This window comes from Ciconia boyciana, chromosome 15 (genome assembly GCF_034638445.1).
Source record: "Ciconia boyciana chromosome 15, ASM3463844v1, whole genome shotgun sequence".
Classification (NCBI taxonomy): Eukaryota; Metazoa; Chordata; class Aves; order Ciconiiformes; family Ciconiidae; genus Ciconia; species Ciconia boyciana.
The window spans coordinates 11,620,130-11,887,120 of NC_132948.1; the positions used below are offsets into that span (position 1 = coordinate 11,620,130).

General features: G+C 40.8%; 1 protein-coding gene across 1 annotated transcript; it reads left to right on the forward strand.

The window, feature by feature from the left end:
- Positions 1–3,918: 3,918 nt before the first annotated feature.
- TMEM132C (transmembrane protein 132C) lies at positions 3,919–231,030 on the forward strand. The gene is made up of 9 exons (XM_072880304.1): positions 3,919–4,453; positions 69,826–70,714; positions 131,721–131,867; positions 171,721–171,904; positions 199,402–199,545; positions 215,418–215,623; positions 216,092–216,365; positions 217,436–217,627; positions 227,157–231,030. Exons 1-9 carry the CDS (start codon positions 4,378–4,380, stop codon positions 228,354–228,356), a joined length of 3,312 nt encoding a protein of 1,103 aa, XP_072736405.1. The 5' UTR covers positions 3,919–4,377; the 3' UTR covers positions 228,357–231,030.
- Positions 231,031–266,991: the final 35,961 nt, after the last annotated feature.

A 266,991-nucleotide genomic window follows, 5' to 3' on the forward strand; every position in this document is an offset into this window, starting at 1 on the left:
ACTCACTTATGTCATGAGTGCTAAACTGCTGGCAACATCACAATCCCAACATCTGTTTTCTAAAGTTCTATCAGATTATTCCTTCTGACATACTTTTGCTTCCAGTCCAGACTTAGGGTTGGTTGACAGGTTTTTTATTTTCTTTTGTAATTGAAAGTCTACATAGCACAAAATTTGGTCGCTTTTTGCCTTAAAAAACCACATTTTCACATTAAGGAAAAAATCTGTAACATCTTGTACTTCAACTATTTTCCATTTTATGATGAATGTTACACATCCCCATGCTCAGTATAAGACAGCTTTATGGCTTTTTCATTCTCTAACAAAAAATAGCAATTTGGATAGCTGTAAGTACCTATTGTAACACTCAGTCACCTACACAATATGTTACTCCTCAAAGTATATGATCGTGTTTTCACCTGAGAAATGTTGGTGAGATATAGCCACCGAACAGAACTTCTGCATGGATGCAACAGATGCATCGTCAAAATGCAAATTGTACAAAATACCTCAATGCCTGCATACAGGTTGGAGAGTTCTGCTATCGATTGATATCTGCACATGGCAATAGGAGCTTCAATGTGGTGGATTTTTTTTTCTGCTTTCATTTTTTAGCATTGTGTCAGTGAATTGGCATGTGACTTTAACATTGCGGCTGGCAAAATGTAAAGAGGTTGTGAGAGACCTCAAGGTAGGTTGCATTTTCAGCCTAATGTACACTGCATGGTACTTTTGAAAATTTTAGGAGGCTGACTGACCCCAAGAAATCAGCCCACTGTCACTCTATTTGTTTCTGAGCATGTTCCTTGTTTCCTTACACTTACTGCACGGAATATGCTACATGTAAGACTGAAAATTTCAGTTTTGCCTATTACAAGTCACAAGAGCCCATAAAGACTTCAAAACTTAAACTCCTGAGATCCCTTTGGAGAAACAAAGTTGTGTAACTCCATTAAAAATATCTGTTGATGAAATATTTACTACAAGTAGAAAACAAAAAAATTGTGACAAAATCTATGTTGTGACAAATTTAATTGTGACAAAATTAAGTTACATAGTATGCAAAATGAAGTTCATACTATTCATTCCCTATATTCAAGGGACATATATACCTTGACACATCATTACTAGGATGTGCTGAAGTTTAGGGTTAAGCTAGTGGTAAAAATCACCAGAAACAAAAATACTTAACCAATTCTCCTTACTCACTTGCGTAACTCTTTGACAAGGTAAGACGTGGACTTGGGGATAAAATTTCCATAAACTTTAGTGAGAACAGAATTGAACTCTTAGGACTAAATTAATATCCATTCATGTTATATAGTTTCTGCAAACTAACCTACTTGACTTCAACTGGATAATCTGAGGAGTAGCATAATAACCAACATGCATAAGATATCAGAATCTAACTTTAAATGCACAAAACCACTCTGGACCAATAAAACATCAGAAAATTCCAAACAGATTCAGGACTACTTATGATTTAACATACACAGAATGCCTTTGCTTACATGCTTAGAGACATAATTTGGACTGTATCAAAGGTAGGCAACGACATTTCACATATTTTTTAATCTTAATATTATGGTTTCCTTTTTCAGGACTCCATATATACTCTCCCTTGCCTTCAAACACACCCCTTCCCTGTTTTTGTGCTTGGTGTTAATTGTACTGTTATAAATTGTTCACAGCAACCCATATGTTCATTATAATACATTAAGAAATAAATTAAGCTAGGTTCTTTGAATTTGAGTGCAAGTCGTGTATTTAACTCCTTTACTTTGAAAATGCTAGCTTCTATTTAAAATTCTGGTACTGAAATATTGTACCTACAATGACAAGTCTGTCCAGACTTCTTTACCATATTTATCACCTTGTTATCTGACTTCTACTTCTTATCCATGAAAGTCTCTGCCAATGGGTTCTATGTGCAACTTCCAAAACTTTCTTCAGAGCATGTTATGCAAATAACATATACACTCCAATTCGGATTGGATAAACAGGACATATCCTACTTGTCAGTGTTTCCAAATAATCTCATGTTCCATCTAATTTACATCATATTGATTTTTCTTCACAATTCAAAGAAGACAAATGTTGGTAGTTTATGAATGATGATAGGATTGGGTTTTGGTCCCTTAGTAAAAGTTGCCTTGGAAATAAATAGCATTTGTCTTCACTGTATCTGCTTTCTCTTATAAGTCAGATAGATTGTATACGTGCATTACCTACAAATTCAAGTGCAGGACATAAATGTTTGTTAGCTGCTGTGTTTTACTCTTGACTGCTCGATTCTTATATTTAAACTCATCTAACGAGTATGTGTAGTGTCTAGCAGAATTTACAATCAAGCAGAAGCAACTAAAGCTGTTACACATTTTTGAATGAGTTTTTCACTGAGAAATGCTTCTTTACATTCTTGCGAGAAAAATGATGTTAAAATTGCATCCATATGATATCCTCTTTCTGCTTTTTCCACATTTGAATTAGCTGCTACTGACAATAAAATCATGTAAACCATGACAGCACAAAGCATACTCCTGACAAAGTTCTCTGCAGTTCCTCATCAGAAATCTCTATATTAAGGTAGTCTTTCTTGGCTTGGCTTATCAAACTGGAAATAATGTCTTGCATGAACAATAGGCTTTTTAGAATCAGCCAAAATATGTTTTACTCATTTTATTAGGGTAAATCTAATGATAAACTTTGACACCTCTCTCAGTAACTGACCCCAGATGGAGAGAACCTCACTGATTTTGGTTGATTAGCCAGCCACAGAACACTGGCTGTGAGTATTTGCCTGAAGGATCAGAGCCTAATTTCTCAGGATAAAAGCAGCAGGTTGGAAAAGAGGTCACCATTTTAAGGCATTGCGTCTGTTTCTCTCCTTAGGTGATTTCTGTACTCAATAGTTATTACACTAAAATACTTCAAATACTCAATTCTTACTAAATGGCACCTTGCTTGCTATATGCTACAGCTGTAGTGAAGATTATTAAAAGTATGTTTACTGTTGGGCCACAAAAAATTACATTTTTTGCCACAAGAAGGAGGAAGAGATGCCAGCTGAAGTTATTCAGGAGACCTGAGTGAAAACATCTAAGTAAATGAATAGGAATAAAAACATGGCCTGTGAATTATGTTTAGAAGACAGAACTGAAGAAGTGTGCAGAAGGAAAAGAAAAAACAAGAGGATGAGGAGGCAATGACAGGCTACAGCTGGGTGAAATACAGGTGGGTCAAGCTGTTCTCTTCGTTTGGGGGCTTGCAGTGGGCTTCCCTCTCTCTGGAGGGAAGCGTATGTGCACAATAAAGACTCCTGTTTTGGTAAGGCTCTTTTCTTTTGGTTTTCTATTTTTAATATATGTTGCTTTACCGCAGGACTTAAGACAGCAGGGGCGCAGAAATGGGGCGGTGAGGTCAGTGGTGGTCCCTCATGTCGGAGGGGAATTTCTCTACTCCCCAGGGCCAGCTGCGCCCGCGGTCCCTTCCTTCCCGTGCCCCTCTCCTCATCTCCGCCCTCGGCCCCCAACCTGGCCAGCTCGCACCCCGAGGCAGGACTCCCCTCTCTCCTGTCACGCCGGCTTTGCAAAACTCCTTCCTCCCCTCGCAGCCCCGGCGCTCTGAGCGGGCGTCTCACCTCGTCAGCCTCCTCCCGAGCGGGGGTCGGCACCAGGGGACCGACACCGGGTCCTGCTCCCCGCCTCGGGGCTGGGCCGGGCCGGGCCGCCCTCCCCTCAGCCGCTGCCCCAGGGTCTCCTTCCCCTCAGCGCCTCCCGCCCCCCGCTGAGGGCGGCCGTAGGTAGGGCTCCCCCCGCCCCCCTCCCCGCCGCGAGCGCCAACGGCCGCCGGCTCGAGCTCGGCGGTCCCCCCTCCCTTCCCCCTCCCTCCCTCCTCTGAGGGAAAAGTGTGTGTGCGCGCGTCTGCCGGCGGCCCCGAGATAAAGGCACGGGAAGCGGAGCCGGCTGGAGCCGCAGCGGAGGGCGCTCGGGTTCAGCGGGGGACGAGCCAGCCCCGCCGGCTCCGGGACCCTCCCCGCCCTTCGCTCGCCCCTTGAAAAGTTTTGCCCGGGGAGCGCGGCGGTGCCGGGGCGCCCGTCAGCCTCAGCCCGCCATGGGCGCTGCCCCCCCGGCCCGCCCCCGCCGGCGCTAGGGCAGGGCGCGGAGGGGAGAGGGAAGGCGCGGGCGTGCGGGGCTGAGGAGAAGGAGCGGAGCCGGCATGGGCAGGAGCCCGCCGCGGGGCTGAGGGCGCTCCGGAGCGAGGTGTGCGTGCGAAGCTCGGCGATGGCGCGCCCGCAGCGGGCGGCGGGCGGGGAGAGCTAGCGGCGTCGGCGGAGCCCCCGGAGCCGCACCCGGGACGTGTCCCCGTCTCCTCGGCATGGCGGGGGCTGCCCGGGGCGGCGGGCCCCGCTGCCCGGCTGTCAGCCTGCTCCTCGGAGCCCTGCTCTGCGGAGGTAAGCGGGGAGGCACTTGTCGCTGGCGGGGCTGCGGAGGGGGGGAGCCGGCTGGTGCTCTCTGTTGGAGCGAGTGGAGTCACCAGTTGATCGCGTACAGGCTGCGCTGGGCTGGTTTGCAGCCACTCAGGCAGCGACTTGAACTCCTTCCTAAGCAAGCGCCTTGTTTTCCACCGTAGCGGCTTGTGGACTAAATTACTCCTTCCTCCTTCTTTTCCCCTTGCCTCTTCTTTTCCTTTAAATCCTGCTTCTATCTCTCGCTGCTGTTTTAAAATTCTGCCCCCCCCCCCTCCCCCTTGTTTATTTGAATGGTAGGAAACCTTGCAAGCTTGCATTTGACTAAAATGAGAAACAGGGAAAGTTTCTTTTTTTTCTGCCTCAATGATGATGATATTTACAAATGCATCTTAATTATTGCGCTGTGTTAAAGGGATCCCTTCTGTGGGAGAGGGTGACCCCGTCCCAGCTTGGAATGGAATATACGGAGCGGTGAAAGCTATAAAAGGCACTAGGAGTACAATGACAGTGTTTAGGAATAGCATCCTTTAAATTATATTGGAGTTGTGCAGTGGTCGCTCTAGAGACTGGATAGAAGCCCTATTACCTGGACTGGACAAGATACTTGTTATCTTGATTAAAGGGACAGCTGAGGAACAGGTTTGTCTTAGGAGAGAGGTCATTTGAATGATCTGCTTTTTTTTCTCATCGCTGAACTTCTGTGATCACAGAGCCCCTTTGACAAAGGCAAATCTTCTCTAAAGTGATTCAGGAATGCAAATCGTGCATGATCCAAACAGGGATTTCTGTGCAGAATGGTAGGTGACTGCCATGTCTCAACACTCCTTGTTTTCTTGCTCAGACCATGATAGTTGTGGACATTTTCTAAAAACATATCCTTCTCCCCCATTGGGGGGGATGGAAACTTGTTAAGCTCTCTGCAATTCCTGCTGTTGTTGCCATTCCTAGGGATAAAAAAAAATGATTTTGCCTTTTATCCTGGTTGGTATTAGTGTTGCTGTTTGACTGACATAAGAAGATTACTAATGAAAGACTCTTCACTGTTTAGTTTGGTCCAGTCCTTCCAGCCTCTCTCCCAGGGTAGTAGATTGTAGAGGCAGCCGTGAGATATACAGAAGTATCTCAAGAGTGAAGTAAAGGGCAGAATCAGTAGCAATTCATAAAGGGACTTTTCCCACCCTGATCAGTAGGGGAAACAAAGTGCTTGGCAGAAAATTGCATGGCCTCTTAATGCTGGTCATTTTAATATAGTACATTAAAATTAATGGACATCCCAGTGACTTGACATGCTCTGAAAGTGCTGATGTGAAGAATTGAAAATATGGGTTTCTGTTTTGATTGCTGCAGCCTGGAGGTGACAATTATATTAGCCTTATGCTCACCTTCAGAGACAGCATGAGATTAAGACTTGTAAAGAGTCTGGCATTTTTTTCGGGCAGCATGTCTCTTCTGCCATGCAGCTTTGACAGTCACAAACGCATCTTCTCCAATAAGCGTTTGCATTAGACTTAATATATTGAGTTAGGCACTGATATATGGGAATTTTCTATCTGAAAATATTTTTATAAGAGAAATACATAGGTTATGCTCCATCTTAAGGGTGGGAGAAAGTGCTACAGTGAGAGGTTATAAACAACCCAACCTCGTTAAGCTGCTTCTCTCTGCTGGAACCTGGGTCAGCATTGACTCAGCCATGCTGTAAAAAAGTCAGTAGTGGTGCCATAGCTAGCCGCTGCTAGCAGCAGCTGCTGGGGGTTTCTGGGCTGTGCTCTTTGAGAATAAAAGAGAAAATATTACCTTCCTTCAGGGAAAAAAAGCAGAGCTGCTGAGCAGGGAATTTGCCTCTCAGCATTGCTGGGCATATAGTATGATTTAGAAAAGAGCCGGTTAATTAAACTTACTAAATAAGGTGTTTGTATGGTTTCCTTGTGAGGCCTTAACAAGCATTTCATTTGCGCTTCCCTTGTGTATTTGCACTCTTTTTGTTCCCATGTTAGGATAGCGATTGTTCTTGAGAGCTAAAGTCCAACTAAATGAAAGTCACTTTATAGCTCGCGAGCGAAAACGTTTGTAAATGTGCTGAGAAACTTACTATTATAGACAAGTTGTCATTTGCCATTTAAAGAGCTATATTTACTTCTCTAAACTCATTAGCATCTCCCATCAGGCCTGAATTTCTAAGAAAATTCTCCTGAAATGTTGCCTTAGGCTTGAGTGTGCCATTATGCTGTGGTTATTATCTGGCTAATAATGTTAATTCATTCAATCTCAAGAAAGAAGCTTGGCATTTAATTTAAGCCATGCCTCTAGTCAGACCAGGATGTATAAAAAGTCAGCGTGCAAAAGTGGCCTTGCATTCAGGTACAAGCACATGTTTTACATACCAATTATTGGATGCCTGTTCCCTAGGTGGAGAGTATGTGTGTGAAATCATATTTACATAAGTAAATCCCGAGTGTGTATATATATTCCTTTCAGGAAATGACCTCTTTTCAGCAAAGTACTAATGCATGTGCTTAAGCCTCTTTACAGCCAATAGGAGGTATTCATGAGCTTGAAGTAAGGTTTTTTATTTTTAATTGTTTTTTTTGAATCCAAGCATAAATGAGAACACAAGCGTACAGGTTTACTTTATTGTATAATGCATAGATAACTGGGAATCCTCAGTTTCATATTAGCTGTGAACTAAAACAAGGATCACAGAAACTGGAAATACAGAATCTAGTAAGTCCTAAAAAAGAGTTTAAGGATGCACAGCTAGAGGATTGATTTGTTTGCACAAGAAGTACATATATGCAAGGAAGTATTGAACATGAGCAGATATTACAGGTACATGGAGTTACCAGAATTTTAGGTACTTAAGCAGTGTTTGAACACAAATACAAACACAGTTGTGCATCCATAGGTTGGTGTAGCACCTGCTTTGGTTCTGCTCTTCTTTATACCACAATCATGTGATATGTCCTTGTTTTAGTTACACTGATACGGAAACTGATAGAGGCTCTTTATTTTGAACATTGTTTCATTCCGATTTTAAATTATTCAAGCAGTGAGGTTTTTTATCTTATTTTGAAAGTTCAATAGCATGGCATACCCTAGTGTTATGGAAAACTTCCTAAATTTTCTTTTTCTTAATTTCATCGTGTTAGTGCTAGCAAAGAACACAGCAGGGATTTGCATTATGTTAAATTATAACTGCATGGAGTTTTATAAGTGGCTAATCTCTCTTTTGGATATAACACTTTCAAAATGGAGATAGTGCTATTCTAATTTACTTTGTTTTCATATTTGGTAGTAGATCTTAAAGTTTATTAGATGCTGTACTTACCTAGTAAAATACCCAGCAGTTATATTATAAATGTCTGTTCAAGCATGCTTCTAAACGCATGACTGCATGATATAAAATGTCATACCTGTAATCGCTTTTCTAATGCATAAATACATGTCTGGCTCTTGAATTGGGGAACTAAGTATGTGTATGAGATGAAGGAATAAACAGCACACCATTATGTTTTCTTAAATAGCTAAATATTAGTAAGTATTGAAAAAACTACGTTCATTGAGATGAAGGGATGGGGATTTTATTGAGAATTGGGATTTAGTTCTGCGTGTGGTTTTTTTTTTTTTAACTCTCCTGGCAAAGCAGTAGTTCAGCACTACTGGAAAGGTGGCTTGTAAGGAATAGCTAGAAACTCTATGAATAATGGTAAATTTGCTGGAAGTGTTGGTATCCAAACTTTCCTGGGTAGAGTTTTCAAGGTAATGCCCCTCTGTAGGAAATCTGAGCTGTTGTTCGTAACTGTGGTTAGGGTCACACCTATTTAAGGCAGTTAGTCAAGAGACAAATAAGTAAATGAAAGTTTGAAATCTTTAGAGTACTATCATGCCATTGAAGAGGTGTCAGAGATTTGTTGTGCTGAATCCCAATTTTCTTCAAGGCTTTGGTAAACCCTTTGGTTTACTCATATGCTGCATGCCAGTTTGTGCTGCCACACTGAGCTTTTTGGCAGTAGTTGACATCTGGCAGGCTCCACAAGATGTGTCCTAGCTATTTTGAGAGAGACAAAAAGCATATTATGATAAAAGATGTAAAAGTAAAATGGCAACAAGTTGAGAGAACTTAAGTGTGTAAAGATAGTAATTGAAAACATCTAATATGGATGTTAAAAGCTAAACTGAGGATGCAAGAGAAAGCCAACACATATTGTGGGTGACTTAAAATAATACTTGTCCATCAGTTTGAAGGAGACATTTAATGTATACTAGGTAGATTTGATACTAAAGAGGCAAGAGGATTTAGTAAAAGGAAAGCTGTGTAGCAGGAGTCAGACCTTGCCTCTACTGTCAAGAATATCACTGTCTTGCTGCTTTCATCAGTTATTTCCTTCTTTCTCTCCCTGTCTCTCATCTACTGTGATTGTCATTTCACTGGTGAAGGACTTGATCCTGGTTTGGCCACTTTGTCCAGTGGGACCTTTTTATTTGCTTAGTATCTAAACACTACAGTGATACAAATACAGGTAATATTTGTGATGCTCTAAGGTGTTAACTTAAGCTGTTTGGCTGAAATTTGAGTGCTCAGTCCTTCATAGTGATATGCAATAACTTTCTGGCCAGAAAACTTGCTTTTGTCTAGTTCAAACTCTTGTCCTGACTTGCTCTTACAGGCCTGAGTCCTTTATATTTTATTCAGTCTTCCTTACAGACTCAGTACCCTAGCAAAACAGTTTCACAGTGTTCAGCTCTTCAAGCAGTTGTACTGTTTTGTGTTCTGTGGACTGGCTCAGGCTCTAGTGACAGATGTGACCCTTTTGAAACAGGGACGGACAAATGGTGCATTGAAAGTTCATAGCTTCTGCAGTCTCCTCACTTAGAGGTATCTGGTAAAAGCCTGCGGATGCATCTAGCTTTGGAAATAATTTCAGTCCAGTAGTGCCTGTGTCTGTTTTAGTTAGCAAATGGAATCTATTTGTTCACATTTTTTGGGTCAATACACAGCCTCAGGTCACCATTTTTCTTTTCAACTGTATCTAGTGAAATGACCCAGTGAGTCTACTCTTCTATTTTCTTTGCTATTCTAAAGCATATTAATCTGTTGAGCTTGAATTCCATAAACAAAGTGTCATCCCCATCACTAAAATTACAGGCATCTTTGTAGCACTGGTCAATTAGGTGAACTTTTCTTTAGGGAAGTACATTTTGCCTAAGTGGTTCTTTGCCACTACACTTAAGAAATGTGCTAATGTCTTACTATTGCATCACTAACATCTTGGGTGAGTAACTTTGTGCTGGGAGAGAACCTTTTCTGGCACTTCTTTTGCTTGAATAACACAGATCATACTAGTCGTAGTTCCACTGTCATTATCAAAAGCGTTCTCTTACAACTGTGCAGTTTTAGCAGCTTGACAGATGTAAAGAGCTAGACAAGTCTCCTTAAGTGGACACTTATTATTTACTGCAGTAAGAATTTAATCTGATTTTGCCATCCGCTACTGTTAGAAGTGTCATGTGTGAGGTCAAACGCCTGTTTTGTTAATTGTTTCTTCTCCTATAATATTTTCCATTGTCTTCTACAATTGTTATAAAATTTCTACAATTTTGTAGAAGGACCGTGTGAAATTTTTAATATTTTTATCATAAATACATTTCATGTCTGTTGCTACCAGAATTTGTGTGTTTGGTGCTTTTAGTTGTATGTTCCCCTTTAAGATCAGGAAACACAAACCTGCTGCAAGGGGAGACTGTAAATGAATTGCCCTTTTCAATAATATGAAGCAAACACTAAGCCCCAAAACAGTAGTTAGGAATTTGACGTTTATATGAAAACTTTGAAGTTAAATAAGAATGTAAAGGGGAGGAAGCTTGCTTAATTATGAAAAAAGACTTTAAAAAAAGTTTATGCTTTTGGATGGAACAAATCCTTAAGGGTCTCCTGAGCACATCTAAAAGTCAGTTTCTCTGTGCGTGAAGAGGAAATCTGAAGTAAATAAGAGGTAAGCTGATATCCCATGATACTGCTGCAACAGAGGGGCTGGTCCACTAGATTCTGCTCATTAACTGCAACATGCAATCACAGAGTATAGATGTTGAAATATATCCACCAATACATCTAATGTTGTATTACTTATGTAATTGCTGTATTTTTCTGCTTGATAAAAATTTTCAACTGAGCAGTTCTTAATTTGAAAATATTTTTGAAACTGATATGATTTACAAAACAATTTACTTTTAAAATTGTGCTTGCATCTAAAGTTTACTTAGATAATTTAATATTTTTTGTGAAGTTAACGATTTCACATAAAATTATTTTGACTTCTAGTAAATGTAGTCAAATACAAACTGATAATAGCATAGATACTCTATAGAGCACATAATTAGTGTTTTTCTATAATATTGTTTTGATATTAAAAAAATGAACCAGCTCTTTGTAACTGCTATGAAAAGTTTTGCCATTCCAAATGACTTTTGAAAAGCATTTTCACTTTATGTAACAATTTAATTTTTTTTCTTCTGATTGAGAATGAAAGAACTTCAAAATGTTAGTTTCTGTCCTTGTGAAATTCCGTTTTCTAACCAGTTGTATTGCCTGAGGGTGCAGTTCCTTACCGTCTTGAGCCAATGTAAACTGATGCTGCCAGGTTTCTGCCCTCTCCCAAACTGAGCAACCTTCTTTTTGTGCCAACTCTGGCTGCCTCCAATTCCTCTGTCAGCTGCTTCAGGGAGATAAAGCACATAAAATACTTTTTTTTTATAAAGGGTAAGTTTGTATCACCTTGGGATCAATTTACTGCTTGTATAAGCAAAAAAGAGGATGGGCCCAAGTAGGGGAGGGACAGCTTAAACAAGTGTGGTGCTGCAGCCTAGCACTTGCAGTGGTATGGCTTTAATTTGTTCGTAGGACACTACAGTAAAAAAAGATTGTTATGGGAGTTGCTTACATTATATATCCAATGCAGGATATTAAACACTGAGAGGTTAGAGAACATGAGAGGCACTTGGTAAACTACGCAGCTTTGATTTCTGTACTGGGTGTGTTTTCTCATTTTGCTGGTTCTGTATCATTTTGAACAAATAAAAGTGGGGCTTACACTAATGTATTGCCATTTCCTCATTCAGGTAGAATGCACTTTTTGATGCTTAAGACAAAACTATTTTCCTGAGTTCAAACCGAACCAAATGTATGCCATCTCTGCCCCCCAACAAAAAAAGCCCAAGCCCCCAACTTTCTTGCACTGTTATTACAAACAGGACTGGTAGCACTGCTTCGTATTAGAATTGCCATTAAAAGAGTTTGGTTTTAGTTTCTTATAAATTCCCCAACCATTAACTATTTCAGCTAAAATATTCCATGCCAAGCATCTGCCTCAGATTGAATATGTTTTTTTTCTTTTCCAAAACTTCAGCCAAGAGCTCAGTGGTTTACAAGAACAGAGCTAGTGGAGGTGGGGGGGGAAACTGTGAATTTTCCTTTGTTCAAAAAAATAGTTGCTGACCTCTTCTTTGAGAAGCACTGATACCCTGATGAAACTTGCCAGGAGGAGACTTGTGAGATTGATTTGATGGAATGTTAAGTTAGCAACGTTTGAAAGAATGAATTTGCTTATGAGAAGGAAAGAGTTGATGTGTTCTTATAGCTAAATTCTATGAAAATTGCTATGCACTGGGCATATGCCATGTCAGGGTGAGCTCTACTTTCCTTGCAATTACAGATCTTCACTGCAGAAGTCTGACCTGGGCAAAGCATAAGAGCTGTGGGTTAGGGACAGTGACCATCCTTGTGCTCTTTGTGCTCCATCCCCTTCCCTAGCTGCAGGGGAGATTGCTGGAAGAGGAAACTGCCTAATTGGAATAAAGAAAGGACAAAGCTGGAGCTTAAGGTGGGGAGTGAAATGGGCAGAAGGGGAATGGTGCAGGAAAAGTGTGGTCTGAACATTGGCAAGGACAAGAATCAGTTTGGGGACAGGTGGGAGGGAGAGTCAGGCTTTCTGGGTAAGGAGGAAGAAGACTAATTGGGGGAAGAGTGACTAGGGAAGTTGGTGTAAAGGAAAAAGTGAGGATGAGAGTTTGCAGAAAGACAAGAACCTTGGGCGAGAAACACTGGGTAAAGATGGCAGTTGTGTAAGGGAACATCTTGGGAAGCTGGGACTAGAACTGGAGTGACAAAATGAGCAGAAATATATTGGGGAGCATATACAGATTTCAGTCGTGTTAATGGAAAAAAGGATTCAGGCTTCAACAAAATGGGTGTGGAAGTACACAGCTGCTAGGCTATGTTGGGTTTTTTTGTCAGAGCCTGGGATGCCGAATGCATTCTTGGAGTAGTGATGTGCTGTATAGGAAGGAGAAAGAGCTTGACAGGTGGGGTGCAGGCCTACTGTCATGTCTCCCGCTCCAACGCCCATTGTAACCAGGTAGAACCTTCCTGTTGCCATGAGTGGGTATGGACTTAGGCCCAACTGTTTTCTGATTTAATTAATCATTTTAATTCTTGTTGTCTGCAGCTGAATTACCCTGACAATCATTGTACAATGCCACAGGTTGAGACAGTGAAACCTAACTGATCAGTGGCCTGTATTTACTGGGCTGTTACAGCATGTTTGTTACATACACTCATCTCCAGCGTTTGCTTGGTTGGTGGTGTGTATGTGCTGGTGGAGAAAGTAATTACACCTTATCCATCTTTATTCTTTTAAACCTGATTAATTTTTGCACAACTTGATGTGGTGTTCTTTTCTTTTTAATTTCATATCTCTGTAGAAAGAGCCAGAATGTTTGTCTCTGCTCTGTAGAATCAAATGACTTATCACTCTGCTGGCATGAAATAAAGAGTAGCAAATACAATAAATAAATACTGTGGAGAAGGTAATATAGTATTGACTTCTCAGTACCTGTTAATTTTCGCTGATCAGAACATCAGGGAAGAGGGAGATTGAATTTGGCTACCCCTTAGTGAGGGTGGATACCTGCTTGTGAATAGTATTAGCCTGAAAACTCATGAGGGTTTCAGTTTTGCAACAGATTTATGTAAAAACTTGTAGAAGAACAATTTGTATTACACTTTTGCCATACTTCCTAGTAACTTTAGGCTGTCATTCCTCACGTTTCCACATTTCTAATGATGAGTTTAATTTAGGATTTCTTTCTTATCTGCTTTGCTCTTCTGGTGGGTACTCTGAAACTTGATGATGTATTTCACAGCTCCAGGTGTGCAGTATTGACTTGTTTAGATGAAAAAGATGCTTCTCTGTAATTTGGGATTTGGACTTGAGTCATACCGAGTATGGGTAGCACAACTAGAAAAGGCTTCACATTTTCTGGAGACAGCATCTGTGCTACAAAATGCTTGTTCAGTGAATTTCTACATGACACGCTTTGGCACGAATAGCCAAAGGGAGCTGCACATGCCTAACGTCAGTGTAAAGCCTGTGCCTCTTGGAGAAGCTGATGTGACATTACATGAGTGTGTGATTATTCTTGACTGGGTCTCTTGTGTCTGACCTGGTATGTCTCTTTTGTGTATCTTCGAGTCTTAGTCTTTTAGATGACAAAGCTTACTGTTAAAAAAAAAAAAATTGTTTTATTTGGCAGAGTGAGTAATCGTTATATTTTCCATCTTTTATAGGTGTTCAAAAAGACTATCTCTTATGAGAGATGCTATTGAGCTCATCCTGTTTTAAATGCCTTTGTGCTTCTGTTGTTTGTAATCATCCCATGGAAAATTTCAGAAAGAAATCTCTTAAAAGAAGTCAGAAATAGGAAACTCTCTTCCCATATATTTGTTTAGCATGCCCCCTTGTCATTCCATCTCAGTGAGAAAAAGGATTTTTTTAATGGAAAGAGCAAGAAATTGTAAGTAGGGTTCCCTGTTTTCTTTAATTCTCTCTCCAGCTGCATATGCAAATGTGAATGCTTAGGTAACCTCTCAGATTTAATTTGTTCATCTGTAAAATGGGAGTGACTAGCACTTGATTACCTTTTTGTTATCATAATGTGAGTAGAAAAATATTTTCTTCTTTGGTGTAAAATTGCAAGTTCTTTTTACAATAATATCTGCAACTTATTAGATAGTAATGTGAATTAATTATTACTGTTTCATTTTTACCCAGGGAAAAAACCACTCTGATACAAGATCAGTATCACATGATGGTACTCGGCAATTCACTGGAGGTGCTCATTAGTTTATGGAATCAATATGAAAATATGACTAATGTGTTGTGCTTTGGAATGTTAGCAAACTAGTAGAAGGAATTTTTCCAATTGTGTGTGACAATGGAATTACTATATTCTCTCTTTTCCTTTGGAGTGTCACAAGCAGTCTGGAGATGAAAGGAGGGTGCTGACTGGTCTTAAGACACATGCTGGTCTGGAAACACCTATAGTGCAATGACAATCTGCAAGGTCTTACTTTATTACATTACACAGTTATTCAAAGAACCATAGATTCATGGTGTTGCCTTGGCTATTTCACAGATTAAAGTTGGATATCACTGTATTTCAGGCTTAAAGCTTCACAAGTCCTCAAAGCTTCAGGCTTCCACTGAACTTTTGTCTTGATTTTGAAAATTCATTTAGAATTAAATTAGCTGTAGTGATGAAACTGTGGCACTTTAATATGAATCATCAGATGACATTTAAACACGATCATGTAGTGCAGTAATGTCAGAACTGGTTTGAGGTAAAAATCATGTCTTTAGGCAATATTCAGGAAAGTCACAAAATGTAAATAGTTTATTTGAAGAGTACTTATTGATTTGTTTTTGTTTTATTTGGGGGGAGGAAAAGGATCCACTTTTGTCAGTAGCACCGATGTGTGAAGTTGGAGTTGTATCTACCATTCTGAGTGCCTATAAAATTTTGGATCGTGACCTAGACCCTGAAATGGAGATCTCAACTTTGTATATTGAATCAAACTAACAGTGGTCCGAGCCCACTTAAACTTTAGGAATGTTCTGACCTTTTCTGTACTTTGTGGCTCTTGCACCTACTCTCTTCATTTATCATTTAATAAGAGTATGTCAAATTGAAGCCTTGGGTCACCGGTGCTTATTAGTTTCTCTTGACTTTCTGTAGGTCATTATTTTATGACTGTGGACTTTTCTGAAATTAAAAATTGGATTTTACTGTTAGAACCTGTACATGAATAACTGCCAAGACACTGGCATAAGTTGTTAGCTGATCAAGTTCTAGCTCTTTTGTAATGAAGCAAATTCTGCTCTGTGGGCACTCTGTCATGCCCTATGTATTGCAAATGAAATCCTAGTTCTACTTATTTCAGTGGGAGTCTTGCCATTCATCAAGATATCAACCCACATATATATTGCTTTGTGTATATCTAATAATTCATGGTTGTTTGGTAAAGTGTCTTCAGTCTACCTCATTTTACCATGCAATTTCCCTTCTTATGAAGGGAAACAGATTTGACGAAGAGGACATTTGTAGTGCTATTCACAGGCAAAGAATAGTTTGTATGAATTCTTCTTTTACAGCATGTAAATATTTCTTTGCTGGAAGAGGGGAGCTAGTTCAGGATGCCAGATATAATTTGGCACTGCTAGACCCTGTCAAGGTTGAAGTGATTTTTTGAAATCTCTCTCTTTTTCTGCTAATTAGTCTATGTTTATAAGTGATAGGTGCAGTTCAAAGAATTATATTTCAGCATCTTTCATGAGAGGATGTTTAAAACAATTCATCTGAGTCCAAGTGTTCGAATAATTTAAAGTATATTTAATCCAGATTATTTGGCTGTTATGAGTAGAGGCATTTTAAATACATCTATCCTTGGTTACTTATTTCTTTGAGGGTGAAAACTAACATAATCATATGTAACCAGAATTTTCAGTTATTCTGCCCTGTGTCTTGCAGTAGCCCTGCACAGAGTTTCCAGAGGCAGAGAGAGAAGCTCAGATGTTTTGGTGGAAGTTTTGTCCGAAGTTTTGTCAGCATAGCAATTGTTCATTTCATCTATGGCTGTATCGAATAATAGTTTGTGTAGTGCTTTCTGTCTTCATCTAATGTTGAGTACTCTTGAATGTTAGTGTTCTTTCCACCTGATATAGCTGAGTATATGAAAGGAGGGTGGTGGAAAGAAAGCACAGTATTTTCATTAGTAGACTACAGAATTTGGATGGTTTAGTTCTTACCGATGGTTGGAGCTTAAAACTCGCTTGACTTTGGAGTGTCAATATCATTGCTCCAGTTATTGTTGTGGTGATCCAGTTAATGGTCTCTCGTGTTCAGGAGGGCGATTCATCTGACCAAATGTAGATGTCTGCTTTAGAGTGAGGTGATTTGCTCTCTGGGTTTCAACTGAAAGTGTTGTCTGTATCTTTGAGCATGGTGGAAGCAACAACTTATTTGTACATAGATGTTGATATTATAGCATCGTAAGTATAAGTGAAATTAATTTAACCTCTATAGACTTATTTTTCAAAGAGTAGATGGGCCTGTACCTTCTCTTAAGTGGTCAGCACTTCTTGGAAATCCATCCCGTTCACCCAGATTCAGACTCTAACTTAGGTATGTAAGTTAAGATCCCAAATTACTCTATGTTCCTATGACCACAGAAGAGTAAGAAATGCTTCCAGAGGGTGATTCAGATTGATGTGATATTTTGACTCCAAAAGGGCCTTTATTCTTCCATCATTGAAGTCTTGGACAAGTAAGGTCCACTTTTAGATGTCTCAGTTATGTAGGATGAATCTGGACATACGTGACTGAAGTTGGACACACAGAGCAGAAATCCCTAAAACTTGAAAAATAATGAACCACACCAGTTAGTATTTCTGTGCATTACATGTTAAAGGACATAGCTGGAAAGCTCTCTCTTCCATTACCTGTGCTCTGTTTTGTGGATTTGGTTATCGAAAGCTGTTACTCTAATATATGTCATCCAACCTTCCACCCTCTTAGAAAGTGAGTTTTGGGTTGCCAGCCTGTGATTTTGTTAATTTCTAATCATCTTTGAAGAAATATACTTGGGTTTATATTGAGATTTAAATTCTATACTAACATGGCACAAAAGTAAATAGCACTCTACATAAGTACAGGGTGAATATGACCCCCCCATACCTTGTAATTTTGAATTTGTTTTACCACATTTCAGATTGTAGCTCCTCTTAACTGAAAATGAAATCAAACAGTGTGAGCTTTTGGGAAACTGTTTTGAAGAAACAGAAAATGCAAACCACATGGTATACTCACAGTGTGAAGACTTAGTGAAGAAATCTTTCTTCATTGGAAAAATGAACTCTAGTGGGTTTACTAAGCAACATTTCAAAGCAGTTTGAGATGAAAGGTCTGTGGTCTAATTCATTGCATATGTGATATTTCCTAATGGATCAGTGGTATATTGAAAAAAGTCAGGGAGGTGCAGTAAAATTGTTTTTTTTGTTTGCCTTGATAATTTAAAAAATGAGTTTAATCACAATTTTCTATCTAAAAAGTGGCAGATACCTGTATATCAGAAAATCACATCTAGATTAAGTGTTTAACACTTCTCACTGTAATAGCCTTTTAAAATGTTTCTTTCTCCAGGTGTAACAGTTTTAGCTGAAGTTTTCCATGCTGCATATTTTCTGACTGATTTGGGAAAGTTTCTGTGAAGTGGTTCAGTTGTTTCTGAGAACAAAGCCAGCTAGAAATCCTGAGTTCTAGCCAGCTAGAATCATTTCCATGAGCAGCGCTAGTTGGGTTAAACCCTGTGATTTTCACTGTTAGAGGCAAAGATGGATGGTGTTTTCCTTAATCTCTCTTTCTGAAGTGATGATGATGTATGAATGCTAGTATTCATTTTTACTAAGTAAGATTCATGACTGCAGAGAACTCCTGCAAACATGTCCCTGCATTAAAAAAAGGCACATAAAAAGGGGGATAAAAATATTTTTGAAGCCATAGAGCTTTTGGTCTAATTCCATGAAAAATCTATTCAAAGTTGCCAGACTTCAAAGTCTGAAAATTTGGTTTAGTCTATTCTTAATGCAGAATTGAGAGTGTGGCAGCAGCATTATTCTGAGAATCTTGTCTTGTCTGTGGAGCACACTGCATCTTAGATACCACAGCTGCATACGGATTTGCTTGGGTATATTCCTCTTTAACTGTCATAAGCCATCATGGGCCCAGTTTCCAGGGCAAAAGCTGCGGACCCACAGAGGCTCTCACATGCTTTCAGAATGCCTCCTTCCTCTATTCTGTTTCATGCAGAAAAGGAGGAGGAAACAATCTTGGGGCATGACAAGGGTTAAGGAACAGGTGGTTATCTATGGGACTGCTCTCTCATTTTGTACACAGGATGGATAGCTTCCTGGGAAAAAAAAAAAAAATCCCAGTTTTTATACTGAAGGAGGTTATTGTCTGTGGACTTCTGCTTTATTTGTTACAGAAGCTGGAAGGTGTGTAGATGTAACAGGCTCAGCATGGGCTTAACTTCTGAATCTATACAGAGAGGAACTTTGGCATTTTTGAGTAGAAACAGCCACTGTGGCTGTCACTGTCTTTTGTACTCAGTATTGGTGACAGCATCCTAGAACGTGATTTTAATAGCCCTTCAAAGACCACAAGATTGTCCTCATGAGCCAAATGCAAACTACAGAAGGAAGATAGGCAGAGGATGTCTGGTTCTAAGCATCTTACGTTACCTCTCAGAAACTGCCCTTGGCATTCAGGACTCCATTTTCTGAATCCCTCCTTTATCTTTACTTGCTGTAGCCAGAAGTGCTGGATAAGTTTGCAGGTTAACTTGTATCTCGTGGAAGCAGCAAAGACTGTAGAAAGATTAAAGAGGAGTTTAACACTCTGGGGAATTATATTCTGTTCTTGTTCCTGCCACAGAGTTAGCACTATGGTTGAAAAGAAAAAAGCAGATTTTTGTTATGCTTTCATATTTTTTTTTATAGCTGTCCCTAATGTAAGCAGTAGATTTGCTCAGAACTCACACTAATACTGTATTCTTCAGAAAATCAGGCCACAGGTTTTCTAAATTAAGCATCTGTATTAGCAGATGCTTCTGAGAGCGTAGTTACTAATTTTGCTGTGCTGCAGTTCACCCTTTTAAAACTGTAGAAAATTCTGTTCCAGAAAAGTGTTGTGTAAGTAAATGTACTAATATTTCTGAAGTGTTCTGTATAGTATCATGATAAACTGCATAAAAGGTTTATCTGAATTTTAATGATTCAGTGCAACCCTTAAATATTGTGTCTTGAATTAACACATAGGGTTATACATAATGATAAAGAAATGGTGAGCAGCTGTCCATTCTGTCAGCCTTAGGCAGAAGTTCTCTGGAAGAAATAATATGTCATTAAAGGCTGTATCTTAATGCATATGTATGTGGGGATGAATTAAGTTTAAGTCTGGATTTCCTTATTACTTTTTTTAGTGCTTTCCTTGGCAAACTTAACATTCTTTTTTGTGAAGGAACCTTCTGGCTCATTGTAGGCTATTCCTGCTGCTTTTAATATCCTTTGAGATTGATTCATGAAGTGCCAACATCTTGAGCTGTGGAAAAAGAGTAAGAATCCTAAAGAAGGACTCTGGCTACATGGGAATAGATTTGAACTCAGGCTCTTTCTTGTGCCACTTTGATCTGAAAGAGACATCTTGTGATTCAAAGAACCTTTACTGTTAATTAAGGCCATTAATTCAATCAGTTTCATTTTGATTAAAAACTGATAGTGTTAGCAATGCATATAAAGACAGCATCTGGATCAGGTTTATTGGAATGATATTTTAGGAAACTAAAAGAGGTTTCTCAGGTAACTTTTGAACATGCCTGTATGTGATAACTGCTTAGAGGAAAAAATTCTTCGTGTGTAGATGAACTCAAGAACATTTTTGTATTAGTGACATTCAAGTGATTAATGTCCTGGTGTAGGATAGGTCAATGTGTGTCTCCATTTCACTAGTTGACAGTTCATCACAGGAGAATTAAGTTGTGAGGAAACAAAAGAAAATGGAAGTGAAGAGTTCAGTGGAAGGATGTTAGAATACCCGACACATCTGTAGAGGATGGTGGTGGACCCACAATGCAACCAGCTTGGAGCAGTGCATGTTTTGAAAATTTACCAACCATAAAAGTCATGGGAAGAAGAACGTGTGACTTTTTGGCTTCTTTTCATTAGGTCTTTGAACAGAGTGCAGGAAAAAAAGAAAATCAAAGCAATGTTTCCCTATAAACTAGTCAAGTGGCCACATTTATGACTTGCTGTATGTGATCTGAGTTGTTTCAGAAGTATCTCTGATTGAGGAACACTTTTACAAGATGGCTCTCAGTAGCTTTCAGGTGAGATAGAGCAGCAGAAACTGTACACAAATGAATGATAAAACTTTTTGTCTCTTACCTGTGTAACTTTACTGACCTGCAAGAAAAATGATAACGGCTTGTCATGGGTGTAGCCTGAGAAGCTAGGACTGAATGGAATTGGACCCTGTAGCAATGCAGATGTCAAAGCTGCAGCTCAAGGCTTGATTTTGACAAGGTCAGTGATCTTGGTATTGGACTTGCAGCTAATACAGTGCAGTGGCTGGGACTTACTAACTTTAAGTTGAATTAATGTTGCTGTTCTGTAATAATTCTTTGTTATCTTTGAGCAGATCGGTCAGTGGATTCTTTTCAGCTGATTGCAGTTACTAACTGAGGTATGTTATTTAGGAGCTACCTTATTTTAGAAGACAAAGTTCTATGCCTGAAAGACAGCACTGCATAGTGATTGAGGCCATCAGAGATCTGACTCCTGACTTTTTCTGGAAGCATCCTTGTTTCTTCCTTGATTGTAGGAAGTGCTGAAGGAGAACCTAAGTTAAATGCATGGATTTAATGGAATTAATCTGTGCAGGTATTTATAATCTTCCACTTTATTGCATTCAATTGTGTCACACTGCATGCAGAAGAAGTATTTTTTTCCACACCAGATTTCAGATGCTATAGAATCCCCTAGAAGTTCTTTTGGAGCTGTCAGGAAATGAGGATTCAACACATTGCAGAAAAGGCTGAGCATGTTCAAGGTCAAGAATGGTACTGACCTGTGTGATTGATAAGAATACTCCAAGAACCTCTCCCAGTTTTTAATCTGATGTGTTTTTTAGGTCTTCACTTAAACTTTTTTCTAGGCTCCTACAAAGAAAGCAGTCAGACTTCCTTTAAGATCTTTGTAAATATTCCTGCTAATTAAGCTATTGAGTGGAGTTGTGAGAATCTATTTACAGATTTTTGAATGTAGTGGTTAATGTTTTGAGAATGGCTTTGTTTGTATGAAGGAGTTCCTTACAGTCAGCTTACAAAATAAAACTTTGTTCTTTGAATGTCAAAGTGGTAATTTCCTTCAGCGGGTAGCAGAAATAGGGTAATAAGACACTCCATTAATTGCTTCAGTTTTTTTCCAAGAGAGAGACATATTAAGTGTTTAGAGAAACAGAAAAACAGAGGTGTGTGTGGGTTGTTTTTTGGGTTTGTTTGGTTTTTGTTTGGTTGTTTTTTTTAAGACTCAGAGAAGTCTCTTCAATGGCTATAGGGTTCCTGAATACTTCCTAGAGTGCTTGTCAGTGCCTTACATGATTATATTTTCGTCTGTTTACTTACACATCACCAGCAAACTACAGTCCAGGAGACTCCTTATTAGCTGATAAATCAGGCTTTTATCCTCATATCCTTCTTGCAAGAGGGCTTACTTGAAAGAAAAAAGTATTTTGTAGGCTCTTTTGTTTTCACTGTGTGAACATAGACCAGTTATTTGTGGTTCTGATGGCTTGTTTCTGCAACCTGTTTTAGTTTCCTCAGGAAACTTACCTTATTCTCTTACTTTTTTCCCCTTAAATGTCATCTATTTAAAAAAAAAAAAATCTAAGGAAATGGTGGTTTTCCAATAATTGTAACTGAGAACAGAAATCTTTGATTTAGACAGCACAGCAGTACAGTCTGTGCTACAGAAGCACAAGCTTTCCTTTAATAAGCAGAAGTGACCTGGAGGGTTTCTCATAAGTTTAGTGAGTGGTGTGATAGCACAGAGATTGGATGCATCATGGTATATTATAAAACCCAGACTGAAATCCAGAATTTTAATGCAGGCAATGAACCCAGAAGCTCTGCTTCATTCATATCTGGAAGATGATCTGCAAAGCACATGGGACTCTGTTTGCTGTGTACATAGAACTCAGTATATCACCAAAACAACATCAGGCTGCTTAATTTGCTGCTATTCCTATTCAGACAGGCTGCCCACATCCAGATTATAAGTAGATACATCTGCAAATATGCTGTGCTTCTTACCAATCCCTAGACCTGTTCTCAAGAGCTGTGTAGGTACAGCCAGTGAGCTGTTAGTTATGAAGATAAGTCCACCAATTCCATGCCACGGGTACCAGGTGCAGATCTGGGTTCTGGCCAGATTGTCCTTGACAGGACAAAGTTTATTGGCTCTTGTTTTATACTTCGCTTGTTTTTTAAATGTGGCCATTATGTTGGCCAAGTTCCCATAGTAAATTATTTTTATGTACCTAATTCATTCTCAATGAAACAGACCAATCCATTAAGGATTCTGCACTAAAAACTGTAGCTCATTATGTGTTCTTGTGGTGTATGACATCAGTAGAATGCCACAAGTTAATTACATTCTTAATTACAGCTTTGTATTGAATTAGGGACCTATTATACATAGAATAATTGAAAACCTGCTGAGATCACGTCTGGTAACATCTAATTGTATCCCATGATTTTTTCCCCCTAAACTTTAAATAAAAACTGGCATTTCATTTAGCATGGTTTTAATTAATTGACATGAGAAATGTAATTAGAACTGAGGCAACAGACCAACTATCTTAAAACAATCACTCAGAAATTAATCATATTTTGGGGAACAATTAACAGTTTCCAGAGCAGGAGCTATTCTGCTGCATTTCTGGAAAAACCTTGAGCAGGCACAATTGAAGAAAGGACTTGCTGCTCTTAGAAGAGAAGAAAAATTTGAATGTTTGGAGACATTCACAGTGCTCTTTCAACCTGAGGAAGTTTGATAAGCTTGCAGCTTCAGGCATCAGAAGCCTAAGAATAGCACAGGAAGAGAACTGAGATCTAATGATTTTCCCAAGTATTGAGAAGGACAGGTCATGGCTGTATCCTACCAGGAGTAGAAGAGGTTACTGATAGCCTGAACGGCTGAGAAGTTCTTTCCCAGCTTTTCTGACTCCAGTGGAATTACCTACTACCTGCCAAGAACAGAAGAGTTTCACCTCAGCATCAGTGAGAGCGGGTTGTGAGTTGGACTTCTTGAACTTTCTGCCCTTGCTTTCCAATTCCCACCTGCCTATATGGATGTGGCAGAGTTTTTCTGGAAGCCGCTTTGCCATCCACCATCCAAAGAGCACTACTGCAGGTAACAGGAAAAAAATTTTATTTCCTCTTTTCTTTCTTTCTGAACATGTTAGCCCACTCTTGCCCTTAATACCAAGACTGAGTAGTTGGCTAAATTAGGCAGGACCTGGTAGTGAGAATGGTGATCAGTTAACAGACCTACACATTGGGCATATTTTCTCCTTTTGTTTGATAAAAACCTTGTCTGTGATCTTAGACAGAACTCACTGGATTTTGAAGAAGTTATCTGAGAAGGAAATGCTACTGAACAATATTTTCAGTGGCAGACTTTGAGGCTGACATCTAATCAGAAGATTTGGGTCTGTCCCTCTTTTTCACTTTCCTTTTGTAGAAGCCTTGAAAGTTGTTTGGTTTTGTGTTTTGTTTTTTAAACTGAAAGTATTATTATATTTTTCTATTGGTATTTTTCCATAGAGACAAAGCTTTTCATTTAAATCAGTCTGCAACAAAGCTTTAATTCCAGGGTGAAGAATAATGTCTGTTTGCTGTTTGCAGAAAGATTTATTTGTTTCAGGACATACAGTTGCTATTTCCTGTGTATAGCCTGAGTTAGAGGATCTGATGTTTTTGTTTGATATCTCTAAAATTAATGTGCACATATTTAGACCTGCCTATACATATAAATATGCATATGCTTTGTTTATAAATGGAGAGCATATGCAAGGATAAAACTGCTGTGTGAGAGCAGGTTTAAGAGATCTCGCTGTGCTTGGACACAAGCAGAAAAACACTGGGTACATCAACTGAAAACTGGCTGGCAGCCATAGCACATAGAATGGAGGGAATGTTTGCCTAAAAGACTAGATTGTGTCAGGCGTGACTAAGCAGGAATTTTAGCTAAAATGCGTTAGCAAATTGAATGCTTAGAGGAAAATGAGAACGTTCATGGTCTTATCTTTGTTCACTTGAGACTGGATTTGATTTTTAATATAAAAATCAATGGAAGGGGGAAAAGGAAGTTCTGCAGAGTGTTTCCTGATTTTTAGGAATGCTGATATAGGTGACTGCTGAATATTTTGCTATGGCTCTGTTTACATTCCTTCTGGAATATGCATGCCTTTTAATAGCCTTGTAGCTCATAGAGCACTGGGCTGTCAGTCAGGTAGTAAAATACTTTAATTACCCCCATGTACTAGACAGGCCCAGTGAGAGAAGGGGTGGGACTGGATAAAAGGAGTCCACTTCAAATTTACTTTCTGACTGGCAAAAGAATGATAAACCATAAGTCCTGGCTGCTATTATCCTTCCTTTTTCCATGAATGTCACCCCTGATGGAAAGAGGTGTTGGGGTGTATGTACGTTGCAGGTCCTGCTTTTTTTCTAAATCTCTAAGGATAATATGGGAATGGCCACTGCAAAGTGATAGCTTCATGGAGTAAGTTATCCAGCAGGTCAGATAGCGTAGAGCTGAGAGTGGAAGAGATTTCCTCCCCTTGGCGTAGGACCATCATGTGTTTATGACAGACCAAGATGGTATTTTTCTTAACCTCTTTTCCTCCTTTCAAACTCTCTTCATTTTCATTTCTTCAGAAGTGTGTGATTTTTTACTTTTTTTTTTTTTTGACTTCAAAAATACTTTCTCCCAGGCAGAGGTATTCAGCAGTTAAACTGTGCTCATGTTGAATAAATGAGAACACCTGTTGCTATAAGGGCTCTTCAAAGCTGTCTCTCTTAATAAACAGGTAGGAAACTTTGCTGAAATACGTAACCCTGCCTGCTCGATCTTTTGTTCACTTTTTCTTTCATGGACTGCTATGTTCTTTGTTAATTACTTTTCTCATATTAACCTTATTGGATATGTATGCAAATTGATGAACAAATCACCATATTCATGTTTCTGTCATCTAGCTAGGCTTAGCATGTAAAACACTGCTGCTCTGGCAAGGTTCTAGGAACTTCTGGAATGTGGAAAACAGTGCTGCTGGAGGCTCACAAACTAGCTGAATGGTAATTCTTCTACCACTTTATTTCCCCCATTCCTGGGAATATAGGGAAAAGAGGATTTAACAATGAAGCAGATATGCTGTGGTTAAGGAAAAAAAAATAGCTATTGTAGCTAGAAACCATTACCTGTCACTGAGCTAGTGCACTCAGCCTCACCTGGAGTGAACAATTTCCATTGTATCACTGGATGGAGCTGGGATAGAGCCGAACAACTTGTTTCTGTGCTAGGAATAGCATTGGAGTAGGGTTGCAGGAGTCAGCTGGTGGGAAACAATGTTAGAAACTTTATGCAAAGCCTACATGTGGGACTCACATTTCCAGAAAATGCTCACCTTGTTTTCTGAAGTCAGGAAATACATTGTAGGGATGTTGGTTATGCACAAAACGGGTATTAGACCCAGAAAATTAATAATTACGATTAAATTTACATCCAGGCTGCTTGCACAGAATTGATGTTGTGATAAGTTTTTAGGGACAAAAAAAAAAGGAACCAATAGCCTAAATTGGTGAATTTAGTGAACTTAATTTTTCTTGACATGTGATTTCTGGAAAGGATTCCTGTCTCCTGAAGGCTGCAGGAGTGGGCACATGGAATGAACTGACAGTAATGGGCAACCATCTTTCTTCTCATCTCCCTCCAGTTTTGCTTAAGCCTTCCATTTTTCAGTGATAATACTAAATGAAGTACGAGTTTGGACAGCAGCCAGGTGTCAGCACATGGCAGAAGGTTTTAATTCTGCTTTTAGAAACTAGATAAGTGGTGTGCTAATATAAGCTAATATAAGCACAACCTCCCTCCTCAGTTGGACAGCTTGAGAGTGAAGTTGATCATGACACTGCCATGTTGTAGCATTTTGTGTTAGAACTTGTTAAAGCTCTAATTATTACAGCTGTCTCTGTAACATGCTGTCTCAGTATTATAACATCTATTTGATTATATGCAATGACAGAGCAACTAGATAGCATTAATTCCCTGTGAAGCTTTTTGTCTCTGGATTATGTCTGTTTTTTCCCCGGTTGTGTTCATACTCTGACACTGCTTAGGATTCATAACTGCTGTTGTCCGTTTCCATCCCCCCCTCCCAATTTCAACATTGAAAGCTGTGTTTCTGAGTAATCATCAGTTGATGCCTTTAGCTGCTTTCTCTCTGAGATTCCCTAATTTCTTCATTTCTTCTGCATTGTAGCCACAAAGTGTGCTGTAGCTTGTGCCCTGGACAAGCTGATTATGCTATAGTATATGCATTGTGATGATCAGTGAAGACATCTGGTTTCAGTGAAGAAATTCAAACCAGAATGCCTCTCAAAGCACAAATGGTCTGAAATTAGTGTTTTTAACTAACTGCAGTAGTGCTTTTTAGCCTTCTTTCTCATTCTCTACAGATTTTTTAACTCACTCCACTCTTCAACAAATCTGTGCTTGAATTTGTGTAATCCTCTGTAGTATAGGGGAAAGGCTGCTTTATTTTATGGCTTCTAAAATCTTTTTTTTAGAAGTGGGATTACTGTAAGTTGCTTTAGGGAGATCAGTGAAAAGAAAGTGACCATCTTTCCCTTTGTGAGACTGCCTCTGTTATGGAACATGGGGATTTCTCCACTATGATATGCCAATTACAGATGAGCTAGTCATTTGACACATTTTGGCATTGAGAAATTTTAGAATCTGAGTCTGGATTTACACAGGATAGTGCTGTTTTGAATGGATCAAAAAATTGGATAGCAAAGGTCTGACTATCGCAGTGCTGGATGGGTGCATATAAAAACATGCTGCGCTTCTCACTGAGTGAGTTGATACAATACAGAACAAAGCTGTGACAGTACACTCGGAAGTGGTCTTGATGAGTCCTTTGCCAGGCTGCTGTTTGCCAGCTGAATTTAGTACTCTCGTTCCCCTGATCAATGAATAGATTTTCCTCGGATCCCCTTTTATTTTTCGGTTTCCTCTCCAGCTTTTTTTTCCGTGGGAGATGAAATCTATCACAGGGGCTTAGATTTATTAACTGCTGCCTGAGTCACTTTGTGTAATGTCAGGGCAGGAGAGGAACTGATTGTATCCTTAGAACTAGCTTAACAGAAAGGCTTTGGATAATTCCGTAGATTTTTAAGGTGTTGGGTTGGCTTAAATGATTAGTGTGAAAGCTTCAGAGAAGGCTAAATATTTAAGGCTCTGTTCTGCCCATGCTTGTACCCATGCATATCTCTGGATTTTCACATTTGAATGAAAAAGTAATTCTGTGCGTCTCTCTCACTCCCTCCCTTTTTCTCCTCTCCCCCATTCAGAGTGCACAGAGTTGGTATTCTCTCTTCCAGCAGTTGGTGAGCATCTAGGGAATACTGCCAGGTACATGGTGCTGGGGGGAGGCAGCGTGCAAGGGGGAGGAGTGGATCCAAGTGGCATGCAGCACATCATTCCCTGTTCATCCCTGGTGTTCTTATGGATATCCCTGGAGTAACAGATCCCTTCACCTCTAACAGCTCAGAATTGGAGCTTCACTATTCCACTTCATCTTGCTAACCCCCTCTGGAAATCACCATCTCCCCTTCTCCAGCTTAATTCCTCTCCTCTCCTGGCAGAATCTGTTTTCTCCTCTTCCATATCCCTGTATGAGCTGCTGTATAAAACTCTCCTTTTTTTGCTCGGGGTACCTGCAGTAATGATGGTAACCTCATATGCTGAGAGAGCACTTTGTCATGGGCAGTGATCCTTCCTGTAGCTGAGCATGGGACAGACTTGCATGGGGCAAGGAGGTGAAGACCAGAGAAACAGAGGAGTCTGATCCCATGCTGCTGAGATCTGCCACCAGCTGAAGGTCAAAATCTACATGATGGTTAAAATAATTTGGTAGCTGCTTACAGAAACTTATGTATAGATGAGTAGCTTTTTTGCTTGCATGCAACATATAGTAACAGTTGTGTGGGGAATGGAAATTTTATCTTTATGTCTACCTACCGCTCATTCTCAAACCAGGCTTGGTTTGTATCAGTTGTGTCCAAATACTTTATCGTCTGGCAGTTCCTCCTAATTCTTTACTAGGTGCATGGCTTATGGGAGAAACTATGAGAAGAGGGTTGGTGTGTTGTTCGTGAGGCCTCTGAAAATATAGCATTGATGCTGGCAGGCATTTCCATTTGATTGGGCTAGCTTGCAATACCAGTGTACCTGGTATAAAAGTATCGTGGTTCTTGGTAAAAGTGTTTGTGCTGTGTCTTTTAAAAATGACTGCTGAATGCTATTCTTACCATGATCCTTTTTGCCATCTGTGACAGTGGTGTAACTAGGAACTATTCAGTCAAGGTGAGAAGCTCACTCAGCCTGGGATTTACCTTTTACAGTCCCAGGTGTAACGCATTCGTTAGTGAAGTCTGAATTCAGTGTGGGAAGGACTGACTTAGTCTACTCTGTTCTCTTGGAGTATTTCGTTAGTGAGTGCTTTTCACAGTTACATGTGTAGCTAAAGCTGTGGGTTTCATCTATGCTAAGTGGATTCTAGTTATTCCCCTGACCTTCAACTCCTCTTTCAGAAGTTTATGCATCAAGGAACGTGCTTTGATGCAGTTCTAAGGAAAGTCTATCTTCCTTGGTTTTCAATACCTTCACTGTATGAAGGTATTAGGGTATCTAGGCAGCTTGCCAGCATGACTGGACTGGATAACACAGTTGGCAAATCCTGTATGCCCCAGACAAGGTATCAGTCATTGTCAGTGAAGATTGTTTAATTAATCAACAGATGTGTTTTACTGGCTCTTCCACGTGGTGACTCAGGAGGGTGAGGAGGTTGGGTGAATTGCTTCAGGCTAATTGCATTAGTAGTAGCCAAACAGTGCAGCTCTTTGCCTTTTGCCTCTCAGCCAGCCCTTCCTGACAGGTGTGTTCGTGCCATGTGAGCCAGGGCTTTGTATCCTGCTACCTTGAAAGCGTGATCTAGAGAGGCTGAGTATCCACCTCTCACCGCATTGCCAAGTACAGAAAGCCCTTAAAAGAGCACTCCTGGAATTGCTTAGAAGGGCCCTTTGTTGGGCGTACTGAGTAGCTAGTGTAGAGGTGCTTTCATTGAGAATCAACTGTTCAGATACGTTCAACTGGGGAACTGATGTATGGTGGGGTATGGCCAAGATACATGATGCAGGATGTTGTCTGGGATGATTCTCTCAAATGTCACTTGCAAGAGACTTGATCTAATAACTGTAGTTCTGAGACAGGATATAAGCTGAGCATCTAGTTTGCAGTGTGTTTTGTTATGACCTCTGTCCAGCAAGCAAACAAGGGCACTAGTGTGCAGTGGATAAAGGAGTATGTTGATTGTTGAAGATGTGGAGGGAGTTCTACTTTTGAAAAGCCTAGAGGACTTTTTTATAGTAGCTTTGAAGGGCACAGCATTTGCTGTGATGATTCACTGCTTCTGCCAATTTGTAGTTGAAAGGTGGGCTCTCTTCATTCAAACGGATTGATGGTTCTGAAGAAAGCAAATTTAAGGGTTTTTTTTAATCCTTTTTTCTTACGTAAGAGCATTGCATTTCTCCCAACTGTGCAGAAAGTGAATCTGATTGCTTTCAGTTGTTCCTTTGTGGAATTCATTTACGTTCCCTCACAGTAACTGAGGAAGTGACTGACTTTTTCATTATACTTTCGTTAGTACAGATTGACGTATAAGGTCCCTCTTGATCTTTTATGAAATGGAATCATGTTATTCAGGAGAAGGAGGGAGGAGGGGAATATTTTAAGACTTCTCCCTCCCCCTGCCCAAGTTAATTTTTTTTATCATTCTTGTGCAATTAAATATTTGCTACTGCTTAATAAAATAACTTAGAATATATCACCAAGCTGGCAAATGGTAGAGCTTGTGAAGCTGATAATGAGTCTGTAGAGCTTTGGAGCTGATACTGAAAGGTAGTGAGTTCTGAGGGGGGGGTCTGACCTCAGGAATCCTGGATTCAGGGAGAGTCAGAATGGCACTTGGGCGTCTTGGGTGAGAGGCTAGATCCAAGTGATGCTTTGGAGTAAGATTTATTATTTGGCTGTTCCCCCCCCGGTACTTGAAAATAAAGTAAAACCTAAACTGAAAATTGAGTGAGCATGCTTTAAGTGTTGCATTGGTGTGGGTCAACTTGCTATAAAAGTCATTAATCTCTTCCTTTTGTAAGAGGATGAGGCTTTATTTTCCTTTACTATAATCAAGATACCTTTTGTCAGAGAAACCAGTACATCAATTTAGCTGTTTACTTTGGCATTTTTTATGCTAAAAATACATACTCAAACTGTGTTCCTGACTTTTCCCTTTCTGCAAAAAATTCTTTGTGTGTGTATATAGTGTGTGTGTGTATTCAAAATATGTATGTGTGTAAATACACATGTAAAAATATTTTGGTGAACTGCTTCGATGCCTGACTTACATTTGGGATGCACAAGTTTGTATGTTGAAAGGTGGCAGGGATGGTACTTCAGGTTTGTTTGCTTAATGATGCACTGGTTTATAACCAGTAGGGGTGAGGAATTGGAAGGTTGCTTTTAAACTCAGTGACAGATTGCCAGGGGAATGAGGGCTATAAAGCCATTCATTTGGCTGTCCTCTGGGGAGAGTCAGCCATCCATCCAGCTGAGTCAGCTATAGCAATAAGGCAGGAGAAACCTTCCAGCTAGCCAGCCATTTAGAAAATGTGCTAGCTGCTTCTGGGGATTAATTTAGTTAATCAGATTAGTTTAGCAAGTGTCAAGAAGAGAGCTGACCAAGTGGCCACTAGATAAAGTAGCCCATGTAAAAGAGAAACAATCAGTGACAACAAGTATAATAACTAGTATTTTTCATTATTATGTCATTTCAAATTATAAACACTTAACAGCATATTTCTTTATTCCAGTGTGGTTATGCCTTCATGTTAATACCTGTACATGGATCAGTTTGGAAGGGTTAAGACTTATATATTGGTTTTGAGTCCAATTCTTCCCAGCTCCTCCCATATTTTCTTTTCATATTGTTTTCTATACTGTTAATGATCCCTCATCAATTACCCCCTTCTCACCTTCCGTAAAGGCTCATGAGCTTGAAGAAAACTTGTGATACTTTCACGTGCGAATCATGGAACCACCTGTATTTGTATCCCTCATCACTTTTTTTATCCTGCTTTTGTCAGTGAGGACCCAGGCCAGCTCACATTACAGTCAATGGGGAGCAGGAGGTGGGTGAGAATTTGCCAGCTAAGGAGAGTGGCACTCAGGCTTATGAGCTTACTAGAAACTGAATTGCAAAAACTGTGTTCCTGGCGGCATCAAAAACATGATTTATTTCTTTTCAGAAGGAAATGGAGAACATGAGATGTGAACTGTTGAGACACTGTCTCATTTATCTGTATCTTCTGTAAAACCTTGCGTATAATTAAAATGCCATGAAAGTTTAGCTGGAGGAAAAAATATGATATTTCTGTTAGTATTGAAGAAGCCCTTTGACTTATACCAATTGAGAATCTGATGTTATATAAGACTGTTAATAAGGAAGATGCTTAAAAGCTGGGTATTTTGTAATGCATTTTTTTTTTTTAGTGGAAGAAGCCTTTTTTCATTGCTGGTATTTAAATATTGTAATCAGCTATAAATAGTGGTTAAGAAAATAGAGACATTCATACAGTTATGTTTTCCACTCTTGGTGACTTGAACCTATTTTCAGTAAAAACTCTTCAAATGCATTCCAACTTGCTAAATGAGATTGCAGTGTTCTTCATTATACTGAATAGCATATTTTACCATGAAAGTTTCAGTAGAAATCAATACAGAATACTGTACTTGTTAGAAGTATTTTGAAAGTGTTTTATTAATACTAAGGAAGCTCCCCTTTTCTCCCAACATCTTTGGGTTGCTTTACTTTCAAACATTTACTTATTTTTGTGACATCTTCATTTACTTTCATTCTGTAGGAGACTAATTGCATGAGCTCACATATTTTGTGTTTTGAGGAATTAGCCATTAAATAGCAACGACTTAAAATCTTCTTTGATTGATTACATATAACTGTCTGAATTGCAACAGTAATTCAATGTAACAGTCATTGCTTATGAGGTGCAAAGTAATTTATCCTGCTAATAAAACATCATTGTACACTTGCTAAGAGAAAATATTAAATTCATTCTTGTTACTGTGTATTTTTATATCTTAATTCTGTTCCAATTTCTGCTGTAATATAAAAAAATATTCAATCACATCTTTTCATGAGGATGACTTTGAAAGCCTTTGCAGTGGAAAAAATCAAGACAAAGAACTGCCAAACACAAGTTGTATTCTGTGAATGTAAATAGGTTCTGCACCATAATTAGTGATTTTTCTAAGGCTGGACTGGAGGCCCTGTATTTTCATGGGAAAATCCGTTTGATGTGTACCATCCCTAATTTCTGCAGTACTGAATAACCAGGCTCTAATTCTGTTGTAATGAACCATGTGTTAATGCTACAGCCTTCTGTCCAGCCAGAAGCCAAAACACCATGTCTGACTTTGTAATGAATCTTGCAGTCGTCTTGTTGACTCCATGGGTAGGCTTTTGTTCCAAATCTGTCCTCAAATATTGCTAGTTTTCATTGAAACGTACAATGCATCCTACATTTGTGCTTGGGTTTACTCAATTTGCTAGCTTTCCTGGAAAGTGTGAATACTTCATACCCTTTAGGGAAATTTTTTTGTTTGTTTCCTTGTTAGTTTTGGAACAGTGGGATTTAAAACAGTGGGACTGACTAGAGCTGTTCATATTTTACAGTTTAGTTTTCTTTTTTGATTTTTTTTAAGCTATGAGTCACACACAGAACTAGCACAGAGGTGAGGGTTTGCTGTGTATCTCTAGGTGGGAAGGTTTATTCTTGCAGCCGCCAGTTTCTTGGTAGGTTATTTAATAATAAACACATGAACACTTGTTTCCATGTTCTGATCAGTAACTTTTGCATGTGTTTTTTTTCCTCAAATTGATTTATTTTCTGCTACCAAGTTAGCTGATTTTTTTGTTTTTATTTTGTTTTAGCTTTAGTTTAAAACTTGCAAACAGAACACACAGTTTTGTGTGGGTACAGTTAGACCCAGGAAGATACTGACTGAGTTCAGAGACTGGTATTGAGAATGACTTATTCCAATCCTAATCAAATGCACAGAGCTTAAGTAAATGAATCCCTCCTCCCCTGCATGAAAAGCATGGGAGACCAATTCTGTTGCGCTTATATGCTGCAATGAGTCCTACAGTGGCCAGAGCAATGTTCTTCAAGCACATTGCTTCAATCAGCAGGTCTGCATACCGTATTTTGATGGAGTGGTGGCTGTGTTGTAGTCCCACTGAGATGACCGTCCTTGTGGCTGGGAGAGACTTTGCATGTGCCTACATCCAAAGCTTTGGGAATGTATTTCATAGGTTACAAGCTGAGGCAAAGGTTGTTATCAGTTGTGCAGAAGCGTTATTGGTGGCTCCCACAGGATGTAGATAAAGAATATGTGTGTGTAAGCTAATGTCCATTGTAAATATTGGTCTATGAGGTAGGTTTCTTCCGAGTTTTGTTGATTTTCAGGCATGTGTATAGCACCGTTGGTTTACGTATAGAGAGTCTAACCCAATTCAAGTGAGCACTTGTATTCTTTGTCTGCACAGCCTCTCTCCATTAGCATAGTTGTTACTCCTGAGAGTATGTGTTCATTCATTGCATCTCAGTGTGGCAGTCAAAGAATTAATTACTCTGAGAAGGGACAGGCCTCTTCTAAAGAGTTTCACAACTTCAGCTTTTAATGGATCTCTCTCCCCTGCTGAGGCTGCACTGCAGCTTGTCAAAGCATTCGCGGCGGCTCCACGGGTCAGTGGTTCCCAATGGAGAGACAGTGTTAGAGGAACCGTGACACTGGTTCCTTAGGCTGATTTACTCGGAGTTGGGGGGGAGTGAGGGAACGGGGAGAAGGGAAATTGTAAGCCCTTGAGTCATTGTTCACAGGAAACAGGTTTTGAAATTCTCATTTAAAAAAAAAAAAATAGTAGTACTTTATTTAAGCACATGTTACTTGCACGCTCAAGCACTAAGCTTACTGGTTGCTTCTGAAACTGATTGCCTAAATGGCCTGCCTGCAATGCCGCTGGATGTTTGTTTCATTATCTAATGTCACTTATTGATTTTCATTAAAAACATGTCAGCATTGATTTTTCTAAAGCACCCTCGGAAATGCATTCTGACCCTTTTTTATGTTGAATCCACTGCAGAGTCTCCCACTGAATCAGTCTAAAGCAGGATTATTTTCTGCCTAAGAAATGTTGATTAAATATTTTGATGTATGAGTGGTTAAGACTGCTTCAAGAACAAAGCATACCACGGGGAAATGAATTGAGACAAGGGAAAAGCTGAAAGGGAGGATGCTGTAAACTGGCACTTTGTCCATTCATGCATTGTTATTTAAAGTTAGTGATGTAAATCAGCTGAGGATCTGGTCCTGTGTATTAGCATCAGTTCACACACCAGATTGTATTGACATGATGCTGATGTGAGAAAGGAAATGTTATTTTTAAACATAGTTAAATCTGAGTACAGACAAGTATTGTTTCTTCTCTTACCTTATTACCATGAGTTTTCAGGGAGCCTGGCATATTTGTTCCTTAAGTTTTGAAATGCTGACGATCACAGAACTAAAATTGATCAGCTGTTTTTGTCATATGCCTGTGTTATTTTCCTGCTCTCCTCCTGTGGCTCATGCTTATTTTTCATATATGAAAAATCAGTTATTAGACATGTCATTGCACATCACCGTACATGCGAATGATGTTCTGTGGACGTTTAGAGTAACTCTGGCATAGCTCCCTGTGATTGCAGGACACCGAGCTCGCTGCTCCCAGACTTGGGCTTATGTTCCTGCATTAGTTAACGCTGGGACTTCACACAGAATTGACACACAGCTGCAGTTCAGTGACTGGAAAGTTCTAGTACTGGTGAATTGGCTATTGAATTTGAAGCTGTGGCCTGGTTTGGGTAGCAGCGGGCCGCAGAAATCCAAATTCGTGACTGAAAACAGGAAAAGGCTTTTAAAGCCAGCTTTGTGTGCATCTCTTTCTAAAGATGGACAAGCTGGTTTCCCTGTAATTTTGAATTGCCCCCTTTCCCTGTAATTTTGAATATCCCCCCCCCCAATCTGGAATTTGAGTAAATTGTCTCTTACTTGGTTTTCCTCTAGATTCCTGTATTTTGTGGCAGAAAACATGGTTGTAGATTTCTGTGCAGTGGATTCTAGTCTCTCAGAGAAACAACACTCTGTTTGTTAGGTAATTATTAGCCTTGTTTGCCTGCCTTGGGTCCCAGGATTTATGGAGAGAAATTTAGCATCATTTGTTGTGGGCAAAAATGAATTTGAGATGTATATCTACTGTTGCATCTCTTACATTTTTGCACTGCAAATGATTCTCATGAGAATGTGTTACTTGAATACTAGTAATGTGGCCAAACCTGGTAAGGTAGAGCAGAGTGCTGATGGAAACAACTCTTGTGTTGCTGGAATATAACCCTGGCTTCTGCTTAGTCAGCAAAGTGCTTCAAGTTAACTGATGCACTTGCGGGAAGAAAAAGTATCATTGATAGAAAGGAACATTGAGAAACTTGGTATGGATGAACAGCTCAGTGCATGGAAGTCTCCAACTCCATGAGATCCTTGCCCTGTCCTGTCCTAATATTCCTCCTCCTTAGGAAGAGAGAGTGAGGGGAAGAGTAAAATTAGAGCCTCTTGGTGGAGGATATTTGTGTGCTTTTTAAAAAATAATGCTGACAAGGTGTGGCTTGCGTCATCTGCATACAAAGCTGTAAAGTATAAAGCTCATGTATCTCCTTCTGGGGGTGAGTGTGATAGACAGTTGTACCATAGTGTCTGTTGCAGTAGTTCTTGACCTTTTGATCAGATTCATATACCCCAAGGGGAAGATCTTGGAGTGCCTCTCCACGTGCACCTCAGTGGATGGCTCTGAAACTTCTATGCACGGAGATCACGTGTGCCTCATCTCTTCTCCCTGTTCTCTTTGTGTACTGTATCTTTTTTTTTCTTCCATGCCACCTCTTTCCTCAGTGCATGTTCTTAAGCTGTCTGCCTTTTCTTTGTTCCTCTTTTAATCTGCTTTCATTATATTTATTGTACTCTTACTGCTATTAATGCTTACTGTTCTGCAGCACAGTAGACTTTTAGGATAGACATCCTTTCAAATACTTGCTGGATTCCCCAAGGGTTTGAGAAAGCATCTGTTTAAGTGGGACCAGCTGATACATACAGTGCTGCTCAAACCCCACTTACATCCTCCACCTCTGGCAGGTATGTAGGTGTCTCAACGCAGCTGGACTGCTGCAGCTCCCTTGCATAATATAATAGCTGGCTTCTATAATAGCACCAACTTCTTGCCTCTTCATGGTACAGCCGTGCTGTAAACTTTGCTATTGTTACACAAAGCTGGGATAGAGGAACAGACGAGTGGTCCATCAAATACGGTGTCCGAACTCTGGAGGTGGCCTTTTTCAAATGCCTCAGAGGAATGCAGAAGAAACCCCCTAACGTGCCTAGCCAATTGTGCAACTCTATACGATCGGGCTGGAGGGAGGGGACTGGATTTCTTCCTGACCTGCACCTGTCAGTCAGCTTAGCCCTGAAGGATAAGCTGATCTTTTGAAGTCAAGGCTTAAAATTGTTGAGACTGGAGGGCATTTCTAATAGGTTACTGGGTTAGCAAGGAAAAGGAATGGTAGTGTGTATGGTATTAGCTTTGCTTTGATCAGATATTGTAGTGTTGTGCACACACACATGAATTTAATAGCTGCTACTTAACGCTTACCTATGCTGTCCATATTACTGAACCAGAACCAGAGGGTGTCTGCGATACAGTCCTCTCCTTGAGCGGACAGATCTGAGGGCTTTTTCCGGAGCTGGTGACTAATGAAGCGGTTCTTTTTACTGATTAAAACAACGAAGGAGCAACGCATGAACTCTGACTTTCCCTATAAGCGTGTGGATGCATGTGTATATATATGCGTGTGTGTAAAATGCTGTGAGGCTGCCCTGATTTGGAGATTTCAGTGCTATTGAAATACAAATAATAAAAGCAGGAACTGGCACAAACCTACCCAGAGCAATGCACTGAAAATACAGCTTCTGAAGGGGAAACACCACCTTCTTCACCCCTCAAACAGCCATACCATAAATTTTCTCCCTCTTTTGGTTTTAGTGCTGTTGTAAAAAGCCCGGGCCTGCTTTAAAAACCTGAAACTTTCTCTTACAATGGCCAGGGCTGAGCTTTGAGACAATGCCACAACTCATTGTCTGTGGAAGAACCCTTGCTGGGAAGGCTGTGATTTATATCAGCCTGCCTGTCATAGGGTGAAAGGAATGCCCAGTTTTTCATTTTGATCAAATGTTAGGTTTGAAAACCACCCACTGCTGTAAACTCAGTTGGAGTGGAGAGATGAGATGGAGCACATTGCATGCTTTGTTGCTGAGATAGTGTTTTAAGGCTGTCTGAATCTGTTTCCCATTGCTGAGTGCAGGGAGGAAAGATGTGGATTTAAAAAAGGGAAAAAGCTAAACTGAGTACTTTTTTCTGCTTTCAGTGAAATAGAAAATGGGGTGAGAGTAGTTCAAGAATATAATACTGTCTTCAGTAAAGACACTAGAGAAGACAAAATCTTTGTAATTCGTTTAGAGCCTGAGTAGATGAACCTGTAGAGAAGATGGGGGCGGAATTTTCCAAGGGGACTAGCAGAGATAATCACCTACCTCCTACTGAAAGCTGATGGACCTGCCCTCATGCCTAAAACGGGGGGGATGACACCAAACCAATTTTGTTCTGTAATTGGATTTATTTTCTTTAATCAGGCTTCTTCAGTTCCCCCTATCCCCTCATTTTTTGTCTTCTTTTTAGCAGCTTTCACATAGACTTTCCTTTCTGAAAGGATGGATGCTGATACAGTTCTAGAACCACAATATTTTTTCTATTTAAAATGCACAATAGTTTCTGTGGACTTTTCTCTTGACTGTGTTGGCAACAGCACATAGGACTTTCCCTGGTTTCGAGTTTCATAATGAATTTCCAACTTGGACTACCCTTAAGGTATAAAAGCATCTGATCTGAGTTTGTGGCTTTGAATTTAAATGACATTCAATTTCTGATCTTTCTTAGGTTAGTTCTCATTTTGGCTGAGTTTCATGATGTCGAGTAACATTTTTACCTCATTAATAGTACTTGTGTTTACTTTGTCCTAAAATGAGTAATTAAAAATCAGAATCTGGGATTCTAATTACAGAGTTTGGAGCAGTCCTTCCTAAGATTATATTAAATAAAAACTATAATAAGTACCTATAGACTCATGTGTTAAGAACATAAGAAATTCTGTGCTTTTGAGCCTGGCTGTAGACTCATGATCACAATCTTCAGATTAGTCTGTATGATGCTAGTGAGCAACTTTTATGAATAAGGGTTCACTACTATGAGTAAGAAAAACTTTATATCTTATACCTCTGCTGGTGTTACATTTGTAAATGTAAAATTAGAAGATGTAGATAATTCCCCTGCTCTGCCACCACAAGCTGTGTAACCTTGGGCAAATCATGTCTGTGTTCACCTGATACAAGAAGGAATAATGTAGTCTCATAGAGGTGCTTTGAAACTAAGCACGTTCAAGATTAAAATATTATGGTGACAGTGGCAAAAAAAAAATCCAGTGTACTCTAACCAGTATATTTGATCAGTCCTTCAGGTCAGAGCAGATTTAAAGGCCATCTGTGGTATGACTCCATTGACTTGTATAAACCAGGATCAAACGTGATTCATGTATTTGTGTGGTCTGACCCCTTTGAATTCTCTGGTCAAGTTATGTTAGGAAGGGAGAGAAGCACAGAGGTTTGCTATGATTTTTATGTGTCTGTCTTTAAATAAAACAAAACCCTGTCAACAGCTGACCAGAAGACTTTTGTTTTGCAATTTTTTATCACTCTTTCGGGGACATGAGTAGCAAGCTGAAATGTGCCTTTCAAATTACAATATACAACACCTCTGAATATTTTTAAGACAGTTAATATGGGTGTTATAAAGTAAATGGTGTGTGTCCCCCCCCCCATGAAATAATATACTCTCTTTTTAATGACAGAGCTGCTGAACTAGAACTCTAGTTATTATTTTCAGAATAAATTTTAAAAACCTTTTTTCCATCTTTTTCTTTTTATCCATAAATTATACCTTTATTGTTTTTTATATTTCCAGGCATAAGGGAGGAGTTTATCCTGTGGCCACATAATTCTGATCCCAGCTGGGAATGACCAAAAGGACTGACTGATTACAGTACCTAACAGTGCTCTTTAAAGGTGGTTGGCAAATGTAAAGGAAAAAAAAAAAAATCCAAGGTCTGTTTCACCAGGGCATCAAAGGCTGAGTTTTTGAACATCATGCTACTACTAATTCCCAGCTGGAATGTGTTAACTGCAGCCATTATTGTTAGAAATGGCAAACATCAGGTAATGTTGCACTGTGGACCTGGAAATGATTCTCAGACTTCTCTTACAGATCTCACTCTTGAAATCTACATCCTGTATTTTTCCTCCTAGGGTTCAGGTCTGGATTTCTTGCTTTTTGGCATTAACTTTGTGCTTGTTATGTTTAACATATGACTTAGTAGTGGGCAGAGTACTAAATGCCAATGTTTTGAAAGTTTTATTAAGTGTTTTTGTCAGAGATGTGGTTTTAGGATAACATTTGGTTTTTCTCTGTTATTTCCATGGTGTGCCTGTGCCTCTGGTATCAAAGCAGAGTTGAGCTCTGACAGGTATGCACATTGTCTAACTGAAACTGTATTGCAGATAAGGATTTTAGAGTTTGAATTTATACCCTCTTAATTTTAAAAGCTGTTCAGAACACACTACAAGGCTTCTGTCTGAGAATTCTCTTGCTAGTAAGAGCAAAGGCCTCATAAGTACGGGCTGAAGCGCCTTCTGAGTTGGAATGCTTTTGGAACTGTTTCCCCAGCTTCTGTACTAAAAGCTTACACAGTGCATCTTGGTGTATCATCAGTAAGATCATTCCTATTTGATAAAAGGAGACTATCAAATGAAAAATACAATGTAAGTTCATTTACAATACTCTGTATTAAGTAAAATGAATTGGAAACTCAGCATTTCTGCATTTTATTATGTATTCATATTTAATTGCTGCATTTCTATCACTGAGCTCAGTCATCTTCATGTATACTCTTATTTGTTTCATTTGTGGGCTTTCTAAGAGATGTGAAACTATTCACAGAAAAACTGAAAAAAGGGAAAAAACTTTAAATTGATATGATAGAATATTTATTACAAGCTTAAAACTGGATTATTGCTTACTATTAATATACCTACAGTCAAACATATACAGCAGATTTCTTGAAACTAGGTTAAAATTTTAATGATAACTATAGCAGAATAAGTGGGTAGTTATGAGTCATAGAAAAGGAAGAACATCTGAATTTATTACTGTTATCTTTGACTAAATAGCCGGTGTAAAGTAGGGAGTCCTTTGAACCAGTCCAGTTGGGCCCTGGAAGTTTGGGGACCTCTATTTCATATAAATGCTTATGCCACAGTCCTCTGATGGTGAAAGATCTGAAAATAGCTGGAGGGGTCAACTCTGATCTCTCTTGTGAGACTGGAATTTGTTTAGAAGTGTTCTTATCTGTGACGTTTCCTCCCACACCTAGGTTTTGTTGCCTTCGTTGCATACGTTTTACAGAGTACAAAAGGAGTTCTTCTGAAAGCTGTCTTAAAAACGCAGACTCTGAAGAGATTGGGGGAAAGAGTGCAAATTCCTTTTAATCCCCATTTGTACAAATAATTTGCAGATTAAGGATTTTGGCCCAGAAAGAGGGACTGAAGTCTGAAATGTATGGCCCCCATGTGGGACTCGTACAGAGCAGCTGAACAAAATGCTTCATTTCAAAAAGCTACTGCACCGCTTCTTTCCCTGTTCTCAGGGAGATGATGATGAAGAAAAAAGATGATGACTTTGCAGCTGATTAATCACTGGGAAACAGTAATCACTAGTGGTGTGTTTTGGATCATTATTCAAGGACTTTCAGACAGAAATAAACTGGAGAACTACAACAGTAGCTTTCTCTAATTATTTTTCTGTGTTCAGCCCTACTTCATGTATTGAGCAAACCATTTCTCTTCTTCCAATTTATCGTCAATGATCTCTGGGGCACAGATTCAAAACATCCTGCGGAGTTCATTCTAGAAGCTGACTTGATGAGAGCATATTTATGTCTTTAAAAGAGGCTATTTATTATGGAATTAATTCAGACTTTAAAATCATAGCTAAGGTTTTATAGCACACTTAAATGTATACATCTGCTTGAAAAATATTTTAAGATAGGTCTTCACTATGTGTAAATTGGCACAGCCTCTCCAGAGCTGGAAGAAACTGAGCTTATTTACACCCGCCGAAGTCCGGACCCCTTTGATTTTTCTTTTCTCTTCCATGTGTATAATGCACTGAGAAAGAAGACAACCCTCTTTAATCTGTGGAGAATTTAGACACTAATCAAGCACTAAAGAGGCACCATGCTGAGGCTGAGAGCTAAAATCCTAAGGATGAAATCAAGTAATTGCTTTATCTCCTTCTTTTCAGACATCTAGAGAGACGCTTAAAGGCAAAACTAAACGTAAATGAATGAATCTAGCCAAGTGGATTTAGCAGTGGATGGATGTATTAAACTTCCACTGAAAGTAGCAGCAAATAGGTGACATTCAATACAGCTTACAAAGGCTAACACTAGGCAACACCAACATTCAGGCATCAGTGTGGTGTTCTCTGACTTGGTATATCCTGTAAGCACCCAAATCAAGGGAAAATGTGCTTAATTTAGGGAAAAAAGTTTGCTTTTTTAAAAGTAGCTCATAATTGAGAAACTACCATAAATATTAAGTTTGTTCAGCAGTTAACTATCTTCATGTCTATAATTTATCTGAAATTCCTGTATTTGCCCAGACCCTGAACAATCACAGCAGTGATTTAGTGATTTTTTTTTTTTTTTTCTCATGGGTATAATTTGAGAGACTCATACTCTCGGAAAGGATCAAGACAAAAAATCTAGGGGAGGGAGAGCAGGGAAGAGTTGGGCACTTTTTTAAATGAGCTATTGAGTCTGCATAACCACCTGACCATTTTACAGTTATATTCTGTTGCGGCTGGTTCTCATACTTTGTTACTGATTGGGATCTGATTATTGGTACTGGAGGGATTATTTTTTTTTCCTTAGCTTTTTCTCATGTAGATGGTTTTATGCTTTTCATCTAGATTAGGAACAAAAAATCCAAATTTTTTACCAAAGACTTGAGTAACCAAGCTGTTTCCAAGAAAAAAGTTTCAGGCTTGAATTTTAGGTCTGAGCAAAGAATTTACAGGTTTTTTGAGCTCACTTTGTCTAAACCAGTAAATTAACAGTGATACTGCAAAATCTAGTAAGGTTAGAAATAGAAAGGTTAAAAAAAAATCCTGTCTGTACTTCAGACTCTTTATAGTGAGGAGACTCCTTGCATGTCAGTTGCTTGTTCAGTATGTGGAAAAATCATTGACATCAACTTCCAACTGCAAAATAGGGAGTTTACACCACAGACTGAATTTTGCTTAAACCCCGGAGGCCAGATTTTCAAAAGAGCTTAGCCCTCAAGTAAATACAGAAGGAAATAAGCAAATTTCTAGAGCGCTATAGGTTGAGTTTCAGAATTACTGCCTCTGGGTGCTGGCTGCTACTAGACCCCAAGTGTAGTAATGCAAGTTAATGCCTGCAAGATTGCACCTTAGATGTGTTGTAACTTTAATTTTGGTCCCTGAGAAGGGCAATTAGCTCATACAGACCTAATGACAGCTCATCTGCACTTCAATTAGCCAGGGATGCGCTCATATTTAGTACAGGAGCAATACTAAAATGCCACTCACATTTCACTTTAAGTGTTCTGTGTCAAAGACACCATCACCCAGGAATGAACTGCTGCTATTAAATTTCATAAACAATCATTTGAAATAGAGTTGTCACAGAAGTGGACTTAAGCAGCATTTTAATGTAGTATCAAAGGCACCGTTGCCCAGTGGACAGAATTGCAAAACTCTCCTCCAGACAGAAAGAAAAGGTCATCAGATCTTGGTCATACTCACCTGAGTGGCCAGGTATTACTTGTGCATGATCTATCTCTTTCTTCTGGAAGTTAGAGAGATGTCATTTGTGAGATCATAAGGCAGCCAGACCTCTAATGGCATCTGCCCTGGAAACATGTGTAAAGTATGTATATCAATTCTGGCTGGTTGTATGAGCTATTTCTCTAACTGAATTGATTCTCAACAATAAAGAAATGTGGCAGCAGAACAATAGTAAATTAAAAACAATGAATGTCATGGCCAAACTGAAAGAATATTTACATTTTCTTTTCCATATCCACTTTTTAAAATGTATGACTTAAGGGTGCCCTTACATTGTATAATTATCTGACTCGACTAGGAGATTGGAGTGCTATAAGCACTCACTAGCTGATTTTAGATACTGAAACTCCATTCAACTTTTCCCCTTATATACCTGTCTTCCTACTGTAAACCTTCCCTCTTCAGTGATCAGCAGTCAGCCAGCTCATGGGGAGACTGTAAAGATGCTGCCACTTATTTTAGAAGTGAGGACTAGAGAGCTTTGAGTAATGCTGGGAATTTCAACTTGCTTTGTGAGGAAATCAAATGATATCTGGTCAGGGCAGAGAAGTGGCCAGAATGCAATGCCTAGAAGCAGTAGTTGCTGTATGTCAGGTGCTCCAGTCCCTTAATCACCTTAGTGGCCCTTTGCTGGTCTTGTTGCAGTGTGTCTATGTCTGTCTTCTACTGGAGAACACAGAACTGGACATAGTAGTGCAGGTGTGGTCTCACTTGTGCTGAGGATCGCCTCCCTCAACCTGCTGGCAACATTTTGATGAAATCAAGGAGAAAAATAACTTTGACCCCCATGCCCTGACCCTCATCCCTAGAGCTGTGTATTCATGCTCGACATGTTCCAGGTCTCTCTTAGCAGTGGGTGCCTGTGTGAAAGAGCAGCACAGGGTGATAGTCTGAGGGCCAAAGAGGCATCAGTAGTTCTTCTGCAATGTCCCTTGCAAGCAGCAAATTTCCCTGGACAGCAGATCAGGATGGCAAATGGGGACTTTGTCCACCACAGCAGATTAGTCTCCCACTACACTTGGTGCTGCTGTGTGGTTCAGGCTTAGCTAGCTCTGATGCTTTGCTGGACAGACTTCCCAGTCCCTCTGCTGCTGCCAGAGCACTGAACCTATTTTGTAGTTGCAGATCAGCAGGTGAAGAGACCTGCCTCCTGGTGCCAGAGGTCACAAGCTTCCAGCCTTCACCATCCTGGAAGTCTCCATTTCCCAACCTGATGGGTACATGCCCTGCCTGCTTCTCCTTCAGTACATTTCTTTCCTTCATTGTAGCAGCATCAGCAGAAACTGAAAGTTATGACCCTTGCAAAGATGAGATGCATAACTCTACCTCCTAAAAGACATCACCTTGCTAGAAGTATAGATGAGTAAATCAGGCTTATTGTTCAGCAGCTGTGTTGGTTAAGTATAGAAGGAATCATGGTATTTTGGGATTCCTGTTTGGGTGAATCAACTCAGTCACAGAATGAAAAACGCAAATGGTCTATTTGAGGAATTTGCAGTTCACTCGTGGTTTTAACACATGTGAATCATGTAATCAGGGAAGTAAAATGACACTGACCTAGACCTACTCAATGTAGTACGAATTACGTTTATTCACAGTCCATGCCTACTGGCATAATTATTGTCTGCAGAAATATATAAATAGCTTCTAATAGTTAATAAATATTCAGTTCTTTGGGGATACAATAGGAATTCTCAACAAAACGAGTACATACTTTTAAACTATTCAGTCACTTTTAGAATTACTAAAACCAGACTTGTCTAATTCTCCAATCAATTCAGTAAAAATACTTCTTTTTGACTGCAGTAAGACTATATCAATCTAAATTACAATTAGTTTGATACCTTAAAGCGAGCTAATGAGTTCTAAGAGGAGCTGGCAACGCCATCTAGAGTTGAGGCTGCCCGGTATTTCTTATTTTTGGGCCTTTGTCTGTTGTCTATGAGTACATCGTAATTGGAACTGAAATTTTCTGTACCAATTGTCTGTCTCTGGCTGAATTTTACATTTTGAAAAGTGAACACTCTTCAGTTTGGGGAAGAAATCAGAGGAAAACTGTTTTGTCTGATAACCTGTTATTAATATATTTTCATTGAGACTCTTCAAAGCCTTTGTGCTCTGAAGAGAAAGGACTTGAAAAGTGGTGGGAAGGTTTATTTTCATGCCATTTTAAGCAATGAACATGGGTACTGTGAAGATGCTGGGTAGTCATACAATCTAGAATTACATATACACAACTGAGGGAAATGAATATTGCACATAGATCAGACTCTTGCACTTCCTAATTTATGAATCTTGTAACTTTCTTCCTTATTCTTTTGGTATAGGTTTTATGTGTAATTTTGAATATGTATTAATTACTAGGTTCTATAGCATGTGTGCAACTGTATAAAAAACTATATTTTCATTTTTATGTTTATTCAGGTGTTAGGAGATTCTCAGTGGATTCTGATATTTTATTTTTATTTTCTAGGGCAGATCTAGAGGTTCCTAAACCACACTAGGAATGATTTTATTAAAAAAAAGGCCGGGGGGGGGTGGGGTGGGGTGGGAAGGCAAAACTCCATTGTGAACACTCTGTGAATACACTGTTGTCTGTTTGGTGATGAGAAATCTGTAGAGAGACTAGTTTTTCTGTTTGGCTCTTGTGTAATACACGTAAGCAAAAATAAGCAGTAAAATGAATGATGTGTTATGCTCTTTTCCTTCTAATCATTATATCATCCTTGTGTTCAAAGGTATTTCTTTCTACCCTCAGGTTATTTCTTTTTTCCAGACCTCCTGAGCAAGTCTTACTGAAGCAAGAGGCCATTGTGTTTTCTGGGATCACTTAAAAATTTCAAGACAAATACTTTGCCATTTAAAAAACAAACAAACATCGTTAATGGTGGGAGGGAAGTATCAGGACAAACAGTGAATATACTAGGACAGTCTGCACCTCCTGCTGCACTTCAGAGACTTTGGTTCATTTCCAATAGCACTGAAGTCTTAACCACTGCAATTACTACTGAACCTTCAGATTCCTAGCAACTAGCAAATGAACAGAGAAAGCAGTTATCTGGGTAACTAGGGAATTTAACACCAGAACAGCCTTCTGTTTCACTGGTACATTAATGTGCAATGATTACATACCCAAAAGACAGAATTTAGCTAAGTTTCTGGTGAGGGCAAGAACTAGAGCAGCAATAATCTCAGATGTCTTTGAAGGAAGAAATGGGGAAATTCCGTAAATAGTTGGGACAGGATTTTGATCTGGCTGTTAATTTCCCTGTGGTTTAAGGCTGTCCAGATGTTTTCCTGTGACACATGTGAAATACATGAAGTTCTTTTGATATGAACATGTATGAATACAATTGTTCTTTGTAGAACAGAAAAACTGCTCAAAACAGTATTTTTCTTCCTGGTGTCTGAAGTCTTGTGCAATTGCTGTGTCAATCCCGGTAGATTTTTGGTCTTGTTGCTGCCATGGATTGGGCAAGTTTTAATCTGTTCCTCAGTTTCACCTGACTGATGCTGAGGAAGATACTGACTTCCACTGGGAAGGGATGCTGAAGCATAACAGGTGTTTGCATCAGGTCTGCATTTCTTAAGTATAGCTGGTGTATCTGATAGTAAAATGTGAATAACTGAAATTTAAACAGCATGATTAACAGTACTTGTAAATAAATAAAGGATGTGTTTATTTCAGAGTTCTTCCTTTTTGTGGAGATGCAGACATACCAGTACATTTACTGCAACAGTGGCTGTTTGTAGAACTTGGACAGATGATGTAAATAATGAAAAACCCACAAAATAGAAAAGTCTGTATTATCTTTCCTGTTCTAGAATGGATCTGCATTTTTGCTGTGTGTATTAAATCTGGAATTGAATCTGGAAAGCAGTTCATATTGTTCTTCTCTCCATCTAGCAGAAGTTAAAAAGCCACTGATTCAGTTTTAACATGTTGGAGTACTATATAGGATTTTAACTTTGGCAGTCTAGCGGTTAAATCTTCAATAATTTTTTAGTATATAGTGGCAAGGTTCTACTAAAATTTACATTTCAGATGCCTAAGTAAGGAAATAACGCATATTTATCATTCAGCATTCTTTGGCAGACATGCTGTAACCAAAATAAATATTACACATTAGAAGAGTGCCTTGTTCAACCTCACAGGAACACTGAAGAAGAGGAGACATGCTGCAAGCTCATTCTCTTTGCTCATGGGGCTGGCTTTCATTTTTCCTGAAGCAATTGCCTTTTTGCTTCTTGAACTTTTTCCTTTGCTATTGAGTGTCCTATCTGGTAAGGTCTGACATACCTGGTAATCCCGCTCATATCTGTAGTTACAAAAACCTAGATGGATCTACACCTACTGTGGAAACATGCTGGTTTAATCATGACTTTGATCAACTGTTTTGCTTTGCTCCCCCAAGTGTTTCAGGATGCTTTCATAGTAGATGCAAGGGAATTCTGGGAGATGGGAATAAGGATTTGTATGTAAAATGTGGGATTTGAGGGGGTTTAGAAAGAAAGATTAACTGGGTGAAATGTTTAGATCTGACGATTTCCTGCTGAGAATACTTTTTTTTTTTCCCAATTGGGAAGGCAGTTCTGAAGGATTGAAAAAAGTAGTAGTGCTGTGTGTGTCTCTGGTCTCTTTCCTGCAGCATGCTGAAAGCATGAGTGGAGCTATGGCTAGGATGGGTATTATCTCGTGTTAGCAGGAAATTTGTTGTTTGCTGCATGTCAGTCATGGTAAGAGTTCTGTCCTGTTTTGTATGAAGAATATGAGCCTGACTGCAAGTTGTTACTACTTAGATGAGATTGAAAACAACCAGTATCTACTTAGTGAATAATCTAGAGATGTAGGAATAAAATCTAGGTGTGCCAATTTACAGTTTATTGCTCTGACTCTTTGTTAGACCATGCTCATCTTCAAAGATTTGTTTCAATCAGCAGCATTTCTAGTGAGAACTGCAGAAGTTTAAAAAGCCAAAGGGGAACATTTAACTTCTTGAGTTCCTGAGGCTTTTTGTTGTGAGGTTTGTTATGGTTCAGTAGGAGCTCTTTGAGTTGGTGACAGTGTTGAGACTGAAATGAATGGAAAATGTAGAGCAGAAGGAGATTTAACAGGACAAAGTTGTTCATGCTTTTATTTGCCAGTTACAGGAATTAAGTATGCCCAAGAAGTTCCCTACTTGACTATGTCATGAAATGGATTCCTGCCAACATACACGACTAATATTCCATCAAGGGGGCTTATTTATGCTGTTGTATTAGTAACTTTAAAAATGCTATCAGAAAACCATTTATTTACATTAATAGTGCCACTAATATTTAATGAATCTGTTGTGATTATGGCTTGTTTTGCTTAAGGAGATACGGTAATTCAAGTATATAAGCATGAAGGAAAATTGGGAGAGTTGCTTTTCTTAAAGGAAATGAAGCTAAAACTTTCAGATCTTAAGAAATGTTCCTAGCCCACATCAGATTCAGATACTGGTTTGTGTGATAGCTAAGAGCTGATCCTGTAACTGCAGCTATGGAACAGAGATATTTGCCAGAAAATATTCAGTAGGTCTATTACTGTCATTCCAAGCACAGACATCATCTCATACAGCATTCACAGGAACCAGGTTTCTTTCTGCACTCTAGATAGATGGAATGACCGAGGAAGATGAGTCATCTACACTGTGCATGGTTGAGGTTGGTAGAAATTTTCAGAAATTATAGTTCCAGTTTATCTATAAGTATTGGAAGTTTGCAGGCAGCTCCAACAATTGCCATTAATCTTTTAGAAATCGGTAGCATATTTAACTAGTCAATATGGACCTATTGAGTAAGATTCATGTATTTAAGACTTACATATAGGTTATTCCTTAGATTTCCAACCATGAAAAAGAATATGGTATAGGAAATTTATTAATGTTTATTTTCTCATATTTTCTGCTTAGCTGTAGTCAAGACTTGTTCATTTTCTTCTGGACTTGTAAGAAAATCAGAAGTGATCAGAGACTATCAAATCTCTTCTGAAGTTAGGTTGCTTTCTTGAACATGTTAGCAGTAGTCTTATATTCTAGTTAATGGAGGTCAGATATTAAATGACTGTTGCAGTGTTTTTTCTGTGACCAAGCATACCCTCTCTGCTAGGCGCTGGACCAGGTAGGTAGAAGGGTGTTGATTACTGTAAGATTACCCTGCGCTAACAGTCATTACACAGCAGTGCTTTGCAGTATCTAACAGTGCAGAAATCCCTTGATGGCAGTTTGGAATAGTGGTGAGAGAAGGGTTAACTGTTGTACCAGTACTTGCTCTCAGATAATTTATGGAAGATGTGTCTGATTTAGAGGTATGGAGGTGGACCAACTCGTTTTGCCATGGGGCCTGCTGGAGAGGCAACCCTGGTGTTGCAGGAAAGTAGCTGATTGAGCTACTCAAAGGGCTTCTCTGCTGGCTGGTAGCCAGGGCAGGACAGATTCTTGGCTGCAAAACCAGCTGTCTGTTTGCCATTTCAGTGTCAGAATTGAATGTGCAATGGGAAGGTCTAAGATAGACTGAGGAGATAACGATGACAGGACAGCTGTGAGTCAGCACCTCGTTTGCCGTATTTGGCTTTGGTGTTAGGGCAGATAGTTTTAATAATGATATTTGGTAGCTTATTCAGCAAAAAGCAGTGTTTATAGCTTTCAAACAGAAAATGCCATACACACTAATGAAAAGTAGTATCAGTGCCTCTAAAACCTTTGAATGTAAGATAAGGCTGGTGTGGCATTTTGAAATGCTGAGCAGTAAACATTTTGCTTAAGTTTGCTTCTACTTAAAATTGAATCTCGGCAGATTCACATGCAAATTCCATCAAGCACCAATCTTTGTTCAGCCATTGCTACGTGGATTTTTCGTTAATTTGAAAGCATTTAGGAAAGGAAAAGAGCCAGTGTTTTTCTAATTGAGTAACCTAAAGTAAAATTGCTAAATCCATACGTAGGCACCAGACTGATTTGTTTCTTATTGGGGCTAATTTTGTTGAGACTTGAGGGATCTTAGCATCTGTGAAATCAGGTTGCTTATGCAGGTATTTAAGACAAAATAAAGAGGCTGGTCCTGTTCTTAGATGTGGGTGCCCACTATGGGGCACATGAGTTACGTTTGCATAGTGGTCTTGGGGAAACAGGTTTAAAATGCTGCTGGAAGCCAGATTATTTTTTTATGAGAAAAAGGTGTAGCTTTATATATTGGAAAAGTTTTTAATTTATCTTGCCTAGATTTTCGCAGGTCAGTCCCAAATAGCAAGAAAGTCAGAAGGAGTAGGTTCATCAGCTTAACTGGATTAGTATCACAGCCTTATTCTTAATAGGAGTCAGACTTTCTTTACCTACTATAAAACATTATTGAGAATGAAATTTTTCAACTCTTTGTAATGAGACTGGTATCAAATACCTAGCAAATATCTAACAAATTTTAGTGTCTCCTCTTCTACCTCCTGTATTAATGTTGGCATCTCTTATGTGGAACAATACAAATGAATTAAAGTTTTATGAAAATATGTTTAAATTTACATTTTATCTTTGTTTGAGTTGACCATAATGTATTGGTGCACCTTTATATCTTTTGGTTTTATAATTTTAATAGTACCACTTTTCACTACATAATCAGTCTTTCAAAGGTCCCAAACCATTTTTTGAGCACTACTTAAGGCCCCAGGCATTTCTTTCTGCAAAAGAACTCTTACTTATTTTACTTGGGGCCTCTATCTACCTAGAAATGAGTGGTCTAGGTAATTCAGCAGCTCTAGGAGAATTGCAGATGTGGTGCCTCTATTGTGGGATTACCTTAAAATTATTGTGGATAACAAAACCTTCATCTGAATTCAAAGTTTACCAACTTAGTCTAATTACAGAGAAGAGTTGTATGGTTTAGTCTTGTCCAGTTGGTCTGAAGGATTCTGTTTTCCTGATCACGATTGCTTCCACAGAGTCACTTAGCTTTTGATCACTGCAGGTTTCTGAACTATAGTTTTGGAAAAGATGGTTCATTTTAAATAGTTACAATCTATTTCCAGCTCTCTTGCATTTGAAAGATCTTAGTCCTCCTCTAGTTATCAGTGTGAAAACTTTCAGAGGAACAGAGCTGACAAAAAACCTCTTGGAACAGCAGGTCACTTGGCAGCTACCAAGTTCATTGTGCCTGCTGCTGTGCTATGGGAGGCTGAAGCAGCAAGACAAGAACCTGTGTGGAATATATTTACTCTTTACCTGTTCTGCTGTGGATTAAATGAGAACAGGTTTTTGGCTCTGAGCATCTGTGCATAAATTCAGTCTGAATAGGAGGCAAGTTATGAAATGAGATCAGCTCTGAAAAATAATATTAACCACAGCTGATTTTAAAAAAGCAATAGAAATTGCTACCTTTTGAGCAGCCGAAGAAAATTAGGGTCTTGTGTAGGCTCTTAGATTTTGCCAGATCTTATATTGATTTGCGTTAAGGCTAGTTTGCTTGAAAGTTTGTTTCAAAACAGGTGTGACTACTATGCATTAAGAGGATGTGTACCTTAATTTAAGATGACTACAGGTACAGAATGCTGTGTAACAGCATTAGTTTAATCCACATTACTAATATCTCCCCCCCTTCTGACCTGAGGAGACTTTTCTGACCTTTCTTGCTCCCCAAATGTGTCTCCACTTACATTTTCTAATGTGGGCACTGATTGTGCACTGGCATCTGTGCTCAGATGATAATGGCAACAGTTACCAGGTTGATGCAACTTTCACTTACTGCCTGGCTGGACCGGATTTGAACCAGGCATCTGGGGGAGAGAGATTCTTTTTTGTTTTGCCAAATCTTCTGAGCGTAAGCATGACTGATAAGGGGGGGGTAACTAGAAAACAAACGTATAAAATACTAATCGTGTAAGGGGAAAAAAAAGTGGGACAACTCATAACAAATAGTAGTGTGTCATTAAGGTTAGTGCTTACTGTGCAAGAGAATCATCTTCCATGCTTGCTGTTAGACAACTCTCATCATGAGAGACTCCCTATAGTGCTTTCCCAAAGTGTGGTGTGTACGTTGCTAGTGGTTTGCAGGCCACTTCAAAGTGAAACTCTGAACCTAGGTCTTTGAATCCATGCAAGCACATAGATCTAAAATAGACACCATTCTCTTTTGAAATTGGCTGCAAAGAGTTCCCACAGTTTGCTTTACTGCAGGGGGGAGTCCATGCAAAGGAACTGATTTCAGGAAGGCTGGCTTTCTTTGCTGTAGACATTGTGTGATGTTAGACAAGTTATTCTATCTGCATAATGATTCCTCTACTGTAAAATAAGGAGAATAGCACATCTCTGCCTCACAGAAGCTCTTGGTGATAAGAACTGTAAGATACTGTGGCAGAGGGAAGGGATGCCTGATTATTGCAGACAGCTATGGACTACCATAGCATTTCATGGTGTTTATCCCAAGTCAGGACTAAGGTGCACAGGCAGAGAACATGCGAGCAAATCTGCAGAGTGCCTCCGCTGTAGCTGGTTCTAATTAGTCATTTTTATGAGCTCCAGAGTCAGACAAAAATGAGGAGCCCTCCCCTTGTGTAGTTTCCTGTTTGCTGGGTGCATGTAAAAGAGATCTGGCCCTGATGTATGTTAATAATGAGCTGATAATGTAAGCCAGCTGAGAGACGTGGAGTTAGTCTGGTATGCTGCCAAGTGGGAGGTGAAAGTTCAGGAACTGACTCATGTTGCCAAGACCTGGTCCTGTGGAGAAGGTCTGCCCATTAATAGATTGAGTTTCTCATTAGGGCTACAGAGCATATGCTTACAGCTTTTGGGTTTCAAGCTGAAACCCAATACCAGTAAAAGCCTGCAGAACAGAGCGGCAGATTTACTGGTAAATAAAGGATTAAAGGAATGCTTGGCAGGGTTGTTGGACTGGAAACCTGACTGGCCTTTGAAGATTTCTCCATATTGTAGGTCCTCCCTTTAAATTTATACCAAGAGACTTGTTCTGCTCTTTACCATGAGCCCACAGGGCAGGAGTTTTACGTAGTCTGCTCTGTATCCAATAAGGGTAGAAGATGCTTATATCTGTCTTTTAAATCAAATGCATGATATTCCCTCTGAAGTAAAACATCACAAATAAGTTGTTAGCTCAGAGAAGCCTGGTGTAAACAGGCTTCCCTCCTACCCAGCTTGCAGGCCTTGTCTTTTCGTGAAGGATAAATGCCATGCGTTAGCCTTCACAGTGAGCAGCTCAGCATTTACAGCATCTTTAAAAGTACTCTTGTTCTCTTCCTTTTTTTGAATGAGGATCTCCAGCAAGCTAGCACAACTGCCTGCTTGGGTTACAGCATGTGACGTTTATTACAGGTGGCCAGAATGGAGTTCATACGTGGCTAAACAGCTTTAGCAAACTGAAAAGCAGACAGGTTTGAATAGACTTATAAAAGAAAAAAAAAAAAAAGCAGTCCAAAAGCCCTACAGCTGACAAGAGTGTTAATACAGTACTCTGGGACTTCAGGGTGGCATTGGCTTTATATTTCTTTATTGAAAGCAAAAATGATTCCCATTAAAATTTTGGTTCTTGAATTTGCATGACATAATGGCTCTCGTACCACTCTGCTTTAGCTGGCTGGCTTTACCTGGGGAAACACGGAGTCAAAAGGAACTGCAGGATAGGCATTGTAAACTGGTCAGTATAGTAATAGTTTCCTATTTCTTTTAATTAATCCGGGTCTGTTGTTTTCTTAACTAATGAAGGAGACAAAACTGCAAATGTGGAGGCAACAGTGAATTTTATCTAACCCCTCTTCCAACAGAAGGGTTTCCTTTGTTCCTGCGTGCCCAGAAGCCACAGGCATTTTTAATCATTGCTGAAATCATATTGTCTTGATCCAATAGCTGTGCTAGACCACAGTCTTCTCTGATGTAAGACATCTGGCTTCAGTAAAGTTACAACAGAGAGTAGGTATCTGGCTTTTTCCTTGCTCAGACATGACATGACCAGTCAGTCTGAGAGTTAGGTCAAGAGCTGAATTTACAGTTTATCATATAGAAATGAACATGTATTTATGTGTGTGTGCACAAATCTGTTGCATGTATGCTTGTACATGCACAAGTACATATTTCACTGTGATGATACATACTATTGTAATTACATAAAGAGCTATATTATTTCTTTTATGTGAATCAGAACTATCTGAAGGATTTTTCTACCTGCAAAGGAGCCTATATCAGATAGTATAGGCCAAGCTGTGGTTGTGGAGTCCATTAGGAATTTGAATTTGCAGGTTTAATTTTACCTGTGAACCACTTCTCTTGCAGTCAGTGATGAAATTCCTACAGCAGAGAGACTTTTCTGAGAAACACTGCCTGGGAATGAGCAGTTGGGGTCCAGTATAGATCAATGTGAGAAAATACGCGTGGGTAGGCAGAAGCACGCGACAGGCTTGTTTGTGTGTTGCCGTAGGAGTGCAACAGGCCTCCCTCCCGGGCATTAGCCCGGAGAGTTGCCGCTGCTGACGGTGGGGACAGCCATGTGTGGTGGGTGGCTCAGGGGCCAGCTGCAGGGGGAGTGAAAGCTGAGCTCAAAGCCAGGGTCTTACAGCCTCTTGGACTTTGAGTATGCCTTGGTCTTGCGGCATCTCACTGACAATGGAGCTCGAACACTTCTGATTAAATCAGTAGCTTTTATTCAGCTGTAATCCCATCCTCTGCTGCTAGTCCCTTTGTCACCAGAGGCGATGTGGTTGCCTGCTGCAAAGCCAACAGTGTGTTAGTGCAGCTGATGCTGCCAGTAGTGAGTGGACAGTGTTCATTGTATTGAGACATCTTTAGTCAGCCACATCAGGTTCTCCGTCCCTTAGAGGGCAGATTAAACCACTCCTAATGTTTAATAGCATAAATCCTGAGGAGATCTTATGTAAACATATTCAGTGAGCACTCATTAATTTCCCTTAGGAGCCAGGCTGAATGAGGATGATTTTCAGAGAAAGGAAAAAAATAATTTTATCTTTAAGGACTGCACCTGTTGGAAAAAATGGTAGGAGGCACTCTGTGTTTTTTAGCTGTGTGAATTAGGGTTCTGTGGGAGGGACGTGGGGGAGGAGGAAGGTTTGGAAGTTATATTAGGAAAGGACAAAAATAGTACTTGCAAAATGTATAGCAAGGCTCTATTTCATTGATTTGCAGGGAGGTCTCGCTGATTCTTGAGCAACAGCACTTTAGGAGCATGACACTTTCAACCTCTTAGACAGTAGAAGTCATTTGCTCTGCGCAATTTTGTGGCACTCAGCATAACAAACTTGAATCCATCATAGTCATTTGTCTTTGCCAATGACTTTAAGGACACTTGAGAAGCAATAGCAAGGTAGGATTCTTAGAGAAGGATTATGTTTTCTGCCAGCTCCAGAAAATACAGGCTTACTCTATTGTACCTTCAGGGCTGTGCAGGCCAACTTTGCCTCTTTCATTAATGCACTCCATCATTCCTTCTTGAAGTCTCACCAGACTGTTGTTCTGCTTTGTACACTGGATCCGTGTTCTTGTAAGGTATCTTCATCTTAGGCATGCCTTGTTTTTTGACTTCTGAATTTATTCCTTTGGTACAAACTTTGTCTTGGAAAGAAGAACTTGATCTCATTGGCTTCTGCATCCTAATTCCAAAACTGGAATTGCCAGATGTCTTCTCCCAGATACTTTCCTCAGGTACAGACGGTGTGTTTTGGTTTGACCCTTTCTAGCCAGATTATAGCAAGACAATTAGAGCAAATAAAAGAGACTTTAGAGAGGGACTTCTAAATAATCCTCTCTACTTTAAACAATAAAACCAATTAAAAACACATGTACATAATTCTTTTTCTGCATTTCCTCACTATGATTTAGCATTCTGTCAGATCTACTTGTGTCCCTCTGGAGGATTCCTTCTTCTAGATCTCATTCTTCCTCTTGTAGTTTTGACTTTCCCATACCCAGTACTAACACCACAACCACTGTAGTGCTTTGTTCTTCCTGTCATTTCTTCACCCACTCACTTCTCTGTTGCAAGTGAATGGCTGAAGTTCAGCTGATGCGGGGACTGGGGCTTAAGGAGCCTCTTCCTTCCTGCTTCTGCCCTTCAGTACCAATAGTCACCGAACAGACCACCCAGTGACTTCTGCGGAGAGCTGGGATGCTGCCACAAAGGTTTTGAGTCAGGACAGGCTACTTGAGAGAAACAACAGTTCAGGGTTTGGGGAGCAGCTGCTCACCCCCATATCCACTGGCCTTTGCTCTGTTAGCAGGGGCAGCTAGGTCACCCTTTAGGAGGTATCACCTTAAAAACAGCACTTAGAGGTGCTATGACTGCAATAACACCAGTGCTCTAACCATCCCTTTTAATTAATCCCTGGGAAAGAAGGTGTTTAACCAGATAAATTTCCGCTTGGTTTCTGTCCTGCTGCTGTTCTCGTATGATGAGTTGCTTTGTGCTCTGTGACAAAGAATTACTTGGAGGTTAAAGGTGACGCCGAGTTCATTTCCCGAATGGGCAAGGCTATCCCCCACCCCCTCAGCCTCATTTCTCGATTAATCTTATCGTAAATCCTCATTGCATTTTTGAAATGGAGATGATTAGCAGGGCTGTAGCCATGATAGTGGAATATTCTGGCATGTTTTAAGTCATGGCATGCATGCATGCAAGTATTTAATACACGCAAGTAAATGTGCATGCATTACATCTGTTACTGTTCCAAATTCCTCCATGGAGGAGGAGGAGAGAGTGAAGAAGGATAAGTGTCTGTCTTCACTCTTAAATTACATTTTCATATAAATAATAAACTTTTTTCAGGAAGCAATTAGAAAAAAATATTTAGGGCTGGGACATTGGTAGTGTAGCACGTAGTAATTTTTCTGACTTTTATGGAACTTTATTGATTTATACCAGTGGCAAAACTTTTCTAAGGGTGAAATTCTGCAACAGTTAAAGCTAATTAAAGTCAGTACTTCTGTGGTCTTTTTCTCCACAAAATAGATATTTTACACTAAATTTGCATGGATTCCTGGAGACGCCAGGTAGCGGAGATTGAGGCACTTAGTTACCACTCGGAAAAGTTGACTAGAGTCTAATCTTGGAAGCATTTGCTACCTTGTCTTGCCAAGTTTCATACATCAACGGTAAGACTCTTACACCGTATTATCTTCTTAGACTGTCTTGCTTTGATGCTTTCACCTGATACATGTGCAGTGTGATGCCACTGTCTCCTGCTTCATGTGCCAGATGCAGCTGGTTGGATTTATCTGTGATCTGCTGTGTTATATCTCCTCAGAATGCAAAACAGCACCATTGCCATGTGGTGTGGCACTACCTTAGGCAGTCATCAAAATCTTTTCTGTGTGACTCTGTGTGTGGATCTCGAACATTGAAAGGTACGTTGAGAGGTCTGCTACCAAGCTCGAGCTTTGCAGGCTATGGACCTAAATTAAGGCAAACAAAACAAGGGATTGTCCAACAAGCACTGGGTAGGGTGATGAAAATAGTTTTTGCTAAATAGTTTTTTCTTCCTCTGTAAAGTAAAACTCCCTCAAGACCATAAGATAGGAAGCTGAAAGGTTTATTGAAGGCAGTTTTTTAAAACTACCACTAATCCAAGTCACATACCCCTTCAGTCAGTTATCAGTGCTCTTGTGTAAACGTTCTCATTATGATGACAGGTCTAAGGAAGGTGCTGTTGAAGAAATTAAACTGCTATCTGGGAGAGGGTTTTTCTCTGTCGCAGGTATCTAAGGGTTGCTGATGCATAGTCTGTTGGAGCATGGAAAACTCTCAGCCATGTAAACAAAACTCCAGAGAATCCATGTGGCAATTGGTACGTTAGTGGGCCTAAAGATAACTTGGATTGCCCTTAAAACATAGGGCATTTGCATTAAGGAACAAGTCTCAATGTATTTCAGCATTTCCAGTGGCATGGTGCTTCAAGGTCTATTTTAAATACATGATCTTGAAAACATTTCTTTCCCAGATGTGATGCCCAAATCCGCAACTGTTTTCACAAGTCAGGAATTCCTGTTGCTGCAGTGTACCCACTGGCTTGCGTGGGACTTATTGGCTGTTTGCAGGAGCAAGTTTAAATTGCCTAACCTCTAAAAAAAATCGTGCAGCTTCTGACATGTTTGTTATCAATCTAGATGTAAAGGAGGTTTGGAAATGGAAGGATTGGATTTGTGGATAACGACATCAAATGACTCTAAAGATGTCTGACTTCTGTGCTTAGCTTTGATAGAAACTTCTGGAAAACTCAGTTTAGTTACACTGCCTCAGTTCCCTATCTAGATGGTGGGAAAAATTCTTCCATCTGTTATGTATTTAACTGCTGACGTGGGGTGATCTGTCTGGAAGGGGTTTATTTCATGGCAGAGTCCAGGACCCTGAGAATACAGGCCCTGAAACATGAGATGCCAGTTATGAACATGTCAAGATGTATGCTAAAAGCACATTATTAACCCCAGAGAGAGCCTGGTCCAGATCTGATGGTAAGGAATCTTTTTTTCTTTTTCAGGCTTGGAATTATCCTCTGCCAGGTTATACCTAGCTCTTTGAGTAATACCCCTTATATTTGTGTAATGCAGAGCACAGTGGAGACTGAATCTCAGTGTGGGCCTTTTGGCACTAATATAATACAAAGTCCTGTTGTTTGTCGCTAGTTGGCTTTATTTTTAATTAGCTTCTCAAAATGTACCTATTTATAAGAAAAAGTATTCTCCCTTTTTCTTACTGAGTGGTAAGGGGAAAAGCACTGTAATTCATTTATTGAGTCCTCTGTGTCCTCTTTCTACACCTGTGTAGCTGAAAGCTCCATCCTGCACAGACCTGAGCACTGCTCACGCTAAGCTTTGTACTCTTGGTTCTTGTTGATTTTTGTGGCAGTGGAGAGTGTTGAGCAAATTGCACCATTCAGGCTCTAGGACCCTAATCTCTTTTTAAACAAGGAGCCTGTGTAAAGCAATTTAATGTCTAAACAGAGGAGTGAGTGCCTATCAGCATCTAACAAAGACTTAAACAGCAGAGGAAAGCGCAGTGCTATTAAAAGCTAGAGAAAGAGGCACAAGACTAGGAATTGATACATTGCCAAGGCCAGAACTATTTGTTTCATGTTTGTAACTTAAATCTTACATATCCCCATTTTTATGACACTTCAGTAATTAAAAAAAAAAAAAAATCTGTGATACTCGTGTAACTGATCATTGTGACATTCTGGCCAAGGTTTAAAATTTCGTGGGGTTTTTTGTGAGCCATCTTGTAGGGCTAAATTTGAGACATCCTCTGCAGAGGCCTGTCTTTCATATAATTGTACTCCCATGAAAGTTAGACCTCTTTAGCAGAGTGTCTTCAGTGGGAGATAAACAGTCCAGGTCTCTGAGAAGTTACTGGTTAAGTTAGAAATCCTGACCATATTGTCTATTTATTCCCCACTTTGTGACTTCCACTGGGTTATTTTTGCCTGCTTTAAAGAAGAAAAAAAAAAAAAACCCACACAAAAACAAAACAAAAAACCCCCAACAAAACAAAAACCAAAACAACACAACAGTGTTTTACCTAGTGTTTTGTCTCATGAACTCCATGTGTTTTTTAATCAAGTCAATCAAACTTAGTGATAGCTTCTCTCATTTCATTGCTAGTGTATTGGGTTTGCTTGGCAAGGTTTTGGTAGCAGGGGGGCAACAGTGGTGGCTTCTGTGAGAAGCTGCTAGAAGCTTCCCCTCTGTCCAATAGAGCCAGTGCCAGCCGGCTCCAAGACGGACCCACCGCTGGCCAAGGCTGAGCCCATCAGCTACGGTGGTAGCACCTCTGGGATAACGTATTTAAGAAAGGGGACGGGGAACCTGCGCAACTGCAGCTGAAGAGAGAAGTGAGAATATGTGAGGGGAACAACTCCGCAGTCACCAAGGTCAGTGAAGAAGGAGGGGGAGGAGGTGCTTCAGGCACTGGCACAGAGATTCCCCTGCAGCCCGTAGTGAGGACCGTGGTGAGGCAGGCTGTCCTCCTGCAGCCCATGGAGGTCCATGGTGGAGCAGATATCCGCTGCAGCCCATGGAGGACCCCGCGCTGGAGCAGGTGGATGCCTGAAGGAGGCTGTGACCCTGTGGGAAGCTGGCGCTGGAGCAGACTCCTGGCAGGACCTGTGGACCTGTGGAGAGAGGAGCCCACGCTGGAGCAGGTTTGCTGGCAGGAACTGTGACCCTGGGGGTGACCCACGCTGGAGCAGTCTGTTCCTGAAGGACTGCACCCCATGGAAGGGACCCATGCTGGAGCAGTTCGTGAAGAACTGTAGCCCCTGGGAAGGACTCACATTGGAGAAGTTTGTGGAGATCTGTCTCCTGTGGGAGGGACCCCACGCTGGAGCAGGGGAAGAGTGTGAGGAGTCTCCCCTGAGGAGGAGGGAGTGGCAGAAATAATGTGTGATGAACTGACCGCAACCCCCATTCCCCGTCCCCCTGTGCCGCTGGAGGGGAGGAAGTAGAGAAAATCGGGAATAAAGTTAAGCCTGAGAAGAAGGGAGGGGTGGGGGGAAGGTGTGTTAAGATTTGGTTTTATTTCTCATTATCCTAGTCTGATTTGATTGGTAATAAATTAACTGATTTCCCCAAGTCAAGTCTGTTTTGCCCATGACGGTAATTAGTGAATGATCTCTCCCTGTCGTTATCTTGACCCATGAGCCTTTCATTATGTTTTCTGTCCCCTGTCCAGCTGAGGAGGGGAGTGACACAGCAGCTTTGGTGGGCACCTGGCATCCAGCCAGGGTCAACCCACCACAGCTAAAGAAACTGGGTTGCAGAGGTTTCCTATGGCTACCATATGTTTTCGATGGAGCTGGGAATAAACTCTGCTGTCCTAAATCCTTCTCTTCTTCTCTACAGCTATCAGACAAAATCAGCCTAAGTGGTATTTGCTTTGGACTTTTAGTGCTGACACAGTGAATGAATGCAGAATCCATGGAGTTTACCACAATGAGGCAAACAGCGTTGGAACGAAAGGCCATCATATGACATTTTACCTACTGTATGTTGCTCACAGGACACTGACATTTGCAGCTTCTGGCAAGGGGAAGAAAGCCTGAGTACCTGAATGGTGTCTATACAGAAGTTTTCCAAACCTTATCTCTTAACAAAAGCTTTCATTAGCGGAATTTTGAGTTCCAGATATTTATCTTTGATTCTAAGCAGTAAACTAGCTTAAATATGTCAGATGGCCTCAGCAGTACAGACATTTGGTAATGTCAGCACCGGGAGTGGGAGTGATTTCTGAAACCTTAGCTGACCTTTGCATATACGCTGTTTTACAGACTTTTAAGGTCATCAACCAGTCTGAGAAAACAGTTTATAGATTTCAGTCCTGAATGTCAGACAGTCTTTGACTAATTCATATAACATCTCAGTTATATGAATTGAGGATGATAGAGAAGATAGGTTTGCAATGAAAGGATATTTTGGAATTTCTGCAGTCAAAGGGTGAGATACATAGAACTGCGACCATCAAAAATTGGAGGTCATAGGCTGTCATTAAAAGATTAGAAATGCATTTCTAACATGCGGTTTTCTGAAAGTTTTCATTGTGTTTCCAAATTAGACTTTAAGGATTTTCTTTTCTGTTTGTGAAAAGGCTGTACATCACAAAACAGCTAGTTGTGGTTTATACATGTGCCTGTTGTGTCAGTAATCCTGAGGAAAATGGAACAACCTGACAGTTGTTGGATAACGCTTTATAATGCAGAGGTCTAATCCTGGTTTCTAATAGATAAATAGTAAAGCAAGGAGTTTTACCTGTAGTTAATGACATTACTTTAGATAGTCTGCATATCTTTCCAAATGTTCAAATTGTCAGTTTAGGTCTGGATAAGTTCTTGGCCTCTGCGCCTTCCTCCCTGGCAACGAGCTCTATCATCTAATCACACCCTGTATGAAATTTTTTTTTTTATCCACTTTGAATTCCCATAATTTAGTTTCAGTGACTGTCCTCTTGTTTTTGTATTTTAAAGAAGTGCAGAAGTTCCTGGTGTACCTTTGTTCATTCATTGTTTTAGGTACTTCTGTCATTTTCCTGACAGTTCTGAAATGACTATGTTCTGCCTCTGCTGGAGAAGAATGGGTGAAGTGTTCACTTCTGTACTAAATCCACTAATGTCTGTTAAGACTTAGTGAAGGTTTTGGCTGCAGTAAGATACAAAGGATAATTTCATTAAGAATATACTCTCAGTATGTGAAAGAAGCCTATTTAATAGAATATTATTGCAGGTTTTCATTTAACAGTATACTGAATGAAATAAGTTAATCTATCCCACTGAAATAAAATAGGAAATTTGTTCAAAATAACAGATTATAGTGTCTCCTGACAATCTTTTATGTAATGTGGTTTGATTGAACTCTGATCGAGGCTAAGTAAGGTTCCATCTACATCTGGGCTTAAAATATGTCTAGGTGGTTACCAAGGGTGTGTGAATAGCAATATACCATCCCAGGTCAAGCAACAAAACACTGCAATTATAAACTTATCCTTGGACTTCAGGTCTCAGTTTAATGAAACCTGGATTCTAAAAAGAACTGAGAAAATAATTTTGTTAGCAATCTTTTATTTGATGAAATTGCCCTCATTGGGTGCTCACAGAATATATGAGAATAGGCTGCAATTTCCCTCAAATGTTTGCTATATGGTTTTCTTTGGCAGATTTGTTTCCACAATTTATTTTTAACTTCATGAATTGGTCTCAAGCGTTCACCATAAGCATTTGACACTTGACATTGCCTATGTGCAATTAGTCAAAGAGTCTCTCTGTTCTCTCACTGAATGAGAAAGCGTATCTGATGGGCAAGCATGAGAAATAGAAAACATGGCTTCTGCAATTACCTTGTCATGTAGGTTTTCCAGTTGATTTTTTTGAATGGTCATAGAACTATAGATTTTAAGACAGAAAGGAGTATGAGGCTCCAGTTATCCCTGATACTTGTACTGAGAAAAAAATACCTTTCAGAACGGAATCCAGTCTTGTGAAGACACGGACAAGCCAACTACTTCCATAGTTTGTTGTAATGGTTAATCAACCTCACAGTTTAAAATACATTCCATGTTCTGAATTTGAGCTGGTTTGGTTTGAAGTTCCACCCACCCTTTCTGACAGCAAAATTCCCTTTTCTAGATGTTAAGAAAGGGAACTTGCAGGGCATGAGAGTACAACTAAGGTCATTTTGAAGTCTAAATGAATATTCATAGATGCTTATGTCTTGCAGTATTTGCTGAGCTCTAGATCTAAGCAAAATACTTGCTACAAAGATCTTGTACACTCTGAAGTCACTAAATGTGGTGCCGGTATAGAAAATTAAGGGAAAATGAACCAGAAAACATAGCTGTTGACATTTTGTGGTGAAGGAAACATCTGCCCTGATTTAAGTGCATCTTTTCTACTTTTATTCTTTCCCTACTCTGTATTTCCTGAGCTGGAATATGTGATTTGCTGTGCAAGAGCAGGACAGGCTTGTAGTGGAAGGTGGAGTCACAGAAGAGAATTCAAGGGTGGGGACTTTTGCGAGAGGATGGTTTGTATAATGCGCTTATAGTATGGTAAGGCTCTCTGGGTCTAGGGGCAGCATGGGAATAGGAGTCCATGTAAGGAGGGGGGATAATATTTACAGGATTTGCAGAATTTTAGGTGGTGGTGGTGCTGTAAATTAATATCAGAGTTTTTTTTCTTAGAACTCTAGTGGCATGGAATTTGGGCCAAAAAAAAAAAATCAGTACAGTACAGCATTCAATTGTAGCTATGTTTAGGAATTGGAGGAACAAGGCAGTGGGTAAAGCTGTTATAAAAAAGAAGGAGAAGTTACTGCCTTAAAAGTTACAGAATTTTTGGTGGAAGCTTCGGCTGTACAGATGTGCTAGGGTAATAAAAGAACACAGAGGGATAGAAATTTGTCTACCACTTTTCATATGGTTTGTTTCCTGGAAGGAGTAATTATAAATGTGCCTTTGTGAGGGCCATACAAGGTGCAGAGAAAGCTTCTCACATTACTCTTCCTTTGCATAGGCAGCTGTCTTCTGCTTCTCACTGGCTTTCTCTGGCTAGGAGCCTTCTGGCTGAGGGGACAGGCAGATGGTTTCCTTGAAGGCTCAGTGGCTCATCAAACATCAGTCCGTGAAGATACATGGCTATTGGCCAGTAATCTCCCACCCACAATCTAAACCCTTAATTCCCAGTCCAAAAGAAAGTTGTTTCAAACCAACCTCATAAAAGAATGACTTAAGAATATTAAGCTTTTATGACTGTTCCAGTGAATCCAGCACCCAGGACTCCAGCTCCATATGAAATGCCCCCAAAGAAAATTCCTCTTACACTGGAATCCAAGAAATAATAATACAGATCAGAATTCACAGTTTCATATCCAGCTCCAAAAATGAACTTGCTAGGTTATAGGAATTTGAGCTGGACTGTCACACTGGAGCTTGTGATGTGCTTAACAGATGCCTGTTTGGGTTCAGATGAAGTGCTGCAGAAGCATATGATGCCAGAAGAAGGATTCAAAAGTCACCAGGCTGTTACAAAGGAGGAATAATTACTTGTTAGCCTTACCTTTTGTTCTTGGCTAATACTGCCTTTGTTTGATGGTTCTTTAATCTTTTCCATGCTGGACTTCCTCCCTGGACAAGTTGTAACTCTTGTTTGATAATGGAGAAGGGTAAAGCACTTACTGCCTACTTGTAAGTCAGGCCTGCTGTAATCAGTTAGTCTTCAGTACTGAAACGGTGTTTCTGCATTTCCTTTCTCACCCTTGCCCGTATTCTTGATTTTTATTTCAGTTTGTAAAAACCCTCATGAAACGGGGGCCGCAGTTAATTTGAACCAAATTGGAAGGCCAATAAGCATCTTTAAGGATCAGGACTCTTAGAGAAAGTACCCAGGGTTTTTTCAGAATATTTACACCCTTTAGCTAAACTGTTTGAGGAAGTCCAACTTACTGAGGAAGTTATATTTGTATAAATGTGCTTATAGCACTCCTGTCACAGAGACCCAGTTCTATTTTACTGATACAGTTGTGCCCACATAAGAAGCTGAACTGGCAGTGAAATATTGGTCCCACAACTGATACTGTCATAGGGATAAAACGCTTACATGTACACCTTGCTTTAACATGAACCTCTGGAAATGTGTTTCAGTGGTTGAGCAGAAAAAAGTTTAAAATGGAAAAATCTGTTCCAGAGCACCTGAAAGCACTCATAGGCATGGCTGCTGCTTCTCCCCCCACCCCCTCCAACAGGCAGTCTGTTTATTTTTCAGATAGACAAAGTAATCTTATGCTTAATGATTATTTAAAATAATAACTTGTGATATGAAACTCAGAAAAACCTTGGCATCTTGATTAAATAGATTTCTCTGATAAATTTAAGAACTTTGTAGCTGAGCTGATCAAGCATATAAAAATGTTCTCTGGAAACATTGGTAATTAATTGTAACAGGACATGAAGGTTATTGGTTAGAGATGAAGAGTATAGAACAAATCCCTTAAATTATGGCCTGTAGTTGCTGATGTACATGGTTGGGATTCTAAAATAAAATGGACAATTTTACCTACTAGTTTTATCACTAAAAGGCTTAAAGTGCTTAAATAAATTGTCTAAAGTACAGCCATCACTATAGAAATGTAGCACTCCATTATGTATGGTATGAAAGTGGGTGGAAATCTTTAGACTACAATAAAAAAGCAAAGCTTTTTCTTCTTTTTGCTGTCAGTCTAACAGCATAGGTTTTGCTGTTTGCCTTCAGCTTATTAAAGCGGAAGTCGCATGGCTGTTTTTCTTAATATTGGGCCAAGTCCTACATACCTCATCCACGTGATTGATCCAGGATAAATGGAGTGCCTGCAAAAATGAGACCACTGTCTGTCTGAGGGTAATGCGCTACAGCAAAAGTCCTGGGAATTGCAGAAAAACAGCTGTTAAGTTTCAAGCATAGATCCTGATCAACAGCCCTTTGAAATCAGAGAAGTTCACTTGTCTCTGCAGCCTGCTGAGTTTATTTCTGTTTTTTGCAGATCTATTGAAGCTAGAGGTGTTCCCTCAGCAGCAACGGTGCCAAATCTAGAGTATCTCTAATCACGGAAACACTTCAGCAAAATGTACCTGGGTGCTTAAGTCAATTATTGCTTACATTCAAGGAAGTGCATTTGTGCTTCTTTAATTAAGAGCTTGCTGCCCTCTGATATTACAAGGCTCTTGGCCTAAGACAAGAGGATGCCTAATAAGGAAATTCCAATGATTTGCGAGTCAAGTTCAGTACCCAAACTGACCTGTAAGAAGCTGACTTCTTGTGTAGCAAACCAGGTGTTTTTAAAAGAATGGTGGTGTCTGTCATGTAAATGTCAATGATTGCTTTTTGCAAAGGGCTGCAGGAAGCTGCCCAAATCTCAGCAGGCACATCCAGGGCAGGTGAAGGGATTTAGGGAGGAAAGTGAGACCAAACTGCTGCTGTTTCAGTAAACCAAGTTCCTGTTCTGCTCCTGGACCGGAAGAAATATGTAGGCTTTGCTGTTTTCTTGAAAGGTCCATGGTCCAAAGTGGATCTTCTTTGCATTCGTTATTTCACTGTTAGAGCACTTTGGGATGTAACCCTAACAGACTGATACTTTGATTCAGCTAAGGGGAAATCAATCAGCTCAGGAGGTGGCATTTGTAGATTCCTTTCCAGCAGAATTAAAATGTATGCCAAGGATTGGAGACTTACAGGATTGTAACAGTGTGTTAAACCGATGTTATATTTTAACCGTGAACCTACTTGACAGAGAGGGTGTTGTGCTGGTAATTCACTGCACTCTGGTGTTTTCATTGACAGGCCTCTTACCTTCTACTTTTTCTCTTTTTGCCTTCTAATTTTTTTTATTTTTGTCCAGTCATGGCAGTTTGCTCATTTATGAGAACTAATTCTACCATCCAGTGGTGGTGCATGAATTAAACATGAGTGAACACATCTTAATTCCTTATTTCAAATTTATGGCTGCCGTCCTTTGAGAGCTCTGATTTTCCCCCTCCTCCACATTTGTTTCTTTGCTTTTTTCTTAATTGCCTAACACCTGCCTTCCAAAGCTATTCCCTTTCCCAGCACCAAGTAGTACCAGTGCACTAGCTATGTGCACACTCAGCAGGATTGTAGTGAAGTTGACTGTCAGCAGTAGTCATTTGGTGTAATGACAGATATTGATTATTTATTACTTGAAAACATTTAATTAAATGTGACTGCATAATTAGCATGCTAGCAGCCAGACGTGCTAGAAGGACAGTGAATCTATTATTTGCAAAAATCCTCAAGCTGCAGACCCTTGTGAGAAAGCTGATAAAAGAGTTTGTCTCGGTAGGGCTTTTTAGAGATCTTTAGGTGTTCCTGAGTTTCAGATGAATCTGCGCATTATGCATTGCCCTTATGGTTGCTTTTCTTTAAAGAGCTGAACTTAGACAAAACCTTAAATCCTGACTCTGATGGGATTCCCCAAGGACATTGGAACTGACATATGTCTGAGGGCAAGGTCTATTTTTAAGTACTAAAGACAGTCTAGCACTAGATGCATCATCATTCATTTACCTTCTGTACCTATAGTTAATCTCTTCAGTATGAGTTAGGAAGGGGGGTTGTGAGTAGCATTATGTAATCTACATGTATTTGAACTGTCCTCTGTTGTTATCTACCCTAATTAGGTAATAATTTTTGTCTTTCAACAATATATGTTGTTAATATTTATAATAGGAAAACAACATTTAGGTCAAAAGGATATTCAGCTGAAACTGAAAATCTGCCAGTATGTACTAATTTCTCTGTGTGCATCTTATACATTAGCACTTTTTGAAATATTTCTAGCTTGTGATGTGCATCTGTGTTTAAATAACTTAGAAAGCTGAGGTACTGTTGATATTAAATTATAGAGGTGTAGACCATAGTGCTAGAAATAGTAATACGAGAGTAAGGTTTCTTGACGGAGGAAGAGAGTGAAAAGGGGTGTGTGTCAGTTCTTAGAAAAGCAGCTTCTGTCTTTGGCTGTAGAACAGAAACTGTCTTTGATGTCCTGGCCAGTGTTCCTGTAGGGCTAGTGATAAGCAGTCCTGCGGGGGCTGTGGTTCAGTAGACCGTACCAACCTACTGAATACCTTATGCATGCTGTAACTGAACAAAAGATTGGAAAGACAGGAGAGAAGTTTCGAAGTGGGTGGAAAGTTTAGAATGGGATGGTACGACTAGGAAAAGAGTGGGGAAGGTGAGCACGAGTGGTTTATGTCACCCTGTTAACTTACGGAATTGCTTTTGGAAGGCTTTGGCTTGGATTTGTGGCCAGTCCTTAAGAGAATTGGTGTGTGCAGACTTACGCAAGTTTGCTTGAAGTTTTGTTAGGGAGGTGAGACAATGCATAGGAGTGACAACCTATTTATTTCTCATCCAGGTGATAGTCAAAGTATTCAATGCATACTTTATGTGTTTGCTGTGCATTAGCGAAGCACTGCTGCAGTCAGTTGAGCCATGTAAAATGGCTATTGGGACAAGCATTACTTCTGCTATGTGAATCTTCCTCTTCCTGCTCCCTCTGGGGGTAGGAATAATTGATGGTGCTGCACACAACCCTTTGTACATCACCTGTGTATGTATGTGTGCACGTGTGACAAAATGTTTATCATAGTTGAATGTAAGGTAGCACTAAAGCCTGCATTTTTTTTTGTGAATGTAATGCAAAAAAGAATTAGCTACATCTAAACAGGTAGCTACACTGCAAGTATTATTTGCATGAAATAATGCTAGTCCCTAACTTACCAGGTAGCTCCACTAAAGTTATTAGTAAATGTCCCTTTGAACCTATAAGCAGACTTCATCTAACTCGCATCATCTTTTCTTTTATTAGTGACACAGTGTCGAGGGATCTTGGACAATAATCAGAGATTTTCTTCGTTACCAACATACCTACGTGTGAGCTATCGGATCTTCAGTGCCGAGACATCTTTCTTTCTCAAAGAAGCCAACCAGGACTTCATGAGAAATTCCAGTTTGCAGTCCAGGGTGGAATCATTCTTCCCATATAAGGCCAAGAGACCACCAATATTAAATGCCAGTTATGGACCTTTTTCTGTTGAACAAGTTGTACCCCAGGACCTAATGTTAACTTCGAACTTTTTTGGATCTGCCAACAAGTTTACTTATAACTGGAAACTTAAGGCCTACATAATGAGTGACAAAATTTACCTGAGCAAGCCCAAAGTCCAGGTCCTGTTCTACATCGTGGGCAGGGACTGGGATGACTATAGCACCACGGAACGGCTGCCCTGCCTGCGGGTGTTTGCCTTCCGAGAGACGCGGGAAGTCAGAGGCAGCTGCAGGCTGAAAGGGGATCTGGGGTTGTGTGTGGCAGAGCTGGAGCTCCTGCCAAGCTGGTTTAACCCCCCCACGGTTGTCACAGGCCGTAAGAAGCCACCGGATCAGTTTGAAGGGAGCCCTGTGGAGCTTTACTATACTATCCAACCGGGAGACGAGAAGGGAGAGTGTACCGCTGAGGATATAAGGAAGGGAAATGCTATCCGTCCAGGAAAAGATGGCATGGATGAAACCATATCCCACTTACAGAGAATTGGATCTGTCAGCCTCTATCGAGGCCAGGAGACTTCTCAGCTAACAGAGCTACGGCTGGATAGTAATATTGTTGTCTGGTTGCCCTCAAAGCCTGTCAAACAAGGAGAGGTTGTGAATGTTTATGTGACAATTGCCAACAATTCTACGGTGGATCAGTTCATACTCAGGTATGGTAGGTTGTTTTTGCATGTTTCTAATGTGGTAGCACACGAAGATGTTGGGGAGATGGGATGAATCTCAACCAATTTGAAGTTAATCCACACTGAAGTTGCTCCTAGTCACTGAAATACATTATTTTCCTCCTTGAACACTGTGAAGAGGATTGAAAGCCTCCATCACTAGGAGGCTTTTAACATGTATGCCATGCTATTTATCAGATGCCCCCATTATGCAGCAACGTACAAAACATGGCAATTTGCTGCTTTAGTGGGGCCATTTCTGTGCAATGACAGACAGTAAGGCACCAGAAAAGTTTTCTGCTTTATAGGGCTTTCAAAATCAGGTTTTTATAGCACAGGCATGGGGTTTAAACGTAGCAAAACTTCAATTACCTGCTTTTCTTTAAGTGCTCTGACAGTGCTTTGCCTCTCCCACACAGAGTGGTTTTGTTATGAGAGCTCTTTAGGGAGGAGTTTAACTATCTACTTGTAGTTAAGTAGCGTTTGTCTTTGCCAACACGTACACCCTTTAAAATAAGGCCTAATGTGTTTGAAATTGTTGTTGATTGTAAGGCACTGTTAGAAGTGAGTGCCATTATTTTGGACAGGAATGGCAAATACAGGACCTGGGAACACAAGAACTGTCTTACTGGGTCAGATCACTTTCCTTTTATTTTCTTCTTTAGCAGTTTCCCTACCGATCAGATGAAAATCCTTTGAGGATGACAAAGACTGGGAAACTTGTTAATCACTGAAATATTTGATGTATCTTTTTTTTCCTTGTTACCAGGCTTTAAATTCAAGAGAAATTTCCACGGTGATAAGCAACAATTGCTCTTTAAAGCCTTGGGGAATCAGAGTTTCCCCAAAGATTCTGCACATGAAAGTATTTATTTCTAAGGCTTATATGAATTAGATTAATACATAGTTGACAACTACTGAGGAGAATAGCCTTTAGAACAGGAAGTGTCGCTTGGCAGATGAAAGGCTTTTATTTTAAAAAAGCGGGATTTTAGTCATCCCAGAATCATTCTGATGTTTGCAGCTTTGGTTAAGTTGGTGAGATAATCTCCCAGACACCTGTTTACTGAGTGAAACCTCCGTTATAGAAGTCTTTTTCTGATGCTGTTGCTTATCTTTTATTGAAAATCCTTTTTCACAAAGTAGTAGAAACAGAATACTTTTCCACATAACAAGCGTAGCTGTAGTGAAAGAAGAAATCCAAAGGCAATGAACTGGGTGTTTGCTGGGTGGACGGGATCACCCTTTGAAAGGTCTATGTCACAGTCTTTATTTTCCTGAAAAGCGAGTTTGAAGATAAACAAGCTTGTTGAAATCTGGTGATGTATTTCTTTGCTCAGAAGTGAATATGACTGCCTTGGCAAGGATATAATTTGCATGCTGAGAGGTGCAATAGATAGAGATAGTAATGTGGGATGTCAGTAGTTGCTTGTGTGACTTGCTGTTATGGACAAAATGGATTGGCTTTGGTTTTGAGAACAGGTGACTGATTTATTTGAAGTAAATAGTCTGATGTTTGTTGGTATATTGGTTGTTCTGTGTTACCACAAATGCAGAGCTTGGGCCATGTTCTCTTGCTGAAATGCCCTTTTGGTGAAAAGAGGATTTGCATTTTTGCTTAAAATTACTTTGAACCAGACACAAGAACACAAGAGGCTGAAGAAACCAAGATTATTTTTTTTTAAATGGCTTTAGCTTGCTTCCAGTGGGGATGGGCAGGTGATCATTGTCTTGATGTAGTATAGGGCTGACTCACATCCTAAAAATCTGCACTGTTCAGTGTGCTTCCTCCTCTCCACCAGCAAAGGCAAGAAGAGCAATGAGAGATATTCCAAAACAGTCTTGGTTTTGAAAACTTTGTCTTGCAGGCATGTTAGTCTCTTGCATCTACCACAGATGCTGATCTGTGCAGTTGTTAAGGCATCAGATGGAAGCTTTGCTTAAGGCGTACAGGAGGGTAATTCCATGTAAAAGAAAAGGAAATGGTTTTAACTGTTCTCCTGATGCTGCAATAGGAAGGGACAGCTGATACCCACTGGTGAATGTCGAGTGGGACCATCCCCTGAGGCATGAACTGTGTGGCCCGTTCTGTCAACCTCCAAGGTTTTCTTTCTTTGTGGTTTTAGTGGCAGAGTGCTGGTGAAAGGCTGGCAAATACAAGTTCAGCTTCTTGCTTCTCTGGTGTAAATCTGTTGTCTTCGGTGAAACTTCCTAGGTGTGAAAGAATGTAGAATTTGACCCAGGAATCCATGAAGTGCCTGTATTTTTCAGGAAAAAAAGCCAAGCGAACACAGCAGCCAGGGAGTAGTAGCCAGTGCATGTGCTGGGTCTGCCTAAGGGCTCCTTTAACCTTCTCCGTGGCCATTTGCCTGGTTAGATAGAGGGCTGTACGCTCTCATAGTCATGGGTTCCCGGCAGAGCAATCCCTGCATCCTGTGACATGCATTCACATTTAATCATCCTAAAGAAAAACACACCACACATTAACCCCAGGTATAGTGGGTTCGTTTATTTTCTGCTTCTTGTATTCTTTCATTGAGGTATTGCAACATCCACTGCTGAAGCAAGCAGCATGTGATCATTGCTCTGAGGGGGGGAATAATAGCTACAAATTGTCTCTGGCAAAAGGAAAGTAGACTGGTCTAAATGACCTCATATCCACAAATCATTGCAATTGAAACTGTGTTCTTAAATTGTGTCTTAATTCAGAATCCTATTACTGTATCTATAAATTTATCAGCCCAAGAACACTAGTAAAGTCAAACAAAATGACTAATATGACAGGGAGTGAAGCGAATTATGCATGGTAGTACATTAACGCAGTAGGAGCACTGTCTGAATAAACACAGATCTTCCTTTCTTGCACCTAGTTAGCACAGGGCTATTGTGAAAGCAGTTCAAACAGTACTGATAGGTTATAGGATATAGGTTCTGTTCACAGGCCTGTTCCTGTCCTCCTGTGTCACCTCTGGTAAGTCTTTACAGGCGTTTTCTATATGCAACGTAGAAAATGTGAACAGTTGGTGAGCATCACTCTCAGGAGTGGGAAGCCTGTTTCAGTCCTGTTCCTAAAAGACTTTGACTTCCTCTGATGGAAGGGCTTTCAGGTTTGCCATGTATTATCAACAGTAATACGAATGGGAAAATCTTGATAAAAGAGCTGAAGAAATAGAGAAGGGAGGAGAAAATGTTGCATTGCTTTCCTATCATTGGGAAGAATTTCTGGGCCCCCAAAAGAGGGATGAATTACACTTACTGCTGACTGCTCAGTAAGGAAAATTATTTTTACCTTGAGCAGTTGGGTAAACTATGAACAGAAGAAAAGTAGCATCAGTATAAGACAGAAAAGCAAAAAACTGGCAATATTTAAAATAAAGATCATTTAGGTCTTCTGTGCACTTCCCAGAGCTGTTATAAATTAACACCACTGGCTTCAGCAGAGCTACCATGATTGATTGTTGCTTCACCAATTGCTGTGTACACAAGCTTTTCTAATCTGAGTCATCATTTTGGGTGTATTGTCTGTAAGGGTTAGAAAGCAAAATCCTTAGGGCAAGACCCTGTTCTTGAATGCTTTTATGAACTGCCCTCACACCCAGCAGGCTACAAATAAGGGGAGAAATCATAACCGTACTGAAAATAAGCTATTCTTGTGAGGTTAACTTTCTGAAAGTAACACATAGCTGCATGTGTATGCTGAGATTTGAAGGTAAGTAGGAAGCTGGGCCCTTGATTTCTATTTGTAGTACTGGTGAGCTGAGTGCATTAGGCAGCTTTGAAAAGGTTGGCCTGTGTGCATTGCTGTGTTTGTTCTGTAGCTCTAAATACTTTTCCAGCTACTACACCATTAAAGGATCCTTCCATCTGTTTTTCATGGCGTGACGTGCCCCATTTGATCTGGCAGAGCACTGTACGGCACAGGGCCGAAGCAAAAGGTGTGGGAGTGCTAAGTGTTTTATGTTACTCTGCTGGGCAGCAGCTAATCTCTAACTCACTCTAGAAGGTGCTGAACCACCAGATAACCTGATTTACAGGAGGTATGGAGCAGGATAAGTAAAGGGAAAGAGGATGAAGTTGTTATCTGTCCTGATTAGAGAAAAGAGGTGAAAAACAGTGGTAATTTTTTCCCCTCAGGCTTCTTATTACAGCTTTTGCAGTGCAGCTCATTGCACCTGAAGGGATGTAGATTGTAAACAGTGTTACTGAATTACCTTTGTCCAGCAAACAAATCAACCCAAGACAATGGATAATTAGTAGTGATAATAAATCTACAGATTGGAAGAAGGATAAAGGACAAATGCAGTGAGGAAAGCTATTAAACCCATCAGCTGAGGCAGCTTTATATGTCAGTTCCTAATGAGTATTGACAGCAGTGCTGTGTTAGGTAGTATTGAGAACAGCTTAAAACCTAGAGGAGGATGCACACGTAGAGTAGCACTACAGAATAGCCATAGCTAGAAAAGGTAGTTATGTTCATGACATCAGTGTACTGCTGGCTTGTAAATCTCATTATTTCAAAGACTAGATTGTGATCTGGCCATAAACAGCCATTTTGGAGAAACTGGTCATGGAAGAGGGGATCTCCAGCACTAAATCTGCCTGTTTTGCATGGAAGACCTATTTGAGCCTCCCTAGGGTGTAAACCACTCCTCAGAGTTGTCTGTGCTTGGCACTGCCCTCACCTGTTCTACCTGCTGTATATAAAAGAAACAAAAGCAATAACACTTTCAAGCAATTACTATTTAATTTTAGATATTGACATTTTAATCTTACCTTATGATGAAATAACCTTTAGTACCCTGGAATTTACCTGTGCTTAATTGTTGGTTTATCAGTTTTTAATGCTACGGTGTGGGGGTAGCACCACTACAAACGCAGGTGACGTTGTAATGACTAACTGAAGCTGAAGTCAACCAGAATATATGAGACCAAAGCCAGAGCTGAGTTCACTCTACGTTTTGCGTTAACCCATAATTCGGGACATATTATCCCAAGTACCTATTTTCCACGGTAAATGGAATGCTGATTTCTAACTGTGAAATGAAGAGTATGCTTTTTTTATACTGCTTCATATTTTAAAACTAATGCAGCTCAGAGTGAAATGAAGAGAGACAAAATGATTTGGTGGGATGCTCTTCTGGGCGTACATGTGTGACTCCAGATGTGAATCGCAACAAAACATTCTTCATTTCTGATGCAGCTTTGCATTACTTAAATATTTAAAAGTTATTTCACCGCACAAAAGTGTTTCGGTCGACATCTGAAGGGAGAAGAATTTGAAGCCCTCAGACTTGCTTCTGTTGTCTCATTATTTCATGTTCCATTTTCAGTTGAAAAGAAGGTTTCGACTTCAAAAATTCAGACCCACAATTTTACCTATTGCATGAATGTAAAAAATAACACAGATACAGTCTCTGAAAGCTAGATTTCCTTGTAGAGTGCCTTAAACCTTCTCTTTAGACATATATCTTGTATTCTGAGGCACATATAAAACTAAGTAGCTAATTCTTGCACTGTATAAAGAAAAGTATGCATCTCAGGCACTCTGGGTAGCAAACTGCTGTTTGTTCTCACCTGAGATACAGTGTCTCCATTCATGTTTCCATCTTGAATAAACAAAATGTAAACTTGCTGACTAAGATCTTTCAGACTATTCTGTTCACATTTTTCTATCTCTTTTTCAGTAAAGTAAATTATTAAGACAAGACTGGGAAATAAAAGCAATTCATTTGCTTATGAACGTTTAATCAGGGTTCAGAGAAACTGGAGAAACTCTTCCCTAGTCTTCTGTCCCAGCAAGGGGGTTTCCCAGTTATTTTATGGTGTTGGTAGGACCCATAAAGTCAGGTGCTAGGCCAGAAGTGGTTTGCAGAAGTGTTCAGAGCTGTGAATTATGGCATGAAAGGGTTTTATATATTTCATTGTCTCGTGTTTAGCCTTGTGAAACTTCAATTCTTACTGATTTTTTTGTTTTCCCTTCTATAGAATGGTTAGTAGCAATTCAATTTGTTAGTACAAATTTACAGTGGAGCAGGTTAATGAAAGAAAGGTAGTGGTCTAGTCCTTATTGTGCACTAATTAGGACGTCAAGAGACCTGGATTCTCTTCCTACTTCTGTTCAGGACTGACTGTGTTACTTTAGGCATGCTTACATCTTCACTTTCTCAGATGGCTTGTTTGTACTATACACAATTCGGGGAAGAGACTGGGCCGTGCTCTGGGTGCATCATTCAGTATAGTGAGCCTCTCATCCCCATAGGGCATCTGCGTATTGCATAATACAAGTGACAGTAAATCATACAAAAGGTGTTACACTGTGGGGATTATGGTTTTTGCAAGTAACAAAGTGTAATAGCACCTTGCAAGTGCTTTGTTAAGGTTTCTCCAAAGTAAATGTGTGGTTAAAAATTCATAGCAGTTATGTGCTATCATTTTTTATATTCTGCTTCAGTAAGCAATGGGGACATAGTCCGTTGAAGTACTCCTAATTGTCATTTACTAGAGAATATGACAGACTAACAGTAAAAGGGTAAATATTTCCCAATATAACTTTAAAAAGCATTTGTGATGTAAAAAATACTTTTTCAAAGAGGAGAATGTGTTAATGCTATTTTGAGAGAATGATATCACACTCCAGTTAGTTTAATTTCATTAGTCCTTAGCAGGCACTTTTCATGGATATCAGTGTCATACCAGAGGCAGCTGGGTCCTCCAAACAAATGACTCATTCTCAAAAATGCTAAGCTGGTGAGGATGTCCTTTAAACAGAGATTGAGAAAGGGTGCTTCTCACCAGAACAAGTGAAGAGGTCACTGGAGTCTGTGGTAGCAGTGAGTCAGGTTTGGTAAAGTTTTAAAAGGAACTGATTATGAACTTGAAATTGAAGCTACCTAGGAAAGAGAAAACAGGCACTCTTCCCCTGACCCTCTTCAAAAGCCTTTGAAAAAACGTGGTGCTTGAGAAACCTTCTGAACAATTCTATTGATGTCTCCAATGCAATGTACTCCTTCGTACTGAGAATAAACTATGGATTTGTTGTTAGAAGGCTGAGTCTGTGTTCCTTACTTTGGAAGTCATTTGCTGATTGACCATGACTGAGTCGCTGGAGCACAGCTTTGGAACCAGTGAACCAGGAAGAGACCTTAGACCCCGGTACGTTCAGGAGCTGAGCAGTGAAGTTCAATGGTGCTGAAGTCCATAGAGTACTCAGCACTGAGAATCAAAAGTCACAGCCTCCCTTTTGAAAATGTTATCCTTAACACCCTGATCAGCTGCCTGTGAAGTGGAATTCCTATCATGCAGAGGTCTTACAAGAATTAACTACATCGGTGGTATAATACTTGTAGGAATGTTCTTTGTATTGTGAAAGCAGGCATTTCCAAAGTGCGTGTTCAGTTGAATTCTGTGGGTTCTTTGAGCCAAATCCAGGGCTATCTCTGTGCGATTGTCAGCCTTCCTGGTTATGTGACAGGTAACACCTACATTTTTCTAGGTGCAGACTAAGACATGAAATCCAATGAGCTGAGTGTAGAAAAACATGAACTATATATATAGTTTATGTAATAACTTTATATAACCCAACTGTAAAACACATTTGGACTCTTGTGCTTCAGGCTTGTATGATTGAAAACTTTCCCTAGTATGTTGATTGGAAAAGTAGAAGGAATTGATGGGGGCCGTTGTAGGGGTTGACCATAAATGGAAGAGAACAAAGTTATTGCATCAGCAGTCAGCCAGAGAATTGCTAGCTATCAATGCTGCTTCAAGTGCTGGAGCTGAAGGTTTTGGTTAACTTTTGGCAAATGCATGTGCACATGAGTTTCAGAAACTTCATATTGAGGTATCTTGTTAAAATCCCCTCTTGTAAGTAGTTTCCCTTCCCATCCTCTTTAATCTCGGCAAACTAGTGAAGTCATGCCTGGCTTCTTTTCCAAATACGCTGCAGCACGTGTTGCCAAATGCACGCTGGTGCCTCTGTCTCGCGTCCTTCTGTTTTGAGATGCCGCTCTGAGGTGCAGTGTGTCTCCTGCTAGCTTCTGCTCTGCCTGACCTTTGCAAAAGCCTGTGCATGTGCAAGGCTGCTTAAAGATGAGATAAGGCACCTCTGCTTAATTTCTGTTTAAACTATTAGCCACTTGTGTGACTCAAGTTACAACGGTTAATTAAATCCTTGGTTACTTACCTAATTTGAAACAATGGTGGCTCGTTAAAAGATCATACCATATAAAGCCCAGACCTCCCAAACCAGCAGTAGGGAGGGAAATTTCATACTACTGGGAGTGGGTTTTAGTTGAACCAAGGTAATGTTTTCTGGCTGTCTGAAAAAGGCGGTGATCTGATGCATTAGGGAATCTCCCGGGAATCCTCAGTGTGATTATCTGACAAGCTGTTGGGTTCCAAGGCCACTGTAAGCAAGAAAGTGTGTGTGCCTGCAGGTCTGAATGGAAATGAGTATCCCTGAGAAAAATTGTATGACAAGGCTTTAAAACCTAGGGCATCTCTCAAAGCAGTAGTGACTTGCTGCAATGATACTGGGAGGGACATCAGCAAGTCATAGCTCAGGGCTTTGCAGGGGGGAGGATTTGGGATGGGGTGGAAGTAGGGGGAGTAATCCAAGAGTAGGTACCTGGCCCAGTAGGACTGTAAAATCTGATGTTTTTATCTGTATTGTTTTATTGATGCTTGTGGGGCTCATTATTTCAGACAGAAACTGTCAGATTGAAGTTTCTGTTTTGGCAGACTACTGCTCCTCACTTGTGGCAGCACATGCACAAAGAACTTAAATTGTTTATATGTTCTTATGGCACTTTACAGTCAAAACTGCCACAGAAGGCGTGGGGATGGTGGGAAGTACTGCTCTGCACTTAAGAGTTAATTTCTACAGAACGCTGAGCCTTTCCTATAAGGTACAGAGTGTTTGACTCCAGTTTTTGTCACTGTTTCCTTTGGGACCCCATTGGGGTCCTCTGTACTTTCTTGAAATCCCACCCTGCCCTGTATGTGCTGCCTCTTCAGAGGTGTGTGCTGTTGTGTGTAGCATTCTGTTGAAAAGAAAATTGCATTTCTGTAGACTTTCAGTGCATAGAAAAGCTGATTAATTCATAGTTTAGATGAGACTGGGTTAAAAAGAAATTCAGCATTTTTTTTGTTTGTATGGTTCCTGGTGTGTTACAAAATGTCTCTGTTAGCAAAGCTGCCAGGGGGTTAATTTGCACTAACAGTCTAATCATCTCCAACAACATCGTTTTGGGTTTTCATATTGCTGCTTAGATCAGCAAGACTAGAGGAAAGACGACTTGAGAAATAGCGCATATCTTAGGAAAAAAGAAAAATGGGGAGGAAGCATTTCAGACGTAGCCCTCTGCATTATCAGCTGTCAGGCTGCTTAAAAAGATTTGCTTTTTCTTACAAGCTCTGGCTCTTAAGATGTAAGCCTTGGTTTCCAAAGTGCTATGAGACTGAGCTCTTTGTACAAAAGAGACAGGCTCATTAAAGGGAATATATGGTACTTACACACCAAAGTCTGGAGCTCAATTCCTCAAGCTCCCTGATTAGTCGTTAAACAAAACACACAAATAGTTGAGGATCATCAATCACAACTTGGTTTCGCAGATAAATGAGTTCCTGGCATACTCGACCATAATGTCATACTTAGTCTTTCATTTGCCCCATGAGCGCTGGGGAAGGCAGCTCAGCCCTACAGGTGGTCGTTAGGGCACAAACGCTGGTGCTGACGAGCCTAAGGGGGTTCCTTATTTGGCTTGTTGGACATTTGTGGATCCTGTTTTGAGGAAACTAAGTTTTGTTATGGATTGCATGGCTGCTTACTCAGGACTCTCAGCTTTGCTATAGCTTTTTAAAAAAGTAGGTGCTGTGATGCTAATTGCTGGAGTTACTGAGTCACTTGGTGTGCCTGGTCTCAGCAGGTTGTAGAAATACCACCAGTAGCAACAAAAATATTTTTCTGCTTGAGGTTATGTCTAGCTTGGAAAAAGCCCTGATTGCGTAGAGAGTTCTTCCTGTGGAAAGGAAACACCAACCCCCAGTAGGAGCCTGTCACTTAGGAACGTACCCAGATTTAGTCCTGTTGAAAGTAATGAGAATATTCACAGGCTTCAGGCTGCTTTTTATGCCTCTGTATTTGAGACATTCATGAGAAGCCGTATTAGCACGAGCTTCTGCTTTTCTCTTCCATAGCAGCCTGATTACAGTTTTCCAGTAGAAGGGAAGGACCAAACCTTTTTGGTTTTTTTGTATGTACTTAGTTGCTGTTGGTTGTATGATGATGATAGCGGACAATGTACACTTACATGTATTGTAATATTGTTTTCTGAGACAGCAGATGATAAAAGGATGGTGTTAAAGTTTTAATTCGTTAGTCTACGCAGTACACTGTGAAGAGGATAGAGCTGGTCTGAAGAGGGAGGCTCAGGGCAAATACCAGAACAGAGAGCAGGCAGTGTTACACAAGTCAGCTGTGGTGTCAGGAGGGTCGCACAACCTTGCAAGTAACATCGTGGCAGCATTCAAGTCGGTGACTTGGATCCTTGACACTGGATTTTGATTTACTGGTGGGTACTGCTGTGCTCGTGATGACATGTAGAAGTGGTGATTCCAGACCTAATGAGCTCAACTTCGCAACAGAGTCTCTGAAGGGAAGTAACAGCAACCTTGTGGCTTAGGTCCGTTAGGGTCTGAGCCTGAGCTAGGTGACATTGAACTTCAAAGCAATTCCCCAGTGACTTTTGTGGTGAAGTGTTAGTATCTTAAATCAAGCTGTTCAAAGCCCTAGAAAGGATATTGCAAGCGGCAATCTAGCCTGGACAGAAATGTGTGAAGATGATGTGTAATCTCCCTTTTCTAAGACTCCAGGGTACTGCTTAAGAATTTTTCTCTTATCTGTCTGAGACAATGCTATTGTAACTAACACTGGGCAGAAAGATTGACATAGTTGAGTGAAGATTTTATCAGCTGGCTATAGACAGTGACAGCTGGTTAATTTTAATATTTTCTGAAAGATCTTTAAAGAAATCCTGAAGAGGTGTTCAGAAATTAATATGCTTCATCTCTTTGTGTTACTAAAGTATGGCTGTGCTGTCATCTGTAGTTTGCATTCTTTAATTTTCATAGCATCTCAGGTGGTGGGTGCTTTGTCCATTGCTATGGTAAAAACTGTTTTTATTTCTTACTCAAAAGTAAACATTGACATAAACCCCACTGTAATGTGTTCTTTTTATTCACCATGTACACCTAATGGATACCATAGCTGTGCAAATATGTCATGATTGTAGTGGATAGAGAGCAATAAACTGAAAGCCTAGTGCCCTGGTACATAACTGGTTTCGCCTTTCAACACATGCATAATTTTACGTCAGCTACTTTGACTCTGTTTTTACTCCTACCCATGTTTAATTAGGTTTCAAATACTTCAGGGTGGAAACAGTCCCTGACTGTGTGTTGGTGAGTGCTTAAGGGAAATGGGATCTAATAGCAGATGAGGCATGCTAACTTTGGTTTTGCTCTTAAACAGCTCCATTTTGAAGTTGAATTGATCACATGAACTTTTGGCAGTTGTTCAAAATCCCTCCTATCCTTTTTCTGAACGCTAATAGTAGCGTTCTCTTCCTGTGTTAGTACTTCTATTTTGTTGTCTTAAAAAACCCCAAATGTCTCATGAAAAGCTGTATGAAACTCTGGTAGCCCCAGTCCCCTCCACGAGGCTCTGCTACCCGGTTCCCTTCAGACTGCTGTTCCTCAAAATCACTCCGCTGTGTGGAGTGATGCAAATGCAGAACAGAGTGTTACAGTTCCTCCCTCGCAGTGCGGGAGGTGATTTGCTTTGAGTCCTAACACCAGCAGCCCCTCTGCCACCCCCACGGCGGAGAGCTGTTAGGTCTGGCTGCTCTTGGAAGGAAAAACGCTGTTAGAAAAATTCTTTCTGCAAGTGTTTTCTAGGGTTCTCCCTGCTCCCTGTCACAATTATCTGATAAATGTAGCAATTATCTTTTTTTGTTTAGAGTAAAAATAATAATTTTAAAAAATCTAATTTTTTTGTACAAGAAGGGGCTTGTATGTTCTGTATTATATTCTATATGCTTTTAGAGTGATTCAGATGGAACTTCATTAGACATCTTTAGAGCCCTCTTAAGTTCACTTCTATTAACTATATTAGGGATTTCCCATGAGGGAATGACTCTCTACCACCTTGCACTAAAAATCAAGCACAATGTAGTCTGATAGACCATCTGTTGGGAGTGATGACATTAAAAATGCTGTGCATGGATAGAAGTGTTTGCAGGATTGAAGCTGTAGCCCCAGTTCTGCGAAAAGACTATTCATGCACTTAGCTGTATGTGCTGTGGCCAAAGTTAAACATGTGCAGTAACTTTGCAAATCAAGATCATGCTTTATGAAATGCTTTTTAATCCTGCAGGTGGGAATGTGCTGTGTACTGCAATGAATATTGTTGAAAGGGGTCTAATTGTTTACCCATTTGATATGAATCAGATGATACTTTCCTACTTCTGCAGAGTTATTTTAAAGTAAAAGAATCATATAGTTAGCTAGGTTTTAAATGTTACTGATTATTCTGGTTTGGGAATAATACTTTGTTCTTCCATGTTAGTAAAGCTAATACCAGAAGGTGTCATTTTTGGGGGTGCCTTGCCTAACATTGTACAGTAGGCACATTAGGTAAGATGGCTCAATAGAAAGAGCCACAACAACTCTCTTGTTCTCATAGTGCTAAATGAGAGTGAGTCATGGCTAGATCTGGGCTGGATGTAAGAGCGATTCCTGGGAATGGGAAATGGTCAAGAACTTCTTGTTCTAGGAAGCTCTGATTGTCCAGAAAGGCAATGATTGTCCTGTTGTGTTGCATAATTATATCCGCCTCCACATATCCCACTGCTGTTTGTTTCCATTATGTCTTTTTATTTAAGTCCTAGCTATTCAAGGAGGAAATTTAACAGATTCATGGCAAGAGCAAGTGAACATCCGTGCGTCCTCTGCTCAAAAAAAGTCTCAATGGATAAGGAATGTTACTTTGATAATTGTTTAAATGGTGCTTAAGGGGCCCCCTGGGCTAGTTACATTGGCTCTGATTTGCCTTTTCACCAAATACTCAATTGATTCAGAGTCAGAAACATGAAAGAAGAGGGGGAAAATGCAAGAGGATTGTAGTAATTGAGTCTTTACAAACATAAGAAAATTAGTCAGTCCTATTAAAAATCACAGTTGCCAGTCATACATGTACTCAAGTGTTTGTTCAATGGATAACTGTTTTTATCTTTTATTTCTCTTTTCTGTAAATACAAAAAGGAAAGAAAAATAAGAAACACAAATTGAGTTTAACTCAGTCTGAGCATATTCCTATGATCTGAAAAAAAAAAAAAGGCAAACTATTCTCTGTTCCATTTTAGAGCTTCATCATTCAGAGCAGAAGAGAGGCTTGTGTAGGAATTCATTCCAGCTAGGTATTTTGGAGAAAATTGTACTCTGGATTGATTTTGGTAGGGAATTCTTAAATCCCTACCTAAGGCTTAAAACACCCTTAGAGAAGTGTTTCTTGTAAGATTCCAAATGAGTGTTCCTGACCTGGTAGGTAAACCTGATTGTGATTAATAGTCAGACTTAGGTTTGTTTTTTTTTCTTTTTTCCTGATCTAAACAACTTAATTGTCACCTGTGATTAAAAGTGACTCTGCAATGTTTGAGTCTGGAAATCCGTATATCATCAAAGCAGATTAACGTGGACAGTTGTAACAATTTTGGGGCAGGTTCTGTGAGTACAGATTGCTCATCTGAGTAAAAAGCCTTGCATAACCATACTTTTCAGATGGGAAGGAATTTTGGAGTGCTGTGTCTTCATGCTGTTTCAACGCTCTAGAAACAGGAGATCAGAACAAAGATGCCCATATAATATAGGGTAGAGATGCCCAGCTCGAGTGAATGGATAGGTGATTATAAACTTGGGCTGAATCAAGCTCCAGGCACACACCTTCATCACCATAAAACTTCCAGTTCTTAGACTAGTGTTTCCACATTATTCTTTCCGCTACAGTATCCTCTGTTTCCTCCTTGTCACAGTCCATCCATATTACTCCATTAATTACGGATTGGGCAAGAATCAGCCCGTCCTCTTCCTCCATCGAGTCTGTGGGTATATGCGTGCAGAAGGCTGTCTCTGCGTCGCTACCCCAGCAAAGAGCGTGTGCTGCTGCCTTCTGACCGCTCTCAAACCTAGCGAATGGCTTCACTGACCACCTGTCGCGCGAGCTTGAGATAGACTTATCACAAGTCCCTGAACAACGTTTGCTGGGACCCCTACCCTGCTGTGAAATATATTTAGAACAGATTTTCTTATAGGCACAAGCATGATGTTATGGCAGAAGTGTAACTGTCAGATGTGGATATGTGGAACAGAGATTGGGAAACAGCGGTTGTAAAATGTATGCTTTTTTCCACACTCCAGAGAGACAGGGTGATGCCTTCCAGCTTTTCCTAAGTTGAACCTTAATTCTTGTGTTTAACTTTTAGTATGCTGCTTGTGCAGATCCTGATGGGAACATTTCAGTTAAGCTTTATATTCTGATATGAGTAAATTTATGTAAGTGAATAAGTAAGTGTTGGTTGTGCTGGAACTTGAGATGTATATTGCATGAACACCCAACTGTTTGGCTAAGTCTTTCTTTTTCTTTCTCTTTAAGCAACCTATTCATCTTTTTGCTTTATCTGCACCTTCCACTCCTTACATTCTCACTGGAGAGAGAAATATGGAGATTGGAGCTGTAATTTCTCTTGTCTGATTAAACACAATGTGAGACTTGCATTTGATATGATACCACCTGAGCTGTCTTATACAGGAGCAATAATAGCTTTCCAGCATGCGATGAGAGGGGACAGAATGTTATCACAGTTCCAGTGTTTGTATATTACCTTTCCACGTGGTCAGGCTTGAAAATAATAATGGTGAGAATGACTCTGACTTCTCTGAAATAAGTCTGCTAGACAAGTTGTCTTGCTTATCCTTTATTGTAATAAAGTGAGTGTGTTATGTGTTTATTACATAAATATATACAAAAGTATGCTCCCTTGGTGCAAGCGGTACTAAGTGGTTAAAGCAGTAGGTCATGGAGTAAGATGCCATCCCCAGAGCTGCTAGATGAGACTGCAGTCTTTTGTCACTCAGGTGGTCCTTCCATGTCTCTCACGTCCATCGACGTGCTGGGGCTAGAACACTGAACTCACTCACAACAGATCTGGTGATCCTCCTGAGAGGGGTTGCGACTCTTCCATGCAAGTATACAAAGACTTGGGAGAAAAAAAAAAAGTGTGCTAGGTGTAATTTTTCTCTCTCCTATTTTCGCATAAGCTTTACTTGCAAATCCAGTCCTTGACCTACCTAAATACAAGGACTAGTTGAGGCCACCACAGACAGCTGCTAGATTGCCTCTGAGAAAGCACAATTTATAACCCTGTCCCCTCTGCACCAGGGAGAGGAGTTGGAGGTCTGCAGGCAGCACCTTTCAGACCACTCTGCGGCACTGCCAGAGGCAACGCACCTGTTTTAGCCAAAGGGCCTCCAGAAACTGCTGCTTTGGCTCATCTCTGCCACTGTGGCCACCAGGAGCTGCAGCTGTGAACCAGCACCTCCTCAACCTTTGCACTCCTGTGATGTAAATATGACACATTACTGATGCCAGTGAACTTTGGATCAGTTAGTAACTACTGCCCAGCATTATTATTTTAGCATACTGAGATTGCTTTTGGTGTCGGGGGAATTTATCTCCATTTGAGCATAGTCACAGCAAAGTTTGATTTGTACCTTTTTTTATTAAGTGCATGCTTTAGCATACAAAATCCAATGCATCCTTTTGTAGAGCCAAGTGGACTGTTGTTTTCTTGTTTGATTTGGCTCTTCTTGCTTAATCTGGAGCTGTGCCAAAGACATGAATATTCATGACACTGTTAAACAAGATTTTTATTGAAAACAAAAAATGGATCTGAAGTCTTTCATTTGTCATTCTGAACTCAGCGAGTGAAAGCCCTGTGAACAGGCACATTTATCAGTGAGGTTTGTTTGCTTATTGAATGAAAATTCATCAGGGCCAAAGAGTATATGACTGGCCAGTAAGCCTAATGTTAAGATATTTCTGTATGAATGTACAACATGAATATAATATATATGAAATATATAAATTCAATTGTACTATTTTATATATTATATTAATTATCGCTTAAGTATAAAATACTTTAAAAAGTGTTGAGCCTCAAGTAAGAATGTACAAGCAGAGGACAGATCTAGCAGAGTTAAGATAAGCTGATGTTCACTTTTTCCAGGGCCAGTGTTCATATCTGAAACCTATCTGCCAGGCATCTTGGCTGTCCTGCATGCAGAGGGCATCATCATTCCCAAGGAACACTTTCTGGAGATTACAGTGTAAATAGATGGGAAGGCAAGTGTTCAGCTAGCCAGTCTGCATCTTGATGGTACCGGGAGTTTCTACTGCTCTGAGTGACCCTACTAGGGTCAGCAGAGATGGCAGGGAAGAGGGCTAGTCGTGGTTTCTTCCTTGCCTGTGGTCTTCCAGATACTGCTTATGCTTTCACCACGCCGAGCTGATTGCTGAGTCTCTGTGCAATGGTTGAATGAGGGAGACATTTATTTCCTCTGTGTGTGTATATGTGTGTGATAGATAGATAGATAGATGGAAGAGGGGAAAGTGAGAAGAAACTAGAAGAGCAATATAAGTGCAAGGTAGATTTCTCTTGCAGCCTCTGGCCTGTACAAGAAATTAAATAAGCTTAGCTTTTAAATGACACGTGTTACTGATTTTAGATATCCATGCTCATTTATTTTGCAAGGTGAAACTCTCCTGAGAGCTGTTTCATCCTACAAAGCAGACTAACTGGCATCTTTTCCTTCCATGCACATTATCTAGGAGAACAGTGTTAGGAGAAAAATGTCTGGGGATGTGTTTGTACTGTGAGGTATGATGGGACTTGGATCCTGACTGGGACCTTTTTTGCCCTGTTACAACTTTTTTATTAATACCAACAATCCTGTGTTTTCATGATGCATTTGTAATTCACAATATTCTGGTTGCCCTGATCAGAACCTGCTTTCTTCTGAACTTTGTTGAAAAGCCTGTTATAACAAGGGGTTTCATCCAGAAATATTTTTCACGTGATATGTTCATTTTAATTCATTTTAAACCATGAAATTCCCAGGTGTGACCTTTCCACATTGACAAAACTCTAAACAGATAGTGTTGGAGATGGAGGAGAAAAATGGTTCTTTTCATTAAATGTAATCATCTTGGTTCTTTGTAAAAATAACTTTCGCCACATGCTCTGTTAGTCCTGTTGCAATCAGTGATAAATTCTTACTATAGATATTAGTAGCAATTATTTCAGGCTAATGACCTCGCCCATTTCTGACCCAGGATTTTTTGGGGTGTTGTGATAGTACCATAAAATTCAGCTCCTGATGCATGTAAATGCTATATAAAGGTTACAGTTAATGACATGGATCTCAATTGATCCAAAATCTGATCCCGTGACAATTTAAATCCATGTCAAATCTTCCATTGGCTTCAGTCAGGACATGATCAGGTCAACAATTGAGTACTTGTGCTAAGGACTAGTAGCCTGTAACACCACACTTCAGCTCCTGATTATCACGGTTTCCTCATTCAGCAATCAGTCATACTGTTAAAAACAGATAATTAAAACAAGACATGTCCAGAAAGAGAAGAAACTTCTGAAGTGCCAAACTGCCTATGGGGTTGTTCATATAGGAGTGCTAATGAGGGCAGAAATACAAAGAGTGAGGCTGAACGGAGGCAAGAGAGATCTGATACAGAAGTAAGCTGGGGAAAGCACCGCCATAACTTTTTTGTTAATTGTACGTTGGTGGAGGTCCGTAAATTTGTTAGCAGAAAATACATGGAATAAGTGAATACAGTTCTGGAGTACAGTGGAGTGAGCGTTTATCTCCTTGTGGTGGGTGGGCCTTATAGCAAAGTCTAAATTCGCTGTTGCTCACAAGCAAAGAGTTAAAGTCCTTTTACTTGCAATTGTAATTTCCTACTTCTGGATTTGGAGGTCTTGTGTTCGGTCCTGCTGAACAGTCCAGTATGGTGCCTTGGCAACCTGTTGCCCAATGTGTTAATTTGGGTGAGGTTCATTTCTAAAAATAACAAGACTGTTGTCAACAACCCAGAAGTTTTGTGTAAGCTACAGTGAGACACGATTTTTTTCAGATATCTTAAAAAATTCTCATCCTAGCTGAAGGAGGAGGGCTAGAGCTAATTCCACACAAAGAGCTTGGGAACAAGAGAAAAAAATGCATCAATTCGTGTGCAAGAAGAGAGAACAGAAAAGTGCAAGGGATCATAGATAATTCAGAGGTGAATCCCGTTTCCCTCTACACTAAGTTATATGCCACTGATTTTTTTCCCCGTTGCTATGATGGCAGTGCAATAGCTAAAGTTTGCATGCAGAACTATAGAAAGGCTTGGGGCATCCTGCTTGGAGAAGCTGTGTGCAAGAAGTGAAGGTGACTTTTGAGCCCTGGCTTCAGAAACCAGGGAAGCCCTCATGGTAGAATTGTGGGAAAGTATTGCTATAACAACAAAGTATTTGCTCTTAAAGAGGGAAAAGTATGTAGCACCATCAAAGAAGGACAAGGATTCAAAGGGAAACATATGTCTAAAACATACGGGTCAAGTTTATTTGAAAGGAAAATTTGTTTGCTTTTGATTCTTTATAACATTTCCCATGGAGACTAGCAAATATAGCTGCCACATTTTTGGCAAAGGGGATCTTATCCTAAACCTGAAACACTTAAATATACATACTTATGTAAATATGGTCTCTATTAGTTTCAGCCGTGTGACTTCTAACTCCTGCCTTTTGTAGTTAGTTTTTTATTTTCTCCTGTTGGCTGTATTTTAAGCTTAAAATGGGATTGTTAATAAAAAAAAAGTTGTTGTTGTTGCTTTTTTAGAAAGAGAAAGAAGGACAAGGTGATTAAAAGACATTATCTTCAGTGGTTATGCTATATGTGCAGAGGTCTGTAGGAGTAGGGGCACTAGTGATAGGCTATACTATAAAAACTTCCTATAGGGTGCAGTGAGCCTGAAACCACCTGAGGTTTGTAGTTATTGAAAGTCATTATTAAAACTGGTTGGCTATTACAGAAAACATTTGGGTAGCAGTAACTTAGGAATCCTCTCTGGCTGTGCTTTCCAAAAAATATCCATTAGCAGAGTTGAAATTTGAAGGTGGGGCAGGATAAAGTCAAATCAGGCCCTATTCACTGAACCATTCTGGTTCCAGTTCCTTTCCTGGGCTGGAATAAAGCTTGTTTTTTTCCCAAATACTGATGCTGAACACCCACTGCTCTCTTAGATTCAGTTCACTTTGTTTATTTTTAAATAAACATATGACACACTCCTTCCTCAGACAGGCAAAGACCTCTTGTTGATGTCAGTGGGAGCTTCACCACCTTCAGGATGAGAGAGTAGAGATCAATAAAAGAATGCCTGAGAGCTGGCCAGGCTTATAGTCCACTCTTCCTAAGTGTATGGTAGTTGGAAAAGCAAACAATCCACTGAGACCTAATCAAGTTAAGTGCATTTAAAACACTGATTGTGACTGTCATCAAGGGATTACAGTCAACAGAATTGATACAAACCTTTCAAAGCCTTGGTGCAAAAAGATGGGCAAGCCCATAGCTAGAATAGCCTCTACCATGCAGTAGAATGGTTTCGGTCTCCTGGTCTGTATTTTTCTTACCTTGGTGCTTACTGAAATAAAATGTATATGTATATATTTGTATACAAATACATATTTTTTTTTTTAGAAACACCAAAAGCAGACTCTTAATGTAAGTATATAAAAGGCTTATACCTGTTCCTCAGACATGGCTTTTGGACCCCCTATCAACATGCTGTCTAGCACCTGGGACTAGATCTAGGCAAAGAATAGGGCTTATAAATCAAAGCACTTGCCTTCCCCTCCACGCAGATGCTCTTCTTGCCTTTGTATGTATGTTGCAATACTTCTAATGGCTGAAACAAGAGATAGTAGTGACAAACACAGGGAGGATTGCCAAGGTTGTCTTGGCATTGTTTCCTTTCTCTTTCTGGCCCAAAAAAAGGGAGGGAGAGAAAGAGCAGAGGCTTTGGCTATTTGCCAGTTTGCTTAGTGATTTGCAGACAGCAGACAGATCTGCCTGTGAAGATGGATGGTTGCAAACACTTATTAGTATGTAGTGCCAGTGACAGATCTCAAGACGGTCGTCTGTCTTTCTTGCGAGAACATTGGTTACCCACCTTTGGTAATGAAGTGACTGAATCTTGCTGTTCTGACTTTTGACAGTGCCTTGTTGTAAGCGGATATTAAATGACTCCTAATCAAGTTAAACAAGGTATGTATTCACAGTGGGGCTCTTGGTGCTTTGTATGTCCTAAAATCTAATTTTGTCTTTGTTATTTTTGCAGGACTATATCCATGATTTTGGGTGACTGATAAGGGAGTAAACGTGCACAGATTGTGTTTTACACATATTGAGATAAAAATCCCTACCACTGCTGGGTGGCTTTACCCAGAAGGAAGCATATATATTCTTTAAATATTTCCTCACAGCTGGTGCTAAACTCGAGCTGAAAGATTCAGTAGTCTGCCATGGAGGCAATGTTTGTGTGCGGATCTCATGTAAAATGGAGTTTGGTCTTCTGTAGTGAACTTAGTGAGTGCTGGACTTTGGTTTTACAGATCTTGAAGTCTCCTGAGCTCTCAGAGTCCAAAGCGGCACAACTATCAGCTGTATTTGAAATTTTTATTACCCTGAGTAATGGAAATCAGTTTTCCTCCTAAGAGTGAATTCACTTTTAGGGTTCCTTAGAGTTGGGTCTCATCTTGATTCACTTTAGTTCAGATACATACATCTTAAAGTCATAACAATAATAACAATTTCATTTTGTCAGGAGTCAGTATTGGTTTTCAGCCTTTCAGCTAAAGACCGATTTAAGAAAATTCATTCCTGCTAACATAAAAGATATGAAGAGATTCTAAGCTACCTCTAGGAGCAATAATAGAGGATGAAGTATTGTAATGAGCCTTTTCTAGTGAGACTTCTCTCCAGACATACCTAGATTTTGCTTAGGAAATATGATTTCCATAATAATTTAAAATCTGTCAGACTCCGTTCTCAAGTCTTGTTCTGACTGCATTACACAGTAAACCTGAAGGATGGTCTTTTTTCAAGAATGGCCCAGGATAATAATAGTATCTTTCTCACAGAAATGGGTGAAAGAGTTTTCACAGACCCTGCCAACAGTGTTGCTGGCTCAGAGCATTTCTATTTATCCTTCTTTTCTAAAAGCACTGAATTCACTTTCAAGTTTGAAAGCATTAAAAAAAAAAAAAATCATCTGAGACCCAAATTTGATGGTGCACTTGAAAGATCCAGTAGGCATTCCAGATACATCTTGTATTTGAGTTGTTTTGAATATTAAGCACCAAGATGCCAAATTACTAGATCCTGGCAGTGTTCCCATTTGCCTAGCAAAGCAATCCTATTATAATTAATGTGGCAAGGCTTCTTTATGTAGGAAAATATTTATGGGATCTGCAGAGACCACAAAATGAACCGTAATAAAAGAATTCTGCCAAGTTTGGCTATGCAAATTAGGGACATATGGTTGGTGTGGCTGATGCTGGCAAAATCCTTTGAAGGCTCATTTATACATTGTCTTACTGCCATCCGTCATGCTTCCACATAGTGGCAGGAGATGTCAGCAGAAGCTGTTGCTGCACCTTAAAATAAACTTGGTGTGTGTTCTGCGTTCAGGTGAAAGACCGTAGCTTAAAGCAAGGAAATCAGAGTAGAAAGAAATAGTAATGTTAGGCTTTGTTAGTATCTCTCTCTGTTATGTCTCTGTATACTGTATAAGCACTTAATACAAATAGTTTTGAATTTCTGACTATACTAACTTCTTTTGGAAGTTCTGGGGCCAAACTGATATATAAATCTGCCCTAAATGTGGAATAACCCCAGTAAAATCACCATGAAAGAGAACAGAATTTGGTCTAGTATGTCCAGATTAAATAAGTCATACTGGAAAGGCAATTAAAACTTTAATTTTTGTGTTGATTACTTTAATGCTTTACTTTTTAAAGTCTGTCTTTAGAAGAAATAGTACTGTAGATTATTTCAATTTTTTTTTTTTTGCAGCATGCAGAATAGCTAGTGAAAAGCTAGGTTAAAGGCTGCTCAAAATTACAAATGCTTGTAATTGTTTATTTTAAAAAACAGTGTTTACCTCACTGGAAAGACATCGGCATTTGGGAATGTGAAATGATGAGAGATGTAAACAGAAACATCCTTCATTGTCAGAGGAGCTTTACTACAGAAGCATGTTCAATCAGCACTGGTTCCTTCTCATTAAGTGGTGTCACTTAATTACAGCTCCAGGTGAAACAAAATGATTTGCAATAACCATGTCAATTTAATTAGCATGATACAAATATAAGCCTTTTTTTTGTCTCATTGCATAATGCATGGACATGACCTCTTCAAATGTATTTACTTTTATTGACACTTTAATTGGCTGCCCATGCACTGTTTCTCTATGCAGTGATTTCCATAGTAACAAAAGACAAATGATTGTGACACTCAGACTAGGAACCACATAAAATTACATTGCTGGCCCCTTCCTACTTCTCTTCCCAAGGGGTGAAAGCATCCTTAAAAATCTGTAGTACAAATAGCAGAATAAGAGAGAAGGGCATGTAGTACTACCCTACACTTAGGCTTGTATATTCTAGCATGACCTAGTAGGTAAGGTACAGGGTCAGACGTAACGAGGTCCCTGACAGAACTTCCTGATCGCCCATGTGGGAGACATTGCAAAGCAGACATACTGCTGCTCTCGGAGTATAGTTTAGGCATATGTATTTCTTTTTTAAAATCAGACATGCTTATAGCTAATCTAGCATTGTAGCATCTCTTCCCTCTTCTCTAATTTTTTCCCACACTGCAGTTTGTACATACTTTTGCTAAGTCTTTGAAGTATAGGGTCATGGACGATTTCACCTCTTAATTTATTTCCCTGTGCCATAAGAAATAGACAAGCTTGCAAAATTAAGGAAGTCTAAAATTTAATTTTCCATTATTTAAACTTTTTTCCTGTTCTTACCACTGGACAGTGCAAGTCAGTTCTGTTTTTCGTTCTCTGTGGAAGGGTTGCTAGACTCTACCACTGTATGAGGAAACCCTAAGCTCCCCCTTCCAACACCAGTTTTTATTATTAAATCATGATGAAAACACATCTATTCCCCAAGAAGCTGAATACAGTATTGAAAAACTCAAATGCAGGTTCTTTTCATTAACTAACTTTGGACCGGTTTTGCAGAAGGTTATCTTTTTGAGATGCCTGAAGAGAGGTTGTAAGTTACCCAACACAGAATGAATGTCCGTCTCTTCTCAGAACTGGATCTTGTATTACATCCTTTTCCAGATTTTTAGCTGTCTTAATACCTGTTAAAATCTGGGTAGGTTTTACTGTGATTTTGGAAGTAATCTTTTTATGGCCAATGTAAGACACTCTAACAGGAAGAGTTGTACATCATGTTCCTTTAGTTTCTCAGATGAGGTATCCCAGGCTAATAGTCACTACAGATAACTGGTCTTTTCTTAAATTACTACAAAATAGTTGCCAAGTCTATCTCACAAAATTGTTACTCAAAAGTGTGAGCTCAGAACCGAAACATGCTTCTATATATTTACTAGGATGATGATAGGAAAAGTAAGTCAGGACTTTTTGTCACTCATTGCAAAAATTACTTTCCTTCTCTGAGCAATAGAATTTTGCACTGTGCCCCGAATGGTCAGTGTTTCTCTTCTGGCTAGAACTAATTTTCCCATTGCTCAGTTAGAAGTAATTTGAAAAGCCCCCATTTTCCTTCAACTAGGAAAACGCTCTGAAATGCTGTTGCAAAAGCCAGCAATACAGAAGCAGGTAGAAATTCACAGAAAAGACAACAAATGTGTAAGAGACCAACCTGCATGTTACCATCAGTTCTTCTAATTACAGGCCAGCAAAAGAAAATTTTGAGCTGAACTTTGCCAACATTCACCCTATAACAATCAGTCTAGGATTAGTCATGTCATCAAAATATAAACAAAAATAATTCAATCATCAAAGCAGTAATCCCATCTGTATGGGGCATAAACACTAAGAATAAAGCGATGTTGTCTTTTAGAACGACTGAGCAGGATTGTGTGTCACTTTTGAGTCCAGTATGAAAGCTATATCTATGTACAATTTCTAACAAGGTTGAAAACTACAATCAGAACTTCAATTTGTGACAGCATAGTGCCAACCAAAGTGTTTGGCCTGTGAATCTGATGTTTTCAAGTTGGAAAAATCTTGGCTGGAAATTAATGTGTCTAAAGACTAGTTTTGTTTCATAGGGTACAGATAAGGTTAACATTTGATTAGTTCATACACCATCAACATAAAAGGTATGAAGTATGAATATTCTATTAACAGCTTTGAACTGAACAAATGACCATGTCTGCTAGATTGCAAGCAATATATTTCACAATCACAGAAAACTATTCTGTTTGTAGCAAAGGGTGATATGTTATGCCAGATTCGAGTATTTATCCTTTTGCAATACCATTCCTAGGACAGTTCATGGTCTACCACAGAAGCAAAAAATGGAGGCTGGCATTGTAAATGAGAACAGAAAATTTAGAAAGAGTCTGAACTCTCTCTCTGCCTTATGATTCTCTTGAATGTAACGAGATATGGTTAGTCCATTTGAATAGATAAATGAGGGTTCTACCATATATGATGTAAGTATAGAGTGTATCAGGAGAGAGCACTTTTTCCTCTAATATTTAAAAATGTCCAATTCTCATGATAGAGGCTGATTTTTAGGTGAGAATGCAATCTAAAGCCTCACTAGCTAGCTATGGTCGTTTAAAAACTCTTTCTTGCTCCTTTTCAGATGTAGTGTTTTAATGTCATATTGTCTTTGATACCTCAGATCTTTTATCGTCTCAAAATCTTTTCTGTAGCTGCAGTTCTATAAACAGTTCTGCTCTTGCCTTTAATACTATTTCTGTGAAATGCTGTATAGCTCCCTCTTTCCAATAATGGAAAAAACCTTCATTGTTGTGGTGTTTATAGCTCAGGATTATTAGGAGCTGAGTTTGGCTGAAATTCTTGGCAAAACGATGTGTTCAGTGAAGAGTACAACTTTGAGGCAGCCAAAGAAATTAATATGTCAAATTTTAATTTAAGAAAGAGCTGAACAACCTGAAAATGAAACAAAGCATTTAAGTTTATGGAGGAAAAAAAAAAAAATCACTTCATCCAGTAACATTTTTTTCCTGCCTTCTGGTAAGCAACCACCCCCAAAAGCATTCTATGTTGACAGCAAAAATTTTGCCTTTGTTAGTGGTTTAGTCTGACCAGCAAACCCCAAAGAACTCATGAAGTTCTATTTCTGAGCTTTAATTTTTTAGTGTCCTTTAAAAATGCTGTGAGTTCTTTTTGCCACTTGAAGTATCCTACTGGGGCAACCACAGTCTTTGCACTTGTATTCCAGCTGTTCCCAGACCATAAGTGTCTTATGCACTGATTTTTTTTTTCCCAAGTCACTTCCTGTTGCCAGATAACAGTTAGTTTCCAAGTGTGGTGGAAACCAATTGTCCTTGAATAAGGAAGACAAGATTACCAAGATCTCAAAGAGAGTCAACAAAGTTTCCTCCATTTCATGTTTATCATGGAACTAGACTGAAACATGAGCGACACCTTTCCAGGGATGCTATGCAGATATAATTTGGGCCAGAAGTCACTGGCTATGCTAGGTTCTCATGGATTATGTCTGAAAACAGTTACTCAATTTCTTTATCATTACTGAGCATGCTTTTTTATTTTCCCACACTTCCACTTACAAATCCCAATGACTTTTAAAAATTATTTTCATGTAGTTGCCCATCTTCTGAAGTATTGATGGAGTTGCAAATAAGCAGTTATTAGATTTTTACCTGCCTGATTTGGTCATCTGATACTTGTAAGCAGGAGCTGGTTAGATGGAGAATTACCCATATACACCTGCGTAGACAGTTTAACTGTATGTTGACAAGAGTGCCTCGTCTGACAAACAAGCCCCATCACTTGTGATTGTGTCTTGTATTTGATGATACAGATGTATGAGATTTGCCAATTAGAGATAAAGTTATTGCATTTTCGTATGTGTAACTTGTGCGTCAAATATGCAAATACGTGCCTACTCCCTGTTGAAGGATTATCCCTTAAGACCAAGTTAATAAAAGCATCTTCAGATAACAAGTATGAGTCAGACAAAGTAGGTGCTCTTTGAAAGAACAGCAGCACTCTTGGTCTCACAGTAGTTTGCTTCCTCTGAAGTTGGCACTGGCATTATTCTACCCTGCTCCAAAATAATTTTGCCCTTTGCTTAGATGAATAGAAGGACTAAATGACTTGCTTATGGTCTCACAGGACATCTATAGAAGCGTGAGGACTATGAATCCTCTGATGAAATGTTTTTCCTGTGTCTCCAAACCTGTCTTCAAAACCTTCTTGAGTCCTCTAGAAAGCAATGCATAGGTCAAATAATGGCATAGGAAATTTTCTTTTAAAGATGAATGATTTCTGTATTTATTTTTGTTCTGGTTTTGGCAGTGTCTCTTTCAGGCTGGCTTAACCCAGCACTGTGTTTAATACACAGACTGTCAAATGCTCTGTATTATGCATGATAGTTTAGTAATGTGCAATAGAGATTAAGCTGAACACAAAAGGAGTCCATTTCATCTAGGTTCCCCAACAAAATTTGAAAATCTTTTTTTGGAGAAAAAGATTCAGCCTTCTCTTGCACTTCCTTTTATACTTGCTTGCAATAAAATAATATATTGTGTATGCAATGGATGCATTGCAGTGTGGTGTTTCTGTTCCTTTTGAAGAGGTGCTTGTGTAAATTTTGATGGGTTGCATAAAAAATTGTAGATTATTCTTACCCCCATGTGTCTTTGTGGGTGTAGCCATCACATAGTCCTTCACTGGCTTTTTTTCATCTTCCTCTGCACACTTTGCTCAGTGGGGAGCTAGCTGTATCTGCACTATTCTTTTCTCCTGTGTCCTCTAATAATCAGAGTGCCTGGTGGCACTGTGGGCTAGAAGTTGCTTTTGGGTTCAGTTCCATTTCAGAGCTTGGCATTCAGTTCATGGCCTTTCCAAAAATAATATGACTTATTGCAGACTATGCTGTTAGTCTTTAAATTATTTGAGTGATGGAGCTAGGGATAAAAGAAAGGTAGAGAAGTATAGTTAGTTTGACTTTCCATTCTGGAGCTGGCAAGCAGGGATTTCTCCTGAGGTGGCTATTACCCTTCAGTATTGTCATGTCTGAACTTGTGTACCAGACCCATGTGCGTTCTGTGATGTTGAATGATTTTCAGAGGTAGTATGGTATGTTAAAAATACCTAGGTGCCTTCACACACATTTTCTTAAGTGAGATTAAGGGAAATCTAAAGTAATATCTTGATTCTTTCTTGGTCATTAGAGTTCTTGACAAGGGTGCTCACCAAAGTAGAGAAAGTTCTGACATACCAAGAGGAGAAATCACAACACAATCTTTGTGATGGTCCACGTAATCCTTTTAATAATTTTGAATACCTGAGTAATGTCCTATGGAGTGCTGGTAGTTGATAGCTTGTATAAATTGGGGAAGAGTGGTAAATCTTTGATAGGCTCCTCTTTTGTCAAGAGCTCTGTTTACAGTGCAGGAGAGTCATTCAAGTGGTCAGGTTTCCTTGGTTTAAGTGGGCTTTGAAGTATTATTTACTGTTTATGAGGTTGGTACTGTTCTCAGGACAGAGAGAAAAGTCATCCATGGCTCTGGGTCAGCGTCACAGTAAGCAGAAGTGTTTCTGTTTCATGGTCTTCCAATTTAACTGCTTTGCAGTCAGGTCAAAATTTCATTCTCCAGCATCAGAGCACAGAAGGACAGATTCTGCTTTCTTTTTGCATGCTGTGATATTACAGACTTTAAAGAGCTTTGGGTGAGGCTTTTGTGAAAGGGACGTATTAGCAGTGAATACAGATAAGTACAGCAGGTTCTGGCTTAAATTAGGAGATTGGTCTGAATAGTAAAGTGATAACTGGGGTCCAGTGTTTACTGAAGCTCCAGATTTTAGACCAGATGTTCATACAGCTCTTTTAAAAAAAATAAAAAATATTAGGGCCAAATTTCAAAGCCCATAGCAAGACTGGGAAAAATGGAGGAAGTGAGAGAGCTGGAGAGAAAATTGAGGTGGAAAAAACCAGCATCTCAGTGCTGGATGGAGACAGAGATACGGAGAGCAGTGTCTTCTTTCATCACAGATGTGGGTGTTTTGGTAGAGAAATAAATAGCATTTCTTTTGACATTTCCTCCTTTGATTTCAAAGTTCTTTGCAATCAAGTGGGTTTATATTATCATCAGCATTTCGGAGAAGGATGAAGAACAGAGAGGTTAAGAGGCCTCGTCCAATGTCACACAAGAAGTTGGTATCGTATCCAGGAATAGCTTCCTATCCGTTGCACCACGCTGTGACACAATGCTGCTATATAGAGAGGAGCTTACTGTGCATCTGTGATACATTATGCAGCTGCAGAGAGCATTCAGCATTTGAGATTGTAACAGCACAGATAATCTAAACATAGAAGAGATGGAAAAAGTCAAGTGATAAAACCTGCATCTTTGTAACCTCTCCCAGCAAAACAGCAAATCAAAATTTGTATCCTAGGCAGTGGCATAAAATCTCCTAAAACCTGGAGTCAAGCAGTTTCTGCAAGAACAAAAAGAAGCAGCATTAAGTAGAAACCTCAGTAGATGCAATGTGCATATTCTGGTTCAAACATTCTCTTTCTAGCAAGACAATCCCTAAAATTAATGAACACTAACTCATTATGATGAGGCAGGGTATAGAAATGCTAAGTGAGACATTGCCTCAAAACCTTCTGCAGGCATTAGAGATTAAGAGGTCCAACAGACAAATGCATAAACTAGTAAATAAAATCTTGCCTCCAGCAAAGCTAGGCTTCTTTGCACCCAATAGCAAATTGCAGTCACAGGGACATGATTTGCTCTGCCACTGTTGGGGACTGATGAACTTACTATGTCCAAAAAGTAGAGTATTAGAAATGAGCAAGAGCTTGAGGACCAGACATTGCCGAACTCAAAGTGTGTGTGTGTTGCATAATGTATTGTGGTCATATAGAGAGAATATTTTTAGATTCCTATTTATCTTCCTGATGAGTGGTTATTTCCTTTAATTACAGATTAAATAAACCAGCTCTGCTACATCCACTCAACTTACCCAAACTCTTCTAATAGTTTTCTCTTTTTTTTCCTACAAGATTAATTTCTCTCTAAAGGCTTTTGGTGGCAGTGAAATAGGGTGACAGCTCTAGGATGGCAGGAGATAGGTTGTTCCACAGCAAATTACACCCTTTCCTCAAAGCAGGTGATTTTTCTCTATTAAACACAAACATTTGGAAGTCTGCTTTTGTAACACGAGTTTGTTAATACCTGCTTTTGTAACAGATGAGTGTAGAGAATACAACCTATCTTACAACCTATTTTGTATATGAATCATGTTAAAGATGGAACCATGCAATTAGTCTGCAAGAGAATTGTCTTGATACTTACACATGAAAGAAATCTAAATGCTGTTACTTCAGCAGTGTTATGTTGGCACATACTGACCTAAAATCTCTACAAAATTTACTTTTGAGTATTCAGACCAATGCCATTTTATTTATATATCTTTCATGTGGATTTTCTTCTTTTGGAAGGCAGGGCAAGTTTCTGCTGTTTTGTGTAGTGGCCATGCTCGAGCCAGTAATACCATCCCTTAATTACGTTACCAAACTGGCACAAATGAGAGAGAAAAACATAATGCAAGCTTTTGGACAAGAGTCATGAGATGAAGATAAAGCATTTCCTGGCTCCCTAATGGCTTTATTTCTTTTCAAGGGAGAAAATATACTTTTATCAGCTTTGAAGGTCAAGTAGTAAAATACAGAGGTTAAGCAGTTTTACTTTTAATTTGGATCTGGTATCAGAAATTCCCATTCAAGGGCTGGATAGAGCAGCATAAGCAGCCAGTTCTGCCTGTTTATGGTTCTCAGCACTGGAGCACAAGTCAAGAGATCAAATCATGTCAATAGTTTGGACCAGTAAGGAATTCTGTTGTTCTGTCTCCTTTGATGGTGCTGTTATCTGGCTGTATATATTTTTATGCAGACACGGGGAAAAAAGGTTGTTGTTTTTCCCTCCCAGTTACCTTATACTTTATTATTTTGTGTGTGTGTGTGCTTGATTTTCTGTTCTGTCTCTAATAAGCACACACCCCCCCCCCCCCCCGTTTTTTTTTTAAAAGAAATATTTGTAGTCCTGGTTGAGCTTCATCTGGGTAAGTTTTCCATCGTTTCTTTGTCTGTCTGCTACCTCAACTCTACCTAGTTGGGGCTCCTCCTTTAAAAGTCAGAAGTTCAGGCCAAATTCCAGGAAAGCTCATAAACAAGCAAACAACATGGTAATACAGCAGGTTTGTTGGTTTTCACATCAGATTCCAGTCCACTTAGAAATGATCAAAAGCTACAAACAGATGTAGTGAGATTAAAGCAGCAAAATTTGAACTGCAGTTCCTTAGTACTGCAGTTGCTTCTATTGGGAAATATGTAGCACTGGTGACCGTTACTGCTGCGTGCCTCGTGGAGGGTGTGCAATCCCTCTGTCCGCCCTTCTCTCCGCTGGACTCAGAGATGGGATGAGGGAGTCATCTAGTACCTGCCTGAAATTTGGGACTTTATCTTATTTTCCTGTCTTGCTACCGAATTCTGTGTTATGATGAGCAAATCTCGAGTCCCTTTATGGGACTCATGGGTTGGTCTGTTAACATGACACTAGTAAACTGTTTAATGAGACTGGTATGGGACTGAATCTATTGATGATTGTGGTGATAAGGCCCATATAAAGTCACTGTTATGGCTAGTTTGTTGTTACAACTCTGGTATTAGGCCAAGAATTGGAGAATGCAGTTGCTCTTCCTGGATTTGACACCGGCAAGAACTATGGCAGTAAAACAAACTTTCTTAAACTCATATTGGCTTTCCTGCTACCTCTTATGCTTTGACACACTGTCCGTTCTATTTGCTAAACCATTTTCCATTAAGCTTTCTATTTGTTCCTTAACTCTTAAATGTATAGTGCAAAATCCATAGGTTGTAAGGAAACCTTACAGTAAAGGAGCAGCGTATTTTAGAAGGGATTCTTCTACTCCTTTTTTAAGCAGCCTGTGATTTCCAATGAGCTTTGCAAACATATGCAGGCTGGCATTCTGGCAGACTAGTGTTGTTAATAGATGGCTTATCTTGCTCTGGGAATGACCCATAGGTTCCTTTGATTATCTTCCCATTTTTTGTGGGTGTCTGAGCATTGACCTGTGGCTCTGTCTGGGTGGTTCAAGACTGTATCATATGATTAACCAACCCACGTTCAGTCAAACAGTTCTTGCTCTTTTGCTGCAGGGAAGATTCCAGCCATTTTATGCCTGACACATAGCTGTGCTTATGGACCAGTACAAAAAGAAAAGAGAAAAAAAAGAGAATTGAGAAGCAGAGTTGAACAAAGAGGACAGCTGGGAGTAAACCAATCATGTAACCTATCCTATTTCAATAAATTTTGAAAATTCTGCTTATTGCAGCTAACCATAGCCATAACAGTTTCTTTGATAGTTGAGAATGATCCTGGTTTTGTACAATAAAGGGTCTGTCATAGTTCTGGTATGCCAGGGAGTTCTGAAACTGCTGTAATCTGTAAGAGCTATAGGACTTGAGCGCCAGGTATGCTGGGTGATGAGCAAAAGCAGAACTGAAGTCACAGTCGGGGCCGCAGCACTGAAAGAGTGTTTCATACCCGACACCTGGAGCAGCACTGAAACTGTATTTTGACCTTGGAGACCTAGTACTTCAAACAGCCATAACAGCTTTCACTTCAAGTATGGCTAAATAGTGTTAGAAGCTCTCTTTTAGCTGGTGTTACATGTTTTGGTTTTTAAATAAGATTATTTAGACTCCTCGTAGAAAATCATTAACAAATGGCTATCAGTTCCTTAATGCCTTCCATTACATGAAAAATATTCATAGAAATATTGTACCTTAGTAGAGGCTTAGGGGTCCCAGACAGGCTTTGCATACTGAAAGACAGACTCTGTCCTGAAGAACCTGCTGTAATTTATACCCCCCCACCCCCTGACATTACAGAATGATTTATAGACAGATTTGGGGATGAGGGGGAGAAGTGTAAGAAGTTTAGAAACCTAAGTAGTTCTGACAATAAAGGGGGGCTGTGTTCCTGTGTTTGTGGTAGTGTGGGTGAAAGTTTCCCTTTTTGTCCTGGTTCATCTACTTTTTGCTCTGTGCTTTGTAGAGAGGATCTTTAGTTAGAAGCAGGATGGACTTTTTTTCTGAAATTCCATAAATTTCTGTATCAGCCTCTACTGTTTCCACTGAGATAATTCTGTATTAATGAGGTTAACTGAAAGTGCAGTTGTGCAAATTCAGATTGTCTCTGGTGTTCCCCAAAGACTCCTTTAAAGTTGGGCTTTGAATCTCTCCGGCTATCCTAAAGCAAATACTTTCAAAACTCAGGGCAGGTCTCTATGTTAGTTTCCCTTCTTTGCTTCCAGCATTCAGCTGTTGAAGATAACAGAGCAGTGGAGGAAAGGAAGAGGCAGCCTTTAGTAACTGAACAGGAGAATATATAGATTATAGAAGGAAAATGCAGGAGCATTTGAATCTCATTAAGATTGCATGGTTCGGAATCTTTGGGTTTCCTCAGTAGGAGGAAACCTTGGCAATTCTGCAGACATTTGAAACAGAAAATTCTCCTACCGTGACGGTATGTACTATTTCACTTTTGCAGTTGTTCTACTTACCTTCATCTGATTCCCATTCAGAGTATGATACATTAACGCCTGCTTCACGCATTTCAGAACCAAGTCCCAGATCCCCCAAAATAATGAAATTGGCTTGAGGATAATTTTTTAACAATATGTATTTGGATTTGGGTTTTTCTTTGGAACATATGAATTTTACATGCTGAAGCATGCCCAACTACAAGGTTCAGAAATGTATTTTGAAAATTACAGCTGATATTCTGGTGTATTCATACAGTGTTTCTAGTGTATTGAGGGAGACACCAGATATTACAAAATACTGATCGCTGTGACTCAGCAATACTATCCATAATCTTAGTGTCTACTACAGAAAATGACAAAATCTGCTCCTAAAATATCATCAAAGCAACAGTCACGGCCCTGAGCAGCAGCTGCTACAACTGCAAATAAAGCACCATTGAGAATAACTCATCCTCTTTTATAGAAAGTTTTTTAAAGAAGGATGCCTGTACTCCTGAGGAGATGAGGGGTTTACTATATTCCCCCTTTTTACTGTATTCCCTGTACTATGCTCAATTTTATGTTTAGATAGGAGAATGCTTCTTCACCCGTTATTGTGCTGCAGAATAACATGCCTCTCACTTGGTCTCTCCATCTGTTGCCCTGAATTGCCAAACAAATATGGCTTTTTAGTAGCTTGCAATCAGTCATTCTTCATAGATGCCCCAAATATACCCATTTTTCTTCCATTATTCTCTCAACTGAACTGAGGTGTTATCTGAAGGTCATTTAAGGACTTTTGCTGTTGTTCAGTGGTGGGTTCAATTTGAGAAGAGAGTAATAATAATAATAGGGCTTGCAATAGAAGCACCTGGTGATTTTGGTTTCCTCAAGATCCTACAGAAGAGCAGCCAGTGTCCAGTGCTGGGGTGGTAACAAACGCCTGGGGCTGATAATACCTAAAGCAGCGACTGTTCTGCAGTGAATATTATGTAGGGTCTCAGGGGCTTGTGACGGGGAGGCTGGAATCAAGATCAGAAATTGCCTAAGTAGCAACACGTCTCCTTCCTGTCATGTTGGTTTGAGTCTTTTCTTCTCGAAGCATTTCACAGAAATGTGTATTAATGTGTTTGTTAACAGTTTATGAACAGGAAAAAGTGAATCACGAAGAAATGTATAAGCAAAGGATCTCTAGAATCAGATAATGAGTTGCCCTGGATTGGGCCAGTTAAGTCTTCATTTGTTTGAGAGTGTCTGGGTATTGAGTGACACCTGGCACTTCAACAAAAAAAGTCTGTTAGTTCCTTAGAAAATACTTTTGGGAGAATGGGATTTTTCCTTTTATTATTAAAGGATGTTACCTTGAGAATTCTGACACTCTGAGGATATGATGTGTGTACTAGTTAATAGCTCAGTTCAAACTCCTTCATCACTAAGCCTAATGCTAAAAAAAAACAACCCACAAACCAAAACCCAAAACAAACAAAAAAACCCACCCCCAAAACAAACAAACAAAAACCCCAAACAAACAAACAAAACCCCACCAAAAACAAAAAAACAACCCCCTCCCCAAGATCTGTTTCTGTTATTAGAGACCAAACTCTCTTCGTGGATGTAATGTTACTACTTAGTCAGTGGAATGCAGAATGATTGGCAGGATATTTTTAAGGACTTACTTTAAGGGCTTTGTACAGGCTTTCAAGGAAAAAGTTCTAACCATTATTTATTTTGAAGATGCTTTTTAAAGACATAAAACCCCAACATCCTACATTTACAGACGTTTAGCCATTTCAGTTAATGCCTGTCTCAAAGACTTGAAATGTCCAGAGTACAAGAAGCCCAGCACCATTACCTGTCTTCTGATTTCATACAGATCTTGTTAAGGCATTGAACTCTCAGCAAGGGAAGAAAGGCTCAATATAGACGCTGCACAGATTTCTTACTGTTCTGAGAGGTGAGCTGCTAACAAAAGAAGTCACCACTAGGTCTATCAATTATGCTACAATACCCTATTGATACAAAATGTGAAAGAAGAATCCTAAACCGATGAATTGCTGCTTCTCAGATGTATCCAGAGGTTCTTGTGCCTTGCAAAATACTTCTGTTGCTCCAAAGGCTACCACATTCAACTGGATGGCCATTGATTGCAGCAAGTTTTCACTAATACTTTTACATCTGGGGAAAGGGGATGTGAAATGTACTGTGACTGGGAAAATAACATTATGTATCGACTTAGGTAATTTCAAATAGGTACAAATGACTACTTCTGTAGTGCAAGATCATGTTTTGGGGTTTTATTTTTAAGTATCAGAATGATACAGCAGTAGGGCGGGGGGAAATCCTCCTCCCACTGCCTTCTCATTTTGAATTTCAGACACTTTCCCCCACTTTTATAGCAGCAGTATATCATATTTACAACATCTAGCATTTCAAGGTTAGATGGCCAAGTGTTGAGTCAAGAAAAAATTGCCTTCCCGGGGATACTCAAATATTTCAGTTCATGTTTGGAAGACAGCGTTGATGTGCTACTGGTTGATTTCATTTCAGAAATGGACAACACAATGATTCATCTAGACAGAGTCAAAAAGCTGATCTCAACCTTAGTGCTTGCTTTTCAAACATAGTCTATGATCAGATGTCTTGTGTGCAGGCAAGGCATTTATTTATATACAGTGCTGCTTCTGGACTTTTCCAAGTTTTTCAAACCAGTATGCCACTGTATTTCAGATGCATGTCAGCAGGCTAAGAGTCCTCATCAGGATTTCCTGTATATAGTGTCACCGAGTTTTTCTGTTTCAGCTACGTTGCTGTGTCTTCATACTTACTGTAGGACTTAAAGCAAAAGACCAGAAGAGACAAGGAAGTAAGGCTGTTGCTGGAGGGTACTGAAAATCAGTTTCCTGGGCTGGTAGCCTCTGAGAAGACAGCATGACATCCCTGGGCTTGTGTGGCCTGGAGAAGAGGAAAGATTGAAAAGGGGGCCTGGAGAGGCTGTAGAATTTTTGTTCTTGGAGAATTTCAAAACCCAACAGCCCTGAGCACCCTGGTCTGAATTCAGTGCTGACCCTGCTTTGAGGAGGGGACTGGACTAGATGTCTCCCAAGGTCCCTTAACCTGTATTGTTCTGTGGTGCTATGGAAAGAATCCTAATGAGAATGGAGATCTGGAGAAGGTGGAAGGGGAATGTAAGCATAGATGTATAAAATCAATAAGAGAGCATAAAGCTAACTATAATAAAATATGGATCACTTAAGTACTATCTATCTTAATGCATCATCTTTTCTTTTGCCAATTAGTGTAAAAAGTAGATCAGCAAGTCAGACCAGGAATTACCAGTGACTTTTGCAAATAATTCTGACCCTTTCTTGCTTTTCAACTGTCATGCAATGGCTGTTGGCTACCACATTTCCATCCTTTTTTTTTTTTAAATCTCTATTACTTCTTGTCAATAGAATTTTAAGGTACCTATAAAGATTTAATGATCTCGATGTCTTTTCTCTGGCTTTGTGTTTCTAATTTTAAGTAGTTCAGTCCAAAACTCGACATTTCCAGCACATAAAAGCCTCGCTTTGCAGCAGAAAAATGATGGGCTTTTGTCTCCCTGCAAAGCCCCTTGGGATATTGGTTCTTGGCTATCCAGGACACAATCCATCACACAGGAGTTCTGGTTCCTAGTGTGCTGGTAAGGGGAGGCCAGTGAATCTGGGCTGCATCCCTGATGAAGAGGTAACTGCATAGCCGTGACCACATCAGTAGCTTGTGCTGGTGGAGAGACAAAGGCTCCCTCAATTTCCCTGGTGAATCTGCGCCTGCATCATTTTTGTCTTCATACTGCCTATTCTCAGAGTTGGCACCAGTGCCTACACATAACACCCCCTGTACATCATTCTTGGTCCTTGCTCACTAGGCAGCAGAGGATGCTGTCGAAGGCTCACCGAAATATGTGCACACCTTGACACCTAATTTGCAGCACCCTGGCTGTTTTGCAGAGAGCAACCGTCTTGCTTCCCTATCATTTGTGGCTTGGCCAAAGAGTATAATTGTAGCTTATGCTGCTCTTCATGGCCTGAGCTTGATTTAAGCTGTTATAATTTACAGGTTTGCTCTGTTTCTTTGAACCATTGATGGCAAGGTTTGGTGATTGTAATTACTTTTTTGGCTTTAACGTTTTCTAGCAGTAATTTCAGAAAATTCAAAGGAGGCATAAACAAGTAAACGTGACAACTATATTATTGCAAATAAACATGCTGTAAAAGACCCATTGTATGTTTTATGCCTTCAGTATTGATGTTCCTTCCCAGTGAGAGGGATATTTTACCCCACAATATTTAGTACTTCTTTTTGAATATAAATAGTTGTGCTCGTTTCTGCTAATATTTATATATTCACATATCGAAGCAAGACATTTCTCAGATAAAGGCATACACACCTGGCCTGATTCTGTTACGATTAAAACAAAAATGAGGCTAAATGATGCATTGTTAATAACAGAAAAATTCTGAAGTAATTGAATAGACTAAGAAAGTATTCAGAGGGAAATTAATACTTTCAAGGGAAAAATAATATCTTAAATTTAAATCTCCTGAAGCTAGGAATTATTTTATATATAACCTGTGAACTAGACCTGTAAAACTACTTTTCAGGTAATAATACGGTTTCCAAGAATACAGCAGAATTCAGAACAGGCTGGACTCTGTGCAAACAATGATAATTTCCAAGTTTTTGTTAGGCAACATTATAGTGACTTTTGATTAAAAATTAAATATATTATTTTAAGCTTTAGCAGGGGCACCTGTATGGTATTTAGAGCTATCTTCATGCTTGCTCTACCCTCCTTAAAGGGTAGACCAATGCATAAAAAGGTTAAACAACTTGGTTGCAGGGTGAGTAAATAGCAAAGAAAGGACTAGACCACATCATTCATAGTCCCCAGCTCTGACTAGCAAATGTATAGCTTCCCTGACCTGTTTGATCAAAGACGAGCATTCCGGAACTATAAACATGCCAAGCTATGCTTTCACTGCAGTCCTCAGATCAGTACGGATGTCGTACCTTTCTTGCATAAAGCTCTGAAAATGTCATAGATTGAGACAGTAGATGTCTTCTTGCACCCAGCCAAAGAAAGCTGTCAGTCTAGAACCTGCAAACTTATCTTTTAGCATTTAACTTTTGAATTTTAAAGGGATTTTCTGTTTAAAAATACTTTGTGCAAAAATAAATACAATATTATCTTATTAGCAAGAATGTTTTCTCTTTAAATTTGCATTAGCAGGTCGGCAACCAACACAATCATCAGTATCCTGTTTTCCTGCAAAGCTGTGCTGAATAGTGCTTTAAATTATCCCATCTTAAAAATGGTGTACCTTTTTTATCAGTTGAAAAACCTTTACAAGCCTCATAAGAGTCCTTGAAGCAGTTACCTTTGAACAATTACACCGGATTGTTATAAATTTTCCATATTGTTTTTATTGCGTCTCTGAAGTGATCTGGGATTTTATATCCCTACTTTTTCATAGGGTCTGGTTCTCCTGACAGATGCTTGCTTACATCTCCCAGGAACTCTAATGAGAGGCAGGCGTATGTCTGATTTGGAGACTAGACCTCTTTATGCTCAGATTGCATTTATTCTTTTTTCTTCTCAAACATTCCATGAAGTTAAAGAAGAGAACTAGGACAGCCTTGTTCCATTCCAGCTTGTTCCAAGCTGTCCCTTTCCTTCACTCCTCCTTTTTTGACATCTCATCTTCAGTGAATTGCAAATTAGTGAGACTAGTTTGTACTTACATTTTGGCTCCTAAAAGAATATTACCTAACAATTTGCAAAGTTGAAATAATAACAATAAGCTGATAGTGCACTTAAGGGATTAGATGTACAATTCATCTCTACTAGTCGGGGGTGGAAGGCTACTGTCTTTACAGGTTTCCATATACCTACTACTTTCTTTACCATTCTACTCCCATCCAAGCATTAAGCAGCCATCTAGGAGATTTAATTGTATGAACAATAAGAGGTGGTTCTTAATAGCTTTTCGTGCACCCTAGATAAACAGTCACTCTGTGTGTGCAGATTTTACATCTTGCATACACAACAACAAGACATGTCTGTACCAGACTTATCACAGAATTGTATAGGTTGGAAAAGACGTTTAAGATCATCAAGTCCAACCGTAAACCTAACACTGCCAAGTCCACCGCTACACCATGTCCCTAAGCACCTAATCCAAACGGCTTTTAAATACTTCTAGGGATGGCGACCCAACCATTTCACTGGGCAGCCTGTTCCAATGCTGGACAACCCTTTCAGTGAAGTAAAATTTCCTAATATCCGATCTAAACCTCCCCGGCACAACTTGAGGCCATTTCCTCTCGTCCTATCACTTGTTACCTGGGAGAAGAGACCGACCCCCACCTCTCTGCACCCTCATTTCAGGCAGTTGTCGAGAGCGATAAGGTCTCCCCTCAGTCTACTCTTCTCCAGGCTAAACAACCCCAGGTCCGTCAGCCGCTCCCCATCAGCCTTGTGCTCCACACCCTTCCCCAGCTTCGTTGCCCTTCTTTGGACACGCTAAATGTACTACATGACATACTACACAGGTAATTTGTGTACGTGTGGCAAATCCAAGGCATTCTGGACTTTTTGGTGTTGGCGGGTAAGGACATAGGAAAAAAGGGTTCAGTTTGCAGCTCTCCTGCAGACTTGGGCGAGTTAGACAAAGTAGTTAATCTCCTGGGCATGGTGCAGCACTCTGTGTCTTTTGGCCTTAACACCTTAATGGGCAGGTAGAAATTTCTCCTCCTACCAGTTTGTCTAGTGTTTTGATTGTGACTGCTGCCTCTGGGCATATAATACTACAGAACAAAAAACCTACCTATGAGAGCTGGAAAAAATGCTGTGATGGAGCTGATACATAGGAAAAGTCCAGCAGTTGTGCGGGCAGCCTGTGGCAGAGCTCCATTTGATACACAGGTCTCATGAGACCTGGTTCTGTGGTTTAACCCTACCTTTATCTCTCTTCTAAGTGCTTCTGATATTAGAGTAGTTGCAAGAAATCTAATTAGCTAATGCTTGTACACTGTGTTCAGATCCTTAGATAAAAGTCTGCCTACATGCATGCGTGAAGTGCCAAGAGATATAGTTTGTGAACTTTTGTGTAGCAGGGTATCCGAGATTAACATGGCTTGTGATGATGGGGTTACTTCCAGTTTTCATTTTTAGGCATTTGCTTATTAAAAGGAGTAAATAGCTGCTAATTAATGCGAGCTGTTCATTTTTCTCTCTTAAATACCTTTGTTTATGTGATCTGGGTTGCTGAGACTGTCAAGAACTGCTTCTAAGTTAGATCTATTTGAAGGATAGTATGTAGTAAGCTATTCAAGACTGGCTTTGAGTACCAACTCAAAACCAGCAAGTTAGAAAATCCCTTATAATAATGAAAAGGTAGGAAAAATTAATCACTTAGTTTCCATTTCTGTGCATCTGAATTCAAATCGTGTCTCAGCACAGAAGCAAACACCATTGTTTTGCTGTTCAACATTGGGGAGGTCATGCATTCTCTGTGGTTGGAACTGTCTGCTCAACAGCTCTGTTGGGAAGCTTGTAGGCTTGGCTGTAATGCTTGCTCCCATTAATGCAAAAATTCATTAAGAAACTAGATAGAAAATGCAAAGCTTCTGTGCTACGTAAATCCCCTAATCCTATTTTGAAGTCTTAAATAGTGAATAGGCTTCAGGCTGGTGGTGTGTAAGGGAGTGAATTTCACTCTAGGTGAGTTAAAGGCTCATCAGAAACAAGCTAGGCTTATTCTAGTGCAATTCTGCACCATTCATTAAGCTTATCCTGTCCTGAAATGGGGAGGGGAAATGATTGCCCAATTTCTAAACCGTTTTTGGAAATGCCACATCATCCAACTAGGTTCACAAAATATTTGACGTTGACACGCTAAAAAAATTTGATCTCCATCTTATAAAAGTTGCTGCGGGTGTCATGAAGGAATGACAGTTTCATAAATTGAGTAACATGCAGAATAAGAGAGAAAATTACCATGTCAGTATCAGTTGTAACCAAAAAAAAAAAAAGTAAATATTCTGGACTGTTAGAGCTATCAGAAAGCTCAGCTTTCACTATTTGTTTGTGTCTGGGATTGCACAATTGGTTTGGGAAATGCCTCTGACCTGGAGTCCTTTATCTGTTTACATGGCTGTGGAGTATGATGAAGGAAAGCTTTAAGTTTTATCAATACTATCTTACCCAGGCATTTCATAGCTGAAGTGGAGTGGTCTTACTTTAACTCTGTCATTTATTTGCTCTTTGACCTTTGCTTGGAGAGTCCAATAAACAGGATATATTTCCTGCTGTAAGTGGACAGACTCCCAACAAATATACAAACCAGTCACTTGATAACATTAGATTTCATGGTGTACAAGACAGCATGTGAAAGGAAATCAGGTGTTATGTGTTCTGTTCCTTTATTTTCAATTTAGTCAGTGTGTGACCTTGGGTAAGTCATTCAACCTTTTTGAGCTGCCTGCCCTCTACAAAACAGTGCTAGCGTGGCTTGGATCGTAAATAAAAATGCTTTTCCTGCCTGCAAGTGCTACACCTTTGATAATCATCTATAAATAATATTAATATGGATCGTATTTGAATTAGAACCTCAGCAATGAAAAGTCAGCATCAGCACCAAGGATCACCCGTACTCCATTCCCTCTCCTTTTTATTTATATGCATTGGGTTTATCAAGCACCGTCAGGTAAGACAGAAATGCTGAAATGCACAAATGCCTCTTAATATACCCTCCAGTTCTCTGTTTGCATTGCTGCTTCCTGCTGAATAGAAAAAATGAGGTGTCTATGGACATTTTATACGTGCTATATGCTCTTGATTTTTCCTTGTTCGATGCTATTTATACAATCACAAAGCATTTTATGAGAATATGTCAATCTTATGCCAGGGTAATGGACATTCCATTACTTTATCTCTGCAGACGTCGTTGAAAACATGAAGTGTAAAATCAGATTCATTACCTAAATTCTTGGAAGGGAACAGGACATTAATCGCAGCTTGGCTTGTTAAATTTTGTTGTTCATTGTCTCCTCCATTTAATTAATTATATTTCTGCTTCCCATTCAGAAGAACTGCACATGTCCTTTCGCATAGTGATACATACCCATGGAATCTGGAGTTTATGCAAAACATTTTTTGCTGCCAAGACATTTACAGAATATAAATTTTTTATGCTTTGCTGTTCACAAGACATGTTTGCTGATGCTAACTATTCTACATAAGGTACCACATATACATATGGTATAAATACAAGCTCCTGATGCTTGGTAGTATATGGGAATCATCAAATAGGTTCCATGCTAGATATTTCTTGAGGAATCTGATGCTAACAGTGAAAAGAAGCGGGGGGGGGTTGTCACTTTTCTGTATTTTATTAGAACCAGTGAAGAGAAGGCAAAAAAATAACTTTTCAGTATTTTATTAGAACCAGGAGTTTTGAAACCTTGAGGAGTGAAACCTCCATCCCAGCTTTTTTGCTCATTAGTTAAGTTGTTCTGTTACAGGTTATGCATGAGCACAGACAAGTATTCTTTCTTGGTGTTAGATAAAGCATGGACTTTACTGGTGCTAGATGGGATTCTCTTAACTCATAAATATGACAGTGTAGTATACCTGGTGTTTTTTCATGAAACTTTTCTTTGTTTCCTGGGGACTGAACAGTTCCAAAAGCCTGTCTTTTCTGCTTACTTTGGAGCAGCAGATTTTTGCCACTGTAGCCCTTGCTGTCTCTGCTCAGTACATTTTTATGCAGGTTTTCAGACCTTGAAGACTGAACTCTTGTATCAACGCAACACTGTACCTAGGAATAACTCATTGTCCTGAATGGTAGGGTAAATCTCTACAGATGTGCTGCAATTCTGACATGACTCAGACAGTTCTGTGGCCTGTGATACCATTTCTTTGAGTCACGCTGTGGCATAGCTGTGTGCCCAGAGCTGCTGGCACAGCTTGCTTCTGAATTAGGAACACACCGTGAGACATGTGGCTCTGTTCAACACATGCAAAAGATGCTCTGGGCTTCTTCCCTTTGTTGCTGTTCAGATTATGGTTCCTACCCAATTTTATTAAAGAAAACATAAACTGTTAACTCATTGGCTTGGAAGAAATAACTCCATTTAAGTTTGTTTCATGTGATAACTGAGTCCCAGTGAAAACTGAAGCTGGAAAGGTATCCATTTGATTTCTTCTTAGTTTTTGTGGAGAAAAATACAGAGGCAGTATCTCTAGGGCCTGTGGATCACTGTGTGTAAATTAAGATCTAGAATAAGAGATGGTGATGTGTACTGCAGTTCTAAGTGGTTTGATGTTGTATCAGACTGTTTGTTGCAAAACATTCCTCTTCTACAGCATTTCAGAGACCCCCAGTTCTCTCCATGCATAGGTTTTCAATCAGCCACTCTGTAAGTGTGAAACAAGAAACCAGAAAGCACTTTCCCTTGAAACTGTTGACTCTTGAGTTTGAAATCAAAATAGACTCAGTGGAAGTTAAACTGTTCGCTTGGGCATTTCCTAACCATTCAGACCCATTGCACCACTGTTTTCAAGAGGAGAAGCCCTCTTGAATGTCATGACCTTCTCACTGGAATAATTTTTTTCCAGGTTGTTCAGTTTTAGGCTTAGCTAGGTACTGCGACAAGAACGGAAGAAGATAAATTTTTACTGAGCATAAGACAACTGTGATGCTTGTCCAGGACTTTGCATCAAAGATGTTCAAAAGTAAAGGTAATCTCAGTGCCTGAGGCTCTTCTGTAGTCCTTGTACTTACAATGCTTATCGCTCCTCTGCCCTAAAGCTCTTTACTAATACTGACTGAAAGACTGCAACACAACTCCGAGGTCAGGTAGTGAAACTCTACCTATAGGAACATGGGGAAATTAAGGCAGAGAACTGCCTAAAGCAGAAGAGATACTGATAGCTCTGTATCTTTGAATCTTAGAGCAGAGGTTCAAAGATCCAAGATGTACTAGTGGGAAGCTTTAAATCAATATGGGCTAAGACACCTGTGTCTACGTTGGGGTCCACTTGTCTGTCTGTGCAGTGGTAATAGCCAAGGAACCAGTGTGACACCCCCTCACAGTTATTTAACTCGCCTGGAGACAAGCTCAGTTGAATTTGTAGAATCCTAAGTCTGCTCCCACCATGCTTTTTAACATCAGTGTTGCTAACTGTCACAATTTTCTACGGAATTTCAATCTTGGTGATTATTTTTAAAGGAGCATCCTCTGCTGCAGTTGTGGGATGGCAGGAGGATTGCAACTTCCCATTATAAAATGAAGTTTTGAGCCCTTACATTTACAGAGGAAACTCAGAGAAATTTCCCCAAGAATTTGACTTGAAAGGACAGGCTCAAAAGTGGAGAACTTGGAAGGAAATAAAAAGAACTCCACATCTCATGAGTTTAGGGATCCCAGATCATTGTCTTTTGAACAGTAAGATTAGCAATATTATAAAAAATTTATGTGATTTTTGGGTGCCTCTATTTTAGGCCACCTCCTGTGAAACACTTTACAGGAACATGTGCACTCATGCCATGATTTCAATTTTATTACAGAAGCAGCAATACCAGAAGAAAATCTCTCGCCCAAGGCATATTCCATATGTTACTTCTCAGTGCTTTATTTTTCAGGCCTGCAAGAGACAAATGCACTTATTCCATTAATAAAGCCTGTGACTTAAAGTGCAGTTCCACCCTGGAAAAAATAGAAATGTGGGGTTCTAAGTTCATTTTCCATCAATAGCTTCTACATTAAATTTCTTCAGATTACAAATGAAAAGGTGGTGTTATTTTTCAGCCTGTGTGCCCGTAGGCCTCAGCCTTGTCTGTGAAAGCAGCCTTTTCATTCTCATATGGAAATCACAATAAAGAAGGCACAGATCAGCTCACATGCTTCGTTCCGCCTCTGCAAGGTGACTTCATATTTTTGTAAGGTTCACATTATTTACAGCTGCTACAAAGCCTCATTTAACATGTATATAGAGGGCAAATCCTAATAATTAAAATATACTATGAATATTCAGCTAAGGGAATAAAAATGCTATTTCCCTGCCTTTCTTCCCTCATTCAACTCCATTTGTAAAAGTTTTAATACAAATGTATAAATACAATAAATTGTTCTTTTAAACCCCTCTCCCATCCAGTAATGATTTCATAACCTCCCAGTTCTCAACTTTCTGCCTTATCACTAAAAAGTAAATCTCCCCATTACCGTTCACATGATGGATTTATTGCTTTTGTGAACCTCGCATTACCCTTGGTATTACTGCAGCTCAGCTCACAGTCCTCGTTTTTACCAGAAGCTTTAGACAAATGTCATTAGCCAACAGAGGATCTGGCATGCACTGGGGAAGAGGCATTCATCCTGGGGCCTTAAGCTTTGTGAATGGCAGAGGTATAAATAAAAAATAAAAAATAGGTCATTGGTCTTCCAAATGCCACCCTTGCAAACAGAGGCCGGGAAATTCCAGCTAGAAGGGCTGCACAAAAAGGCAAAAATAAGCATCTATTTCCAAAGAAATTCCAAAATACTGAGGAGTTTTCAGGGGTCAGTGTGGAAAGTCGTCATTTTGAGGGGGGAAGGAGTAGAAGCAGGTGGCAGGGGTAGTGTTTGTTTTCTGAATCACTTGCAGCAAAATCTTTTTTAAAATCACCAATATAATAGGATTAGGAGGGCAAAGGTTCTTAAAAATTAGTAAAATTGGATTGAGAGAGCAGGTTGGTAGTGAAAGACTAAATTAGATGACAACTAAAAGCATACTTTAGTAGCTGTATTTCAGCTGGCTGATGAAGAAGCCAATCCTGCAGCCCACCCCTGTATCTCAGATATATCTACTTGGTGCTAGGGAGGGTGTCCTAAGCTTACATACCCAACTTAAATACTTAATTCAGTGTTAATTTTGAGGGGTTTTTCAAATACTTTCTACTACTACTTTTCAGTAACTATTTAAACATTTGAAATAGTCTGTCTCATCATCTTTTGCTACTTTTTATGTGCTGAAAGGATGGCCTTAAAATATCATAAAAAGGCAGAAAATGGCCTACCAGCATATGACATAAAAATGAAGTCACAAATGCTCTTGTGGCTGGCATACTACTGTGGATAGTTCAGTATTACAACATGACCATATTGGTTTATTGCAAGGCTGGCACGCTTTTTGCATATTAACTGCATAGCAGCTTTGCTCCATATAATGCAACTGTACTGTTAATGTTTATTCAGCCTAGTGGTTCTCCATGCTGAAAATTAGCACCCACTTTCCCTGCCAGTGCCAGAAACAACAGGTCTATGGGATTGTGATTTTCAGCAACATGTGCAAGTAGGTAATAACCTGGACCTTAAGTATTTTGATCCAAACAAAATCAGGGTTCTTCCAGCAATTTATGGTCTATTTTTTTCCCTTCCTTTTCCCTTTAACAAACCCTTTTGGGGTATAAGCTCTCTAATAATGCATTGGTATGACAGCATAGCAGGGCTTCTAGCTTCTCTCCTGAGGCTGCTGTTTCTACTACTAATAATGATACAGTCTAATCTCCAGTCTTGTTTGGGTTGCTTTATCATCTCCGTGTTTGCTGGAAGTATGCTCACACCCATGTGGTTGCATTTACATTAAACTCAGCACTGTGAGCATTAAAGCAGAGCATCTAGTGGGTGCATATGAGCTAGCTTTGGTGTAGAAGTGTTATAATTGCATTTATGTGATGTTTTCTTACATAGTAGACATTGCTGAGAGCTAATAAGCATCGTCAGTTCACAGGGACATATGGACTGGAGCAAGGGAGTAGAAGACCTAGTGATACATGGAGAGAAGGTACTATAATTTTAAGGGAGCTTAGGTACTAAAGGCCTGGCCTGATTATCATCCACAGCAAGGTAGAATCAGAGCTGGCCCTGAATTATGTCTGCATGAAACTTATGTCACTGAGAGAAGACTTAGTACCTGATGACCAGTCTTGTCCCCTTTGAAGTCAGTAACATGAGCTGTGTCAGGCCTAAAGGACAGGAGATTGAGAACATTGATGTCTTGCTTGACTGAAATATGTGTGGAATTTTGTAGAAAGATCTGTGAGACTTGGTAATTTGTCTCTCCCCTGGGATACTCCAAGTGTGAAAGTGTCTGCTGCTCACGAAAAAATAAATGTATAATTGCATGATCGGCTGATGAAATCAAAGTGAAATTGCTAGCAGCCTTCTTCCTGCCCTCCCTGTGTTTTTCTAGCATTAACATTCTAGCTTTGTCACCTCTGATCAGGGGAAGATAAATCCTTCCTTTTGTAAGGAGCAGAAACACTTTCCCTCAGTACATAGAATAATGGCCTCTTCTGTATGTTATTCATATTCCTCTCTTTGTACTTGTCATTTCTCTATATCCTTGGTCATTGTATACCCCATAACTCTTAGTGGTTTTATCTAAGGCCTTTCAAATAAGGAAGTGAATGGCTTAGGAGACGGGTAGAGGTTTGCTAAGGCATTAAATAGACTGGCATATGCAATGTGCAAGTCCAGTAACACCACCCTCTGTGGCTGCTGAGCAACCCCGTCAGCTTTCTGGTAGACGGGCCAGTGCTAAAACATCCCTCACAATGACAGGTCGGTTGTCACTGTGACAAGAGGAGGAGGCCTGTAGACAAGTTTTTCTCACCTGTTTCTAGAACTACTCTGCAGAAGAGCACAGAAATGGAGCGGAGGATCACTGCAAGCCCACACTGCTTTTCTTTGGTCTTTGGCCCAAAAAAAGAATGTGCAGCAACTTTGCCAGTCCTGAGCATCTGAGAGTTATGAATCAGGTGCCTGTGAATTAGAAGGGAGCAGGGGGAGGATGTGTAACGCTATATATTGGGGGTTGGGCTCGATGCCCTTTAAAGGTCCCTTCCAACCCAAACTATTGTATGACTCTATGATATTAGTGGTCTTTTTGTTCAGCGACTGCTGTTTGAACCATTATAATGTACTCATGACATTTCCAACCTTATCTCCACAGCCCAAGACTCTTGCCTCTAGAGATGGCTTTAACTATAAACAGAAATTCCATAGGAGGCTGGAGAACTTAAAGGGCACAATTGAGGTTCTGTAGCAGCACTTCCAGTCTGATTGCAGGGGATGCTCTGTGTGTGTTCACCTATCCATGCATGTGCTTGTTTACCCAACGTTTCATTTTGGATGTTATTAGCCTGATGCAGACAGTGTTGGGAGTAGCTGCTTCAGCATTTTCAGAAAGCAAATCCTTTGTTGCTGCTGAAGCCTGTGCGACCCTAAATCAGGTGCTTGTGTTCTGCCCTGTCATGTGCTATTTAGGTCTAGTGCTTTTCTGCTGTATCAAGCTGAAACAAAATGATTTTCGTCTCTGCAGTTAGTAGCTGGCTGCAGTTGGATGAATTGAAATGACTTTCGGGGAGAGTCATCGAGGGGGAAAAAAAATACTCCCCAGGAGATGATAAAGGGAATGTGATTTATGCTGATTTCTAATCCTCACAAAAAGAAAGGAATAAACACAATGAGAGTTACAAATGTATTGATCTATTTTATCTTGCGGGTGTTTTTTCTTGTTTTAAGTATATCATGACCTTAATCTCTGCATCCAGGAACAAGCTGTTGCCCCTGGCTTTTACCGACAGCTGGTTTTCTTTTGATGCATCCCAGAATCTTCCCGCTGATACCTGCAATATGTCGAAGGAGCTCAGCAGTTTGTTGACCTCTCAAGACTTCACTCTGTTCATTATGGCTTCAAGAGTCCACAATTGTCCTCAAGTGCAGGCTCAGCCTCAAAAAAAAAAAAAAAAAGATCTTTAAAAGGTCCTGCTGGAATGGCTGATGATAGCCCAAGGGAACTGTTGCCCTTGGGCATATCTAACTGGTTGTTGAGGTAATATTGGTGACCTGAATGGGCCTGGCAAATTAAAGGTGTAAAACCTGGTCCTGTAATTGTACAGCAATAAACACAAGGCTTGTGGTTTCTAATGCACAGACATCTGCCCGCTCACTCCTAAGGCAACCCCATCTCTGTGCAAAAACTTTTCAGCCTTTTGACAAGGGCAAACAGTGCCTTGTTTAAAAAAGTGTCAAGTCATGCTTTTAGTTTGATGGCAGTTGTTATTCCCTTTCTTTCTTGCTGGTGAGTTTCTATAGGAAAAGCCCTTTCTTTGATAGTCTGTAATTAGTATTAAAGATGGCTTTGACAGCCCTCTGTGGGCAGAGAAGGCAGAGTTGGTGGGGATGCTCTGCAGCAGTAATTGCTGTTACAATTAGATACTTGAGCCTGGAGTAAGACAAACCACACATACAAAAGGGAAAGCAACTTCCAAGTGCATTGCTGCCTGAGCTCTTGTACCTTTGGTGTGACAGTCCTACAGCTGGACAGGCTCATTTCTTTTATAGTCACTATTTATTCCTGGTTTTCTAGAACAGGAGTTGGACACCACTTACCTAATATGAAAAGACTTTAAGGGGCTCCCTTTGTTGGGATACATCAGTCAAGGCAATTTAGATCCAGCCAAGACAAGTCAGCTTTCTGACAGTGTATCCCAAAGCCAGAAAGAGAGTGTCCTGAAGAGGAGCAGGCAACTGATCAGGAGGGACAGCAGGCATAGTCATGAGGCGGAGACATAGTTTCTCCACTAAGAAATTGTGTAGGAGTTGAGAGAAATTTTTCATTTAACTTAGCAAATGCTTTTGGACATGAAAACTTCCCAGTCTAAGGAGGACCCCTCATTGTCTGTGTTTTTCATCTGGCAGCCCCAATGAATTGGCCATGAGTCCATGCTTATTGAAAACAACTGTATAATTTTTTTTGGCATTGCATTTCTTTTGGAGAACAAAATAAAATAAAATAAGTGCCTTTGCACTGTGATGTGACACAACTGCAAACCGAGGTCAGACAAATGAGAAGCTGAAGATCTAGGACTGGATTCAGGGTGCCCTTTTGATGCAGCTAAAGGAGAGCAGGGATGGATGGGTTGGAATTTCAACTGTAACTCAGTGGTGACTTGGCTGGTTTAGTCAAATTTCTAAATGAAAGAGGAAGGTGAAAATAAATGTGAGAGAAGTGAAAAAGGAAAATAAACATGAGAGAAGTGAAAAAGGAGTGTTACAAGAGGAGATGTAGAAGGGATACAAAGCCAAGAGAAAGCTAATGTGGAGGGACAGACGTGGAAAAGATGAAGTGGAGAGAAACAAGAAAATTTTGTGTGTGAAATGCCCTGTGTGTATCTGCGGACAAGTGTATACATGTACATACAAGGTAAAACCCACCAGTTTTTGAAGTACTTCTTAATGATTAGAAAATCATGTCTGTCTCTCTACTCAGTCATTTCTGGGAAAAAAGAGAAATATTGGTTTAAATTACAAAGGAAGCTGCAGGAGGATGAGAGTAGTCTTCTACCTTACTTGAACTCCCTGAGCCACATCCCATCCGTAATTTATTAGCGTTGCTTTCTCGCTCCTGAGCCACATGAGCTTCCGTCACGCGCCCTGCCTGCTGACCGTGCCCACTGGCTCTGGCAGGCCGGGTGGTGACCCCACAGAGACCCGTGTGTGCTTCTGATCCCGGGCCCTTGAGGTCAGCAGGAGTATTTTTGCTGACTTACTGCAGTCTCAGGGGCTTCAGATCTGTACCTAAATATACAAACTACCAGCAGCTGCCTCAGGGCACAAGGATTTGTGCTATTGCTGGGTAAACTTAAAGCATGAAAGAACCTAATTTGGAGGCTGAAGTACAGATCACTGCCAGCATTTACTGATTAAGACTCAATTCAAACATAAAAGCTAGCAGTTGTGTCTGCTGTATCCCCCTAGACCATCTTTGTAGCATTTCTATCACACTCTTGCATGCAGATTACAACAGAAGGTGTGCTTGTTCTGAAACAAAATCAAGAATGGCAGCATTGTTAATGTGCCTTAAAGTGACTATATGCAAGTGTGAGGATTATGATGAGCAAAGCAAGAACCATTACCAAATATTGGAGTCATGGTACGAGGGATATAAAGGAAACATGTTGCCATAATTCTTGTTTTATTCTACAGTTATCTTTCTTAGAAGTCTTTCCACTTTTTTGATTGCAGTTTTGGCGTTCATCTGTGCCAAAAGTTTGCCCCTGGTTGGTGCTGCTTGGTACTTCAAAGAGAGAGGGAGAGGAGGCAGGACTAAGCGGCTGGAAGCACACGTTATTATAGCACCCGCAGTCAGCAAACTCCCTGCTGTCTGGAGGGAGTTCTCACCAGGGCAATGGTAAAATGCTCCATCCTTGAGTCAACTTAAGTTAGACTAATTAGAGTACAGAGAAGAGAGTGCTGCATCTAGGGGATGAACCACCTGATAATCAGTCTTTTCGTTCATCATTTGTACAAATACCTAGTATAGTACATAATGTTTGGAGCAATTATTTGACTGAACAGCTCCTCTCTTTCTTGAGGTTTTACGGACACCTGCCCCTTCCTCTTTCTAGCAGTTGATCTCAGCAATCTTGTATTTCTCTAAGGGAAAAGGAAACACAACCCTCATGGCTGCACGGCTGATGGCAAAATTGTATTCATAACAGCTGCTGAAGGGGGAGTGCGGATGGGATTAAAAACACAAAGGGACTGCATGGGAAGATTACTTCAGGGAGTCACTTGGGGTCTAAGTAATAATCCTAATAACCACTGCAAACAGTAAGTATTTTCCTCAGCACTGCTATTGCTCTGCCAGCTGGGGGAATGTCACAAATATGCAGCTTAGAGACCTTTTTGTAATAATAGAAACTGCATGTAGTAGGGAATATAATCTCAAAGCATTTACTTATCTAAAAAGCGTCTCTGGTCCTATAAAAATAGATCTGTGGAGGCGATGAGCTTGTATTTAGCATGTGCAGCTGAATCTGCACTCTGGATTCACCCTGATAGGTTTTTTGTTTACTCAACACCCATCTCTGTCTCTCTCTCTGCCTCCCTCTGCAAGCATGTGTTGGTGTGAGGCAGATGCTTATTCCAGCTCACTTGACAACAGACAGCAGAGCAGGCAGCATGATGTCCAATGTTTTCTCATGTAAGGAATAACAACTCTTTATAAATGAGTGTTCACTCAGATCCCGATCCTGTAGCAAAGACTTTTCAGGGACTTTACCTAGATGTGATTATGCCTCAGCTTCTTTCAGTTCCTTCCAGAGTCCATGAGATGGATCTTTGACTTGTACCCATTGGTTATTTTGACTTTCAAATTATAAAAGAACCTTTCTACTCATTCAGTCTTTAAGGAAGTGGAAAGGGTGAGTAAGTCACAAGAAAACTGCAAACTCAGACTGTCCCCTCGTCAGTTAACATTAAGCATCTAAAATACTTACCATGAGGAGTACACCAGTTTTAAAGCACTGCTGCAAACACCTCACAGGCACTATAAGACTTTGGTAAGAGCTCAGTAAGAGCTTCCCTTGCATTTCTTGTGAACCCAGGTTTTTTACTGATTCCATGAGTAACAGGTAAAGGGCAATGAAAAGGGGGTTGAAAAGAGCAGTCTTTTCCCTTGTGTTTTTCTGCTCCCAAATTATATGTTCCCATCTGCTGCTTAATACTTACATTGTAAACTCTGAGGAGAAGGAGGTCTTTCTGCACCATACCTGGACAATGCTTATCACAAAGGGATCTCCATCCTTCCTAATGGGAATGGATTTTTGTATTTGGGATGCCAACCTCAAGTGTTACAAAAATATTAAGGATTACAAAAAGGACAAATATGGGGTTCTTGTTATTGAAAACTCTTATTCATCTGCTTTTAGTTTTCCCTCTTCCGCATTTGTTAATAGCTGTGAGGATTCCTTCCAAATGACTCTGGGAGCTGAGGCTTAAAAAAAATATCTAAACGTTGCAATACTTCACATAAAATTGTGGGAGTTGGTGACAATTGCTATGCCCAAAGAAATTCTTGAAGCTATGGATTGGGGAGTTAAGGAAGGTGTATGCTGAACTGGAGTTACTTGGTGCATGATTTTGCTTTCTTCTACCTTGGACCATCTTGTCTTCTATCTTGTTAGTGCTCTGATAATTTGAGCTTGATAACAGTGGTTTTGCCACCCTAAGTGGCCCCATAAATGCAATTAGCCAAGGCAGAGGACAAATAGAGCTTCTGGTAGCCATTGCAAGAGCTTCCTTATGTTTTGAGCTCCTGTGAGCCTGCTCCAGGTTTAAATACTCCACCCAACCAGTGGATTTGAGAACCCCTCAGTAATATCTGGGCTGAAATGTGATTGTTTCTCTGAAAGCAGGATGAGCTGGAGTTAAACGCAGTAGCAGCTCCATGACAGCTTCTGTTAACGTCAGGAGTTTACAGTGTTTATCTTTGCTGGAGGCAGAATGTTAGCAGGTTGTAAATTCAGATTGGGTTTCCTCTCAGCTTGGAGGACAAATCCAGATTCTCTGTGTTGTGTAGTTCGCTCCTCCTTTTATTTATATAGAGATTTTTTTTTTCCTCCTGCCTTTCCTGTAATCCTTTAACTAGTGTTCTTAACATTCAGTGCTGGAGAAAGCAATTTTGCCATGAGATATATTAGGAGGTTAAATGACTATCTCTGTCACTTAAGTAGTGGTATCCAAGCTCACAGAAAGCATCTCTTTTCCCTTTTTAAAAAAAAAATAAATAATGGGATACTGGACACCTCAAGAGGACTGGTGTGCTGGTTTTGGCTGGGATAGAGTTAATTTTCTTTATAGTAGCTAGTATGGGGCTGTGTTTTGGATTTGTGCTGGAAACAGTGTTGGTAACCCAGGGATGTTTTTGTTATTGCTGAGCAGTGCTGACACACAGCCAAGGCCTTTTCTGCTCCTCACCCCACCCCACCCCACCAGCGAGGAGGCTGGGGGGGCACAAGGAGTTGGGAGGGGACACGGCCGGGACAGCTGACCCCAATGACCCAAGGGCTATCCCACACCATATGGCGTCACGCTCAGCACGTAAAGCTGGGGGAGAAGAGGGAAGGGGGGGACGTTCGGAGTGATGGCGTTTGTCTTCCCAAGTCACCGTTAGGCGTGATGGAGCCCTGCTCTCCTGGAGATGGCTGAACACCTGCCTGCCCACGGGAAGGAGTGAAGGAATGCCTTGTTTTGCTTTGCTTGCGTGCGCGGCTTTTGCTTTCCCTATTAAACTGTCTTTATCTCAACCCATGAGTTTTCTCACTTTTACCCTTCTGGTTCTCTCCCCCATCCCACCGGGGAGGGTGAGCGAGCGGCTGGGTGGGGCTGAGTTGCCAACTGGGGTTAAACCACGACAACTGATAATGCTAACAAAGAGTTAACCGCAGAAATCAGCCCAAACCAAGCACGTTTGATTTCTTTTTTGGGAAGAAAAAAAAAATACAGCTGACAGCATCCACCTCGTGCTTTGCAGCTGAGCTCTTCAAAGCTTCCTATGGAATATGAAGCACCTATTCCCATTGAAATAAAAGATAGCGGATTTTTCTAGTGTTTCAGGGAATTTTAGTTATGTAAGAAACACTACGAAAGAAGAGCCCCTGAGCAATTTTGAATCCCAGGCAAATGGATCACTGGCAATGGAAGGAATTTATGTAATTTTGATGGACAGTGAAGTCACCAAAATATGCAGTTTTGGGGAAGCTGAATTTAGTCCAATTCAGCTGACAGAGAAGGTTTCAGAAATACCTAAATCTGTCTCAGCTGCTCGCAGAATTACACCTGTATTCAAGAAGCTTAAGCATTCTGGTTTGGAGATTCTTAAGGATTATGATTACTGCATTCTCAAAGTAAAATATTTCAATTTTTTTTGTTTTGACATAGCATTTTTTCCGAAGTTGTTTCAAATAGACCAGCATTCTAAGAAGCGAAAGGAAAAGGGGAAGGAGTGAAGAGCAAGGACTAAATACCTAGAGATTAGTGGTTTTGACATTTCAAAGGGTGTTTACCCTTTCTTACAAAAGCTGTTTCCTGAAGGCCTTTTCTGGGTACTCCATGAGAGAGAAAATGCCTGAAGGAGAAAGGATGCTCTGAGGAGCAAGATCTTTGCTTTTACTAATGATTAGCCCATGTTGTAACTCTAGAAATCAAAGAAAACAAAATTCTTGCGTGGATGGCCCTTTGGACTAGCCTTCTTACTGGGAACCAAATCTGAAATACTACTATTAGCAGTAATTTATTACCTAATAAATTTAGTACCTAAATTCCCCAGCTGAGATGGGGCTTTCTTTTGCTGCTTACCTGTGCATATGGCTTGTAAATGAAAACCTGTATAGCAAAGAGGTGGCCACGTGAAGCACAGGCGGAAATCTCCTTGCTAGGGTAGGATGGAGGCAAATGGGGCTCCTGTGGCTTGTGTGGAATCACGCAGGAAGCCTGGAGCTCATACCCGATCCCCCACATTCCCTAAGCAGAGCTGTAGCCGCCTAATCACACTAACTCTGTCCATGTATTTTGCAAATTAAAGGACCATATTTGAAAGGTCGACATGGCTAACCAGGTCATATTCTTTGCTTTGCTTTTGGCTTCTCAACTAAGGCCAGCAACGAGGCTTTTAATGAATACTGTTCAGACAGATGTCTGTCCTGTTCATTCAGAGCTGTGGTGAGATCTAGCAACTCATTTCACGTAGAAAGATGAAAGGAAAAAGATTTACTTAATAAAACAAATCTTGCTTAATTGCTGTGGTTAGTCTCCTGCCTGGGTTTTATGGGTTCCTGCAGCTGGCTTTAATCTCCTGATTTACTCTGGGAACAAAGAAGGAAAGCAGTGAACTTAAATCATGGCAGGAAGAAGTTGAAATTTTTTTGGCAGAACTCGGGAAGGTTAGAGACTTACTGTAAAGTGCAGCCCAGAAACGGGCCACCAGGAGAGGCTCCCTGGGTTTTGGGAGATACGGTAAAATAATTTCTGACAATGTGACCTTTACAGTCAGTAATGTCAAGGGCTTCTACTAGTCTGGGCAACTAAGGGAGGATTAGCAAAAAGTTGCCAGAAACATTGAGGCTCCAGAGAAGACTGACCAAAAGGGGTCAGTATTTGTTAAGTTGAAACACCAACTTGACAAGTATAAACAGACGAGGATTTACGTGTGGAAATGCATAGGATTTAGCACGAGCATCCTCTCCCATGCCCAGCATGGTGAGGTACGGCATGCCCACGCTCGGCTCCCGTGACCCAGGGACTGCTTTATAGATGAGCCGATCCCCCAGGTTAGACTGAACCTGTATGTGTCTCTAATATTTACGTTTCGAATACCTAAAGAAAAGTCTTCCGGCACAGCAGCTTGGACAGCAGATGTGAGCTGAAGAGACTGTACAAAGCAGTGGTCACTGATCTAAAACCAGACCTCTCAGATCAAAGTACAGCATGCCGAGAATAGCATGGCATTTATGAGGAGCACAGAAGATGCAGAGCTAAGTATAACCCTCTGAAAACAAACAGTCCAGCAGGAACCAGGAGGTTTAGTGTCTGGAAAACTATTCCAGATATTATGAAGCTCACTGATTATAGGAATTTAGTATTGATTTAGCTTTTTATTATTTAGTGCAGCCTTGTCTACCCAAGCTGCTGTCTACACTCTCTGTTGGAGTGCAGTCTGACATTACTGCTAACCCCACGTAAGAGGTACCTGCTGCTGCTGAGGGTGTTGCCCTGGTCCCCCCTCCACCCCTCGCTTTGCGCTTCTGCACTTCCCTGGCACTGACATTGCTGCTTATCTGATCTTGCAGTGAGCCATCCAGGAAGCTAAATCATCCACTGGTTAACGCTACCAACTTAGCTTGCCAGTGAGTCAGCTGGGTGTTAGTGCCAGGCTAAAGGGAATTAGGGAGCTGTACAGCCAGGGGCTCTTCATCAGCTTTGTGTGGTGTTAGCCCACCTGTAACTTCAGATTCTTCCTTTGCGGGTAGATTACTTATCTGTGTCACAGCACATCCAGGCAATGCAGCCCTGCTTGGGTCTGTGCTTTGAGGATGACTTTCTCTGGAATAAGAGAGGTGATGCTCTCTAGGAATAGCATATGTCAGCAAAATCATGCAGCATGTGAAGAACTGTGTGGAGTACTCAGTAGTCTGCCCTCTCTATAGCACTGCTGCAGGTGGCAGAACCCTTCCATGGCCATAGCAGTTTTGTAAGATTAAAATTTAAATTTAAATAGGAAAGTATAATTTGAGCTCCTGAAATCATAAGTCACATCTTCACTCTGGCTGTTGCCAATTCAGTTGCCTTTCAGTGACTGTCTTTATCAGCTGTACAGTATTATGTCTAAATACTGCTGAGATTTCTTGTAATTTGAGGACAGTGAAATGGAACAGCTAGATTTTCATCTGTAGTTGATCAGAATGTATTAATTAGAAGCATCATTTCTAAGTTTGACACATTAGGAAGATAAGGTGCTAAATGGCAATCTTTTTGTACAACTAAAAGCTTCAATTTGGAAATGAAATGGTTGCTTGGAAATTGCACATTTGCACAAGTGCATTTGCTGTGAGATTGTGTAAGTAAATGTTTTTACTTGGTCTTGACAAAAATTAAGTAATGAGGTAAGCTGCTGGAGACTTTTTCTGTAATGTCTTTGAGATGCTGCTTGTTCAGCATGCCAGCAAAATGTTTTAGTTCTCCATTTGAGAGATTTAAAGAGAGACAGTTATTTTGAGACAAATCTGAGGCAGAGATTTCCTGTGCTATGAATTAATAACCTTAGAAGTTCAAGCAAGTCTTTCACTGTTCTGGCTACCATGTGTTCATAAAGCTTCAAAACGCCGTTCAGATGGAGTCCTCTATCCAGTGGGATTGAAGTTGACCTCTGGTATTCTGCGCCATTCTTAATGATGGTCGTTCTTTCATCTTTCCATTGCAAGGTCTGCTTTTGTCAAGAGATCAAAAACTGCTTAACTTTCAGCACATAGACAATCAAACTCAAATAAATGAGCTGCTGCCCATAGGTTTCGTGCATATGTACGTGGCTTGCTTAGCAGGGTCTGTGTTTAGATCCAGAAAAAGGAAAGGGTGATTTTTGTTGCTGGGCAGCAGACCTGGGGCCTTGGTTTAGTTACTGGTACCATGAAGAGCATGTAGCCAAAGTGATAGAGGCAATTTATCACAGTAAATACAATAATTGTCTAGAATAATGTTGGAGAGGAAGATTTTGACTCTGATTTGTGTGGAAGTCCAGCTGACAAGTTATGGCCGGTGGATACTTTCAGGTTGCAGAGCTGTGCAGAAAAGCCGCTGTGTGAGGACAATCATCTACTTGTGAATAAGCAGACATGGCAAAGGGGAGAATTTTCCAGTTGGAATGGGGAACCACGCACTAAAGAAACCTGGAATACTTCAGCTGTTTGTCATCTCTGTCTATTGTCACCATACCTGCCTCCCTTAAGTAAACATGGTAAATGTGTATATACTGCATAAATTAGGTGGGTAAATACAGGAGACTGTCAAGCAATTTGGCCTCCAGGTCCTCGGTCTCAGGGTTTATTGAGGTAGTATAACTTACAAATTTTTATGTACAAAGTTGGCACTATTGATTTAAAAAATTAATATTTAATCACAAGCATACAACAAGGTCAACGCATCTTTGGTAAGGAATTAAATAGACTTTTCCTTGCTAGCACTCAAACACTAAGTAAATAAAAATTTAAGTGAAAACATTTGTAGCATATGCGTACAGACTGCGTTTAAAAATGTATGGGGCTCAGTACTGTCTGACTTAATTCTGATTCATCTATTGACCTTGTTATATAAAACTCAATGCCCTTTTTAGAGGGAGAGTTGCAAACTGTGCTTCTGCATATTTATTTAGGAAGTTCAATCTTCTGGGTGTTCATACCCTAATTTCAGTGCTAAGTGCAATCACAACATTGATTTTTCTCACTAAACATAACCTACTTTACCCTGGGATGGAATTTTTTTTTTAATGGGCTTTATATAATGGCATATGTGAAAACCACTCAACTTAATGCCCCATACTGTAGTTAATTAACAAAATGGCATTGTAGCCATGGTCTTTCGTCCTCTGGCAGTGTATTTTACCACTAACCTTGGCCATACAACATGTCCGTCCTAATTAACAGGAGCCCAGGTATTGACCATGTCAAGCTACATGGTGGAAAGAGCAATTTGCAGCTGCTGACAAAGTTGTAAGTCTGTTGAAAATCCAAACGTGAGGAGCCTCATTTTGACTGATGTTATGCCATTTCAGAGCCCATCTCAAGGGACAGCTGAACAAAGTATCTAAATGATCAGGTTTTACTTCTCTCCAGTTGCTAAATAACAGTATCCTAAAATACATCCAAACATCTTAAATACATACTACCAGAAAAATACTGCTGGATTTATACAGATTTCAAGATTGGTGGTGGTGGGTTTTTTTTAATGAAATGGTTATTTATTGTTCATATATTCAAACTGTAATATGCTGGAAAACTTAATGGGACTTAGAGCTTTAATGAACCTTCAGTAACGGATTTGATTCTCCCTTCAAATTTTCTGTTTTCATTTCTGAGTAATTCCACTGAAGGCATTAGAGATGCATCAGGTTTGTGCTAGTTTTACTGGAGCAAGACAGTAATCTGTGAAGCTCTGTGGTGTTTCATGTTACAAATGAGAGAATTAAGCACTTAAGCTTTTATACCGAGAAAAAAAAGTTGTCTTTTTCAATGCCTTAAATTAATTGTGTTTTTGTCTCACTTTTGAAAAACTGCAACAAGAAGACAAGTACTCTCAATCATTCATTACTACATTTTTAAAGTGTTTTAGTGTCTAAAGATGCAAAAAGACCAGTTTTCCAAGGAACTTAGGTGCTGAGTGCGCATAAATGTCCAGAAGATATTGACATCTTGTTAGATGATGGTTTCTGCTCAATAACTAACATTTCGTGTTGCATAAGTATTTTAGAAACATACATTTTTCACCATGCTTTAGCCTCTTTGCTGTGGTGAGGCTAGTTCCTGCTGAGTAGAGGCCATGATGAACGTACTCTGGTGGTGTGAAGTTAAGCAGCCCTTTGCCTTCTCCATCCGATGCTCAGGCCAAGCTACTTATGGAGCCATGTAATTCTAACTCGCATCCTGCTCCCCACATACTCATCATCTTGTGTGAGTCCCGGGGGCTGGTGGAAGGTTGTCCCTCACTGTCTTTTGAAGAGAAAGGCTGTATAAGTATCTCTATTTCTCATTCCTGATGCTTTGTAATAGAACTGAAGATCACCAGTTAAACATTCTGCATCCAAATAGCATCTTTGCTGGGAGTTTTCTATACAAATGCTCCTTAATTAAGCAAGTGCTCTTTAATTAACCCTCCACACAGTTGTTGCTGATGTTAATAGCATCACTGGATAAATACAGTTAACTTTTCTACAGGACTTAACAACTAACAGTGGCAGAAACTTCCATCCTGTAAGAACATCTCTGAGTTACAAAGTCTTGTCTTAGCCAACGGCTGTATTCTCTCCAGGCTGGAGATTTCAAACAGAAATTTCCTTGGGAATCTGTCACAAAGAGGGAATTGTCAGCCAGAAAAGCAACAACCTGTCTAACGATATCTAGAAGAATATCATATGGAATAAAAATGGATTATTTAAAAAACTCCAGTGAAGTATTCCTCTGTGTAATGAGGAAGCACACATTTGTTGTGATACAGCTGAGCAGAACCTTCCTGAGTCTTCTGTGTTGGGACAAATTTCTCTTTGAGAGGAATTATTGCCAGAATAGGGAAAAGAACCTTGAGTGCAGGTTTTCCTACAGGTTCAGTCTTAATCATAACTCCAGCCTGCTGTTGGCAGAACAGCTAAAGGCACACAGCTAGCTGGTTCTGTTCCAAAAAAGTGATATGTTGCCTTAGATCTGCATTCATGATACCACTCCCTTATTCACTGATGGATTACAGACATATCTAATGCTTAGCTTAAAACTGATATATTGAGATTTCCATGCCTGAGCTACATTTGGAAGATCACAGTCCTCAATGACTGTCTTGTAAACTTTTTACAATTGCTGTTTCCAACAGGGCAAAGGTGAAGAAAGGTGTAAACATTCTCAGTGCAAAGACAAGTGACCCCCGGCAGTGGGACGTGAAACAAGAGGTGGGGAATGGTGGAAAGCATTCGACCACAACAGTTATTTGTCAGAGGATAGCACCAAGTTCAAGGAACAGGTATGAAACCTCATATTCTCGGCACATTAAACTCATTTATATCCATGATACCATTCATTGGTTGAAAGACTTAGGGCTCATATTACCACTACTCATAGCTATTAAACCTGTAGCCTGGAAATCTGGAGACACTTACGTTAACTACGGTACCATCTGCTGATCTATAACAGGGCATCTCAGTTTCCAGGTAATAAAATCCATCAGTTTAAATTAAAAAATGAATTGAATAGGCCTATGGTGGGGGGGTGAGGTGGGAGAGTGTCATTTTGGCATGAATATGAATATCCTTAATTTTAAAGGTTTTTACTGAACATAATTTTTTGGCTTGATAGTTTTGACCTTTGTGGTTGTTTAACCCCAGTTGGCAACTAAGCACCACACAGCTGCTCGCTCACCCTCCCCCCCCGGTGGGATCGGGGAGAGAATCAGGGGGGAAAAAAAACCAACCCATGGATTGAGACAAAGACAGTTTAATAGGACAGCAAAGGAAAATATAATAATAATAATAATAATAATAATAATAATAATAGAATATACAAAACAAGTGATGCACAATGCAAGTGCTCACCACCCACTGACCGATGCCCAGACAGTCCCTGAGCAGTGATCGCTGCCCCGGCCAACTCCCCCCAGTTTCTATACTGGGCATGAAGCCCTATGGTATGGAATAGCCCTTTGGTCATTGGGGTCAGCTCTCCTGGCTGTGCCCCCTCCCAGCTGCTTGTGCACCCGGCAGAGCAGGGGAAGCTGAAAAGCCCTTGACCAGTGTCAGCACTGCTCAGCAACAACTAAACCATCAGTGTGTTATCACATTATTCTCATCCTAAATCCAAAACACAGCACTATACCAGCTACTAGGAAGAAAATTAACTCTGTCCCAGCCAAAACCAGGACAGACTTGTTTCTTTGAACATATCACAGGCTCTGTGGTTGGCTTGTCAAGCAAGCAATGAATTCTTCCCCAGTGAACCGCTGTAACTTTCAAGCATTGGTACAGGATAATTCAAACCTTTCAGTATTTAGTGTCTTGTATGTAATACAGAAGAATCCCCTTTTGCAAACTGTTACTTCTTCAGAACTGGAGGCTCCTGTGCTAAGCCATACACTGGCAACTGTCAGAGGCAGAGCAGTGCACTCCAGGGAGCACTGGTATGAACTGGCCTGCCAGTGCCTGCTTTCCTGTTTAATATGTTTTTACTGAGACTTGGTCTAGTTGTTCCACAGACGTAAAAGCAGTGCTTTTTCAGTAACTATGATTGTCTTCCACAAGACAGAGTAAAGTCATATATTGCTGCTTTCCGTGGAAATTATTTTGCTCTTGCTGGGTATCATGTTAATGAATTCTCACAACACTGCTGTATTAGTCCACACAGAGCATTTTCATTGTACGGATCCGAGCAATGCTTCCCTAGCTCTGTGCTTATTATTAGCCTCAAACCTGGGCTCATTGAAGAGTATCATAAAATCTTCGGTGGATGCTGGGTTGGTTATTGCTTTCCCATGCAGTCGGTTTGTACTATCTTCAGGCACAGAAAACCTGAGCAGATTTTAACATTCGTATTCTGTGCCCAGTCAGAGTGCCTGGGAAATATTAGACTTCTGTAAAGTGCAGAAATTTCTCTTGTCATGAGCAGCTCACTGATTCAATGTATTTACAAATGTATTTACACTTGATATCATTGCAGTTAGTGAGATTTTCAGTGGAGAGTTGGGGGGGGGGGGGGCATAAAGGGAAAGCAAAAATATATCATTTGAGCCTGCCAGAAGTAACAAACAAAACAGTGTGAAAGGGAAGACATGGCTTTAGAACAGCATGTAACTCTGAGTGTATTTGCAACTGTGGAACTATAATAGTCAGGTTATCAAACCTCAAATTAAATCTTCTCAATCCAATTTGCACAAAGTCTAATTAACCCATAAAAATATTTTTAGCACTAATTATGCAAATAAAAGTCAATGTTTTAATTAATGCCTCTTTCATTTGTGTATGTAAATAGTCAGTCTTCTGAAAGCATGACGAACCTAGGTTCGAATGAAATGTTTGCGTACAAGGAAGAGCTGGACAGGGAAACCTGGGCACATGTGTACTGAGATCCCAGTGGGAAAGCATACGACGTAGTGGGCATTACAGTTACGGAGTTTCTAAGTGTCACTTGGAGCCCTCTGTGCAGAGCACAAATATTCTGTTAAGCTAATTTAATTTGGTTGAGAATTGCAAGTCCCTAATGGGATCTTTCTGCACCACCACCAGCTTTTTCAGGCTAGTTTAGCAGTGCAGTTCGTTTGGGTGATGTGCAGTTCTGTAGCAAGGTCAGCGTAGATGTGAGGTACTGTTCTGGAGTTCCAGCATCAACACAGGCTAATCTCCTCTTGCAGCAAACTCAGCCAACTCATAAATATGTTGGTTAATTTGAGCAGAGAGCAGTGTTTTCCACTGTCTTTGCGAAAGAGCTTCTGAAAAGCAAGTAAATGAAAGTTTGTCGTTCTTGAATGCTTTATGAACATTCACACAGCTTGTCAAGGAGATGATAGTATGTTATTTTTCTTTACATGACCAGCTATTTCTAGCGCAGCTCAGAGAACCAGCTAGCAGGAAAGGAGAATGAAGGGTCTTCTACAGTTGTGCCTTATTCCTCTGTTGCAATCCAACAGGAATAATTTGGCTCTCCCCTTGTATTGTCAGATGTCCCCAGTCAGTTGTGAAGTAAGTCAGAATATTACTTAAATTCATAATAGATTCTCAGTGCATTAGAGTGCTGCCTCCTACAAACTATTTTGTGGTAGCCAGATGAAACTGCATCCAGGATTCATTCTGGTCATAACAGGGAGGGTGATGTGTTGAGTTGTTAGGCACATGAACAGGAAATTCTGGCCTTTCTCTATGTGCTTTCATTTACTCGGGAATCTCCCTGACGCACCATGGAGAACCATTGCACTCTTTCCCCTTCATATCCCTGGAAACAAATGCCCATGCTCAATAAAACTACTCATTTTTGTTGCCATGTTGCTTTTCTTGCATATTTCTACTATCATTAGTGTATGGATATAATTACATTGTAAGCACTTTGAAACAAGCGGTTTATATCTGAATGCAACACCACTTAGCAGCTAATATACCTTTCACATCATATAAATAATAAAAAACAAGGGACGTATTTTAGATACATAACATCAGTAATTGTTTACCATTACATTTTGAGAATTTAAGTGGGTCACGCTTTTTACTTTTATAAGTAATATTTGTTTTCTTTGAATTTGTGCTGCTAAAGCCAAGAGCCATAGCTACTTAACTTAGATTTATTCAGAAAGACTTTACCACTATAGCAAGTAACTGGAAACAGCTTGAAATCAGCAATGTTTGTGTGCCTCATGATGCAATTTGTGCTGAGATTCAAGTAGCTATTGATGAGGATAACAACAGTGTTGATTAGTGAAAACAAGCCTTAGACTACTGCTTGGTCACTTGTTTTTCCTTGTTGTTTCTCGTTTCTGGAGGAAAGCTGGTAGGTTTGAAATGTGTCCTCAGGGTAGATGAAGAGATATTTTTGGTTACTATTATAACCATTTCCATATCTTAGTCTTGCCTCTGTTTGGTGCCAGCCTAAGGCTTGTGTGGTTGATTTACGATGTGCCACATCTACCCTGAGAACAGCTTCAGTGAAAGGGCTCAGATTTGCTGTGTAGTGTATTCTGGATTGCCACCATAGGGTATAAGAGCTGTTCCAAGACAGAGCAAGGGTTATTTTTAACCTAAGTAATTTTCATCATCTTTTTTTTTTTTTTTTTTTTTATAGTGTACCTCCACCAGCTGGTATGCTGTCAGCTGTGGGGATGAGAAAGACGGATTAAGGGTAGGAGCAAGGAGGGTTAGGGGAATTTTTTAAGCTGGCTTCTCTGCCAAAGCCAGAGCATCCTATAACTGTGGTGTCAAGAACTAAGAAGCAGCGCCTGGGGCTAATCTAGGCCTAACTCCTTTTGCTCCTTCGGACCTGGAAGTGGGCTGGAACAAGCTGCCTTCAGTCTGTTCTTGGGCTGATGTTTCTGCCCATGGATGTTGTACTTTGTTTGTGGAGGAATGGAGTCACCCAGGGCTTTTGATTTCTGTCAACCAGGTGGAGAAACTGAGTGTGGGAGAACAGAGAGACATTTAGAAAAACTGACATAATGGAAAACTGCTGTGATGTAGCACTTTATCCTCTTGGCCTTGAACCTTTTGAGAGGCCCGTGGGCTTACAGCTCTCCAGCCATCTGTCTGATAAAGAGGCAGACTCGGGAAGAGTGCTTCCAGATGTTATGTTTATGTTTCAGACTGTGTCACAATCACTTATTCCCCCTGCCACACGCGCACACATTTTTTTAGTTGTTTGTGGTATTTTTTTAGCACTGTCTGGGTATCATTGCATTCACACGGAAACAGCTAATGATGTTACCAGGTTGTGTTTCATATCATCGGGGCATGGAGGAAAGCAACAAAGCTGTTACAATTCTGTGCAGGTCCTTCCTCTGTCTCGCAGCACCATATGCTGCCAAGGGATGTCAGAGAAGTGAATTCTCTTGTGATTGAAAACTAGAAGTAAAGTGTATGTGTGCAACATGCCTCAAATTTGAAAAATGGTAAGCCGTGTGGTGTGTGTGTCTGGCTATACCTGAAGACGGTCAGTCTGTGCCCAATATATGGACACAGAGAAGAGTATTCACACATTATGGGCAGGGTGTTATCAATTTTTTTAGAATCTGGGTCATCTTCCCCAAGCACAGTTTTGGGTCAGAGTGGTTTGTAGAGCTCAGCAGAGTGGCAGTGGTGCCTGCTGACCTCAAAACCTTGCAGTCTGAGCAGAGGACACTGGTTTTCACAAGGACTCAGAGGTTTGGTGCTCATGGCTCAGGATTTTTTCATTACAGTTGTTTATCCTTCTGACTGATAATTGAGCCAGGATCAGAGCTGAGATGGTGCATGCCACTACTGTAGTAGTAGATGCTTGGGAAGTTGTATACGTCTTCAGGAGGTCACATCTATGTCTGCAGAAACTGATTTGTATGAACTGTAGAGATACTTTGGGAGGAAGACATCAGCAGTGGATTTCTTTTACCATTGAACCCCAAAAGAGAAACAATTTGCATCCATTTATGAGAGGGTCACGTATGAACAAGCATTATGGCCTCCTGAGTATTTTGTTTCAAGCATCACGCCTATTTTGGTGCAAATTAGGTGCAGTCTTTTAGGCTGCTGGCAAGTTACCAGTGCAACCCTCAGAGCTTCCAAGGCGAGTCATTCCTGTGATGTGCATCTGTCTGCTTAAAATGACACATGGGAATGTATGCATGTAGCTGTCAATAACAGTGTCAGGAATAATACAGCTAAGCCTTTACCTACTGCTTTAAAGATCCTTTCCCTCCGCCCTTTCTCATCTGATTTCCCAAATCATTTATCTCTGCCTGCTGTCTTCACATTTTAAGATTTCTCTTTATGTTAGGATGCCTGCTTCAGGTCAAATTAGGGCACAGACGTCTCCAGTGTACAGTTTAGGTGCCAAAGATACACTGGACATCTGCACATATGGTGGAGGATCAGCCAGCTGTGCCTTGTAACAATGTCTTTTCTAGGGCACAGAAGACTAGGGTTAGAAGGTTGCTTCCCAAAGGAGCCTTTCATATGGCTCCTTTTTTGCTGCTTTGAATGTCAGGAGTGTTTATCAAAGCCCTGAGCTGGGGAGGGAGGAAGGATGAAGAATGTCTCTGGTGTCTCTTTCAGGAGTAGGCTGCCTGCAGGAAGGAGGCGGATGCTCCGTTGCCGTTGCCTTGCTCGCTCTGCCTGCCGCAGTGTCTAAGCAAGTGTCTGCACAAACTGTCTTGAGAGGGAATATTTGTTTCTTATGCCTTACTGTCTTACTGAGTACTTGTGGGAGCGGGGCAACTTGTTGAACCTTATGAATCCTGAGTGGTTTTGACTTAATGGGCAGCCCTCACTTGCATTAAGGAAGAGCGAATTCCATGGGAGCCCTCAGGGACAAGGACTCTCATTGAGCCTGAAGGACCCTTTCTTTTCAATACTTTCAGTAATACGAGTTCAGAAGGATCAAATTTGAGATAACTATAGCAATTGTCATGGCAACAACATACGTCTGTCTAGTTTTCATCTAGCACCTACCACTGCGAGGCCCTGATCCATAACTACAGTGTTGGCCCTACCATAATCCAAATAAATAACAACACTATTATCAGTCAATTGTTTCAATATAAGTTTGTGTTTAACTTGTCATCGGCATAAATACCTGCTTTCTAACAGCTAAAGGCTGAGTCAGAAAACCAACAGGGTCTGCGCAAGTGCTGTGGAAGATACTAAATGGAAAGTATTTTCTTTCTTATCAGGTATGTCGCAACATTCTCTCTTCTGTTTGAAATTCAAAGCAAGATATTGTAATCTAAGATAAGGTTTTTGAAAGCCTGTTGTTAGGCGCTATTGAAATGAATTTTCATGTTGGATTTCAACAGAACCAGTGTTAGACTCAGTCCTGACCATTCAAAAAATACTACATTACTCTTTATAGATAACTTAACATAGCATTAGCCAAGGCATTCCCATGAGTTCTCTCTCCAAGAAAAGAAATTAATTAATAGAGATGAGATAACAAATTGTGTGAAATGAGATCTATCCGTGATCTCTACAGAAGTTCCAGCCCCGTACCAATAAATTAATTTTTTGTATTTTTTGTCTGCTTTGGAGTTCCGGGGTCTGTTGGGAAGCAGAAGGGCTGAAGCACCAAGAGAAAGGTCATTCTTCACATATTTCTTGCCCATATGAAAGCATAAAATTTGTTTGCTCAGCAAATCTGTATAGTTTGGAAAAGCTTTTTACATGCTTATCAAAACCAAATGCTGGAGGCTTAGCCAATGCATGCAATAACCCAGCCTTGCTGAAAAAGCTGTCTTGCTTGTCGTCAGTGCCTTCTCTGCTTTCCAGTCAGGATGGATATATTGTTTTATTTCATTATTATGTGAATAGAGCAGATTCCCACACGTATTAAATTGAATAGGATGTGCAATCATGGAATAATGGGACAACAGCTTTATATCCATTCCAAACTGATAGACAGGTTCAATAATAACTGTAATTCCTGATGTCCAGGGTGAGATTAGTTTTTTATATCTGGCAAAGTAATCATTTCTCAGAGAGTGACTAGAAAACATACAGTCTACTTCACGGCCTTTGACTTAGGTCTGAACGTGTGCTTTGCAGAGCTCCCGGAATATGCAGTAGGAAAGGCTGGCTGTCCCACTTGCATCTTCTGCCGAAAGCTGCTGTGTTCCTGCCTCTTGCACACAGCAATCCCTATTGCTTTCTGTTTTAATAAGCTGTAATTCATAGCAAGGTTATCTGTGAAAATCTCCTTCTGATGCAGCACATTCATGGATTGATACTTCTGTTAATTTTTTCTCTTTGCTCTTTAAATCATGAGTTCTAATTTGGGGTGAGGTCAGCTCTTATTTATCTGTGACAGTTGGCATGGTTTGGATGTTTTAGCAGCTATTGTAATGCAGCCTTCCTTGTGATTTGGAGGCAGTGGAAGATAAGAGACAAAAGATGCAGAATTAGGGGGGAGCAATTTGTGCATGTGTATTTTTTCTCACACTGCCTTTGAAGCAGAAACATCTGCTGAAGGCCATAAACAGCTGAGTTCAGCAATACCACATCATGCTGCCAAGCAACTCTGCTTTCCTCTGTAACTTTCACAGCAGAGGAAATAAATCAGTCAGGCAATAAAGAATGAAGAAAATTTAGGAAAACGCGCCAAAAGCCAAACATTTCTAGAATAAAGTGAATAAGATCTTTGTTAGTATTTGGCGGAGCAATTGAAATAAGTTTCTTACACACGTAAGCCCTCTGTACCATTGCTGCTTGAGGAATTTCGTAATTACAAAACTCCTCTGAGCTCCAGCCACTTAAAACTGGTCAGGAGAGACCTCTGGAAAATAGGCTACAATCTCATAAAAGAGAATTAGATGATTTTAAACATTTTTCCGATCTCATGCCTCTGTCAGATCAGTGGCAGCTAACCAATTGACAGTGGTAAAGTATAACTGTTTATCTGAGACCTTTACATTTCCGTAGACAAAGCACAATGTATTAGACAGGTGAACCATTTGATTCTGCACTGACTTCCTGAGATTTACTTTTCCACTCAAAGTTACTTTAGTTTGATGAGTTACTGCCTATTTAAAGTACAGATAAAAATACCTTCTCTCTTTCTTTCTTTCATTATATAATAATGGCGACTGCTATATGAGACAGGTGGAAAATGATTATATAGATGCTAAGTCTTTGTTGTAAGTCTTACAAGTTAAGCAAGGTTGGTAAGAAAACCAGCAGATCATGGTAACTGCTGACTTGGAGGATTTTACTGCATATTGCTGGTGCTGTGGGTTCCTACTCCCGGCTCGTAGCACAGCTCTCCCTCCAGGCACCACTCCTGGCTGTCACTTTGGTTCAGATCATTAAGTTCTATTCCCAGTTGACCTGTGTATGTAATTAAATAAGAGATGTTACTTGTATACTTGCAGTGAGGGATAGTTAAACACTACTCCTGCTGCCGCCTTCGTTCAGAGACCGCATCATCTGTCTTTTGTTGTTGTACCTCTCACCAGGCCTAAATAATAGAAAGACAGAACTTGGGTGTTTTTTACACACTGCATTTTTTTTCCTCTCTTTTTAAAATTCAGAATGAGTTTAACTGCATTTCATTAGCCTCTTCCACTACATCCATCGCATATCCTCCAGTTGGAGATAGTTGTAAAGAAAAAATAATTTTATAAGCACATTAAAATTATCACTTAAAATCACTTATATGATTGATACAGGGTTTATAGAGGAAGTTGAGTCTTCATAAACACTTGGCAGACCTAACTGTTGTCTCATTAGCACCAGTTTTACATTGGTTTAGCTCCACTGAGTTGAATACAATTAATCTACTGATTCTCACTTTTGTAATTTAAACCAGGATCAAGCCTTACATGATCATAAGATGTTTGTTTAAACTTATTTGCAGTATCGAGTTCTGTGATTACAAATATATTGGTTTGAATGCCAAACCAGCATGAGGTCCTGAACTTGAACAGTTTGAAGACCTGATCTGGCAGGTGTTGTTCGTGCATCAGTCAAGTGCGTTTGCTTCTTTGAGACACTCACATCTCAGGCTTAGAAAACCTTGCTCTTCTTCAGTTATCTTAGAAAAATGCTTGCAATAGCTGGGATGCTAACATATACAGCTCTCGTCCTACAACTCTCTAGTATTTTTTTCAGTATTTGCATGCACTCTTGTCTGTCTCCATCCATCTGCTGTCTCTCTTCCGCTATACTAGTAGGCTTGCTGAAGCAGGCAGCATGTTCATTATTTGTACAATATGCAGCAGGGTCCTAGCCTATGACAAGGCTGCTACTCTTAATTGTAATAATAGATAATCACCTCCTTTATCTGGTTAATTCTGTGTCTCTGCCTGAAAATAGTTGAATGGATCCATTCCCTGGTGTGAAACATGTTTGAAACTTTTGCAGGCTGATATGGGGATCATACTAATTTGTTGCATAACTACTAATAGGCCATGTTGCCAGTGCTTCAGACTGAATGAAGCAGCATCGTTATTGTTCTGCAAACACCTTACAGCATATGAGCACTGTTAGCAAACGGAACAGTTTGTGTAATTCGAGCTGGACGTAACACAACTCAGCAAAACCAAGGACTTCTCACGTTCTGTTATGATGAATTCCATTCGATTCCCCCTGCACATTTTACATAGTAGGTGGAGATAATACATGCTTTTACAAGCTTAGAAAGTAAAAATCTTTGTCTGTTATAGACTCCTGTCTATAAAACTAGTCTAAAAAACTAGCTTGCATCAGAGATCATTGCAGTTCTCCACACATAACTGTCTTAGACAAGAAAGAGTAGTTACTCTACGGGCTTCTATAACTCATCATTTGCAAGTCATAATTTATCTACAATTCAGGCTGCAGGGAGACCTCTGGTATTTCACATTCTGGGAATGATGGAAGATCTTGTTTTTCTTCACTATCACTTCATGGTGAATATTGGCAAATACCGACGTTTTAAAAGGCAACCTCTTTTTTCAGAGCTGTGCAGCCGCAGTCCCTTAAGTGTAAATCAGTGTAGAATTTGTCTTGCTGTGTCAAGTGCTTGTACAAATCACCTGGTTCAATTTGGTTTTTGTTACATGAATTGGGGGGTCGGAGGGGACATAGGAAGTGTTTGGAGGATACTGTATATTTCCTGGCAGTTGAACAAGGTAGAGGTGGGCTGTTGTTTTGAAAGGTAGTAGATGTCTGTGAGTTCTCAAAAAAATTGGTTATGATCCATCAAATTGTGGCTAAATAAGATCCCTGGGGTTCTGTTTCTTTCAGTAGACGATATTGGATGATTAAGATCTGTAAGCATATTCTTTTGTAACACTTTCAAAATTAAGAATAAAAAATGAGATGGGAGTAGCAGTATTACATGAAAGTTGCCACTGTTTTTTGAATGCACTTTTTCCTTAAGCGAGGAAATTCAGTATTTTTTCCTGGAAAAACCTGTGATGTGTGCTTACTACTTTGAAGGGTCAGAATGAGAAGTGTCAACAGCTGGTATAAATCAGCGTAGATCTGCTGAAACAATGTATATCAGTTTGTCCCACTATCATTCACGAAGAACTCATACCACTTTTCTGTTACTACTTTGCCAACATGCTAGTAATTTCATGGGGAAATAAGTTTATTAAAGAAAACGGAGATGCTTGTTGTAGAGAGTTTTATTGATAGACCAGTGCTGAATTCTTGATTACTTGCCAGGAATTTCAGTTCCAGTTAAATTTCCAGGGAAGAAACCTTAGCTTCATTGAAGCAAATGGCAAAATTTCCTCTGCGGTCTGAATTTCACCCCAAGTTTAAACTAAATTTTTACTCTTCTCTCCTTCCTTCTCTCTGACACACAGCTCAGAAAACAAGAATAGAATAGAATAGAATAGAATAGAATAGAATAGAATATTTTGGTTGGAAGGAACCTTCAACAATCATCTAGTCCAACCTCCAGATAATCTCTTTCCTGTTCAAGGCTGTGAACAACAGCTTACACACTCCCCTTCCATGTGTATATCTGCATCCATGATGGTAATGATCACAAAAGGAGTTTTAAGTAGCACCCCATTGATTTTTGTTTTCCATGCTGCAAATTAATGGACTGAGCATGTACTCTTTGTAATCACACTAGTAGAAATTCAATAATGACTCTGCCAGAGTAGTTGAGTGACCTCAGCCACTGAATTCATTCCTATTTCGACTATTTTTAATGAGACTGGCATATTTAGCAATGCCATCGGATGGCTTGAAACAAGGTGCCCTGTCAACCAAAGCATTACTGATAGACCAACTAACAAGAATTTCAATGTTTATATCTGTTCTCTTACCCAAAATAGTTTACAGCTTCTGTGTGGCAATGTTCATTGGAATGTACTACGCAAAAGAACTTCCTGTTGTATATAATCTGCATGAAGTATTCCGTTATAATTACTAGATTTCAACCAAGCCAGAACTCAGCAAGTACCACTGACAATCCCCAAAGGAATATAATCTCTCTGGTTAGTTTACCAATTTTTCAGCTAGGTTTAGAGGTTTTAATTGTATTTGATTATCATTTCTTATGGCATTTTTGTCATCTCTGAAAAAATGCAATAGGATGGTGAGGCTCTCCACTTGGAGATGCTATTTGTCAATTTTTGTCTTGAGAAATATTCAGAAATTTAATGAACCCGACTGGGAAGGAATATTTAAAGACAGGTCTTGTTCATTGCTGCATATCTGTTTGGCTATCTATACTTGCGTAGTTCCACAGTTTGGTTATACCTGCTGTGGTTTCCTCACAAGGAGCTAGTAAACTCTTATGCATTACAGATTAACACTGTTTAAATGCATAGTAAATACAAGCCATTCCCAACAGTACTCTTACTTAGAAAAGTTAACCTAGAAATGTCATGGTAAGTGTAGGGGACTTGATCACTAAGAATTGGCTAGAAACTCAGCTTTTGCTAACATTACTCCCAGAACCATCCGAGAAGGGGATTGTTGCCATGTTCTGTTAATCAAAGCTGTATGAATTATTTTGACAGGCAGCCTCTCCTGCTCTTTTCAGTATTCTTGGGACTGGTGAAATTGCTGAGGTGAGATGAAACACGTAGTCATGGAACATCATATAATTGCCACATCCTTCAGTGATACAAATCAGTAGAGATTTGTTGTGATTCACTGTGGATCACATATAAATTCACCGTGTGGGTTTATTAAAAAAAAAAAATCTCAGAAGATACCCAGAGTCACAGAACAGGACATTTGAGAGCAGTGGTTTTTACAGACCCCGCTGACCATGTTGTGCATAAATAGGCTCTGACTTCATAAAAGTTTGAAAAGTGCTAACTCTTCACCATTATCCCCTCCCAGAGGAATACTGATTTCACTGGCTTTGCTTTGAGTGCTACACCTTAACAGCTGGTTTTGAAAAGGTGTGTAATTGGCAGTAGAAGAACTTATGCTTTTTTATAGGAGTTAATACCTAACTATTGGGACAGAAAATAATATCTAGGTTTTGAATTTGGAGCCTAGTTCAGCATTCAGTGAAGTTTGGAGAAGACTGTCCATTAGCATTGAGTCCTGCTCTTGATGAACAGCTTTAGAACAGCTTGTACATCTTAAGTAGGTTTAAGAATACAACTACTAACTATGCACACCACTGAGCACAAGTTAATTGCCGCCTGAAGGACAGAAGATGATAAAAATATCCTTTCAGCAACTCTCAGTTGTTTTCTCTAGGTTTTCCCACCCAAGTCCTTTTAGAGCCCTCTTTTTAGATCTGCTCAATGGGCAGGCTCCAACATCCCTCTTCTTTCTGTTTTGTTTTTTTAAGAACCTTTGCCACTTCATCATATTCTGTTTTTACCCTCCTTACTAACTAAACGTTTGGGATGAAATTTGTTATTGATTCCCGGTATAATGTCAGCATCTACTGCAGGATATGCTTTATGTCTTCCAGGGTGGATTTGGGCCTTAGTGCCTCTTTGTATCCTGTCAAATACCCTGGCAGAGATTTCTCTAGTCTGTCTTCTACAGGACCAGTGGGTTTTCTGTGTAATGATACCCCCTTTCCCAGCCACTGGGGAGATTTGCATTAACTGTTCAGTTCTTTCGCAGTATTAATGAAGTCTTAGTTCAGAATTATGGATTCTGGAAGGGGGAAGAGTTTGTGGTGGGTTCTCCTCATGTGGGTAAGAGAGCAGCATGCCTTTCACATTAGGAGCTTTAACATTTGTGTGTGTGAATATATTTTTTATTTGTATTTGCAAGGCTTATAATGTCAAATTGTCATCATGCCGGTGATCTATTTGTTCCTTTGCCAAGTTCTCAAGTCATTTCCTAGGTTGCTAGAAAGGATATTCCTCTTTTCTACAGTTCTGCAAATTTAGCTGTGGATTGAAGAAAAATCACGCATCGAATTCTACCCTCAGTGTGCATCAAGCAGCCACTGGCAGCAGCTTCCATGGGGAGATCGTTAGCCAGCTGTGGGACTCTGGTGTTTTATTTCTTTCTTCTTGAGATCATCTGAACCCACAGGGCCCTCCTTCTAAGAAAGCACATACAGCTCTTGCTGGGGTCTCATGAGCAAGATGAGATAACTGGCTGGAGTGCGTTATAGGCTCCTTCTGGCCCGTGGCCTGGCTCACTCCCCGTAAAACTTGGATACAGAGGAAGGAAAGATTTGCACTTGGGTCACACGCTGACCCAAGTGGAGCAAGGATGCAGCACGGACATGCACAGACACATGAGCAGGAGAGTGCTTCCAGGCGCGGCAGTTTGGCTGTGACCCACACATTGGATGGATAGGTGCTTTAACTACCAAAGTGCAGCAAATCATTTGTATTCATCAATATCTATCATATTTTCTCTGGTTCCAGTTTTGAGTTCCCCATGTACCTTAGACTGAGACAGAAGACTTAGTTTCAGTGACACTCTCTCAAGATAAAAACCCTAGCCTATTTGGAGTAAGCAGTTGACTGAAGTATTTGTCAGGCTCTATTATAGCTCTTCCTGCATTCTGTAAAATTATTCACATATATACAAGCATGAGTTCATTTTGCCAGGAAGCAAGACCATTAATCCTGCCTACTTTGAAGCCATGTCTTTGTGGACTGTGGTGGGTGACTTAACTGTTCAGATTACTTAGGTTGTTGGAGACTTCATCCCTTTGTAATGTTAATGACTGCTGAGTAGCTCAGCCCTGCATAAGAAATTTTTCTTATATTTAAGAATATTTTTTCTTTTTTATCTTATATTTTTTCTTATATTTTCTTGTATTTCCCTATGTTTATATTTAATTTCTTGTATTTCTTATTTTATTATATGTTTAATATTTTTTTCTTATAATAAATCCTCTCATAGGGCGATTTGGTTTCTAAAGAGTTAATTGCTGCATGCTATTTTACTCATGAGCCAATTGAATCAGATAATTTGCTGTTTCCTGAGTAATGTTAAAGAGTGTACAGAAATATCTCTTGTTCCAATGAAGATGTTAAAGGGGGTTTGAAGATTCCTTTCTATGCAAATTCTTTACATGAAAGTTTTACGGTATGTACCCTGCAAGATTTAGAAATGCTGCTATTTAAACATCAATACGTATAATTAGTAATTGTTGAGATCTAATACTCTCTTTAGTGTATTTATTAGAACTATTCCAAATATCCCTGAAGACAGATTCAGAAAAGTATGTAAACCCTTTAGTTTTATAGTTGCTGCCAGTTTTTCATCTTAAGCAGGGAAAGACACGGGATTTTCCTAGGCACTGAAGTGCCGAGGTTCTTGCCCCTAAAGTTCAAGAGCTATCAGCTACTGATAGTAGTCACCAACTTGTTTCTGTAGGACCCCAGCCTGATCTGTGCTTCATTAGCAGACGTCTCCCTCTTCCCAATGGTGTAGCTCCCTCATTTCACACATACAAAGCAGAATTGTGCTCCTTGTAGACACCGCTTTGTTTCCACCTTCTTGATGGGTAAATGCTATCTGTTTTGTTATTGGAGACTAACAGACAAAACTCTCATGTGTGGAAACACCTACGTGAGAGAGAATGAGCATGAATGATTGTGAGGGATCAAGGACAAGGAACAGACAGCTCTGAAACACTAATTATGGAGCTCACAGAAAACTTGCTTGCATTCTGCCCATGTTACTTGCTTCTCACTGCGCAAAACATGCACTAAACACTAAGAGTGCAGAGCTCAGATCTTCATATCCCAAGGCTTTTCTACAGTTCAGAGCCTAAGATGCTCTACAGATAGCAGTGAACTGTGCACTAAGTCACCAGACCCTGTGTACCTCATCTCAGCAGTGAGGATTTGAAGAAAAAAAAAAGAATCAGAATCAGGGCTAATTAGCTGGGTCACCAAGTGGTCAGGCTTGGCAGAACTGAAGGGAGGAGAAGCACTCTAACTGTGAGTAGGATAGGAGCAGAGAGGTGCTTGTCCAGACCAAATCTCTCCTGAGCCTTTGAAGTTTTCTGTCTCTAATTAAAATCAAGTGTAGATTATGTGAGCATTTCAGCTTATGTTTTCCATGTCTCTCTATTACTCTTTCTCAAATCATAATGCTTCTGACTCCAATAGCCAAAACCTCTCAATTATTGTGACACTCTGAGTAGCTTAATGCCAATAATCCTCTGTAGGGAAAAAGATAGTTTAAGTGAATGGAAGTGATTATCAGATGCAGGAAAAATATGCCAAAAGTCATTCTCTCTTTGCTAACTAGATGTAATTTAAATTTTAAAAGAAGGTATTGAAATTACTACTCTTGGAAGGGAATCCAAAACTATAATGGTTGTTCTTTTTCTAAGGGAAGTCACATTTCTCCTCAGGGCTAATACCATAAGGTCCTTTGTTTGTACTGAAAACAGCATAGCGCTAAGTAAAGAAGAGAGATCTAAGTCATGAGAGAGATATATATACTTTAAATATGTAACTTTATAGTTTACTGTATACTGTTTATAGTGTTGGCTTCCTTCTGTGCATTCCTACCCACTAGGCTGTGGAAACAGAGAGTTTCCATATTGCCATTAGTCAGTGACAGTATTTTGACATTTGTACAAGGGAATATGTATATCCAAACCCAAATCTGTTTCCGTTGAAAAGGAAATAAACTGTGATGATACCTGAAAACTGAGTTTTGCAAGTCTGGAACTTGCAGGCTTTTCCAGAGTTTCCTAAAAGTGTGTAAAGTTAACCTTCAAAGTCTTTGTAGGACTGGTGTCCCTCTAGTCTCTTCTGAAAACCGGTGTCCACATTCATCTGTCTTTTTACTCTGTCTTCGACTTACTGGTGTGGGTAGAAATCACCTCCCTAACTTCTCCCTCTTCTAAGATAGATACTGGAGATAATGGCCATTATTCCTCTGCTTGACATTCCAGGTTAAAAAGACCAAATGCAGTATGGTTTTGGTATTTACCAAATCAACTCAGTCCACCCTCTAGTTTCAGTCAATTTCTGGGGAGGACATTGATTTGATTAATTACCCGTTTGCAGCAGAAATGTACTGGAAGTTGCTCGGGTGACCTCTAGATCATCTAATGGCTGATACATGGGAACTCTCCATCACAAGCAGAGCTTTGGCCTGTGCCAGTCTCAGGGTCCATAGTGTCAGAAGGGGGAAATGGTTAATATCTTGTATCCATAACATTCACTTGAAACCCAGTGCACTTCCTCCGAGGTGCTGCATTGTGGGATAGCTTCCAAACATTTCTTAATTTTTAGTGTTTCAGCCTCTTCTGTCTGAGTCATGGTATCTGCCACTGTATAACGATGACCAGAAAGCCATCCGTGCTCTGGGAGTGTTGTGCTATAGAAGAGCTGGGTTATATATCACAGGGGATCCAGAAGGAGCCTCAACAGTGCCCATGTATTAATGGCCCATTGTCATTAAGGCCATCCAGGCTTGTCTAACACAGCCCTCCTTCATTCAGATTAAATTTCTGTTAAACATTGATTAAGCCCCCAAAGATAAGGACTTTGCTTTTATGTGGGGTGGTTGCAATCTCTGCACTTTACTACTAAAGCTATGGCAAGCAAGGGAAGGCCGTGCTGCTGATTCTAAATATATACATTCTTTAGCTCTCTCCCCTTCACCAAGCCTTAAGCTCGCTGCCTAAAAATGCCCTTTACAAGAAAGAATCTGTAGTGCTGCAGAGCTGGCTGATTTGCGGGTGACCTGCCTGTAAGGACTGCATTACTCAAGTATTCACTTGTCCTTTGAACATGAAAAGACAGACAGGTGGAGCCTGGGGTATTACTTGGTACAAAGCAAACATTTAAAAAGCACAAAGTTTCCGGTCCTTATTGGTAATGGAAAGTACTATTTTCAAAAGTGCCATTTGACATTTAGAAGATTAACTGGTATTGACTTCCTGTGTGAGTTGGGCTCCTGAGTATCTGAGTCACCCTTGGAAACCCGAGTTGGCCATCTGTTTCACTTAGGCTTTGCAGTGCCAAGTGAAGCAATGCATAAATACTTTGATGACTGTAGTTTGTAGTACCTAAATTTTAAAAAGCAGTTATTTCAACAGTTTGACACCTATTGGAATTTTCAGAAGCTCTGGGGCCTCAAATTCCCACTGCCTGGGAGAAAGCAGATGTGTTTGAAAGCAACTGGAGTTTGAAAGGAACTTGTGCTTTTGAAAACCCCAGAGCTACCCCATCACTTTTGAAAGTGGAACTAAGGTACTTCCAGAAATTTCACCTGCCATCCCAACCAGACATCTGACAGCAGAACCTGAAAATAAAGAGTATTTCTTAAAATGGGGTAGAGAAGTGAGATGTGAAATGGTAGCATATATAACAGGAACCTCCTATTGCAACTTTGTCTATGGATTCTGAGAATGCTCATGGAGGACACAGTTGAGGCTGAAAACATGGATGTTTGGAGCACTGGGGAAGCTGTTTCTGTTGTCGGTTCAAACTGAACATGGGCAGGAAAGGCAGATACAGCTGTAGTCCAGCATACAGAGAGTATGCCAGCTTTTGAGCAGTGGCCTGGCATGGGAGGGATAGCAAGAATGATTTGTGAAGAACTTGCATTAAGAAAAGAGCTATATTTTAAGCTTGACAACAGAGAAGACAGAAGACTTGAGACTGCGGAGTAGAGGACACAAAAGAATAGGTGGTTTAGAAGTCTAGCTGAGGACAAGTGGTAGCAACATCCTACCATGAGATGCATGAGAGGCAGGGAGCTATGTGGATCACAGCAGGGGAAGAGCAAAGAAATAACTGTGCCATTAGAATGGAGAAAGTAAGAGAGGAGATGCAGGGACCTGCCCCGGAGCCGCCATGAGGAGCCACGGGGGGAAGCGGGGCTGTGCTGAACACGCTCTGGAGCAGTGGGTCACTCCTGTGCTGACTGCCCAGAGCACCCTGGCTGGTGTCCACAGTGTTGGAGGCAGGAGGGGGAACAGCAAGCAGGGAGACAGCTGAAAATAGCACCATTAATGTGAAATCGATAGTCATGTTTGTTCTTGTTCCTTTCTAGTGTAAGCAGGTGACAATCCTCGTTCCCATCTTTCATTCTCTGCTATGTGACTTAGCAATAATAAACTCTTCCTTTAAGCTCAATAAGGATGTTCATAGAAACTTTTTATTGCACCTCCTTTGTTTTAACTGGAGTTCAACAGTTCCTCACTGTCACATTGGGAAACTGGGCCAAATAAATGGCAGAGTAGTCCATCCATCACTGCTTTAATTTTGTGCCTTGAAGGAAATGACTAGTCTAGGGAAACAGCACACAGTGCAGTCTGAGCAGCCATCTCCAGGCCATTTAACATCAAGGGAGGCTCATAATGAGAGCTCTCAGTGCCCTGGCCCATCTTCATAATGTTTCAATACCCAATTTTATTTGGACGGTCTCCATAACTTTCCAGGATTATGTCACCTTCCTTCCTTTTCAATTTGACAGTGAATTTGATGCTGCTGAAAAGTGGCTGTTTTGACAGCTTTGGAGACTGTAGAGAGTTTGTTGATCAAAGACATAAGGAACAGCAGCAACTTCTTACTGGTCCTCCCCTGTGATATTCCTTGACCAGAAGGACAAGAAAATCTAGAAGTCCACATAATTTTGAGCACTACGTTTTTTTTCATACTTGTAATGCTTGATGGAAACAGTTGTATTTTGATGCCATTGCATTTTTTAATGACAAAAATTCAGTTGGCAAATTGCAGCCAGTGCTCACTCTTACTCCTGGATCCAGATGACGTGGATACAAATTGCCTAGGTTTATTACAGTAACATGCCAGTGGAAGCCAGACAGAATGATAGTCTGAGTCTACCTCTGGTTCATTTTACTGCAAACAGATTGTAGCAGTTTTTCCTGTTAACATTTCCCACCCCAGTCATCTTGACCGTATACAAAGCCTTTGATAGGTATGATTAAGAGAGAATGTAAAATCCATGTGGATATGACTGTGGATAGAAATCTTTTTGTAGAAGGCTGTGAGGGCTCGATTGGGTGTGTTGCCATTTCTCTTTCTCAAGAAATATTTCCCATTTTCAGAATTTAAAACCTTTTAAGCTACTAGTTTTTGTTTAAAGATGGTACCGCATGGGGTTTTTAAATCCATTATAATTAACTGTATATTGATTGTTGTTAAGGAATTTAGAACATTGGAAAGTGTTCAGGTTTATTCCTGCAGCTGGATCAGGAGTATATAAAAGCCTTCGTTTTGTGATTTCTTAGCTTTAAACATTCATTGCACTTTTTGGGTAAGATGGAACTGGACTAGTTAACATGATAGTAGATGCAAATAATTTTTAAAAGATTTGATTCCCACTGTATAACTTCACTGATTTCCTTTATAACAATGTCAGAGTACTCAAAGCCTCACTCACATAGTAGGCAGAGCTCTACAAAATCTTTGGTACTCAATTTAACCATGCACTTATTGTTTGTATCCCCATTTCTCCGATGGACTCCTGTATCACCTTGGGCAAGTCACTTCATTTTTCTGTTCCCCAGCTAGCATATCATAAAATAAGATAATAGTACTTTACTCTCAAGAGCTGTGCATAAAATATTCTGTCTGAAAGCAGTAAGAGAAAGGTATTAGCATTGCTATTGTTGTTGATATTATGTTTTTATTTAAGCAACGTGTTCTTATGGTCTTATGCATCATATGGGGAGACCCACTGAAGGCAGCAGGACTGTTTACACATTGAAAGTGGTTTGCTGGACAATGGCCAGAAAATAGGGATGAACCTATAACTAATAGATATTCCCCAAGGCATTTAGCAGCAGGAATTACGGTTCAGAACCGTGTTAGGAGGGTGGATAGATATATAAATAATTGTCATCAGGATTTAAAGTCATTCAGGAGGCATAGTCTACTTTGCATGTAAACAAAATGTAAGTCTTGAGGGAGTCTGTGTCTCGGCTAAATCTGCTCATGTATAAATCCTCTTTTTTAGGCTTTATATTTTGTAATCATCGTAATTTAAATTCAGCTACAGTCCCCAGGATTTGCACATTTTACCACCATTAAGGAAGTCAACAGGAGCTGTGCATCCCACTCACTGTCGCTGCCCTTCAATAATTAACTCCTTCCTATCTCCTAAATCTGGAGTCAGGCACAGCAACAGCACTTGAGACAGCCTTTGAGAGCATTCAGCCTGGGAATATGCATGTGAGGGACAATACATTCAGCTGGTTTGTATTTGTCTTCTTCTGTCTTCCTCTCTTTTCTGAGATACTAAGCTGCTGACTTTGTTGTTGCTGGGTAAGCAACCACTCCTGCAATTATCAGAAGGTTGGCTCATCCCCTGTTGACTTCTGTGCCAGGGGATCAGACTGCCAGGCAGCACGTGCCCTGAACCCTTCGATTTCCTTCTGATGTTTATTCGGCATCCTTCCCATCATGCACATTGTGTGGTATTAACCAACTGCATGTGTTCTCCTCGCTAAACAAATTCTTCAGACCAAATTCATCACTGAAAGAAACTGATACTGGGACATGCATCCCCAGACAATAAAGCTTTCCACCAGAAAAATATTCCATTCTGCTATTATCCCTTTCTGTAGTTCCTTCAAGTGTTTTCATTTTATGTTGAGAAAGTTGTGATTGTTCTATAGTAAACAGCTTTCCAGGAATGAGAAATGTTGCTTTGCCCATTGAAAAGAGGAGACAGATGTTCCACAGAGTAGGAGAGAGAGAGGAAATACCCAGGCTTTTACCAATCAGCCGTGTTTGAATTTTTTTCCTGTAGTTAAAAGTGTAGAATTGAAACCTGCAGGAGTTGCAGTGTTAAGCATTACTTCACCTCAATCATCCCTGCTAAGTATTATGATTGCAAGAAAGGGATCCTTAATATCACTGTTACACATGGAGCATTTTATTAATTCAGAGAGGCACTTGGGGTTGTTTTTTTTTTTTCCTGGAGAAAATAGTAAAATTTGACAGGTAATTTTGTAAATGAAGACAGTAGACAGCTGTTGAAGATGATACTGTCTGAGTGGTTTTGTTGTTTCTATGAAAACTTAGTTACACTCATTTTAGATTAATTTTTCATTGTCTTCTGTTAAATGAGAATTGCTTACACGGCTGCTTCAAATGGAACCTTGATTGCTTTCCATCTACTGCCAAAACTATAAAAGACCCAAAAAAATCAAATGCATAAAAACATTTATGAGCAGTGATACAATAAATTCATGCTATAGTGCATTTTAATTTGATAAATTAAAGTTTTGCTATGCAGCAGTTTGTGTTCGTGTGTGAGAGAGGCATATACATTAGCCATTTAAATTCAATACTGTGTTAAACAGCAGTAAAAGCAATTCTGGCTGCTATTGGGAGATTTTGGTGTGATACTGTGAAATTCCCCAAAAGTCTGAGATGCAGTGTGGGAGAAATGAAACGAAATGTACTCACGGAAAAGGAAGTGCAAGGATAATCTTGCGGCAAAGCCACCAAACAATGATTTAGAAGACAGAGCTTCAGTTTGCACGTCGCCCACAGATTTGCTGTGTTACCTTTGTAAGTGCCACTCAGGAGCGTGGAAGGAAGGGGTAGCCCTTGCAGTCCAGGCACTGAAATGGGGACTAGGTCCAGTTTCTAGCTGCTGCAGATATTTGGTGTGATGTGGAACAAGTCACTCTATTTTCTCTGGGCCTGATTTTTCCATTTATAAATGGAACTAATAAACATCCTTTCACTCTTTTTCTGGTTTGTTTTGTGTGTGGGCCACAAGGTCTCCTGGTATGTGAAACTGTCCTCTACTGTGTATTATACCACTTAGCACAATGGTGCGCCAGCATTCAGTAGAATACTGTAAAAAGAAAGAAAGGAGAATAGTTACAAAGAGTCTAAGCCATAATTCAATCCTGCTTTGAAGTATGTTAGAGGCATTTAAAGCTTCTGCTGACTCTCTGCATATGGATGATTTCACCCAAGATGGATATTTCTTTGAGTCTGAGAAAGTGCCCAGGATCTATTGTTTGCGAGTTCACAGAACGATCAGGCAAGTATGAATGAAGGTCGTTTGTTTTGTTTGTTAGATCATACACTTAATAACACTTGAGTCCTGTTACGACCTTTTACAGAATTTTGTTTTGGCATAAATGTCAGGAAATGCAGGCAGGAATGAAAATATTGATAAATATGTTGCCAGGATTTAAACTGTAACTTAGGCTTGCTGGAGAACAGATATTTAGGCAGCCTTAATCATTTTTGAAACGTTTCTCGTCACCCAGTCCTTCATATAAATAGTTCTGAAAACGTTTCTAAATACACATTGTTTTCCTTTTGCAAGGCTTCACACCATGAAGAACACTGTTCAGGAAGGGAAATCACTGCCTTTTTAACAAATTGATATTTCAAAGTTCACTGCAGAGTCGTTTTTTATAGCTTCTTCACCCAAAAAAATTCAACTCAGATGTGCCAATACGTTTTCAAGGAGCTCCTGTTTTTCTTCTATTGAGCCAATTCTCTTGACAGGCTTAATAGAAGGACAGGCAAGACAAATGACTGGTGTGAGATCATACAGTTAGTCCATGACCCCAGAAAGGGCTTTGACACAGACTCTTAACACTAGACCACGTGGTACTTCCGTAAGCCAACAGCATACAGCTAACGGAGATGCTGCCACTTAACCCAGGGCCAGTTACCAGAGCTTTGAAGCAGGGAGAGAGAAAGGGGCAGCAAGTAAGCAAGGAGAATTTATCTGTGAATAGAAGATCTGATCTGAATCCCCTTTGGCAATGTTCCCCTGCATGGAAAGGGCCCAGGTTGTGTGGTTAATATCATAGGAGGTTGATGGTAGATCTTGGCTAGCTAAGGATAACATAAATCTAATGTGTAGCTTGAGAACTGAGAACGGGGAGGGGAAGTAGGTGTAATTTAAGCTTGACAAATTCAGCCTGTCCAACATGTTTTTTTGCGTCTCTGTTGCTTCCCACTGCATATATATGTATACACACACATACACACAGCATTTCATTCACAAGTTCGATGTTCTCAGTTCTTTGGCTTGTCACAGATGTTTTTGTGCTTGCCAGTAAATTACATCAATAATTCCAGAAGCCTTTTTTTATCTGCTGGTATAGGTAGAACATGGAAGTAGTGTATGATAATTTAATACAGCCAGCTAAGATATTCTCTGGTTTTTCTCTTCCCTTTCTCTGTCCGTTTCACCAAGACATTTTCATTCTGTGAACCAGATCATCAGCAAGAGGAATCAAATAAAAATCCACTGATATCAGGAAATAATGTCCATTTACACTACATGACAGCTACTGAGGATGAAGAGACAATCTCTGATAGCCTAGAGCACCTCTTACTTCCCAAGATTGCCTTAGACACAATTTTGTCTTTATATTTGAGTATTTGGAGCTCAGTATTCCTGTAAATCCCTTTTTCTGTATTCAAAATGCTCCATCTGCTTTGGGAAACCCTTTAAATTAGTCATAAAGGCCAAGTCTCTTTATAGAAAGAACTGGATAGCACAAACATCCTATCTGCAAAAATTAAATGTAACTTCCGAGTGAAATGTAATTCTTGGAAGAGTTGGCAATGCTGCTGAAAATTATTAAGAAAATATTTGTCCATTTTCAAAAATCTTTTAGATTGAATGTCATGTAGATATGAGCATGTTTAGAAGGTATAACAGACTCTGAAGACCATTCCATCCAGAATACCTTAACCTCTTTCTTTCTGGTACAAATTGTGTATTCTGCAGTCAGCAACAGTAGGATATTTGCAGCGATTTATAACTCATATTTGACAGTTCTGTATGTACCACGTTGGCTTAGCACTGCTCCTTCACCAGAGCAGCAGAGTTGAACACCCCTGGAAACTCAACTCTTAATGTGAGATTGCCCTACAGAGATTTTATCCTGCATTAGCCAGAATTTAAAATCTGTGGAAGTGAAAGTTTTTGTTCAGGGATTTTAGCATGAATTCCATTGAACCAACACCACCTGTGTTTCTGTTGTGCTATTCAAGGCACCACGTTGATCAGGGTATTTCAGGTAACCTGAATGATTCAGGTCACTTCAGCTACAACTATTTTCTTTTTTTGTGACCAAAAAAATGTGGGCACAAACATGTTTACTTTCCATGGCCAGGCATGAACAGTCACTCAGCCATGTGCATTCCTGAAATCTCTGTCTGTTGAAATAATCCCCAAGCACAGAAAGGATTACTGTTTGTTGTCTAGTTGTTTGCAGCCTGATGTTGAATACTCTGCCAAGTGATGCTAAAGCAAAGGTCTTGTCGCAGGTGGAGGTAATAACAAAGGTGCAGAACAGAGGAGAATCAGACTGTGACCCCAATTCATTGAACCAGGGGGAGGAGAGGGACAGCGAAAGGAAAACCCATCTCATATGCAGTGCGGCCAGGTCATCTCTGGGAGCAGAGCATTACAATTGGTGGAATATTCAATAACAGCCTGTAAGCAGCTCTGTGCTGGTGGAAAAGGTCATCTCTTGGTTTGCCTTGGGCATCAGAAAATACTTTGAAATTGCCCTGGCTTCTGTAAGCTGACAGTGCTGCTGGAGAGGGTGCCTGAGGGTACAAGAGAGGTGACAATGGAGCAGTGGCCCCGCTCCCATCAAAATCAAAAGCAGAACGCCGATTGACTTGAGGGAAAGTAAGGTCAGGACCAAAGTGCCGCATGTAACATATTTCAGTGTTGCCATCATACTGATTTTTCAGACACAGGAGAATGGTTAGCAGTATTCATTGTATAGCTTCAAGAGTTTTGAGAGATGTTGACACAAATTTTATTAGATGGATCATTTCCTGCACACTACGGTTTCTGTATTTAAAGAAAAAGTGCCGCATGCTGAGGGGAATAATAATGCGTCCATGATTCACTCCTTTTATAATCTTGTTCTGAAGGGGATGCATCTGACAGATTGCTACCCCAGGAAAATCAAACTAGATTATGGATCTGTAGCTGGGAAGAGGCCGGAAGGGGCAAACTCCTTTATATTTGTGCTGTTAATTTCCAGGACCACCCGGTTTCTAGTTGGCTGTCATCCTTTCCCCTTTTTAACCTTTTTTTCATATTGCTCCTGCAAGCCTGCTTTATCAAATAAGAATCCACGGCTGTGTTCTTGGATTTTCTCTGCATACAGCTATGAGTGCATTTTCCCATTGGCAGTTCAGATGCGAGTATAGCACAGCTTGGGCTGACAGCGTCTGATGGTTGTCTTTAAGAGTGGTCTCTTGTCTGACATTCACACAGCTGTAGAGTCTGTGCTGCTGGTGTTCTCATACAGGAGCAATTAACAAGTGTAAGAAGGTTTCTTAACATACAAAGGTGTAAATGCAATTGAATTTCCCCAGTTGAACAGCATGCCGAGATGAACAACTGGGGCTCAGCTGAGCAGTGGTACTCTGGCAATCCACAGTAACGTTCGCACTCCTAAGGACAGGTCCTCTGCCTTGGGGTTAGGAAGGAATTGTTAATGACATCTGTAACTTTAAAGTCACTGCTGGCATCGGGCTTTTGCTTTCTGCAAAAGTAGTTGAGGCAGCATTACAGGAGGGCAAACTGGGCCAAGAGATGGCTGATAGACAAATTGATAGGATTTGAGATCTAGAGATTTAGTAGAAAGATCATTAGCAAGTAGTTACTGCTGATCCAAGTCAAATCTCGGTTATAAAATTAAGGAAACCTTTATGTATGAAATTCACACCAATTCAGACCATCTATAGTGTAAAGCGCAGAGTGGGATGTGGGCAGTTCTTTGAAAATAAACTTCACCTTTAGAAACTGGCAAAGAACCTGAGCACATGGCACACTCACCCCTGCAAATCTCATCAAGCTTCCTTGCCTCCTGCAGGTACCTTCCAGGAGAAGAGGACTGTAAATCTGATAATGTACGCTCTTGTGAGGATTTCCCTGTAGGATTGAATTTCTACTCTTTTCCTGTTCCATTTTCACTTAGAGAGAAGATAACCCTTAATTTTAGTTTTGAAATTGAACTAATTGGACTTACTTATCTACTGGTTAGATTGAAGCAGCAAAAGGAAGCCTATCTGTGATTCAGGAGTGAGTCAGCAGACATTCTCCTTGTCTGCAGTCTGACGCTCGGAGTTCAGCTCTGATACATGGATTTGTGTAGGACAAATTCACACAGTGGTGAATTTCACCCCATGTGACTGCAAATCATTAATTTCCACTACTGCTTCCCCTGCATCCCAAATAGCTGTTTCAGACCTGTGCTGCCACCAGCCTGCTGATGACAGATTGTAATTTCATAAGCAATAGTGTTGTCACAGGTGCATTACCTTAAACTTGTGTGTTCCTCGTGAACATGATTACTCCTGCTTCTTTGTGCTCTTTCTCATTTCACTGGGCATTGCACCACTCTAATCCTGCATGCATTCGCGATGTGTGCAGATGAGCTTTTGCTATTGGCTTTGCATTTCTTCAGAGCCTTGGAAAGCTGGACTTTCATCAGTCTAATTCCACCTGTCTGATCAAGCAAAGTGTCGAAAGTCAGCAAAGAGCAGGAGTGGTGACTAATATCGTTGAAGATTTTGATAACAAAGTGAAGGCTTGTTCTTTAGAATCTTTTTTCCTTCTTTTTGACGGTGTCCCCTAAATGTCATTTGTATAATTACACAGAAACCTATTTTGATTCACCTAGTGCAGAAAGGCGTAGAAAGAAGGGTATAAAAAGGCAGTAATGATTGCTTGGAAAAAAACCGCATTAGATTTTTAAATCTTTGCTTTGGGCTGTGAGACAAATGTGTAACTATATGGTGCATAGAGAGATTCTGTGCTAGACTTTTGTTTATTACTTGCCGCAATAAAAAACTCACTTAAAGGGTGAGTTTGTTTAACGGGTATTCTGATACCATGCAGCCTGTGGCTCCCCTAGCACTCCTACACTCTTCCTGGGGGTCAAGTTAAGATGAATTTTTTTTCCTAGCAATGGAAAGTCACCTCTATAAAGCATGACATCTCTCAAAAGCCTCATCCAAATCCATTGTGTTTTCTTGCTTTGAATTGGGGCCTGATTTAGTGAATTTCAAACTGAGACTTCCCAACACATTAGACATAGCTGTTTTCTAATTGAGGTGCTGTAGGGAAAAAAACTGATTTGGACAGAACCAGAGATGTCAGAGTCATCACTTCAAAGTTGCTCTTGGAGTTTATCTGTAAGTGTTTTGTCAGTCGAGTAGGCACTTGCTTTTCTCACAGGCCATTTAACATTAGGATCGTGTCTCCTTCATTTGTCTTCTTGAAATATTGAGGACACATTGCTCTTCATGTGCCTGACAGTCAGACAGGAACGTCTGCGCTCTGCCTGAAAACTGATGTCCACTATCAGCTCTTAAAAGAAACGTTTTAGCTGCAAATACAAACATTCAGTCGTCGTCCAATGAAATCTTGAAAAAGTAGCTGGCATCTCCTAGAGACTTTGATGAACATTTTGCTTAAAGACAGTTTTTCTACTATAGCAAATATCTTCTGTATTTTCTGCTTTTTCATTCTATTAAGCAGAAGGGTCAGATAGGCCTGCCAAGAAACAAAGATCCAGGACTTCTTTTCTCCACACAAACACGCTGCGTCTAGACCTGAAGTCTCCATCCTGCTGGTGACGACGTCTTCATTAGTAATAGAGAATGACTTTCCTTTTTTTTTTAACTCCACCCTAACACCAAACTGCTTTTGCCCCACAATTTACCTTTTTGCTCCAAAACAAAATATTTTTTGTTGTGAAAATTACAACTTGCTTGAGGAAAACAGAACATTAGAAAAATGAAAACTTTTTGGATAGAAACTCTGATGATTGCAACTGTAATGCAACATTATAATGTTGCGATGGGGGAGAAGTCAATGATAAATACATATAGTACCCTCAATACAGTGGACATAAGGAGAAAGAAAAATATAAATACCCAGAAGTGAAAGGGTGAACTTGCTAGAGTGATGCTGAACTATGCAGAAATCCAAACATAGATAGTTGGTGTAATCTCAAATCTATCAGCCTTGACAGTATCCTTTTAAATGACTCCTTAAAAATGTTAATTGCACATCATAGGCACGTCAGCAGTGACCTTTCTGCCATTGAATGTCATGGGGACATTTTTCCTTTTATTATCCTTGAACAGGAGAAGTGAACTACTGGAGTTAGCCACCAAATAACTGTATCGTGAAATGTAATGGATCTACCTCCAACATTTATGTTGGTTCCACTTTTAATAAGCTTATTTTTAAATTTACAGTGAGTGAGAGCTGTAGGTGGTGTTAGGAAGGCAGCATTGTTAAGCTTTGCTTTATGAACTGTAAAATAAAGGTTTGACCATCAGACTTCCAGAACTACAGATGCTGAAAGCCCTGGGGCCCATGATTTTTGTAAATTTGAGTAAGAGCTGGTTTATAACTGCAGACTGAAGAAGTTGGTCACATTTTTGTCTGATTTCCCCAGGATATTCACTAGCGTCAGCTCTGTTCATCATACATTTTTGTTTTAAACATGCAGAAAGAAGGGGAAGGGAAAAAGAAAACAGACAGGGAAGAAGGCGGCAAAGGGGAAGTGGAATAAAACATCCCAGCAACCACTGCTGGCATTTTAGGATTTTCCACTGTGAACTCAAAACAGAGATTCTTTATCTAAGATGGCTCCTGCAGCTTCCTCTCTCTCTTTACCCCTTCAGGGGAAGTAAAAAGAGAGACAGAAAAAGCTAAAACTTCCTTTTTTGTTGCTGTCTAACCTATATTGCTTCTATCTTAGGATCTTAATCTACTTTAGGAAACTTCCCTCCTTATGATGGGGTGTTTGGATGTTACTCAGTGTCAGATCTGCTACCTTACTGTTTTCCCCATCTCAGTGGAGTTCTTTGATTAATGTCAGTATGCACTTTATCCTACACTTTTCTGGCTTTGGGTTGGGTTTTTTTCCTTTCATATTTTTTGAGGACAGATTTGGTAAACTGCATGCATGATGTACATTGAGGGGTATTAAATGTATGTTCCTCCTGGAAATCTAAACTTTTTTTTTTTTAAATGGTCACCGTGTAAAGGCCAGCCTGATGATGCCAAAATAGTGAATTGGGGGATGGAAAACTTGATATGAGTAACACTTTCAAAACTCCCCCCGCCCTCCTGTCCTTCTCACTTCTCCATGCACAGCCTTGGTTTTACAGTGCTTGTCACAGTTTTATACTATAAACTCGCAATGCACTGCAGCAAAGCTATGCCATGAGATGGTAAAATGTTCCTTTGCAAGTTTGACCTTGCAAGTTCATACTGCATAGTTGCAGTTTACAGAGATTGTGAAAGAACAAAATATTGTTACTCAGCATTGCGATGATAACTTTTGGACATATGTATTCACAGCGGACCAGTCTTTACAATTATCCAGGACAGTGTCCTAAAGTGTAAGTATACCTGCAAATAATCAGTAGATCCGAACTAGACCACTATACCTGACTCTGCTCTCCTGTCAATTTTCACCTATCTCATTCCCATTTACATGGAGTTTCAGCTGAGCTCAATATTTATCCTACTGTTACTGCTCAGACTATCTTTTCCTTCGACTAGTTTGGATTTCTGTTTTACCCGAATTGTATTTTACTTTAGCGTAGTAAAGACCATGTTAGCAGCATACAACATTAAAGAGAATTTACAAGAAAAGGGTAGGATTAAAAGTATATCATATATTCTACAAATACTAATAAGGGGAATAATATGGTCTGAGACAGAAGATATGACCTGAGATTGGGGAAAAGGAATATATTCCTGCTGCAGGCTGCTCCTTAGTGAAGCTTGCAAAAATATATTGACTTTCGAGAAATAAAATGACTTCTCCACCTTCCCCAGGCTGATATTCTCTAGCTCTAGATTGTACACAGTATTATTCAATTCCCTGCAGCTTCTAGTCCAAGGGAATCCACACAAACTGAGTTTGCTCTGTGATGAAATTGCAGCTGTTGGGCTTATTTCTCAAAGGACGCAGCTCATTTCAAGATCTTTTACTGTCTATTCAGGCAGCTTCACAGACACCTAGAAAAGCTCTTCAGCTAAATTGGAGGTCTCTTCAGATAGCTGCCACCAACCAGTTGTTGATCATTGCTTCTGATTTGAAAAATCTCTTTACCTTCTTTGTGCACTTGAACTTGAAAAGCTTCAATTGTGCCCAAATGGAATGTAGGGGACAGCACGGGGCTGTCACCCACAAGCTTGACTTTCCATTGCCCCACGAACTTTGTTCATGGCCAGCAAGTTTGAAAAACTACTTTAGTTCACCTTTGGGTTATTTTGTTTCACCATAACATTATATGGTTAACCACTTAATTACATGTTTTTTTCCTTTACTATGCCATTAAATGTGTGCTTTCTTTACATCCGTTGCCTCTACAAAATGCAGATATTTTGTCAACTTTATGTGCTTGGTGAATGGTTAACTTTCTAGGTGTTTTTCCAGTAGGCAAGTATAGCTATCCTGTTGAAAAGGAATTGGGGATCTTTATGCACAAATATTTTTGGAGTTTCAAGCATAGCCCAAAAGCAGATATGCTAGCAGAGCAGTAAAAAAAAAACCATGGTAAAAACTATAGGAACTGGAATCTGAAGACACCTGACTTGTAAATTAGATGTGCATATCACACATCTGATTTACATATGCAGTTACATCTAAATGTGATTTGTCTTGCCGCCTGATTCATAATGCAGTTTCATCTTCAGTTTGTTTCAAAACAGGTGCAAATGCCTGATACACTTACATCTACATGAGCAATACCTGGAGGGATGTTATGCATAGCGATCAGCAGTCAGGCTGCATCCCTTTCTTTGATCAATGTGTCATTTGAGGGCATAACAGACCACAAGTGTCTGGCACAGTACAATATTAGTAACCAGTTATTAAAGAAATGAACTGGTCATGTCAACAACAACTGGCACATCCTCACTGGAAGCAGTGGCCTGTTTGGGGCTACTCCAGTAACCAGACCCTTCTACCTCTCTGTGCCATTTTGATCATATTTTCAAAATCTCATTGCTAATTGTGGGTACCTCGATTTTTTTAATATCCCCCTGGAAAATATCAGTTTGGCACCCAGGAGTGAATGCTCAAGAAATTGGTGACGTGTCTCTCAAGTCATGCTGCATTGTAGTTTCTGCAAGTAGGGCTTGGTACGAATGACAGACGCAAGTGGGGACTGAAAGAGGAGGCTGAGTCCGTCCAACTCATAAATGGAGTTAGTAAATGGAGTACCTTGTTCTGTATCAATTCCAGGTGTACTGTTGCTTGTAAATGGAATATACATGCAAGATATTTGTAATCGGAAAATCCATTATATAGGCTGATTTTTCAGAGGTGTTCTCCTGTCTCTGAATATGTTTCACTGGCTGCTCCCAAGCTACTAGAGTAAGCAATTAAAAGTGAATTATAAAACATGCTTTTGTGTATTTGATCTCACCTTGCTGCTTTTAGCAGGCTGAAAGAGCCATATAATCTAATGCTGATGATTGGAATGATTCTGACTTCCTTTCTCCATTTGAAAACACTGGGTTTGGAGTGAATCTCTCTGAAAATCTCTGCTCAGGGTCTCCTTTCCGGTGATGTCCCTTGGAAGATTTTCAGTGCTTAAACATTTGCTGTCTCCAAAAGAGGAAAATACTGCTTACTTACAATGATTCTGGAGAGATTCCAGCACTGAATGAATACTAAGTAGAAAATGTCCTTCTCAGAGGCAGGAAGAGATGATGAATCATGGTGAAAGCTTATTTCTTGACCAATCTGCCTATGTATTTTGTTATCTGAAATTATAATGAAGACATTAGCAGACTAATATCTTGTGCAAACTGAATGGAAAATGAAATAAAGTTGGGAGGTGATGATAGCTCAGTACTGGGATTTGCACATAGCCTTTACGCGATGGCACCAGTCTGTGGCAGAGGGTTGCATGCCTGCTTCCTTTGGGAAAAAGGGAAAAATCAATCTCATCTACATTGTGCCTAGATGTGATGCGGTATCAGAGAAGACTAATGAGCCTGCTATCTTGACCGCAGCATTTATTGGTGATTAGTGACTCTAAAAAAATGCTCTGCATAGAAGGAAGAAATTGGTGAGTTATTGTGATCCCCAGTCAGGTGTCCCTCCTTTAGGGACTGTCTCGTTCAGCTTTCTGCCTGTCCAAGAGAGGAGCATTTCTGTTTTTCTGTACTCTAATTAGCCACATGACTTTTGCTCTTTGTTCTAGGGTAGCAGTTAACATCAGTGAGATTAGCATCTATGGGCAAGGCTTGTACAGAGAAGTCAGATAGACACTGCATACTTTCAATTTTTTGTTTCAGACCAGAAGAAAAAATTATTATTCACATTGTTCACCTGGGAAATAAAGGCACAGAAAGATCACACCCCAGGCTCTCTCTACCTTGTGCCACCCAGACAGTGCATATTTTGTCAGCTAAGAATTTCCCTCACAAGTGGGAGCTTTCAGCGCAATGCAGCAGTTGAACCATGAGTGGTCTTCTGACTCTTTCCTACATGGCATGTGGTTGAACCCAGCTGAGATCCTGGGGCTCAGGACCAACGTGATAAAGGTATCCTATACAGGGGCCTAAAGTAGCAGACAGACACCAGAGGTTTTTTAAAGCTCCACGATGCCTAATTCCTATTGATTTTATTTTAGCTGCAAGGATCTGTATCTTCGTGTCTTGCCTGAGGTCATTAAAGGAGGCTGTGGAAGAGCTAGGAAGTGAAATGAGATTTCCTGTCTCAGTCCAATACCTTAATCAAAAAGCTATGTTTTATATCACAGTTTATGACAAGAAAGCTAAGAAACCTTATTAACGAATCTAACTCTCATCTGGACTGTATGAAGAAATCAAGTACAGCATTGTATCATCCTTTTGAAGATATACATGTATATTATGTTATGTTGCTCAAGAGTTTGCTAAGTTTTACCTCTGATATTTTCCTTTGAAGACCTTCATAATTCTTTTAATGTGGTAGTTTTCCATGAGATTATGTCCTCCCTATCTGTTAATTGCCAAAATAGATCATCCTTTTCTTTCTCCTCTGCTGGTTTTTATGGTTTAAAGATGAAAGCTAGGCTAATATTGCAAAATAAGAAATTTAAACTGCATTTTGTCTCCAGTAGTTGGCATTCTTCTTTAATTACCACATCTTTTCCACTGTTTTTCAAAGGGATTACCTTTGTAACAGCTCTTATGAAGGACCTGCTGAAAGAAACTTATGTTAAGCATTTGTACTCCATTTGATCACATCTTTCAGAAGGGCAATGGATGGCTTAAGGTCCCAGTGGTAGATATTACAGTGTTTAGCTCATAGGTTTCTGATTCAAAGCAACCTGGGTTGCTAATGACCCACCCTTTGTTAGCATTGAGTGCTGACTGTGTAAGTGACTTGATGTGTAAAGAGCTGCCCACATAATTTCATCATCTTTAAAATCATCATCAGTCTCACTTTCCAGATCAGGTTCTAATCTCTGTGTTTTGTTAATTTTTCTTAAATTGCTGTGATTCATCCTGATCCTAGGGTGTGTCCATTGAAGATGGCCCAGTTATCGAATGTGGTTAGAAAAACGTGCAGGAGGGGCAAGAAATTGAAAATAGCAGGAATAGGGGAACATACATCCTGTACCCCATTATAGTCTTTTCTAAGATGGGAAGAGGCATTGGTGTATACATCTAAGTGGGCTGAAGTACAGATTGCTCTGGGGTCCAGTTTGACCGTTGGCTTTTGATGAGAGTTTGTCTCTGTACATGGTAGTAACATACTTCAATACATTAATTTTATTGAAGAGTAAGATGTGCAATGTAACTGATGGATAATGAGGTTTGTACTCTTTTCAATTTTTTATGTCATTTAGTAAGTGCTGATCTTGCATTAAGATGTCACTGTCAAACTAGATAGCATTAAAGAGGAAAACAGTTGCTAAATTTTCAGCAGGTCAAAGTATTCTTGGATCCCTAGACACTTTCAGTAAAAATCCATTGGAATAAAGGATGGCTAAAAAATGTTTTTAATCTAGGCTTTTTAAAATTTCTCTTTTGAGAGCCACTGTAATAAATCGAAATTATTGATTTAGCCCGTAGCAGTCCTAAGATTCACTCATTTAAGAGTCGAAACTGCTCTATTACTCAGAGCAATAACCCAACGCTTTGAAATCTCTCATCAGAGACTCCTGGTCCACACATGTAGACAGGCATTCAACAAAGATTTCTGTTTGTTTGTGGATCGTACATCAGCTGAGCCCTTTGCACTGCTTTTCTTAGTAATTATTTGCCTGCCTTCTCTCACTGCACCCTGTGAAAGCCTCTGCAGCACTGGGCCTGTCGTTCACTGTTTCCGGGCCCAGCTGAGCCCTGGCCATGCGTGGCCAGTACAGGCTGTTTCAGCCTTGACAAGTTTAACATCATTCCATCTCTTATTAGACCTCTGCAGAGAAACAGAACCTATTTTGCATTCTAGCATCTGTGGTATTACCCACATTATGAGTCTATCCATGGGCTTACATGTGGGTTGTGTATACATGATACCATGTTTTAAATCCCCTGTGTTAAAGAGAGGGTTAAATGCAGCATTTGATACAACCAGTCCTGGGTATCCATATAAGAACAGTCTCCTTCCAAGGGTAAATATTTCTCAGGGCACTGAAGGTTTGAATGATCAATAAATAGTTGCAAAGGAATGCTTAATATCATACTCAAAATATTCTAAAATCAAGAATCCCGGTTAAATTAACACTAGCTGATATCAAAAGTGTGTGTTCTGTCCATATAGTTGGCAAGAGCTGGTGAGTTCCGTGGCAGTTTCTCCCAATGTCACTTCTGTTTTGCCTTTTATGCATTTTTTATTATCTTTCCATTAACAGAATATTTCTGTTCCACCTTCTTTTTCTAAAACTGTGCTCCTCAGAAGCATTCACACAGCTCTGCAGCACAGTGCCTTTTCATTCTCGTGGGGTAGTAATTTACTGCTAGCCTATGCCAGTAGTAAATTACTAGCCCCATCACTAACTCGCTGGCTCAGCTGCTGTAACCAATAAGTAGCACCTAATCATTGCCCATCTGCTCCAGCAGAGGAGTAGCTGTGGGTTCAGTGCTCCTCACTCACGCCGGTGTGCTCAGACCCAGAGCTGGAGTGGCTGTTCAGCAGATCAAAGGGGGTCCTTACTCCCACGTGCAAGCGTGTGGTCCAGTCGAGCCCTGAATGAGTAGCATATTTATAAATTAAAATAAATCCAAGGAGTGAACTGGCCCAGGGGAACTTTCAATCCAATCAAATTAGACTCATATATCCACCCCAGAGCAATTCCTTAGAAGCCCTGCCTTCATGAAGCTTCATTTGTAATCACTACGTGCTGTGTACTTTAGAAAAGTTTTATAATTACTTGCTGTTCCGGCTGCTGAGCAGTTCTAAATGTTAGATACTAAGGAATTGCTGTTTCAGTCAGTGAACAAGCTCTGAACATTAAATGTGCTTCATGAGAAGATTTTTTCTCAGCCATTACACATCTCTGAAGGCATATTTTTTTTCAAGTGGATGCTTTCCCAGCTGTTGATCATCTCTCTGTTTCTTCTGTATGAAGAGAGAAGGAGGAAACTGATGATAGTGTGACATTGTATAAAGGTTTTATCGCTATGGAGGGAGATGGGTGCGTTACTCACAAATGCAGGCATTGAAATAATTATGCAGGTCATCCTGAAAAAGTGCCAATAAAACCTTTATCTTATATCATGCATTTTTTTGGACATTTTTATATCATGTGTTTTACAGAATAAATATTTTAGCAATGTTTTACAGAATTCTGTAAAAGAATTTTGGCACCATTTTTTGTATCTCCCCACCACTACAGCTTGATACCTTGGGACGAAGCAGCCTATCTTTGTCATGGGTCAAGAAGATACTTGGCTGAAATAGCTCAATGAGTGGTACCAAGTGCTCGGTGGGAACTGGAAATCCAAATTAAGGAGGTGTTTTTGAGGCAGTGTTATAAAAGGTGATAGCAGCGATTTCTTTCACAGAATAGCTCATCAGTTATCAAAAATATGCCTCGTACAGAAGGATGTTGAAATTTAAGATGCATACACTGAAGACCGTTTAAGACTAGAACCAAGTGCAGTGGTTCCCATTTCCATCAATACCAGAATGACAGTCCACTGGTTAACAAGAGATTGGGAAAAACACAGATCAGTTCCTTACCCTGTCCCAGTCTTGCATATGACCTTGTGTGTGTCACTGATAGGCTCTCCTTCAGTCCTCATGTGCAAAATTGAGATAGCTATGTCTACAGTGGAGTGGAGAAGAGATTTAGGAGTGTATGACCCTCAAGCCCCACTGTAACAGATGGTATATAAATAGAGCATGGACAGAAAGTCCCTCATTTTAGTCTTAGAAGATCACACGGTGGCAGATGTACTGTCAGTGGTGGAAGAGTGATTCTGATAATTCTACATTTGGGAGGAAGGAAGTCAGTTTATCTCAGACTTGTTTATGGTGGAGTTTAGTGCTTCTTAGAGATACAGGCTGTTGTTTGTGGCTCCAGTGAAGATAATATTGCTGAGAATGCAACTGAGGCAATAGCAGTCAAGTGCGGTTTACATTACAGTTGTGCAGTTTGCCATGTAGTTCTCCAAATGTGTATGTGTGTGCATAATAGATGAAAAAATGTTGACATTTTCTTTGATTGCGATAATCGAAGTCATTGAGCATCGTGGACTTAAAATATAAAATCCAAAAGATGTACTAGAGACCTCTACGTATTATTAGGTTGGAATAAAAGAAGAATCCCTTCACATGTAAGCTACAGGATATATATACATGTATGAAATACGGAATAGGAATACTGAGACAGTAACTTAAAAAATCTATGTCTACACTGAGAGCTGACTAGTCCCTGCCTGCAGCATGGTCCCTGGAGAACTTCCCAAATGCGTCTGCAGGTGTGCGTGCTAACTGTAGCCAGCCTCAGCTTCGGTTCATGCTGCAGGTGATCTCAGGAATCGTGTAGAAAAGATGTGGTCACCTCATACTGCCCGTTTTTAACCATAGGACATCATTACAAGGGTGTGTGGATACCAAGATAGGGCCAGCTACAGCAGGCCGTGGTCTGTCCACACTGCCGTTAAGTGTGCCATGAAATGCTACATAGAAACAGGATGCCCAAAGGTTTTGTTCTGGGTATTTCCCCTGGGTAGCTCAAAGCCAGGCTTGAGTGTGTGCTGCAGGTAAACAGTATGGACAGCTCATGAACAGAACACCAGGTAACTCTCAGAAATTGTCTGAAGGGCCAGGGAAAATTAGGTGTTGTGAATTGAGAGCTGGGAGCTGATCAGCCCTCACCTAAGTCTATGCATCAGGAATCAGTGGGCTGGCTGGAAGTGAGCTCTTTCCCACCTACAGCTTCCCACCTAGAGCTCTTTGATCCTACCAGTAGATGTGAAAAGCTACACATTTCACATCTGCTCGGAGGCTATTTAGAGAATTGTAGACTTCTCTATCAGGAAAACTTTCCTGACGTATATTATCTCTCAGAACAGCTTTCATGTGTGCAAAAATTTATTCTCTGTTTAGCGTAAGTGAAAGCACTGAGATAGTCAATCACATGTAAAAACTTTTTCTCTGTCAGTTACTAAGCGTCAGATCTAGAAATGGTGAAAATAATGGCATTTCAGGTGTCATTAATCTAAGGCATAATGGTGCCTTTAACAGCTAAATGAACACTGTGGCTCAGGTGATTCAGGTATCTTTGCATATAATCAAGCTTTCAAATAAATTACGAAGTTCAATCCAGTATGTATTCATTTTGAGATGTCCCAGAAGTGTGTAAACTACACTTACCACAGTTGCCTTGTATTTACAAGCTGTAAGATTTATTTAGTAGGAACTCTTCAAATGGGAATAGGCTGGTCTTGAGTTATGAATTGCTAAGCCCATCCATCTATCGCATTACTACACAAAATCACTCTTTAAATGCATGGAGGAAGTATACCACTATTGCAAAAGTGTGCCAACGGGTCTCTCTTGACACAGCAAGAAAACAGCAAGGAAATAAATTTAAAGCATTAGGCAGTATTAAGACTTTTCAGAGTAAGCCATCCAAATGAAAACCCATAATCAAAATAATAATTATCAGGGGAACGCATTTGCTTTCAAAGTAATCATGCAAAGTAAAGCACAGAATATGTCTTAAGCAATAAAAAATGGTGATTTCTGTTCAGAGGTAAAAAGAATGTCTAGCACTTGAGAATATAAGTGCTTTGTACATGATCAGTTCTTGATGGATGTTCTCAGAAGTGGGCCTTCCTGTATTGTACATAAAAAAGAGGAAAAATTGAAGCTGTTATGTGATGAATGCATCCAAAGGTGTGATGAAGCTGGGATTGGGTTACTGAAGCTAGGAAGATGCCTGTCTTTCTCTTCATTTTAAAATGATTACAGCGTAGGGTCAGGTTGAAGTAATATTCTGTGAAATATTAAGACTTTCTGCACTGTGGAAAGTTCCAGAAAAGCTAATGTATAATTTCTGATGCAAATAATTTGTACTTTTTTTTTAATTAAACTAGCAGATAGTCTGGCAAATTTCTTTCATATATTCTTTTCATTTCTGATATAGTTAAGAAGTTTAATGTGAGGGAAAGAATTTCAGTATGTCTTTTCATATTTGTTATTCAAATTACCTTATGCCTCCTGACTTCATAGTATACCTGCCATAGCTTTGTTCTTTCTATTTGGTCTCAGCTGCCTGGGTTTTTAATTTCCAGAGCGTACCTCTAAGTTTAGACTAATCTTGTCATTTTGCCATTTAATCATGTTAATTTTTTTAACGGCTTCCATGCAGCATATATGAATTTCAGTTACACTGACTTTCATTGCTAAGGATTTATGTGATTTTGATGGTGGACATATACAATGAATCTTGTTTTTCTTTTTGGCTGCGCTAATTCTGGGCTCTTCAGTCTCCATGAGCTGCACGGGACTTTGGTTGATCGCGGTCAAATCCATCTTGCAGTAGGGTTGAATCATACTTGCAAAATCATAAAAAACTTGTAATGGAATAAGTATATTTTGCTTTCATCAGATACAATATCCTGGATTTTATCCCTCCACATAGTGTTCATAGTAAGAGCAGCTGACCCATTTTGAATAATTCCAGTTTGTATGCTCTGAAGAAGTTGTAGATTGGAAAAGGCCTTGTGTTATATCTGCATATAAATAGCTGCATTTTCCAGTAGCTAATATGATTCACTTCATTTGCCTTCTTCAGCGAAAGTAATAGCTCTTCCCTTTCCCTGTTTTCCTCTTTTCAGAAGTAACAGTTTATTCAATGAGGTCGTGCAGATGAACTTTGAAATAGCCAGTTTCAGCAGCCTTTCTGGAACGCAGCCCATCACCTGGCAGGTGGAATACCCTCGGAAGGGGACAACAGACATAACCTTGTCTGAAATCTTCATCTGCCAGAAGGATCTTGTTGGAATTGTTCCGTTGGCGATGGTAAGAAACTGTTTCAGCATGTTGCTCCATCCGATCCGTATGTGGTCCAAGAAAATGTATACCAGGCCTCAGATAGACTTGCAAAGGAGTGCTCTCTGCCCTGCTTCCCCATTTTATAGCTGTACGGGACTACTTGCTAGAATCATGCCCTCATTTAATGGTCTGTACACATCACACAATTTCAGTTCTTATAAACTTACCACAGAGGAAAGGGATGCTGCCACTTTAAAAATCTCTCTCAGACTTTAAATCCCAAATTTCTGTTATTCCTGGTTCCCTCCAGGCTACCAGCTGCTAACACAAAGCCAAGTATATTTACCTTCCCATTTCTAATTGCCATTACATGGGTTGAACTTGCAAGCTGTAGAGCAACTTTAGAGGGCCTCGAGCACCTTCTGCTAAAGCCTAAGTTGCTTGGTCCTTAGTAGGCTGAGGCTGAGATTAATTTCACTGGCTGTTTCCCTAATAGTGTAAGAACCTGTGGTTTCAAGGAAGAAACAGAAAATAATAATAGCCTCAATAATATATTTAAGAAAAATGAAGTATAGACTTTCATGTGGAAAAATGCCTTGGGTTAAAATCTACTTGTTCTGCTCAGTGTTGTAGCACCAGTGTGGGCTACCTACCCCCCCATGAAATCATACTCATTGCCTCTCTTTACAAGGCTCACAAATGTGATTTGTGGAAGCACTGTCTCCTTCTCTTCCTCTGGCCCAGTGAAGATGCGATTGCTTCTGCAAAGCAAGGCTGGGACAGTGGGAACACTGAGCCTTAGCAGTTAGGGTCCCCTCCTGCGAGTGAACAACCTAGGATTAAATTCCTGCTCTGAGTCAAGCAAACAAGAAGTTTCACTGGCGTCTCCAACATCTCAGGTGCACTGGTTTTAGGTAGGTATTTTATTTTCTGTGGGATGTAGGTATGTGCTGAGAACTTTTTCCGTGCTCACAGGTGAAGTAGGCACTGAGCAGTTATTTTGGAAGTCCTGCCGAACCTCAGGAAAGGGAGAAGCACAAAGCTGCCAGCTACCTAGAACAGGACCAAATGGCAGTTAATAGAGGAACAGCACATGCTATCATTAGTCAATGTTAGAGCTCAGGATTTGGAAGAAGAGTTAGACATATCATTCCCACTTGTGAATTTTGCCTTTCCTGTGCATAATCTTGGTGGTAAAATTCTGGCAGTCTTTTCGTTGAACAGTGAACAGTGTTCAGTGGTTTGCAGCAGATAATTAGGTGAGTATTCTTTCCTGGAAGTCCTAGTCTTCAATATATTCTTCCCCTTTGAAGAGTAAAACTGCTGCTCATATCAAATGAGGTCGTGCCCAGCAATTTCCTGATCCAAAGTCTGTTAAGTCAGCAGAAAGCCTGTGCTACGTTCCAGATCTGAGAGGGAAATAATTGTCCTCATTACCTGTGGAGTTGAAGAGGGAATACGTATCTGGGCATCCGTCCTCTAAAGACTTGAGAACATGCGTAAGGAAAGCTTTTGTGGTCAGATTTTATTTTGAGATAGATACCTTCCAGTACCAAATGATAGACATCTGTCTGCTGGCAGACTTAACATCTTCTTGTTCATTTCTTGAAAGGATTAATCAGCTGCTTCTCTGTATTCCATATCTGAGGGAATCCAGATTTTTTTTTAATATCCCATATTAGGGTCTAATGCCTTAGCACTTGCATAGAAGGTTCAAGATTTACTTGCAGGCTTGTGTCTGTTCTAGGTTAAAATTCGTCTCCCTACAGGGGTTCCTTTAAGAACTGGAGGTCTAAATGAATGAATTTAGCGTTGTATAAATCATATAGGGTGAGATCCTTTATTCCCAACAGATGTACTGTTAGGCACTCTGGGTTGTGCAAAGGGTTCAAACAATGAAATCATTAAACCTTTCTCTTTGCAAAGCTTTCTTGTGTTTGTTTATCTCATTTCTGTACCTTGTGATAACACTTGGCTGGAGCCAAAATATACTGTGTTAACAGAATCCAGTCGGATGGGATACCAATGCAAAATTGGCTTTGCTAGCAGGATATTGATAGATAAAGGGAATTTTCAGAGTTTTCTGTTGGCTAACACTGCACATCCAGCCAGGGTGCTTTCTTCATTTAGGCGTTAATCTCTAGCTGAGCTGATTACCTGGCAGTTCTCCTGTTCAGAAACAAGAGTCACTCTGAAATGAGAGAGGGTGATACTGTAGCTGCTGAGAAGTCAGACCGTGCTCTTTATCTCAACTACACACTGTAAAGCAACAGCGCATTATTGTGCACAGAAATTAGATCTCAATGTTTATCAGCAAGCGTGTTTCATAATCCTCTAGAGGGTAAAGTAGATTTTGTTGATTTAAGCATGGAGTGTTCCTACAGCAAAACTGCTAACATCAGAAGTAAAATCTGTCATTCAGAATTTTTAAAGGTGGCTAAAAAAAGGGAAAGAAGGAGCTGCCCAAAGATATTGTACTGGGTTAGGATGTAGGATCTGATTGAGTGTCTGCCATTGGTCTGATGGGCATCCTAGTCAGTCTTTTGGGGATGAGAGCAGCAAACTTTTTCTTGGTTTGAGTGTAGCATAAAGATTGTCTCTGACTCACAGAGTAAAGCCTGTCTCATGTGAGCCATTCCAAACTTATGAAGCAAGAAAGATCATGTATTTTTTATGGCCCTATGCCTGATTATGTTACAAAAAAGTAGTAAGATGAAAAACAAGTGGGTCTTCAAAAGGTTAGTGCAATTGTTGCTACAGTATTTGGGAATGAAAGAGATTAAACAATTGACATTGTCAGTAAGAACTGAACCTGGAATTTTAAAAGAGCCTTATAGGAGTTGGATCAGTGGAGCAAGTGGTAGGATACAGCTGCTGAAAAATCAATGGGAATTCATCATACAGTCAAAAGAGACGGTTTTAGCAGAATCTGTATTCTGTGTGCCTAACTGCTGCGCTAAATAGTGTATACAAGTAAGAAACAACAACGCAGTGATGCTGCTACGGCGAACACTACAGTGAAATAAAAGGAGCAAGAGATATCAAAACTACTGGGCTGAGAATAAGTGTAATAACTTTTTCCCAGAGAAAATGAGATGTAAATTTGAGGTAAGTATATTTTTTCCTGAGCTCAGAAGTTAATCAATCTGAGTAATTTTGGAGGACGTTTCACCCTTCAAGGTATTTGGAGAGAAAAATGAGACAGAAAAGTTAGAAAAATGTAATTCTAACTGGTTCTGTTGCTTTCTACCTCTCACATACCAGAATTTTAGTTAAGTAAGTACTGTGTGGAGTGATGCATCGAAAATAGATCCTAGTCAGACGTATGTAGTACTCTCACTACCCAACTGTTGAGTACGGCACTTGGTGCAACCATCCACTCAATATAGCTTTCATGCAGGCTGTATGAGATTCTATATGTCTCACTCAAAGTATGAGATTAAATTTATATGTTATATTTCCATCATTGAATAGCAATAATTAACTGAGGCAAGATTTGTAAAGAGGTAATGTCATTTATTAGACCATCTGATACAGATGGAGAAAGAAAGATGCTCTTTCAGGCACACAATCCCTCCTTCAGATCTCTTGACACACCTAAATAATAACAGCTGCAAAATACTACAGCTACAGAAACTGGGGGTTGTAAAATTCATCAAGTAGCATAGTTAAATAAAGAAATAAAAAGATTTCTTAAGATAAACAGAAAATATATCCCACTGTCTGCTGACAGGAAAAATCTACCCCAAAGATTTAATCTTCCAGTAGAGGAAATCTACTGTCTGAGTTGTGCCCTATTCTGGCATTTTTTATTTCATGTTACTTGTTGCAGGATCAATTAGGAAAGTGCTTTCATAGGAGCTTAATTAATTATCTGCTAAGCTGCTTTTGAAAACCTCCTCAATTAATCACAAGTAACCTCAGAACTTGCCAATTAAGGTGTACAAGGTTGCTTAACTTACTTTCCACATTTTCCTCAAATTTCTATCCTGTCATGAGCAAATGTAGCCACTGTATTGATTTTGCCACTTGACTAGATTAAAAAGCAGAACCAAAATTGTTCACATTTGTAGCATGTGCGCACGCACACAAATCCCACTGGAGAAGCCTATATGTTTGTGTTCAACACAAGACCGTGTTTTAGGAAATTTAGCAAGAGATTTCTTTTCGTGCTTTAAATGGATAATACATATTTTTAATACTGTTAAATTTTGCTTTGGGATAGAACAAGGTAGAAGACCTGTGTGTAAGTTCATTGTTTGATACCAGTAAGGCACATTAATATTAAAGGAGAACTCTTTCATGTGAGGAAGATAGGGAATCAATGGTTTAGTATTTATGCAAGACCATCTGCGTCCCTGTATATGGAACTGAAGTAGTAGTCCTTCAACAGTAGGATAAACTCCCTCTGATTTAGTTTAACTGTGACTTGCATGAAATCCAGGTATTTAAAGTGCTGAAGCATAAACCCAATGTCAGGAGTTTATTCTTGAGAGTTCTAGTCTGAATTTACTCCAAAAGACATTTGTCACCATGGGAAGCCATGCAACTTGCTCATCCATGCATATTTCCTCTTTAAAGTAACACTAATACTAAATTTTCTGTGGGTCTTTCAGGCTTCATTCATCAGGCTCTATAATCCATTGGTAACTGCTTACAAGCAAATTGAAGTTGGAATTGCTCTCAGGCATTTCTTAAAGGTTGTTGCTGCTGTTTCACACCTCATGTGCTCAGAAGTTCGTCTTTTCTCCCCAGCTGTATCAGAGGGTCTAATAAAAGCTATAATCTGTCTCTAGAAGTCCTGCCTTTCTATTGATGTAACCTGCACCTTTTCTTTGTGTAAAAGCATCCTGTGAGCTGCTGGTTAATCCAAGTTCAGATTTTTTATGTAGAGTACCCTGACAAACCCAGCAATGATGTGTCGCTGAGATTCTCCTTGGCTTCTCGTTAGGCAGTACAGTTCCACACATGCTTTTTGCTCAGTGGGAAGTTGTTTCATTAGAAAGTGCTTGGTTTGTGTGTACATTCCTTTACATTCAGAACTCAATGTATTGACAGTTCTGCTGCAGAAGTAAGTGAATGGACATCTAAGATGCAGAGCTGTGACACAGCCAAAAACGCTTTTTGACGTTTTTATCTATGCTTGTTAACTTGCTTTCCATTAAAACACAGATGATCAAATATTTGGCTCCCAAAGCAATGTTTGTTTTATATACACATCTATGTATGCCATTCCCTAAGGTAAAGATTTTTGAAGGTGTTTAATCGTAATGAAGTCCCTGTAATACCATTTTAAAATATGGACCTAAATAAATAGAATTTTCATCCCTGCACGGTCCGTGACTTCACACCATAAAGCTCTATCTGTTTCAAGGTCACAGAAGTGCAGAATTCTCACTCCTGTTAATCTTTGAGTCTTGAATGAAGTGGGGGTCAACAGGCACTGAGGAGCTTTCCAGAAGATAAAATGTGAGGCTATATAAACACATCCATTTCCTGATGTACTTATCACAAACAAATGAACAGCTAATCTACATATCAAACTTCTCAGCTGACAGGTATTGTCTGAGATAATTTAATTATGAATCACATCAAATAAACGCTGTGAGTTGAAGGAAATTTATTTGATGTGAAACTATCCTCTTACTATTAGTAATACTAACTCAGACAACTTAAATCAACTGTGAAGCCCTAAATAATACCATGAAGTCAAGAGTTTTTAGAGTTTAGTTAGAGGACTGAGTGCTCTGCATGAAAGACCAGAGTTACAATCTTCTGATGTTAAGGGAGAAATACTAACCGAGATCGCGTACATGCCTACAATTTCCATCATGGCAGGTTACAGTTGTTTAAATGAGGTTAGCACTGCTTCCTTTAGATTTATGGTGGATATAATTTCACTAAAGTTTGTGTCATTGCTCTATATTTATACCAGATGAACTCAGGAGCCTGCATATGTGCTTATAAATTGGCCGTGTCACATAGTGCGTTGAGCTGTAACTAGCAGTGCATATCGATTAATCTTATCTATTAAGAACTGGCTTTTCTGTTGTCTGCCTATCAGGAAACAAAAGCAAAAAAAGGATGAACTGTTGTTCATTCATCTTAAATTGGTCAGAAGATGCAGACAACATAAAGAATTCAACATTACTCCATTTAACGGTGCCTTTTTAAGTCCCAGTCACCATTTCTACAACCCCTGCACTTTTGCCTCTAGCTTCTCTTTTCCTTTTCTTTACTACAATCACATTCAGTCCTACCTTTTGCAGGAAATGAGAATGGATCAATAAGGCTATCTCAGCTGGCTGGAATTAATTTTTCCGTTGGATCGAGTTGTATGTCATTTTCTGTGCAGCACAACAGTATGTATAATTTCCTCTTCCAGCATCCCTCATATCTGACAATGCTATTGAATGGATTACTTTGAGATTTTTAAAATGCTGAGGAGGGATGGGATCAGCTAGCTTCCAGATTTTTAAAGATCTCTGCCATATAGAGAACTTTTGGTTTTCTTTGCTAATTTTCCTGCCTGTAGTAGAGAGGTATTAATATGAGGCTTAATATATATGCTTCTCAGCCTCTACAGGAGAGAAATCCTGCAAACCAAATGAAAAATTGCAGAACATGAGAATGTGCAGTGAGACAGCCAGCAACGCAACCATTGGACGCTTGGTGTTGTGGTAATATGCTCCCCTCGAAGAGGAGTGTCTCACAGCGCCAAATGCCGCACAGACAAACGACAGACAAGTCAGAATCCTCTAGAAAATTCTCAGTCCGCAAGCCAAGCTGATGAAAGTCAAGGTGTTGTTCAAGGTTGGATGAAACTGAGCTCCATGAATGGGAAAGGGGGGACAGCACAGCTGACAGCGGGACATAGGATCACACTTCTGTCTTAACGTAGCGGGCACAGGTATTTGAGATCCCCCAGCCAGTCCTTGCTTGATGCCGATCACTTGTGCGTGTTTGAAGAGTACCGTCATGGGCTCTTTCTTCTGACAGCATGGCACAGTGCAGGGCTGCATGGAGATAGCCAGGTGCTTCTACACTGATTCGCAGCATTGCAAGTTAGCCTGAGTCAGGTCCACATTCTGCTGCAGATAATTTTGGTATTGGTTCTTGGCACTGCATTGTGTAACATGTGAAGTCTGGAGATTCTTTTGTTCTTGTGATTTATTGGGCAGGATTTGGGGACTGCTCTAAGTATTGGCTCATGCTGCTTCATCAGAAGAAGACATCTTAAATTACAGTTTATATTTTAAATGACAGCTGATTAACATTCTTGTTATTTAATGTAACTACAAAGGCAATTTCACAGCTGCCACACACATGTGAGCAGAGACCATGCAGAGACACAATAATGAGCCAGCAGAAAGTGAGCTCTGGACCCGGACGATAGTGCTGGAGAAGGACATTCCAGGGCTGTGTATTTTGATACTGTAGCTACTAAGGACTGTACTCACCCTATGTGCCCTCCACTGCTGCCTTCACTGCCAGATCAGGCGGAGGAGGGCAGAGAAGCACTTCTCAGCAGGAGCAGGAGACCAATTTCAGAGGCTGATACTCTGCACAAGTTTGTAGCTGAAACAGAACTGGAATTTAAAGGCAGAGAAGTTACTAATTTGTAAGACTGTAGTGTGCGTTAAGCAATTCAGACTTTGACCAGAGTTCACCCATGGCCAACGATGGGAGGTAAATGCTATGCCTGATTCTGCTTCTCCTGCAGCACTGCACTTCTGCTGCGAAAGATTTGAAAGAAATGGAAAGGGAGATAGAAGAACATTGCATGAGTTTGCTCATGAGGTGCTGGCAGAGCTGGAAGGGGAATTGAACTCAGGAGTCTCGATTGCTAGGTTATGCCCTCTCCTATGGCAGTTAATATACTAGTTTTCATCTAAACTAGTGCTCTCTCATTAGTTTTAGCTAACAAACAGTTGTCTTGACTTAATTGATAAATACAAGTCCAAACTTATTGCAGACAACAAACATTTGTGGGTTAGCCTCGAGAGTAAACGGTCTCCACCTTCTCATGCTGTCACTTAAAAGAGACGCCAGGCTGAACAGTTACTGCCGCAGCAGACCAGGTGTGTTTGCAAACACCGTGGCTCAGCCAACTTGAGCATTAAGTGGGTTAGCTGTGACCCATACCGAAAACCAGGAACAATTTCTCTTAATTGGCAACTTCTAATGATGATTTTGATCTGTAAAGAGGGTTTTAATATTTCTGGGGAATACCTCATTCTTCACAACCAGGTGAAATACCTAGCAGAATTACGAATTGTTTAGGCTGTACTCTAATTAATGAGGTCCTGAGGTGCTCCAGCTTGGACAGTGAGACTATCTAGACCACAAAAAGATGCTTTACTATAATGGAAGATAATGAGTACGCATGGGGAAAAAAATCACCAGGACTTTTATAAGCCTCAGTGTTATAATGAGCTACCCCAAGCATTAAAAAACCCAGCAACTTTTCACCTTCGGTTTGCTATTAGGTGCATGTTTGCCTTACCCTGCTTTCAGTTTACAGTTCATTATCCAGCCAGACGCTCATCACTGAGGATGTTTGTCATGGAATTCATTAGGAATCTGTACTTCAAATTCAGTAGTTCTGCTTGAGGGAGATAAAACACTAAAACCTAGGACAGGGTGCAGTACAGTCCTGGGGAGAAAGCTAGCACCGTGCTTCTGGCTCTTTCTCTTTGCCTGTCTGTGCAGCAGCCGCTATAGAGACATGGGGAGCAGCAGTGGCGATGGGATTTGATCTGTTCGTAATCCCGGTATCAAAAGGGTACCAAGACTGCACCAAAGCTTGGGCTACTAACAAAACCTACTTTGCTAAGCTAGAGGGGCTGTATGCAAAGGTCTTTCTGCAATGCCCGAGCTCTCCAGATTGATGCACATATGCTAAACGAATTAACAGACCAAAACTTCTACACTGTGGCAGTGGCCTCATTGCTGTGGTGTATGCTTTAGACCATAGTTAAACTGCAGGGCCTGGCAACGTAAATCAGCACAGACAGTGAATCTATCTGGATTGTTTTCCCCTCAGAAACAAATCATGCCTAATATTTAAAGCACCAGCACCATAGCATGAGCATCAGCAAGCCAGCACGCTGGTGAGAGCGGGAATTTCAGCAAGCAAATGGAAACAAAAGTAACACTGACATTAATTTTAATCAGGTCCTAGTCATCTGACTTGTCCTCTGAATTTTTTTCTCTAGCAAAGCTGATTCTCTTTCTGCAAGATTTGTTACCTCACAGAACAATAATAGGGGCTCTAGTGCTGTAATTTATTGCTGCAATTTGCTTTTGGAAATCCTCTATTAGTGAAAAATAGCAACAGCGCAGTTTTATTAATTACAGTAGTTGGATATTGAATGCTGACTGTCACTATCAGGATTAGTGACTGTGTTGTGCTCGGCTCTCCAAGGCCCTATAGGACCAGAGCTATGCATGTTTTGGAGGTTGTGAAATGGGTATTTTGATTAAACTAAATAATAAGTGTAAAAAAATAATTCAAGTTCACTGGGGAGTTTGAGAAAATGATAGAGGGAAATATTAGCCTGTAAACTCAGCATTGAAAAACACACCAGTGTGTTACCGCACCACATAATGTGCTTACATTTAGTATAGTTCTGCAGCATAGCCCATTTATGTATACCTTCTGCCCCCAAACTACTTCTGACAGTTCAAACCTTCAGGTTCATTATTGAGTTTTACTCTCAATATGCCATTCCAGGGAGAACTACTTTTTTTCTTTTTTCTTTAATGTGGAAACTTTTTACCTTGGCATAACACTTTTTTTTCATTTGCATAAACCAGATTTTACCAGGATGTAGCTGGGGAAAGAGCATGTGGACAAAATCACCTTGTATGATTTAAAGGTGAATTCTCTTCCTTTTGTGTTCTGAAACAGTGCACAATGGAGTGAAATCCAAAAGGCTTGCTATAACCTCTTTGTGATCTTGAGTTCTCATTTTGGAGAGCTAACAGAAGGTAGAAGGCCTCCTGCTGCATATATTATGTCAGCAGCAGAAATCAAAGCGATCAGTCTAAGACCTGGATGTACTTTGGAATCATTTTGTATAGGGTACAAGGTGCCTGTGTGCCAATACCAAGAGTTTTTATATGGCTCGAAGCTTCGACTGAGCCAGCAGAGAAGACTATGTTTTAGATTTTGGATCTGGGACAAAATGTCAATTGCAAGCATTGAAAAGCAGTGACTAACAGTGGAGCTGCCAGCTGGCACTAGGTATCCTGCGGCATATGTTTTAAAAATGCCTGGAAGCTTCAGGAGTGAGCTTGGTGTGGTAATAAATAAGTCATTTGAGACTCAGTAATTCCTCCTTGCTGCTCTTACCTCATTCAAATTATGGACTACTCATTAAGCACTGGGAGACTCTGATATGCAAAAATAGGAATTTTCTGATGGACTGGGAGCCACATGTCTGGCGCTAGTTTCTGCCTCTTTTGGATCTTTGGCAATGCTCAGGTCCACAGCAGTTTACTCATCTTTAAAATGGACACAGTAGTTAGTATTTCCTATATTACAATGTATTTGGCATACAGGATCATTCTGTACTGCTGATTCTTTAGAAAGGAAAATTCCCTACTTAAACATGAATGCCAGTCTCCCCTACTCAGTACTGGCAATGGTGTTCTAGTCCTGAAGAGTAAAAATATAAGTGAAGCAAGGTTTGTGGCTAGAGGTAATGTCTTTTATTAGGCCATCCAATAGAGTCAGAAAAAACAGATGTGCTTTCAAGCACACAAATCTTTTTTCAAGCGTCTTTCAGTGTTGTAAGTTGCTGTGAGATGCTCAGATAAAGATAATGGTCACTGTGGTTGCTCCAGATTATACTAACAAATAAAATACTGCTTTAAACGAATGGATTTGATCCCTTTGTCCTTCATATCACTGACTTATACAATGATCTATTGTGTATCTACAATGACCTATTTCAAGGATGCTTCTTTAGCCATGAACCTCTAGCCAGCATGATCTTGCAAAGCAAACCCTGAAGGTAAAACATGTTTTTGCTTGAGTAAGGAGGAAATAATTGCATCTGTGATTATACATTATATATTTACTTTGCCTCCTTCTACATATATGCTGGGTTTAGTTCCTGTATATTATAAGGCCCACCAGTCTGTTAGACATGTGTCTGATCAATAATTTAATTTTCCTGTGTCACTCTCTCATCTTTTTAACTGTACTAAGTTTCTGATGTCTGTACAGTATCTGCTCTCATTAATGCAATAATCTTGTTCCTGCCCTCTGTGTGCTTTGCTTATGTGGACCTGCTATGAAGTCAGTGAAATCAATAAACTATTTGAAAAGGAAAAATAATCTAGAGGCAAGGATAGGAAATAATAATGACTATTTTCTGCATTGTTATGACTGCTTTTTCATAGCCGTTTCATAAGAATCTCTATTGTGTCTTTGTTACAGATTTTGCTTATCGAAAATTAAAACTGTACAGCCAAAATAAGAAAAGAGCAAGTAGAAATTTTCTCTTTCTGATTTCAAAATAGACTAAATTAAATTGAAATTATTTAGCAGAAGCTGCCTGCTTTACTTCCACTGTGGTTTAAATAGAGTTCTGACATCCACAAACTTGAGCCAAGTGTTCATGTGCACTCTACGGCCAAAAATTGAGGACCTTAAGGAACTTGTAGAAGATGAATACTGCCTATTAGAAGGAGAAGGTAACTCATTAATAATCCATGACATATTAATCTACACAAATAAAACAAGTTCACAACCCTCCACAGTGGCCATAAAAATCATCCATGTATCATGCAGTACCCCAGTTACTTAAAACAAGAAATTGTCCTTGGGACTTAATCATTAAAGTCCATAAAGCATTTACAATTGCTTCACCCCAGCTATAGAGTGCATGCTGCCCCACACTGCGATCGGTACTGTGCCATTCCCTTGAAACTATCAGGCTAGGTAAGATTTTACCTCAATTTTCCAAACTGAACAGTTTATTCATCATCAGTGTGGCTTGTAGCACTATATAAAACTTGGTTCATATTCAGTAGAATCTGGGGGGTCCACCTGAAATTCCAGGAGTGGGTTACAGTAGGCACCATATTTTCATTGACTGTAAAAGAGTTTCTACTTCCACTCTAAACAAATGGAGTAAGGACAGTAGCCCCTCTGTAAACGGGGAGCTGAAGCACAAAGAAGGCAGACTGGCAACTTAACTTGCACAAGTTAATTCAAGGAGAAGAAAGAAGGAGGTGATCCAGGTGCCTACACATAGGTGTGTAATACCATTAAAGATGCTGTAGAGTCTGAGCCATCCATCCAGGTAAGATAGAGGACCTACAGGAAACCTGTGCCCCTATGGAAGAGCGTCTGGAGGCCAGGCATGGTACCTAAGAGTGTATAAATGGCACTCTGTTCTTAGGCACTTCAGCCTTTTCCTAGAGCTGCAAATTGTGAATTGGATCTATTGGAAGCACGTCCCCAAAAATGCCGTCTTTTTTTTGTCTGTAACTATGTGGATATCTTCAGTGTATAGGTTAATTTATGAAACTATGCTTCCTTGACAGCTTTTCCTGCTACTGCTGAACAATGCAGCACTACAAACTGAAGCAAATAAGAAGTGTACATAAGTATTAGTAAACATCAGGCCCTCACTGTAAGGCTTCTTTAAGCTGTTCTTGACTCCCATCATTCAGAAACCACGTTAAGATTTCCATCTTTGCTGCCCAGCATGACTTTGTGCTGCTGTTATACCCTGTGTCTCTACAGGCTCCACCTGTGTCAGTGATGATGCTGGGTTCATATCAACCACAGTGAACATCTGCAACATGTTAAGGGATAAACTCACAACAACAAAAGTATCACTGTGATCCAGACCATCACTAAGTGGTGGAAAACCCCTTATATCTGTCATATCCTATTAGCATAACAGCCAATTAAATCCATCAGTTTTGGCTGAGGAGTGGAAGTCCTTCAGGTGGCAGGCAGTGGGGGATTATAGAAGTGCTTGGGTCTAACTAAAGGAAAGCACATTAGGGAGGACTCTTTAGGGTTTACTCCATAATGCTTGATAGAATGGACCTCGGCTTTACTGAAGCCACTAGCAAAATCACTGTTGATTTCAGTGGGATCAGGTTTTAAAAAATTATGTTTGCAAAATATTTACAATAAGAAATATCTGGGATAGAAATGTGTTATATATAAAATGAAAAGTACTGCCTCTATCTGCCTATAATCAAGTATGTGGCTTCTATTAACACAGAATGCCTCATAATCTCATTTCTATTATAGTTGTGTATGTATATATGTGCATATAGATTACTCACATATATACATGTAGTGTGTAATTGTGTGTGCATCCATGCATGACTCCTAATATGCTTGTATATTTTCAATCTGCAACTGTCTATTGATTACAGCTATCACAGCAATATTATTATAGATATATAGCCAACTATATAACAGGGCTGCAGGTTTAATTGAAATGAACATGGGAAGAATTTCAAATTGCTAATGAAAATTGCCTTTTTACTACCAGCTATATTCCCACGGTCATCACAGGCTGGAGACGTCACCAGGGCTGTGCTGGTTCTGCTTAATGGTGGAGCAAACCCAATTTAACTGGGGGTCCATTTCCAAATAATTTCCTCAGCCTTGTGAAAAAGGAAAGTAAATGACTGACAGATCTTGAGCCCAGATAATACCCTTAAATTGATGAATTTCACATATTAGTGTTTTTGCAACAAAAGGGAACTGTAAGCCATGAAATTATTTCAGCAAGAAGATATTATATAGCTCCATCCATGGCTGCTTAAGCATCCATGAACTATTCCATTATAAGATCACCAGGTGGCTATTGCCTTTCTCTCCCACTCAGGCTTTACCAATATTCCCACTCCCATCTGTGATAAACTTAATAGGACCATTCAGCAATGGAGAAAACATGAGAGGTGTTCATCATAGCTGAAGGCTTTCTCAGACAATTATTCCTTAGATGTTTGAGTAAATGAAAAGCTATTTTTGTGATTAGAAAGAATAGAATGTGTGCAGTTTCTGAGGCCGTTTTATTGGCATAGCTTTTGGTATCCGTAACAAATATTTATCCTTTCCTGGGAATGTTGTAAGTAGCTACAGTCACTGAACTAACGCTCTTAATTTGTTTCTCTCCACTCTGTTTTCCAAGCACGTGGCGACTCTTTTAAGAGTGCTTGTTAGATAAAAAATTATATGTATGAGTATGTATTGTAGATGTTGTCATATATCTACTATAGATTAAATATGTATAATTTATACACTGCAAAAATGTATAAAAACATAAATTTTCAGGAGAACTTAGGACAGTTTATTGCTTGTATTCATCAGGTGTAAGTGTATTCATAAGTATCTGTAAGTATACTTATATCCATAAGTAGCAATGCTCTGAAACAGTAGCAGTGAAGGTTCCCAAGTATGTCGGTCTCAGAATAAGGGCTTTTAACCTGTCACTTCACAGCTTTTTGTCTGTTTGCATTTTCTGTGCTCAAAATAACCAATAATGATGCTGGAGTTGGAATATATCAGGTAATCACTCAAATTTCAACCCATAACTACAATTTTTTCTCTCTAGACAATGTGTTTCCTATGTAAGTGCTTTCATTTCTAAGTCAATTTAGCGAGATACTGAAAGTAAGGAATGAAATTTCACAAAGAGGAGCAGGTACTTTCCTGTGTTACACATATGCATCTTTTAAAAAATCAGGTTTTTTGTTTCACTTATGTCTACGTATAGAGAAATAAAATGTGGGCTTCTGCTTCCCATCTTCTCCAGTCACCTTTATGTCCTTATTCTGTATTTTAAGTGGTCATAGAAAGATGAAATGTGGGTTTCTGCTTCCCATCTCCTGCAGTTGTCCTTAAAACTTACTCTACATTTTAAGTCGTTCCAGAATCGTTTCCTCTGAAGTAATTTTCAGTTACAGACTCTTCCTCCACACAGCAGGAAATACCATCTTTGAAAATATATATTGGCCACTGGATCCTGACATATCTGTTCTAGTCAACAGGAAACAGAGACAGCTTTAGCATACTACTTGTCTTTTTGAGCTGTACCTAATTGAATTTGGTGTCACAGCTCCTACAAAACAGAGAGGCCCCCAGCCAGAGGCTCAGTCACTGTTGATACACATTGATTATGATAGACACTTAAAAAAGACAAACGATGCGCATTTACAGCTTTTAAGATGGTAAAGGAAGACACAATCAAGCATGAAAATGTTCAGTTGATTTTATTTCATGTCCTTATTAATTTGGATTTTCTATCACCTAGGGGGTTAGGTTATCTAATGAGATCATCTTCTTGGAGTCATTTAGGGTAGAGGGAAGGTTTGAAGTTATTTCTTGAGGACTTCATTCATTAAAAAAAAAGTGTTGAATGCAAGTGTAAGACATTGTCACGTGTGAGCTAAGCATGTTACTCTGCCCGATTCAAGCAGTGTGACAGTTCTTGTGACAGGTAGAAGGAGGGATTTTTGGAGACTGTCCTCGCTTGTCTGCAGCCTTGGGGGAATCTGTCTGACATCTCCTTCCTTGCAGAAGGGATGCTGGTTGTTGCTGCTAGAGGGAATCCTCTCTGACGTACTTGGTAATGAGGCAATTTGGTCCCTCACAATTTAGGTATCTGGATCTTCTAAGCTCCTCCAAGGATGCAGGTTCTCCAAGGAGTCAAGTAATCATTGCTTTAACTGAATACATGCTCTCTGTGGGAAAAAGACTATAAGTTTCTCATTTCACCTTGCTTTATGTTAGGTAAAGGCAGGTTTTAAGATAAAACAATAGAAAGATTTTATATATAAAAAAATTGAAAGAGCCATAAGGGATCAAATCAAGACCCATTTAGTGAAAATGGTATTTGGAGGTCTATACTTTATAAATAATTCGGGAGTTTTGTTGTTGTTGTTGTTTCGATATAACATTGGGGCTATACCTTTCCCCAAATATTATTGGAAAATAAAATGGGAAGAAAACTAGAACACTTCAATATTTTTGAAGTATTTTATTCAGCAAGAAAACCAAAACCAAACTGTGTCAGATGGTGTGGGAATGATTTTTCTCATTCCTAGATCTGTTCAGCAAACAACAAGAATCAGTTTTTCACCAAGATGTGCTGAGAATCAGTTGATCTGGTTGCTCTTTTCTCCTCCTTAGTGTAGAAACAGTCTCTTATTATAGTCACTGCTCAGCATATTGACATCCAGGTATCATGTGGAGCCAGAATGAGGTTACTTTTATACAAATAATAAATACAAGTAGCATCGATATTCAGGCAGTGGAACTTTACTGGTAGAAATACTAGTGGAAGTGCTTGGATTCTGATTCCACAAGGGAGAGGAAATCAGATTTCTTGGTTAGTCTCAGTGCCTGTGGCAAACTATTACAGCTCCAAAATCAGGTTTGGAATTGGCATTGTGAACTGCATATGATAAACTTAGTATAACAAATACAATAAAGTAGATACTTACTTCTGGAACAAATTTGTTAAAAGAAATCTGAATTTGATTCTCAGTTGTTCACAAGTGGAAGAAGTGACAGGACCTTCAGAGGCGTTATACCTTTCTGGACCTACTGGCTGATAAGGTTTCTTCACTCCACCTAGTTTCAAACACACTGGAAATGAAGAGACAGAGACTGGTTATCCCTCTTTAACAGATCGCAGGAAGCTACCTTGTCTGCTAGTATAATTGCTGTTTCCATAAGCTCTGGAGAAAGGGCATTCATTAGCCTGCAGCTTGAAGCAAAATGTTTCTCACTGTCCTTGTTGGAGGGTTCATCCTTGTTATAAAGCAGGCTGTGTCTATTGCATGTTTTTCTGCTAGCCAGAATACTGTTTATGGACTTTGCACATGGATTTATGCTGATAAGATTTTACTTTTTTATTCAAAATTACAAGCAATAAGAAGTGAGATCCTGTTGTCACAATAATCTGGGTAGAGTCCAGACCTCTGTACCTGACCTTAAAGTCAATGTGGCCTTCATAGCAATACAGATCTCAGTAATGGCTTTATAGCATTTTTCCATCATTTTACGTCACTAACTGTAAACAGAACAAAGCAATTAAAGGCATGGTTAATTTTGTTCAGTTGCTTCAGTCTCTTTTTACTTTTTAAAAGAGATGCTCACTTTCGAGTGATGATAGAATTACATTTAGCAATACAGCCTGCATCTGCTAAATCAAAGTAATCATTGGCTGTGTTCCCTTTTGCACGTTCAAATGCTACCAGGGTAGAGTCACTGCAAGGAAAGTGTGGATTAGTCATCCAAGAATCCAAAGATATTTTTCTGCATCCCTATCTGTTAATCTATTCTACATTCCCCTTTTCTGTCTGCAGGCGGTAATTTATCAGGACTCAAAAATCCCACTAGCAGGGTATTTGAAAACTGTACAAGCAGAGAAGAAAATGGAATGGTCTGTTGCTAATGTAGGGGGCCAGTCATTAAGATTTATCTCAATATGGAGACTGTAAACAGAGACAAGATCATTGATTAAAAAGGCATTGCATTTGCAGAACACTGAGTTCCCATTTTGAAAAGACACTCAGATCTTTGTCATAAATTACACAGTTCACAAAAGCTACAGGGAAGATTGTGCTGGGCCTGAGACTTTCCCATCCCAGCTGAGCGCCATTTGCTTTCTCTCCTTCTGGCCCCAGGAATCTGCCACTGTTTTCCTTGCAGTGGTCCAGCCCCAGGAGAAATGGGTGAGGGGCCCCAGCCTAGCCTGTGCACTGACGGGCTTTTCCTGTGTACTGGTGATGGTCAAAGCCGTTCTTCTGGGTGGTGAGAAATACGAGTCTGAATCCCTTCCTTAAGTCCCTGTTTCCACATTTCCTCCGTTTACCTTCTTTAAGACTCCTGGAGACCCACAGACATCATGTTGATCAAGCTCTTCAAACAAATGTTGTGCATGCTAGGGACAGAACAATGCCAACGTCCACCTTTGGGTCTTTCCATGGGTGATGTTTTATCTGTGTTTGACTTCTGCATTATTTGTTCTTCAGGGCAGGTATTGTCCTTAATTTTTGTGCCATGTACATTGTTGGCCATTTAACAAAGATTTAATAAAGAGAAGATACCTCACAGCGTTGTCATGTGTCGAAAAGAATTAGCATCCAAAAGAAACTTTGAGATCCTTTCTTCTGCTCTCCTCATCAGAAACAGACTGCAGAAATGGCAACTTTTATTGAATAAGTCTGTTTCTTATGTAGATTTTGAATGGCCTAATTTTTCACCACTGTTAATTTGTTCATTAGTTTACATTTTCCTTGGCACTATGGACCTTAGAGTCATGGAGTAACCTGGATTCCATCTGGATCCATGTTTAAATACTGAGGGGTGCTATTAAGTAAGCAGGTTGCCCCCCTTTGGTTTTACTGCTTAATGGCATTACCCTATTTCTTTTGCAATGTGATATTACTCATGAAGTAAAAGTCCTCGTGTTATAAACTGATGAATTAAGTAGAGCCGGATTTACATGTGATGGGCCAAAAGCATTGGAATCAAGTGAGAGAAAAGAGCAAACCAAAATCCGACCAACAAAATTTGCCCTTCCCCACTGCCTGCCAGGCAGTGGATTTGCCTCGGGGAGGTTCCCAATCATGGTGCAAACTCTTTGGTCTGTAGAAACACTCCTGTTCTTCTGAAGTGTGTGCTAAGAATTTAAAAACAGAACGTCCGCTTCTTTCCCTTCTCATATATACTGTCTGTGAATGTGAAGCGTCAGAGAATTCAGTTGGCAGAAAGCACAATGTATAATTTACTTTTAATCATGGGATTATGTAGATAAACAGTCTGCTGCCTAACAATGTTATTTTGTTCATCAGCTGTAATCTTAGTAGTATTAATAACTCAAATCTACAACCGTCATGTTACCAGACTCACAGATCAGCATAACAATTATCTGCAGTGCAGTACAGCTCTGTGCATCGCTCTAACTAGGATGCCCTGCAAACTTGTCATGCATAACTTAGTGCTCATCAGTAGACTATTTATGGTGTTTGCAACTGGCGTATGTGGAGTTTACTTTATATCTCCCACATCTCCATCTTCTTCTCTTTGTACATGTGTTGCCAAGGTGTCACTGTTCATCAGGGGTGATGGGTTGAACAATAGTTGGAAGTACAGTACAGCTCCTGGAGCTCTCCTGCTTAGGCATTGTCTCCACTGATTCAAGTGCTGTCAAGAGCATGGCAAGGGCTTGCTGCTCTTGTCCTTTTTCCATAAGACAAATACTGCTTTGATTTTAAGGTAGACAGTGCCCAACTGCCTCTTTTCCACAAACTTTTTCAAGAAACTTCCCTTATAAATTAAAACATAATTGGCTTTTCTGTGTCACTCCTTCAGGTCTGTAGCATAGGTTTGCTACTCATGAAGTAGTGTGTTTGTGTGAGGGAGAAATCTTAATGCTAAGCTATGATTAACATCATTCTATGAGATTCCACTTACAGAATTTTCAGCCTGTAAACAGGACCATTCTCATGACCTAAGGCTCCCATGGATTTCTCTTGATAACACCATCTAATCGGATTTAGAGTTTAATTAAACAGCTGTCACTTTGCTTCCTCATTCTGCTGCAATTTAATGTTGAATTAGTTCCTAAATTAGTCATGGCTGAATGCTTGCCTTCTTACAATTGAGAGGTTGGATGAACATACGGTTTGCTCTTCAGCTAAATTCAAGCAACTAGGGCTCATATTCTGTATTCTTGCTCTTTGCATGGAGCTCCCACTGACATTGGTGGAAGTTCCCTGACTGAAACAGGGATGGAATAAAACATGAGATTCCTGCGGAGTCAACCATAGTGTTACCTACCTTCATATGACCAAACGTGAGCAGATGCTTCTTCTCAGCTCTGGCTAGAAGACATTAGCTTTATGGATGTTATTTTCCCTTTCTAAAAAAGTACTGATTTTTCTCAATACCAGTTCTGCTGAGTTTTCTGTGAAGTAGCGCAATGAGTGCAGCTGTGGAAGAAAATGTTTAGACCAATACTACTTCTAGTGGACTTTATTCAGATTAATCCAGATGTAACCAAGACCAGAGTATGAGCAAAAGTTCATGGTACTCTGAATCGTAACATTGGCTCCAAGCAGGAAAGCTTGGAGGCTTCCTGTAGGATGGTGATACTTGCATCCAATTCTATATAATGGTCTCACTGAACAGAGGTCTCAGTGTGATATAACATAGTGTCTGACTCCCTGCCTGACTCCAATCTCACCATTTTTCTTTGAAATGCCAGTTAATTCTTTTCCTGATCTACTCAAATGTAGTATCAAGATTTGTAAGTGTGGTAGCTTGATACACGCACACACAGAGGAGTTCCAAACCACTAGGCTGATATAACTCACCAGTTCTAGCCTGTGGGCTTCTTGATTAAATCGTTTTTTGGGGGTTTTGTTTGTTTGTTTGTTTGTTTGTTTGTTTTCCCAAATCAAGAATGCAGGGAAATGAATGGGAGTTGGTCCCCTTTGTCCTAACTAGTTGCATTTGAGTCACAACATATCAAATGTGTAGCTATAAAGAGGTGTGAAAGGCACCCGGCCCTCTTACTTCCTTTGTTTATCTGGGGAAGGCGGATGAACAGTAGAAGTTGCTCGTGCTGTGAAGATTTCATACCACGCTTGCTGCATACATATGCCAGCGGAGACGCTTTTCTTTATCTGTAGTAGGTAACAGGTTGTGACCTCAGGGCTTCATTTCTGAAGTCATTTAAGCATGCTCAAGGTTTGTGTAGAGGAGGTACAATTCTGTATCCTTGATGCAGAGTCTGATGGTTCAGGTCCTTTGCAAAAGGTCGGTGTTTTGAGCAAGCAAATGTAGTGCTTATTTGAGCTAGACTAGTACACAAGATATTGTCTGGGCTGGGAAAGAGTAGCCGTTTTGTTAGTGAATAATGAAAATGCTATGTTGAGTTAAGGCATTTACTCTGTTCTGTTTGAGAGCTAGCTTGAATTTAAAATTTATCAATAAATTTTTAAAGTAATTTCTTATGCACACAATTCAATGGTTTGCTTTTGGATATCTCCTTTGAGTAGAGCCTTATATCCAACCACTGGAGTCTTCCTCTAACTATTAGAGGAACAAGAAAAAATGTTCCTTAATGCTACTGTTTGTTAATTAAATATGTTTAAATAGTAAAGATTTCCTTCATATGCTGTATTCATTGAAGGGATGCCCTAGTAATGGGAAAGAACCATCCTAATCAGGAGTTTGTAGGCAGTTTTTCATACAAGAAAACTAACTCTGTCTCTGCAATATCAGAGTCAGATGTTGTTGGGATTTGGTCATTGCGCTGCAAAGAGAGTTTGAGGCTTCCCAAGAAGTTCAGAACTCAAATCTCCCTTCTGTGTCAACGAGAATTATATGAGTAATTCTCAATTTCAACTTTGAAAATGACAACCCTTGCTTTTTTCGAGTTTGTAATATGCTTACAGAAACTTCTTTCCAACCTGGATATTGATGCTTACTTATAACTCATCCTCTTTCTGTTTTTCAATTTACTTTACACTACTTTCCCCATTTTTTAATTTATTGGGAACAAGTCCAAACATTGCTATCAGATGCTTTCAGTCTTTTGCCACACAAAATAAATTTGATTTTAAAACTTTAGTTGCTGCCTGCACAGAAAGTAGATTAGTTCTTGGGGGATTTTAAAAATTAAAGAACGTGGAAATGGCCAAGATATTGTGATTTTGAAAAGTGCCTACATTTTAAATGAGTTCTTAGTCTCTCTAAAGGTTTCTTAGTAATCTTGTTTATATACTCCCAAATTAGCTTGCAAACAGGATAGTGTATTGCATTTAAAAATAAAACATAAAAATCACCACATATACCAGCTATCGTATTTCCTGTTCTGATGTGAGAACAATTGGTTTCTTAATGTTGCCTGACATATCCTTAGAGATTCATCTACTATTTCGCCTTATCAGTGGATAATCAAGGGTATGACAGGAGGTGGCAGAATGCAAGGGAAACAGGTTCAGGTGCTGAATCAGAGCCCCTTGTCTGTGGTGTTTGTCCGGAGCGCTCAGGATTGCAGACAGACAGACAGAGTTCTATTTGAGCTCCTTTTATTTCTATGAGTTTCAGTTCAGCTTTTGAGGAGTCTTGGACCATGGATCCTTTCATACATTATTTAGTTTTCTGCCTAACAGCTTGTGTATGGGTGCAGACAATGGGTCAATTCTCTGTTACATTAAAGCCTTTGGCTTTATTGCAGCAATATAAAGGAAACACAGAGGAGGCAGAAGTTGTGCCATAAGGCTATTCCATATACAGGGATGTAGGACACACAGTTTTCTATTTTAGTTCTAAACGAAAAGACAATAGAATCTAGACTTGGTTCTTTGGGGTTTTTTTTTTTAATATCGCAGTTGAATAGCATAGGGCCCTTACAGACTAAGGGAAGCGGCAGATCTTAAAATTGCTTTTAGTGTAGTCTGTAATATATTAATTGCTTATGCTTCAGTATTTCTTAATCTGTGTAATACCAGTGAGTTATGACTGCTTTCAGTGGAGATGAAATATGAAGGTTTCCATCTCTTCTCAAAGTCGTAGCTAGGTGGCTACCAATTGCTTCTCAGTGCTGATGATCTCTAATAATTATAATGGGACTAGCTGTGAAGCCATTAGATAATATCTACAATATGTTTCCATCTCCTTTGTGCACATCATGAATTTGAAATTCCTGAAGTTCATATTGGGCTATAGAGAAGGGATGTAAAATTTCAGTAGCCCTTGACCAATGATGCTTTTTACAATTTTGGGGGCAGATGCATCTCTGAAGTAATTAATCAAAATAAATTCATTCAGAGGCACACTACTTCCTTTAATGAAACCATTAGCAAAGGGCATAAGATTGAGGTTTCTAATTGATGATAATGTGCCAGTAGCCAAATTTTCTGTCTTCTCTCCAGAAAGGTCTTGGGAAATTTCAAAAGGTTTTTTAACCTTTGTAATAATGGCTTTATATCAAAGCCACTTAGAATTCAGATACACCAATAATCACCTATTGGAAAGAGAGAAATAGAAGTGACAGATTATTACTTAACAATTGGTACATCAGTTCTGCACTATATAGTGCAGAAAGCAGGAATATCAGTCACATTGCCCTGTCATGCTTTTCTATTTTAAAGGTATAGATAATTTTCTTTTGTCCAGTGAGGAAGGATCATGTTATTTGAGATGGGTGAAGCAGAACAGGGTTATTTAGGATACAAGATACATAGGTTATTGTGTTATCATTCGATTTTGAAAAATTGGAGAATACTAAGATAGAGGGTGGAGGGAATGTGGCTTGGACGGGTGTACTCTTCGCTGGGTAAAGAACTGGCTGGATGGCCAGGCCCAAAGAGTGGTGGTGAACGGAGTTAACTCCAGTTGGTGGCCGGTCACAAGCGGTGTTCCCCAGGGCTCAGTACTGGGGCCAGTTCTGTTTAATATCTTTATCAATGATCTGGATGAAGGGATCAAGTGCACCCTCAGTAAGTTTGCAGATGACACCAAGTTGTGCGGGAGTGTCGATCTGCTTGAGGGTAGGCAGGCTCTACAGAGGCACCCGGACAGGCTGGATGGATGGGTCGAGGCCAACTGTATGAGGTTTAACAAGGCCAAGTGCAAGGACTCCTGCACTTGCGTCACAACAACCCCATGCAACACTACAGGCTTGGGGAAGAGTGGCTGGAAAGCTGCCTGGTAGAAAAGGGCCTGGGGATGTTGGTTGACAGCTGGGTGAGTATGAGCCCACAGTGTGCCCAAGTGGCCAAGAAGGCCAACGGCATCCTGGCTTGTGTCAGAAATAGTGTGGCCAGCAGGGCTAGGGCAGTGATTGTCCCCCTGTACTCGGCACTGCTGAGGCTGCACCTCGAATGCTGTGTTCAGTGTTGGGCCCCTCACTCCAAGAGAGACCTTGAGGGGCTGGAGCGTGTCCAGAGAAGGGCAACGGAGCTGGGGAAGGGTCTGGAGCACGAGGCTGATGGGGAGCGGCTGAGGGACCTGGGGTTGTTCAGCCTGGAGAAAAGGAGGCTGAGGGGAGACCTCATCGCTCTCGACAGCTGCCTGAAAGGAGGGTGTAGAGAGGTGGGGTCGGTCTCTTCTCCCAGATAACAAGTGATAGGACGAGAGGAAATGGCCTCAAGTTGTGCCAGGGGAGGTTTAGACTGGATATGAGGAAATTTTACTTCACCGAAAGGGTGGTCAAGCATTGGAACAGGCTGCCCAGGGAAGTGGTTGAGTCGCCATCCCTGGGGGTATTTAAAAGCTGTTTGGATGAGGTGCTTAGGGACATGGTGTAGTGGTGGACTTGGCAGTGCTGGGTTAACGGTGGGACTCGATGATCTTAAAGGTATTTTCCAGCCTAAATGATTCTATGATTCTATGAACCACAAGAAGTCATCTGCTCCCTTTCCTCTTCTGCCTGACTCAAAGAACCTGTGTTATTTCTGAATGATGTATAACCTGTTCTTCAAAGATCTCTTAGGCTAGACTGTGCATTTTCTTCTGCCTCAGACAACCTATTCTATTATCAATATTTCGATAATAAAGATTGCCTTAATGTCAAACAAATCTTCCTTGTTGAAGCTTAAGCCCATTACTTCAGGCCCTGTCCATGAACATGGAAAATAGTTTATTCTTCCTCATATTTGGAAGACTTTTATGTATATGGAGACAGTAATCATCTTTCCCCATAATCTTTTCTAGGCTAAACAATCCCAATTCTTTCAGTCATTCTTCATGGATCTTATTTTCTATTTTTTTGTTTATTCTCCTTGGGTTCTTTTATTTCTTTTCACTTGAGATAGTTTTTTCTTGCAGTATAGTTCTCAAAATTGGACGTAGTCCTTTAGCTGAGGCCTTGCTGGTGCTGAGTAGAGTAGGAATACCTCACGTCTTACAGGTGATACTCATCTTTATACGGCTTACTGCAGGAGGGTTCTTTGGTTGGTTCGGTTTTGTTTTTTAACCACAGCAGCATGCAGTTGCTAACTTATGTTCAGCTTGTGGTCTACTACAGCCCCCAAATGCTTTTCTGAGAGCAGTGTTTCCTGTTGAATCTGTATTTATAGGATTAGTTGTTCCTACAGAAAAGTAGCAACTTACATTTAACTTTATGGCATCCCATTTTTTTAAACCCTATCTCCAATACTGGATTTTAATCTTGTCCTCTAGTGTTCTCCTGGTGCTGTGGTGTAGGCTCAGAGCTTAGCTGCAGCCATGGCTGGTGGTGCAGCAAACAAGATTTAGAATGACACTACTGGCATTCTCGCCATCACCCAGGGTAATGCCAGAGCATGCTCTTTTTGTGGTGATACACAGGGCTGGGGAGTCAGGAGCACAGGATCCTCATGCGCGTCAGAGTGCCTTGTGGTCTTGTCTGCTGGGCTTCCTACTTACCTTCTCTCCTATTTTTCTTAATATTTGACCTCATGTTGAGGCCACTGATTACTCAACTCTGCAGGCATGAGTAAAGCTGAGCTGGAGGAAGTCGTAGTGACTCCCAGGCAGTTTGTTGCAAGTTAAACCTGGGTGATGAATTTACTCTGCTGCTTGTGGCACAAAAGCTTCACCTCATTGCATAATCAGATCTTTGTTTTTATCTTCTTGGCAGTGGTGCAGGGCTTGTTTCTTTTTTGTTTTGTGTGTATATAATTTTCTGATTTGTCTTGAACTTCATAAATTACCATTAAATGCAAATATGGGTAAATCCCCAAGCCACAGAGCATGTTTTATATCTGAAACTTTTTTCTATTTATGGGATTCCTCTTCCTCTGAACCTGTTCCTTTAAATTAGATTTCTCTATCAGTAATATATATCAGTTGCTAAGGAAAAACTGGATCTGAGTAGAATCATTTCAAAGCAGAGCTGAGATAGCCTGAAAAGATGTCCTGTCAATTCCATAAACTCTCTTGCTGCTCCTTTGCCCTGGAGTCCTTAATTCGCAGTGTTTAACACTCAGAGTCACAAAAAATAAGGCTTTAAGGGATCGAGGCAAAAGATTAATTTCAAAGGACATACAGCACTTGCAGTAGCCAAATACACAGCGGAAAATATGTTGAACCTGCTTTTTGTTGAGCCTATGTGGGTTGTTCAATGCCTGTTGCTTTGGAAGTCTGCAGACAGAAGAGTAGTTGGGTTTGCTACCGAGTTTTTTTCACAAATGTTGATATCTGCTCCTTTGCATCTGTTTCTGAACTTATCAAAATACCAGTACGTGGAAATACTTTTGGAACAAAATTTTCAAGTTTGGATGACAGAAGTCAAGCTCCAAAAGTCAAGCTCCAAGCTCCATTTCACTCCAGCGCTCTGTTGCTCAACAGAAAAAGGCCAGATACCCGGCAGAATTTGTATGGGGGATGGCTGGGGGTGGTCTCTACCTTAGAAAATCCTGAGAATGGCCTTAGACTTTCCAATAATGTCATTTATAAATCTGGCTCTGATTTACTGTGTTGGGTAGCTTTGTTTTCATATATGCCACAGGAATTATTTAGGGTTCTTACTTTTTAGAACAGTCAACATTCCTTTTTTAACAGTTTTTTTTTTCAAGTGTGATGGGATTTCTTATGAGAGCTGTAGGAGAACCTGAGAAATAACAAGTTGCAAGATTAAAAGAAAATCTGACCCAGATTTCAAACTCACTAAACTTGAATTCAAAACAGTATCAATAGTATCAGTGCCCCATTTTGCTGCTGTTGACATCAGTGGCTGCAGTCCTCATGACTTTGGTGCTGAGGATTTTCTGAATATTTTATTCACTTTATAGAATTGGAAGTTGAAAAGTTGCGGAAAACTTTGAAGTTCTTCCTGCATGGGAATCTTGGGAATACTGTGATGCTGAAACAGTTCAGGAGTTAGAAGAGTTAGCTTAGTTGATGGTGCATTGAAAGGCTTTTATATGCCAAGACCCAAGTTCAAACTTCAGATTTCCTTGTTATTTTCCCTGCAGTTAATAGCATCACTAACTCCTTCTGGATTCCTTGCATTGCTTCATTGGCCATATCAAAGGAAATTAAATAATCTTGAACCAGTTCCAGATACAAAGTTCACAGAGAGGCCTCATCTTTGCAATAGGCTTAGATTCAAAGAGCAATATTTTTACTTTCGAGGCTCTTGTATCCTGTCCCAAACATTGCCAATCAAATCCAGTTTAGTAAAAACTCTGAGCTCATGTTTTGGAAGGTAAATATTGGGAAAAGCCCCACAGTTAAAAAGTAGAAGCTACCTGTGATGTATGCCTGGCTGGACTGAATTTAGCTGCAGTCAGTTTGCTCACTATTTAACGGTGTGCAATGCAGCTGACGGGGTTTATTTAGCAGGTAAAATATAATTGGGGGTTTACTGCATTTTACCAAGTTGCATCTATTTGAAGATGAGATTAGATCATTAGCCACTGAGAACTAATGCATCTTTCTTGAGTGTAAGTCCAGTTGAAGAGCTGATGCTTGCCTTTTGGAAATCTCTTTAGCCATCTCTGAACAGTGCTGTGCTTTATTTTGTGTACAGGACATGGAAATTCTGAACACCGCAATTCTCACGGGAAAAACAGTGGCAGTGCCCATCAAAGTGGTCTCCATTGAGGAGAACAGTGCTGTGACAGACATCTCTGAATCAGTTGAGTGCAAATCCTCTGATGAAGACGTCATTAAAGTAAGTTCATGCCATGTATTGGCTTCTGAAATGTCATGTCTTTTTATACACAGAAGGATAATAGCCTGGGAACAACCACAAAATCAACTCCTGCAAATTAATTGTACTACTGTTTCAGAGGGATTTTTAAGAAAAGCGAGGGAGAGGTGCAACAGTACAGCCACCACACTGAGTTTCAGTAGAATTTCAGTGTTTAATTTTTATTTGTGTCCTAATTTTAAAATATCTTGGTAATGTCACCTCAAGTCCTCTGTGCACAGAGTTCATTCACTGCAAAAACAGCTCTGCTGTTAGTACTGCCTCTCCAGATGTTTCTTATCACCTTTCCAGCTGTGATTATCACCTCCACAGCTGCATCAGTGGAATGGATTGGCTAAGTGTTCCCCAGCAACTGCAATGCAGAGTCATCCTGGTTGACTTCACATTCTGCTGAGAGCTGTTTTGAATTAACAACTTGATTCTGCACAGAAGTGGCTAGAAAGCATTCACATGACCGGTCCATCAATTTAGCACTAGCAGCTTAATGTCGCACAGTAACAAACACCAGTGGGGTAGTATTGTCTTAAGGCAACACAGCTATTTCTGCTGTGAATATGTAGTCAAAGCCCTGAAATAAATTCACAGTTGTGCAGGGAGTCAGTAGAAAGGCAATGCTCTGCATGGTGCAGGGAGTCAGTACAAAGGCAGTGCTCTGCATGAATCTGGTTGCACTTTCCACGCAGGACATACATGGTGCATGATCTTTAAGCAAGGGTGATTTTACCCTTGGTCTATAAGCTCTTTTGAACAGGGATTTTATTATATTATGTGATTGTACAGCATATAGCACAGTGGGCTTTGTGATGATACTCTTCAGGTATCTTTAATATGCTATCAGCCCTCTTGGATGTGTAGTATACAAATAGTAATGCCGCAGCATTATGTATTACAGTCAGTTCAGTTTGTAGGTTCACGGAAAGCAATAAAACTCCTGTGAACTTGCGGGATCCGACAGTTTGCACTATTGTAGAATTTATGTAGAAGCATTTATTATACCAGTAACCGAGTAGGTGGGAAAAATAGTCATACTTTGAACTAATGAAGCCATTACAGAAGACTTTTACAGAAAGCTTTCTGCTTTCAGGGGATCCTTCAGAGCCAAACAAATCTCTCCATTTTGCTGGAGCTTGAAGTGCTACCATATATCAGATGCTTTACAGAGTTTTTAATCTCAAAGAATTCCTGTTAACCTTTTTCCTAAGGTAGCCATCTAACTACAAATCAAAGTAATAGCTGGAATTTAGTTTAGGGATCGTCCTAATTGTAACCTTATTGGAAACCACATTCTTGAGTAAGAAAAAATACAAGATAGCATTCACAAATTAAAAAAATAAATTCAGAAAAGGACTCGTGTGATCATCCAGACTAGCCATCTTGCTTAAACAGCTTACAGAATTTCACCAAATAATTCCAGCCACATGGGGATTTCTTCTTTCCAACAGTGAAAATGACCAGTGTTAAGTTCTTCCATTCAGAGGAAGACTGAGGTCAGAGAAAAAAAATATATCTGATGGGCGTTTGTTGTACATCACCAGATGATGCATAGAAAATGACAGCACAATTATTTCCCAAATAAAAAACCCTCTGCAAAAATTACTTTGGGGTTTTATGGCTTTGGAGCATATGGATCAAGAAGAAATTAAATACCCAAATCTTACAAAAAAAGAGAGTGTTCTTGCAGTACAGCCTGGACTATTGCAGTTCTCCAGCAATTTGTTTGGAAAGAATGTTTTCTTGAAGCACTATGTCCTTTGATTAACACTTGGGACCCTGCTGTGCTCTTCTCTTATTTTCTACAGAAATAATTTATCTCCACTAAAAGGGTTTCTTAAAATGGAGCCTGTTTGCACTATCGGAACATTTTTAAGTGGCTTCTAGAAGGCTCCCTATCTAGCCACTCTGAAGTTGAAGTGGAACAAATAACTGGAGGCTAACACACAGTGTTTATTGGAATCGACTAGAGAAATTTTTCAGGTGTAATTTCTTTCTCTTCAGAAATGTTTTGAAATTGCTCAGATGAATAGAGAAAGTATCTTCTGTGTATTTAGAAATATATGCAGAATCTCTGGAGGAATGCATCTGTGACATGAGTGCTTAACTGCTATGAAACATGCAGCTAGTTAAAAAATAGAGTTCAGTGGAACGCTTTGAACAAAAAGGTTTTATCAGCTCATCATAAAGGAAAATGGCTTTTTTTTAATTCATCTAGAATGTTCCAGTTTCCAGGAAATTTCTTTACATGGGGAAATTAAGTTTGGGGTTCAAGTCAAATTGACATGTTCATATTGGTTCTGATTTTAAAAAGCACTCAGAAAGCTTCAAATGGAGCACAAAGGCCTTTAATCCTTAATTCATTTTTAAATTCCCCATCAAGCTTTTATGTTAACTTCTTTGGATATATCATCATCCTCTGTAAAATACTGCTTTAGGTACCTTGTTGGGAGTAACCTTTCTGTTTTAAAAAAAAAAAAAGTCCAGTCATCATAGATGATATCTGTTGGGAAGATATCTTCAACAAAGAACACGTGCGTGTGTTTACAGTTCATGTTCCTGAGCATCCCTGTCATAGCAGAACCAAAACGTTTTTACAGGTATGAAAGCCGCTAGATTAATTTAAACCACAAACTAAGGAAAAAAAGGTGTTATTGATGAGACCTATTTAATACTTAGACATATTATCATCTAGAGCTTCACACAGATATTTTTGTTTGATTTCAGTTGTGTGGGATTTCTGATAACTTTGGGTTCAGGCAAACATACAGAGTTAGGCTAGAAGCTGAAGGTGAACAGTGCCTATTAGCACTTGGCTTGTAATATTTAGTCATCAAATAAGTAAGTGTGCATTTGTATGGAGCCTAAAGATAATGTTTCTCCCAGCGTTTGAATGGCCATCGGATAATAGCTTATTTATATTAACTTTTACAGTGCCTTCAGTTTGTCTGCAATTACTTTATTCTCAGTAACAGAGCCCAGTGGAAATCTAAACCTAAGATATATCTGCAAATAACAGGTAATAGTTTCCCCAGTGATAAGCACGGTCTCGAGGCAGCTCAGTGCACAGTTTGTGTCCTGTCTTAATCTGCTGAAAGATCTGCTGACTCCTTTTACTTTTTTTATTGTCTCATAGTTTCAACTCTTTACTTCCAAATTTACAGTTGATTTAATGAACTTTAAAAGTCTTTGAATGCTCTAGACCTTCACACAGTGGTCCAACCTTTTAAAAGTGGACGCAAAATTTATTGTGGCACTAAAAATCAAGCAACAGCCAAATTTTACTTTGCTAAGCTGGAATTTACCAATAGGATCCATATATCTGGATCCATTAATAGTAATTGCAGTTGCATGCGTAGGCTCCTTTTCATCTCCTGGAAATTCAAGTGGAATGTGGCTGCTTTTGCTGGGGCTTTCATGCAGTTTGCTCAAAAGCAAGTACTGCTTTGGGTTCCCAGGTCACCTGGCTGCTAGAACACATGAGGTGTCATGCTGTGAAGAGCAGCAGTTTCAGGAGACTTGCAATACTTTGTGACATTTCCAGATTGAAAACTCTTGTTAATGCTTACGAACTTGAGGATGTTTTTTCCGTTAAAATAACCTGAGTTCAAAAATCTTCAGTGGTACATGTATTTCAGAAGCTACTGTAAACATTTTGGGTTGGTATTTCATCATTCTTGGACTAGCTTTTATCCCATTGCTACATGAGGGGATGCTGTATACATGGCATTGAATTCTTATTGTATTGCTGTTATTTATAATTGGTAAATTAAAAGCTGGATACTAGTCTCAGTGTATTAGCCTTGAACCATACTCTAAAGACCTTATTTACTAGTTTCTTTTCATTTTAAAATGGCATTAATAGCTTTGAGATGTATTGAGATCAAAACATGCATTCAGATAATATTAGTCCACACATGTAGCTGTTAATAAACAGTGGGCTCTTGGTTTCGTTGGGACTGATGAGCAGAGGGAGACATTAACCGCAGGTAAAGGCCACTGCAAGAATGTGAGGGACTTCTGTGAGGAGCTGAAATCCAGGACAGAGTGTCACAGCTGTCCCTCTCTTATCACAGTAACTTGAAACAAAATCCTAGATCAAAGCAACACTGAACTGTTGGGGGCTGAAAATCTGGCCAGGGGGCTGTATGCTTGAACTCTAGCTTAAAGGCTGGAACTACTGCTGGTATCAACACTTTCAAAGCAACAGTGATGGGACTTATAGACACCTGTCAAGGTTACAGATCTTGTTTAAAGGCCCAGTCCAGGAGTCATTTACACACATGAGTAACTTTACTGTGAATACTGCTGACATCAGGGAACGTACTCGTAGGAAATAGTCGTTTAGGATTCATAAATGTTTCAGAGATTTTGCCATTTGTGGTGGAAACAGTTTATGAAATGAAATTAATTCTTACTAAATAGATGCAAACTCATGTTGAAATGTCTGCTGTTCATTTGTGAATCCATTCAGATTAAAGGCCAGCCTGGATGCTGTGGAACACATGATGTAGGAAAGTCTCAGTTTGCCAATAACGAAGCCAACAGATGGACATTTTCATAAGAGATAAATAAATAGTTGTGTGCTAATTGTAGTAATTTATTTTTAAAATTGTATATCTGGAACCGTATCACAAGACCCTATTTACTAAGGAAAAGTCATCAGCACTTCATTATTTAGATGATACTTTGCTATTGGCTTAATATACCCAATCTTACACAAATAGCTATGCTTCAGTCTCTTCAGTTGTGATTTAACTACAAAGAAATTTCACTGTTCTTCTTTACTTTCCAGTATTTGCAAAACTTAAAATGTGTTTTAAAACTAGATACTGTTTTCCCTTTGACAGGCAGAGCAACCACGAGTTAGCAGCATCCATAGGTATTTTTATTAAAAGTTGAGTTATGCATTTTCCTGCCAGTACGTTGAATGCAGTTCCAAGCTGAGTGGCTGAGCTGTAGGCAGCTATTAAAGAATCGAACTCTTAAGCCTCAATCCTGCACTCATTAAAGTGCCATACTCATTAAAGCCATCAGGAAAGCTCACCCTGAAATTTTAATGGTATGGGGACAGTCCCTCAGGCTCCTTAATGTTTCATCATAGTACCATGGCTATTCCAGAGAAAAAAATCTTAATAAATATAAGATTATGTGTCTATGGATGTCTTGTCATCATATTGTTTAGGCACCAAAGAGAAAGATACTTACTCTGACTTGAATCAGTGGCTGTATAGCGGGGCAGCATGATCACTTGCTCTCTGAGTATGGGGGCTGGATGCCAGACTTTGTAATGCAACAGCAGGCTTCCGCCGGTAAAGGAAATCATCTTGCCCTTTATTTATATTAGCCCTACCTAGAAAAGTGTGGTTATCCATGCATAAGCAAGGCTGATATTCTGTTAGTGGGAGCAGAGGTCCCCGCACAGTACAAATATTGACCTGAATGGGGATCAGCTTCTCCCCACAGCTGGTGGACTGACTGCGGATAACGTCCTGCTGCAGCACCAGCTTCTGCTACCTGATCTACTTACTGTAAGGGCCCAGCTGGTCCCTGGATCCATTGGAACTTTCCAGACATGCAACCAAGAGAGAGCAAAACAGGCACCCAGGGAATGGTGAGATGGGGACAGGTGATGACAGAAACGTTGGTGTGCTGGAAGGGTATGAAGTGTCACATTAAAGAAAGTGCCAGTGCCAAAATACATTGGTCTGTCAAAACCTGTATGAAGATGAATGGGAATCAGGGTGTGACTGTTGTTACCTGGTGCACTGCAGTGCTAAAGGATATGGAAATGCTTGAGATTGTTAAGGAAGGACCTAAATATCTTGTGTGTTGCCCTCCATGGGGCTAATTCAAGATCTGATCCTTTTCCTATTGAAATTAAAGTTTTACATGATGAGCATTACAGAACTGATCTTGTAGAGAATCAGTGCTTCTGGTCCTAAACAGGGCTTGGAGATAATTGTACTTGGTTCAGTGAAACGTTATTATAGATACTGCCAAAATATAAAAATGAGGAATCTCTTAAGTATCTGTCAGAGGAAAGCGAAGTCTGCACAAAACAAAGCTTCCCATGACATCTAAGGTTTCTTCCCTGTGCTTTCTTACCAGCAGCATCTGGAGGCAGATAATGATGTGGTGGGTTGTGATGAAGTGTGATGCAGATGGTGATTTCAAGGGGAAGCAGAGTTTCAGAAGATTTCATCCCATTAGAAACCCTGGCACGTCACGGGCACGTTACATTTTCCCTCATACCTTTCAACTCCTGCTGCATACGGCAGGGTAAGCGTCCAAACTTGCGTTGCATTTCTGCACCTCAGCATACACATATATTCTTCCTATGGGGCTTTATTGCAAAGCCTTCAAGACTCAGAGGATTTAGGGCTTCACATTATGTTTTTAGTGCAGGTTATAGGAGAAAATAAAAACAAGAGGCTGAGACTAGAAAGAACTGGTTGTGCTACCAGCTATTTTGATCGAGGAAGAACACTAACTTCCAATAAAAAGCTCCTACAGTGAATATAATGCAATTGATTTATCGCTCATTTTTTACTTAGGTCAAATAAAACTCTATTTGGCATTTTTTAGCTAGGTGCAACTGTTGTAGAGCTGAGCATGCTGAATAATGAGTAGGTGGATAAAATCCCGATTAAAACAAGTCTCATTCCTAACTCAACCCTATAAAACAAAGGGAGAAATGAAAAGTCACACTAGACAGGGCTTCCAGGAATCCAGCGTGGTCTAATAATAGACAGGCCATATTCTGTGCAGTCACTTTAATGTAATACTCTCTTCTGTGGTTTTGTGGCAGTCCTGCAAGATTCAGTGAAAGCATGAAGGGGTCAATCTAAACAACAGCAGCTGCTGCCAGTCCTCTTCCACTGTGATATTCAGGCAGCTGCTCATGGACGGTTGATGCCTCTTTCAGGTACTTCAGCCCACGCAGTCAAAATTGTGGCAGTACTCTCATTTTAAAAAATAAAGTAGTTGTATAACTTTCTGGAAGGAATGCGGAAAAGTTGGACTGCTCCTCGTAAGGTGCCTGTGTGTTCCTTCTCAGGCTTGCAAGTCTTCCCTTGGTTACCTCCAGAATCAGGAGCTGAAAGCTCAGTCTGGGTGACACTGCGCTGAGAGCCAACGCAGCTACGCTGCTTTTGCATCCTGAGCTAGGGTCTCTGCACGGGGCTGTAGGGACACAGCAGCAGGCTCAGGACAAGCATGGGATCTCAGTCACATCCACTGCATGGTGCAGATGCCCCCAAGGGCCACCACAGATGACCTTCCTGAAGTTTGTGTTCAGTAGCTGATGAACTGCAAATACAGTTCCTACTCACCACACCCTAATATAGCCTTGAAAGCCCTCAAAAGCAGAAGCTGTATCTCCTTCTGAGTCCAAACCCAGCACCCTATTTCTCTGATGGCTCCTCTTTCCTCTTCTGATACTGTGTGTTCCTGTGATTTGTGTGAAACTAAAAAGCTTTAAAAACAGGAAAGAATCACAGCATGGAAATTCCATTGTTTTGCTGTTCTGAAGCCCTGTGACTTTGTAGGCTTTTCTTCTGGTAAATCTAATATGATATGTTATATTCTGAACAGAATTGCAAATAAAAAGTCCACCTCCTTGCCCTCCTCCGTATTTTTCATAGTCCTGTGATTTACTGAGATCAATATATATCAGTAGAGCGGAAAAACTTCAGAGGAGCTTTAGCAAAATGAAGCTTTACCGCACACTTCCGTCAGATGCAAATATGGCATATAGGCCAGCAATATGCGGAGCTTTCACAGAAGATGTTTTATCATTAATGGATACCACTACTCCCCAAGCAGTCAGCCTCTGTGGAAATTGAAACTCAAAATTGACATGGTCTGCGATACTTAAATTCAGCAATAAAAGTTGTAAATACCTTGCCATCACATAAAATGCAAAAAACTTCAAGGGCAGCTAAAGAAACTTTTAAACGTTATCCTTGCAAACTTTCCCTGTCATCTCATGCCTTCACCCAGCTCACTACCTGCCTTAGTGATGTCAGTATGGAAAACCTATACATCCCAACTGAAAAATCAAAGCAGAGTGGCAGTAACAGCGCCTCGAGTTCCACAGAAAGTGCTTCAAAGTCAACCTCAAAGCTGCAAGATCAAGACCAGGAAAGTAAATGGGAGAAATAACATTAGTCTTGTGACAACTATAGGTATGATGGGAAGATAAGCGGTTTTGTCCAGACCTTTTTGCGTAATACAGTCAGAAGAAACAATGGTTCGCTTCTCCTTTCCTTTTCTGCCAATAGCTGTAATTTACACATTGTGAATTTGTATATTGTAGATACATACTAAGTTAGAAAATGACAAGCATTGTGGTGTTCTCAAATGTGCAACTACTGTCCAAAGTGTGTAGATGGAATTAAAAGTCCCTGCATTCACCCTGTGATGCTGCTTTGGCAAGCAAGATATTTGGGGCCATGCTGTGTATGTAGTCTGGCATATCCCTAGTGAGTAGGAGCCAAACTCTCTGTTCGGCCCCATTTTCAGAAATTACTTGACTCGAGAGTGCACAAAACAAGACAGATTTTGTTTTACGTGATAATGCTAGCTGCAGAGAGCTCCTGTGGCTCAGCGCAGCTACAGTTCAGCTTCAAAAGCTGGTCATTTGGGAGCAAATAGATGCCCTCCAGTCTCAGCTGGCATTTTGTGCCCCTTTTACTCTCTCAGTTCTGTCGTAGTGAATGATAGTCAGTTAGTTAAATGTACTGCTTCTGCTCTGCAAAGCTGCCAGCAAAATCTTTGTAATGAGATTAGATAATGTACAGCCTTTTCCCTAAGAAATGCTCTCTAGCTTTGGGGGTTTTCTACTTAGTTTTGCTAATCTGGCTGCTGATACTGAAAATGCAGACCTTTCTCAGCAGAGAGAGTCCAAATTGCTTTTAAACTATGGCCCTGATTTTACAGAGTTCTCTTCTTCAGTGCTCAGGGCTCGATCCCTGTGTTATTAGTGCGGGTTGCTGGGAACTTTGCCTGAGGACTGATCACAGGGACTGAAACCACATTTGGAATGTGGCAGCTGTTTGCAAGCACAAAGCAACACCAACACGCAAGCCGTGTTATCCATTGAAAACTGCAGACAGTTAGTTTTAAGAGAGGCAGAATGTAAAGAGGCTTAAATCAGTTATTAAAGTGTAATACTTGCCCTGCTCCCTCATCACGGTTTCCAGAATGGGAGTAATTATTCCTCAACTATTTCAAGAAACAAATTCATTCTTTTTCTTTTGGTGGGTCGTAGGTAAAAACAACCTTCAGGGTTATTCTTGCACGTAATGTGAAAAATCAAGCCCTTCATTTATTAAGATGACAGTCTTACCAGTATTAAGTCTGCATTACTGTATTTACCTTGATGCTCACCCTGTGAGGGGAGCTTTTGCCTTCACTTTCCGAGTCACCGAGCACAGCTCCAGCTGTAGTCAGAGAGAACGAGGGGTGGCTCTGACAAGTCAAGTCATACTGGCAATTAGCAACTCCTATAATGGATGCTTCCATTTTAAAGGCTGCTCTAACAGTGTCACAAAGCTGTAAATATCATTCCGGAGATGATGGAAGAGCTCGGGTCTGAAGCTTTAGCTCTTACCAGACTTAAACAGTTTAACATGAAAAAATTAATAGTATGGGCCTTGAGACAGCTTCCATTCTCCAGTAGTAGGTTATTGATTATTCAGGATTATGCAGCCAGGCATTGAAATCCTTCTTATGAAGCAGTTGCCGTCACCTAATGTTCATGTAGCACAGGATTTCCTTTATGTATAATACCATAGTGTTTAATTGGAATCAAGGCTAGAGAGCTATATAGAGTCTCTCTCAAAACCTCTAGAATTTAATAGAGGATAATTCCCTTTCTACAGAGGATGTTGTTAAAAAAAATCTTAGAATAAATTCTATAGCAAGGACATGAATATTACAAAATTCTAAAGGATTGTCCAAAAAGCTTGTGGAATTATTATCACTGTCTAATATTTTCTATCTATTATGTAAGTGTCAGTATATTCAGTGGATAAGTCATTCTGGTGCTCTGTATTCCTTGATGGAATGAATGACTTTGTTCACAAAGCTTAACCTCCATGAGCTTCAGTTGCCCTTCTGGTACGTAAGAGTGATGATACTGAGCTGAAATACTAGGAGTGTCGTATATTTGAAAAATGCTGAACATCACTATTATACTAATATACTAATTATCCTGTAAATTTTTTCACTGAAATTGAGATTCCTTTAAGAGATACTGGAAAAATCTTTTTGCTCATAGAAGTGCTTTCATAAATATTTAAACATTTATGTAACCTAACCTTTGAATATTTTAGCAACATTTACATTAGTATAACAGAAATGGGTAAATGGGTTTACACATCAAAATATAGGATTCTGAACCCGATGAATACAAGAAGGACATCTACCATTATAATATCCCCTCATTTCTGTTCAGTCTTAAAGTTCTGAGGCTTTTCAAACCTCAGGGTGTTTAATTAAGGGCAAACCACACAGACTTCTACCTAGAAAATGGACCGATGCCTCACAAATTTTCAGTGTTTACAAACTTGACAGGATTGCCCTATTAAAAGCTTCTCTTTTTGTCCTTCTGAACTGTCCTTCAGAGACTGGGCTGATATCTCCAGAGGTGAAAAACCACTAGGAGAATAAACAAGCTTAGACTAGACTAGGCTCACAGTCAGTACCACTCATTTGTTTTTAAGTCTTACAGTTGTCGTTCTTTCCACTCCTATGTACAACAGATACGAAACAGAACAGACATTGTTTTGGGTTCCCCATCTTTTGAAAGACAGTCTGAGCTTATATTTGACATGAAATTTCTCTTTTGTAAACTATCTGCCTCCACCAGTAATTGAATGAAGATTTCTCAGGAATCTGTAGCAGAATTTAACCCAGCAAACCCAATATTTTTACAGAAGTGTCAACAGCCCCTTTATGGCTGCAGCGTCCAAGGCAGTAGGTTGTCACATCCTTTGTGGTGACCTCAAGCAGCTCATGCTCCCTTCTTGCAATTCTGCAATACAGAGGTCATGGTGGGATCAAGACCTTAATCTGAAAGGAGTAAGTAAAGGAAGACCCAGAGGTTCTGCATTTGACTGGTAACGGTACTAAGAATCTCCTTGATATTCACTGCAGCTAATCTGTTCATTACCAGATGGAAAGGTACATTCACTCCCCAGATCACAAAGTCACAAAGTGCCATAGGTAGTGATTCAGGAGTGACTCTCTCTTGATTTCCAGGCAGTAGTTTTCTCTGTCAGCTCAATAAAATGTGATTTGTTGCAGAGAGAATCTATCCAAGTCATTTGGAAAGGCAATGGCCTTTGTTACAAAGGGGCACAAAAATATAATGCCAGAAAAAAGAAAGACAAAGAAGAAACCTCTAGGGAATTGTGCTTAGCCCTGTCTTTTGCTGTCTAGCTTCTTTATTTTAGTTTTAATCTGGAGAGAGAAGTTAGAAAAATAGAAAAAAGGGGGAAAGTAGCTGAATGCAGCTTAATAATGAAAGAAAGTGCTGAAATAGCATCAGAAAGCTCTTTAAAATGCAAAACTTCTTGCTGATCTGCTACGCAGGGTAGAAAAAAACCAGTCACTTAAGGGTGGTGGCTAAGCAGGCTTTCCCTTCATCATCTCTCACTTCTTCTGATGCCAAAGATAAAAAGCACTTTCAGAGGGAAGATGTTTTCATAGTAAAAGCATAAATACTACAGATGAGAGACAGATCACTGTTCACAGAGTCTCCAGCTTCTATCAGAAACTTTGTTAGACTACTGTGGGCAGAACTTACAGGTGAGGGCCGGTCATTGTGCTGTTCAGCGACCTTCCAGAAGCATTGCAAAACCCTGGAGGAAAACAGAGAGATACTTTTATCTCTCAAAAATGCTTAAACAAATATACCTGTTTAATTAAAAAGAATTTGAGTTCTAATATGATCCAGTTTAATTTATTACTCTTTTTAATCTCCCTTCTATCCTTCCTCCATGATTCCATGCGACAGTGTTTCAGGTTGTCCCTAGCAGTCCTGTGTTTCCATCTCTTTTAACCCCATAGGAGAACAGATCAAAATAGTTTTGCCAAGTCTGCGTTGAGTAACTCCAAAACCAAGTTGGCGATGATGTTATTTCCATCTGAGTTAATCTGAGCTAAGGCGGTCTGTTGTTGCACCACATAACCCCTGCCCTTTTTTTGTGAGGGGCATCTGCTTAGCAAATCAGACCTTACGTGTGGCTTGCTGATGTTGTGAATTGTAGCAGAATCAGTACATCTGGATTTGTTCTCAGAGGCTGAGAAATCCTTGTTATTTATTTATAAGTGACACTGTGTGAGACAAGGGCAAGGGAAGTAAACCCACCTGCTCTCATTCTGCTAGCCTGCTATAGCTAAGCTTAGCTGAGATGTGTTGCTTACAGAAGCTGTAGACTATGGAATAGCTTTAACTGAACATTTCTTGAGAACAAGTATCCTTAATCCTGTACATAAGGAGAGCACGGGCACTTTGTGAATTAGACGCTGAGATACTTTCTCCCTTTCATCCCTGTATAGCACTAGTTGGGAAGTCTGTTGCCTTTCTTTGTCAAAAGCAATCAATGTTGCATCAAGAATGGATACCTGAAAGCACAATAGTTAAAATGCATACAGTAATTCAATACAATATAAGCTTTGCTTCTCCTGTCCTCTCTGTGTGCTACCTCTTTATCAGAAATGCAGGCAGAGAAGAAGGAGCATGTGTAAGGACATTAGCAATGCTTGTACTTCGTGGAAAGAGTAATGTTTTTCTCAATGCAACTCATAAAGACCTGCCACTATTGGTGATGCATGTCCAGTAGTAAATATTAACCTGTAGCAATTTTAAAGGCTGCGTGGTAGCTACAGCAGCCATCTCCTTAAGATGCGGTATATATTTGTTTAGCCATTTGTTTGTCGCATACCCATGAAGGCATATAGCAGCTTTACAAATATAGATGGAGATTGGATCTCAGCCCAGAACCATTTAGGAATTGCAGTTTTGCTACTATTGTTATTGTGTTTTTTCCCTGACAGTTGCATTTGTTCTCTTACTGACAACATTGGGTTTTAGATAATATTAAATCATACATCTAGACCAGATCTGGTCAGTCTGGAGCCGAGTATGTTATCAGAAATCTTTTATCAGCACGTGCATGTGGTTTACTATGTGCATAAATAAGCAACTTGTACAACTAACTCAGAAAGTTCATTCATTTGTCTTTGGGATGAACTCCATAGAAATGAATGGGATGGAACCAGTTTCAGGATGGCAATGGCTACTGCTCCGAGCAGAATTAAATTACATCTTATTGACAAGCCTCCCAAAAGCTTCTGCTCAAAGGAGAATAGGGCTAAAGAACAAAGAGCCATATCTGAAACTGCTTTGTCAAATGTTCCAGACATAGGGTCTTCTCCCCCAGGCACAATCACTACTTCCCATTTGGCTCTAGAAGTTGTCCTGTGCTCCAGGAGCAGTTCTCTGACTGTTGCTGACCAAGGCTCCCTGGGTTGTGGTGTTTACACCAGTGGGGGAAAATGGACAGAAAGAGTTGAACTGACTTTCCTGAGGTTACAGAGGAGGACAGAAGTTAGAGTCTGTGTCAGCCAGGACTTCCTTGTATCCTGAACTTCATTGAGGATGTTGTGCCATAGGTAGCATTCATATGTGGTATATTATTTAGATGTGACTTCCTCTTAACTTCAGCCATCTAAGAATTAGGTGTCTGGTCTAAGACACTTCACAGGGTCTCCATCTCTAGTGGAGAGACACGGGCAGCTTCAGGGAAAGAGGTAGTAACACTGCCAAGCATCGAGAGAGGAAAGTCACCTGCTGGCCATTCCTGTTTCCACGCAACTGAGACAGCAGCGAGACAACGGGCTTGCATTAGACATCAGCAGCTCAAATACGGGAGCTGAATGCCCCCGATACGTGCTAGCGGCTGTACACGACTCTGGGCAGGAATGACGCTGTGAGCAGGAAGTCAAGGCTGTAACTCCTGACATGTAGCCCTTGCTTGCCTGTGCAGTTGGAGTTGTTTTCATGAGAAACATTTTCATGATGTTTCCTCTCCCAGGGTGAAGCTGATGCAATGGCAGCATAGAAAGAAAGAGCAGCCCATGTAGGAAAGAGATTTGAATTACTGCATGGTATTATATATTATATTATGCACCTCTGCTGCATAGTACTTTTAGATTAGATCAAATAGTCATTCTGAAACAGCCTAGTGTGAACTAAAGCCCTTTCTGTATTTCCATTCAAGTTAATACATGTAAAAATAGGGCATGCCATTCATAGTGATAAAATGAAGAAATTCCTGCCACCTTCAGACTTTTAAACCTGTCTTAGATGGTCTGAGGGAGAAGCCTAAACAGATGGGTCAGGTATTGTAGTACATAGTACTGTTTTCAGTCAACAAAGCCCAGTTACAGCATAACCCTCTTAGGGAATGAGTCATATAAATGTTTGTGTTATGCCATCTGAAGTTCCCTTTTGCAATCTCGCTATCAAATATTTTACCAGAATGTGAGCAGTGCCTAAACCTGACAGAGGATACAAACAGGATGTGTACGTCAAACTGGGAACGGTTTAGCTCCTGTATCTGCGGTCACAGAGGACATCCATCTGTTTGATTAGCCTGGGGGCTAGGCTGGGGACTAAGCATTTCCAGCTGATAATCTTCATTTGAATAAAATGATGTTGGGAACAGGAGTGGGGATAAAAGGGAGCAGATGATAATATAAATATATGTTCAGGTGGGGAGATGCATTGCCACCACTAGCAATACTCATTATGGGTGATGAAATAGACTTCTGATGGGATGGGAGCAAGCGCAGGAGTTGAAGAGATCTGCTGGGTTTACTGTTAATTTCTGCAGACATACCAGCTCATTTAGTAATGTAACAGCTCCTATTGCTAGCCACTTAATGTATGATTAATGTGCCACAGGATTTCCCCAGACATTTATGACACCTTTAGGAATAGATATGACAATGACTTTATCCCATGGAGTCACTTCATACTATCTGCATCCCTCTTAATGATTTATATATTCAGGAGTGATTTTATCACTAGTACTCAGTAACATAATAAATGAGAAAACTCAATGGTCTGTAAATTACAACATTGATTAAAGAAGTGATTACTGATATAACTCTTACACGACTATGATAATGCTTGCTTATATTTCAGGACAGCATTTACATGTTAATGATAAATCTACTGCAGTGTTTAGAAATACTTTACAGCTTTAATCAAAATGTAAACATTTATAAACAGATAAAGTTTACTGGGGAGGAAACGAGTAGATTTCTGTTACTCTTCAGTGGATGAAATCCACTCCAGAGCCAGCTTTGTCTTGAAGACTGAAAGCAGCATCACCCCCAGATGAAAGTACTCGTCAAGGTAGAAAGTACTCCTCAAGGCTTTGATTTGCTGCTTGCCTCCACTGAGACCTGTTTTGGTTTGCTGGGTTCCTCTTGACCAAGCTGTGAAGGAGCCTTGCTCATTATAAATTCCACAGCACTGTGATCGGCTAGTGGCTCACTGCATAACAAACCGAAAATCAACCACCAGCTTCATAAATAGTATCCAGTCTTTAGGCATCTCCAGCATAATTATGTCTCCTGAGCCAATGAAGGATTTTTGTGTTCAGCTGCTCCTATTGTAAAAGGCCGTCATTAACATGCATAAAGAGAAGGGAGCCTTTTTTGTTTGTTTTTGGTTTTGAGATGCCAGGGTTACACTTTGAGCTTGTTTTGTCACAGTGATTACCTTTTCTTCTTTCTCTCTCTCTCTTCCCCCCCCTTAGGTTTCTGACAGATGTGACTATGTTTTTGTCAATGGCAAAGAGATGAAAGGCAAGGTGAATGCGCTTGTGAATTTCACATATCAGTATCTGAGCGCTCCTCTGCAAATCACAGTCTGGGTTCCACGCCTGCCTCTTCAGATCGACATTTCGGACACAGAACTGAGCCAAATAAAAGGCTGGCGAGTCCCAGTTGTTTCCAACAAAAGGTGGGTTTGAGTTGCTAAATTTCTTGGGTGTTTTTGTAAAATGAATGGAGTTCATTTTAACTCTCAGCAAGAACAGCTGCAGCACCTGCACCCAAAATGCAGCATCTTTCCCTGAGGAACAGCAGTACTGGAATCCCCAGCTTTGCACCGGACATCTGCAGATATAATAAAGCTTTTCAGATTTGTGAGAGTTTTGCTTCTGTGCGTGTGTCTGTCCTGTGCAACAGAGTACAGTGTGGTGCTCTGGTAAGGTCCGCTTATAGGGTTGTTGTTGTTCGGACATACCAGCTTAGATGAAAAAGTGGTATAGTCCATTTGTACGGTCCTTCATCATGCTAGGTGGCCATGAGTAAGCAATGGTCCAAAAAAACAGAAGGGAGGGCTGTTATTTAAGGGGGTACTCTCCATTAGCACTCTACTAACGTTCTTGAAAACATTTCTTTATGCTTCATTTTCTTATGAAAAAAGACCCACCAGAGACAGTGATGATGACGATGAAGATGAGCGGAAAGGAAGAGGATGTACTCTGCAGTACCAGCATGCCATGGTGCGAGTCCTCACACAATTTGTAGCTGAGGATTCTAGCCCTTGGGGTCAGCTGAGCTACCTGCTGGGCTCAGACTGGCAGTTTGACATTACAGACCTGGTGATGGATTTTATGAAACTGGAGGATCCTCACATTGCCAAGCTGCAGGAAGGCAGGATTTTGATTGGACGGGAAGTAGGAATGACAACGATGCAGGTACTGTGCTCTAGACTGCCACGTTCTGCCATTCCCATAGAGACCTGTGTGTGGGCATAAATCCCCTACAGTGTCTACTCTCTTGAAACAGGATAATTTCCCATTACATTCCTGTGACCTACTAGAGTGTCGCACACAGCATTAACCCAATGACAGTGATCCAAGCTAGAGGTGGTCCGAGGCATGCAGTATGGCCAGGAGCTGGAAGCCATAGAGCCTTCAGAGATCTTTAGGAGAGACAGCACTTCCAGGCTCAGTGAGAAGTCAGAGCTCTTGCCCCACACGGATGCAGGCTACCACCAGTCAGCTGATGGGCACCATTTTGACTTTTTGAGACAGAGATCTTTAGATTGTGCCAAGTTTCTTTTGACTTATTTAAACATTAATTCAGGGGAAAAAAACCACAACCTGGTTAATAACCCTGAAAGGCACAAGTGGCCAACAAGTGGCCACATATCCCAGTTCTGCCCCAGCTGAATCCTTACTGAAGCCAATGCACAAAGTGAATATAGCTAATCTAGGCTGCAGATATGAGATGAGGAAGGTGGAGAAGACAGTATGTGCATGAACTAGCTATCCTTAGTTCCCTAAAGATAGCAGTATGGCCCTTAGTTTCATTAAAGGGAAGGATATCCTACTACCTTTATGTTCCATCAGAAACAGAAAAGAGAGAGAAATGAGAATTTCCAAGGAAAGAAGTGAAGGACAAATCCTAGATGTTGCTAACCTCCCTTTGAAATGGTTGGGAAGTAAATCTGATGAGCTCATCCTTACTGGGACACAGCATAACAGGGGAAGAAAGTTTTAAATCTACTCTTCTAGTGAAATGATGCAAATAACACAACTGAGATAGTATAGCTCTCAGTACTGGATGCAATGTTCTCAGCCGTAACCTCTCTCCTGAATGTTTTTCCGACCCTGCTAATGAAAACAGACTGCCTTTTCAGTGTGCTCTGCAACTTCATTTCTATGCATAAAGCTTTGGAGACAAGAAGGGATGATGACCTTAAGAAAGGTTGTTTTAATTGATCAGCCTTTTCCTAAGTTGATTCTTTTGTGTTTCTCCAAAGGTTTTGTCTCCTCTGTCTGACTCCATCCTGGCAGAGAAGACAGTGACAGTGCTAGATGACAAAGTGACCATAACAGACCTTGGAGTCCAGCTGGTGGCTGGGCTTTCACTCTTTCTTCAGCCAAGTGCAGCAAGTAGTCGGGCTATTGTGGCTACAACCATTGCCCAAGAGCTGCTTCATACTCCTAAGCAGGTAGAGTACACTCCATATTTACTGTTCTTGCCATTTGGGATGGGGCAGTGTTTTATCAACGTGAAGTACAGATGACAATTCATAACAAGTTTAGAAGTTAGACTTTGAAGTATAGGTGTAGTACATGTCCATGTCAATTGCTTTCCTCTAGAGGTACTCTGGAATTGTCTTCTTATTTCTTCCCTTCAAACATGGACTTAATCTGCAGTAAAAGTTCTGACTACACTGAAGTTGATATTATTTACATTTTTAATACCCTTCCTTTAAACGATGCAACATCTGTTATTTTCACAACACGGGCAGTCTTTGGACAGTGATTCTCGTTTGCTATATGAGCATCCCTTTGTTTTCCATGCCAGAGAGCACAGAGCTCTGTGTGTCACAACAATTTAATATTTTGAAGAGCTATAAAATAGAGGCAGAAGATAGCCAAATGCATTTCTTTTCCCTCCTGGAGTCACGGCAGACTGCCAGGTTCCTCTCTCCTTTTATTTTTTAGATGGATTTTGGGGGGTTTGTCATTCAGTTCATTAGGGTATCCCTGTGCTGATCCTACTTAATTTAAGCCAGCAAATTTCCATCTCTGTAAAGGGAGTCTTTCAAGCGGCATTTTCAGGTCACAACGCACATGGAAAAGAAGATTGGAGAACACCACCAGATCGAGGCAAACGGTTGCTCTGGAACAGATTAAAAACGAGGGTCAGTAGCAGTGGAACAAGCTGTATGTTCATTGCTCTTTCAGTCAGTTGATTTGAAGAGTGGGACCAGGGACCATGCAATTAACTCTGTCCACAGCTACTCCTCTCACAGAAACTGTATTTCATCTTACATTGATAGGGAGAGATCTCAAGTCAAGTTTTATGGCCCATTTTCATGATTATTGCTACCTAATTTTCTGGAACATAAAAATAATTTAGATTGTTTTATAACTTAGTGACAGGAAAGTGTCCAAACTAGAAGGACATGTTGCCCATCTGTTCCATTTACTGCATCCTGTAAACATAAGAATCTTATGTAATTAACCCATTTATACCCCTCTCCAGGGCTTAGAAACCATGTCTGACATATTGTCTTCAGACAAAGAATGTAAAAGCAAAAGCTAAAGCACGCCTAACCCAATTCTGTTATGTAGGACAGAGCACCATTTGTCCTGCAGCATCATTGGAAGAATCATGGCTCTGATTGCAGATAAAAGAGCTTGTGAATCTGGAAAGGTTGCACAGATATATTGTCAACTTCTCAGATTTATAGCTAATCTGTCCTGAGTAAGCAAAGATATTTATCAACATCAGGTTATGGCATATTATGACAGGGCATTTCAGTAGTGCACAACGTGACATCTCATATTGTATTATGGCATGGCGGCATGATATGACATGTCATTATATATCACTACAGTTGGCAAGTTATAATACAAAAGAGTAAAAATGTGTAAACGTGGTTTGTTTTGAAATTATTTTTCCCAGCTTCTGTGTTATGGAACAATTTTAGTGAAATATGTTGTTGAAGCTGATGGTCTTTTGCGAGACAATTGCAGTTTCCTCAGAGTGGCACATTTCTGATACAGAAGCGACTGGGCATATCAGGCTCCCTTTCTGAGCAATGTCTTCTGCTTCTGCTACTGCTGGGTGGTGTGGGGTGCTGCTGGCCCTGCTGTCCTCTTCTTGGGCCTACAAATAGCACTACTGCATCATGCTCACTGAAGATACCGACTGTAAAACAGGAGGCAAGAGAAGATCAAGCACCTTATTCTCAGTAAAAGAAGTTTAAAATCTGTTGTTTCTTCTCCAGACTCCATCTGGAAAAAAACCCAGGGCCTAGACTCTGTTAGAAGGCAGTGGAAAACGTTCTCTACACTGGGATCTGGAACGCCCAAGGAAATCTGGTTGCTTAGTAGCAATCCCAAATTAGTCAGTCTTTCCCACTCCTTCTATGCACGGCGCCTTCTGTCCCAGTTTCCTGCACAGAGCAGCATGTTCTTGTGGAATCCCACTTCAGCCTCTGCTTCTCCTTCCAGCTCCTCCAGTCTGGAGCCTGCCCACCCCCATTGCCTCTGCTTGTCTTCCCACCACCTCCTCTTCACCAGGAGGAAGAGTATCCCGCCTGCTTCCCAACAGAAGGCTTTACTGGGAGCATCACTCCTCACTTATTTGTGAGGGTCATTCCTGCTCAAGCACTGTGAGTGCGGTCCTGATCCTGGTCATGGCAGGTCACTGTGGAACCCCAGCACAGTCCCTCGTTACTGGGGCACTTCCGCAGTGCCTTCATCCCGGAGGCCTGAGCTAATTCCACATACTGTGCAATTCACTTCCTACCTTATTGTAAGCCACTCATTTGTTCTCAAGCCTAAATCTTACTCAGCCTATAGACAGAGCTTGCCCAAGGAAGGGCTGTTGAAAAGAGACCTTAGGGACTTTGCATTTGCATCACCAAAAAAATAAGACAGAAATAGATTTCACACTAGAAAATACATTCAAGGAAATAGTCTTAGCATAGGAGTGGCCTATCAAGTCACATACATCTTTTCCTTTCATTTGCAGTTTGAATGAAGGATGTAACATTTAAGTCACTTGCCCTTAAATGAATTAATGCAAATGTAGCAGTGCTTGTGGCTAAATTTTGCAGGAAGAGACTCGTGATTTGGAGTATACCAGCTGAGATCCTTACTGAGCTGGAATTTCAGAAGGCAAGTGCTGAGTGTTTTCTGAAAATCAAGGCCTTTTGAAAGAGGGTTTTTTTCAAGGGAGCAGCCCAGAACTAAGCATATACTTGAGTGTTGCAAGGCCTTAATTATTTAAGTGTGTCTTTTCCTCTCAAACAAGTTTACAAAAAGGCCCAAGTAACTCATGCAAACCTTACTGATGCAACTGAAAAACTAAATAACAGTTAAGATAGCTGAAGGTTTTATTTTTCTCAGGGATGATTGTGTACGTCTCAGCATTGTTATATGGAAAAAACAGTCAATGTGTTCTTAGTCAATGTCGTCGTTTAACTCCGGCCAGCAACTCAGCCCTCCCAGCCACTCGCTCACTCCCCCTGGTGGGATGGGGGAGAGAATCAGAAGAGTAAAAGAAAACTCGTGAGCTGAGATAAAGACAGTTTAATAGGGAAAGCAAAAGCCACGCACACAAGCAAAGCAAAGCAAGGCATTCCTTCACTCCTTCCCATGGGCAGGCAGGTGTTCAGCCATCTCCAGGAAAGCAGGGCTCCATCACGTGTAACAGTGACTTGGGAAGACAAATCCCATCACTCTGAACGTCCCCCCCTTCCCTCTTCCCCAGCTTTATATGCTGAGCATGATGCCATGTGGTGTGGAATATCCCTTTGGTCAGCTGGGGTCAGCTGTCCCGGCCGTGTCCCCTCCCAACTCTTGTGTAAGCACTGCTCAGCAGTAACTAAAATATCCCTGTATTATCAACACTGTTTCCAGTACAAATCCAAATCATAGCCCCATGCTAGCTACTATAAAGAAAATTACCCCAGCCAAAACCAGCACAGTCAAATATTTTCCTTGGCTCCACTTTAGCACTTCCAATAGCCAAGCTTCAACATAGATTCGCAAACGTCCTTGGGTAGTTGGTAGTCTGGCAGGCACAGTATTGTCCCTAGCAGATTAAGCAGTACATCTGTATAGTGCAATGGAAGACATAAAGCATTATACAGATTGTGCTATTGCACATCTTTCAATATCGTAGGAATGAATTTAGTATTTTTGCTGTGACTTTCTTTCAATGAATATAATGACTAGATTAGGTCCTTGATTATGAAGACTGCACCATGTCTGCGTAAGTGGCACAAAGCAGCCAAAACACAAGTCCTGAAAAGCTGGCAATTTCTCCAAATATTTAGCAACCTAAAGAAGATAAGCTAAATTTTTTTATCTTGGATGCCTTAAGTTAGATATCATTATCTGTAGATGGGCAACTAATGACCTGAGGTGACAAGGTGACCTTGAGGGACGCTGAGCCCATAATTCCTTTTTTTTTAAATCAATGGGGAGCTCATTGGCACTGAAAAGTGGATCAATGATTTAGGTGCCTAAAAACAAATGCAGGTTGACCAACTTTTAAGTATCAAAGTTGAAATATCTTCTGAACATTTGGAAACTGTAGCTGTGAGCAGTCTGTTTTTAGTGGCCATCTGCTCAGGTAGGAAAGCTGTTCCATTTGGCTTGGTGACTGTTGTTAAAATCAACACTGCCATCTTAAAGGCCTCTCCAAAATGTAAATAAAAGAAAACCTACAGTGTTTAAGTGTTTTCTGATCTGAGTGAGCTTCAAGGACTCTTACATTTCAGCTGGCTCTGCAGGGAAACTCACAGTTTTTCATCACTGTAGGATATTGCATGTGGTCTAATGAACTGAAATGGGAGACTGGATAGAATAAAAGAAAGAAAAAAGAAAGCCTTTAATAAATAGCTGTGTGTATTAATCTATCTCTCAGTGCTACTGGAAAACTGCAGACATTTTCTGAGGGAAAAAAGAGCAATGTTGGCGCTTTCTAAAGGCCAAGTTCTGCTCTTTCACATGTGTGGCTCCCGTTGGCATCAGTGACCAGCCGCAGGCCTGTGAGGCCATCCGTAACCTCAGGCAGTGTCCTCCGAGATGTCAGCTCTCACTCTGAGAGGAGGCGAGGGTGCTCAGCACCACCTGAATCAGGGCAACGAGCTGGAGTCGCTTGCACATCCCTGCCTCTTGGAGTGACACAATAATGTGCTGGTTTAGCTTATGTCCTTCATGCAAACTAGTTCTGGGGGTTCACTGACATCTCACAGTTAAGTAACAGATATTAGGAGTATTTTTATGGTGTGGATTCATTACCCCATTCTGGCAGTATAAATTACACTTAAATTGTATTTCTATCTTCTTTAAACTGACAAAGCAATGTAATGCCTCACAAGTATGACAAAGGAATTAAGCAGCATGGGAAAGGGAGAAAGGATGTATTGTTAGATAAGAATCTGAATTCTTCCCTTGCAAATACAAGCAAATTCCCACTGGAAAGGAATGTCACATTAGCAGATCGGACAAAAAGGAGAGAAAGAAATACACAGTAGGGGAATGCATGGTTTGAATTAAGATCTGAGTCTTGGCTGCCTTTCATTTCCACATTGTAACGATCAAGCCCAATTTTTACTACACAAGCCACAGGCTTAAAAATAAATGCACATGTAATACTTTGATATTTCATGTGATAAAATTGCTAGGGAAACCCATTTCAGCATTCAAGTCCCCAGACAGAACAATCAGAGCTGGTCTAATAGAAGCTGCTGAGAACAGTATTCCCTTGCCTTTATTTGAGGGAGGGATGTATTTGTTTTCTGCAGAGCCATCCATTTCTTTCCTTTGGTGTCCTGCCTCACTCCAGGACTATTGCAGCTGACCCCAGCAATTGAGGGCTTATTCACAAATACTTTTATTTGTGCTTTAGTGAATGAAGACCATTAAAAGGCCTCTTTATTCTGGGCATGGAATAAAATCAAATATACTGATCAGTCCTCACATCTGTGTTTCTAAGCAGCAGAATTCTCTAAAATGCAACCAGTTCTACACACTTTACGCCCCAATTTTTTGCTTGAAGAATACAAGATAGCATTCCCTGGTGTCAAGCTGACCCCAGCTTTTTTGAGGAGGTATTGAAGGACACTTTGTAATCACTGACTGTGATGCTACAGATGGGCTCAGTGGAACGTCCTAAGATAAGCAGACTTTCAAATGCTGTATGATGCTTTAGAGGGCAAAATAATCATCAGTGTGGCTCCCAGATTGTCACAGGCAACTCGTGCGAGTCCCAGCACAGTGGGACTCATTAGATCTCTGTATGATGGGCTTTCTACTGAGCTTCCAAACCAGCTCTGCTTCCTGCATTCAGGTTGCCTTTGGAGTGTGAGCCTCCTTGTTTTATCTAGGTGGAACAGACGCAGCCAGCAAACAATAGTGTTTGTGGTGACTCATACGGCAGGGTTTGAAGTATTCCAGGTCAGGCAATGCAGAGCTCCTCGGGGACTTGGTTTCCATTAGTGCCATGTTACTGCTGTACCCTGGTAATTTCCCCTTTGTTTTACCCACCTAAACATAACAAGTGGATAACAGGGGAGATAAAACTACTAGCAAAATGCAAGTTTATCCAAGAAGACTTATCAAGTGGCATCTTTGGACTGATAAGCAGCGATGTAATTCAAGGCCAGAAAAGGTGGTGGAACTGCAGCAGATCAAGAAGACCTGGCCAACTTGCTGATCTGGCGTGTAGTTATACCTGGAATGGAGGAAGAGAACAGCAAAGGCACAAGGGAAAATGTAGGCAAAATGTGTCTCGATAAAGAAAGTTTTTTATGTGCTTAGGGAAAGCATGATATTCGATAATCAACAGTGGTTGTGGGAAACAGTTTCTTTATCTCCTCTGGACTGGATTTTGCTGTCATTACCATGATCATGTTATGTTGTACATTATCTGACTCACTTCACATCATCAGTCACCATATAAATCATCCTGTTCTCTGAGAGACGCCGGCACTAATGTGTAGTTGTGGTTCATTTGTTCTGGGAGTGCAACGGAGTATGCGTGTGTGTGTTTGTGTGTGCATATGTGAAAGAGAGAGGAAAAGTGGAGGAAAGAAAGACTGGAGAGCCGGATAATCCTTCAAACTATTTGTTTATGCTTGATAATTAATGAACACAAGCATTTGTAACCTCAGTGTTGAGGGCATCAGACTAGGGGCAGCAACTTTGCAGGTAAGAGGGCTCCAATCCATCTCCATCTGCTGATAGTAATTGGAGGACCTTGTCAGAGATTCAGCGGGGATTTATTGATGCAGTACATAGGATTTGCAGAAACAGCTCTTTGAAGGACATGGTACTAAATCATTTCTTTTTTCTTTCTTTTTTTCTTTTTAGCTTTTCAGAATTTATAATCATGTGGGAAATTCACTTCCTTCCCCTGCCTTCAGCTTTCCTTTAACGATGTGAATGAGAGGAGATGATCTCTTGCCAAATCAAATATTTGGGCTGATACAATATACTTTGGCAGGATTTGAGATTCTGTCCCTCTTTCTCTCATTTGTTTTCTTTCCCTTTTAATTAATGCTGTCTGTAGTATAAGCATGACAATGTTTTGTTGTGAAAAAATTGATTCTTCTTATGAAAAAAGGGTCTTTTGGGAATAAAACACAACAATGCTGGTTGAAAATGATGGCTAAGCTATTGCACACCTCTGCTGTCTATAGTAAATCACATGTGTGCCAGCAGATTTCAGCTGACGGCCATTTCATTTTTCTCTATCTCTGCTTCATAAAACCAGGAATGCAGAATAGTGGAGAAATAGTGTCAAGAATAAAAGTTGTTTTGAAGTTGCTTACAACTTTGTCAAATTCTAGCCATTTGGGATGAATTTTTCCATGCTGGCTACCTCCTAACCTGAAAGGTGCCTGAGGGCTGTTAAAGCATAAAGGAATCAAGGTATCTTGGAGAAGACAGGACAGAAGAATATATGGCTCCTCATACATGTTCCTCTCCCGTGTCTGGATGGAGACCCCAGATCCCTCAGAGGTGCTGCTCTACCACCAACAAAACCTACTTGCATAGTAAGGGCCATAATCAGATCTGGGGCTCTGCAATGCTGGGTATACTGTGTTTGGCTATTAAGGAATGCATGAAGGATTTAGTAATGTAAATCCTTTTGTAGAGATGTGGAATTATGGAAGTCCTCAGTGGAGCTGGGAGGAGGCACAGGCCTCATAATTTACAACCTTAACTGTACAAAATTCTGCACTTATTTTCTCATTCTGCTCTCCAAAAGAGAGCACCGCTGGCAGACAGTTTTGTGATATATGCTTGAAATGATGCTGGTGTTTTTGCCTTCTGTAGATTGATGAAAAGTAAGTATATCTTTCGCACCTCCCCGATGGTACACGAGGCTGTCCTCTTGTTTTAGGGAGAAGGAAGGTAAGAGGGTGTTGAATTGCCAGAGGAGATGCATCTTTTTCTCTCTCCGCATATCCATTTTAAAAAAAACCAAACCCCTTTACTATCCCACTACTGGGTTTGCTCTGCTACAGATTTCTATGACATAAATTTAAGTTGTGCCCTGCAGCTTTATATTTCTGTCTGTTCAGCCATTTCAGGGTTGTTCCTCTAATGAAAGATCAGCTGTTTTCATCTCCTTCCGCAGTTCACCCTTCCCAGCTTCTGAGCTACCCTGGCTCCGTTTCAGGTGTTTGAAGTGCATTTGAATCACCAAGAACTTTGCCTTCTTTCCTGTTGTACCACGACTTATTTTTTCTTCTTTTAGTCCCTCAAGAACTTGCTGATAGCACTTTGGAAATCAAATATTCAGTATAGTCCAACCTTCTGCACAGCTAAATGCCCCTTGCTGTTTTCATTGAAAAGCTTTAAATCTAACTAGAAGGGCAGCAATTCCCTTTGTTTATAACCATAGCGTAACAAATTGCAGCCAATTGAAAACCATATTAGGTTGTAAATTTGTATTATGACTGGACGTTAACAGGGTGGCAATGTTTTTCCCTGATGGTGATTTTCAGCCCAGTTGTTCTGATGTACCCAAGTGTAAAGTTATTAGGGCCATCTGCGGTTTAAGTCTGGGAAGAAAAGAACTTCGGTTTTGTGTGAAGTTCCACTCCGGCAATCTGCCTGCATGTCTGCTGGCTAAACAGGCAAGACACAGAGCAAATGAAAAAATAAAATCTCCTGCAAAGAAAGCTACTGAGACGTGGAGAAGTAAATATCTATATCATCTGGATGGGATTTCAAATGCCAAAGAGCTGACCTCTAGCTTTGTGTTTGCTTCTAATGATGACTTCTAACAGTGCTACCTGCAGAGAACAAAGACAATCCAATTAAATCCAGGCCATTTGTATTTTTGTCGTAGAGATCATACCAGAATCCCCATCTTCCTCTCCTTGACACAGAAATGCGGTGGACTTTTTAATTATCTCAAGGATAAAGAGTGTTTTACTTAAAACAAACCTTTCTCCTGCAAAATGGCAAATGTTCCGTGAGTCTTTTTTTTCAGGTGAATCTTCTGCTCCAACCATTTCCACGATACTGTGGTAGCTCCTTATTCCTGCTAAGATATTTATGCCTTGTTTAATTTGACAGCTCCCTGTGACACCTGTGCATGGGGAACATGAGGAAAATAAGTGTTCTGTCAAGTGCCTCTAGTAGTTTTTCTGGTTTGTCTCTTTCAGATTTTGTATGACAGGAATGACTTTCTTTATAAATCATGTAAATCGTAGCTTGTTAATGGGTACTTTGGTATTACGGACATCTCATATCAATTATTTTATATGTTCTTTTGGAAAACATTTGCAGGAAGGATAACAGTGGAACCTTTAGTGAAAAATGTGACCAATTTTCTGCTCCATCAGTTGAAGCTTGGTTTGCTTTAAGTGCAGTGCAGAGCCATTGTCTTCCATTTCCTCTAGCTGCCATTCAGAGCCGAGAGATTGATGAGCTGCAATGGGTTGAGCTGTTTTATTTAAGACCCTGTCTTTAACCATATCCCTCTCCTTTCAGGAAGCTGTAGTAAGCACCTGGATTCAGTTCAGCGACAGCTCTGTTACTCCGCTGGACATTTATGACTCTAAGGACTTCTCCCTTTCTGCTGTATCATTAGATGAAGCTGTTGTCTCGATCCACCAGAACACTGCCTTAAAATGGCCAGTTGTGGCAGCAGAAGGTGAAGGTCAGGGCACGTTAATCAAGGTGGACATGATGATTTCTGAAGCCTGCCAAAAGTCCAAGAGGAAAAGTGTCCTGGCTGTGGGGAATGGCAACATCAAAGTCAAGTTTGGCCAGAATGACGCAGACTCCGATACAGGTGGAGATTATGATGCTGACGAGATTGAAAACCACGCTAGCGACCGGCGGCACAAAGTGTCAGATCAGGAACGGTATGGCCAGGATGGACGATATTATGGTAGCTCTTCAGCAGAGCGAGAGGAAGGCGCCATCAGGAAAGTCAGCACCACAGCAAAATCCGTAATAAAAAATAAAGTAATTAAAAACAATAGGCTGGATGGTGGCAAACTCTTGGATGATAGCCAGCTGCAGAACATTCCTATAGACTTCACCAACTTCCCTGCTCAAGTAGACCTCCCAAAAGGCAGTGCGGGCATGGAGGAAAATGACCTGGTGCAGACACCTAGGGGCCTTAGCGATTTGGAGATCGGGATGTATGCTCTGCTAGGGGTCTTCTGCCTGGCAATTCTAGTCTTCCTAATAAACTGTGCAACATTTGCACTGAAGTACCGTCACAAGCAGGTTCTGGTGGAAGGACAGGCCACCATGACCCATTCCCATGACTGGGTCTGGCTGGGAAATGAAGCAGAACTGCTGGAGAACACAGCAGATGCATCACCTCAGCAGGATGAGCACACGACTATTATCGACCGAGGCTCGGGTTGTGAGGAGAGCAACCAGCTCCTCAATGGCAGTGCTCAGAAGAACATTCAGAGCCAGGTTCACAGGTGTGCTGACTCAGGGGGCAAGCTTGGAAAGCAACAGAAATCTGAACCTTTACATTCGCCGACATCTAAACGGAAGCGGGTAAAATTCACGACATTCACTACCATCCCACCCGACGATGGTTGTCCTACTGTCAATTCAATTCTAAGTAGCAATGACGATGACATTAAGTGGGTGTGCCAGGATATGGACCTGGGGGACTCCAAAGAGATACGAAACTACATGGAGAAGTTCAAAGACAAAGTGTAGCTCCTTGCTGTTTTTTTGGGTTTAACCACACCTTGATGCCTTCAGTTCTACAGTATATATTGGGACAGAAGAGGGGGAGGGGAAGGAATCACCAGGAGAAATGATGAGGCAGTTTTTATAATCAGGGAAAGAAATTTGCCAAACTGTCCATGGTTTGTTTTTGGTTTTCACTTTGTTTTGTTTTTCCAGCGGTTATTCTGCTACTCATGGATTTAGGAAGTGGAATATAAATAGCAGAAAGGAACAAGGAAATGGTATGACTGGTATGAAATGGGCAAGATGAGGTTGTGAAAATTTGTTTTATGGGTCATACAAATAATAACGATAGTAATGTTTCAAAGTACCAAAAATACTTGTAAAAAGAAAAGATAATATAAGAGCATGAAAAGAATAAGCAAGAGGCAAACAATCACTTGTCTGTATTTCTAATAAAACGTCACAGTTATGGACATATGACCCACAAGGAGACTTTAGATTGTTACTCAAGCTGTTTCTTTTTATTCCTTCATTTGAAGTGAAGATGTCTCTTTGGCATTACATATGAAGGAGGAAGAAATTACCTGGTATTTTTATTTTTACTTTTCTGTTTGTCTTGTAAGTTGAAACAGAATAATTTTCCTTGTATTTTTCTTTTAAATATCTTAAAACCAGGAAAATTTTCAATTCACTAAGTTCACAGTGGACCAAGAACATTCTGTTTCTAAGTGAGCTATAAATAATCTCCTGTCATTTAAAGAATTCAGGGGATAAGTATTGACTAATAATTTCCATGTGGTGTCTCTTCTGAAAGCCTAAGCCTCCATTGTTTCACCCTAGCTAGAAATATGTTCTGTTTGGAAGAAGTATTCATTTTACTTTCAGGTTTGGATTGTTTATTTAGTTGTTTGTTTTAAATTTCCACAACCAAAGTTCCCGTGTTTCACCAAGGGAAGAAGGTGCTGTTTTATGTTAGCGTTTAGAAGCAACAACTGATGGGAGTGCCCCACTGGTGCATTTTAAATGTACCTGGAACCGAGACTGTCACAGGCCAAATATGTACAGCCTGGATTTGGGGGTTTTTTGCCAAGTCCATGAATTCATAATTTCATTCTGTAGTTTTCCATTTATTCTAATGTCACCAGCTCTCATCAAGCTCTGAAAGCTAGAAGAAGAATGGACAGAAAAACATTGATTGTCCCCAAACTTTTATTTCCTTGTACTGGGAGAGCTGGCCTCTGGACAGACTGTTGGAAGGGAGGGAAATATTGCTGAAGCAAGATCAAGAAATATCTGGAGCTATTTTATAGAATTTTTTTTGCCATTGGACCAGCTAAGACTGAAAATTTTAGACTAGATTGTAAAGCTGATGTTTTGAATAAAAAAATACAAGACTAGTAATAAATCTGAAGCAAATACAAAACGGAGTCGTAGATTCGGTGTGTAAACTGGCAGAACTGTGTTGACTCAGTGCCAGTTTACACTAGCGGAGGACACAGATCAAAATGTATACAATGAGGAAACCACTGTCATCAAAACCTTTTGTAACTGAAAGGAAGATGGTATATCCAGCCTTTTGGAAAGCAGTATTATGTCCTGACTGTTAGCTGGAAGCACTTGCATTGTCCTGTCTTTACCCATGTATTTCTTTTTTTTTATTATTACTAAACTCAGTAGTTGGGTTTTTTACTTGGACAAAATCAATCCTGCCACCCAGTAACATAGATGGACGTTTTAACAAGATATGCCTAGTATGCATTGTAGACTGAAAGAATGTAATATTTATTTATACATGTTATACGAATTGTAATTAAAATGCTTTACATGGCTTGACAAATTAACCTCTCTTTTCTGAGGGGAGGGGGCTCCTTCTGTCATTTCTGTGTTGAAGTACTGCATCCACTGCCTAACAGCTGAAACAAAATTTAAGCCGCTTTCTGAAGAGAGGAGAATAGAGATGTATGAAAGTTTTTCACTGCTCTGACCCTTCTTTTGTGAAGCACTTCCCCTTCCCACCCAACATGTGGTGATGATGATGGATGGCGGGAGAAGGCAGCAGTCAGGCACAGTTCATGGCAGTGTCACTATTCATCTTGCTCATCTTCATGCCTACCATCAGCACGAACAACTCCAGGACTCTTGCTTCTGATGTGTGCAACTTTTGTGCAGCCCAGTCATAATTAATTATGTTGCTTCTCTGATTGATACAGTAGGTTCAGATGGAAGCAAGTTGCACTGAATCACAACTGACATATACAAAGCACCCTGCGTCCCAAAGGACCCCAAGCTACTTTACAGGCTAAGCACAGTGATGCATCAGCCACACCTCAGGGATCAGTATATCTTCCCAGGAAAACGCAGGTGTCTCTGAGGTGAAAAAGGCATTTACAGCATGGAGCTGCAAAATACAACAGCAGAGGAACAAGAAAGATAGTATGGAGTAAAAATAATACACCGTGGCAGCACAGAATATAATTGTTCAAAGTGCATTTGTCAGAAGGCTCTTGATGTGCCGAACAGCCCCTGTTACGGCACACAGGGCAAGAATGGCATCGCCAGTAACCCAGTGCTCCCGAGCACTTTCTGGTGTACTGGTACAGCACTGGCTGGAGAGCAAAGGGGTAATGACTAAATCACTCTTTCCAGTCCAGGCACCCTGACTTTGCTCTTTGCTTTCGGCAGCTGAGGCTTTATAGGATCAGAAGAAAAAAGGGTATCTCCATCTAACATGAACGGTTGGCTACTGAGAGAAAACCTTGTGAGGAGAATTCATCGTGCTCTCTATTTTCATGATGACTTGTGCAGGTCTTTCTTGGTCTTGCTATCTCACCACATTGTCTAAGAAAAGTATTCCACAGTGAATGAAAACATTATTCCTAATTCACCTCCTCTCCAAAAGCTCAAGTGCTTTTTTCAAGAAAGAAAAACGTGTCTTCATTGAAATTAAAAAGGGGGGGAAATCAAAGTTTCCCATGAGAAACGATTTTGCAATTCCTTTTCAAAAACAGTGATGTGAATTTTTGTTGCAAGACAAGCTCCTGTATTAATGCAACTCAGACTGGATTCAACATTCCCAAAGAGGAGCAGAGCTCTTCTGTTATGAATAGAAAAATTATAGCTTATTCATTGTTTCAATATTCATTGAAATAATCACTATTTTTTGCTTTTTGTTTGTTGACTGCATGTATAGTTCTCCCTTGTCTGTAGGTTCAGACTTAAGCAGTTTGTTTGAAATAACTACCCTTTGGAAAAATTAATTTTAATATACAGTGATGATCATTGTGGCATTGGCCAATCCACACATGATGCCTCCTTGGGAGCAAGATTTCGTTGACGATTAGCCATGTGGCAGGTCTCAGTGACAGTATTTTGTCATTATATTTGAATTAGAAAAAATTGTCTCAGTAGAGTCCCTCCAAAGTGGGTGGTTTCAGAGGCTTGTACACGTAGAGTCCGTTGACCGCAGCCTGTTACACTGGGTTGGACGCTTGCCATTCACAAATACATACGGCATTTTACACATGCTGCAGATTACCATGGACATTTGTTATGGCTCTGACTTACTCTTTATCTTGTCTGTGCCATAATAATCACTTTGCAAACGCTGGTAATCACGTACAACTGCCAGCGTGAGCACATGCATGGCCAAAGGGAGACGCTTAACCAGCAGTTTCTTAAGGGCTGCAAGGGCTCAGGGGCAGTCAGTGTGGCCACTTTCCCAAAGCAAATTAAATGGCAACATAGCATCCCTGAGGCACAGAAAATTATTTTCTCTGGTGTGTTTTTCCTAATACATGCCTGTTACTGATGTCTTTTAGTTCCTGAGTTATCAACTAAATGGACTTCAGCTAACCACTACATTGGCAACACGGTGGGGTTTTAAATCTGTAAGAGGAAGACACCTGACGTACTGCCTACCGTCATATGACATCGTACCATAGCGAAGAAGAAGAACCACTGCTCCAGGTTCTGTACCATATATGTGATAGTAGTTGAAGTGTGGAAAATATGTTCAGACAGGGCATGATGTGTTTAACAAGAGGCTCGCATGATGCAAGGCCTGTGATGGTTGGGGGGAGGAGGATTCGGGAAGCCTCTCCAGTCCCAAGGTCCTGCTTCAACTGTTTTGTTCGTCACAACTACAGCATTTCTGTCTACATCCACACTTGCTGTAAATTTGTGCGTCTCCATTGAAGCCATCTGGTAGAGCCATGCTAATTGACAGCAGCCAGGAGCCTGGACTTTTGATTTGATATATATATGAGAAGTCCCTGACTGTTTAGGAAAAGTTTTAAAGCTGCTTTGCCACATGATAGAACTGAATTTGTGTGCTTCCCAGGATGAGGGGGTTGTTTTCCCCTGCCACAAAAGTGGGAAGAGATCTGGAGACGTGGGTGGGATGGGGGCAATGCCTGCCTCTCCTGGCACAGCCTGCTCTCTTCCACAGCAGCAGGAATTTTTTCGTGGATCTTGATATTTCCTTTACTAACACCTGCCAGCCTGGCTCTTTAGGATGTTGCTTCAGACAAAGCAGGGAGAGCATCTCCTGCTGCTCGCAGCAGCCTGCTGCTGTACGTACCTGCTGCCTGGGTCCGGGCTGGCTGAGCTGCAGAGGGGCTTGCTTGCTTTCCTGGAAATCTTGGCACTGTGCTTCTCTGTGCTCTTTGTAGGTCTTAAGCCCAGAGGAAGCTTAGAAGAGGCCATTGATTTTGACTCCTGTAGCTCGTGGCTGAACAGGAGCATGTCTTCAAAATCGCATGGTCTTTGTAAAGGAAGACAGGCTGTATTTGAAGAGACAACAGAGGGAATTAAAAAAAGGGAAAAACTCAGCCCTGCCTTCGCATTTAATTTTTCTGCAGCTACAGAACACGGTGCTTCAGAGACAGAGGCAGATACTGAAATTTTTCAATTTATCTTCCACTGACCAAAAATTCTGTCAAAGCCCAATTCTGAGCGAGCCACCGTAAATGATCATCTCAGCAGGGAAGAAACCGCTGGGCTGTGAAATATCATTTATTTGAGAAATTCACATTGGGTCAAATGCCAGGATTTACATTTCTTAAGCTTTGCTGTGCTGCGGTTACAAAGGCACTGGGATCGGGCGCAGAGAGCTGCTCTGAACATCACTCTTGGCAACGAGCCTTACTTGCCAGATGAGGGAATCTACGAGTGCCAGGGGTGCGTGGTTGCAAAGATAACATGCTGCAAGGTACATTTTTCTGTCAAGGAGCCAAGATGGAAATTCATTAATAATAATTTGCACTTAGAGGAGAGCCTTTCATCTGAGAAACTCAGTGACTTTCAGTTGTTGGTAAAGGATAAAAACGTGAGCAGGCTGAAGGGGCCCTGTTTTCTCAGATGAGACAGTGCCAGGCGAACGCAGTCCCCTTCTCAAGGCGCAGGAGCATAGCCGTACCTGTGGAAGGGCTGGGCCTGTCTGCTGGAGGCTGTAATTAGTGAGATCACCTGGTGCAGACAGTAACGAGGAGCCCGGCCTGCTGGGGAAGAGGAGAGCATTTGGGTTGTTGCAGATGGACGTTGCTGCTGGTGGGGTAGGATGGGAGAACGATGGTTGCAGGAGGAGGGAGTGGGTGAAGGTGAGAGACAAGTGAAGCTCTCCTGGTGCTGTGAGGCTGCTGGTACAGAATGGACCTTGGTGAAAAGTGAGTCCTGCTTTGATTGGGGTTTGGGGTTTTTTTATTACTGGGTTGTGTTTGGAGGGAAGGAGAAATCTTACTGCTTTTTTAGGTGTCCCGAGTTTGGGAATCAGCAAGAGGAACTGTGTTGATCATGCCTTACCTTTGGCAAGGGGAAGGTCACTGCAAAGGGAATAAGATGCAGTTTGCCTGGTGCATGTGCATGGGAACACTTCATAGTGCCAAGTCAGCATGGTACATCCCGGTTCGGATGCTGGATCCTGAATCCTTCTGATATGGCTTAACTGCTAGGAAGTCCATATTCCTTCAACTAGTGAGCATGCTGACTTGCCCTCAGCTTCTCGAAATACTTTGATGTTGATTAAATTTGAAACATGACCTAAAAAAGGCTCTTGCTTTTGGAAAGCAGGGATGCAGTTAGTTCATGGTGCTACACCCAGATTGCTGGGTTGGAAATAGGACAGTGACCCCCAATGCTTGCATATATATTTTTTCTTTCCTTCTTGCCAAGCTCCAAGACCAAGCAGCCGTAGCAGCAAGAGTGTTGCTCTGCTTTGAAAGGCTCCTAAGCTGGATTTCAGTGCTTAAAAATAAGCTGTCAGCAAAGATGCAGCGGCAGACAGATAATCATGCAAATTACCAGATAACTCTCCCTCTTGATTACTTATTTTGGACAAACTCAGACCCATTCTTTTTATGCTTATGCTAGGAAGGGATTAAAGCTCTTTGTGTGAAGCGATGTCAAAGCCAGCCACGAACATCTTGGAGACATGTCTGATGTTCAGCTGAGCCATATCAAGTTGCAAAGCCACCCTGTGCTCATCATCCCCTTGGCTGCTGGAGGGGTTGCTTTGGGAACGATCAGGCACGTTGCAGCCAATTGCACATCTTTCCGGAGGTGCAGTAGCATGTTTAGAGATAGTTGGTAACTTTTATTTTTGCTCCTCTATTTTCCCCTCGAGCCTGTATCTGAAGGTTTTTCAGGTAGCCAGTTTCCAGCATGTTCTATGGCTATTTAGGGTGCTGAGTGCAGGGGACACTGAAGTACCCCTGTGCTCTGGCTGCTGGAGGAGCTTCTCAGCCCTTCTGAGCTTTGTGCTGCAAGGGTCAACTTTGATGCCTTGAATTCAGATAATGTGAGTAGCAACTGAATTCCTGGAAGCCACAACGTAGGTTGGAATCCTTCATAAACAGATTGCAGCACCGTAGTTATCTAGGCACTTCTGTCTGGCTACAAATGCAGGATAGGAGGGAAACCTTACACGAGGCTTTTGGTGGCTTTGCCACTGTCTCGCACGTGGCCTAGTGGAAGAGGCACCTGGCTGAGAAATGCCTGTTCTGCTGTTGGCCGTATCGAACTCTGCTCATTCACTGCTTGTTTCTTTCACTGCTGGATATCTGAAGCTGCCATCTAGCTTCCTGAGATTGCTGATTTAATTTTCAGCAATACTAATGAAAAGCCAATGGCACAAATTCATGTTATTCAGATTTCCTGTGGACTGTGGAGAGATGGAAGGCAGAAAGAGATGTGGAGAGTTTGTTGCAGAACTGAAGAATGAGAGCAAAGTCCCATGAGAGAAAAGATGAAGACTTAAGTTGTATGAAGGCTAGGATTGCTTTCTTAGTTTGCTTTCTGTAACACACGTATAATTTCCCTGACTGTTGTGGTCTTTCCTGGTTTGGAGTGATAATTTTCCTGGTTTGGGGGCGAGATCTACGCAACCTCCCTGAGGCTTAGGATGGCTACGTTACCCGGCTCTTGTCGCATGGAGCGGGAGCAGCGCAGCAGGTGCCAGAGCCTCCGCTCTGACAGTCTACGCTACCCCCTGAGGAACTGTGTGATGAGCAGTGCTGTTGGTGAGGGCTGTCCATATAATTGATAATCTGTCTGTATGTGATAGTGACTTATTCTAGGGGCAGGTCATAATTGTATGTTTTCTGATGACGGGGAAGATTTTGGTTCCCAAATGGAATTGTACAGCTTATGAGGCTCTGGCTGGACAGCTGCACTGCAGGCAGAAAGTCCCATTCGAGACGGACAGGCACCCAGAATGCTGTGTAGCTAACGATTGTCGCTTCAGTGTCATTTAGTAGCAATTGCTATAGGAGCAGAATTCTCTGGGGACTCTTCTTTGGTTATGATGACACTATACATCTTATAAAACTGAGCTGAGGTTACCATAATAATGAGACTCTATTAATTTAATATGATATTGCTACAGGGCCTCTTCATGGATTGTCTGAAAAGATTAATATTCTTTAACAGAAATACTTTGGCAAATCAAGTCACCGTTTCCCATTCTTCCACTCCACCCCTGCATTTTGGAATCTGCCACTTACTTTTTCCATCATGCCTCTAGGTTCGTCATACCACATCCATCAGCATGGCATGAGTTTTACACACTTTTTTTTTAAAGCGCTCCAAGAATATCTTCTCTGCTTTGTAGGGCATTGTGTCTTACTATTTTAAAGCCTACTATTACAAAAATAAAATGCAAGATCACGTTGGGGGAAGAGGGAAGTGAGCGGGTCGGATAACTGACAGCTTCAGGGCTTTTTGGAAACCCACCAAGCAGACTAAAATGGAAGCTTCCCCCAAATGCGGAGCAAGAGGGATTTGTTCCCAACTGGGAAGAAACAACCGTTATAAACCCAGATGTCTTCCCCCACGCAGGGAGTGCTGTTCTCCACGGCTCTGCCCGTGGCCACCAGAACTCCGCAGCGTTATTTGTAGACCTGCGCTTTCCCTCGGGCAGTGCCAATGGGACCCAGGTAGCTGCAGTCAGGTACGCGTGAGCGAGGGTTTCGTTGCTGTGAGAGTTGCGAGGGGCTCTGGGGAGATAAGGGAACCTGTGTGTCTGTGCTCCGACTTCAGCTCCCACGAGGCTGCCCTGGGTCCTGCCCTCTGAAAAGCCTGTGGGCTCTGGTGATAGAAGCTGGCGTTGGCCTGACACTTGTGGCTGAAGGGAAGATTCCTAGTCACGTGCTAATGAGATATCCAGCTCATCTCGGGTAGGAAGGAATTAAACATCTGTGTAAGAATTATGAGTGTGTCACTCTGTAGAAGTGGCCGGAGTCAATGATCACCTGTGATAATGTGTGATTGTGAGTGCGTGCTGAGGTTCGTCGTAGCAATGAATGGTTACGAAGTGTAGCATTTCCCATTAAGTTTCGCAGAGCTCCATGTTTGTGCAGGTCTGTCAGTACAGACCTCTTGTAATACAGGTTTTCAGAGAGCCCTCCATGTTTCAGGTTCCTTCCTGGCAGTCCTTCCAGTAGCATCATCTGTCCATGAAGTAATTGCTGTAGCAGGGCTCATATTTATTCAGCTGCTAGCTGTAAAAGGAGCAGATCAAAACACAATTCTTCTGTTTAGAAAAGGCTAAAGACACAGAGGCTTCCCCCCCACCACCCCCCGTCTTCCCCCCTCTACCTACAATGGGAGCAAGCTGGGCTAAAAAAAATCTAGTCTAGTTAAACTGAGGTAGCTGGAAACGCAAGGCTAAAGATGCAGATGTCCAGTGCCTCTCCTCAGTACCGTTCTGTTCACCAGAGCAGGTGTGGGGATGCCCCACGGTTTTTTAGTGACCCAAGGATTGCCATGGTAAGCTCTTGCTGCTGCTGCAGCTTCTGGGGTGTGGGACCTACAGGGCCCAGGCAATGGCATGGGAGCTCCACGTGTACGGCGTGGCCAGCTGCACAGTGTTTAAATATTCCTGCATTCGTCTGGTCCCCAAGGAGGTTGACATATATTGCGTGGACCTGTAGCAAGTTAAGTTCCCATTTGCATAAGCTACTGGGGAATGGTGGGGAGGAGAAAGTGAAAGTGTGTGTGGAAAGGGCAGAAGGAGGAGAGAAGGCCTGTATGTCTTCCCAGCTTTTCACAGAATCACAGAATCGTATAGGTTGGAAAAGACCTTTAAGAACATCGAGTCCAATCATAAAAGATCCATCGAGTCCAACTTGATGGACCATCGAGTCCATCACGTCTTAATTAGTTCAGTATTTTTAATGCCCTAGTTTAAATTGCCCTTAGCTTTGGATTTATGAACCAGGTTATGCTTTGATAAAATAACCAGTCCTATGTATTTACAGGTTTTATTAAAGAGATGAGCAAATAAATATAAAATGAAACAGGCGTATTGCTAAACTAATCCAGTACAATTTCACTACACTACCAGAATGGAATAATGCAGCAATCAAAGGCTGCTATTAAAACTGAATCCATAAATCAGTGGATTCAAATTAACAATTCACCAAATTAAACCGGCAGGTAATCAAATTCAGTGATGGGTTGATGCTAAGAGGAATTGCTCTGTGTTGGTCTCACTGGAAAAACATATGGAGAGGCCAAGTCCTTTCAACTGACGATATAAACCAGTGCTTTGGCCAGTACAGTCCTTCAGCTGGTGAAGGGCATAAGCACATGGGAAGTAGGTGCAAATGGGACATTAAATTAAACCCTTCCCAGGGATGTACCTCAGTGCAGACAAATGCAGAAAATTGATTTGTGTGTATATCTTGCATGAAACTATCAGCATCTGCAGCAAATGCATGGCCTCTTTGGGTCTTGTTCTCTTCTCCCAGGCCTGCTCTTTTACCTTCAGTAGCACTGAATCTTCCAGCAGACTTGCTCTGGAGACAGCGATTGAGTTGCAGGCAACCCTGTTCCTCTTTAGACCTCTCGGTGGCTGAGAAAGGGGGAATTTCACAGCCTGGTGTTCCCTTCTAGGGTACCGCTACTAAACATATGACTGCCAGTCTCTGCTACAGACCCATTCATAGCAGAAAGGCTATGGGAGGAGAGGAGAGCCAGAGACCACCATGCTCTGTGGTGTCTTGAGGTATCACGATAATGCTTGGAGAAGTTTGGGGAGAGATGAGGTGGCTATTTCCCACCTCCCCTGCTTCTAGATGGGTGTCTGTGTGCAGCAGTATCCCACGTTGCCAGCATGATCCTTCCACAGCACAGCGAAGGCAATAATAAATGACCTTTTTACTGCACAAAACCTGCTAAGTTAGCAGTAAGCATATGTTCTTTCAGAAATACTCTGATAGCAGCATGAGGGCAGAGAGGGGGAGGCCAGCCAGGAAGCTTGATGTCAGCCTTCTAGCTGAGGTAATGGACATAAAAATCTCCATATGCTGAGAAGTCATTTTAAGAAAAAGTATTAACGTAATTAGCCCATTTGTCTCTTCCCTCATCAAGCATCTTTCTAACAGCAGTTATTTCCTGCCTTAAATTAGGGAACTAATACAGGTAATGTCATAACTTGTGTTTTGGAGTTATTAGAACAAGTCATCTTGTTCTTTAGAATAAATTCACTTCAAATTCTGTCTGCAAATTTGTCCACTTTGTGTCTGTATGGACTAGGGAATTTCATTGCGCTAAGCTGGCGTAGCGAACACTAGATTCAGAAACAAATCTATGGCCCTTTAGTAGGAAGGTCAAAATAATAACCAAAATAATAGTGAATTGCAAAACAGAGCCTTTATTGGAAAGCAGGAATTCACTTACAGGGAATGCAGGAATGGCCCCAGGGAAAAGCAGTCATACAGAGGTGGCACATAAGCAGCTGCATTTGTATGTTTAAACAAAAATGGATGGCTGAACAAGGCTTGATGCGATTTTGGTTCTAAAAAGGCCTGCAAATATGCTTGCTAGCAATTTCCCACCAGAGCCCCATGGCTTAATTAGACAAGTTTAATTAGTTCAGTTCCGTGCAGCATTGCTAATCTGCAAGAATTGGAAATTCCTGAATCTCCCTCAGATATTGGTGACACAATGGTTAAAAATGAAATTTGAAGGCTTTTGTAGATCCCTTGTTAACGTGAAGCTGTAGAAAATGCCTCTCTCCAGCCTTGGGCTGTTAGTCAAAATTTGGGTGCATTAGGAATGTTGCTGAACACTACAGAAGAGCAAGGGCTATTTTAGATGTGAGGTCTTTCACTTATAAGTGCCTGAATCCTTTGGTTTAAATGGGAACTTTGTGTTCCTGGATTCAAGGATGTGGTCTAGTAGAAAATGGTTAAAATCATGCCAAGTCCCCAGTTGTGAGTCAGTACAGTTCAGCTCCAGAAAATCTCGATCCTTTAGCTTGTCTCTGAGCTCTCCATCTAGCAGAAATATTAGCAATTACCTGGCAGAAAATCTTCAAGCCGAAAGAGCCAGACTCATTTGGCATTGTGCAGTGTCCCTTAGGAGTAGGTGCTGTCTGTCCTGGGCTTCCGTCCAGAGGTTTCGTCATTATGATGTTTATGAAGAAAAATTCTAATGCATCTATTAGAAGAAAAAGATATCTCTAAGATTTCAAGGTTAAATAAAGCCAGGCTGATAGTGGGGAAGACCAGGAGCTGGTGTATTCCTAAATAGCCAAGATGAAATGTCTCAGGAACGTAAGTGCTAACCTGATATAGTAAAGGGAAACTACCTAGGCAGAAATCTTGGCCAAGGTTCCGAGAGGTGATAAGCGGCTTAACCAGCGTCAAGACGTCATCAGCGTCGTAAGACTGCTCTGTACAAATGCAGGCATGCAGTACTATCTGCCAGAAGATGGCACTCAAAGTATGGCATGCTACATGTTTTGGAGTCCTATCTGCTTGCTCCTAATCTATTGGGTAATAGTTTATGCACATGCAGACCTGGAGCTGATGGAGTTCTCTATAATCAATACAGCCTAAGGTTTGGCAAGCAGCTACATCCACATGCCTAAAAGGGGTCTGTGATCCAGGAAAATAGGTTGGGGGTGTTTCTCTGCAAACAAGAAGTCACTGCTGAAACACTTATCTTGGTGACTTGCAAGCTCTGTTGAGAGGCTCCAGGTTTTGTTGCACAATTCTAGCATTGTTATGTATCTCTTGGGGAGAGGGATCTGCCCTTGGATAGCACAGTTCCACTGCGGTGGAACTCCTCTGTCTGCAAATACAGATATAGTTTTGTCAGTCTTTATAGCTGCACCTAGAATACAACTGGCATCGTAGCTTCAGGACCTCCTGGAGTAACTGGGTGTGTGGGGGTAGAAATGCAGTGTTTTTCTGAATGAATAACAGTTTAAAAATGAAGATGAAAAGTGTAATTATGACGGAGGTGTCTCATACCTAAGGTGCAGCTGCTGCTCTTGGCAGCAAGAAAACATTACCAACTTACAATGTGTCTTGTCAGTAGAAAAATTACTTTTAAGGAGGGAGCAGGGAGGGAGAAACCTGTAGAACTGTTCTGTCTGCTTTCTGTATCACTGTTTGATGTAAGGAACATCAGAAAAGCTTATGTTAGTTGCTAATGATCTCTGCAGAGTGCAGATAGTTTTATGAGAGCAGCAGGTCTCAGGCTATGGGCTCGCTGTGTGTCCGTACCTGACTGAGAACATGGGTCGTAAAGAGGGAGAGAGATGGGGCTGGGACTCAACAGCATGCGAGCTCCTCGGTGAGCTACTGGTGGCCATGGGGGTCCTGTTGCCCCGGGGTTACTGTGCTGCTGCTCCGCACACTTACGTTGTGGCGTAGGCTGTCCTGCATGATGCCTCATTGTAAAGTGGGTCTCTTCAATCACATTTCTATCCCCAGATAAAGCTATAGCAAAGTGAATTAAGGCTGAGGCTATGCCACCCCCCACCTTCTTCCTCTCTTCTCCCAGGCTGCGCAAGTCCCTTCCCAGAGCACAGCCCTCTCGCCCTGCTCTGGGTGTGCTTCCTCCTAGGAGCGTGACCTAGGGAAACTTTAACTACAGCAGAAGAGGAGGCTGCAGGGTATCTCCTCCCTCTTGTACCCCCCCCGGTATTTGCCTAAATAGTGCACAGCTGTGTTGTCCCTTGCTGCCCTGTGAGCGCTCCTGACAGGGTGGCAAGAGCAGCTCTGTACCGTCCTGCTAGGGCAGGACTGAAGGTAAGCAGTTAAAGGAGAACACTACCTAGTGCTTGGGAAATGAGGAGTGGACGTTGTGCATAGATTTCCGTACAAAATCTCCTATTGCTGTGTTTTAAACATGCAATGGAGCAGAGCCTGAAGTGTGGCTAGGGCATGACTACATCAGCGGGTGTTTTCCTATGACAATAGAGATCAGAATGTGAAGGACGCACGCCCCGCTCAGCAGCGGAGCATCAGTTCCCCTCCTTGATCGATAGCTGTGAGCGATCCGCAAGCTAGGAGATGCGGTACCGACTTTCATACCAAGTGTTTTCCCAGGGAATGCTCCAGGAGTAACTGAACCTTTCACCTGCCATCTTGCAGAGTAAGCAATAAGAAGTTCTAACACAGATGCCTCTTCCCTCCCTCAGCAAACCCCCCTGGCTGTTATTCCTTTCCTTTTTTGCATTATGGTCCATTCACGCAGACTTTCCTTAAGCTAAAAGCGCATAAAGTTTGTGAGCAGTGGAAGAGTATTACTTTTGCTTTGCAAGTACAATAAAATCTTTCTTTTTTTTCTCTTCAGCATCAAGCAGAGTTGTAGTTAAAGGGAATAAGTTAATCTTTTCATGCCAGGCCAATAAAGGAACTGTGAAGTCCGTCCAGAGCTCATCTTTGGCCACGTGGGTGAGCACAGCCACGCAGTATTTACAACCCAGAAATTGCCACATCTGCACTTCTCTCCCTCATCATTTACCAGCAGATGCTTCCATTGTGCTTAAGCCCAAATATTAACAATTCTCTTATTTTTCTTTTTTCTTTTCCTTTTCTCCTTCCTTCAGCACTTGGGGAAATAATCCCATTGCTGTAATGTTGGCATGCTTTAATTTTCCTATCTGGAAACCATTCTTCTGAGGCTGAATTTAAGAAAACAAAATGACAGCCAGTGGCCTCAGACTTAGTATTGCTAACACTGATTCCATGGATTTCCTTTTATCACACTACTGAGCTAAATGAAATTACAGAAGGCTAGTGAGCAGCCTTGGTTCATTCTGATTCCCATAGGTTGCTCTTGATTACGGAGTAAAGACATGTCAAATGGCTCATCTAAATGAGTAGCTGGTGATGCCGGGACCTGTGAAGGACAAAGGAGGTTGGCTTAAGCCAGAAAAGGCATTAAGTTCCCAATTAGGATTCTGGAAATCCTCTCCAGATCCAGGCACACTCACTGAAGAATCGCAAGAGGGGTAATCCATCCTAGCAACTAATTCAGCCTATTGCAAAGTTAATATGGGTCTGTGAACTTCACTTTTTTTTTTCCCTATCTCTTCCTTGTTTAGCTAAATGATGCCAGAGTCCAGACTTCTGCCTTGGATTATACCAAGGATAAGATGGTCTTGTGTGCTAGTGGGTGGAGAACAGCCTTGGACTAGGAGTCACTTCTGGTGCTGCTACAGTTTTCTTCTTAGAGCGTATAGTTCTCTCTGTTTTTCCTATGAACAGCCTAAACGCATACATATAAATGCATGCCTCAACACAAATCCATCCTCTGCCCTCTCAGGAGTGCTAAGGGTGGCTGTGAAGAGCCCCAGAGACTGAAATGCCTCCCCGAGCTTGCGAGAGAGCCCAGTTGCTAACTGGAGGATCTGACGTGGCTGAGTCCCTGGGAATCCCTGGCTGCTCTCCAAGCCACTGCATCAGATGACAGCCAAAATCAGATGACAGCCATAGATCTCGTTTTCTTTTAATTCATCAGAGAGCCTGCCTCTGCACACCTTGGGGTTCCCTTTATGCTTGTGCACGTCCCACAACATAAGCTCTTAATGGATTGCAGAGTCACCAAGCTGCAATGTGCCACCTTATTGGAGTGGCTTGTGTTGCCTTCTCTTGCTGTGCTTTTGGGTGGATCTGGGATATTTCTGCTGCCTCTGGTAAAGGTTTGGGTGTAGTGAGCTCTTTGATGGTCCTTGAGAAGAAGCTGTCCTCAGGCTCCATGAAAGGAAAGCTGATATCAATTATATCTGGATGCTCATGAGCTGGAGGAGTAAGGTAGAAACAGTTCCTGCCGCAGTTAGTTCTTTCTGCTCAATTTTGAGCAGAGTGAAGTACAACTTACAAACTGAAGTAGTGGTAAAAATACACCCCTGGGTTATCGAGGATTTGTCAGCTTTAGGCTAGAGAAGAGCATGAGCTTCTACCAGTTTCCTGCTTGGTAGAAGGGCGAAAGTGATCGAAGGCAGAGAGCTCCACTCTGTCATTACAGCTGAAGCTTTAACTGTGTCACTGATGACCCATGACTTCCCTGCAGGTTCACAGCTACTTAGTCCTTCTTAAACATCCATTTGGTCTAATGGATGGATTTACTTTTTTTTTTAAGAGCGTATGACTCTGTGTTCTGAACTGTGTGCAATGATTTTTCTACAAATAATCCAAGTATCTGAGTGGGCTTTTTCTTTTGGGTACTCTAGCAGCATTCAAGCTTTCATAGTCCCTACAAAACAAACCTTGGAAAAAGCAAAGTGAGATGCTGTGTTACAGAGAAAGGTAAGGGAAGATCCAAAAAAGAGGCAAATTAGAGGTAGGGGGTGGGGGGAAAAAAACCCAAATGTAAAAGAAATACCGTGACTTTTTCAGGAAGACTGAATTGTGATCAGTCTTCTGAAGTTTGATTGCCACTTCTGATACTCCTCTTCATGACTTCACGTATGTCCATCCTCTGATCTCTGTCCCAGCTGCTAGGGTATCTTTTCTCCTTTTTCCTGACTCTGTTCTGAATAATTTTAAATTTTTATTTGCTTTCTTCCATTGAAAACTTCTGGGATTTGGTTTTTGAATATAGATGTTGGCCAAAAAATTCAGATCCTGAATGCCATTTGGGTAGAAGTTCTACCGGTGCTGTCTGCAGCCTCTCTGATGCATCCCCATGAGTTCTGCCTTTGAGTTCAGCCTCAGCGACAGTTCTTGTGACATTCGGTCACCACCTGAAGCTCGTTATGCCGCTCTATCCCCATGCTTGGCTCTTAGTTTGATCTTGTCCACGGCATCTCTTAAGGCGTTGCAAAGGGGCTCATTGTAGGCAGGATTATTCAGCCAGTGCCTGTAGATAATGGAACATGAAAGCTGGGACCTGGGCACTGATACACTTGTCTGGCTCCTTCCTTCTGCTCTCACCAGGCTCTGTTCAACTGCCCCTGTCGCTGTGTCTGTCTCTTCTGTATACCTCTGCCCTGGACACTGCCTATAATTACTTTCACACAGGGTCATAACTTGACATCTCTGCTGTGTTCAGAAAGCTTGCAGCAGTGTAAATAAAAGCTATCTACTTCAAGTGCCCTGTTACGTGCGTGCTTAACTCGACTGAGCTCAAAGGCTGGCATATGCAAAGTGCATCTGCAGTGCGCGTGCCACAAGATCTGTTAATTCCAGGAGAAAGCCATGCATCATGTAAGAGATGAGGTATTAATTTAAAGTGATCCAGGAGACCATGTAGCAAAAAACTTGACGCTTTTTAGAAATATTTTAAAATTCCATAGTTTTTGCAGGAGTGATTCAGAAATCTTGCTCTGTCCTTACTGTTGAAGGACAGATTGTTGAAATCTTGCTATGTCCTTATCTGTCCTTGTGTATGAAGTATTATTAGAATATGGTTTCAATCACTCTTGCAAGCAGAAATTAGAGTCCTAAATCGCCCATCGCTTCCAGATTTTACTTGGAAATAGGAGAAACCTTTCTTTCCGTCTTGAGGATTACAACTACAAACCTGCCTTGTGCCATTAATGTGGTATTTTGGTAAACATGCAGAGTTTTCCCTAAGTCTTGCATATAACTTTTATGGATGTAGACTATCACTTATTTAATTGGGCAATGATTTTTATCATCATGTACAATAAATACCAGATTTTGCTATCATCTTCACTGCTCAGGCTATCAAAGGGAAACCTTAACCTGACCATGCAGCAGGCGTAGTGGCATTCCCTCTTTCCTCACTCATAAAAGCAGAAAACTTGGCAAAACTTAGCAGCAGAGTGCTGCAGGTGGAGAGGGAGGGCTGCTTTTGGAGACTGATTCTGTTGCATTTAGCAATCAAGACAGAAAGGGAAGAGTCAAATGCTTAGTCCCTCAAATCCCCAAGGTAAATCTGCTGCTGGAAGCTTTGTTCTACAGTTTGTTGTCACAACTCTGTGTGTGTGTGTGTATACACAAATATTATACTGGGATTTTTTTCATTTTATGTTAATAAATAGTTGCAAAGTGAAAATGGAAAATATTTGCAGTTAAAGGAGACACAACTTTATGGATAAAATAGATGGTGTTTTGTTGATCATGTAGGTATTAGCTTAATTATCATGCAAGTGCTTTCTGAAAAGAATTGTAGAGCAATCTGCTATCATAAAGTAGATTGATTTTCTGTACTGGAAGTTCCACACTATCTTTCTTAAATCACTTGTGGTGGATTAGGTAATAGAAGTAAAGCGACGGTTTGTCTAAAGGTATAATTCTCCTTGATGAAGCTTCCTCAGTAAGTGCCTTCTTGAATCTGGTTTGGCTTGCATTTAAAATCTTCATGAATGAAAAATGCCTGCCTCGAACTAAAACTTTGAATAAAACAACAGCTGTTTGGGAAAGTTCTGGTGTTTGTAAAGCTGGAGGTTTTGAAACTCTTTAATGTGTAGCAAGTGGCTAGAATGACAGAGTAAGTTTCTGGAGAGATTCCATGCAGCAGGTGAACGCTTTAGGGTTGGTTCTGGTTTTATTGCTCTATGTTATTTTTCTATTTATTATTTTTTTGTTTAGTCTTTAGAGATCTCTGATGGTTCAGGCAGTGGATGCACTTGTAGAGTCCTTGGGCAGCTCCGGCTCACGCTGTTCTAGTCTAGCATGACTGCTGCCCCCGGGAGCCAGCTGGAAAGGATGCTGGGGGATGGTTAGGGGTACGCATGGGAGGAAAGCTTTTCCCAGAGAGGTTGTTGCAGAATTAGGAAAGCTTGAGGGGCGGCAGGCAGCTCCCCTGCTGCTTCTAATAATAAAACAAAGCACAGAGGAGAAGAAAGGGGTTTTGATCTTGTTTTCCTCCTCTGCAGGATTTAAAGGTCTAACAAGTTGGCAGATATCTGCGGAAGTCACTTTCCTTCAGTCACTTCAGGAGGAATCTGGACCTCCCTGTGAAGTCTTAGTCATAGGACTGACCTTCTCGGAGGAAAACAGATACCGTGGAGGGCAGGCAGGGGTATGGGTCTGCCAACTCTGACCCTACTTCAGTTTGGGCTCATACTTTATACCAAAGAGTGTCTGTATTGCGTTCAGCCAGCAAAGATGCAAACCCCTTCTAATTAGATGGGCAGAAAACATCCTCTGTTCAGAGACTGCCACTTTGCCTGGCGTGAGCTGCCGTGCTCTCGAGCTGAAAATGGAGCAGCCGAAGCCGCACATCTGCAATGTGGAGGTGACGAGAGAGCACTAAAGGCTGAGTATCGGTCTGGGTCCGTGCCTGCCCGCCGCCCTCTGAACGCAGCCTGTGCCCGGCCGCAGGGGATCCGGGGCAGATGGGGCAGAGCTACGTGGGGCTACTTTGGCTCAGTCCCCCCAAGGTCAGGAGAGTTTTGGTTTGGCTGCTGTGACCCCCTGCTGATTCCCAGCCTTGCTCGCGCTCAGCTCCCTCTCGGCAGTTGAGAGCTCTGCCACAGCGAAGGGACAGCAGATGCGGTATCTGAGACCGGGCTTTGCCCTTACTGTGGACTTTTGTCTCTCCAGGGTCATAGCCTTGTGTCATGCTCGGCGTAATCTGAGTTTCAATTTCTGCTAGCCAGAAACACTTGTATTAGGTGCTTTAAAACACTGAAAAAGTTCATTAAATCGCATTAAAAGCTGACTGTTTGCCCTCTTTAAAGTGAAGGGAAACTGAGGCTGAGGTACAAAATTACTTCCCTTGGCAGCAGATGGTCCAGAGCTGCTCCAGGGTAAGGGCGTATGCCTGGTCCCTGTGCCGTCTCCGTGTGCCTCGAGCAATGCTGCCTCTCGCTGCGAAAATGTGTTTGGGTTCCTGTGGCTGACCTAGAGCAAAATGACTTTACAGACTGTGCAGGCGGTACCTACTGAATGTATTTTCACTGCAAAATACTCCCAGGTTCAGGCGCTGAACAACTCCATCTAATCAGAAGACTTCTTCCTTCTCCTCCCCACCTGAGAGTGTCTTCAGAAAGATTACTGCCACAATAATTCTGCTTTCTGTCACAGAGGCTTCACTGCGCCATAAAAATGACACCTTCTGTTGTACATGTGAGCTTCTCTGACACAGATACTTACTCAGCCCTGCAGGGCCAGCCTTGTTTCCCAGCTTCGAAGCATCGTCTTCTGTCTGCTTCATACATCATCACCAGCAATGCACAGATATTAATAAAATTCAGACGGAGAGAATGATTATTGTTGGTTATGTCAAGTAAATTTAAATGGTTTTCCCTCTTTGGTAAATCACACCCAGCAGTCTTATTTCATAAGTTATGCGGACTCCCTGGGACTGGAAGGTTGTGACTAACAACTGTTGTTTTTACAAAGTGACTTGCCTTGGCTGGAGGAAAACAAAGGCTGATAAACGTAATGTGATTTGCGGAGTCGCTTAGCGGAGGCTTGTCAAATGGGGCCATCTAAAGCCCAGTGATAAATGTGGGCCCTTTGCTGGTTTGTGACCAAGAGGAGCTTTTTGTACTGTCAAGTTCAGCTCCTGCTTTGGAGAAAGCAGCTGCTTCTCATCCGAGAGCACCCCGTATTCCCCCTGAAAGTGGCATCAGATGTATGTATTGAATTAAATCCCAAGGCTTTGATCTTTGGAGGTAGCTCTGTCTTTTAGGAGATAGCAAGCAGATTGCAAGTGGCTTGCAGAAGGCTGCCTGGTACGGAGTGAAGAAAAGCCTTCTTTGGTGCTTGTCTGGGGCCCTCGGGAGGGCGAGGAGAGGAGCGCTGCCGCTCGGTGCTCTCCGAGAGCGTGGTGGGGCCCAGCCTCCCCAGGCACGGCGGCTCCACAGTTTTCTCAGTTCGGGTGGGGTGTTTGCATTTTAATTCAAGTCTAGGTTGTGTCTTTAAAAAAAAACAAACAACCTAGTGGGCATCTAGGACCACTGAATGTAAGACAGCCTTATTCATTCAAATACGCTGCCTGGCCCTGCGTTGTACTTAATTCCCAGGAAGTTATTTCTCTCAAAGTAGTTAACAAAAGAAAATGCAAATTACAACAAAACCAGGAACAGGAGCTTCCAGGCCCTTCTGTCAAACAATCATTTCACCTGTTGCCTGGGCATTAAACAAAGCACCGTTTCCTCCCAGCAGGCTCCTGCCCGTCCCCATTCCCCCGGCAGCCTTTCTTGTGTGCACCAACCCTCGCTTTGCCCAGCCGATTCCCCCCCTGTGCCTGGCACAATGTACAACAGCCTCCTCTGAGGGCAGATGCTGACAAGCTCAGTATCTTTTGGCCTCTGTTGAACTCAAGGGAGCTCTCGTGGCCGGCTGCCTGCTCGCTGCCCGGGGAACGCTGCCAGCGTTGGGAAGCACGGACCTGGGTGCTCACCTCGTTGCCAGTGCTTCAGGCTCCCGTGAGGTTTGGAGAAGCTGGTGGTCCATGCTCCTTGCTCAAGGCTTCTCTCTTTCACGCTTATTTGCCTCAAGCGGCTCTAACAGCACCTTTTGCTCTGCCCCCATTGTTTCATTAGGCAGTAACAAGCCGTCCAGGCACTTGAGTGGGAGACTTTGACACTCAAATTGTTTCAATGGTAAACTTGTTCCTGTGCAAGAGGCTTGTTGCAATCAGAGCTTCTTGTAAACAGTCTTGGTAATTACAGCGCTCTACAGCTGACTGAATTTTCTGCTTGACATCCTGATGGCCTTAAAAATTAGGAAAGAAAACGACTGCTAGAGAGCTAAAAAGCTGCTTTCTAAAGCTCCAGGGTGTCCTACAGCTTCTTGGTAGGGTTGTGTTAGTAATTCTGCTTTGTTTTTCACTCGCTGACCAAACCGAATAGTTAGGTGGCTGGCCAAGGGGATTTTACCTGGGGTGAATCAAAAACTACTTCATCCTCCCCCCATCCATCCCACTAAAACAAGTCCACTACAGGTTCATGGCTTGGTTTGCCTTTTCCGGTGTGAAATAAACTATTAAACTTATTTTTCTTTGAACTAAGACCATTCCTAAGCACACCTATTGTTTTGATATAGATTTTTATCCCCCAGGCCCTAGTTTGAATGGCTTTAGATTTTTTTTTCTTAACTGTATCTGTTGGATGATGGCTTTTCAGAAGAGAGGTCTCAAACCGCCTGTAGAGAGGTTGCTTTGCAGAATGTGACCAGGCAGATTTCTAGCTTGAGCAAGACCCTTCTCCATTTGTTTTCCAAGTGAAGCTGGACTTACCCTTTTGCTTAAAAAGAAAAAATCCCCTCCCTTTCCCAAGTCTGCACTTAAAATCATGTTGGATTGTTTGGTCTCAGCGAGTTGGACCATCTCAAGCTTTGCCACATTTAATACAGGGTTAACTGGATTTGCAGGAAGGAAACTTCATGGCATAGAGCACGGTGGTTTGGATGGTGCATAGAGTCGCTGCTGCTCTCCTTGAGCACTCAAACTGCAGCGTGTGGCACTGCTAACCTTGGAGAGGGATTACATTAGGGCATGTTGCTTTAGTACTGAGTGCTGTTTTGACAAAAGCATCCCTCAAAAGCAGACAATAGCTGTGCTAAAATATGCAGGCTTGTAAAATGGAAGAGGAGGAAAAGAACTCGTAAATCTTGTGACTGGGGTGATGGGGAAAGGCATGCACCTCAGGACTGCTCCTGATTAACAGCTCAAACCCAAAGTACCCACTCAAGATGTTACAGTGGCTCCCCTTTTATTTCAGCACCAGCTCTGAGCAGCAGCAATGCAGTCAGCCAAGTGGAAGACTTAACTGAGCTTTCATTTCTGAACTGTTCCCCAAGAGGAGGGGAAACTCTAGGCAAGGTGACAGCAGAGTGGGAGCTCGTAGTGCTGGTGCACATCTCGGTGATTAATAGTGCACTGCAATTTCAAGAGCTGTCAAGCAAGCACCTCTTGCCTCTGCTAAAAATCAGTGTTTAAATAGGGCTTCTTGCTGTCAGTGTTCCTGAGCTTATTTGGTATTCAAGGATGCAAAGAGGAACATAAATAATTTGATATTCATACTGACAACTCTAGGCACTGCCATAGCCCCAGTTTCAACAATGTAATGGACAGTATGTTATCTCGTAATGTGTTTTGAGATCAGAGCTGATTTAAAGGTTATTCATCCTGGGAGAAATTATACTGTAATTGAATTTATCTTGCATTTATCTATTCAAGGAAACATAACTACAGTTTAAGGGAGAAAAATACATCAAGGAGCTAAATTTTTATTATCAGTTTGTATAAAAGATACAAATTATTCCAACAACCTTCCTCCACTGAGCTGTATTATTTGCTGCATAATTGAAGTCCAGACTGGAAAATAGAGACTTCTTTCAGCAGATAAAGCTCTACACCTTTAACTCAAAGGATGGCTGAAGATGATAGTGGGGTGAAGCAGCTCAGAGCATGGAAATAATCAGGTTTACGTAAAATGAATTAGAAAGTAGCTGTCTGGGGTTTAAGGGAAAAAGAAATGTTCCGCTCTGAAACACGGAAACGGAACTATAGCATCCCTGGCTTGTGAAATGGGAGCTAATGCACGTGGTGGGGGAGACGGGTAGATGGTAGCTCCTGTCCCTGTTAGTAGGCCAGGACTGCAAGAAGCCTTATTCAGGTTAACAGATGGGGAAAGAGCACGTGAGGAGCCACTGACTTCTGCGAGTCGTGTCCCAGGGCTGCTCGTAACCAGCCTGTGCTCCCTCCAGGGCGTGCACGGTCTCCCAAGTGTGGTGGCCTGGAAATGGAGCAAGAAGTGATGTTTATGATGTTCACCCTCGGCAAGTACAGCAGCACGTGGCAGCAGTGGAGCGAAGCTCTCCCTCTCGGGCACCTCTGAGTACTTGACCAAAGTCAATGCAGTGAGTATAGTGGGGTAAGAGGGGTGAAGTGACAGGACCAGGGACATATAGCAAACTTGGGGCAAAGCCAAAGCTGGAAGGTAGGAACAGGCAGTGCGTGGGGTGCCAGACTGCGCGTGGCTTCATTAGCTTTGAGTTGCTGAATTGGCACAGAGGTGCCCGTGACACGTTTCTTTCCAGAAGATCCCCAAGCCCTGGCTGTGCTGTTTTCCTGCAGTGGCCAGACCTGGGCTTGGATCACGGGGCTTTTGGATCACGGGGCTTTTGCTTGTGAGCCCTGGCAAGTGGCTCAGGGGAGACGTGAGGATGCCCTTTTGGGTACGGCGCTGTCCCGGCAGTTTCTTGGGGGACTGTTTCAGCACATCCAGCTTTGAGGCTTCATACATGGGACTTCCAGAGCATATACAGACAATGTTGAAAAATGCTGCGGAAGAATTAGACATCGTTCCCGTGACCAGATTATCTCAACAAGCTATTTTTAAAAGGAAGATTGCCCTTAGCTGATCAAAACGCTCCTGAATGTGCGTGTCTCTATCTTGGTTTCCTTGCCCAAATACTGCAATTTTGATAAAGGGAAAAGAATTCATTTACCTCTGAGATGATAAATTTTATGCTAAATTTCAGACAGATGGTACAGAAAACAGCTGAGAGATTATAGCCCCCAAACCAGGCTTTAAATAGAAATAATAAGTTGCTATAAAGCTGCCACTAGCACCGTTCTAACGATGAAAGAGTTATTTCCGTCATTCACTTTCCCGTTCTTTATTATTTATATTCCTGTTCTTCATTATCCATGTCACTTCACCTCTCCTACTGCTCGTTGCATCAGAGGGAAGGACTCTAGCCTTAGAGAGCCTCAGGAGCAGCAGAATTTCATGTTTTGCTTTAAAGTTTTCTTCAAAACCTCTTTTATTTAACAAAAATATTTTGAAAGATGCAGCAGCCTGGGACGTGCATCAGATTTGCTCCGGTACCAGGAAAGAAGTTGCTTGGATGGTCTTGGTGGCACTAGCCCTGCTCATTGCATCAGAAGTTACTTCTTTCTGGAGACCTGCAGCCTTTTGGGTTTGCTCTGGCCTCTGAAATTCTCCCGTCCTGGGAGATTGGCCATGAGTTGCTGGACACGGAGTGGGCAGGGGACTGCAGGCCCCGGAGAGGGCATCTGGTTTTGGTGCTCCCTCTTCTCCTCTCTGCTCGTGCTCCCTCTGATCCAGACTCTTTCCAGGACCACACGTGAGCGCAAGCTGTACGACACCCTGCCCTTCTGGGGGCCTCTTGTCCTGGCCCCGTCCTGCTGCTCCTGCCAGGGAGCCAGCTACTGGCGTTGAGCTCTCCTCAGGTGTCCCCTGCCCCAGGGCAGGCTGCTCAACCCCTCGGAGATGCCAAGCTATAATGCTGTGGGGCTGCTCACTCGATTCCCTCCTTTCCTTCATCCTACTGAGGATTATTTGTAGGCCAGCCCGTGCTTCGTGTCTTCAAGTCCTGCCCTAAAACTGACTGTGGGACAATAACATTCTTCTCAAAGTGTTTTTTTTTAAAAGCAGCACTCCAACAAAATATTTATTCTCTCTGAGAGCTTCCACAGCCTGAAGTGATTGCACAAGCACTGAATGTTATTTTAGTGGCACTTGAGCACAGTCAATATTTGGACAGTACCAAGAAAAAACCAGCAGCCTGAGTGATGCTTACACAGAGAGCGGGCAGAGCAAGCCCGCTGTTTGTCCTCTGTATTCAGGGATGCTCCCTGGTGAGGCTTTTACCGTTGTTGAGACAGTCACTATGAAAATGAAGCGTCCTGAAAAATCCCAGCTCTGGGAGGTTTTCAGCTCTTCAGAGATAATAAAAAAGCAAATAGATGGCAGAGCAGCCAGCAGCCCTGTGAGTAACCTGCCCTTCCTTCAGCGTGTGGGGCTGACCCCCAGGAGGTGTCTTCAGAGTTACGGAGTCCCCAGGCATAGGCTTGGGGATGTGCGGGGGGAGGAGGAAGGGCAGGGAACGCTAAGCAGAGGTCTAGGAGAGCTGACTTGAATTTCCCATCTTCCTCCACGCTTTCTAGGTGATCTGGGCAAATTATTTACCCGCTTGGGTTCTTCACATGGGTTGTAGATATGGTATGTGCTGTCTGACATGCCTGTCTGGATGAAAAGGGACTGATTAGGTTATGTGCTTGTACAAGGTCAAGCACAACGGGACCCTTTCCCAGTTTTAGGCTTGAAGCTGGGGGTGGGGTGGAGCCGAGTCTTGCCAAACTGCCTGACCAAGCCCCGTTACCTGCTTGGAGGTGGTGGTACTCTGCTAATACGTGGTTTTCCTTGCCAGCTAAGGTTACCCCATGCTCCTATCTTCACTTCTGCTCTTGAGCCTTGCCCCTCTTAGTGCAGAGAAGGCAGTGATAGGCAGGATGAAATGCAGAGAAGAGCTGACCTGGTGTTAGCAGGAGCATAGGCTGATCCTTTTGAATGTTTAAATTAATTTCTTCCCGAAAGAGCAGTTTAGGCCTCCACTTCAGAAGGTCTGTCCCTGTTCCCCCCTGAAGGGGGATAGTTGACAGTGACAGGAATGTGCCCACCCAGGTTTCTTGGAGGGAGCGAAATGGGATCCTGTGACCCCCAGATTTACACAAGCATCCCCCCTCAGGCTGCTTGGCTTTGTTTTACTTGTGGTACAATCTGTGATTGCAGTGTCATGGCTACGAACGATGCAAGTGGAGTATGCGTGGGTGCAGTCTAGGCTTTGTTTTAACTGGGTGAAGAACATTCATCTGTCTCTTTACTTGTATGCATTGGATCAGTTAAAAATTCCAGGATACCGGGAGTTAATGAATTGGCTGAACCGTACCTGTGCCACTGGTGGACCTCAATAGTCCCCTAACCTTTATTTTTTTTGCAAACAACCTTTCCAATGTTATTCAATAAAACAGCTTTCCAATTTAATGCATCGTTACCTCTGGATGACCATAAACTCTGAAAGCACACCCCAAGCCCCGATGATTTTTAATATTTTAACACATGCATTTTCATGTCTTAGTTCCATGGGTTTTGCTTTGTCTGTGTCCCTTCAGGTGACAGCAGCACTCAGCTTTGCTTCACGGTTCTCGCACCTTCACGCGAAGCATAGCGTAGCATAGCTGACAAGCAAGAAATAGAGAAGCAAATGCATTGACTGATATGGAGTAGAGCTGGAAAATCAGTTTGATGGAAAACAAAAGGAGAATACCTCTCGGTATAATAAAATTTGCTAGTGGCTAAGCAGTTATCACCTGAGCTGCCCTGGGGGAAAATGAAGTTTGATTTCCCAGCTGGAAAATTTCACTGTGATGTTAGTGAAGGGTTTAGGTGGAAACAACTGGGGGGAGGGAGAACATATTTCCTTCAAATGCTTCCTAATATACAGATAGTGGACTGATTGCAGTGACTCTTACTCAGTTTTTTCTTGAATTTTGTGAAGTCTGGGAAGACTCCTCCTGGGAGCAGAAGCTGCCTTTGCTCATTGAATGGTGCAGCCGTGCAGAAAGCAGTGTTTTGGCCCTGAGAATGGAATAGCAAATGGAATAGGTAGGATAGCGTAATCAGTGCAAATCTGTAATTGAAGTATGACTGTTAAGGGAAAGCTGGATCCCCTCCTTATCACTGAAAGAAGGCAAGGAGAGAAGGATTGAACTACTCGGGAGCAGTTCAGGAGGCCCCTAAAGACGTTGCACTTCTGGCAGTTGATCCGTTCTGGCCACCTACGAGTGGGGTGCTGCTCCCCCAGTGTTTAAATGAGAGGTGTTCATAGCATGCAGGACTGAAGTCCAAAGAAAGTCCTGCCACAAACAAAAACCAGAAGATGTCCTATAGCTGGTTTTTATAGAGAGCCTGAAGCACCCAAAATACAGACAGGGTACCCTGCAAAAGCCAGCGGACACCACCAGCGCTGCCACCAGGAGAGGGTGGGCTCACCTAACCCAGTGAAGTGCTGGGAGCGGGATCCATGGGCGCTCCAAAGGCAGTTAACCTGCCAGGAGGGTGAGTGCTAAATGTGAGCAGGATGGCAGTCAGTCTGTCCCTGATGGCTGGCTTGTCAGAGTGCATTAGTGGCAATAGGCTTGGTGTTTGGCTGGGAAGAATGACACAAATGCAGATCATCACACAGGGTGTACTGAAGTGGCAGCAGAAAGGTAACATGAATATGCAATTCGCAAGGGGGAAAGAATACTGAGTGCAGGAGAAGATAACACCAGGCCAGACTTTGACTTACTTTCATTCACAGAGGGGAAGCTTTTCCCCCTACCAAATCTGGCCAAGGACCACTGACGCATGGGCTACGAGGGCGGTTTTGGACTGGATTCCCTGGCACTAACAAAGTTATTCAGAGCACCTGGGCTCTGGACTTGTCTGTTTGGTGTGGAAATCCTAAAAAGTCATGTGTGGTGCCACACCTTGGTCTTATCTACTAAACTGTACAATAATCTAGGACTAGATACTCAGCCTTACCTCTTTGCAGCTGAAGGTTGAAATTCTCATGGCTGAGACACATCTGATACACAACTGCTGGTGCTGAGCGTACCTACCATGTGCGGTGTAATATGCAGTTGTAAGCTGTGGACTGGAGAGTGCAGAGACTTCTGTGCTCTAGTTTTGGATGAGAAGAGAGTGTAGAAGAGGTTTCGGTGACTAGTGAGGTGCTGCGGTCCACGGTTAGGCTTCAGTTTCCAACAGGGGTATGAAAAAGCTTTAATTGGTAGAAGAATTTCACATGTGGCTATGCTAATTATTTATTTGTGTCTTGTTTTGCCACATTTGGAAAAGAAACACAATAATTACCTAAGCCTGTGATTACAGTTTACATGTAGAATTCTTGAATCTGACAAGATGTTGATTCTATTCTAATTCTTAGTTTAATCCCTTAAAACAAAGACTCTCAAGGTGCATTAACACGTTAATGAATTTAAGGGACCCTCAAAATGCCACTGTCAGATAAATCAGAATCCTTACCCTCATTACACAAATGGGGGGAGCTGAGGCACAGATAATTGCCACCGACTTGTTATTTGACCTTGAAAAAGTAACGTCAAGCATCGGATTGAGGTCTTCCCCATCCCTCCCACTCCCCTGAGGCGTGGCGGTGGCCTCCAGACGATGCTGCAGTGCGAGGGCCCCTCTGCCAGGCCTCGCACAGCTTGCGTTTTCATGCCTTGACAGGGCAACCTCTCCACGGTTTGTGGAGTGACTTCCACAATCCACACTAATAACAAAGTCACTCATTTCTGTAGTTACAGCACTATTTCCATGGTGACAGCAAGAGTAGCAGTAGAAGGGAGCAAAAAGTTGGGCTGAACAAAGGCCTTGTGATAGTAAAGAAATGGATGTTGCTGAAACTCGCTGTACAGCTGTGTCTTGGGCTATGGCTGCTGTGCAACCCTTCGAGGATGCTGAGATAGAGGCAATGAGAAAATAGTTACTTTCTGGATTACAGTTGAGGCGAGTGGTGAATTGCTCAATGGCTCATCATGGAGAAGTTGCAAGATGCGTGTGAGTAGGTTGAGGCCATTCTGCAGTGGGAACGAGGGGAAGAAGGGGAATATTCAGCTTACGCTGAGCACGAGCTTCTCTGCAATTGTTCCACCCTGGTACGGGGAGATGAGGCCACTTGCTGTCACTCCAATGTGTAGGATTCTGCTAAACTGGAAACAAAACAAAATGCAAATAAAGCAGTAGGTTTGGTCAGTCTCAAATGCAGCCTCAGGCTTGAGACTCCTCTATCAGCGATATTAGCATTTTGAGGAGATCCCTAACAGACGAGTCAGGAACGTGCTAAGCACTGAACAAGCAGAAATCCTGAACTGAAGTGTCTTTTATTTCTCTCTAGATGCACACTTGGCTTACAGAAAGATGAGTGCTGGGGAAGAGGGAAGCAATGCCACTTAACGCAAAATACAGCTGAAGTGTTTGCCAGTTTTGTTTTTATAGGTATCAGCAATAAAGGGTGAACTAGCAGGGAGACTGATTTCTGGGAAAGACTATAAATGAGCGTCATCTTTTAATTATGAGCAACCATGACGGACCCAAAAGAGAGGGGATGGATGGGGGAAAAGGCAGTGGTTCACTTCTGTCCTGAAACGCTTCATCCCTCGGTGCCGCTGACAACGGCCTGGAAGCAACGGCCAGGGCACAGCTGCCGGCAGCCCGGGCTGGTTTTACTGCACAGCAATGTGAGCCCTGAAGCAGCAGCCTGCGGGGTCACAATATCGGGTTCAAATTCAGCAGATAGGAATCAGTGGCAATAAGTTAAACCTCTTTTGCACCCTGGTGAAGGCCCGGAGGCTGCGTGCAGAGCCACCGGCAGGACCTCAGACCCGTTTCCCTCCCATGCTGGGGTGCTGAGGGGCTGGGAAGCTGAGCTTGAAATAATGCCCCTGCCGACACGAGAATCGGAGTTCAAAGGCGGATTTGCCCAATGACAAGGTGTTGGCCTGAGTAGGTGTTACTTTCTCTCAGTTCATACATGAACAGAACTCACTTGATTTTATTTAAGAAAAAGCAGTGGTGGAACAAACGGGCATTTTCTAATACCATTTGAACCTGCCATCTATTTTAATTTGTATCTCATGCCAACAATGATGGCTTAATTGTAACTGTCAGCCTCTCAGTAGATAGTCACTTTACTGTGCTCACTATAAACAAGTCTATTTTAAATCCTGGCAACTAGGGGCAAACATCTCTATAAAATCCCTAGAGCTGGGCAAATGCCTCAGCCAGTCTTTTCCTCCCCTCCGTAAATTGCACTTGAGCACAGCTCCCGCTACGCTCACATCGCTTTTGTGTTCTCTTCCCACGGATGCTCTAGTTTTGGTTGTTTTTTTTTTTTTTGCTGGCACATACAGGGCTCTTAAGTGGGCGTTAAGGAAATGTTAATATGAAGTGAAGTGTTTTTCTTTCATGCCTGTCCCTGAGCTCCCAGCCTCCATCAGAACTGGATAAAAAATGACTAAAAATGACTGTACTGCTTCACAGTACATATGAAGCATTACCAAAACTGCTGTAATTTCAACAAAGCTTAAGAGAAAGCAAATCGCCATATTTCACCAACACTACCTCATTTCCCACATTCAAAAAAACCCCCCAAACCCACCCCAAAACAGCTTCCTCATCCCAAAACTCCCCCCCCCCGCCCCGTACCTTGAGGAAACTCAAGAGCTCTGCTACAGCAGACAGCTGCAGGGACTGCAAGCTGAGCTCTGAGCTCCGGTGACTGAGAGGGTGCCTCTGCTCCTTACGGTCTAGCATTTGACATCTGGATGGGTTTCAGCAGTAACCACCTTTTTTTTTTTTTTTTTTTTTTGTGGGCAGACCTTTTGCTTTTCAGGTACATGAGCAGTCAGGCAGTCTTGGTTTCCCATCTGCAAAAAACCCTTTTAAACAAAGAATCTCTCATCTACTGCGTAAACATGAACTGTATAAAAGAAGACTCAAAACAATACGCTGTGCCTCTCATTCATAATAGCTAGTAGCATCCTACTCTTGCTAGAGATGGAAAAGACTAAGAGCAGGCCTGGCACTCTGTTAGTCCAGACTTGCTTTAAACATCCCAGGCATGTGGATCTCTTGGGAGCCCGCGTCATTCTGGCAGAGGCATGGGCAAGTCCTGTCTCAGTGCTCTGCCTTACCGAATAGCGATACCCAGATGTCCTTCTGTGGCCAGATGCTCTCTCCTGCTAGACTTGCACCATGCTTAGCGCACACATTAGAAATTCCTTTCTTGGTGAGCCCTTAGCTGATCTCTGTGAGTGGAGTGGAATAAATTCTAGGCAAACTTTCAAGTACGTCCATGGTATGCAGAGCCGCTGCTCAACGTGGATGATTGCTAACCCCGGATCTGTTCAGAGCACTGACGCTGTTTGCAGTGGCTGAGGGCTGTGTCCCCTTCTCCAACACTGCCATTCGCTGTAAGAACTCCTCTTCCTTCGCAAGGCACAATGCCCCCTGAAGCAATTTCCACGTGCCCTTTCACGGAGTGGGGAGGGCTCACGAGCTGGGTGGGCATACACAGGACAGCTAGGGCCCATTAATACCACCTGTCCTTGACTGCTTGTATCTGCATCTCTAAATTTTATTTCACAGGCACATTTTAAATTGCTACATGTATATGAAAAGCAGACAATAGGGTTCTCTGCCTGCCAGGGACACGAACCAGGTCAGGGAAGTGAGAATAATAAAATATTGTTTAATATACTGCAATAGACACAGCAGATGTTTAACTTCCTTTCAATAAAAATGACCCCATATCATTTTATTAAGTTCAGGGATGCATTAGTCTCTTCTTCAGAAGGCAGAAGAAAATACATCTTTTGTACCAAAAATTAAAGAGGAAATTGAAGGAGGATGTTATCATGCCATATTTTCCCACTACATAGTCTGTAGGACTGAGTGATGCACAATCTTAATTAGAGGCAGCTCCTGTCAAGTCTTACTTATATATGCAAAACTAAACAAAATTAATTTGAACCCCGAATTAGCCATCTTTTCCAAGAAACATGAAAAGCAGCTGCTGGATTCATCATATATTAACTGCTGAGAAAGCATGTAAAGTTTCTTAGAACTTTTCCAGTGTACACGCAGGCAGGCACACTACATGTATGGACATGCATAGGTAAGACGACATATTTTGGTGATAGCTAAGAGTAGATAGACTTCCACTGATAGCCAGCTGCTGTCTTGGGTATGGAAATTTGTAAGAATTAGGACAATGTAGACTCAGCAGATTATGTCATATTTTCTTTCACTACAGCAGAAGGAGACAGATACCGGACTGCACTGTTCGGTGCTTGGGAGCACTTGTTCTTTCCTGCTCAGTTGGGTTCACTGTGTTGCTCAGATAATGCTGACTGTGACATGAACTCCCACTAATGTCAACTTCCCGTGGCTTGTTGAAAGAACTGATTAGGATGGCAGCCTCTAGGAAGCCACAAAACATGCTGAGCTTTGGGGTCACAAGTACCCCTACTATAAAAAAAAAATGAAGCAAACGCTTGTTTGCAGGATCAGGACCCGAACTCTGGAACACATCCATAAGGGACAAATCTCTTGCTTTAACTGCATCAACATACAGACTTTTGCTTCAGAAAGCTGCAAGCTGGAGACAGGCTGAAATTTTTATTTTTCAAGATGCTACAAGTGCTTTTCTTACTCTATGGAGTGTGTTTTGATGTCTTCCGCTTTTACTTCAAAAGGCTATTTGACCACATTCCGGTTTGACATCCTTATAAAAATATTTGAAGTGTTCCAGCAATATGAGAGTGCTTTGCACAGCACACAGCTATTTTAAATTATTGTAGCACTTCATGCTTTTTACGTACTTGGACAGTTTTGTATCATGTAGAACAATTTCATAACATTAGAGATCATCAAATTTGATGAGTTGGAATTTAGACATGATGAGGATTGTGGACATGCACAATATAATTTTTGAAATTATTAAACTTTTGAAAACCTGTAACAGCATCACTGACAGGCTTTACCCACCATCCTCCACTGTTCCTGGGCTCAGTTAATAGCTGTAAATGGTATTAGACCACCACACAACTGAAGTGTAGGCTACCATAAGACAGTAAAGAGGGGTAAGACTTTAAAGGTTAAAATACCAAGATTCAAGTCTGTTGAAGCAGGACTTAAGTGCTTCTCTAGACTTTTAGTATCTGTTTGGCTTCTCTACACTGCAAAAATGCTTTAAAAGTCACAGTTTTGCTTATCGTATGGTATAATCACTTGTCTATGCTGACTTGCTATGTTGACCCTTTAGGTTCAGAGACAAGACTGAGTTGCAGCAGTTAAACAAGTTATTACATGTCTGTTGAGCTCCTGTCAGTAGTCACAGGAGGGCTCCCAGCCTGCCCTCCATGTGGTCCGATGCAATGAAAAGGAAACTTGCAATACAAGGGAAAGGTTTGTGTTCAGTTACGTTGCTTCCCAATTGGGAAATTAAAATTACATGCAATTAGCAGGGGCTCAGCTGGTGACCACTGAGTTGTCAGAGGTGACTCAGACATGTCTCTAAGGTTTCCTTTGTACTATGAATGCTTTTCTCATTTATATTAGTCCAGATAAAAACTGCTAAAACTGGTAAGACTGGTAGTCCATACAGAATAAGTATCAATATGAGGAGTTAACATAGAACAGCTATTGACAGACTAATCTTCTAGATATGCTCCTAGATATCTGCCATTGTAGACGATCCCCAACGTAAGCTATTTAGACCTTTACTCTGTGACTACTCCCTCTACTTCTTTCTTCTAGTCTGATTTAGAGTAACTCTTCAAGCATTGATTTTAAGATTTGAGCACTGTGCTCAAATCTACTGCTAAATCACAGCAGAGACCTTCTGCACCATCACATCCAAACAACCTCCTAAGTAATTTTTTTCATAACAGCTTCACCTTTGATGGATGAGACAGACCAGAGATGTAGTCCAATGGCCCATGATTCCCACCACTACTTAACTTACAAATCTAAGGTTTTGTATTTGAATAAAAGTTATTTTTATAATCTGTGTAGCCCAGGCTGTACACTAATAATTACCATAACAAGGGGTTGTGTAATCGACAACAGTAAAAGAAGGCAGGTCTAACTAATCATGTAACATGACCACTACTGGGTTATACCTTGTTGTAACTGTAGAAAAAAAAAATAAGCCCAAATATCATCTGTTAGCACCAATGTTAAAGTAAACCAAAGCATGGCTAGTGGTTTGTGCACCTTCTGCAGTGCAGCTCTGCAGCCCTCTGGAAGTATCTCTATAGGATTGTCATGTAGCAACAGTGAAGACATTAGAAGATGCAGTAATAATTCATTAATTTTAAAGCTACTCACCTTTTAACTATATATGACATTGTAAAAGCTTGGGTTACAGCAGAGATCCCTTCTGCTGCTTTTATTCTACTTTTTTCTGCCATTTCAAGTAATTTACCTCTTACAGTGCTTGTGCTGCATTTACAAGCAGAGGAACACCTGGTTCATGTTTCTGAGTTATGCCTTTGAGGTGAAATGTCTGCTGTATGAGAGTAATCATCTGCCTCCCTTTAGTCCTTCAGGCTTTTAATTAGAAACATTTGGGTTGTTTTTAATTCATTTCTGGAAAAATCAAGATGAAATTTATCAACTCTTAAATTGCAGGTTGCAGCATCTAGAAGATTCTTTTTTATGCTGAACAGATGAAATACACAGCCAGCTTACTTCATCCAGGCTAGTCTGCAGGGTTTCAGACCTTCAGAAATTCAACCTTTTGAAACGTCTTCAGGCTTTTGTGCCTCAAGACAGACATCTCAAGGCATATTTGCACAAGATGCCATAGAAGTTGAAAGCATTTGTATGCAGTGAGCCCGAATAACATGGTCCCATCCCTCAGGTCTTGTTCCACCTACACGTACAAACAGAGCCCCCACAGAGGATCACTTGTCCGTTTCCTTAATTACTTGGAAGAGAAGGGGAAGGGCACATTCCCTCTCTTACCCCGGTCTCAAACCCAGACTATCACCTCTCGCCATAAACCGTCTGCCATAACACTGCACTGCTTCTAAGGTCTTCTGTGCCAGATGGTGGACACAGGCAGCAGAAACAACAAAAGTGACCACCACCAATGATTTTTGTAAAGTAATGGTTAATTGAATTCCTTCCATCAGTGACATCTAATACAATACTAAATTCTGCATTAAAAAGTTAGGAAATTTTGGGACACCTACCAAAAACCAGATTGCCTTTAATTTGTGATGAGCTGACAGATATTTAGATGGTATGGAGGTTATCAATCAGTAATGTTTTAAGAAACAAGCATAAAAATTCCCAGTGTTGAACATAAGAGCAATACTGGAATTTGCTGAAGTCAGTGAGGGCACTCACATTAATCCAGCCAAGAGCTCAATGTTGGGGTATAATTGTTATTGTGAAATCATACTGGGTCATCAAGCTGTCAAGGAATACTTCAATGACACTGGAATTTTAAAAAAAAAAAAAAAAAAAGGAGAGAGAGAAAATAGGTAACTTCACTATTAGAAATGCTTTATTAGCATAGCTTTACTTTTTAAGCCTGCAAATAGGATAGCCAAGCCAGTGCTCTGCAGTCATCCCTAGCCTTCAATTTTCTGATGTGACAGAAAAAAAAGCACCTCCCCCAAATGTATGGACAACGCTAGACAGAGTATCATATCTCTTGAAACATCACATGAAGTTGTGCATCTGCTTTACGCCATCCTTTGACGTATCCTGCTTTCCATTTCCTATCTGACTGCCTATCTCCCCACACTCCCCAGGCACTGTGTCAGGAATTGAGGGGATAGAGCTTATCAAATGCTTGGGACATCTTTCAAAGGAAAGAACAAGAATGTAAATGTAAAGTTGCACTTCACAGGCGTCACTAGGATCTCACTCACATTCCTCAGCTCCAGAATTACTGCAATTGCGTTATTCACCGCCTAGCTATAAGGCGGACGAAAACTCACTTCAAAGTCCGCCAACATGTCGTCTTAATTATTTCACTCTAGGAACTTAATCCAGATTTTCCTGTGCAGGACATTAATTTGCTAGACAACATTAGGAAGTTGTGCTTTAACTCTGGATCACTTTGACAAAGTTCTAAAATGTGAAATTAATTAATGGGAACCCTTCCCCACATTGTAATTATTGCAGTGTCTGCATAGCAATCTGGCTAAAACTTGGAGCTATACACCAGCCCTTGGCATCTTCTCCCTCAGGCCCCTTCATCCTAACTCTGAGCAGAACACTGCTCTTCACAGATGTTTATAGTTTGCAGACTTGTAGTTCATAGCATCTTGCCTGAGAGTAAAGCCATTTGTCATTATGATCAAGTTAATAGTTATTATTAATTAAATATGCTATAGTCATTTTGTCTTGATACACGGTATTAACCAGTTTCCATAGCTACAGCAGACAGAACAATTCAAGACCTGAGGGCCTCCTGAGAGTTCAGAGCTGAGAGAAAACTACTCTTGAAAAGGTGATGGGATAGATAGGAAGAGACTGTGTACAGCATTAGATGCGCAGAGATAGATAGTCAGGTGTATTTCACAGCCTTCAGAAAGAATGTTATCTGTTTGAAGTTCCATCTTCAAAAGCCTAAGCAATATTTACCTTGTTTTCCCTTGTTCATTAAAGTGCTCTATTCCCTGTCAAAAGTGATTTATGGACTCTGTTGTATCACTAAATCTCATTACTGACTAACGCTTCCTAGGAAGGGGATGAGAAGTCTTATCAGTAAAATACCGTACGGTAGCTATGCACCAAAGGAGGAATCTGGTAGTGGGGCATGTCTGCACTGCAGTCTCAATGTGCCTGCAGTTTGTGTGGACTGGATCTAAGACTGCTGGGTGGACGCCGATGACAAGTACCTCTGAAGCAGCAGAGCCAGCCAAGGATCCTCCATACCGACCTGTGCTGTAGTTCTTCCCATCGGTATCTACCTAGCTCAGGACTGTCTAGGTAAAATGCAGTCACAGCTCAGCTGAGCACAGACATTTCTTTCCACTAAAGGACATCCGTTAATGTTACGTACGTATTTTGAACTTATTCACTGTAGGAGAATGTCCTGATAAAGGAAGCATGTTTCAGAAAGATAATTAAAAAATGCATATAACGCAGCTATGGAATTAATCAAAGAATGGAAAGAAAAGTAAGCTTTCATCCTTCAGGGTATAAAGTAGCCACTTAAACTTCCTAGTTCTTTCTGTTCTGATCATTCCTCAATACGCTAGGTTATTTTACCTCCTTTTTCAAGCATTACTACAGCCACTGGCAGAATGAAGGTAGTGGCATGGATTTTAATTAATTCCCAATTCTGTGCTTGTAAGTGTAATATTTTCATCCTTCATGATGATCTTTTAAGTCCAACAGACTGTAGGTTAGAGATTACTAGTCATGTAGTAAGGCTCATTTGAAAACCACTATAAGCGGATCCAATTACTATGTAACTAGGTTTTGACAACTATTCTTTCCGCTGACTTAAAGAACAAAATCTATGCTGTGAATACTGTAATGGAAAAATTAATTCCAAGATGGAAAGGACTATTAAACCATATTGTGTACATGACATGAAGAAACAGCCAACAGCCAGATTATATTAACTGTCACAAGGCAATCTTGACTAAAAGCACTGTTCATTGCTATTCTGAACTTAGTCCTACCTGGAGCAAAGTGACTATTTACATAGTTATCATTTAACAGCTTCTGACCTTGGTTCTCCTCTCTATTCTTTCACTGCAGTTACATCCTTGCTCTGGGGCCAGCCGGTACCATGCTCTCAGGTACGTGCATTATTCCACCAGCAGCGTTGGTCTACAAATGCTCTGCTTCCTCAGAGATGAATCTGCATCTCAAACTATTGACTGTTCAAATGGAAAGCATTGTAATCTGTTTCCCCAGAGGGCTTGTCTGCACTAACATATAGCTTGCCCTGCATATAAACAAAATCACTAGGATAACATTTTTCAAAAAGCAATTTCAAGCACAAAAAAAATGTTAAGAACTCCATGCATCTTTTAATACAGGTTTATTGTTAAGCTGAAACCTTGTCTGACAAGTGTCAGCCCTGAGCATCTTTTGTTAAAAAACCCAAAAAGACACAAACTAAACAAAAACAACTCGCAGAGTAGACTACAGACTTTTAAGGGAAATACTGATGGATGCCTCAACTATTGTCATTAAACTCACTCTGGAGGTTTATATAAGCAGATTAAAAAAAAGACTCCCCTTTTCTGAGGAGGGATATTCAGTATAGACTGTAGACACAAAGGCACAAGAATACCGGTTTTCCTGTACTCTTGAAAGATCCACAATTATATGAGCAATGCATCCACCTTATAATCTCAAATGAAACACAGGGTCCCAGGCAGCTATTCTTCATACGTGATTAGATTATAGCTTGCATAGTCATTATAAGGTACACACTTATTCTTTTCATAATTCTTTATGAGTAAAAGTAATGAACTTTAATCAGATGCCTGCTCTCATGTTGAACAAGTACTTACTTTTCAATGTTGTGCTTTCAATTTAAGTCACCTGGAAAGTCAGAGGCTGAGAAACGTCCATTGGGGTGACTCCTGTCAGATCTTTCTGTTGCGCTGGAACAATCTATGAAGTGAATGTAACTAAATT

Excerpts from the sequence above, each read along its gene's own strand:
- TMEM132C (XM_072880304.1), top strand. The coding sequence starts at position 4,378 with ATGGCGGGGGCTGCCCGGGGCGGCGGGCCCCGCTGCCCGGCTGTCAGC. Across the intron at positions 70,715-131,720 it reads GTGGATCAGTTCATACTCAG|GGCAAAGGTGAAGAAAGGTG; the intron begins GTATGGTAGGTT and ends TGTTTCCAACAG. Across the intron at positions 215,624-216,091 it reads CCAGTTGTTTCCAACAAAAG|ACCCACCAGAGACAGTGATG; the intron begins GTGGGTTTGAGT and ends TTATGAAAAAAG.